This window comes from Macaca nemestrina, chromosome 6, assembly GCF_043159975.1.
Source record: "Macaca nemestrina isolate mMacNem1 chromosome 6, mMacNem.hap1, whole genome shotgun sequence".
NCBI classification, from domain to species: domain Eukaryota; kingdom Metazoa; phylum Chordata; class Mammalia; order Primates; family Cercopithecidae; genus Macaca; species Macaca nemestrina.
The window spans coordinates 57,338,947-57,578,726 of record NC_092130.1 but is presented as its reverse complement, the minus strand read 5'-3'; the positions used below and the strand labels follow the sequence as shown (position 1 = coordinate 57,578,726).

Genomic DNA, 239,780 nt, shown 5'->3' with positions numbered 1-239,780 from the left:
GCAGGAGAATCGCTTGAACCAGGAAGGCAGAGGTTGCAGTGAGCCAAGATCATGCCATTGCACTCCAGACTGGGCAACAAGAGTGAAACTCCATCTCAAAAAAAAAAAAAAAAAAAAAAAAAAAAAAAAAAATTATGACTGGTGTCAGAGCTATTTTTGTTTTTTAAAAAATATTCTTACAAACACCCCTCTTCTCGAGCTTAACCACCACATCTCCCTTCCATAGGAACAAGATAGGGCATGTGTAACTAAATCCTCTCTAGGGAGTCACTGGATACAATTTATATATCCAAGTATTCTTAGCATGTGTTTGCTTCTACTTTAGTTGAAGTGTTAAGCCTTCTATAGGTGTTACTCATATTTATACTCCCAGACCCCAGAAGAGTGGCTGATACATTATAGGTTTAAATAATAAAGGCTTGATGGGCCAGCCACAGTGGCTCACATGCCTGTAGTCCCAGCTTCTTGGGAGGCTGAGGCAGGAGGATCTCTTGAGCCCAGGAGTTTGAGGCTGTAGTACACTATGATCATGTCTGTGAATACCCACTGCCCTACAGCCAGCCTGGACAACATAGTAAGACTTGTCTCTAAAAAAAAATTTAAGACTTGATAAGTTGAACAGAGAAAACAAAAGTTTGCTCTTTTAAGAAGAAACCAAAGCAGAAATAGTACAATCGTCTTTTGTTGCTTCTGGGAATACTTTTGAGAAATGAATAATTCATAGTAATATATATCAGATGCTATCTTGTTGCTCCATTAATATTGAGCAAAAGATAGGCTTACCAGGAGTAGTTTCACTAGAATGATGTCCTAGTGTTTTATCCACAGTTATATTACTTACAAAGGTATAATTTACACATGGGATAGTTATTCAAGTTACTAAAATCTTCCATTCAGATGTGGTACATTAGAATATTCAGTACCGCCAAGTAAAATAATAAATATTTTCAGCCTTGATTAAACTCTATATTCCATTCCAGACTTCTATTTCCCTTGCCCACATTTACTAAAAGATGAATGTGCTGGAAATTTCAAGTATTATATGAGCCTCTGATACTTACCAGTATTTAAACAGGATTTAATTATTTCAACACTCTACCCATCAATCTTCATTTCTCCTTTTCCGATATCTAAAATGCTTTCATCCCAAATAAATAAAACAAGAACATTAATAGTGCTAATAATAAAATCTTTTCATTGGATCTGAATTTATTTTTTTTTTGTTTTTTAATGAGATCAAAAGTTGAAGGATGAAGGCAGCATAATGTGAAACAGGCTGAACGTGGGATCAACATACATTTGTGCAGTCTTATTTCATTTAGTAGCTGTATGACTTTGGGCATATCACTAAAATAAAACAAGTACATAAAACTCTTGATTCCTGAAGTGCCTTTCTACTTTAAAATACTTTGTTTAAAATATCAAACTTCAGTATAAATACTATGTTGGAAAACAATTCTAATCAAAGAACTTCTATTAAGTAAAGACAAAATGTATGTAAAAATATGACTTCTAACACATAGATTTCCTTGATTGTATTTTCTATTGAACTATTTTCAAGTATTCAGCTTGTTTTATACAGATATAGTAATCTCAAAATACCTTTGTTTCATTGTTGCTACTTTATTTCTTTAGATCTAGTAAAGTTTTCCACATTCATTGTATTAATGTTGGTGCAAAAGTAATTGCGTCCTTTGTCATTGTATAAATTGTTTTATAAATGGCTTTATTAAATAAGCCTTTTAACATAATCAGCTTTCTTTAAAGGAGGAAGTCAGATGAACAGAGAAGGAAAGTTATATTCCTTTACAAATGCTCTTAATGTCTAAGGGAATTATAGAGACTTCCATTATTCTGCCTTAAATAAAGGATGTTACTTCAGTTTTCTTGTCATGGCTCCCTGCTTGGGCAGTCATGTTAACAAGAGTCGGGGGGATAGCAGATATTCCATAATAGTGACTGCAGATAGGCCAAAGTCATTTTGTTTTAAAGGAAGGGAGGTCGCTGGTAGTTAAGTGGGAAAATAACACCTGTAAAAACCAAGTCCAAGTCACTGGCGCAGGGACTTTGGAGGCATTTTCATATCATATTCACTAGTAAAGAAGCATGTAGATTATATGCGTGAGTGACATAGTCTGTTTCAAACTATTAGACAATAGAATCACCCACCCTCCCCCTGACACACACTTCCTTACGTAAAATCAGAATCAAATAATTATCATTCCTAACCCTCACAGTCAAGGATTTGGTTTCATGTAACAATGAAAGTAGATCATGGGTCAGACATGGAAATAGCAATAAAAGGGAATTACAAGATAAATGTGAGTAATAGTTCATTTTCCTGCATTTGTGATCAGGGCCATGAAGAGAGGTCATGGTAATCTGTGGAGAAGGTCCTTAAGAGCATAGAACAATATAAATATAATGTGAGCCATATATATAATTTTAAAATTTTCTACAGCCAAAATTTAAAAAGTAAAAAGAATTTTAATAATCTAGTAGCTCCAAAATGTTATTTTAATATATAATCTAATATATTGAAGTTACAAGATATTTTACATTCTTTTTTTGATTATCTGATGTATATTTTACACTTACATCACATCTCCATTCAGACCGGCTACAATTTGATCAGTTGTCACATGTGGCTGACTAGTGGCTATGATAGTGGACAGCATAGGTTTAGACAATGCATATTCAACTATTCAACTTGTTTTATATTGATAAATCTCAAAATGCCTTTCTTTCATTGTTGGTACTCTTTTTTATTATCTAGATATAATAAAGTGTTTTCCAAGTTTCATTGTACAAATGAGATGAGTTTACTGTGGAAATGAAAATGGAGAGTAAGTCCAACAGCTAGTTTATCTATCATCCTGAACCCAGTGACGAAATCAAAGCTGAATAAAAGGGACTCCTAGTTGTTGCTCTCAAGGACAGGTATAATTTAGATGCAAGACTTTGTAACATAATGTTTTGCAAGTAGTGGATGTTCAATATCTACAATAAATGAATTGTAGTACTGTATTGCTTGAAGGAAGTTTATAACCTGTCTAGAACAACTTTCTCAATTTTACAACTAAACTAGGAGATCCAGGGCTTAAATCATGATTGAACTGATTATTATTGTTAAATCTCTGTGTGAACCATATGTGAACATTCTTTGAAAATGTATGATAAGCATTTCAAGATTTCTGTTTTAATTATTAACATTGAGAATTCTAGGAAATCTTTTGGGATACAGAGAACTTATTTCTTCCAACTGTTGCTTCAGACGCTGAGAAGATTGTAGAAGATAGGGAAGTTGTAGCTTACTGTCTAGTTTTTTAATGCGTATGAAGTAATTTAAAATGCTCTTCTTCCTTTCTTGTCACATACTTTTAAAAAATTCTCTGAAGATTGAATAATTTTAAGTATTTCTTAACTGGGCAAAATGGAAACTTTGTAATTGAAGCCAATCGAGGTGAAGCTGCCCACCTGTTAATACACAGAAAATTATTTTCTTATTAAGGTCAGTTAATGGGATAAACCGTTTTAAGACAGTACTTTGAGAAAAAATAAATTTCTATTTTAAATTTATATATGTAACTGTTTAATAAAAACTAAGTCAGACAAAATTTAACAAAACTAAATTGCCTTCTTAGTGCTTCCATAGTCAGTCTCGAGTTATCTTGATTTTAACCTATAATTTTCTAGATCTTCATTTCAAACATTCTCACTATATATGTGTATACAGTGTGTTTGTATATTTGTGTGTAGAAGTGTGTGTGTGAATGCAACAGGCTTTTAAACCAAACTTAATTTCTAAATTGTAGTTTTAAATATGTCCCAGCCTTCTGTAACTGAGACATAAAGCCAAATGCTGTTTTTAGAGTTATATTGCTTAGGTGTCATAATTTTACTAAGACCAACTTGAACTGATTCCACTTCTGAAATATCTGCCCTTCTTATTTTATTTCCATTGTCTCTCTCCTGAGGGTCAAGATCTTGTGGCTAGGACTATCTTGAGTCTCCTACAAAAAACTATTCTTGTCGGGCATGGTGGCTCACGCCTGTAATCCCAGCACTTTGGGAGGCCAAGGCAGGCAGATCACGAGGTCAGGAGATTGAGACCATCTTGGCCAACATGGTGAAACCCCGTCTCTAATAATAACACAAAAATTAGCTGGATGTGGTGTTGCGTGCCTGTAATCCCAGCTACTCAGGAGGCTGAGGCAGGAGAATCGCTTGAACCTGGGAGGTGGAAGTTGCAGTGAGCCAAGCTTGTGCCACTGCACTCCAGCCTGGCAAGAGAGCTAGACTCTGTCTCAAACAAAAAACAAAAAACAAAAAACTCTCTACTCTGCCAGGCCTACAACCTGCTCCCAAATTGATTTTCCTAAGTAACTCTTGTCATGGTACTATGCCCAGAAATCTGCACAGACTACTTACAGTCTGCAGATGAAGTTCAGATGCTTGCTCCATAATTTGGTCTCAAACTATTTTTTCCTGTCTTCTTATCCCTTAACTTCACCCACCTTTTGCTTTAATGAAATTAGGCTCCTGTTTCATGAGCATGCTCTGTTCCTTCCTGGTTCATGTTTTTGTTAGTGACACCCCTTGTCTGATTGACCTTTCCCTTTTAACAGCAATTGTTTAAATCTTGTCCATCCCTCTAAAGCCAAATTTAAAGTCCACATCCTTTTAAGTACCTAGCTAGAAGGAATGTCTCTTGATCTCTCAGTAGGACTCCAATAACACTTTGTTCTTTTTAGATTGCAGTTACAGAGATCTGTCTTGCATTATAGTTGTGTGGCATTACTGCTTTGACTAGTTTGTATGTCTCTTGAGGAATGACTATGCCCATGTTATTTCTTGTAGAAACTAGTGTTTTACAGCCAAGACAGTGTAATCAAGTGATTAAGAATGCAGTTACACATTCAGCCCACCAGTATGAATCCTGGCTCAAGAGCCTACAATATTGACTTTAAGCAAGTTATTTATCTCTAAAAGTTACTTTCCTTAACTGTATAATGGAAAGTATCCCTTCAGATGCTCCTTAAGGACACTAAGATAATGTGAATTTCTTAGCAATAGCAAGTGCTTTATAAAATATTGGCTATCATATATCCAATAAATGTTTACTGAACACTTAACATCTCAGCCTGAACAAAACACTCACATTTTGATTATTTCACCAGTCTTTAGGGCTTCTTCAAAACAATGAGTTTATGCTTGACTATGGTCTAAATAGGCTTGCCAAAAAGAGTCCTTCCCAGAATAGTATGCCCTAGGAGATCCACACTGGGAGCCTTGGGACTGAGCGTCAGAGGTGGAGGGGAAAAAAGCAAGCAGTCAAAATCAGTTTGTATTCAACCAACAAAAGTTTAGAACTTCACCCACTACAGAGATACTCTACTATAGATAAATGAATGTTATAAGTAAATGTGAGAAACCTTTAAAGAAGCCTGGAGAGAAAGGATGAAATAGAAATATAGTTATTAGGGAAAGAAAAGTTCATTTCCACCCAAACACATGTAAGAACCTTGAATATGTTGTAAGCCAGAGGAAATAGTAAATCATGGAAGGAAGATGGTGAATGAAAAAGAACATTCGATGGGGTGGCAGTTAACCAGCCAAGTGATGGTAAGGGCCTGAACCACTGTAGTGGAAGTAGGAAAGGAGGTAATTTAGGGATATGGTAATTAAGATGGCAAGTTTCATTTATTCTTTCATTTATCCATCTATTTTGAAATCAGCATGCTAATTTCAAAATCCTGGGTAAAACTAATGTCTAAGGGAAGAAAAGTCAGGTAGATGGAAAGAGCCTCAGAAAGAAGTGGGGATATTTCTTACTCTGAACAAAAGGAAAGTTCTTACTCTGCACAAAAGGAAAGGGAAGAATGAGTATACTTGGAGATGAAAAAAAGGCAGGACATTTTTGTTTTGGCAAAGTAAGAAAGCCATCAGGGAGTAATGTCAACAGAAAGGCCAAAGAAGATTGAATACCAAAAAAGAATGGCACATGTTTAGGAAAAAAAAGGAGGGGGATGAGTAAAAGGACTATTGATTAGTGCTAATTTTCAAATGAGTGAAAATCGTGAGTTTACAGTGAGGCCAACTGAAGAAAATATCCATTTCTTAAGCCATCAGAAAGTAGGACCTAAAACTGATGGATTTTTTTCAGTGTTGGGGATTGTTGGTGGGTTTGAGAGAACATTTAGGGAGAAAGTTGCATTGAGAGAAATGAAGGCAAGAGAAAGGTGACAAGCATAAATTAGAGGATTTCAACGCGGTGATAAAGTGAAAGCAGATTTTCTACCAGAGAATAGGAGAGAAGAATTGAGAAAGTAGTCAAAGGAGGGAACTCAAGTTTCAGAAATGAAGACGTTAATTTTTAGTATATTGGCACGTTTTGAAAAAGACAATAACTTTGATATGGCAACCAGCCTTTATTTAGTAATGTCATCAGTGTTATTTCTGTGGCAGTCGTAGAATTTGCTTTTTATTTATCTATTTTATTTTTTATTTTGAGATGGAGCCTCGCTCTGTCGCCCAGGCTAGAGTGCAGTGGCATGATCTCGGCTTACTACAACCTGTGCCTCCCGGGTTCAAGAAATTCTCCTGCCTCAGCCTCCGGAGTAGCTGGGACTATAGGCACGTGCCACCACGGCCGGCTAATTTATGTATTTTTAGTAGAGATGGGGTTTCACCATATTGGCCAGGCTGGTCTCAAACTCCTGACCTCAGGTGATCTGCCCGCGTTGACCTCCAAAAGTGCTGGGATTACAGGTGTGAGCCACCGTGCCCAGCCTAGAATTTGCTTTTTGATTTGTCAGTATTTTGGCAGTTTTCTTGTCAATTCATTCCAATCTACTTTATTATTCTGATTTTTTAAATTGATGTTTATCAAATTAATATGTGCACATAATCTGAAAACAAGCATTGAAAATGCTAAATAGCCAGGCGCGGTGGTTCATGCCTGTAATTCCAGCACTTTGGAAGGCCAAATTGGGTGGATGGCTTGAGCTCAAGAGTTCAAGACTAGCCTGAGCCATATGGTAAAACCCTGTCTCTACAAAAAAATACAAAAAATTAGCTGGGCATGGTGGCTCACATCTGTAATCCCAACTACTAGGGAGGTTGAAGTTGGGAGGATTGCTTGAGCCCAGGAAGTTGAGGCTGCAGTGAGCTGTGTTCATGCTACTGCACTCCAGCCTGGATGACAAAGTGAGACCCTGTCTGGAAAGAAAAAAAAAAAAAGGCTAAATAAAAAACAGTGGTTCTCTGTCCCACGTGTTCTGTTTTCCTAATTCTTTTCCTCAGAGACAACCTCTTTCTAGTCTTAGCTGTTTCTCCTGCCATGATATACCTTCACATTTCTAAATAATAGGCATATACTGCTATCAATCATCAATTTTAGGCATTATCTACTTATCTTTTTTATGGTAAATAAAAGTTTGGTTCTCTCACTCTGCCATCTCTCTGCTTTACACATTTCTTCCCCACCCTTTCAATGTAGTTACATTGCAATCTTTTTGTTAAATCAGTGTTTGCATTATTATGCCTAAGCAAATATTATTCAAAGCTAAAAGTTGAAGTGTATTGCTATTTTTTTCCTTTTTTAAAAAATAAACTAATTTTTAGGAGTTTTAGATTTACAGAAAAAATGTGAAGGTAATACATATAGAGTTCTCATATACCCTGAACTATTTCTTCTATAACGTTAGTATAGTACATCGGTTACTACTAATAAATAAATACTGAGACATTATTATTAGCTAAAGTCTGTTGTTTACTCAGATTTCATTTGTTTTTGCTTAATGTGTTGTTTCTGTTCCAGGATACCACATCCAGGATACACTGAGTTGTCATGACTCCTTCTGCTCCTCTTGGTTGTGACAGTTTCTCAGGCTCTCCTTGTTTTCTATTACCTTGCTCTTTTTTCCCTCAGGTAAACATGCCTTGATTTTTTTCATGTGGTTGCTGCTTTTTATTATTATTATTATTGCTGATTTTTCCCATGTCTTCCCATAGTGTCTCAGTACATTTTCCCATAGACCACCCACACTGAGTAATCTAGCCATTCTGTTTTCCTTTGAGCCTTCTCTCCTGGGGACTTCTCTATGGGGCTGGTGCTCTCTGGACTTGCTGTAGTTTTATCCTTGGACTACTCTTGCTCTCAAATTTGGAATTGCCTTTACCATTCTCTTGGCATGTATTCCCTATATCCTGAGACTCAGGCCTTCCTCTTTCTTGGTTTATTTTCTTGTGTTGGTGAAGCATATTTTCTGGTAGTTCCTTTAGGTTAAAAGGAAGATAGAGCAGAAAACATTGTGAAGACAGACCTCAAAATGCCTGCTTCTTGAGTCATGTTGCTTTAGTCTGTACTAGTTACCTTTTTAAACTCACTGCACAGTGGTAATCCTAAAGATTTCCTTTGCTTCTCCCTTGGGTTGTATCTTTTGCTTTCTATACCCCCCAGTTTCCTCTTTCTTGATTTATTCCTTCATTTTGGTGAATATACAGAGTAGGTTCTTAAAAACAAATACATCAAAAGTCAATTTTTTTTTTTTTTTTTTTTGAGAAGGAGTTTTGATCTGTCACCTAGGCTGGAGTGCAGTGGCATGATCTCGGCTCACTGCAGCCTCTACCTCCCGGGTTCAAGCGATTCTCCTACCTCAGCCTCCTGAGTAGCTGGGATTACAGGCGCAAGCCACCGTGGCCAGCTAAATTTGTATTTTTAGTAGAGATTTCGGGGTTTCAACCTGTTGGCCAGGCTGATCTTAAATTCCTGACCTCAGGTGATCCACCTGCGTCAGCCTCCTAAAGTGCTATTACAGGTGTGGGCCACTGTGCCTAAACTATTTTCAAGACTTTCTTTTACTCTAATTTTTATGGATAATTTGAGTATAGATTAGAAAAATCTTCTCTTGGAATTTTGAAGACATTGCTTCATTATCTTCTAGTTTCCAGTGTTGCTGTGGAGAATTCCAAAGCCATGCTGATTTGTCTAATCTTTTGTATATGAATGAGCTGTTTTCCTCCTCTCCTTGGAGACTATAGGATCTTCTCTTATCTCTAGTGTTCTGAAATCTCATAAAGATTTGTAATAGTGGCCAGGTGCCATGGCTCATGCCTGTAATACCAACACTTTGGGAGGCCAAGGTGGGCGGATCATTTGAGATCAGGAGTTCAAGACTAGCCTGGCCAACATGGTGAAACCCCGTCTTGACTAAAAAGACAAAAAAATGAGCCAGGCATGGTGGTGTGTGCCTGCAATTCCAGTTACTCAAGAGGCTGAAGCACAAGAATCGCTTGAACCCAGGAGGTGGAGGTTGCGGGTGAGCCTGTCTCAAAACAAAAACAAAAAGATTTGTAATAGCGTGTGTTTGTTTTCATCCTGTGTGGGGACTTTCAATCTGGAAACATGACATTCTTGTGTGGAAATTTTCTTATTTCACCCATGATTTCTTTTCTTCTGTATTCTCTGTCTTCTCTTTCTGGAATTTTCATTGTTTGAATATTGGATGACCTGGATTTGATTTTGGCTCTTATTTTTCATCTCTGTCATTTTGCTCTACTTTCTAGGAGTTTTCTGTTTTCTGATTGTTTCTGTTTTTAACAGCTTCTTGTTCTTGTTTCACAGATGCAATGTCTTCCCATCTCTCTCTGAAAATATTAGTGACGGTTTACTTTTTAAGTTTTTTCCCCCTCCTGGTTTTTGTTTCTTCCAAATTGTTTTTTCTATTTTGGTATCTCTTCCATGTTAGATGCTTTCTTCAGATATTTTACTCCATAGATGTCTCTTCATGATTAGCAGTGGGATTTGAAAGCTGACTGGAAGCATTGAATGTAGTTATGGGGCCTGTTAATTTAGAGCATTACTGAAGAGTGATCACATTGGACTATTTGTAGGGGACTTTCAATGTTGGTATCTCTGAAGTTTTTCCTCTTGGGCTATTAGATTCCCCCAGAGAATACATTTCTGTTGCCTGCCTAGCAGGTAAAGGTGTGGCTGCCAGCCTTTATAGAGTGTCAGCATTCATTATTCAGTATGTGTATGGTCACTTACCCTCAGACTCCAATTATTTTTGATAAAAGTATCCCTGCCCTCAGCCGGGCCAGTCAACTTCTTTGGAGTTTCACTCATGTTGCCCAGGTTAGAGTACAATGGCACGATTTTGGCTCACTGCAACCTCCGCCTCCCGGGTTCAAGTAACTCTCCTGACTCAGCCTCCCAAGTAGCTGGGATTACAGGCATGCACCACCACACCCAGCTAATTTTGTATTTTTAGTAGAGATGGGGTTTCTCCATGTTGGTCAGGCTGGTCTCGAACTCCCGACCTCAGGTGATCCAATCACCTCGGCCTCCCAAAGTGCTGGGATTACACGTGTGAGTCACTGCACCCGGCGGGCCAGTCAACTTCTAGTGCAAAGAGTGTTTCTTTTTCCCTCTCTAGAGGAAACATTCTCCAGATGTAGAGGAACAATGGATCTTCCCGATTCTCAGTTTTTACCAAGACTCCTTATTTTAGCCAATTACCTTCCATTCTAGAGGTACCTATTGTTCCTTTTGTGGCACCTTTTGAATATTGTGCTGTGTAACTCAGGTTGGTTCTATGTTTTTCCTGCTGTTGGTTTAAGATTGAGATTTCTCCTTTGCTAAAAATGTTTCTTCCCTTCTATCTGCTTTTCAGTCAACAAATGTCTTGCTCTCTCCTCTCCTGTTTTTTCTATCTCTGTGGGTTGAAAAAAATAAAAGGGAAAAATTACTTGCATTTTTACTGGGGCTAGAAGGTTGAAATTAGTTATGTATTTTCAATTTGCTATCTTAACTCAGAAACCTGTACAACAGGCCCGGTGCAGGTACAGTGGCTCACGACTGTAATCCCAGCACTTTGGGAGGCCTAGCGGGGGTGAATCATTTGAGGTCAGGAGTTCAAGACCAGCCTGGCCAACATAGTGAAATCCTGTCTCTAAAATACAAAAATCAGCCAGATGTGGTGGCATGTGCCTGTAGTCCCAGCTACTCAGGAGGCTGAGGCAGAAGAATCGCTTGAACCCAGGAGGCGGAGGTTGCAGTGAACTAAGATCATGCCATTGCATTCCAGCCTGGGCATCTCAGCGAGACCCCGTCTCAAAAAAAAAAAAAAAAAATTCTATACAACAGTCTTTTTAAATGCAACTTGTATTCATAGTGTAGGTATACAATATGTTTTTATTCAATCCTCATTGATAGCGTTTCTTTCCAAATTTCTGCTCATATTGAAGTAATTCTTTTTTAAAAACTGCCAATACACTAAAAATTAATGTCATCATTTCTGAAACTTAACTTTCTTCCTTTCACTACTTTATCATTTCTTCTCTCCTTCATTACCAGAAAATAGAAAATCTTTTACCTCATCACATCTAAATCCTGCAATTTATGCCTGTCCCCTCTCTCTTGCCTTCATTTCTCTCAATGTAACCTTCCCCCTTGATGTTCTCTCAAAGCAGGTTGTTAAAGAAGTGAGCCCAGCCCCTTATTCTTTCCCTCATATGCTTTTTTGCCCTTCTGCTATGAGATGACCTTCACAGATGCCAGGGCCATGTTCTTCGACTTCCCAGGTTCTGAGCCAAATAAGCTTCTATTCTTTATAAATTATCCAGTCTGTGATATCCTGTTCTATCAGCAGAAAAGGGACTAAGACATTAATCTATCAAATTAAAGATATTTCTTGCTACTTCTGGTCTAAGAATTTGTATGAATAGTTGTACTGCTTCATTAATTTTTGTCAGAATCTATTGAGATATTTTTTAATCTGACAATATTGTAAAATACATCAAAAGATGTCCTAATGTTTAGCCATCTTTACATTTCTGGGATAAATCTTACTTTGTCATGATGTATTAATCTTATAATTGAATGCTGAATGTATAATAAATTTGATTTACATTATAGTCAAAACTTCCAATATGTTAGTATTTAGAGCAGTTTATCTCAATTTGCTGAAGTATATTTCTACCCAATACTAAGTAAATGTACTTTTAGTGTAAGAATTTTATACCCAGATTCCAGCAGAATTTTATTATTTTGCTCATGAAAATTGTTTGCTTCTAGTAATAGATACTAACTGTTCAATGTTTTATATTTGTATTTAGTATGCATTTTTTTTAATGTTTTGAGGAAAAGATATTTAGCTGGCCTGTTACAGATTGTAGAGTTGGATTAAAAGATAATGTAGGAACAACAGGAAAATACATTTGCCATGTTCTTTTACTTTGGTGCTCTATTCTCCCCTTCCTTGGTGGCTGGAAGACTCACAGAATTTGGTTAGAAATTTAGTTCTTCTTATTAATATCTAGTAATTTCATAGTTACTCATTCTCTGTGAGCCTGAATTATGCCATCTATAATAACTGAAATGGTAACAATTACCATTTAGGGCTGGGCTAATAGACCCTCAAGAACACACCCACACATTGATAGTCTGTATACATTTTCAGCAAGTGAAAAGTAAATTATACACAGCTATTAGTGGAATACAGCAAATGGATATCATTTGGACCGTTTATCAGACCTGCACGGACATTTCTGCCTCTTAAGTCTAACAGGTAAATGGGTGAGCCATGCCATTACCAAAATATATATTCTAGGCTACTAACAGGTTGTAGGATAGTATAGAAAGCATATTAAAAACTGGATTCTTGGGAGGCTGAGGTGGGAGGCCCTTTGAAACTCATGTTGCCTCTTATTTCACATAACACTTCCTCATGTGATTGGTTTTTTGTTCTGGTTTTTTGTTGTTGTTTGTTTGTTTTTGAGACACGGTCTTGCTCTGTCACCCAGGCTGGAGTGCAGTGGCATGATCTCGGCTCACTGCAGCCTACGCCTCACGGGTTCAAGCAATTTTCCCACCTCAGCCTCTCGAGTAGCTGGGATTACAGGGGTGAGTAACCACCCTGTAATCCTGTTAATTTTTGCAATTTTAGTAAAGGCAGGGTTTCATCATGTTGGCCAGGCTGATCTCGAACTCTTGACTTCAGGTGATCCACCCGTCTCCGCCTCCCAAAGTGCTGGGATGACAGGCGTGAGCCACCGTGAGCCACCGCGCCCGGCCATGTGATTGTTATAGAGATGAAATGAGACAACAATATGTGATACCGAGCATAGTACCTGCTGCATTCTACTAGTTTTGTAAAGATGATACCAAGCATAGTACCTGCTGCATTCCACTAGTTTTGTAAAGATGAGTACTTATATAAGTTATGTGTTGGGTACTATGCCAGTCACGAGATGACGAGTTTTTAAAAGCATACTTGCCATAAAACCTAGTAGGTAGGGTAGATAAATAAATCACACATACAATGTATAGTCACCAGAGGCTTAAGGTAACCTACAAGCTGGGCTCTGAACTCAGATATCTTATCGTCCACAGAGCTGGTTAGTTACCTCAGGAGGTGCTGGCCAGAAGTAAAAGAAAGGTGTGTAGTCACAGGGCACAGCTAAGGCACGGAGTTTTGAGAGAAGGGCACATCCTGGAGCTGCAAATGTATGAGTGCTGGGTTAGGAGGACGGATCTTCAGATGAGACTAATGTACAGGGGTCCACATCAGTTACGTTCCTAAAACGAGAAGTTGCCTTATCCCTGTTACACGGCTCAGGGTCCCATCATAAACTCTAGAGTTTGCCAAGTTGAAATGTCCTCTGCACTAAAGCACAAACTGAGTTAAGTGCAATTGTTTACGGTCCAAGAAAGCTCGCTGACTGGTTACTTTTTTTCCTGGATGGCTGAGGTCACTTCTCAGTAATCTACAAGTCACGTCCACGTTTCTCTTCTCCTCGGTGCGCTAACCTAAAGAAGAAACTCGACGTTTACTTGACTAACGTGGTAATCAAGCTTCCCCGCTGGGACACTTAATCTTTTAGGTACCTTCAGGCTACTAGGCCCTGGTCCGAGGCGCGGGTTCAGTCCCTTTTTTTTTCTTTTTTTTGTCTTCCATTTTTTCCCTTATAGTTAAAAGGCACTTCACAGTTAGACGCGGCATTTTAGAACTGCAGCGTGAAGCCAGAGCGTTTGTCTTATTGACTGGCCAACTTTTGGGCTCACTTTCGACCCCTGTGGTACACAATTCTCAGATTCGACGGCTAACTCAGGAGACGCTAACCCTCGAATCGAAGGGAAATCGGAGAGTCTTGGTAAAAGCTGGATGGTTCACCGCTGTTAATGACAGCCGGGAGGAAAAAAAAATTCAACCAACCAAAACAAAAGTTAAAAGCGCCACGCTTTCTATTCTTTGCTGTCTGGCAATCTGTTAATGGTGGCGTCTAGCAAACTGCAAATCAAGCTCCAGCCAGAGTCCGCAAGGAAGGGAGCGCAGGGTGCGGCCCAGTCCCGGCGCCCAGAGCGTTGGCGCGCACACACGGTTTCTGCAGACTCAGGTTTTCTGGCCCCGCCTCCTTCGGGCCCAGCTGATCTCCACCGCCCGTTAGGCCCGAAACCCAGGCGCCAGGAGCCCTGCGTACTCCGCTTCCGGCTCCCGGAACGCCCAAGGCGCGGGAGCGGCCGGGTCAGCGCTTGGACCTGGGTCCGGCCCGCAGCCTCAGGGCCCCGCGGGCGCAGCGGGGCGGGAGGCGGGGCGGCCCGGCAGTGGGCGGAGCGGCGGCCGCGGCCGTGAGCCCGCCCCCAACTCACCCTCAGCCGGCTGGCCGGCGCGGCCATGGAGGTCTACATCCCGTCCTTTCGCTATGAGGAGAGTGACCTGGAGCGGGGATACACGGTAGGCGCGGGCCGCGGGCGGACAGGGCCCCGCGAGCCAGGCCTGCGGCTGCTGCGCCCAGGAGACACCCTCGGCCGCCGCCGCTTTGGCGCAGGGGGTCCCCTCGTTTTCTCTCCCCTCCCCCGGCCCAGAGGAAGGGCTGCGCCCTAGCGCGGTTGTCAAGGAAACGGGCGCCCCTCCCGGGCGCGGCGGCTGCGGGCGCCCCTAGCCCCTCGGGGTCCAACCCGTCTCCTCCCGGCCGAGCTCCAGTCTTCGGACGCGGCTCTCGCCATTCTCCCCGCCGCCTGCCTTCAGGAGCCCAGGATGGGCTGCGTTCCTTTCTGGCACAGCTGCCTCTTCAGTCCAGACAGTAGTAGCTTCGCGGCAGGTTCACTCTGGCTTCCAAGTTCTGTACCATTCGTTCAGCTGGAAAACCTTTTTTTTTTTTTTTTTTAAATCATAATTTACAGCTGTTTACTAGCCAAACTAAACACGTGTATTGATTTTAGATGGTTTCCAAAGATTTTGCTTTTTGAGTTGTGCAGTTCCATGAAATGGCAAAATCACTTGCAGAGCACCTGTTTCATGCCTAGGAGTGTGGTCACCGAGAAATGTGAAACAGGACCCCTGCTCTCAAGAGTGAAGGGGAGGGCAGAGACCAGGGCATGGGCCCTTTGAGTAACACGTTTACTAAGTGAATGGTTGGTGGAGATTTCCCAATGAATTCAGAACGTTCTTTCCTGTACAATCATTGCTAGTGGGAGAAATGTCTGAGTGTGTGTACACCTTGGAAGAATTTACTTCCAGTTGTTAAAGAACCGATAGGGTTGAAGAAAGATTGCAGGGCAGTCTGAAAGGATTGTTACTTTATTTACATCAATCGCACACTTGCTAAACACCAGTTACATTACTTCGATGGAGAATATTTTAACCCCTCTCCCTCCTCTAAATATTACTGGTATTTGGTGACAGTCTGTTTGGGCCCTTGTGTTTTCTTAGTTGGGACTAAATTACCCTCTTAAAGGAAGATTTAGAATGAAAAACAGTGATTGAAAAAATAGTCCAGGAAGTCGGTGGGTTTTTAGAATTGAGTAGACTGCTGGATGCACGTGTTCTGAAACAAGTTGTTAAAGTGCTTTCCTTGGGAAGGAAAATGCAGGGAGAGGGAGCTGTGTTCTATAGTGGCAGTTATTTATTTAAATAATTCTTTCAAGTGCATTCACATTTCGTTACGTAGTCTGTATCTTCCTTAAAAACAAACAAAAATAAAAAAAAACCTTCGAGTTTGTTCAAGGCTTTTTTTTTTTCTTGGAGATTTTATCCAAGTCTCTTAAGCCTAAAACCTTGCTTGTTGTTCCTTCTCCCAGGTATCTCATTTCTCCCATCAGCACTGTCAACAATCACAGAGGGCTTACCATCTTTGGGACATTCATTTAGGATCTGAAGATAAAAAGGCTGCTTGTTAGAGGCGTTGACTTTCAAAGAAAAGATGAAGTTGATCTCATTGGTTCAAGCTAAAAGTTAATTACCTGCAGAAATAAGCACTTTGAAATAGACTATAATTAAGGCTCATTGCCCATTATTGATTTTCTTCTATTAGACCAGCTGTGTTTTTCTCCTAAAGCTTTATGTATCTTTTTATTATTTGTATTTATGACCAGGCACGTGCCACACTTCAGGTTGTGAATTAAACATGTGGAAGGAGCTCTTTTTTGGACAAATTCGGGAGAGTTTGAAGATTGCTTATGTGATAAGAGTTCGCTCTTTAAATATTTGCTTAAAAAAATGCTAACTCATCCAGGTTGGGAGCTAAACTGTTAAAATCTCTCTCTCTTTTTTTTTTTTTTTCCTTTGAGACAGTCTTGCTCTGTCACCCAGGCTGGAGTGCAGTGGGGTGATCTCAGCTCACTGCAACCTCTGCCTCCTGGGCTCAAGTAATCCTCCCACCTCAGCCTCTGGAGTAGCTGGGACTACAGGCACATGCCACCACTCTTGGATAATTTTTAAATTTTTTTGTAGAGACAGAGTTTCTCCATGTTGCCCAGGCTAGTCTCGAACTCCTGTGCTCAAGCAATCTACCTGCCTAGGCCTCCCAAAGTGCTGGGATTACAGGCATTAGCCACTACGCCCAGCTCTAAAATACCTTCTGAAGGGATTTTTTTGTGTCTGTGAGTTTGTGAAGCAGTTATTAGATACTTTTCCCCTCTGAACAACTGATTTTATGATTGTACAGCAGTTTTTCATTCAACAAATACTTACTGAGTGCCTGCTCTGTTATTCTGGGTGTAGGGAATATAGCAGTGAATAAGCTATGAATATAGCAGCTTAAAACAAAAAAACCCAAAATTTAAAAAATATTTCAGTTTCCTAAATAAGAAGCTGGTAAAATAATGTACACTTTCGTGTAAAAAAATACCTTTTTACTTTAGTGATTATGTTTGTGTGAATGTGTGTGTTTTTAAGAGCTAGAGTCTTGCTCTGTCACCCAGGCTGGAGTGCAGTGGTGCAATCCTAGCTCACAGCAGCCTTGGACTCTTGGGCTCAAGTGATCCTACCCCCTTGTCCTCTTGAGTAGCACAGGCATAAATCACCACACCTGGCTAATTTTTGTATTTTTTGTAGAGATGGGATCTCAATATGTTGCACTGATTAGTCTCAAACTCCTAGGTTTAAGGGATCCTCCCACCTTGACCTTCCAAAGTGCTGGGATTATAGGCATGAGCCACTGAGCCAGTGTTTGTGTTTAAAATTTAAAACGGCTGGGCGTGGTGGCTCATGGCTGTAATCCCAGCACTTTGGGAGGCTGAGGTGGGCGGATCACTTGAGGTCATGAGGCTGAGACCAGCCTAGCCAACATGGTGAAACCCCATCTCTACTTAAAAAAAAAAAAAAAAAAGTAGCCAGGCATGGTGGCGGGCACGGGTAATCCTGACTACTTGGGAGTCTGAGACAGGTGAATCGCTTGAGCCTGGGAAGCGGAGGTTGCAGAGAGCCAAGATCATGCCACTGCACTCCAGCCTAGGTGACAGAGTGAGACTCCATCTCAAAATAAATAAATAAAAATAAAATTTAAAACACATTACATCACATTCTAACAAAGTCAGTAATAGGAAGTTTAAGCTAGAAATGGGTGGTTTCTCCTCTTTGCTTCTAGTCTCATTCCCTCAGAAATAAAGTGTCTGGGTGTATCTTAGAATTTTTTCCCTGTGCTGTGAGCACATACTTTTTTTTTCTTTTAAAAAAATGCATGGCAAGATTTTAACTGTCATCCTACAATTTATAGACATCTTTCAATATTGGTATGGAGAGTTCTGTCTCCTCTTTCTAACTACTGGAGACGGGCTCTACCATGGTAGGATGTGCCATAATTTTTTTCCCCAGTGTCTGCTGATGGCCAAGACATCCTTGGACATGCTTTTTTATGCCCACTACTAGGATTTCTGTAGAACCTTAACTAGAAATGGTACTTCCAGCCCTTTACAGTTTTTACAGATATTGCACAATTGTTATTCAAGAAGTTTATACAAATTTATGCTTAGTGTACTAAGTAATTTACCTTTAAAAAATGAATTTTTGCGCTTTAAACATGTAAGGCTTTACTGTGTGCCTGTACTGTGTTGGTGGCCATTTAAAGATGGAAGGGTGGTATTCCTGCCCTTAGGGATTCTCAGCCCATACAGAAGCTGCTCAGAGCTAGGCTGGGAAAGGTTAGGGTGCCCCAATGTCAACTGGAGCCTTGTATCCAGGGGCCTGAGGGAGGGAGAGGTCAGTTCGGCCTGGTAGGGTGGCTGTGCTGAGGTAGGGGTGCTTAGGAAATGCTGACTTTGAAATCTGGTTAGGTTTTTGCTAGGACTGTGAATTTTAGAAAGAGGAAATACAGGACAAAATCTTACCTCATAAGCCATTTTAAAACTCAGATATGCCCCCCAAAAAGCGGGGGGAGGGACACTTCTAAATAAGTTTGTGAAGAAGTAGGAGATGATAGTGTAAGAAAATGCAGATGTACCCAAATGTTACTTCCTGGGGAGATTATTCTGTCCCATTCCCTACCCTATAGCTTACTTGTTTAATATCCTCTGTCCCCAAGCTATAAACTCGTTGAGGCTAGGTAGTATCCATCTCCACTGTTGTATACTAATGCAGAATTCAGTACATGTCTGTTGAATAAATAATGAGTGATGTAATCTTCATAGGAGGAGAAAAACTAGAAGAGCCAGTGGTCTTGAGGCATGTAGCAGCTCAGAGAGTTAGGTGGAGGGTTATGCTGCAGACTGGAATTTCAGGATTGTGCAAAGCGATTGCAGTAAGAGTGGTGGGGAGAGATCAGCTGACTACCCTTGAGAGCTATAAGGGAGTGTGGACCTTAACTTCAGACAGGGAAGTCATAGGGTAATTTTAAGGAAGGAAGTAACATGTAATCATTTTGCATTTAGAAAGATGACTGTCAGTTCAGGCTATTTTAACAAAATACAATAAACTAGGTAGTTTATAAACCACTGAAATTTATGTCTCACAGTTCTGGAGGCTGGGAAGTCCAAGATCAAGGTGCTGGCAGATTCAGTGTCTAGTGAGGGCCCATTTCCAGGTTTATAGGTGATCGCTGCTTGTTATGTAGAAGTGGCAAAGATCTCACTGGGACCTATTTTATAAGGTTACTAATCGCAGTTATGAGGGCTCTGCCCATGACCTCATCACTTCCCAAAGACCTTACCATCTAATACCATCACATTGGGTTTAGAATTTCAGCGTAAGAATTTGGGGGAGACCATCAGACCGTAGCAATGATTCTAAAGTACTCATCATTTAAGAGACACTTGCAAATGATCAGAAAGGAGAGGATGAAGGCTAGAACTAAGACTTTAGCTTTGAACATGGAAAGGAAGTGATGACTGCAAGAATCTCCAGTACCTGGTGACCAGATGTACGGCAGCAGGGTGACTCCTTGTGGGTGCAGGTACCAGTAAGCAAATAAGAACTGAAGTGGGGCAGGTATTTCATCTGGGTACCCGCTGAGTTTTTGGTGATGGGTATAGCTATTTGATTTTGGAGTCTAGGGTGGATTGAAGTCTGAATTAGAAATATGGCTCTAAGGGGACATTCAGCATAAAAGTTAAAAAAAAAAAAAACCCACAGAGAAAGAGTGAGGAAAGAGAGAGGGCCAAGGATAAAGCCTTAGAACTTGAATAAGCAAAGAAGTCCCATCCGAGAAGCCAGAGGGAGAAAGAAAGCCAGGAGTGTGAGGCTGGAAGAGAGAGCGTGGAAGATGCTTTAAAGAAAGAAAGTGGGCCGGGGGCGGTGGCTCAAGCCTGTAATCCCAGCACTTTGGGAGGCCGAGACGGGCGGATCACTAGGTCAGGAGATCGAGACCATCCTGGTTAACATGGTGAAACCCCGTCTCTACTAAAAAATACAAAAAACTAGCCGGGCGAGGTGGCGGACGCCTGTAGTCCCAGCTACTCGGGAGGCTGAGGCAGGAGAATGGCGGGAACCTGGGAGGCGGAGCTTGCAGTGAGCTGAGATCCGGCCGCTGCACTCCAGCCTGGGTGACAGAGCGAGACTCCGTCTCAAAAAAAAAAAAAAAGAAAGTGCCAGATGCTCCTGAGTGGCCTTGCAATTTGAGGACAGAGAACAGTCCATTCTAAGAACTGAGAATAATAGGTCTTGGATGCCACTTTAGGCTGGTATTTTTAATTTTAAGATACATTGTTGACAAAAATGACAAAACTAGAATTACTACTTAGGTCACAATACAAAGGTATGAATGTATTAGACTTAATTTTTTGTTTTTGTTTTTGATTTTTTGAGACAAAAATCTTCCTGCGTCACCCAGGCTGGAGTGCAGTGGTGTGATCTCGGCTTACTTCAGCCTCCATCTCCTGGGTTCAAGCTATTCTCCTGCCTCAACCTCACAAGTAGCTGGGCCTACAGGCGCGCGCCACCATGTCTGGCTAATTTTTTGTAGAGATGGAGTTTCACCGTGTTGACCAGGCTGGTCTTTGAACTCCTGACCTCAAGTGATCCACATGCCTCAGCCTCCCAAAGTGCTGGGATTACAGGCGAGAGCCACCACACCCAGCCTTAGACTTCAGTTTTTATAGCTGTAAAAATCAAAGAGTTGAATTAGATTCAAGTCCATTTTAAGTACGTGCGTGACTGAATGTGTTATGTGTAGACAAATATATCTTCTTGGGACCTGGATACTATCACAGATTTACTTGATAAACACTTAGAAACGTATCATGCTCTTCAGTACACAAGGCAGCTTCTTATATACAGGATCATAATGTGATATATTATTATGATCATTATTATTTTAAAGCTTTTATGGCTTAAACTGCAAAAGTTGAACAATTTAATAAACCATCATTTACCCATTACTTACCTTCAATATTTTACAATTCTTTCATTCACTACCCCTCAGTCCCTGTCTTTGAAAAAAAATTCTGGAGTATTTTCAAGCAAATTCAAAAGGTAATTTTATCTGCATATATTTTACTATGTATACCTGACAGGTAAAGACTTTTAAAAAGCATAACCAACATGTAAATATTACCACAAAAATTAGCAATACCTTAGTAGCATCCAGTTTCTGGTTGTTTTCGTTTGTTTTAAAGTATGCACAACGTAAACCCTGCCTTGGAATTAACAGTGATTTGTGTGTATTTTATTGTTACTGTAGTGCTATTTAATATATGTATACACACACACACACATATATATATTTTTCTTTTCTTTTTTTAAACATTTTGTTTTCGAGTTCTGGGATACATGTGGAGAACATGCAGCTTTGTTACATAGGTAAACATGTGCCATGGTGGTTTGCTGCACTACTGTTTTGTATTTTTAGGAACAAGGCCGAGACGCTGAGTGAGGGAGCCTGGCTACCTGAGAGTGACTCTTCTGTTTTAGAATAGCTTTTTTTTTTTTTTTTTTTGACAAAGGGTTTCACTCTGTCACCCAGGCTGGAGTTCAGTGGTAGAATCAGAGTTCACTGCAGCCTTGACCTCCCCAGGCTCAGGTGATTCCCCCACCTCAACCTCCCAAGTAGCTGGGACTACAGGTGCATGCCATCACATCCAGCAAATTTTGTATTTTTGCTAGAGACAGAATTTCACCATGTTGCCCAGGCTGGTCTTGAACTTCTGCGTTCAAGTGATCCACCCACCTCAGCCTCTGAAAGTACTGAGACTGTAGGCATGAGCCACCACGCCCAGCTGCATTTAATAGTAAGGGCACTTTCCTCCCCAGAACCCCTGAGCAAATAAGTCTCCCTTCAGTTTCTTTCTCATTATCCCTAGTTGATTTCTCAACACAGAATTCCAGAGGAATTCCAGTGCCAATTTGCTGAGGCCAGGGTTATCTTAACCAACCATCATGGCAAGGAGGGTAGGTTAACCAGACAGAGTTAAAATAGGAGGCATCTCTGGAGCTGGGAATGGATTAGTTCATTCCTGCCACCAAACCCTTCAGGCATCACAGTGGCAGAAGGGCAGCAGGATGTCAGGAAGACCACAATTCCATGCCACGTCCTTCAGTCATCCATTACCAACATGTATGATGAAGGAGACCTTTGTTTAACAAGGACATAGCTGGCACAGTGCCTCATTCGTGGTAGGCTCATAGCAGAAGCCCACATTAAATATTTGTTGAATGATTAAATCAAGCATGTGTAAAATATGTTCCTTTCCCTTTTTTTTTTTTTTTTTTTTTTTTTTTGAGACGGAGTCTTCGCTCTGTTGCCCAGCCTGGAATGCAGTGGCGTGATCTTGGCTCACTGCAAGCTCCGCCTCCCAGGTTCATGCTCTTCTCCTGCCTTAGCCTCCCAAGTAGCTGGGACTACAGGCACCTGCCACCAAGGCCAGCTAAATTTTTGTATTTTTTAGTAGAGACGGAGCTTCACCTTGTTAGCCAGGATGGTCTCGATCTCCTGACCTCATGATCTGCCCCCCGGCCTCCCAAAGTGCTGGCATTACAGGCGTGAGCCACTGCGCCTGGCAGTATGTTCCTTACCCTTAAGGACAAGAAATACAGTTTGAAAACATTCTTCTTGAACATTAACAAACTTGTATGTTCATTTAAGAATCAGAATAGGCACAAGAGGATTGAATTTTGTAAATATGGTACTTAGAAATTTGAGGGCACAAGCAAGCTTGTTTTCATTGATCTAGAAACATATTTCAACTTTTTTTTAGATGTTATTTTCAAATTTATGTATTCTTTAAACATTTTTTTCATACAGGTAGGGGTCTTGCAGTGTTGCCCAGGCAGGCCTTGAACTCCTAGCCTGAAGCAGTCCTACCGCCTCAGCCTCCCAAAGTGCTGGAATTACAGGCTTGAGCCACTGCACCTGCCTTAAGAACTTGGAAATAAACCAAATAAGTTATTTTGTTCTTCAGCCTGTTCCATTACGAGTGTACAATCAAATGACTGGTTTTAAAATCACTTGGATTGGTTCTGTACTTAAACTAGGTACCCAGTCTTGTATTTTGTATTTTTAGGAATTTTAAAAAATCTAATTTTGTTTTGTATTTGTGTGAAGCATAGTCATAATTCTAAATCAAATACACTGCATTGAGTTTATCTGCTGAAATTCAGCATGTTTTTGTCCTCACTCTGTTACCTTCTGCTCTCATCGATTACTATTTAAAAAAAAAGTGGTATGAGGCTGTCCCCAGCACTACACTGATGAAAGGGAATTATTTTTTCTTCTGTATATAGAAGGTCTCACTGCTAGCAGATTTCTGGGATCAAAAGATGCCTGGAAAAATAATCCTAGTGTTATCTATGTAAAAAAAAAATCTTATGGCTTATCCTTCCATTGAAAAAAATATAAACACATACTAATATATTTGTGTCCCCACTCCTTTTATTAAACAGTAGTATACTAAAACATTTGATTTCAACTTGCTTTTTTTACTTAATGATATATCCTGGAGATCGCTGCACAGGGACATATATGAAGATGTATCATTCTTTTCCATACAGATATACCTCAGAGAGATTGTGAGTTTGGTTCCAGACCACTGCAGTAAAGTGATTATCTTAATAAAGCAAGTCACACTAATTTTTTGGTTTCATAGTGCATATAAATGTTTACACTACACTATAGTTTAAGTGTGCAATAGCATTATGTCTTTAAAAATGTTCATACCTTAATTGAAAAGTATTTTATTGCTGAAAACTCTAATGATCATCTGAGCCTTCATTGAGCTGGAAGCTTTGTTTGCCTTGATGTTGATGGCTGCTGACTGATCAGGGTGGTGGTTGCTAAAGGTTATGACTGTGCCAATTTCTTTTCCTTTTTTGGAGGAGGGGCAGGCGCAGAGTCTCACTCTGTTGCTCAGGCTGGAGTGCAGTGGCGTAATCTCAGCTCACCACAACCTCTGCCTCCTGGGTTCAAGAGATTTCTCCTGCCTCAGCCTCCCGAGTAGCTGGGACTACAGGTGCACGCCACTATGCTTGGCTAATTTTTGTATTTTTAGTAGAGACAGGGTTTCACCATGTTGGCCAGGCTGGTCTCGAACTCCTGACCTCGTGTTCTGCCCGCCTCAGCCTCCCAAAGTGCTGGGATTACAGGCGTGAGCCACCACGCCCAGCCGACTGTGCCAATTTCCTAAGACAGTTAAGTTTGCCCTATCAATTGACTCTTTCTTTCGTGAAAGATTTCTCTGTAGCATGTGATGCTGTTTGATAGTATTTTACCCTCAGAAATTCTTTCAAAATTGGTTTCAGGTATCCGGGCATGGTGGCTCTAACTTGTAACCCTAGCACTTAGGGAGGCCAAGGCAGGAGAGTTGCTTGAGTCCAGGAGTTTGAGACCAGCCTGGGCAACCTCACGAGACCCAGTCTCTATTAAAAAATAGTTGGAATCAGCCCTGTCAAATGTTGCTGCTGCTTTATCAGCTAAGTCTGCGTAATGTTTTATATCGTTTGTTGTCATTTCAACAGTGTTCACAGCCTCTTCATTAGGAGTAGTTTCCATCTCAAGAAACCACTTCTTTGCCCTTCCTTAAGAAACAACTTCTCACCCATTTAAGTTTTATCATGAGTCCATTGTAGGGTTATTAATTTACCTAATTTCAATATTGTTTGTCCTAAGGAATAGTGAGGCCTAAGGAGAGGGAGAGAGACAGGGCATTGCTGGTCTGTGGAACAGCCCAAGCACACAACATTTGTCAGTTAAATTTGCCATCTTTTATTTATTTATTTACTTATTTTAGGTTCAGGGGTACATGTGCAGGTTTGTTATATGGGTAAATTGCATTTTATGGGAATTTGGTGTACAGATTATTTCATCACCCAAGTAATGGGCATAGTACCCAGGTAGGTTTTTGATCTTCTCCCTTCTCCCTCCCTCCACCTGCAAGTAATCCCTGGTGTCTGTTGTTCCCTTCTGTATCCATGTGCTCTTGTTGTTTAGCTCCCTTGAAAGCTCACTTCTAAGTGAGAATGTACAATATTTGGTTTTCTGTTTCTGTATGTGTTTGCTTAGGTTAATGGCCCCCAGCTCCATCCATGTTGCCACAAAGGACATGATCTTGTAATTCTTTATGGCTGCACAGTATTCCATGGTGTATATGTACCAAGATTTCTTTATCCAGTCTACTGCTGATGGGCAATTAGGTTGATTTCATGTTTTTGCTGCTGTGAATAGTGCTGCGATGAACATACATGTGCCTGTGTCTTTATGGTAGAATGATTTATTTTCTTAGGGTATGTACCCAATAATTGGAATGCTGGGTCAAATGGTAGTTCTTTGTCCTTTTTTTTTTTTTTTGAGACAGAGTCACCCAGGCTGGAGTGCAGTGGTGCCATCTCGGCGCACTGCAACCTCTGCCTCCCAGGTTCAAACAGTTCTCATGCCTCAGCCTCCCCAGTAGCTGGGATTACAGGTGCCCACCGCCATGCATGGCTAATTTTTGCATTTTTAGTAGAGACCATGTTGGCCAGGCTGGTTTTGAACTCCTGACCTCAGGTGATCTGCCTACCTCGGCCTCCCGAAGTGCTGGGAATACAGGCATGAGCCACTGCACCTGGTCTGTTACTTATTAAAAGCTGTAAATAGCTCAAAAGAAAAGTTTCCTTGACTCCAAAGTCTTCCAATTGGTGCTGCTGTCTATTTCCTTTGGGTCAAGGGTCTCCTCAGTATCTTTCCTTCATGGTTGTCACAAAGATGTTACCAGAAAGGGGTCTTGATCCAGACTCCCAAGAGAGGGTTCTTGATCTCACACAAGAAATAGTAAGAAGCGAATCCATAGAGGAAAGTAAAACCAAGTTTATTAAGAAAGTAAAGGAATAAAGAATGGCTCCTCCATAGGCAGAACAGCCTGCATATGTTATTTTTTGACTTTTTAATAATAGCTATTCTGAAACATGTGAGATGATATGTCATTGTTGTTTTGATTTGCATTTTCTACTGATCAGTGATGTTAAGCATCTGCTCATATGCTTGTTGGCTGCTTGTTTATCTTTTGTTTGTTTGTTTGTTTTTTCTGGGACAGAGTCTTGCTCTGTTGCCTAGGCTGGAGTGCAGTGGTGCCATCTTGGCTCACTGCAGTCTCCACTTTCCAGGAGCAATTCATCTGCCTCAACCTCCCGAGTACCTGGGACTACAGGTGCCCACCGCCACACCCAGCTAATTTATGCATTTTTAGTAGAGACGGGGTTTCACCATGTTGGCCAGGCTGGCCTCGAACTCCTGACCTCAGGTGATCCACCCACCTCGGCCTCCCAAAGTGTTGGGATTATAGGCATGAGCCACCACGTTTGGCCTGTTTGTCTTCTTTTGAAAAGTGTTGGTACAGGCGTGGTGGCTCACGCCTGTAATCCCAGCACTTTGGGAAGCCAAGGTGGGTGGATCACGAGGTCAGGAGTTCAAGACCAGCCTGACCAAGATGATGAAACCCCGTCTCTACTAAAAGTACAAAAATTAGCCTAGTGTGTTGGCAGGCGCCTGTAATCCCAGGTACTTGGGAGGTTGAGGCAGAGAATTGCTTGAACCCAGAAGGCGGAGGTTTCAGTGAGCTGAGATGCCACCACTGCACTCCAGCCTGGGCGACAACTTTGTCTCAAAACAAAAACATGGGTGGCACCACAGTTCCAAGAAATCTTCACCTTTTGGCCAGGTGCAGTGGCTCATGCCTATAATCCCAGCACTTTGGGAGGCCGAGGTTGGCGGATCACCTGAGGTTGGGAGTTCGAGACCAGCCTGACCAAGGTGGTGAAACCCCGTCTCTACTAAAAATACAAAATTAGCTAGGCGTGATGGTGCATGCCTGTAATCCCAGCTATTCTGGAGGCTGAGGCAGGAGAATCTCTTGAAGCCAGGAGGTGGAGGGTGTGGTGAGCAGAGACCGTACTGTTGCACTCCAGCCTGGGCAATAAGAGCGAAACTCTGTCTCAAAAAAAAAAAGAAAAGTGTTTGTTCATGTCCTTTGCCCACGTTTTAATGGGGTTGTTTGGTCTTTGCTTGTAAATTCGTTTTAAGTTCCTTATAGATTCTGGATGTTAGACCTTTGTCACATGCATAATTTGCAAATATTTTCTCCATTCTGTAGGTTGTCTGTTTACTCTGATAGTTTCTTTTGCTGTGCAGAAGCTCTTTAGTTTAATTAGGTCCCATTTGTCAATTTTTGTTTTTGTTGCAATTGCTTTTGACATTTTTGTCATGAAATCTTTGCAGGGGCCTACGTCCAGAATGGTATTTCTTAGGGTTATCATTAGGGGTTTTATAATTTTAGGTTTTACATTTAAATCTTTAATCCATATTGAGTTTAATTTTTTTTATTTAATTAATAATTTTTTTTTTTTTTTTTTTGAGCAGGAGTTTCACTCTTCTTTCCCAGGTTGGAGTGCAATGGCGCTGTCTCAGCTCACTGCAACCTCCACTTCCCAGATTCAAGTGATTCCCCGTCTCAGCCTCCCGAGTAGCTGGGATTACAGGCATGTGCCACCACACCCGGCTAATTTCTGTATTTTTATTAGAGACAGGGTTTCACCATATTGGTCAGGCTGGTCTCGAACTCCTGACCTCAGGTGATCTGCCTGCCTCAGCCTCCCGAAGTGCTGGGATTACAGGCATGAGTCACTGCACCCGACCTGAGTTTATTTTTGTGTATGGTGTAAGGAAGGGGTTCAGTTTCCATCTTCTACATATGGCTACCATTTATCCCTTCACCATTTACTTATTTATTTTTTAACCTTTTTTTTTTTTTAGGTTCAGAGGTACATATGCCTGTTTGTTATGTAGGTCAACTCATATCACAGTGGTTTGGTGTACAGATTATCTCCTCATCATCGCTTCTTGGCCTTTTGGCTAAGATTAAGTGCAGATTATCTCATCATCCAGGTACTAAACCTAGTACCTGATAGTTATTTTTTGTGATCCTCTTTCTCCTCTCATCTTCCACCCTCCATTAGGCCCCAGTGTCTGTTGTTCCCCTCCATGTGTCCATGCATTCTCATCATTTAGCTCCCACTTATAAGTGAGAACATGTGGTATTTGGTTTCTTTTCCTGCGTTAGTTTGCTAACGATAATGGCCTCCATCTCCATCCATGTTCCCGCAAAGGACAGTCTCTCATTCTTTTTCATGGCTGCATAGTATTCCATGGTGTGTATGTACCACCTTTTCTTTATTCAGTCTTCCTTTGATGGGTATTTTTTTTTTTTTTTAATTTTGAGATGGAGTCTTGCTCTGCTACCCAGGCTGGAGTGCAGTGGCACGATCTTGGCTCACCACAACGTCCACCTCCAGGGTTCTAGTGATTCTTCTGCTTCAGCCTCTCAAGTAGCTGGGACTACAGGTGTGCGCCACCACACCCAGCTAATTTTTTGTATTTTTAGTAGAGACGAGGTGTCACCATGTTGGCCAGGATGGTCTCGATCTCTTGACCTTGTGATCCACCCGCCTTGGCCTCCCAAAGCCCTGGGATTACAGGCGTGAGCCTCCTCGCCCAGCCCCTTTGATGGGTATTTAGATTGATTCCATGTCTTTGCTATTGTGGATAGCCAGCACCATTTATTGAGTTTGCCATCTTTTAATAGGTGTGGCTTGTGGAACTCCAAAACAATTACTGTAGTAACATGTAAGATCACTGATCACAAGTCACCATAACAGATAAAATAATAATGGAAAAGTTTTCAAAATACTAGGAGAATTACAAAACTGTGACACAGAGACACGAAGTGAGCACATGCTGTTGGAAAAATGCCGCCGATAGGCTTGCTCGATGCAGGATCATGGCAAAACTTTAATTTGTAATAAATGCAGTATCTGCAAAGCATATTAAAGCAAAGTATACTCAAACAAGGTAAAGCCTGTATCTGAATTGTTCTCCTTTGTCTTCAATCAATAGCCTGTGTGTATGTCTTTTTGTATTTTTGTCAGTGAGTCTTTAGAATACATTTCTAGCAGTGGTTACTGGACCAAAAATTAAATGCATGTTTAATGTTAGCTGATGTCGTCAAATTCCCATCCATAGGAACTGTGGTATTATGCATTACTGTAGCAGTTTATGAGAGTATATCCTTCCTCATACGCTTGCCAACTGAGTGTTCTCAGGCTCTTGGATTTATGCCAATCTGATAGGTGAACAGTAGTATCACAATGTAATTCTTTTTTTTTTTTTTTTTTTTTTTTTTGAGACGGAGTCTCACGCTGTTGCCCAGGCTGGAGTGCAGTGGCGCGATCTCGGCTCACTGCAAGCTCCGCCTCCCGGGTTCCCGCCATTCTCCTGCCTCAGCCTCCTGAGTAGCTGGGACTACAGGCGCCCGCCACTGCGCCCGGCTAATTTTTTGTATTTTTAGTAGAGACGGGGTTTCACTGTGGTCTCGATCTCCTGACCTTGTGATCCGCCCGCCTCGGCCTCCCAAAGTGCTGGGATTACAGGCTTGAGCCACCGCGCCCGGCCCACAATGTAATTCTTAATGTCATTCATGATTTTATGAATTAGGAATCAAGTTGAACATCTTTTTATATGGTTAAGAATCATTTTCATTTCTTTCTGTGAATAAGACAGTTTATAAAATTGTATTTATTATTTTAAATGTCTCACTATTTCAGTAGCTGGGACTACAGGTGCCTACCACCACGCCTGGCTAATTATTGTATTTTTGGTACAGAGAGGGTTTCACCATGTTGCCCAGGCTAGTCTTGAACTCTCAGACTTAAGTTATCCACCCGCCTCTGCCTCCCAAAATGCTAGAATTACAGGAGTGAGCTACCAGGCCCAGCCTGACTTGTCTGTTTTAATGCCATTTATTTCTAGGTATCATGCCTGGATATTGTAATCATTTGCCTGGATATTGTAATCATTTGCATTTGAATAAATGAATGAATGAGACCTGCTTATGTTAGTCTTACCTTAAGAGATTTAGGGAAGGGAAAAAGTTAATGGCTCATGCCTTCAGTCTCAGGTACTCAGGAGGCCAAAGCAGACTTGAGCCCAGGAGTTGGAGACTAGACTGCATAACATATGGAGACCTTGTTTCCCCAACAAAAAAAATTTGGCTGGGTGTGGTAGCTCATGCCTGTGATCCCAGCACTTTGGAAGGCCAAGGTGGGAGGATCCCTTGAGCCCAGGAATTTGAGGAGTAGCCTGGGCAACGTAGTGAGAACTCGCCTCTACAAATAATTTAAAAAATTAGCTAGGCCTAGTGGTATGTACCTATGGTCCCTACTGGAGAGGCTGAGGTGGGAGGATTGCTTGACCCCAGGAGGTTAAGGCTACAGTGAGCCATGATCACTCTACTGCACCCTAGCCCGGGTGGCAGAGCAAGACACTGTCTCAAATAATAAATAATAATAATTGTTGATGAAAAGAGTCGAACTGTGTAAAATATTTGAGGATATTTATTCTGAGCCAAATATGAGTGACCGTGGCCCGTAACATAGCCCTTGGGAGGTCCTGAGAACATGTGCCCAAGGTGGTCAGGGTGCAGCTTGGTTTTATACATTTTAGAGAGGCATGAGACTTCAAATACATTTAAGAAATACATTGGTTTGTCAGAAAGGTGGAACAACTCAAAGCCGGGAGCTTCCAGGCTATAGGTGAATTTAAACGTTTTCTGGTTGAATTTGCCTAAAAACCTGGGATAGATAGAAAAGGAATGTTCAGGTTAAGACAAAGATTGTAGAGACCAAAGTTCTTCTAAAGTCTAATAGTGGCTGCCCTTAGAGACAATAGGTGACAAATGTTTCCTATTCAGTTCTTAGTTAATCTCTTTAGGATTGGGAGGGTCTGGAAGAAAAAGATCTTCTAGCTATGTTAATATTCTTTACAGATGTAAATTTTCCCCCACAAAGAACGGCTTTGCAGGGCCATTTCAAAATATGGCAAAGAAACATGTTTCAGGGTAAAATATTTTGATGTTCTTCTTTTGTCTCCTAATGTTATGCCAGAGTCAGGTTGGAAAGTAAATCATGCTATATAGGATTAAATAAAACCCATCTGTGGGTGTGACTCCCCAGACCGCTTAGATAGGAATTTGGGCAAGATAAAAAAAATCAGAGTTTAGTTCTCATAATTAACGTAAGATATAGACTAACCATTGATGTGCTTTACGTGTGTAAGTTCCCCGAAGTTCCTGGCTCATGGTCCTAGCTCATAGGCTGTGTTTGTTATCTTTGGGCCACTCTAAACATTGAAAGAAGTCTTGCTCTATCTTTTATTTCATTTGTAGAATCAGATTAGCCTTGTAGGAGGTGAAGGGGCACTACCAGTGAGAGGTGCATACTACATTTTTAACAATTTTTAAAGAGTGAAAGAATTTTTTTTTTTTTTTGGAGACAGTCTCGCTGTGTTGCCCAGGCTGGAGTGCAGTGGCACGATCTCAGCTCACTGCAAGCTCCGCCTCCCAGGTTCACACCATTCTCCTGCCTCAGCCTCCCAAGTAACTAGGACTACAGGAGCCCGCCGCCATGCCCGGCTAATTTTTTGTATTTTTAGTAGAGATGGGGTTTCACTGTGTTAGCCAGGATGGTCTTGATCTCCTGACCTTGTGATCCACCCCCTCTGCCTCCCAAAGTGCTGGGATTACAGGCATGAGCCACTGCGTCCAGCCAAGAAAATTTTAAAAAGCTGAATTATTTAATTATCTGTCTAGTAGGAAAATGTCATCTCATAGTAACTGAGAGTTAATTTTAGTTTCACTCAGGTGGGATCTTTTTACCGCTTACTTTACGTTCCCAATCTAATAAATAAATGCAAGAGAAAGAAACTTGAGGCCGGGTGCGGTGGCTCATGCCTATAATCCCAGCACTTTCGGAGGCCAAGGTGGTTAGATCACTTAAGGTCAGGAGTTTGAGACCAGCCTGGCCAACATGGTGAAACCCTGTCTCTACTAAAAATACAAAAACTAGCCAGCATGGTGGTGTGCCCCTGTAATCCCAGCTACTTGGGAGGCTGAGGCATGAGAATTGCTTGAATCTGGGAGGTAGAGTTGGCAGTGAGCCGAGATCCTGCCACTGTACTTCAGCCTGGGTGACAGAGCGAGACTTTGTTTACCACCCCTCCCAAAAAAAGAAACTTGACCCAGCCCTGTGAAGCATTACAATTCAGCACTGTAACTGAGTCTTCAAAAGGCCATTCCATCATTCTACCACACCAGCTGTTCCAGGATGATGGGGAATATGGTAAGCAGTGAATTCCATGAGTACGGGACCATTGCCTCACTTCATTTGCTATTTCGTTTGATTTGGGAAAACTCTCAGAGGATTTTTTTTAAACCTTCCTGAAAACTTTAGAAGGAGCAGAAAACCTTCCACAAAGCTAAAAGCCCTCTCAGATCCCATGTAATTTGCTGGTTAAATTCTGATGATTAGATTGGGCATATTTGAAACGCGCAATGTGGTATCCCTTTTCAGTTGCTTTTTTTCTTCTTTTTTGAGGAGAGTGAGTTGGTATTTGAAATATGCTATTCCTCTCTTCTCGTTGATTTTATAATTCTCATTCTAAGGAACAGCCAATATGTGAATTGAGTCTCACCAGCTGCCTTTTCTTAGTAGGGACTGTTTCATAAACTGTAAGCTCTTTTCTCTACATCCTCACCCTTTTCTCCATTTCTTGCTAATGGAAATTCATCTGATTATTGAGGTTACATAGATAGAGCAAAAATTCATTTCTGTGGTTACTTATTCTGTGCCTCCCATTCCCAGTGGTTGCATTGGTGTTGCAGGGCAGGGACCGCTGACATGAAAGCTCACTCTGGAAGGCTGAGTGGAAGTTTGCCAGTTTGAGAAAGGGAGGGGAATCATTTTAGGCTCAGGGAATTGTATGGGGAAGTGTAAGAAGTGTGGATGGTTGATAAGGAGGGACACATACTGGGGTTGGAGCTTGAAGAGTTGGGTTGAGTGGTTGCGGAGGGACTGAAGATCCCAGCTAAAAGTATGGTCTGGAAGCAGTCACGAGTAGAGAGTGGTTTTTTGTTTGGTTTTGTTAAGAGGAGAGAAACATTCGGGGTACAAGTGACAAAAGAAAGAGGCCGGGCTCAGTGGCTCATGCCTGTAACCCCAACACTTTGGGAGGCCGAGGCGGGCAGATCACGAGGTCAGGAGATCGAGACCATCCTGGCTAACAAGGTGAAACCCCGTCTCTACTAAACCCCACTCTACTAAAGTACATGGTGGTGAGCGCCTGTAGTCCCAGCTACTGGGGAGGCTGAGGCAGGAGAATGGCGTGAACCCGGGAGGCGGAGCTTGCAGTGAGCTGAGATTGCGCCACTGCACTCCAGCCTGGGCAACAGAGCAAGACTCTGTCTCAAAAAAAAAAAAAAAAAAAAAAAAGAGAAAGAAAGGAAGAAAAGATAGTCAGTTTCACCAGTAATTAAAGAAACCCAGTGTAAAACAAGGCATGTGTTTTTTTTTTTAATTCAATAGGCAAAATGGAACAGATTGATAAAAATCAGTCCTGTTGAGGATGGAGGTGAGAGGAGACAGGTTCTCTAACACACTATTGGTGAAACTGAAAGTTGGAAGCTGTATTTTGGAGGCCAATTTGGCAGTATATATTAGATAAGATATTTATATACCCTTTGAAACAACCTTCCCACTTTTTAGTCTATATCCATAAATTCATAAAGATATACATATAAAGTTGTTCATTGTAGCATGCTTTACAATGTCAAGAGAAAATGAAAACAAGTCATCTACTTAACAAATATTTATCTACCTATTAAGTGGCAGGCACACTTATCTCCCTCTGGGGATACAGTAACGAAAAAAAGAATCAAAATTCTCTACCTTCAAGGAGCTTGCATTCTAGTTGGGGGAGAGTAAGAGTAAACATGATAATTAAATTAAATGTAGTATCTTAGATAGTTGTAAGCACTATGGAGAAAAAGAAACAAAGGAAGATAGATAAAGAGTGCTGGGGGATCATCAGAGAAGCCTTCCCTGGAAAGGCAACATTAGAACCCAGACGTGAAGGAGGTGAGGGGGTGAGTCATGAGGTTATCCAAGGGAAGTGTTTTTTAGGCAGAAGGAACAGTATGTGCAAGGAACATGAAGTGGGAGTGTGCATAATGTGTTTTAAGAGTAGAAAGGATCCAGTGGATTTGGAATGGAGTAGGAAAATAGAGAGTGATAAGAGATAAGGTCATATATAGTGTGGTGGGGGAAATAATGGGAAATGGAATGGTAGGGTGGTAGGGCAGGGCATAGGTCTGTTAGGCAGTGATAAGGACGTTGGCTTTTCTTTTTTCTTTTTTCTTTTTGAAGGGGAAGGAGACAAGGTCTCACTTTGTGACCCAAGCTGGAGTGTATTGGTGCAGTCATGACTTGCCGCAGCCTTAACATCTCAGGCTCAAGTGATCCTCCTGCCTCAGCCTCCCAAGCAGCTGGGACCATGGATGCATGCTACCACACCTGGCTAATTTTTTATTTTTTGTAGAGGAGGGGTCTCACTTTGTTGCCAAGGCTAGTCTCAAAGTCCTATGCTCAAGAGATCATCCCACCTTGGTCTCCCAAAGTTTTGGGATTACAAGCATGAGGCACTGTACCCAGCCCATGGTGGCTTTTACTTTGAGAAGTAGGAGGCAGAGGAGCGATGTGATTCAGTATTTATTGATCACCAACCATGTGCCAGGAACTCTTCTAGATGCCAAGGACACAGTAGCAAAAAATATAAATGAAAATCCCTGCCTTTGTGGAGCTTACCTACTGGTTACATGAGTCATGTCTTAAAAGAATTACTCCCATTTTAATGTGGAGAATAAACTATAGGAAGAGTGGTGCAGATAGGAAGCTCAGTTAGGAAGCTACTGTAGTATCCCAAGTGAAAGATGATGAGGGCTTAGAACAGTTAGTTCTGTGGAAGGAAGTGTTGGAAGATAGTTGGATTCTGGATAGCTCTTGGTAATTGAGGCAATAGGATCCACTGATGGATTAGATTTGGGGCATGAGAAAAAGTGAGGAACAAGGGTGACTCCCAAGGTTTTTAACCTGAACAAAGGGAAGAATTTTAACCACCCAGTGGGTTCACCCTGCCTGCTGCCTAGGCTGAGCCGATTTATCAAGACAGGGGAACTGCAATAGAGAAAGAGTAATTCACGAAGAGCCTGCTGTGCAGGAAACTAGAGTTTTAGTATTTCTCAAATCAGTCTCCCCAAACATTCAGTGATGAGTTTTAAGGACAGCTTAGTGGGTGGGGAGGAGCCAGTGAGCCAGGAGTGCTGATTGGTCAGGTCAGAGATGAAGTCATAGGGAGTCAGAACTGTCTTCTTGCCCTGAGTCAGTTCCTGGGTGGAGACCACAAGATCAGATGAACCAGTTTATCAGTGTGGGTGGTGCCAGCTGATCTATCAAGTGCAGGGTGTGCAGAATATCTTAAGCATTGATCTTAGGAGCAGCTTAGGGAGGGCAGATTCTTGCAGCCTCCAGCTGCATGGCTCCTAAACCATAATTTCTAGTCTTGTGGCTAATTTCTTAGTCCTACAAAGGCAGTATAGTCCCCAGGCAAGAAAGAGGTTTGCTTTGGGAAAGGGCTGTTATCGTCTTTGTTTTGAACTATAAACTGTAGACTGAGTTCCTCCCAAAGTTAGTTCAGTCTACACTCAGGAATAAACAAGGACAGCTTGGAGGTTGGAAGCAAGATGGGAGTCAATTAGGTTAGATCTCTTTCACTGTCTCAGTCATAATTTTGCAAAGGCAGTTTCAGAATGATGGCATTGTTTACTAAGTAGAAGACTGTGGGTAGAGCAGGTTCTGAAGTACCATTTCACAGGTGCTTAGTTTGAAATGTTTGACCAAATTATCGGGGCACCCTGTGGCCTACTGAAGTTGTCACATAAAATTAACCATGAGAAGCCTATTCCCTGTCAACTTGGTATTCATACACATTTCCTTAAACCATACTTAATTACAGAAAGGCAAAGTAAAATAAGGTTTGTTTGCTTGCTTTTTATTTATTTTTATTTATTTATTTTTTGAGACTGAATCTCGCTCTGTCGCCCAGGCTAGAGCGCAATGGCACGGTCTCTACTCACTTGCAACCTCCACCTCCCGGGTTCAAGTGATTCTCATGCCTCAGCCTCCTGAGTAGCTGGGATTACAGGTGGACACCACCACACCTGGCTAATTTTTGTATTTTTAGTAGAGTAGTAGAGATGAGGTTTCACCATGTTGGCCAGGCTGGTCTTGAACTCCAGACCTCAGGTGATCCACCCGCCTTGGCCTCCCAAAGTACTGGAATTACAGGCATGAGCCACTGTGCCCGGCCACTTGCTTGCTTTTTAATTCAATAGGCAAAATGGTAAAGATTGATAAAAACCAGTCATGATGAGGATGGAGGTGAGAGGAGGCAGGTTCTCTAACACACTATTGGTGAGACCGCATGTTGGAAGCTCTAATTTGGAGGTCAAATACTGTCTTTATTCTCCAAATAAAGATACAACAATTTCATAATTCCACCTCACATGATACATCCATCCTATAACCCCAAATACACTAACTCCTTCCCCAGAAGAGAAGGTAGAATCCTTGAGTGATGTTTATTCTTCTTGATATCTTATAATTTAAATACGATGATATAAAGTTGACACTTAAATATTATGGCATAAAGTCAGTACATCATATGTTACATGATAAGGGGTTAAGAGAGAAGAAAACGGCCGGGCGCGGTGGCTCAAGCCTGTAATCCCAGCACTTTGGGAGGCCGAGACGGGCGGATCACTAGGTCAGGAGATCGAGACCATCCTGGCTAACACGGTGAAACCCCGTCTCTACTAAAAAATACAAAAAACTAGCCGGGCGAGGTGGCGGGCGCCTGTAGTCCCAGCTACTCAGGAGGCTGAGACAGGAGAATGGCGGGAACCCGGGAGGCGGAGCTTGCAGTGAGCTGAGATCTGGCCACTGCACTCCAGCCTGGGCGACAGAGCGAGACTCCGTCTCAAAAAAAAAAAAAAAAAAAGAGAGAAGAAAACAAAGATAGTTGTTTACTATATATACATACATATTTTTGTAACAAAATGAGGAAATATTCATGACAATTCGGTCTTAATTTCTGTAACTGGTTGTGTGGTCATAGCTGGCATTATTTATGAATGAATGAATAACAAGAGTCTCGCTCTGCCGCCTAGGCTGGAGTGCAGTGGCGGGATCTCAGTTCACTGCAACCTCCTCCTCCCAGGTTCAAGCAGTTCTCCTGCCTCAGCCTCCTGAGTAGCTGTTATTACAGGTGAGTGCCACCATGCTGGCTAATTTTTGTATTTTTAGTAGAGTTGGGGTTTCACCATATTGACCAGGCTGGTCTGGAACTCCTGAACTCAAGTGATCTGCTCACCTCAGCCTGCCAAAGTGCTGGGATTACACGTGTGAGCCACCACGCCCTGCCATAGCTGGTATTTATAAATACCTCTACTCATTCCATATTCCCTTTGCCTTCAGCAAGCACCTCAGCTGGCTGTGTTTCTTTACCTGGTAGGTCACTCAAACCTTCATTCCTGAAGGGTCTGGGCTATTAGTAGTCCTGCCTGAATTGGGTTGCTGCAGTTTTTTTCACTGACTTTAATTACAGGGTACAGTAATATTAATACTGTGCTTGAAGGGATCTCCTGTATTCCAGACAGGAGGTCCTTACCTCTATTGTGGGGTAGTAGTCCAGTTTCCCTTTGGTAGGCAGGATCAATCACCCCAGCCAGTACATAGCAGAGCAATACATGGCACAGTAATTCCCATCTTTGCCTGTAAATTTAAAGACATGAGCATAAAGTGGCTAGGCAACAGCCTTAGCTTTCATTTAATCAGAATCGTTGTATCTCCTGGTGGAAGCATTCCTCACTATGGAACTATGACCTCGAGGCCAGCAGAGCATAAAGTCCTGGGGACAGGAAGCAAACATTTTGCTAGTGGGGCACTAGGGGTAAAGGTGAGTGGTGGTATTCCCATTTCTACCTCTTGATTCCTGGACCTATCACTCCTGGTTATGGGAGAAACAACGCTATGCACTATATGTTGATTCAGAGCATGTATAGCCTTGGGAAGAAACTTGACCCAGCCCTGCGAAGTATTGCAACTTAGCTAGCATGGTAACTGATTCTTCAAAAGGCCATTCCATCATTCTACCACGCCAGCTGTTCAGGATGATGGGGAATGTGGTAAGCCCAGTGAATTCCACAAGCATGGGATCATTTGCTATGAAGTCAGTTCCATGACAGTGGATACAGTATCCTGTAAGTTCACGGATGATAGTTTTGGCAGAAGCACTGTGTGCAGGGGAGGCAAATCTATATCCAGAGGAAGTGTATTCCAGTAAGGACAAAACTCTGCCCCATTCATGATGGAAGCAATCCATTGTAACCAACCTGCTGTCAGGTGTCTGGCTGATCATTCCCAATGTGGAATGGTGCCATACTGGGGCCTCAGTGTTGATCTCTGCTCCTGGCAGATTGGGTGCTCCACAGTGGCTGTAGCCAGGTTGGCTTTGGTGAGTGGAAGTCCATATTTCTGAGCCCGTGCATAAACTCTATTCCTGCCACCATGGCTACTTTATGAGCCCATTGTGTGATGCCAGTGGTGACTGGGGAAAGAGGCTGACTCATATGCACAGAAGGAGTCATTTTATTCAAATCCTCATGATTATTAAAATCCTCTTCTGCCGAGATCACCCTTTGGTGGGCATTCACATGAAACAAAAATATCTTCACAGTTTTTTGCCTGTTTAGAGAGGTCTTCCACGTAGGTCTTCTTGGGAGACAGGGTCTTCCTAGTCGTATTCCTTCCAAGTCCGTGACCATCCTTTCAGACCATTGGCCACAGCCCCTGAATTGTTGTATAATCACATGTCTGGCCATTTCTCCTTCCAAGGAAAGTTTACAATCAAATGTACTGCTTGAAGTTCTGCCCAGAGGAAGGATTTCTCTTCACCACTTTCCTTCAAAGATATCCCAGAGAGGGACAGCGGTACTGCAGCTGTCCACTTCCAGGTAGTACCTGTATATCATGTAGAACCATCTGTAAACCTCTGTCAGAATGATCATAGGGAACTCCCCATGGGGCCATAGGTGCAGGCTGGGAGAGAGAAGGCAGTGTAGCTGGATTAGGGACCATGGCGTCTGGGCCACCTCTTCCTGTAACTTACTTGTGCCTTCAGGGCCTGCTTGGGTCCATCTCATATCTACTACTTCCATTTGATGATGGAGTGCTGCTGATCATGCCCAACTTTATAGCTTGATGGGCCAGATAACACATTGTTCATGATGGCCAGCTCAGGTCACATGGTAACTTGGTGGCCCATGGTTAAGCATTCAGTCTCTACTAAGACCCAGTAGCAGGGTAAGTGCTGTTTCTCACCAGTAGAGTAGTTATCCACAGAGGTTGGCAGGGCTTTGCTCCAGAATTCTAAGAACCAGCATTGCAGTTCACCTATAGCCACCTGCCAGAGACTCCAAACAACATCTGTATCTGCCACGGATACTTCAGGCACCACTGGATCTGCTGGATCATATGGCCAAAGTGGCAGAGCAGTTTGCATGGCAGCTTGGACCTATTGCAGAGCCTATCCGTATTCTGGGACACACTCAAAACCAAAATCTTTTCAAGTCACTTGATAAATGGACAGGAGTAACACACCCAAATGAGGAATATGTTGCCTCTGAGATTCAAAGAGGTCCACTCACATTATGAATCATAATGTTCTTCACTCAGCCCACATAATTAAATATACATCTCATCCAAAAACACTCTCGCAGAAATACCCAGAATAATGTTTGACTGAATATCTGGGCACCCAATGGCTCAGTCAAGTAGATACATAAAATTAATTATTGTACCACGTTTCAGAAGTGAAACGCACTCTTCCTTCATAAACATCGTAATGTTTTTCTTTTTGTTCAGATCAATATAAAATGAGAAATGTTTTTACATTTTATTATCTGATATTTATTTGCAGTTGGAAATAATGAATGCATACATGTGGAAAGTGTGCAACCAAATTTTTAAAATGTGAGTATAGTGCACGATAAAAGTTTGTAGAAAAGTTCTGTTTTCCTTGTTTATTATCGGTGAACAATTAGATCTCATTGTCAGTAGAAATTGATGACTGTGGCTTCCAAACTATTGAGCCTGTGCTAATAAATGCAACAGTTGTTCATAATTTGGTGGTAAATGACCTTTAAATGTAGCTGTTTATGGAGGCTGTCCTTGGGGAACAATTTAACTTCCAAATGACACCCATGAGTACTTGTTATCATTTAAATATGCTTCCTTTTGTCAATAACAGAATAACAAATACTGGTTAGATTTCTGATGTTGATTCAGATACCAGGAAACCTGCTGAATAAATTAGTGTACATTTGATTTATATTGACCAAAATTTTTTACATTGCTGTGTTACAGGTCAAGGTGACATGCATTTAAATGTGTTGTAGAGCAGAGGTCATGCTTGACTGACATGAATGCTTATGCTGCTTTTAATTAACTTTTAAATATTATCCTGAAATTTCTTCTTAAATAGCAATGATTACGAACAGGATTGAAATTAACTTAGGACATTAGTGGTGATCTTATTTAAAATATCAGTAATCTTGATCTTTTTCATAAAAATTATTGGAGTATATTATTGCTACGCTTTATCTCCTAATTTGTATGGAAATCAAATCTGCTTTTTCCATCATAGACTCTGAATTCATTGTCAGTGTTTTTTCCATTGATAGTTTTGCAGAAATAATCTGAGATAGCATTGAAAAAAGCAAAGTAATGGACTAAGTCTTACCTAGTACAGAACTACTTTATCAGGCAAATGCATTTCTTAGTGCTATGAGTTTTTTTTTTTTTACTGATATTGTTTGTACCTGGTTGGAGAATTGTTTGCAGGGTGATGCCATGGATTAACTTTGTCAGCCATTCATTAGTAGTACAAAGTGTATAACTTTTAGGGAAGCTTTAATCAACACTTGATTTGCCCTTTGAGAGAGTGTCTTCACCCTGAATGCTGCTTCTTTTGGATTTAAATATTGTTGGGTAAAAAGCATTTTGCTTGTAGTGTAGAATATTTTTCATTTAGGCCTCATGTGAGAATTTTCATATAATTCAGAACTTTAGAATGGAGATGTACAAAGCTTTTTAGTCTCTATCAACCATAAAGATCTTTGTTGTTATTCGAAATGTGTGCCTTGGAAATTTAGGTAACCTTTTGAGCTTTGCATATAATCAAAGAGTTGCCCTCCAGAACAAAAAGGACCTCAACCCTGCCCACATCTAGTGAATAGCAGTGGGCCTGAGATGTCAGCTTAGTTTCAGCCAACGACACTTAGTTTCGGTGTTCTTCCTTAGCCTGCAGTTTTGTACCCAAATTTAATGTACTTAGAACAGCATTAACCCCATATTGTCCATGACGGCAAAAGTAGTGACAGTTAAAAATGCTAATAAGAGAGAAACGGAAGTGGAGATAATAAAATGGAAAGTGGTGGAAGAACGACAAACGCGTGCGCATGTGGAATGAATCATCCAGTCATAGGAATGATTCTTTAGGACAGTGGGGAGACTCATGCAGCATTTCTCGTAAGCAGGCATGCACATGTGTGGGGAGGTAGGGGAAGTGCCTGAGACATGGAAAAACTTTGGGTGTTAGCACCACTTCAGGTGCCTGACCCTAAGGGAGAAGGCAGGGAGTTTGAGAAAAAGGCTGTTGATGTGGTGTTGCTTGTGGATGGCACATTGGAACACCGTCAAAGGAGGGTTTGGGCTTCTGGTGCATGTCACTGGCTGCTAAAGCCATGGTGCTCATCCCTTACTGCACACTAGCATCACCAGGAGAGCTTTACAGACTGCTGATGCCTGGGGCCCACCCTCGGAGAATCTCGTGGTCTTGGGGTATGGATTGAGCCTCAGAATTTTCTAAAGGTCCCTGGGTGATTGTTATGAACAGTGGAAGGTGAGAACTACTACACTGAAGATGTCCCCAGGATGCTTGTGGAGTTCATTAAGGCATATTACTTGCCCCAGCACATATTATTAGTAAGTTAGTTCAGTAGTTCTCAGGGAACACTTAAAAACACAAATTTTCGAGCTTTGTCCCCAGAGATTCTCATGCAATAGGGGCTCAGGCTCTGGTACGGTTTAAAAATTCTCCAGATGATTTTAATTTGTAGCTAAGCCTGCAGACTGTGGCGTAGGTAGCTTCCCTGTTGTAGAAAAGATGCCCTGTAGAGTGTATATTTAGCATAAAGGAGAAGCATCAGCTTTGTTTTAAAGCTTTAAAGGGCTGGTTCACATTCTGATTCCACAAAAGTACATCTAGGACTGGCTTATAAACAAATGAACTTAAGAAAAGCTTTTCTGGCTGGGTGCAGTGGCTCACGCCTGTAATCCCAACACTTAGGGAGGCTGAGGTGGGTGGATCACCTGAGGTCAGGAGTTCGAGACTGGCCTGGCTAACATGGTGAAACCCTGTCTCTACTAAAAATACAAAAAATTAGCCGGGCATGGTGACATGCGCCTGTAATCCCAGCTACTCGGGAGGCTGAGGCCAGGAGAATCCCTTGAACCTGGGAGGCGGAGGTTGCAGTGAGCGGAGATCACGCCATTGCACTCCAGCCTGGGCAACAAAAGTGAAACTTCGTCTCAAAAAATGAACAAACAAAAATGTTTTTCTGACCTCAGTCTGCTCGAGGAAGTTCTAAGGAGTGTCATTATTAAGCTTTGGAGCCACATAGACTTGGTTCCACATTTTGGCATTGTGACTAGTCAGGGAACTTGTGCAAGTCATTTAACTTCCCTGAGCTGCATTCCCTAAAATAATTATTCCCTTTTCTCATAAGGATTACCTGTAAGTACTGAGCACAAATAACTCACAATGTGGAGCAGCTATTGTTATTTCTGATACTTCTAAATACATTTTTGCCAGTTGGAGTTAATACATCATCATATATTTTACCTTCCTTTCATCTAGTATGAGAATTTTTCTTTTTTTTTCCTCACTTTTGAATGATTGCATATTTAATTCACTGCTTTAAGTTTTTATAAAAGCAATATATCAAAAGATCCCTGCAGTGCTTTTAAATTGGAGAATAACATCTGTAGTGTCCCAGCCACTTCGTATTTAAGAACAAGTGAATAATGGTGATTCTGTGGTTAAACTAATTATTAACAGCTATTTATTGATCACAGAATATTCCAACTACCTTTCTGTGCTGTTGGCTCCTAGTGGTATTCTCTGGGAAAACCTTGTATTGTTTTCCTACTTTCTCCATTTATAAAAAGTTCTTTTTAGGATAGGCCAAAGAACCAATCCTGAATTTGTAAGTACGGCCATCCCTCAGTATCTGTGGGGGATTGGTTCCAGGACTCCACATGGATACGAAAATCCGTGAATGCTCAAGTCCCTGATATAAAATGGTGTAGTATTTGCATATAAACTATGCATGTTCTCCTGTGTACTTTAAATCATCTCTAGACTACTTAAATACCTAATACAATGTAAATGCTATGTAAAGAGTTGTTATATATTATTTGGGGGAATAATGAACCAAAAAAAGTTTGTATACATTCAGATTCTTTTTTTCCCTTATGTTTTCTATTCACAGTTGGTTGAATCTGTGGATGCAAAACCCATAGATACTGAGGGCCGACTGTGTCACAGTATATAGCTCTAGCAGGCGGTGGAATGGGGCCAGTTCCCACCCAGACCCATTCACTGTTCAGTGCTTGGTTCTGAGCAGAAGTATAACTTTTGACTCCTATCAGCGTTCGTTCAGGTTCAGATGAGGCCAGTTTTAATGAACATCATTTTAACCCAGAGGTTAGTTTTTTGTTTTTTGGTTTTTGAGACAGGGTTTTGTTCTGTCACCCTGGCTGGGGTGCAGTAGTGCGATCATAGATCACTGCAACCTCAACCTTCCAGGCTTAATAGATCACCCGCCTCAGCCTGCTGAATAGCTGGGACTAAAGGCTCCACATCACCATGCCTGGCTAATTTTATTTTTTGTTTTTGTTTTTGTTTTTTTTGGTAGAGACGGCATTTTGCCATGTTGACCTGAGTGGTCTCAAACTCCTGGACTTGAGTGATCTGCCTACCTCAGCCTACCAAAGTGTTGGGATTTCAGGCATGAGACCACACCAGCTGTTTTTGCAGTCAGGGTTTGCTTCTTTTGTGAGTTCTGGGTCTAGAAAAGTTCTGTGAAGCTGAGCTTTCTGTGGCCTAGATAATTCTAAATGCCTGGGTGGGGAGGTAGGCAGTCTGTTTAATTGGAAGTTTAGCTCAGAGTTTATGAGATTTGCTGTGAGTATGTTTGCATACTGGGTCCTTGGTAGGGCCTGAAGAGAGGGCTGGCAGGGACAGTCAGGCAGAAGTGCCAGGCAGGAGCTGTAGGAGGTGGCAGTAGATGAGGGCTGGGTGAAGGCACAGAGGTGTGGAGTGTGAGGCACAATTTCATCAACTCCAATATTTTCTTAGAATCATTTATTTAACTAATGGTCCTTGAAGGCCTGAATTTTATCAGGCACTGTACTGGGCCCTGGAGGTGCCATCACTTTCAGTAGTTTTCTTTTGAAGAAATTCCAGCACTCTCTTTCAAAGGGATTCTTTCTTGAGATGGAGTTTTGCTCTTGTCACCCAGGCTGGAGTGCAATGGTGCAATCTTGCCTTACTGCAACCTCCACCCCCCGGGTTCAAGTGATTCTCCTGCCTCAGCCTCCTGAGTAGCTGGGATTACAGGCACCTGCTACCACGCATGGCTTTTTTTTTGTTGTTGTTGTTAGATGGAGTCTCGTTCTGTCGCCCAGGCTGGAGTGCAGTGGTGTGATCTCGGCTCACTGCAAGCTCCACCTCCTGGGTTCACGCCATTCTCCTGCCTCAGCCTCCTGAGTAGCTGGGACTACAGGCGCCCGCCACCACACCCGGCTAATTTTTTGTATTTTTAGTAGAGATGGGTTTCACCATGTTAGCCAGGATGGTCTCGATCTCCTGACCTTGTGATCCTCCCACCTCGGCCTCCCAAAGTGCCAGGATTACAGGTGTGATCCACTGTGTCCAGCCTACGCCTGGCTAACTTTTTGTGTATTTTTAGTAGAGATGGGATTTCACCATGTTAGCTAGGCTGGTCTCGAACTCCTGACCTCATGTGATCCACCTGCCTTGGCCTCCCAAAGTGCTGGGATTATTGGCTTGAGCCACCGTGCCCAGCCAGGATTCTTTTTATTTGTGAACACAGTGTACAGTGGAGCTATAGTTAAATCAGCTCATCCTGTATTGCTCCAAGGAGATATGAATATATAAATCAATTATGTTAGCAAGATTAAATATGAACAAATTATTAGCCTCAGTTCCCTTATCTTTAAAAAGGGTTAAAATTAGTATGCAACCCCGTAGAGTCACTGCCAAGATTAAATGAAATAATGCATGTGAAATGCCTACCTCAGATTATGTTTAGCTAAGTGAGGATCAGCTGATGTTACTGGGCCTGCTTTCACAACCTTGGGTTGGTCCCTGCCCAGAAGGACAGGTACTATTACAATGAAGAAAGCTGTGTGAAAGATAGGAAAGCATCTGGGTGAGATATCCTGGCAGAGCGGACTCTAAGCATACTTCCTTGTTGTCTAACATATTGGCGAACCAAGGTGGGAGCATTAAATAGGTGGGATTGTTCAAGTAGGGAAGAACATTGATGTGTATCCCTTGAGTGCTTACCGGTGTGCAGCATATTTTACCTGTTCTGGTACTGAGCGACACAGCATTAGGGCCAGCTGTTATGAATCAGAAAGAAGCTAGGGTTATGTTTATTCTGCAAGTTGACCTTTTTAGAAGGAGGTTCTTGAGCTTCTTGGGAGGAAGGAAGTAGCGGTGTGGTTGAAGAGTGAACTCTGGAGTTGAGGAAACCTGGACAGGCCCCTGGCCCTACCATGTGCTAACCATGTGTTGAATGGTAACCAGTTGCATAAATGCTCTGAGTCTTGGCTTCCTTCAATGGAGATAATGGTAACTGCTTCATAACCAATAGAAATTGTTTTAATCAAATGAAATAATAGGTGCCAAGTCCTTAACACATAATTGGTTCTGTAGTAGCTAGTATTAGTATTTGTTTCTAAAAATTAAAATCTTTATATTGAATTTCTATAAAGAGGTGCCTGAGTTAGGCTTATATGGGATATGATTTATGATGTGAATACAGTTTATACCTTAAGCCCCTCTCCTGGTCTTAAACCACTAAAGCAAACAAAAATAAAACTAATGCTTTCAAGTAAACATTTGATAGAAATTTCAGTATGGCAAAGGGATTTTGGGTTTATAGAGGTCAATTAGAATTTGACCTAAGTTATTTTATCCATGAACTGTTTAGAATTATTTCTTATGTATGTCCAGTAGAGACACTGTATTAAAACTGATTAATGATATAGTTTCAACAAATGGAAAATATGATGCCATAAAAAAGATTACCCAAAATTCCACAGAGCTCAAATATTAAGATTTCATGTTTATGGGGAAAAGTATGTGCCTATGGATAGGCCACACAAATATTCACTTATAAAGAAATCTTCCTTTAATATTTTACCATAATTTGCTTGGGGCTTATGCAGTCTAGGAGTGCAGCAGAACAGAAGTAAGCCAGACTTGGGTTCTCACCTTGACTTGCCTCCACATGCTTCAGTGTCCTCCTTTGTACAAGGGAGTAGTATCACCAGACATTTTCAGGAGAAATACATAATGGATATAATAAATGAAAAGTACCTAGCACAGTGCAAGGCACGTATCAGGTTGGTGCAAAAGTAAAGCCATTACTTTCAATAGCAGAAACTGCAATTACTTTTGTACCAACCTAATACTAACAAATAGTTGTTATCATCCTGGGTCTGAAAAGCAGGGGAATGGTAGTCCTCTTTATGGCAAGCAAGACATGAGGAAAACTTTTTTTTTTTTTTTTTTTTTTGAGACAGAGTCTCGCTCTTGTTGCCCAGGCTGGAGTGCAGTGGTGCAGTCTTGGCTCACTGTAACCTCTGCCTCCCGGGTTCAAGTATTATTCCTGCCTCAGCCACCCAGGTAGCCTTATTAGCCCTGCATGGTGGTGGGTGCCTGTAATCCCGGTTGCTGTAGCTACAGCTGGCATTACAGGCGCCCGCCACCGAGCCCGGCTACTTTTTGTATTTTTAATAGAGACGGGGTTTCGCCATGTTGGCCAGGCTGGTCTCAAACTCCTGACCTCAAGTGACCCTCCTGCATTGGCCTCCCAAAGTGCTGGGATTACAGGTATGAGCCACAGTGCCTGGCCCCATTGCTTTTCTTCAAGTGATTTTCTTAGATGATTATGGGTAGGCAGTAGGTTTTTGAGCTGGCCACAGTACTGACATTTTGAAAGTGTATATATTTTACAATTTTTTAGATTTGGAAGGGTTTTTAAAAGCAGCCTTTGCTTTATGTTAGAGATATATTCATTTTCATTGGCCATTAATGTCAGTGTATAAAAATGAAAAATACTAGTTTTTGAAGGCATCTTAACAAATTTTGAACTGATTAATTGCTTAATTAATATATTGGTAATGTTGTAAGACAGTTCAATTATTATTATTTTTTTTTTTGAGATGGAGTTTTGCTCTTTTTACCCGGGCTGGAGTACAATGGCATAATCTCAGTTCACTGCAATCTCTGCCTCCCAGGTTCAAGAGATTCTCCTGCCTCAGCCTCCCTAGTACCTGGGATTACAGGCACCCACCACCATGGCCGGCTAATTTTTGTATTTTTGGTAGAGACAGGGTTTCACCATGTTGACAAGGCTGGTCTTGAACTCTCGACCTCAGGTGATCCACCCACCTCAGCCTCCCAAAGTGCTGGGAATACAGGTGTGAGCCACTGCGCCTGGCCAAAATAGTTCATTTTAAGGAATAGTTTCATTAAAAGATAGCTGGAGATTATTAAAAAGTGCCATTTAACCTCTAGTGATATTACTCTCAACAAAGCCTCAACATTGAAGCAAAACATTTATGTTTATGTTATAAAGTAGTATAATTAATATAATCCAGTAAATGAAGTGTTTTGAGTGTCTGCTTTGTGCCTGCTACAGGCCTTTGACAACTATGAAGTATGATTCTAGACCTCTAGCTCTGCACAAAATCACACGATACCTGTGAATCAATAATGAATGCTCTATGGTCATAGCTTGTTTTGAATGGAGATTTTGAAAATGAGATCGATGAGGAGTGTAGTGCAGTACCCAGAAGACCTCCTGCAAGAAATGGTGCTTAAGCTGCATTTTGAAGGCTAGGTAGGATTTAAATAAGTATGTGGAAAGGATAGGGCTTTTCCAAGGAACCCACCCTCAGTAAAGTTAGAAAGATATAAATGAACATTATATCATGGAGGATAGAAAGGGAGCAGTGTCCTGTGTGCAGGAGGCCAGTGGTAGTTAAAGAGTGGAAATATTTGGGATACATGGGGCAGAGCCACATTGAGGAGGTCTCTGAGGAGGACTGCCTTTGTTCTTTGTGCTCCTGGAGGGTGGGCATCTGCCATTGTTGAAGCTGTCAAAGTCAACCCTTAGACTTTTGATGGGCATTGGGGAGAGGAGGGCGCATTCTGGTAGGGAGAATGTATAAGTTGCTTTCCGGGGAGGGGTGGAGACAAGAGAATGCCCCGTCACTGACATTACTCAAGCAGTGTCAGAGGGGCTGCCAAAGGTATTTCTCCAAGATCTGCATTAGGTGGGGCTGGGACCAGAAACTCTGAAACTCAGTAACTGTATGAAAAAATAAACAAGGCTGTACAGAATGTTTCTCAACAGCAAAGTGATATGAAAATGAGGAAACCATGCTAATTAAACTTACCTTGGTATACAGAATGTTGCCCAAGAGGTTGATTGAAATCAGGTGTGGGACTGTGGCTGTGGTCCAGGATGAAGGTGTGGACTGGGGCAGTGGCATGGGATGGACATGAGAGATTCTGAAAAGAATATATGGACTTTAGAAACTGTAGTTGGTAGCTGAAAGAAAAAGACAAATAAAAAATAAAATTTAGTATCCTCTATCTCATCTCTGTCCAACTCTCTACTCAGCAACTTTGAACCACCCCACCCACTCCCCAACTTCAGGAGGACCAGGGTGCCAATGCTCTGAGTCTCATGATCTTCTGCCTACAGGAAGCCTATTCCAGCCCCCACCCGAAGTTGGTTAACTTGTGTTTCTTTCTTTCCAAGCTAGTTCTAGTTTCACTTCCTCCTGGTAGCCAATGGTGAGGGTTTTGATTCTGCCTGAGTTTGCTCCTTACTCCACTGGTGGTGTCTTCAAGCCAATAGGCCAACGAATGATGATTCCTCACTGGACTCCTCTCTTGGTGGTCCTGCTACTATGGACAGGCGCCGTCAGGCCATGCTCTGAAAGATGGCCACTACATATGGTGGATGTCCACTCTGTTCAGATGATGCTTGAGACTCAACCTGAATCTGGCTTTTCCTGGACAGGCAAGGTGTTGAGGGGAGCAAGGAGTTGAGGAATCCACACAAGGGAATGATGGCTGACCTGCGATGGTTAGTACAGCTGCAAAGAGCCACGTCTGCCTTGAGTGAAATTATTCCTAGATAATGAGAGAACCTCCTTTTTGGGACCTGGGGTGGGAGAATGGAGTGGGAAGGTTGGTGCCACTTCCTTGTTTTGTTCACAGAACATGGTAAGATTCTTTCCTCTCTTCCAAGTGTCTGGTTGGTGCTCAGCTCAATTGAGGCCTGCTGTGTGGTTCTAGAGAGGGCACAGAGGTCAGGAGAACGAGGTGGAGAAGGGGCCATTGGGAAATGGAAGTCAGATTATAGTGGATTAAGGAAGCTGGGAGAGAGTGAGGACCCTGCCAGATGCTTTGACTATGAAAAGAGGGAGAGAAGTCATAAAAGCAAGAAGAAAAAGCAGGGTCAGGTCAAGGCTTTTTCTAAATCAGACCAAAGACAGTGAGTACTTCAGGGTCAAGGAAAGGAGTCAGTGGCATAAAAACCTGAACCTGAGAGGTTTTTTTTTTTTTTTTTTTTTGAGATGGAGTCTCGCTCTGTCACCCAGGCTGGAGTGAAGTGGCACAATCTCGGCTCACTACAATCTCCGCCTCCCAGGTTCACGCCATTCTCCTGCCTCAGCCTCCCAAGTAGCTGGGACTACAAGGCGCCCTCCACCACACCCGGCTAATTTTTTATGTTTTTTTAGTAGAGACGGGGTTTCACTGTGTTAGCCAGGATGGTCTCGATCTCCTGACCTCATGATCCGCCTGCCTTGGCCTCTCAAGGTGCTGGGATTACAGGCATGAGCCCCCGCGCCCGGCAAAACCTGAGAGTTTTGAAGGGAGAAGAGTGGAAGTGGAGGTGGGAATGAAGCTTCCTGGGAGGTGAACTGCTGTTCTTGGAGTTGTTTTCCCTGTCAGGGTTATAGATTTGTGCTGATGATTCAGCCATACAAAGTTTGGCATCAAGGGATGAGTTTAGAGCAGTCCAGCAGAAATATAATGCTCGCCGTGTGTGGTGGTTTACGCCACCACAGTTTGAGATTGTAATCCCAAATGCTTTGGAAGCCAAGGTGAGAGGATTACTTGAGGCCAGGAGTTTGAGACCAGCCTGGGCAACATAAGCAAGACCTCATCTCTACAAAATAAAAATAAAAAATTAGCCCAGTGTGGTGGTGCATAGCTGTAGTCCCAACTGCTCAAGACACTGAGGAAGGAAGATCGTTTGAGCCCAAGAGGTCGAGGCTGCAGTGAGCTATGATCCAGACAGAGCAAGACTCTGTGTCCGGAAAAAAAAAAAAAAGAAATATAATGCAAACCACAAATGTGAGCTACAAAGAGATTTTAAAATTTTTAGTGGCCCTATTAAAAAAGTGAAATGAATTGTAATAATATATTTGATTTAATGCAATAAATCCAAAATCTTATTCTAACATGTATTCTGTGTAAACATTATTAATGAGATAACTTGTTATTTTTGTAGAAATTTTTTGAAACTTGGTGTTTTTATACTTACAGGGTATCTCCATTTGGACCAGCCATGTTTCAAATGCTTGACAGCAGCATGTGGCGAGTGCTATACTATGTTGGACAAGGCAGATTTAGAGAATAGGAAGGGGTCCAGCTTTCAGCAAAACATGTAGTGAGGCAAGAATAAAGGTGTCCTGTTTCAGGAGCTGAAATCTCAAACTTTAGCCCCTGTTGAGAATACAGTCTCACTATTTTTTGTCTACACTGTCAACATGAGTTCTCTCCAGGCTCTTGGTTTCAGCTCAGGCGAGGAATATTGTTCTTGTAGTTGCCCTGTCCTTAAGTAAATGGAACTGTGGAATTAAGAAGCAGTATTGAAGGGGCCTGAGTCAAACTCTTCAGACTCAGTTTCCCTCTGTACCACTCACAAGCTGTGAGACATCGAGTGAGTTACTTAACCTCTCTGTGCCCCAGTTTCCTTATCCGTGAAATGAGGATGTAATAACAAATTTAATCAGTTTATGTATGTATTTAACAGAGACAGGGTCTCACTATGTTGCCCAGGCTGGTCTTGAACTCCTGGGCTCAAGCGATCCTCCTGCCTTGGCCTCCCAAAGTGCTGAGATTACAGGCATGAGCCACCAAGCTCAGCCAGTAATAACAAATTTTAATTAAATGACATTTATGTTAATAGGGTTGTTGCAAAAACTAAATGTAGATGACTTAGAACAATACTTCACCCACAGTTAAGGCTTAACAATTAAGTTAAATTTCAAAAGAAAATGTTTAGGCTACTTTGAGTCAGTGTTGATTACCATTGTAGATATTTTCAAAAAAATGTTTAAGGACCAGGACTCGTTTATGGAATGTTGAAGTCTGAGTTTAAGCAAAAAACTGCTTCCTCCAATCTTCTGTTTACTTTGGAGAAATACCACAACATAGATAAAGTTTCACATTTACCAAATTAAAATATATGAAGCAATAATCAATATATTATCCTTAGGAGTTGCCTTAGAATGGGAGATATACTCTTTAAAATCTTTCGTAAATGAAATAGCCAACTTGAATCTGAGATACTGGTGTTTCAGAGATGTGTGCCAGTGGCATAAGGCTGCTTTGTTCTAATCGCATCCCACATTTGAAAAACTTTTTCTTTAAGAATATCCAAATGAAGAGGTGGTTAGAATGGGACTGAGGGTGGAGGAGAGGAGGCCAAGGAAGCAGAAACCTTGTAAAAGCTACTGCCCACATGCCCTTTGTCTGTTAGTCAATGCCCCATTTTTCAAATGAGCTTTTACAATAACCAGATAGTTGGATCACATCACTAAGTGAGGATGCATGAACCTGCCTGCCTGCTTATGTCCAGCTCAACCCTTCTAACTGAGTGCAAAGTTGATTTTTGCCTATAAAAGTGGAAAATGGACCTGATAAAAATGTTTAGTCTGCAAGGCCTCATTTTATTTATCGTATCAGAAAAGAACAATGTTTTGTGTTGTGGTCAAAATAGAAGCCGACCTTGCTTGTTCACAAAAGCTCAAATCCTAGAGATAAGGGGGGCAAAATAATAGAGTACAATAGAAAGAGTAGGGTGTAATTATTTGTAGCTTGTCAAGTGAAGCCCTTTCAAGCCCCAAGTGATTCAAATCTGGGAACTCTGCACAATTCTGTAAACTAACCACAACCAGCATCAGAGAAATCTCCCCTGGCCTGCAGACAGCACCGAAATTGCATCCGTTTGTCATGCACTGAGCATGCCAGCCTCACACAATATCATTTGGTTGCAAATGGGCCTGCCCCCAAAGCCCTGAAACACATTCTGTGGTATCTGACTCTTGGCCTGCGATTTGTCATGTCCCTGCTGCTATCAGTGTGCAGTAATTTTAATAGATTCTGATGGTTTCCTTGTAGAAACACAGGATGCATCTGGTTTGGACATAGGACACAGGAGAGACTCTTCCGGCCAAAGACAGCAGGAGTGTGTGCAGAAAAATTGGAGAATCATTTAATTTCATTAAAAATTTGTTTTAGGATATATTGATTTATGTGTTCTGACTTTTTTTAAAAAGTATTTCACAGTTTAATATATAGAAATATGTTGTTCATTTTATCTTTAAAATAGTTGCCTTTTTAGAGAAATATTACTGACAGTATACTTACTCAACTTTCAGAAGTCACAGCTGTATGTATGGAGTTAGTCTAATATAATGGTTTATTTGGTCCCTTGCTGCTCAAAATGTGGTATGGATCAGCAGCATTGGTGAGAGTATGTTAGAAATGCAGGTTGTCAGGCCCTATCCCAGACCTACAGAATTGGACCAGGGGATTCATATGCACATTTAAGTTTGAGAAATTCAGGATCTCAGCCTTAGAGCACAGGCTGTAGAGTCAGAGAGATCTGTGTTGATATTCTGTCTTTCTGACTTAGTGTGCTTGACTCTGGGCAGTTTGATCAATTCTGCTAAGCTTCAGATTCCTCATCTACTGAGTAGGGATTATATCATATGGTTATTGTGAGAATTGAATAAAATTACATATACATAAAATTATATAATTAGGTATACTTATATATTAAATAAAACTATGTATATATAAAATTATGAATGCATATAAGTATACATATAGAACCTGACATAGAAAAAGCATACAGTAAATTAAAGATGTCATATAGTGTTGGTTCCATGGGCTTTGCCTTAAAAGCATTAACATTTGTCTAGTTGTGAAATAATTCACCTGCAGATAATTTCTGTCGTACAAGGATTGTGAATTTTGTTTGTTGGATTTTTTTTTTTTTTTTTTTTTTGAGACAAAGTCCCACTCTGCACTCAGGCTGGACTGCAGCAATGTGACAAACTCCTGGGCTCAAGTGATCCTCTTACCTTGGCCTCTAGAGTAGCTAGGACTATAGGTGCGTGCCACCATGCCCAGCCAATTTTTTATTTTTTTGTAGAGACAGAGTCTGACTCGGTTGCCCAGACTGGTCTCCAACTCCTTGCCTCAAGAGATTCTCCTACCCCAGCCTCCCGAAGTGCTAGTATTATAGGCATGAGTCACCACACCACACTGAATTGTGAATTTTATAGATGAACTTTAGCCAATGTGGCTGAATTTAGTGTTAGGATGCCTCTACTCCTTCCCACATATCTTGTTAGCCTTTTTTCCTACAGCATCTTTCTGTTGTGATTTAGAGTATATGGCAGAGCCATGGACAGTGCTGGCTACTTGGAGAGTTGTATAAAATGTACCACCCCTAACTCTTGGAGATTGGACTTGGTCGCATCTCAGTGTCAGCCAGATTCTGGACAGAGAGCCCTCTAGGCCTTCCGGCTTTGGCCCAGCACACAGCTCCTGCCTTCATCTCTTTGTCCTGTGTTCTAGACCCACTGTGAATACTTGGGGCTCTCTGTGTCCTGAAACATCCTGATTGTCACAGGCGGAGACACAGTCATTTTTTCCTAGTAGGGACCTATGGGAAAACATACAGAGATAAAAATTAAGGGCCAGATATAAAATATCTATTTTTTTTCCTTGAAAAACACTATTTTTTTCTCCTTTCCTTTTTTTTTCTTACAATTAATCTCTCAATCTCTGTCTGTAAATGTCAATTTTTCAGCTCATTGGCTTTTAAAATTATGAATAATAACATAAAAATTTAGTTAGTTAGGTCATCCAAGTGTATGATTTATTTTCATATTGGACCAGTTAAAGACATGGGGGTGGGAGCTTACATAGGGAAAAATGGGAGTAGGAGAGGAATTGAATTTGAGAAAGCTGGGCGGGGAGACAGAATGGCTTGGGTGGAGGAATGGGTGGAGCAGATCAAGGGCAAGAGCCACAGAGACAGCAAAAGTGGAAACAGAGCAAGGGACTGCAGTGAGCCAGAGGACAAATCAGCGTGGCTAGGGAAGTTTGTTCAGAATCACTTAACTAGCTATTGCCAGTGGTTTAGAAGGAGGTAACTGTTCTTTAACATGGGTTTCTAATCTTGAAATTACACGCAGAATCTTACAGTATGTGTGTGCATGTTTCCACAGAGGCCTTCAGATTTTCAGATCTGTGACTCCAAGAAAGGTTAATCACTCTACATCACTGCTCCAAATGGCACTTCTACTAAAGCCAAAACTTTCCCCTATGAGTTGTATTTCTGCATATTTAAGGACTTTCTTCTTTGTTTATACAATTATTAATATAATAGTATTTTTCTGTATTTGTTAATATATGATTATATTTAGTTAAATTTATTGAACAGAAATGAAATGAACAAATGGCATGTCTTCCTAGATATTATTACCATTACATTCTTTTCAAATTTGAAACTTCTTTCGTTGGTTGCTTTAGTGGTGGTTAGCTTTGACCATAACTCTATGAACTTCTATTAATGTCTACATTACCTTAAGGTGTTAATGTTACTATCTTGGAACCAGTAAGCGTCTAAAACTGTCAGAAATGTATTACTCAGGATTGCCACTTTATTGATTCTTTTTTTTTTTTTTTTTTTTTGAGACAGTGTCTTGATCTGTCACCCAGGCTGGAGTGCAGTAGCACAAAATTATAGCTCACTGCAAGCTTGAACTCTTGGACTCAAGAGATCCTCCCACCTTACCTTCCAGAATAGCTGGGGCTGCAGGCACGCATGTGCCACCATACCTGGCTAATTTTTTAAATGGGTTCTCAATTTATTGCCCAGGCTGGTATTAAACTCCTGGGCTCAAGCAGTCCTCTCACCTCGGTCTCTCAAAGTGTTGGGATTACAAGCATGAGCCCGTTCTCCAGGCCACATTATTGACTCTTACGTTAAAACTTTGCTTGAGTGGATTGGTGAATATTTTCTGTGATAATTCCATTGGTTCTGTAGAAGAAACAGATTTAGTATCAGCTTTAACAAACACTATTTGATAAGTGTCTAGTTTTACTTACAAAGTTAGAATTTAGAAGTCTCAGATATGAAACACATTTTGTAACTTTTCCTTTGGTTCCTGTAGGAATCAGTTGGTCTGATTTGAATTCTGGATTTTTTTCCTCTACTTACTGCTGTCTTGAATAATTACCCTGAATTGTTTCTTTTCTTTTCTTTTTTTTTTTCAGACAGAGACTTGCTGTTGCCTAGGCTGGAGTACAGTGATGCAATCTCGGCTCACGGCAACCTCCCCCTCCTGGGTTCAAGCGATTCTCCTGCCTCAGCTTTCCGAATAGCTGGGTGGAATGCACCCCCACGTCTGGCTAATTTTTGTATTTTTAGTAGAGACGGGGTTTCACCATGTTGACCACGCTGGAGGCTCTTGAACTCCTGGTCTCAAGTGATCCGCCTGCCTCGGCCTCCCAAAGTGCCGGGATTACAGATATGAGCCAGCACGCCCAGCCTGTTTCTTTATCTCATCAAAAAAATGGATTTCTCTCAATAAAATCTGTCCTCTATAATTACAGTTCCAACTGCAGTTGACTCACCTTAAACTTTAATAATAGAGAATAAGCAATAGAGATTGTAAGGTGTGTCAGGTAGGGATTAGGAGAAAGGTTCTGACAGAAGAGCAGGGGTGTTGGGTGAAATAATGGGTGTCGAGGAATGGGGGTGCTCTGTGGTTGCCAAGAGTGGAGAGCATCTCAGCCTCTCTCTGTTGAGGGGCCTCTGTTCTAGCAGAAGGTATGTAGTCTCTGAATGGAGAGCTCAAGATTTATGCACAGCTGCTCAGAAAAATGCATCCATTGTGGAAAACAAAAGTCATTTGTATGCACATTTCTACTTAGGACCATTGTACCAAATTGGCACATGTACTCTTAAAGACCTATTGGCCATTTCAGAAGCATGCTATTATGGAAAAGAACATGTTGAAATGAGACTGGTGTAAACAGTTTAGAAGTAAACAAGTCAAATCTTGTTTTTTTAAAAGCACAGTCGGAGGGCTGGCCTTGAATGGGGTTAGGGAAGCTCCCTGCCTCTGTGAGAATGGAAGGAAGAAAGGAGGCTGGGTGTGTAGGTGGGGTGGGGGTGTTGGGGGCTTCCCATTTTTCTTGGATGTTGCTTCCTTCCTGCTTGCCTCCCTGCCTCTCCTCCCCAAGCTCATTCTCTGTGTTCCCTCTAGAGCAGACACCTGTTGCCCACAGCCTAGCCAATGAGGTGGGGTGAGGTGGGGGTAGGGGGGCACACTGTTCAGTGCCCCAGGCCCCTCCTGTGTTCCAGGGTCTTCCATCTCTGGGTTTGGAATCTCCTGCAGCCCCTCCCCCCTTTTGTATCATCATCTTTTGTACATGCTCTGAGAATGGTGGCTTCCTCCTTCCCACCTTCTAATGCCTTACTATCTGTGACAGTTTTTGGTGTACTGAAAGCACCCATTCTAGTATCTCTATGTCATTTCTAAGGAATTTGGGGTGGAAAGGCCTGCAGCCTATTATCAGTCTGCTAGCTTAACTCTGGACCAAGCAGCTCCTCCTTGCCTTTGGGCCCTGACTTTCCCAGATGAGCAGCCAGTTAAGGTTAAAGAATCAGTGGATTTGGAATAAGGACAGAGGTTTGGAGAATTCTGGGCTTAGGAAAAATAAGAGCAAAGGTGCTGAAATAAAACCGAGTATAGTGTGTGCTAGAGCAGTGGTCCCCAGCCACGGACAGGGGGTCAGGGGAGGGGGGATGAGATGAAAGTGTTCCACCTCAGATCATCAGGCATTAGTTAGATTCTCATAAGGAGTGTGCACCCTAGATCCCTCACATGCACAGTTCACAGTAGGGTTCATGCTCCTATGAGAATCTAATGCCCCCGCTGATCCGACTTGCTATATGGCTGGGTTCCTAACAGGCCACGGACCGTTTCCCTGCAGGGGTTGAGGACCCCTGTGCTAGAGGACAGGGACAGGGTTCAGAGCAAGTGGTTGTACTCCAAAGTGCCAGGAGTTTAGTGGTAGGTGAGGGGGAGTGCAAGGAGATGCTAAAGCTTTGTGATGACACTTTAGACGTGATTTAAGGTAGAAGACTAAAGACATATAATTGATTATTGACAGTGGGAAAGCATTCATTTTTAGTAATTGCTTTGCAAATACCTGTGAAATACTTTATAGAAGAGAATGTGAATTTTAATAAAGTTGTCTGTTTCCTTTGATTACTAGTACATTTCTATCATCTTAATTTGTGTGGTTTTTTTTAAATTAAGCTTAATTCCTGCCTCTTTCTCTCCTCTCTTCTATTTAGGTGGATAGTTCTTTATCTCTCCTTTCCATGTACCTTGCCAGCCACTCTGGAAGCGATACATTTTAGAATAGTTAATACTAAAATTTAACTTTTATTATTTGCTGCATATGTTTCTAATAACATTTAAAATTATTCGGGCTGGGCGTAGTGGCTCACTCCTGTAATCCCAGCACTTTGGGAGGTCTAGGTGGGGGAATCAAGAGGTCAGGAGTTCGGGACCAGCCTGGCCAAGAGACCAGCCTGGCCAATATGGTGAAACCCCGTCTCTACTAAAAATACAAAAATTAGTCAGGCATAGTGGCAGGCACCTGTAATCCCAGCTACTCAGGAGGCTGAGGCAGGAGAATTGATTGAACCTGGGAGGCGGAGGTTGCATTGAGCCAAGATCGCTCCATTGCACTCCAGCCTGGGCAACAGAGCGAGACTCTGACTCAAAAAAAAAAAAAAAAAATTATTCATTGTTTTTATATTTCTCCTGAGTAAGGCAAGAACCTTAGCACACCTTAATTACTATACTCCCTCATCCCACTTTTGCTTTTATAGGGGAAGTCTAGAATTTTTATTCAGCTTTTTTAATTTAAAAAAAGTTATTTTAACAAATAATTTATTCATATCCATACTTACTATTTTTTCCTGCATCCCGTTGTTTCCCTCTGGGCTTACATTTCATTTGCTGAAGTATAGTTTATTAATTTAAACAAGGATCTCTGGGTGATAATCATTAATGAAATAAATAATAAATAGATAAGTCAGTAAATTAGACAGTTATCCTAATTGTACCCATACTCTGGGTGGAGAGTTTAGCTCCATTCACAAGCCTGAGTTGACAGTCATCTTTTATCAACACTTTGAATATATTACTTGATTATTTTTGGAATCTGTTGTTGCTGGTAAGAAGTCTGCTGTCAGCCTAATTGTCCTTTATCTGTGAGTAATCTGATTTTCTCTCTAATAGTTTGAAGACTTTTCTCTATCTTTACTGTTCTGCATTTTCATCGCAGTATGTTCGGGAGAGAGTCTATTTTTATTTAGCCTTTTTGCCATTCTCTGTGCTTTTTAAATCCAAGGACTTGGGTCTTTATTGAATTCTGGGAAATTGTCAGCTCTTAGAACTACTTTTAGATGTATGTAGAGTCTTCTCAATCTAGCCTTCATGCCTTTTCATTACTCGATTTAATATTTTTTATGCCCTTATCTCTCTTGCTGTGTTCTGGGTAATTTTATAAGATTCCTCTTCCACTTCACCAGTTTTTCTCTTCAGCTTTGTCTAATTTGTTGTTTAACTGAACCAGAGTTCTTGATTTCAGTCACTGTATTTTTTCTTTGAGACGGAGTTTCGCTCTTGTTGCCCAGGCTGGAGTGCAATGGCGCGATCTTGGCTCACTGCAACCTCTGCCTCCTGGGTTCAAGTGATTCTCCTGCTTCAGCCTCTGGAGTATCTGGGATTATAAGCACCTGTCACTATGCCCAGTTAATTTTTATATTTTCAGTAAAGATGGGTTTTCACCATGTTAGTCAGGCTGGTCTCACTCAAATTCCTGACCTCAAGTGATCCACCAGCGTCAGCCTCCCAAAGTGCTGGGATTACAGGCGTGAGCCTGCACTCGGCCTGTATTTTATAAATATATAGGATTTTTATTTGGTTCCTTTTCACATCTACCTATATATCTTTCATTTGACTTGCTTTTGATTTATCCTATTCTAATGGATGTTATTCCTTTCTTTATCCTTTTGAGCAGATTAAGTGTTCTATACATTTTTCAGTTCTGTTATTTGCATTTTTTTGATTATTATTTGTTGACTGTTCTTCTATGGTTTATAATTTTAATCTGCAGGCTTACTTTGAATGTGAGTCTACCATCCCTCCACGCTGTTTTGTTGCATCCTCCTGGTCTCTAGTTCAGTCCAGGTTCCTATCAGTTCGGGAGGGAGAGAGTGTAGTACAGTTATTAAGAGTGCAGGCTCTGAAACCTGACAGCCTGAGTTCATCTTGGGCATATTATTTAACATTTCTGTGCCTCAGTTCCTCACCTATCAAATGAGGATAATGATAGTATCTAACTTAAACTGTTTCCATGATTTCAATAAGTTATTGCTCAGAAGTGTATCTGGATCATAGTAAGCACTTTATAAATTCTGACAAATATATTCAGAATATTGCAGATCCAGAATGACCTAACAGGATTTTTGCTCAATATCTGGTTTCTTGGCTCCATCAGCTACTTACTTTCTGCTGTCCCCAATATGCAGCTTTATTTAAGCCACGACTCTAGGTGGCCATAAGAATCCCCATATGAAGCAGTGGGTGATCCTGGCTCCCCTAACACTATTCCCTAGAAATGGACTTTTGGTTCCCATTACACGACAGGATATGAACTGTCAGCCCCCTCTGCCTGCTTCTGGTCTTGGAATTTTGTAAGTTATAGATGTAATGGGATAACTTTTTTTTTTTTTTTTTGAGACAGAGTCTCACTCTGTCGCTAAGAATGGAGTGCAGTGGCACGATCTCAGCTCACTGCAGCCTCTGCCTCCCACGTTCAAGCAATTCTCCTGCCTCAGCCTCCTGAGTAGCTGGGATTACAGGCATGCATCACCATGCCTGGCTAATTTTTGTATTTTTATTAGAAATGGGGTTTTGCCATGTTGGCCTGGCTAGTCTCAAACTCCTGACCTCAATTGATCTGCCCACCTTGGCCTCCCAAAGTTCTGGGATAACAGGCATTGAGCTACCGTGCTTGGCCGGGACAACTTTTTAAGTAACTTTATTTTGAAATAATTTTAAGTGTACCAAAAAGTTGCAAAAATAATACAAAGAATTCTCAACATTCCTCAATTTTTAAGATCTTGCCACTTTCACTTTATTATCTCCCCCTGCTCCTCTCTGTTTTTTATAGATATCTATATATCTATACACACTGTATATAGATGTATACAGGCTGAGTACCCCTCCTTCGAAAATCTGCAATCTGAAGTGCTCCAAAATTCAAAACTTTTTTGTGTACCAATATGAGGCTCAAAGGAAATGCTCATTGAAACATTTCAGATTTCAGATTTTCAGATTAGGGATATTCAACCAATACGTATAATGCAGATATTCCAAAATGGAAAAAGACCAAAACCCTTTTTGTCTCAAGCATTTCGGATAAGGGATACTCAATCCATATATATATATATGTGGGCGTGTATGTGTGTGTGTATTTATATGTGTGTGTATGTGTGTGATTTCTTTTTCTGAACCATTTGAAAGTAAATTGCATTGCATACATTATGCCTCTTCACCCTTCATTTTTTCATTATTCCTAAGAACAAAAAAATCTCTTAACATAGTCACAGTGAAATTGTCAAATCAGGAAGTTTAATATTGACATGGTATTTTGTAGTGTGTATTACAAATTTATCAGTCGTCCGAATAATGTCCTTTTTAGTATTTTTTTTGTTTTTTGCTGGTACAGGATCCAAATAGTACATTATATTTACTTGCCATGTCTTTTTAGTCTCCTTCAATCTAGAACTCCCTCTCAACCCTTCTTTTTCCTCTATGACATTGTCGTTTTATCAAGAGACAGGCCAGTTGAGACAGGCCATAGACTGTCCTTCAATTTGGCTTCATCTCATGGTTCCTTATAGTAGGTGGATTTAGCTGATGCATTTGGGGCTGGAAAACTCTATGAGGTGATACTATAACCTTCTTAGGGTATCACATTCAGAGGCACATGGTATCTGTTTGCCCCCAACTAGTGATGCTAATTTTGACCGCCGGTTAGGTTTTGTTGTTTTCTCTGTTGTCTATGATGTTTTTTTTCCTTTTGTAATTATTAACTAACACTTAGGAAGACATTTTGAGATTATATAAGGATTCTGTTCCTCATCAAACGTTTCTGTCCTGGTTCAGCAGACATTAATTGTTTTTTGCCTAAGTTTTTACTCTGTTGTTGGCAAAATGATGATTATCTAACTCCATCATTCCTTCTCTATAAGGAAAAGATTTCCATTTACAGTTTTTTTTTTTTTTTTTTTTTTTGACACGGAGTCTCACTCTGTGGCCTAGGCTGGAATACAGTGGTGCGATCTCGACTCACTACAACCTCCGCCTCCTAGGTTCAAGCTATTCTCCCACTTCTGCCTCCCAAATAGCTGGAATTACAGGCACCTGCCACCACACACTGCTAATTTTTTGTATTTTTAGTAGAGACAGTGTTTCACCCTGTTGGACCAGGCTGATCTCGAACTCCTGACCTCAACTGATTCGCCTGCCTCAGCCTCCCAAAGGGCTGGGAGTACAAGCGTGAGCCACCGCACCTGGCCTACAGGGAACTTTTAAAGCATGGATTTATAGCCCTATCTTGACAATGAAGTACCCAATATATCTTTCAGGAAATGAGCTGTAGTTGAGCAGTAACTTTAAGTGTAATCCTTTTTTGTACCTTTCCAGAAACAGGAATTGTTAATTAAAATTTTTGTCCCTTCATGATTTTTCTGCAAGGATTTAAAAGCAAAATTTAAATAATATATAAGAGTATGAAGTGAAAATCCAAAGCCTCTTTTCTTTTATGTCTTACCTCTCAGGTGGTAATAGTTTGGCATAGAGCCTTCCAGACAAAAATGGAATCATACGAAATTCTTGTTCTGGAAATTGCTTTTTCAAATTGAAGACTTACATATCAGATATTGTTGACTTTATAAAACTTTACCTAGTGTTTTTTGTTTTGTTTGTTTTTTACCTAAGTTTATTTTTCTGGTTGAAATTGTTTAGGAATGTTGACTTTAAAGTGCCAATTTATTCTAATTTCAATGTATTCTATTTTAAAAATACTGATTGGGAGGTAATTTTAAGAATTCTTTAAAGCTAAGTGTTAAATTAAAAAAGCAAGTTACCCACTTTTACACTGTTGGTGGGATTGTAAACTAGTTCAACCATTGGGGAAAACAGTATGGCTATTCCTCAAGGATCTAGAACTAGAAATACCATATGACCCAGCCATCCCATTACTGGGTGTATACCCAAAGGATTATGAATCATGCTGCTGTAAAGACACATGCACACATATGTTTATTGTGGCACTATTCACAATAGCAAAGACTTGGAATCAACCCAAATGTCCATCAGTGACAGACTGGATTAAGAAAATGTGGCACATATACACCATGGAATACTATGCAGCCATAAAAAGGATGAGTTTGTGTCCTTTGTAGGGACATGGATGCAGCTAGAAACCATCATTCTCAGCAAACTATCACAAGAACAGAAAACCAAACACCACATGTTCTCACTCATAGGTGGGAATTGAACAATGAGATCACGGGAAGGGGAACATCACACACTGGGGCCTATTGTGGGGAGGGGGAAGAGGGGAGAGATGGCATTGGGAGTTATATCTGATGTAAATGACGAGTTCATGGGTGCTGATGAGTTGATGGGTGCAGCACACCAATATGGCACATGTATACATGTGTAACAAACCTGCACGTTGTGCACATGTACCCTAGAACTTAAAGTATATATATAAAAAAGCAAGTTACCAAATGATATGTACAGTATGAGACTATTTGTGGGAAGAATGCCAGATCAGTTTTATTTTGAATGGCACATACACATGAAGTAATCGTGGTTATTTAGGGAAAATGCTGTTTTATTGAGGTAAAATGGGGGAATTTTTACTTTGTTTTATTGAATTTTTTCAGCGATGATGTATTCATTTTTTACAGTAAAATGCAATTTTTTATAAGTATTATAAGTCTTACATATTACCTCACATAGTTTTCAGTTGTCTCTTCCCACACTTCCTGCTCTTTAAGCAGTAATACATACTCCCAAAGAAGGCCTCTCATGATTCTAGAGAAGTATCACTGGATCTTCCAGATTTATTAAAAATTACATTGAACTCTGGTCTGATTTACTTATGTAGAGAGTTACTTTTTTCAAACCCTTGTTGTTATGTTCAGCTGTATTATTCTTTGAACAGACTTTTTGGGCTGGCCAGGAAAATTAATGTTTCTGTGAAGAAATGTGTTGTGAATGTTATTGACTTGTGAGCAAACATGTGAGAACAAAATATGTGTTGGAGACTGTTGAGCGACCAAAAGGTTGCTTCTGTCATTGAAATAGGAATGGTAAGGGTAAGAATATGGGAGTGTAGGGTCAAAGGCATGAATTCATAACATCGTAAGGACCTTCAAAAATGGGGAGGGCCATGCAGCAGACTTCTTTTGTTTTTTCCACCAGTTATTAATTTTGAGAAATTAAAATTTAAACCTAAAGGAATATTGAAAGCACAGTAAAAGGAACTCTTATATTCATTCAGATTCCCCAGTTAATCTTTTGCTGTGTTTGCTTTATATTCTTTTTCTCTCACTTAGTCTTTCTCTTTCTTTATACACACCCACACCCACACCCACAACACACACACCCACACACACTGTGCACAAATTTTACACATTTTATTTATTTATATTTTTTAGATGAAGACTCAGAAAGTTAGTTGTTATCTTACTTTCACTTCCAAGTTACATTTCACCCTTTTGACCCAGTGGTTAACTAGAGTAATGATCTTTGCCTGAAAAAGCTATTATATTGATAGTTGCAAAATGCTGCATTTTCTTTTCTTCTTTTTTCTTTTTTTTTGTGAGATGGAGTCTCGTTCTGTTGCCCAGGCTGGAGTGCAGTGGTGTGATCTTGGCTCACCGCAACCTCCGCCTCCTGGGTTCATGCCATTCTCCTGCCTCAGCCTCCCGAGTAGCTGGGTCTACAGGCGCCAGCCACCATGCCCAGCTTTTTTTTGTTTGTTTTCGTATTTTTAGTAGAGATGGGGTTTCACCGTGTTAGCCAGGATGGTCTCGATCTCCTAACCTCATGATCTGCCCACCTCAGCCTCTCAAAGTGCTTGGATTACAGGCATGAGCCACCGTGCCTGGCCAAAATGCTGCATTTTCTGTCATTTCCTTTAAATAAATTTATTTATTTTTATTTTATTTATTTAATTTTTTTATTGAGTCAGAGTCTCGCTCTGGAGTGCAGTGGCGTGATCCTGGCTTACTGCAACCTCTGCCTCCCCAGTTCAAGCAGTTCTTGTTCCTTAGCCTCCCGAATAGCTGGGACTACAGGCGCCCACCACCACGCCCCGCTAATTTTTGTATTTTTAGTAGAGACTGGGTTTCACCGTGTTGGCCAGGCTGCTCTTGAACTCCTGGCCTCAAGTGATCTGTCCGCCTTGGCCTCCCAAAGTGCTGGGATTACAGGTGTGAGCCACTGCGCCCAGCCCATTTCCTTTATTTATTTATTTATTTATTTATTTATTTATTTATTTATTTATATTTTTTTCTGAGATAGAGTCTCGCTCTGTCACCCAGGCTGGAATGCAGTGGCTCAATGTCGGCTCACTGCAACCTCTGCCTCCCAGATTCAAGCTATTCTGCCTCAGTCTCCCGAGGAGCTGGGATAAAGTGGTGGGATTACACCACGCCAAGCTAATTTTTGTATTTTTAGTAGAGATGGGGTTTCACCAGTTGGCCAGGCTGGTCTTGAACTCCTGACCTCAAGTAATCTACCCACCCCGGCCTCCCAAAGTGCTGGGATTACAGGCATGAGCCGCTGCACTCGGCTCCATTTCCTTTAAATTTACTAGCTGGCATTTTTCTGCAAAGAGGAACTTCTCCCTTTCCTCCTTACCTTCTTGTATCTCTATAGACCCATGACTTTAAAAAAAAATTCAGTGTTTTCTACTACTGTCATCATTCTTTTAATGCCCAGTTTTTTCCAATTTGTCACAAGGCATCTCCTTCAGGTCGGCTCTTGTGTCCTTTCGACGTGACCCCATTTTTTTTTGATGACCATTTCTTATGTTTTGTCCAACAAGATATGCAGGTTCAACTTGTACTTTCACAGTTCTACATTTTTCCAAGGACTCCTGCTTCCTTTTAGTAGGTAATGGTATGTAGAAACGAAGATCTTCGTGGTAGGTGTGCTGTGGTTAATCATTGCTTTTATATATCATTGCTTTTATATATCTATACACACATATACATATATACACATAGTTATATATATAAAGTGTGAACATGTACACATATTTGAAATTATGACATTTCATTTTGTGTCTCCTTTTCTCTCATACGTAATAATTCCAGTATTTCAGCCCAAAACTGTTTTAACAATAAACTCACTAAATAGAATTTAAGATTTTTATGCAGCTCATTTTGTCTTAGAATATATTTCATTAGGTTTGTACAGTCAGAGTTCTGCATTCAAAAGTTACTTGAAGCCAGGTGTGGTGGCTCACGCCTGTGATCCCAGCACTTTGTGAGGCCGAGGCAGGTGATCACTTGAGGTTAGGAGTTCGAGACCAGCCTGGCCAAACATGTTGAAACCCTGTCTCTACTAAAAATACAAAAAAGTTAGCTGGGCTTGGTGACAGGTGCTTGTAATCCCAGCTACTTGGGAAGCTGAGGCAGGAGAATTGCTTGAACCCAGGAGGCGGAGGTTGCCATGAGCCAAGATTGTACCATTGCACTCCAGCTTGGGCAACAGAGCAAGACTCCATATCAAAAAAAAAAAGTAACTTGAATTATTTGTTCTGTGTTGTTATGTAATCAATTTAATATGCAGTTAGGCTATTTTTATGAGATTTTTCAAAACCTCTTTTGATTTAAATGTAAATTTATAAATAAATAGAACATTTGTTTGGTTTAAAACTATATAAAAATATTTTTGGAAAAGTCTTAGTCCCCTTCCATTCTATATCCATGTCTATAGGTAATCATTTTTATTAGGTTCTGGTTTGTACTTCTTGTGTTTCTCTTTTGTCCATGCACACACACATACATACACACTTATTTTATCCCTAATGTATCTCCATCTCTTGTTATATATGTCCCTTGTTTTTTCCTTTCATAAATAATATCATATTATATATAATCTTTTTTCCCCAATTATTTTTTTCAGTCAGTATATCCTAAAAATCACTCCATATGAGTTCACAAGAGTCCTCCTCATTCGTATTGGCACCATGGAACTTCTTTGTGTGACTGAACCATCATTCAGTCAGTCTCCTTTGGATAGGCATTGGGGTTGTTTTTCAGCATTTTTCTCTTATAAATAATGCTTTCTCTGCCAGTTTTTAAAATGAACATTTGCTACAGAAAAGGCATTGTCTTAGGACTGCTGGGTCATATAGTGAAGAATAAGATACACTTTCTGACCCTGAAATGCTTACTGCTTCTGGTAGGGGATGGTTTTAGAAGGAAGGGGGCTAGGAAGAAAAGTGGCCCAGTACCTAGTGGGTAAGTATAATCTGGATGCTCCCAGTAATTCTGAGTGTTAACTGTGCATTCTCATAGAAGTGGGGTGAGACAAATATATGGGAGTTACTGTTTTGCTGTAGTCTAGTTTCCAAGTAAAAATAAAAAGAAACCTTTTAAATTAAATACTCCTCAGTAAATAAATGCTTAATACATTTATTGAGCTACAAATGCTAGATTTCAGTAGATCACTTCATTTTAGTTTAACAGCACTGTTTTTTCTTTCTTTCTTTCTTTTTTTTTTTTTTTAAACAGAGCACTTTCTAAAGGTAAAATATAGGTTGGGGAAATCTTTTTCTTATTAGTATTATTCAGCCAAAACAGTAAATCTTTTTAAAAAGCTTCATATTTAATGTTCACTCCTACACATTTAAAATATACATGGTTGCACAGCCTATTCATGGTTTAAAAAATTGAATATATATTTGGATTAATAATAGAAAAGTTATAAAACAGAAAAGTATAAAGGAAAAAATAAACTTAGGGGATAGGTATAAGCATTAGGTTTTCCATGGTTAACTTATGCATTTTCATTAATTTTAGGTAAAACATGTCTTGATTTTAACATGCTGTCATCTGTAATGAAATACATCAGAGCTGGGTTCAAAAGTAATTTACCAGTGGAGAGCTCAGTGCTGTTCAGATTTAGAAGTTAGCCCCCCGAGATAATCCACACCATTTTGTATCCCATATCTTGGACCAAGGGTGTAGGCAACCTTGGGTCTTGGTGATTGGAAGCAGAGGCACATTGGCACTGTGTTCTTTTCTGGTGGAAGGATGAGATTGTGTGAGAGGCCCCTAGGCTGGGGTTTGGGGGGGTGATTAACTATCACCCTCCGCAGGGGACACGTCTGCAAAGTGTGTCCATGCGTGCCAGCAGCTGCTGCTTCTCCAGGCCGGCGTGCCCTGTGTCAGCAGTCGTCCCTGTCACCCTCACCACGTCTCTCAACTAGCCTAAGAAAATCCCCAGTTCTGCTTATTTGAGCTGTAATAGAACTGTTTTCAAAAGATTTCACTTGGAAACAAAGGAAAAGACTAAATACACAAACACAAAAATGCAGCAGTACAGAAATGATACCGAAATATAGCAGCAAGGCCGGGCACAGTGGCTCATGCTTGTAATCCCAGCAGTTTGGGCAGCCAAGGTGGACAAATCACTTGAGGCCAGGAGTTCAAGACCAGCCTGGCCAACATGGTGAAACCACATCTCTACTAAAAATACAGAAATTATCTGGGTGTGGTGGCGTGCACCTGTAATCCCAGTTACTCAAGAGACTGAGGCGGGAGAATCACTTGAACACGGGGGCAGAGGTTGCAGTGAGCTGAGATCACGTCACTGCACTCTAGCCTGGGCAATAGAGCAAGACTCCGTCTCAAACAAACAAAAAAAAACCATGTAGAAGCAGAGTTTTGTTTGTTTGTTTTTATTCTTAGGTTGGTGAGGTCACAGATCTTTGGCACACATATTGTAATTCCCTTTCCCCATTCCTATGGCAGACATTGCTGATTGATCCCATATATTTTCCTGTTGGCTCCACCTTGGAAATCATAGCAGTAGTGGATCAGATTTGGCATGTGAGTTGCATATGCTGTTCTTAAGGTAATTCAGTTTTGCCACAGACAGGATTTATCATGCACATGTTCATGTCATTCTCTCTGGTCCAACTGGACTTAGCTGCAGCTGGCGAAGGCTCTCCTACCATTTTGCCTTTGGTGGCAGCCACCATTCCCGTCATCTCTGGAGCCTCCTGTCCTGTCGAGCCACAGACCCTTTTATTTCTGTTTTAAAGTTACATTACCTATAGTTACCAGTCGACTGATGAATGTTCTACTCGCTTGCTCATATTTTTTCCAGCTGCTTCATCCTGAATTTATTTCTCTCTTTGGCCAAATTCAACAATACCATATGTACTGTCAGGAAAAAAAGTCTTATAAGTCTTGTCTTGTTTCTGTGATAGACCACAGCTTATTTATAATAGGCCACAGCTTGTTTAAAAAGCAGCTAACTCCTCCCAACTACTACTTGTTAGTTTATATGATTTTTAAAAATTATCACGTTATGTGACTGCCCTCAGCCAAACATTCATCTTAGTAAGGTCTGAGGTTTAACTCTAACCACCAAACATGAATGCTTAGGGCTTTTGGAAAATGTGAACTGAACACTGAAGTCAAGCCTCTAAACCTTGTGTGTGTCAGTCTCACGGTGTCAGTAACCTAGAACTGAAAAGCAGACATGAGCTTTCCTCTTGCTTCTTTCTAGTATTAAATCAATATAGTGTTTTAGAATATTGTATTTAAGTGTCATTTCATAGGAGACATATGAACGTATACTTCAGGGGCCTCTCCCTGTGCATGAATTTTCGCATTTTGTCTTCATTGCCTCATCAGTATGCCAGTAGGTGTCACTGTGTACATTAAATGGAAATCAAAGATGTCATTAGGGGAATTTCCAAAATTATCATGGCAGTTTTTTTCTTTTTTAAAAACAGAGTTCCCAACAGTAAGCCAGAATGTTTATACCACTTCTTTTTTTTATTTTTTAAATTTTTCTTAGGCTATCTTAAGAAAACATGACATCGATTTTTCTCTTCCCATTTCTGCTACCTTACTACCTTATATGAGCCCTTATGCATATATGAAAATATTTATTTTGGGTGCATTCATAAGAATTAGAAGACAGCATATAGACTAACATGTTAAAGGAAAGAATGGATCATTTTGAACTTATGTATGTCACTCTCCCAGTATAGAACTATATTGCCAGAAACCTTTTTCAGGGGATGAAGTGGGGATTTTATCACTCCAAATACTTATTTGTGACAATACAAGAATATTGTAAAAACCAAAAAAAATTAACGTGCAATGAATATGTGTGTGTGCACTCACATGCACGTTTGCCAGCTGAGGACTTTTTAAACAAGTATTTTTAGGTCCTCTATACATTTATGAGGCTACTCTTCAGATTTTTTAGTTTTCCTGTAACGGAAGAAACTGTTTTCTATCTTGTTGCATAATCCTGCAGTTTCAAGTTTACAGTAATATTAGTGGAACTTAATTGTTTAAATGTCTGAGACCTTTTTTTTTTTGTGGGCTCCCTGTCCTGTTCACCCCTTCAGAAAAGTAAAAGTATTTGACTTGATGTCTTCTGTTGCTTCTTGGGGGAAAATAGCATGATGCTCACGTAACTCATTTTCAGGTCTTTGATACTAAGATCAGCAGTATTGTAGAATGCTTTCTTCAGTTGAGCAATACAAATTGAGGTTATACCAATGTTCTGGAAGGTTGTTTGTGTGCATGTATGTGTGTTGGGGGTGGTGCTGGAATTGTGATCTCTTGTCTGAAATACTTACATGGGGTTTTTCCATTCGGAAGAATGTTTGTTTTGTGAAGAATGACTTAGGGAAGATTCATGATGACTGAGTGTACCTGTGTGGAACTTTAGGACATAGATGCACTCCCACAGAGTCAGCCTTAAATCATCTTCAACCCTATTTTCCCTGATACGTGTAATAAAAATGAAGGTGTGTTCTATGTGGTGGCAAGGGGAAAATTGTCTGCAAGACATAATACAGATAGCAATTAAAATGCACTGGGGATTACTCAAAATTCCTTTTCATTTATAACTTTTAAAATTAAGAATACTTAAAGTAAAAACCCTTTCCCAGATCTGAGACCCTGCAGGCAGTGTGGGACAGCGCAGTGAGCCATGTGCCTTTGGGTCAGAGGGTCTGAGCTACAGCCGCTATGGCAGCACTCTGAGTTTATGTATAGGCAGAACTCAGATTTTCTCCAGCTTTGAGTTCTTTGGTCTGGGAAAGGAGAAGTGTTGTTGTATAGGTTAAGTGTAGGGCTTTAGCTGAATCAATAACATTTTGTTTCATAAAAAAAGAAAATGAAATCAAAATAAATATGGAAAAATATCCATTAAATCTTGATGATGGGTAGATGCTTCTGTTGATACTGCTTTCTACCCAGAGTTTCTAAGTGGTTGAGTTGAAGGCATGAGCATTAATATTTTCAAAGCATTCTGTAGGTAACTAATATGCAGCCAGAATTGAGAATCAATGGTCTACATGGCTTCTTATTCCTAAGCTGGCAGGCCAAATGTGGTTGATGGGGCATTTCACAAATCAGTTTAGGAACTGGAGTCAGAGAACCTTGAAAGTGTCCCCATGCTTGGGTGCACACAGGAGGGTGTCTAGAATCTTACAGTGTATATGCGTTAGTGGTGGTGGGCTGTCCTGGCCATTTTTGAGAGCTTCTTTTCCTTGATTCTTGAAGCTTTCTCTTTACCATTCCTGCTAGAGCAACTTTCCCCACCTCCTGCCAGCTTCCACTGTGAGATCTCTGCCCCACCTGAAGAACACAGTTTCTTCTGCTCTTTTCATTCCTATAGTCTTCAACATACACCTGGCTGGGAGTCATGGTGACTTTGGAGCTAGACTAGTAAATCCCTTGCTGTTGGTAGGGTTCTGGCAGTAGATGCTCTAAGGGGAGGGTTGGCATAGGTAGTAGCAGCAATAGCTTGAGTGAACATGTCTTCAGCTATTATGGAGTCCATAGAAATACACAATTTGCACCAAAAAAAATTCGTTTAACACACAGTCTATCAGTAATGCTTCTGTTGAATATTTTTATTTTTATTTATTTTTTGAGACAGGTTAGTTACTGTTGCCCAGGTTAGAGTGCAATGTCACAATTACAGCTCACTGAAGCCTTGCACTCACAGGCTCCATCTATCCTCCCATCTTAGCCTCCCAAATAGCTGGGACTACAGGCACACACCACCACGCCTGGCTAATTTTTGTATTTTTTGTAGAGATGGGGTTTTTCCATGTTGTCCAGGCTGGACTCAAAATCCCAGGCTTAAGCATTCCACCTGCCTCGGCCTCCCAAAGTGCTGAAATTACAGGCCTGAGGCACTGTGCCTGGCCCCTTCCGTTGAATAGTAAAAAGTTCCTTCAACACTTAACTTGACTTTTTGCAAGGTGCTTATCTGACAATGATGAGGGAATGCGGTGAGCTCTTAACCTCCCAAGGCAGTGTATGCTCTTGTGGGGATAATCCTTAAAGGAGAGTCGGGGAAAGTTTTTCTTATTAGGACTGATTAACTCACAGGTGGAAAACCAAGGACTTTAGTAGAACCAATTTTAAAAATCTTGATCTCTCCCTTTTTTCCAGCTTTATTGAGGTATAAATGACACATAAATATTGTGTGTATTTAAGATGTGCAGTGTGGTCTGGATTTTTTTTGTTTGTTTTTTGAGATGGCGTCTCACTCTGTTGCACAGGCTGGAGTGCAGTGGCGTAGTCAGGGATGACTGCTGCCTTGAACTCCCAGGCTTAAGCAATACTCCTGCCTCAGACTCCTGAGTAGCTGGGACCACAGGTGTGTGCTACCACACCCAGCTAATTTTTTTTTTTTTTTGGAGATGAGGTCTCACTATGTTGCCCAGGCTGTGATGTTTTTGATAATACATATACAGTGTGAAATGATTACCACAATCAAGCTAATTAACATATCCATCACCTCACATAGTTACAATTTTGAGAGTGTGTGTAGCAGCAATTTTTAAAATGTGAACTATTAAACCTTTTTTTGTCACATCTAATTTTATTTTATTTTATTTTATTTTACTTTATGTTCTAGGGTACATGTGCACAATGTGCAGATTTGTTACATATGTATACATGTGCCATGTTGGTGTGCTGCACCCATTAACTGGTCATTTACATTAGATATATCTCCTAATGCTATCCCTCCCCCCTCCCCCCACTCCCCAGCAGGCCCCGGTGTGCGATGTTCCCCTTCCTGTGTCCAAGTGATCTCATTGTTGAATTCCCACCTATGAGTGAGAACATGTGGTATTTGGTTTTCTGTTCTTGTGATAGTTTGCTGAGAATGATGGTTTCCAGCTGCATCCATGTCCCTACAAAGTACATGAACTCATCTTTTTTATGGCTGCATAGTATTCCATGGTGTATATGTGCCACATTTTCTTAATCCAGTCTGTCATTGATGGTCATTTGGGCTGGTTCCAAGTCTTTGCTATTGTGAATAGTGCTGCAATAAACATACGTGTGCATGTGTCTTTATAGCAGCATGATTTATAATCCTTTGGGTATATACCCAGTAATGGGATGGCTGGGTCAAATGGTATTTCTAGTTCTAGATCCTTGAGAAATTGCCACACTGTCTTCCACAGTGGTTGAACTAGTTGACAGTCCCACCAACAGTGTAAAAGTGTTCCTATTTCTCCACATCTTCTCCAGCACCTGTTGTTTCCTGACTTTTTATTGATTGCCATTCTAACTGGTGTGAGATGGGATCTCATTGTGGTTTTGTTCTTTGTTCTTTGTAGGTTCTGGATATTAGCCTTTTGTCAGATGAGTAGATTGCAAAAATTTTCTCCCATTCTATAGATTGCCTGTTCACTCTGACGGTAGTTTCTTTTGCTGTGCAGAAGCTCATTAGTTTAATTAGATCCCATTTGTCAATTTTGGCTTTTGTTGCCGTTGCTTTTGGTGTTTTAGACATGAAGTCTTTGCCCATGCCTATGTCCTGAATGGTATTGCCTAGGTTTTCTTCTAGAGTTTTTGTGGTTTTAGGTCTAACATTTAAGTCACTAATCGATCTTGAATTAATTTTTCTATAAGGAGTTAGGAAGGGATCCAGTTTCAGCTTTCTACATATGGCTAGCCAGTTTTCCCAGCACCACTTATTAAATAGGGAATCCTTTCCCCATTTCTTGTTTTTGTCAGGTTTGTCAAAGATCAGATAGTTGTAGATGTGTGGTATTATTTCTGAGGGCTCTGTTCTGCTCCATTGGTCTATATCTCTGTTTTGGTACCAGTACCATGCTGTCTTGGTTACTGTAGCCTTGTAGTATAGTTTGAAGTCAGGTAGCATGATGCCTCCAGCTTTGTTCCTTTGGGTTAGGATTGTCTTGGCAATGCAGGCTCTTTTTTGGTTCCATATGAACTTTAAAGTAATTTTTTCCAATTCTGTGAAGAAAGTCGTTGGTAGCTTAATGGGGATGGCATTGAATCTGTAAATTACCTTGGGCAGTATGGCCATTTTCACGATATTGATTCTTCCTATCCATAAGCATGGTATGTTCTTCCATTTGTTTGTGTCCTCTTTTATTTCATTGAGCAGTGGTTTGTAGTTCTCCTTGAAGATGTCCTTCACATCCCTTGTAAGCTGGATTCCTAGGTATTTTATTCTCTTTGAAGCAATTGTGAATGGGAGTTCATTTGTGATTTGGCTCTCTGTTTGTCTATTATTGGTGTATAAGAATGTTTGTGATTTTTGCACATTGATTTTGTATCCTGAGACTTTGCTGAAGTTGCTTATTAGCTTAAGGAGATTTTGGGCTGTGACAATGGGGTTTTCTAAATATACGATCATGTTATCTGCAAGCAGGGACAGTTTGACTTCTTTTCCTAGTTGAATACCCTTTATTTCTTTCTCTTGCCTGATTGTCCTGGCCAGAACTTCCAACGCTATGTTGAATAGGAGTGGTGAGAGAGGGCGTCCCTGTCTTGTACCAGTTTTTAAGGGGAATGCTTCCTGTTTTTGCCCATTCAGTATGATATTGGCTGTTGGTTTGTAATAAATCGCTCATATTATTTTGAGATACGTTCCATCAATACTGAATTTGTTGAGAATTTTTAGCATGAAGGGCTGTTGAATTTTGTCCTAGGACTTTTCTGCATCTATTGAGATAATCATGTGGTTTTTGTCTTTGGTTCTGTTTATATGCTGGATTACGTTTATTGATTTGCGTATGTTGAACCAGCCTTGCATCCCAGGGATGAAGCCCACTTGATCATGGTGGATAAGCTTTTTGATGTGCTGCTGGATTCGGTTTGCCAGTATTTTATTGAGAATTTTTGCATTGATATTCATCAGGGATATTGGTCTAAAATTCTCTTTTTTTGTTGTGTCTCTGCCAGGCTTTGGTATCAGGATGATGCTGGCCTCATAAAATGAGTTAGGGAGGATTCCTTCTTTTTCTGTTGGTTGGAATAGTTTCAGAAGGAATGGTACCAGCTCCTCCTTATACCTCTGGTAGAATTCGCCTGTGAATCTGTCTGGTCCTGGACTTTTTTTGGTTGGTAAGCTATTAATTATTGCCTCAATTTCAGAGCCTGCTATTGGTCTATTCAGGGATTCAGCTTCTTCTTGGTTTAGTCTTGGGAGAGTGTAAGTGTCCAGGAATTTATCCATTTCTTCTAGGTTTTCTAGTTTATTTGCATAGAGGTGTTTATAGTATTCTCTGATGGTAGTTTGTATTTCTGTGGGGTCGGTGGTGATATCCCCTTTATCATTTTTTATTGCGTCTATTTGATTCTTCTCTCTTTTCTTCTTTATTAGTCTTGCTAGTGGTCTATCAATTTTGTTGATCTTTTCAAAAAACCAGCTCCTGGATTCATTGATTTTTTTGAAGGGTTTTTTGTGTCTCTGTCTCCTTCAGCTCTGCTCTGATCTTAGTTATTTCTTGCCTTCTGCTAGCTTTTGAATGCGTTTGCTCTTGCTTCTCTAGTTCTTTTAATTGTGATGTTAGGGTGTCAATTTTAGATCTTTCCTGCTTTCTCTTGTGGGCATTTAGTGCTATAAATTTCCCTCTACACACTGCTTTAAATGTGTCCCAGAGATTCTGGTATGTTGTATCTTTGTTCTCATTGGTTTCAAAGAACATCTTTATTTCTGCCTTCATTTCTAATGTACCCAGTAGTCATTCAGGAGCAGGTTGTTCAGTTTCCATGTAGTTGAGTGGTTTTGATTGCGTTTCTTAGTCCTGAGTTCTAGTTTGATAGCACTGTGGTCTGAGAGACAGTTTGTTATAATTTCTGTTCTTTTACATTTGCTGAGGAGTGCTTTACTTCCAACTATGTGGTCAGTTTTGGAATAAGTGTGATGTGGTGCTGAGAAGAATGTATATTCTGTTGATTTGGGGTGGAGAGTTCTATAGATGTCTATTAGGTCTGCTTGCTGCAGAGATGAGTTCAATTCCTGGGTATCCTTGTTAACTTTCTGTCTCGTTGATTTGTCTAATGTTAACAGTGGAGTGTTAAAGTCTCCCATTATTATTGTGTGGGAGTCTAAGTCTCTTTGTAAGTCTCTAAGGACTTGCTTTATGAATCTGGGTGCTTCTGTATTGGGTGCATATATATTTAGGATAGTTCTTGTTGAATTGATCCCTTTACCATTATGTAATGGCCTTCTTCGTCTCTTTTGATCTTTGTTGGTTGAAAGTCTGTTTTATCAGAAACTAGGATTGCAACCCCTGCCTTTTTTTGTTTTCCATTTGCTTGGTAGATCTTCCTCCATCCCTTTATTTTGAGCCTATGTGTGTCTCTGCATGTGAGATGGGTCTCCTGAATACAGCAAACTGATGGGTCTTGACTCTTTATCCAATTTGCCAGTCTGTGTCTTTTAATTGGACCATTTAGTCCATTTACATTTAAGGTTAGTATTGTTATGTGTGAACTTGATCCTGTCATTATGATGTTAGCTGGTTATTTTGCTCGTTAGTTGCAGTTTCTTCCTAGCATCGATGGTCTTTACATTTTGGCATGTTTTTACAATGGCTGGTACTGGTTTCCATGTTTAGTGCTTCCTTCTTTTAAATTTTTTTAAAAAAAATTTAGAATGGAGAACATGCAGGTCTGTGCATTGGATATTAAATTCAAATTTTGGTTCTATATGGCCATGTAAAAATGGTGTGGTATAGAAAACATAACTGAAGGCCTGGTGTAGTGGCTCACACCTGTAATCCCAGTGTTTTGGGAGGCCAAGACAAGAGTATCTGCTTAAGGCTAGGAGTTTGAGACCAGCCTGGGCAGTGTAGTAAGACCCCATCTCTACAAAAAATATAAAAAATTGGCCAGGTATGGTGGCACACACCTATAGTCCCAGCTGCTTGGGAGGCTGAGGTGGAAGGATTGCTTGAGCCTGCGAGGTCAAGGCTGCAGTGAGCTGAGATCATACTACTACACTCCAGCCTGGGCGACAGAGTGAAACTTCAGTTTCCAAAAATAAAAAAAAGAAAGAAAACAACTAGGGAAAGGATAAAATGTTTTTAAAGAACTAAGAGCCAAAAATTTATTCAGTTATCATTCTAAGTAATGTTCCTTTTTCAGAGGCAAAAATGATTTATATCTCTTGAAAAGGCAAAATATGGCTGGGTGTGGTGACTTGCACCTGTAATCCCAGCACTTTGGGAGGCCGAGGCAGGTAGATCACTTGAGGTCAGGAATTCAAGACCAACCTGGCCAACATGGTGAAACCCTGTCTCTAGTAAAAATACAAAAATTAGCCGGGTGTGGTGGCGCATGCCTGTAATCCCAGCAACTCAGGATGCTGAGGCAGGAGAATTGCTTGAACTCGAAAGGCGGAGGTGGCAGTGAGCCAAGATTGCACCATTGTGCTCCAGCCTGGGTGACAAGAGCAAAACTCCATCCCCCCCCCAAAAAAAAAGCAAAATATTGCTAGTATTTATGATGAAGAACTATTGCATCATACCTAGGTTTTGGATCTCTTGAAATATAGCTTGTTTTCTTTTTATTAAGTATTTATTTGTTTCTACTTTATGCGTTGATGGTGGGGGACAATAAGGAGAATGTAGAAGATTTATAAAATGCAGTATCTTTCTTGAAATTTATAGGCTACATGAAGAGATAGCAGTTAAACAACAATGAAAACAAGGGTATGGTTAGGGACAAAACACAAAGATATAATAAATATTCTAGGAATTTAGGAATGATGAGCCAGGTCCAGCGGGACTGGTATGCAGGAGGTATTTGGTTATCCCATTTATTGCCTAAGTCCTGGACACTGTTGCCCTGCTGCTCCCTTTGTTCCATACACTTGCTCCCATTGAAGGTTTACTTGGCTCCTCACTCTTTTGACTTTTGTCTCCTGTCATTGCCCCCTTAGACTTTACAGATTCATCTTACAGGATCTTGACCCTCCATTCTCTCCTTTGGATGTATCATACACACATGTTCTACCTGACCTTGGCCTTAAGGTAATACCAGAGGTGCCCGGTAGATGCCTGGTCCTAGGGTCCTCCTCCACAGCTGCCCATTTGGAATCACTCTGCTCTGACTTGCTTCTTACTGGGTGTCTGCCCCTGGACATCCTGTAGTAGAACATCCTAATTTTGGGATGTCCCAAAACTGATTGCATTATCTCCATTCCATCTTTCTCTTCCATAAACAAACAATATTCTTTTGTCTTCTATATCTTTATGAGTCTGAGCCTGAGCTTCACTATCTGCCCAGTTTCCCAACATAAAACAGGAGAACAGTCATTGTCTGTCCCTCATCTGGGCATTCGGCTCTTCACCTGTAATGTCTGTGGCCTCTGGCCCCTGCTCACACTCCTCCTTGTTCACCCTCCTTCCCTGTGTACTCATGGTGGAAGTGCCACTCACTCTTCTCATAGGCTCTCTCCTGCTGTGTCTCTCCATACCTCTTTTGAGTTTGCCTTTCTGAATATTTCTACTGCCTCTTGGCTCTCTATAGCCTGCAGGTCAGACTTGTAGGTGTAGTGTAGTGCTGAACCCCTTTCGATTCCAGTGGGGATGGCACCAGGTTCAAGAGGCTGAAGAAGAGATGCAGAGCCAACAAAGGAGACATGGGGTTTTATTGTTTACATACAGGGGAAATGAAAGAGGACCAGGGAAGATAACCACACAGCCCAGTGCAGGGAGCTGGGCAGGAAAACCACAACCACTTGCAAAAAGCATGCAGTTTATATAGCATTTCCACTTAACACCTCCCCTCTAACAATCTCCACCTGGCAATCTTCATTCCACATGAAACTCAGGGCCTCAATTCTCTGTACACCTTATGTTCTATGGGAGGGGATGGGGGCTCAGATGTTCCTTACAGACAAGGAACAGAATCTTCGTATTGGCCACTACTGGATTCCCTAGCCCAGTACACACATTCAGGTGTGTGTGCTATACAGGGTCATCCTCAGGGTGACCCTGTCATGCTTAAGTTATTGCTATCAGATGTATTTACCATGCATATGGTTAAAAAGAGCCCTTTCCCCGTCTTGTCCCAGCTTACCTCTTTAACCTTCTTTTAGCCAGTTCAATTCCCCTCCTTTTGATGACTGTCTTCCCCCAGACTCAACCAAGTTTCAACTCATATTAGTCTGCCATTGTTGCACAGATATATCATTGCAATTCTGGAACTGTATCTTTCTACTTATTGTTCCCTAGACTTGAGGCATCCCCAGCCTCTTCAGTCTCATTTTCACCCTGTACACAGAGAACCCAATACTCCACTCAGACACATGCATTTCTGTGAATCATTGCCTAAATGTCCCAGACATTGGTGGTTGCACTCTCCTTTGCACTTTTTTTTTTTTTTTTTTTTGGATACAGGGTCTTAGTCTGTCACCCAGGCTGGAGTGCAGTGGCATGATTATGGCTCACTGCAGCCTTGACTTCCCCAGGCTCAGATGATCCTCCCACCTCGGACTCCCTAGTCACTGGGACAACAGGCATGCGCCACCACACCTGGCTAATTTTTGTATTTTTTTTTTTTTTTTTTAATAGAGACAGGGTTTCTCCATGTTGCCCAAGCTGGTCTTGAACTCCTGGGCTCAAGTGATCCACTTGCCTCAGGCTTTCAAGGTTTTAGGATTACAGGCCTGAGCCACAGTACCTAGCCTCCTCTGCACTTTTAATGTACCATGTTTATGTTCTTTTATATGAACTTTTGCACTGTGTTTTGGCCAGTGAATAGGTCTTTCCCTCCACTGGTCTGTGAAGTCTGACTGACCTGCAAATCATGCTTTATGCATCTAATTATCTCCTGTGGACTGAGCACCTGCGCACTGCTCAGCTCATCTTTGTTGCATGAATGAAGGCCCATGTTGAATGGAGTTTTAAAACCTGGAAAGTTTTTGCCATGTGCTTAATGCTGAGTTTTGTTTCCTAATTAACCTGAAGTTTTGGTTTACTGTGGTGTATCTATTCCATGCTCCTGTAATTTAAAGCATAATTGCTGCATGAATCTGTTTGAGAAGGGTATGTTTGAAGCTTTGATACATTTTTATACTTTCGATAAGCTTTTGATACATTTATGATGTAACAAAGCCCTTCTATTGGTGGATTCCTTTCTAATTAAAATACTCTATTTACAGATTTGTTCTAAGTCTCTTCCTAGGTACACAATATGTTCCAGTAATTACATTAAATGATACATAAATATAATGCATATTAATATTAAAAACATAAATGTGTGTTATATCTAATTGGTCCTATAGTTAAATGGCATAGTAAGGACAGGAGACCTTATATTTTTTTTGCGGCTGTATAAATTCTTGGGTTCTGTGGGTTAAGTTTAACATAGTTTTAGACCCTAGAGCAAGAGAAGCTTGAGAATGATAGATTGTTGAAGTAAAGCAGTTACCCAGCGGAATACCTAGTCTTTTTTTTTTTTTTTTTTTGAGACAGAGTTTCACTCTTATTGCCCAGGCTGGAGTGCAATGGCGCAATCTCAGCTCGCTGCAACCTCTGCCCCCTGAGTTCAAGGGATTCTCCTGCCTCAGCCTCCCAAGTAGCTAGGATTACAGACATGCACCACCACACCCTGCTAATTTTTGTATTTCTAGTAGAGACAAGGTTTCTCCATGTTGACCAGGCTGGTCTCAAACTCCCAACCTCAGGTGATCCGCCGGCCTCGGCCTCCCAAAGTGCTGGGATTACAGGTGTGAGCCACCACTTCCAGCCTTTTTATCTTTTTTTTTAATTATTATTTTCTTTGTTTATATCTAGTCTTTTAAAAATTATTTTTAAATTATTTTAAGTTCTTTAAATGTCTAGCCTTTTCTACAAATCTATAATTACATGATCCCAGTATTTAAAAATGTTTCTTATAGTTACAGCTTTTTCTGTATTTTATAGACTCATTAATAATTTACATGATCATCAGATAATTCAGCTTAATATGTCTTATGCTATTCAGTATGCTGTTAAAGTTAACTCTGGCCAAAGGAACATGTCAACTAAGAAAACTAGACGTTTCACATTAATAATAAATCTGAGATTAATTGTTCTTTTGGCTTTCACTTAAACTCCATGGAGTTTAACTGGAAAAAAAAAATGCCACCACTTTAGACCCATGTGAAAGGAAGACAGCCTGATGCTCGAGACCTGTTTGGAGCAGCCATCTAGCATTGCCCCACTCATGAGCCACCACACACAGTCAGCTTCTAGCAGGCCTGGTGTGGGTGTTGTTTCCCAGGAGACATTTTAAGTAAATGTATAAGAACATAGATGTGTCCATTCAGAAAAGTTCTTCCAAGTCTTTAATGTCCTCCGTGAAAGTATGTTAGAATGTATTGTGTTTTTATAACCCACACTCCAGCTGTGTAGATGTGAAACAAGACTAAATAGGCATATTTGACTTTACAGGTTTTGTGGGTGGGGTGCGGGGGGTAGGTAAGCATCCTGATTCCATCTGAGGTTATCAGCTACGGGTAGAGAATGGAGTGAAGTGGGAGACTGGGTGGTGGGAGGAGGGAAGGGGTATGTGGGACAATTAGTATCTGACAGTTGGGTTCATTCTATCAGCACACCCTGAGAGGTCCCGTCACTCCTGAGCAGAAGCCTGTGATTTTGGGTCTTCACTGTATTGATCATAGGTGGCCTGCCTCAGCCACTCATTCAGGAGGCTTAGGAAATACAGGCACTACTGCTTAACTGCATCCAAAAAATTTATACAGGTTGAGCATCCCAAATTCAAAACTTTTTGAGTGCTAACATGATGCTCAAAGGAAATGCTCACTGGAGTATTTCGGATTTCAGATTTTCAAATTTGGGATGCTCAACCAGTAAGTATGATACAAATACTAAATCTGGAACACTTCTGGTCCCAAGCAATTCGGATAAAGGATATTCAGCCTGTAATAACCCTAGCAACACCTGATTGGAGATCTGTCCAGACTTCCTAAGCACTAGTTCAAGATCCTCCTCTCTTTCCAACTCAGGTATAACTTCCATCTGTAAGAGCAGGTTTATAATTATAGGTTGCAGATTTAGAGATACTACTTGGGAACTCAAATTTAAATGATTTTCACCTGACCCTGACCGTTTACTACCTTCCTGGTTGAACTCAGTCTTACCAGGTTTATAGTAATCCATTGAGTTGTGGATGTCTCAGGATTAATCATTCAGCCACAGTTAAGTACCTACTATCTGGTAAAGTCTTAAATAGACCCTGGAGACAGAATAACAGCCAAGAGTCAGGTGGAGGATGTGTATATCAATAAATACATATAAAACAACCACTGGCACTTCAGGTATATGCGGAGGCCTCTAAGACCACAGAACCTGCAGGTAGTGAAGTGTTCCTCTGCATTCCTAGGGTGACCATACAACTTGGCATCCAAACTGAAATGTTTTTGAAAGTACAAAGTGGTAGTATTGAGATTTGTGCTGCGATAACAGCAGTAGACTTGGGCTGTCTGGGAACAGCCAGGGCGGTGGTCACCTCTCCACTTAGCACCCCATACCTGGCTCACTCTGGGTTTCGACCATGCTGCCCTCCTGTCTGTCACTGTACAGACACCTTACAAGATTGTGTTTAATGGTTGTCGTGTGCCTTATTGTGAGTATGGCATAGTGGGTCTGATTTGAATCAATTTTTTTGTTTCCAGATAGGCCTACAACAGAAAGTGTACGAAGTGAAAGTATTTGGAACTTGACATGCATAATCTCATTTACTTCTCAGAGCAGTTCTTTAGGGTTTATGTGCTGTTGGTATTTCCTTTTTGAGTGAAGTTTTGCCCTTGTTTGCCCAGGCTGGAGTGCAGTGGCGTGATCTCACTGCAACCTCTGCCTCCCAGTTCAAGTGATTCTTGTGCCTCAGCCTCCTGAGTAGCTAGGGTTACAGGCACACACCACCATTCCCGGTTAATTTTGTATGTTTAGTAGAGATGGGGTTTCACCATGTTGCCCAGGCTGGTCTTGAACTCCTGACCTCAGGTGATCCGCCTGCCTCGGCCTCCCAAAGTGCTCACAAGCATGAGCCACTGCGCCTGGCCTACAGTATTTCTTTTTACAGTTGAGAGGACAGTGAGGCACACAGAGGTGAAGTAACTTGCCGGGGCTGCACAGTAAGCAGCAGGAGCGGGATTGGAGCAGAGCCCCAGCTGCGTGACTCTAGCCCCTGCTCATGCAGCTTCCTCTGCTTGTGTTCTCTGGGTTTGGCTACAGGCCACCAGTGCCACAGGAGATGATTTAAGTGGTGCCTAGACATTGAATAACATTGACTCAAAAAGGAGAACGTTATTCCCTTTTCACTTATCTTTTAATCCTATGTCATTTTCTCCACCACCCTAAACAATTCTCCAAGAACTTTAACTTGGCTTTACTTTGCTAATCTCTCTAAGGAAGAAGGAGTAACTTCAGGCTCCAAACCTTAAACAAGAAATGTAATTTTAAAATGAGTATTTCACTTTTATACTCACTTTCTATTTATAGCAAGCGATACTGGCTTCTCATATCTACTTGTGACATAAAGTTTTCTTTAAATCTTATTGAAGTAAAAAGTCTATTAGAAAAAAAATCAAGTCCAGATAGGATGCAGATGTGGCTGAGTTGTGACGGTAGTGTGGGAATTTGTAATTTGGAGGAACACTCCCTCCTCAAGGGAGGAATTAAAGAGTAGAGATAAAAGCCAGACAGCCCTCAGGGTAAAGTTTTAGCATTCTTTCACCTAGGAATCAGGGGGCTGGCAATTCTGTCCCATTTGCTGCCTTTTCCTTTTCTTCTGTTTGAGAAGTCACATGGCAAAATATTAAGAGTCTGTCTGACTTAATGATCTCTATTCCAGACATGTACTAATTTATAATTTTGCGGTCATTTATCTACACTGGCAATGGAAATGGGAAGTAGTTGAAATTGTTATCTTTATAACTGAAGGGAACAATTTGTATGCAGCGGGGCTTAATCTGGTATCTTAGTTCTTAGAAACACCTAAATTCTCCTGTTTATAAGTAAAATTCAACTGTATCTCAAGTTATCAATTTTTATTTTCCTGACAATGGCACAAGAATTAAAAATCTATTGAAACTTCTTAACACTGTGATATAAAATTTTAACTTAAAAGTATAACTGGGCAGTTACAACTCACTGAATGGTAATTTTTTTTTTTTTTTTCATTTTAAGGACAGCACAATTAGATTTTGGTAAGATTGAGACTTCAGTGTCTTCTGGTATATTTGTCAGGACAGATTCACGAGTAGTTTGCAAGTGTTCATGAACAAATCAGGTTAGTAATACATTGAAACCAGCACAAATAGATTGTCCTCATCACTGCATAGACAAAACAGTCAGGAGATGGGTTTGGTGCTGTAAGCACAAGTGGCATGATATAATGAAGTTGTATTCCATTAAGCTCTTGTGTACGGGGAGCAAAATGTCATCACCTGAATGTGGCTGCATTTCTGTGATACAACCTCATCTGTTCCGTCAACTAGTTTTGCTCTGATCAATAAGCAGTTTTCTGTGGCCTTTCACTGCTGTCAGATGTCATTGAGTGATGTAAATGCACGTCAGAAACTAGAAACTTGACAGCTCACCCAGAGAGGGAAGGGAGAGAGGAGAGGGAAATCACTACAATAGACATGGTTGACAGCTGACATCTCCTCAGGGTAACTGATTGGATACTGTAGCAGCCGGCACTTTTCCCATATAAACTCGAAGAAAAATGATCCTGTTATGTGTAAAATACAGTGCAGATGTTTTAAAATAACTTAAGGGAAAAATTATTCTTGTAAACTGTAGCATAGTGACTATATAGATTGTATAAAATATAAAAAATAATTAGTTGCTGTTAGTTTTTGAGTAAGAACAATTAAGGCAGATGAAAATATTGTATTTCTACCCATTTTTCCCAACACGCACTGCCAGAACTATAATTAGGAAAGTTTGTCAGTAAAGAAAGAAATGTAGCCTTAAAGACATTTATTATAACAGTATTCATGCAATAGAATATTATGTAGCAGTAAAAGGAAGAAGAGGACTGTTTTTATGTCCTGATATGGGAAGATCGTCAGGGTCTACTGCTGAGTGAAAAAGCAAGAGGTGGAACAGAATGTCCTATGCTGCCTTTTGTGTTGAAGGGAAGGACTTAAGACTGACTCTGTTCAAATGTGCATGTAGCAACGCTGAAAGGATCTTATGGTAAGCACTTGAGTGGGGAGTGAAGCGTTGGGACTTGCCCTAAGAAAGGTTGTGATTGTGAGACCGACTTCACTGTGTATCTTTTTTTTTCTTTTTAAACCATATGACTGTATTACCTATTCAAGATACTGTTATAAAAAGGCATGCATTTATTCCACATGTGATAACTTGATGAAAAATGTAGCATTGTTACATTAACAAGGGACTCACAGTCTCAGAGTACTCTGGTTAGACTCTTCATTACCAAAGCTAAAAAGGCATTCAGATATGTTAGAATGAGGGGTTTTGCAATCTCATTAAATGCTAGTTTAAATGATTTTATTGTCATTGATTAAGATTCAGGGACACTTAGACATAGTACCTATTGCTTAGTCTATGTCAGATACCATACTCTGCTTTATAAATGTTAACTTATTTAAGTCCTCACGGAGTAAGTGTTACTGTCTCTAATTAACATGTGGAAAAACAGATGCTCAAAGAGTTTAAAACCTTACTGTAGGTCATACAGCCAGTATGTGGGAAAGCTGGAATTTGAATCTAGGTTTTCAGTCTCCAAAGATAAGTCCAGGGTCTGAGTATTAGAGTGGAAAGAGCTGTAACTGACAGGAACAAGCACCCAAGCATGTGTATACCTGTGAGGACAGCTGCCTTAACCTGGCCGTGCCGTGAAGAGTAGAGGGCAGTGTTAAATCCCTGGAGTGGTTCAGCACTGCCAGGCTTACCTATTAAGATGACTTCTTGGCACCATCGGCGTTTCTTTATAGCTCCCATTTTAGTCAGTTATGTGCTTACCATTGGCCTATCTGTCTATCCCTGAGGTTTTCATGGGGCAGAAACCGTGTCTCTTTTGCTGCCCACTCAGCCCCAGCTCAGAGTCTGATGCAGGGAAGGTGCTTAATAAATACTTGCCGAAGGAATGCACCATTACTACAGGCAGATCTTGTAGTAATGACAAGATTACATTTCACTGGTGTGGTTATCTTTCACAAACTACCTAATGGAATGATTCTTTGTAGTGCATGCTTTTCACTAATGAGGAATGCAACTTTGAAGCCAGAGTAGATTGAGAGCTTGTAGGTTCAAGGCAGAAAGACATCAGTTTATTCTATAAATAGTGAACCATCACTTTACTATTATGAGTAAAATGGTAAAAGAAGAAGATTAGGAAGTTAAGAAGTTAAGACAATCACCAGAGATAAAGTTTACTTGGGGAAACATCATTGAAAAAAATCCAGTAGAACAAAGTTGCATTAGGACTTTAATCCTACCACTGTGGTGTTCAGGGTTTGTACGCTTTGCTGTGTGTCAGGACGTCTTGAGACCTCAGCTCTCTAAGGCTAATCCGTTGGTCTACAGCCCAAGCTATTCTCTGTTCACAACCACCCCCTTCTCTACTGCCTTTTGTTTTCATTTTTACTTTTGAAATTCTTTTCCTCTTCATTTCAGGACCAATGTTATTAGAATATAGGGAATAGTTCAAAATTAGGGTCATCCCTACTGCTCCTCCAAAGGCCCAGCCTGAGGAAAGACAGGCTTTGATGAGTGAGTTGAGAGAAGGAATTTAGGTGCGGATGTGGCTCTTTTAAAAATGAAGGCTCTGGGTTGGATGATGTCTGACCACTTTTCCTTTGGTCCAGTTGAGGTGGAGGTGGGAGGAAATGCTACTAACAGATGCAAGTTGAGTATCCCTTATCCAAAATGCCTGGGACCAGAAATGTTTCAGATTTCAGGGTTTTTTAGACTTTGGAATATTTGCATTATACTTAGTGGCCGAGTGCCCCAAATCTGAAAATATGAAATCTGAAATGGTCTCAACTGTTATACCAAGTGCTGTTAACTCCACCACCTAATCATCTTTTAAAATTTGCCCACTTTCATCTTCTCCATCTCCATCATCACTCTCCCTCCCATTGCCCTGTCATCTCACCCTGGACTGCTATAATAACTTTCTACTCCATTTTCCCTATTCACCCTGAGCTCTCTAGAATTCATCATTTTGCAATCAGAAATTTTTTTTTTTTTTTTTTGAGACGGAGTCTCGCTGTGTCGCCCAGGCTGGAGTGCAGTGGCCGGATCTCAGCTCACTGCAAGCTCTGCCTCCCGGGTTTTTACGCCATTCTCCTGCCTCAGCCTCCCGAGTAGCCGGGACTACAGGCGCCCGCCACCTCGCCCGGCTAGTTTTTTGTATTTTTTAGTAGAGACGGGGTTTCACCGTGTTAGCCAGGATGGTCTCGAACTCCTGACCTCGTGATCCGCCCGTCTCGGCCTCCCAAAGTACTGGGATTACAGGCTTGAGCCACCGCGCCCGGCCCAGAAATATTTTTCATGGCCAGGTACTGTGGTTCATTCCTGTAAGCCCAGCAACTTGGCAGGCTGAGATAGGGTGATTGCTTTAGCCCAGGAGTCTGAGACCAGCCTGGGCAACATAGCAAGTCCCCATCTCTACAAAAGAGAAAATAAATTAGCCAGGCCTGATGATGTGCACCTGTAATCCCAGCTACTCAGGAGGCTGAGGTGGGAGGATTGCTTGAGCTCACGAGTTGGAGGCTGCAGTGAGCTACGATTAAGTCACCATAGTCTAGCCTGGGCAACAAAGCAGTTGTCTCTTAAAGAAATTTTTTTTTTTCATAGTGCACATCTGATCATGTCAGCTCCCACTTAAAAATCATTGAGTGGCTTCTCCTTTCTTGTAAGGTAAAGGCTGGTCTTTAGTGTGGCCTGTGAGGCCCTCAGTGTGGTCTGCTCTCTGCCTACCTTAGCCGCTCTGGAGCCCTCCTGTGCCCTGAGCTCCAGTCCCACAGTCTCAGTTCCTCAGGTAATCTGTTTCTTTTGTTAAACTGACCTTTCCTCTTTGTCTTGTCCTCATATCCACCATCAACTTCCCCCAGGGTTCAGGCCTGTTTCATCATGGTCTCCTCAGAGATTTAGCCCTGACTGGGCTCTCCCGTTTCATGCCCTCTCAGTAGTCTATCTTCCCCTCATAGCATGGCGAAGATGATTCATTGTGCCCTTAGTTCACTGAATTCCCATCCTGTAGCACATGTTTACACATAAAAGTGATCAATAATTTTTCAGTGAATAAATAAAGTAACCTGAGCCAGAAGTGAGAGTAAATGATCTATCCAAGATAGCATGGCCACTTAATATCAGAATTAAGACAAAACACACAGACTTTCCACTGTATCTGGTTTTTGTTTCATTATTAGTAGTCTGGGTCTGCATGGGAGACTTGTTCATTCTGATTGCATGAGGAAAATGTGCTTTTGACTCTGTTTCCAGGGAGACCTGGATCTCTGCTTTTTGTTTCCAGCCCTTCTGTGGAGTTGGTTCCTTCTAGTACATTTCCTTGGCCCCCTCTTAAGGTTTATCCTGGGGGGCCTGCTTTGTTCCATTGGCATCATAAAGCTAGAAGTTGAATGTTTCTCACTTTTCTTAATTCTTTAAAGTGACTGTTTCGGATTTCGTGTTTATAATATTTTTTGCTTTTTTATCTTAGATGATTTTATTCTGAGCCTTGATCCTGATGCTTCCTTACCAAATACTTTAAGCTTGAACAGTGCATTTGGGACCTTTATTTTTAACATTCTACATCCCAAATTCTGTGTTTGTTATTTCCATGGCTGATGACACCCCTGCCCTTACTGACTCACTTTAAAGGAAGAGGCTGTTTACTTAACAGTGGTGTGTTGTCTGTTTTCCCAAAATACAATCTCTGACCAGAGTCTGGGTTGAGTGGTAATCTTCCTTTACATAAGCTGCTTGGAAACTGTCAATTCAGCCTTATCTGGGGGGTGATTTGGGATGTGGGCTCATTATGCTTGCATGGCATACTCCGTCATGGTCTTCTTTCTGAGCTCTAGACTGTTCAGAAAACTTCCTAGCTGGCTTTAATTCTGTTATTGAGATCTAGAAAACCTCACTACATTCCTTCTACTCATTTGTGCTGAAAGTATTTAAAGACTGGGCTGGGCGTGGTGGCTCATGCCTGTAATCCCAGCACTTTGGGAGGCCGAGGGGGACGGATCACGAGGTCAAGGGATCGAGACCATTCTGGCCAACATGGGGAAACCCCATCTCCACTAAAAATACAAAAATTAGCTGGGTGTGGTGGTGTGCACCTGTAGTCGAGAGGCTAAGGCAGGAGAATAGCTTGAACCCGGGAGGTGGAGGTTGCAGTGAGCCGAGATTGTGCCACTGCACTCCAGCCTGGCAACAGAGTGAGACTTCATCTCAAAAAAAAAAAAAAAAAAAAAAAAAGACTGCTCCTCAACATCTCTCCTTGCTTCTCAAATGCCAAAGGGGAAGCCCTATGGCCTTGCTCTGGCTTCTCCATGGAAAAGACTCTATCTCATTTGACAATGAACTTCTTGAAATATGGCATCCAAACATGATTCTGTGTGGACCTGGTATACAGGTTTTTCACTTCTTTATGGAACCAAAAGAATAAACATGTTGTTTGCTTGCCTGGTTCTGTTCCCCACTTCTCCCCTTTTTCACATTCAGTTGTCAAACATTCAAGAAGGAGGACCTGAAGAAAGCCACTGTGGTTTGGTTTTAAGTTTGCAGCTATATCTTCAAATTGTGGTGGTGATGATACGCATCATAAAATTTTAGGCCTTTGTGTAAGGACCCTGCCCAAAATCTGTTAGCACAGAAATCATAAAGCTGCATTCTTCATCTGTCAACTAAGTAAATATAAGATAGAATTATAAGTGGGTGCTCTAGCTTCATGGTGTTCAAGGTAAATAGTAGGTACTATTTAAAATAATTCTGGCCAGGCGCGGTGGCTCACACCTGTAATCCCAGCATTTTGGGAGGCTGAGATGGGTGGATCACGAGGTCAGGAGATCTAGACCATCCTGGCTAACATGGTGAAACCCCATCTCTACTAAAAATACAAAAAATTAGCCAGGCATGGTGGCGGGTGCCTGTAGTCCCAGCTACTCGGGAGGCTGAGGCAGGAGAATGGCATGAACCCGGGAGGCAGAGCTTGCAGTGAGCCGAGATTGTGCCACTGCACTCCAGCCTGGGTGACAGAGCGAGACTCCGTCTCAAAAAATAATAAATAAATAAATAAATAAACAAACAAAACAAAATAAAATAATGCCAACAGGCTGGGCCTGGTGGTTCCCACCTGTAATCCTAGAAATTTGGGAGGCCGAGGTGGGCAGATCACCGGAGGTCAGGAGTCATATTGGGGTTAGAGCTTCACCATATGAATTGGGAGGTGGTGGTGATGGGGTGCATGGTTCAGATTATAACAGGGCAGTGGACCCCATACACAGAGTTTGTTCTTTGCCCAGGACCATTGTTAAGTGATCATATAATGAATACTCTCCTATTTGCCTGTAGTTTGAAGGCCAAATTATATAATTTGGATGGCTACCAAGGGAGTTACACCCCCCGTTTACATGTACAGCTATTCCTTAGGACTTTTGGAAAGATAATTTACTTTATAACATTGGGTTATATTATATTACCCAATGTTATTTCTTCATAAGTAATCATATTTACTTGTCTTTTCTTCTTTAGTAAGTTTTAAGCCTGTTGAAGCCTGTTGAAGCTGTGGATTAGAATTTGTATAATACCTTACTCTGTCCTGTGTCTAGTACAGAGCCTAGCATAGATTGGGAATTTAATAAATAATTTATAGACTTTTAGAGCTCAAAGAGTATGTGGTGATGATCTAATTTAACATTCTCATATTTATTGATAGAACAAAAAAAGAGATGCAGACAAGTTAGGTGGTTTACCAAAGTCACAGAGTCCTGAGAAAGAACAGAATGTGGCCTTTATGAAATGTAGTTTTCTACTCTTTACAACATACTGCACCGCCTTTGAATAAAGTTTAAATGAGGGCTAAAATGTGATTTAAGAGGGGATTCCCTATATGCTGTCTCTTAAACATGTCTCCCCATATACAAATTTAAGCGTGTATATGTCTAATCTATATGAAAATTTATTTTATGCTCTTAGTGCAATTACAACTTTTTGTCGCTTATTAAGACTTCAGAGATACAAACCAGTAGCTCAGTAATTGCTTTCTTGAATCTGCCTTTAATAATTACATTTAGTAAAGCTGTATCGAAAATTAGAAAGGCAGAGACTAATGGAAAACTAGATTTTTCACCAAATTAGAAAGCAAGACAATCCATATATTGACAACACTTCAAGTTGAAACAGATCAGGAAAACTGTTTTGGACTGTTTGTGCAAAGAGGCAAACCTGGCCCTGATGGGCAATGGCGTCCGTGTTTTATGGAAGCAGAGAAACTCTAAGAGATTTCATGTAAATCGGCATATTGGGAAGAGAGAGTCCAGGTCTGATTTAGATAAAGTCATTTGAATCTTTTAAAGCCTGGAATTTCTCCTTGGTACTAGCAAAGAAGTAGAATATAAAGAATTGTGTTAATGAAGTGGAAATATCTTTGAATAAAAAAAAAGTACAAAACTCATTTAGGGGTCATATCTTGCAGTCAGAAAGAAATGTGTGCAGGAAAATTGTAGTAGTTTCTGTAGTAGTTGATGTGGTGTTTTGACTTTATAGCCAGAAAAATTAGTCATTTTAGTTTGTTTTTTGCATTTTAGAAAGCATATTAAAAAGATCCCAATGGTGGATTAACTCAGGATTTTTTACATATTAGGAAAATAATTAAAACTAAAATATAATTACATTAATTGAAATAAACAAACAACACTGATGCCTCTTATTCACCTGTCAGAGACAGTGTGTTTTTGCACAGTAAGCCAGGAGACAGGCCAGGTAGCCTGCTGATACACCAGCTTCCCTCCCAAACCAGATGCTGGCTACACAGTTCACATGCATCAGGGCCCAACAAACTTCCCATACTGTGGAGGCACAGGGTTATAACAACTTTAGAAAAATGCCTTTAAAAGGGCCCAATGTATTTGTCACATTATCATGGATAGCTGAATTGTTCTAATAGTGTCCTGTTGAGCAAGTTCATCCTTTCCTAAGAATGAGGGCAGGTGTTTGCTTACAACGTTTAGACGTAGGATAGTTTATGTGTCTCTCCAAGGCAAGAGGAAACATCTAGAAAGTAGAAAATTCAGATAGACAGTCATGTACAGACTTGATTGTCTTCTTTTTCAGGTCAAGGGAGAGAGAGGTGTGAAAAGTTTGGAAAAGCCAGTAGGATGATAAGGCATGTGAAATGAGCAGAGGCCATGTGGTCAAGCCTTTTTGAGAACTGTTGTCTGGCCAGATTAACTTGGAGTTTAAATTTGTTAGAGCTCTCTGATTTCACCATCAGAAATTACACAAAGGATGGAGAAGTAGGGTAGCATAAGTCAAGTAGAGGATAGGGTTATCCTGCCTTGAGAAGTGAATTTGCTGTTTGGTAAGAAAGATATGGACTAAGACAACAGAATCTGATCCTGGAAATATTATTTTGAATGGTACAGTAAGCATGCATGGTTCATTATGAATGAGTTAGCATTTGTTTATCCTGCACAGTATATAAAGTGTGGCACACAGTATGTGTATATGGCACCATCTCTACCTTACAGTGGAGTTGCAGAGCCATATACATGACAAAGCAATACACAGTTGTTATATACAAGTAGAATGCTAAGACTCTAGAAAACAATCTGGTCAACCCCCTCAAGTCCCCGAATGTTCTAGATGATGAACAGCCATAGAGCTGAGAAGTGATTTTCCTGTCTACATGGCTAATAAGTGTCAAAGAGGGATCTGGAACTCAGGTTTCTGCTTCACAGATATTTTTTCTAATTATAGAATGTTTTCACTCAAAAATTTAAAAAATGAGATATACATGTTCAATGCAGAAAAGTTGAGGGGAAAACATGAAATGTGCAAATAGGAAAAATTATGCATAATCCCTCTTAAACATTAACATTTTTTTCTTTTTAGTAGAGACAGTATCTCACTGTGCTTCCCAGTCTCAAACTCCTAATCTCAAGTGATTTTCCTGCCTCAGCCTCCCAAAATGCTAGGATTACAGGCATGAGCCACCATGCCCAGTCAACATTGACATTTTTTTCTCCTAGCATTTTTGGTAAATAATATATATACACATACACACACACACATCACTATTATGCACATATATTTACTAAATAAAAATGTACTCTCTGTAGGCTGGTTTTTTTTTTTTTTTTTTTTTTTTTTTAAATTTTAACAAAAGCATATCTTTCCTACTCTCCGCTGTGTTTCAGTTGGATGTACTATTTATCCCTGAGGGCCCAGCAGCTTGCCTCTCTGAAATGTTCTTACATGTCCATATTTGACACTGAGAATTTTAGTTTGTAAAAGGATAGCTTTGGCAAAGCCATGGTAAGGGATAAAGGGGTTGGTCACCTAGAGAGCAAATATTTGGAAAATAAAGGCACTAATCGTGGTTGGAGGTGTTAGTTCCTTATCTTGTGAACCATTTTTAGGAGCCCAGGAAAGGTCTTACTCAAAAGTTTCTTTTAAGTCTATGTGTCCTGACTTGTGGAAAAATGCTTGGCAGAAGATCCACAGCTGTACTGTCTCTGTAAAGAAACCCTATGGAGGGAAAGAAAAAAAAAAAAATCACATCCAGGTGATGTAGGGGATTTAGTTTTGAAAGTCTAATATGTGAAACCTAGATGTAAGACTTGAAAAAAAGATTTCTTCCTACATTGGTAGCGATGTAAGAGTTTTCAGATGTTGGATGCTTTAGATTTAGCTCAGGCTCTTGGGAATGGCATGAATTAGAGCTTTGCGTTTTCAGTTTTTCTGTAGAGACCACATATGTCATATTACTAAGGGAAAGCAACCCATAGTAACAACAAAAACAAAACTTGCAGAATGGTTGTATTTTTGCAAGTCAACACCTTTTCTTGAATCCATTGTTCTTTCTTTAAAGCAGTCAAACAAATTACCTGATTATGATATATCATGTAAGTAGGAGAGTCTCTTTGTTTGGAGTAAAAGAAATCAATACAAGAAGCTCTTGGAATGGCCTTTTTCTCTCTCTCTCTTTAGTGGCTCCTTGTGTATGGCTTTAGAAATGCTGATTCTACATGAAGAATGACAGTGATTCATGCTGAGGCCCAGCCTTGTTAGACTCCTAACTGCTTTCTAAAAATCTTTGACAGTGTTGGTTACATGTATCTAGAAGAGGTAGTAGTTGGTTTAATATAGAAACATAGTTGTAAATTTTTCATCAGATAAATTTAGTATTTAAAGCATAGTATTTAAAGTATCAGGCATTTTTTTTGTGGGTTTTTTATTTTTATTTATTTATTTATTTATTTATTTATTTATTTTTGAGACAGGGTCTCACTCTGTCGCCCAGGCTAGAGTACAATGGTGCAATCTCGGCTCACTGCAACTTCTGCTCCCGGATTCAAGCAATTATCCTGCCTCAGCCTCCCGAGTAGCTGGGATTACAGGCGCATGCCACATTGCCAGGCTGATTTTTGTATTTTTAGTATAGACAGGGTTTCACCATGTTGGCCACACTGGTCTTGAACTCCTGACATTAGGTGATCCGCCCACCTCAGCCTCCCAAAGTGCTGGGATTACAGGCGTGAGCCGCCTCGCCCAGCATTGGGCATTTTTTTTTTAAGTAGGTTAACTTAAATTTAAAATAGGAATAAAAGCTATTCCTGGGTTCCGTGGTATAATTTCATATTTTGCAGTTGTCATTCTCTCAATGCTGCCTTCTCTGAGCAGTTTATTGAAAATTACAACCTTTCCCCTAGCGATCCTACTTTCTTTTACCTGGCTTTATTCTCCCCCTTCCCCATGCCAGGTAATCACTTTCTAAAACTTACTTTGTAAGTTTAGTTTTTATATTCATTATTTGTTTTCTGTCTCCCGTGCTGGAATGCAAATTTCATGAAGACAGAACTCTTTGTCATTTTACTTCAATGATAGACTTCAGACGCCTTGAATAGGGTCTAGCACATGGCAGGTCTAGATATCTATCTGTCTATCTGTCTATCTGTATTTTTTTAAGAAGAATTAAGCCAGGCACCATAGCTCAGTACCTGTAATCCCAGCATTTTCAGAGGCTAAGGCAAGCAGATCGCTTGAAGCCAAGAGTTCAAGACCAGCCTGGGCAACAATCAAGACCTCATCTCTACCAAAATATAAAAACTAAAAACAATTAGCCAGGCACAGTGGTATGTGCCTGTAGTCCCAGCTAATTGGGAAGCTGAGGTGGGAGTATAGCTTGAGCCCAGGAACTCAGGGCTGCAGTGAGGTGTGATTACACCACTGCACTCCAGCCTAGGCGACAAAATGAGACCCCCTCTCTAAAACAAGTAAAAACTAAAAAAAAGAAGAATCAAAATTCTGAGTTTTGAAAGAGGGCTGAGTATTCTGTGACCTTTAAGAGCTTGCTTTCTTCTTGTAAGTGGGGCTTTTAAAACCCTGAATTGATGCTCTCTGACACCTGTTCATAGAACAGAAAAAGTTTCTTTCTATGAGGAGGGCCCTTAATTGTAGTAGACTTCACAAAATGGCCTGTGTTCTTTCACAGGCACAGAGGTTGTCCCTCTCCACTTCTTCTTTTCCCATCTTTCAGAGCCCAGCGGCAGAGCTTTGAACCTGGCAGATGCTGTTCCCAAGCAACCTTCCATTCCTGGGGTCTAAAAAGGACCATAAGTTCAGCCTTGAAAGAACACAGGTGAATCTTGGATCTCATCTTCCTGATGCCCATAGAAAGGAGCCCCCGACTCATCAGGAATGAACCAAGAAATTTGCAGCCACCCGAGCTTACGCTTTACATTTCTTTTGGTTAAAAAAAATAATTATTCATCCATTCATCCATCATGTGTGTGTGAGAGAGACAGAAAACACTTTTAAAGTTTTTGATCTTTTGAATTACATAGGTTTTTAATGAGAATGTGGTATTTTTAGAAATAAGCATAGCATATCATAGTACTTCATGGTGTGTTGAAGAAATGATGGCTATTAATTGCTTTGGATTCCATTTTGATTTCTGAGAAAGCAAATAATACAGTCGTCCCCCCTTATCCTCAGGTGTTATGTTCAGAGACCTCCAGTGGATGGCTAAAACTATGGTTAGTACTAAACCTTATATGTGCTATGTTTTTTCCTATATATACACACCTGTGATAAAGTTTAATTTATAAATTAGGCACAGTAAGAGATTAACAAGAATATTATAATAACAATAAAATAAAAAATTATAACAATACACCAACATCACTTCTCCTGTGACTTGGACCATTATTAAGTCAAATAAAAGTTCCTTGAGCACAAGCACTGCAGCACTGTAACAGTTGATCTGATAACTGAGCTCCTACAGCTAGTTAAGTGACTAATGGGTGGGGATGCAGACGGTGTAAAGCTGCCAGAAAAAGGGAGGGTTCATGTGCCAGCTGCGACCAGGCAAGACACCACCATGGGACAGTGTGAGATTTCACCACTCTACTCAGTGCAATGTGCAATTTAAAACCTACAAATTGTTTATTTCTGGAATTTTTCATTTCATATTTTCAGACCATAGTTGACCATGAATAACTGAGATCACTACTATATTCAGGAGGATAATAGAATGCATTGAGCACCAGTTATGTGCCAGGCTAGGTGCTAAGGGTTTTATGTATCTTGTCTTATTTATTTACTCCATCACCAGACCTAAGAAAGTAGGCATTATCATCTCTGTTTTACATATGAGGAAACTAAGGCTCAAAGTTGATAAGCAACATCTGTAAGGAAATATAGCCAGGAAGCAGCAGATCTGGGTGTCGGGTGTGTCTAAGTCCAGACTGGTGCTCTTTCTACCATATCATGTAGCTTCTTAGAATAGCACTAATTATTAAGACTGGTAGTTTCTTACTGATAAAAGGCCTGGCCTTCCTTCTCCCTTCTCTTCCCTTCCTCTCTTCCCTTTCCCTTCCCTCCCCTTTTTCCCCTCTTTCCCTTTCGTTTCACCTCCCCTTCTCCTTCTCTTCCCTCCTCCTTCCACCCCCTCCCCCTCCCTTTTCCTCCCCTTCCCTCTTCTTCTTCCGTCCTTCTTCCCTTCCCCTTTCCTCCAGCTTCTCCATTCTTCCCCCTGCCCCTCCCATCCTCCTCCCATCCTTCTTCCCCCTTCCCATTTCCTTCCCCTCCCCCTTCCCTCTCTCTTCTTTTTCTCTCTCCTCCTCCTTCCTCCCCCTCCCCCTTCCCTCCTTCTTCTTTTTCTCTCTCCTCCTCCTTCCTCCCCCTCCCCCTTCTCCTTTTCTTCTGAGTGAAGTGGCATAATCATGGCTCACTGCAGCCTCAACCCCCTGGGCTCAAGTGATGAACGCCCTGGACTCAAGCTCCCTGGGCTCCCTCGAACTCCAGAGTAGCTGGGACCTCAGGCACGTGCCACCATACCCAGCTAATTTTTAAAAATTATTATTTGTGGAAATGAGGTCTCCCTATATTGTCCATCTGGTCTTGAAACCCTGGGCTCAAGTGATCCTCCTGCTTTGTCCTCCCAAACTGCTGGGATTAGAGATGTGAGCCACTGGCAGGCCTTGGTCTTCATTTTCATAGCTTTCGGGCTCTCATGTACAGTCTTCTTTTGACTATTTACAACTGCCTTTCTATAAGAAACCCAATCTTATATTGCATAGTCTGCTTCTATTATGTCTAACTTATTGGTTGTTCTAACAAAAATAACTCATTTTACCCTTTCCACTATTAGATTACTGAACTGGACTGAAGTTTATACATATTCTTCCCAATTTGTTGTCCAGCTGTCAACTACCTGCTCACCTTTTCTTCTCCTTCCTTATTTTTCATGGATTCAACTTGCTGTGTTGCAAGGTAATGTTTAAGGCAGTGAGGATGTTAACAGTGAACAAAAGTTCCTATCATTATGGAGCTTATAATTTATTAGACAAACAGACAGTCAGCCAACCAACAAGCAAACATTGTATGTGCGTGGTGTGTGTATGTGTGTATGTATGTTTGTGTGTGTATGTGCGCACACACCAGACCATGGTAAATGCACAGAAGAAAACTAAGCCAGGTCTGGGGATAGAGAATGATGGGAGCTAGTTGCTGTTTTAGATCAGGTGGGTAGATAACACCTCTCTGAAAAGGTGACCTGGAACAACAATTGAACAGAATGAGGGAGAAGCTTTCTAGGTAGAGAAAAAAGCATTCAAAAGCCTATTATAGGTGGCAGTGAGGAAATGTGCCTGTTATAGTTGTGGGTGAGGAGACTGGTGTGGCTGGACCAGAGTGAGTGAGAGGGAAGTAGGAAGTGAGGAAGGATCTGCCAGAGGGTTGAAAAGGGCCACTTTGGCTGCTGTGAAATACAGATTGCTGCAGGGCAGGAGTGAAGCAGGGAGACCAGCAGGGAGGTTGTAGAGTGAGAACTCAGGCCTGGGGGAAGACCCAGAGGGCAGGCACTTCAGATTTACACATGACACAAAGCTTGGCAAAACACTGGCTCATGTTTTGGAAGACAGAATCGATTTCCAGAAAAGTTTCAACAGCCTTGTCTAATATTAGAGTCAAAATTAACATGATAATATTTAATAGGTCATTATAAAGCCTAACCTCAGATCTGAAAATTGCCTGTTTAAGAACTGTTGGGGAAGACTTGGGGGTTTTGTTTGATTCCAAAGGCATCATTAGCCAACAGTGAGATATGGTTTCCAAAACATTTAGGTGAATGCAGGTTGCAGATACAGAAGCTTAAGCTAGAATCATGGGAGGTCAGGGTTCCACTGGATCTTTTGCTCATCAAGGCTCATCAGGAATCCAGGCCTCTGAATGAGCATTGACAGAGGTGAGTGCAGCAGCCCACTGTATGCATGCATTACAGGGTCAATCCCCTCTAGTAATGGAGAGAGAAGTACCTTCTCTCCTATAGAGATGTATAAATGTGGTTATTGTTACTTCATGATCATTTTCCCTATCTATCAACAGCTTCCCCCGCACTGATAAAGGAACAGTTGTAGCAATGGTTTTATTTTGTTTGTTTGTTTTTTGTTTTTTGTTTTTTTTACATAAGAAAGTGGCAGTCTTTTATTGCAAATATGCACACACTCTCGGGTGAAGTTCTCTGGTCCTCAGGTGTGGGGGGGCCAGGGAAGTCGCACCTGCGCTCTCGGGTGATGTTCTCTGGTCCACAAATGCGGGGGCCGAAGAAGTCACCCCGGCTCCGGCCGGCGGCGGGCTTTTATGCCTGGGAGCTGGAAGGGGAGGAGTTCGGGGCGTGTGTGTAGGAGTGGCTTCTTGAATTTCGGTGTCCTCGGCTTGACGTCATTCTGCGCATGCTCAGTTGATTTGGTTCTTTTCCCGGGCGCGGGAAAATCTGTGAAGAAGAACCCGGAAACAACAGGGACTGCTCCATCTTGTTCACCTTCCTCCATCTTGTCCCTTTTCCTTCACCCAAACAGTCCAACCTCTTATTGATTATAAGAATTTAGGGCGCCGTGGTCTGTCTGGCTGCTTCCTGCTGTTAAGGGGCGTAGTTAGGGTCTGAGGTTGGCAGTTGGGTGTAGGGATGCAGGAGCATTTGGTTGAAGGTGACTCGGGTGATCTCTTGGACCTTGGCTCGGAGAAATTTTATTAGAATGGGAGCAAGACATAACATAAGGCAGAGGATTAGTATGGGAATTAGGAATGGAAGCATCTGCTGTACTACAGGCAGTAGCCATACCGGTGGTCCGGGGGTTAAGGGGGCGTTAAATTGTTGAAGCTAGGGAAACCCCGATAATTAAGGGAAGAAAAACAGCCCGCTTTTGGGTGTTATTGCTGGAGCTGAGCTGGGAAGCTAGTTCAGACAATTCTCCTTCGCTATATAGGGTTAAGCTAGGCACTGAAGATACCGGAACGCAAAGGGACTGGGTGATGGAGGTATGGTTAAGAGTTTTAGATAGAGTTTGGTTACACCAAAAGTAGCCTCCAACAGGGGCCGTCTGGGTCCTGCTGGGAGCTTATGTGCAATTACACCATGAAGAGTTTGGCGTAGAGTAGCAAAAAGGAATCTCTGTCTCACTCTGTCTCTCTTCATCTCTCTGTTCATCTCTGTATCTCTTCATCTATCTCTCTCTGTCTCTCTTCATCTCTGTCTCTCCTCATCTGTCTCTCTCTATCTCTGTCTCTCTCCATCTCTGTCTCACTTTGTCTCTCTTCATCTCTGTCTCTCCCCATCTCTGTCTTTGTCTCTTTCCACCTCTGTCTCTCTCTCTGTCTCTCTCCATCTCTGTCTCTCCCCATCTCTGTCTTTCTCCATCTCTATCTCTTCATCTCTGTCTCTGTCCATCTCTGCCTCTCTCTGTCTCTGTCTGTATCTCTTTGTCTCCATCTCCATCTCCGTCTCTCCACCTCCAGCTCACCAAGGCTGCTCCCCTCACCAACTCCCCTACCTCCTGGCTTCTCCCTATCTCTGACTCAACAGGGACTGAGTGCCGCAGAGGCCCTTGGGGAGGTCTGGGCTTTCTACTGCCTTCTGGTTACAGCCTCTCCTTCCCTGTATCTGTCCTTCATCCTGGCCTAATGAGTCCACATTTTATTTAGGGAGAGGGCAGAGTGACAACCCTGGGTGGGAGGGGGGGCGGACAATCTGCAGTGCCCTGCATGACTGAGTGTATCTGGTTGTCTGTAGACCAGGTTTAGAATCTCCATACAAAGTTAGGATTAGTAGGAGTAACTAGGGGAATTAGAGTGAACCATAATAATGATGACAAAGGTGTAGAGGGTAGGTTCAACATTGCCGAAATCACAAAGGGCACCCTGCCAAGCTAGGTCTTCTATGAGAGTAAAAAGTTGGGAAACCTACTGGTTGGGGGATGGGTCGGGAAGGAGGGTGTCTATGGGGTTTATGAGGGAAAAGTCAGTTAAGATGAAGAATGGTGAGGAAGCGGGAAAATTTGAGGAGGGTGTTGATCCTTGAGTAGAACCTGGCCACCTGGAGAAAGGGAAGGGGAATAGATGTTTTGAGTTAGGTTAAGATGTCTCATCCCAAGAGGGGGGTGGGACAAGAGGGCATGATGAGGAGAGAGTGGGCAAAGCATGCATATAGTCCAGGCAGTAATTTAACATTGGGGTCTGGTGAGGGTTAGACGGTTTACCATCTACCCTAACTACTGAGATAGTGGATGGCTGGCTAGGACCTCCATAGGTTGACAAAACAGAATAGGTAGCCTCCGTATTGATGAGAAAAGAAATTGGCTTACCCGCTACCTGAAGAGTTACCCTAGGCTCAGCGAGGGTGACAGGGGTCTCCGAGTGTGGGCACCGTCAGTCGTTGTCCAGGTGTAGGAGCTGGAAGGAGCCTTCCGACCCTTGAGGAGAGGCACCACGTTGAGGCGCAATGCCTGCCCTGCTGGCGGGGCAATCAGACTTCCAGTGTCCTTCCTGTTGGCAGGTTGGGCACGGCGTGGTAGGCAGGCAAGGATTTGGACACCTTTTTTCCTAATGCCCAGTTGTGCCACACTTAAAGCATGGGCCAGACGGAGTGGCCGGCTTGGCCTGGGGACGCTGGTTTGCCCAGTGTCCTGGGTCTCCGCATTTATAGCAGGAGCCCTTGGGAGACTTGCCCTGTGTCTTCCCTGCCGGCAGAGTGGGCAACGCTGGTTGGAGGGCAGCCACTAGAGCTTGCGCCTGAAGCACAGCCCTTCTTTTCTCCTTGTCTAGCTCTGCGGCCTCAGCTGCTTCTTCTCTGGAGTTAAAAACTTTAAAAGCCAATTTTACTAAGTCCTGTATGGGGGTTTGAGGCCCATCTTCAACCTTTTTTAGCTTTTTTCGAATATCTGAGGCTGACTGGGAGATAAAATAGGAGGCTAGGACAGCTGCCCCAGCTGGGGAAGTGGGCTAGCTGGGTAAATTGGGCCAGTGCCTCTGTAAGGCGATTTAGGAAGGAAGCCGGGTTCTCATCTGGGTGTTGGATAATTTCCTTTAATTTATCAAAGTTGACCACTTTGTTAGAGGCTGCCTGCATACCGGCTAAGAGACACTGAATCATGATGTCCTTCCTACGGCGGCCAGGCTGCTGCGGTTGGTAATCTCAATCTGGTTCTATGGATGGGACAGCCATCTCTCCTAACAGGACGGTGGCGTCGGTTAAATGCCATTGATCTGCATGTTGCCTGGAGGCTGCGAGTATGCACTCTCTTTCCTCTGGGTTAAGAGTGGAAGTAAGAATGACATGTAAGTCATGCCAGGTAAGGTTATATGCTCTGGCCTAGGTATCAAAACTCTTTGGAATATTAGGTGGGGTTGGCTGAGAAGTTGCTAAGTCGTTCTTCAGTTTTGGAAAGGTCAGCCAAGGAAAAGGGGACGTGGACTCTAACCACGCCTTTGGCTCCAGCAACTTCTCGGGGTGGGGGAGGGGGCAACAAACTAGCAGGGGAGGTTGGAACAGACTGACCAGTAGGGTAGGTTAAGACAGGCTGACTGGTAGAGGGGGTTGGGGCAGGCTGACTGGTAGAGGGCTGACTAATGGGGGCCGCTACCGCGGTCTTGGAGCGAGTGTGGGCGGAAATGGGAGAGGTAAGAGGAGTGGCTGAGGGAGGAGTGTCGGGAGGGGCGGTAGGAAGTCCATAGGGAGGGGGGTTGGAAAGTTGGGAGGGAGGTCGCCTGCCGTCAGCCCCATCTGAAATGGAGGTGGAGTCCTCCTCAGTTGCTGAGGTGGGGGCCAAGGGCCGGGTTTAGGGGTTTAGGCTAACAAGACCTGGGCCATTTAACACCAGGCGCACAGGTCTGGATGAGAGCTCAAGTCCTAAAAGCCTTGGACATAGATAATTTCTGACCACTTTCCAAGCCTCTGGCAGAAATTAGAGAGATCTAATAGAATGTTATAGTCAAGTGTGCCGTCTGGTGGCCATTGAGATTGGTTGTCTAATTTATACTGCCACCATGCCACAGTGGAGAGGTTTCGATTGTGAGGTTCCCATTGTTTAACCACCAGAAATGGAAACCGACCTCACACAGTGGCAAAGCGTCCTTTGCCGCTGCTAGAGACAGGGGGCTCCTGGAGCCACTAACAGAGAATTGAGGAACTTCAAGACGGACGTCTCCGGGTTGAAGACCTCACTGCGCCACAGGGTAGCTACGTCCTTGGGCGTACGTACGACTCCAGGCCAAGGACACGGAAACGGACGGAGATGGTTAACAAAGGGGAGTACTCACCGAAGGAGAAATTCTCAGAGTGGCACCAGTGGGAGGCTGGAACACTTGTTCGGTGTTCGTGGCTGGTTGGGTTGGGAGCCGGTTCGCTGGGAAGGAGGTTCGTTAGACCCCTAGGGAATGTTGAGGAAGGGTCTCCTCCTGGGTCAGGTTTCGGCACCAACTGTTTTAATTTAATTTAATTTAATTTAGGAGAGCTAAATAATTAAACATGAGGCCAAAGTACATAAGAAAGTGGCAGTCTTTTATTGCAAATATGCATACACTCTCAGACGAGGTTCTCTGGTCCTCAGGTGTGGGGGGCCAGGGAAGTCGCGCCGGCGCTCTCGGGTGATGTTCTCCGGTCCACAAATGCGGGGGCCGAAGAAGTCACCAGCAATGGTTTTAATAATATGAATAGGTAGCATTGTTTAGATTCTTGCTAAGTACTAGATAGTGTTTTAATGATTTGCATGGATAATTACATTTGATCTTTGCAACACATCTATGTGATAGGTGTCATTATAAACTCCATGCTATAGGTGAGGAAACTGAAGGTTGTACACGTTAAACAACTTGCTCCAAATCATAGAGTATTAGCAGAGCCCAGAGAGAGCAGAGGAAGACACAATATTCAAATCCAGGCAGTTTGACTCAAGAACTAGAACTCCTAACCACTGCATTATACTGCAAATCTTATAGGTTAAATTAATGATATCATTATTGTAATTTGTGCATATTTGGGACTAAACAGGTTTTTAGTAGGCTGACATTAAACCTATCTTTTATCGTTTATACTGATTCTGTGGGAATTTTTTTTTTTTTTTCCAGGAGAATGACTCAGTTTATTATTCTCAATTTGACACCCTATCTATCCCACTTTAGGCTCAAACACTGCACAGAGCTGCCACGCCTAACCTCATAACAATCGCATTCCTGGAAGGTGAAGGGGGTAAACCACAAAGTCAGAAACTGGGAAAAGCCACGGTCGCACGCACACCTCTCAAGGAAACAAACTACAAGAAAGGGCTCAGTCATTGTACATAGCAAGTGTGCAGTAGGCAAAGTTCTGTTCTTTTGACAGTGGCCAAATGCTTAAGTCCCTGGTTTCTTGGGATCGATCATGGCCCAAGGTTAGTAAGAAGGCCAACAATGTTGTGAGCAGGAGTCAATTTCTACAGGGTCATGGGTCGTCATCCACCATGTGAAGGGGCTCCAGCAGGTTGGACATGATCAATACCCATCCAGATTAGCATCCTGACGCCCTTGCCAGAGCTCAGGCTCGGGCAACTTTGGCCTCGTCTTCTAGCTCATCTAGGAAACGCTCCTGGGAAATCGAGTAGAAGGTGTAACCATAAATAGCTAACACCAGGGCCCCGATGCCTAGGCAGGTCACGATGTTCCGGGTCTGCCGCCGCTGTAGGACCTCCTGCCACTGGGCAAGCTGCGTCCGCGGCATGGAATGCAGTTGCTCGGGTGTCTGCTTCTCCCGAGTCGGGTCGATAAGCTGAGCGAACGGGGCCTCTCCACGCTTAGCATCCAGAGGGTCACCAGCTCCCGAAGCCGCCATGTTGCCGCTCCTCCCTTCGCGGTGCCCTCTGTGGGAAAATTTGTGCTGAGTTTTAAACCATATGAAAAAGGGATTTTGGGGACACAATCCATTTATTAATTGGGGAATACCAGTATTTCCTTGAATCCTGGATTCAACATCTTAGGGAGAACATTGACAGACTGTGTTTTATTCTAGAAGGTATAGTACAAGACCTGAAAACTATGTCATCTGAAAGACAGGTATAGGAGTTAGAAAAGTTTAATTTGGAAGAGAAAGACATTTAAAATGAAACAAAATCTTCTCATTGCTGAAATGATAAAACCGTAAACTCTATATGATCTAAAGGCCCCTATTTGGCTTCTGTTTCTAGGGGATCAGATCCAGTCTTCATTCACACTCTAATGACACCCAAATTTATATGTCTAGTTAAGACCAGACTTGTCAACTCAGTCCTCTGAAGCATCTCCACATCCTGTCTAATGTGCATGTCAAACTTAGCATGGCCAGTGCTGAGGTCTTACTTGCCACCATAAACTAGTTGATGCAGATGTCCCCAGCCAGTCGATGGTGGCATCACCATCCTTGCAGTTGCTCAGACCAAAAACCTCACCATTACATTTCATTCTTCTCTCACTTTCTCCCTTTTGCTTTTATGTACTTTTACATAATATTTTCATATATTTTTACATTTTTCCACATCAGTCATCAGCTTATCCTGTTGGTTCTCCTTTCACTCACCTCTTCCCACTACCACTCAGACCTTCCCTCTAACTGTTCTCTCTCTGGATCACTCTTGGCACACAATGGTAATGCTGAAAGTTAAATTAGAATCTGTGACTATTCACTTTTCCATCTGCCTGGACCAACCTCCTCCCGTCCCAGGTAGACTCAGGACTCCTGCCCTCCTGCCATTCAGGTCTGTAGTGAATGAAATAATGGATCTTCAACAATGTTCACACCATAATCCCCAGAACCTCTGAAAATGTTACCTTACATGCAGAAGGGACTTTGTGGAAGAGTTTAAAGTTAAGGACCTTGACATAAGGGAGATCTTCCTGGCTTATCCCGGTGGGCCCAGTGGAATCACATGAGTCCTTGTAAGTGGAAGGGGAAAGCAGAAGAGTAGGTTAGAGAAATGTGACAAGGGAGTGGCGTGAGCAACTGTTACTGGCCTTGAAGATGGAGAAAGGGGCTTATGATTCCAGGAATGTAGTCGGCTTTTAGGAGCTGGAAACAGCCAGCAAAAAAAGTGGGGGCCTCAGTCTCACAACTGCAGGGATCTTATTGCAGGAACCTGTTATCACCTAGAACCTCTGCAGTCACACAGCCCTGCCAGTACCTTGATTTTAGCCCATGAGACTTGAACAGAGAAACCAACCAAGCCCATTGGACTTCTGATCTGTAGTACTGTGAGATAAGTGGGTATTGTGTTTATTACAGCAAGAATAGAAAACCATACAAGGTCTCTGCTCAAGTATTATTTTACCATCAAGACCTCACCCAAAATTATAGCCATACACTCATCCAGGCCCTCTCTGTCCCTATTACCCTGGTTTATTTTTCTCTGTAGCGCTAATATGCGTTAATTTGTGTGATTGTCTTTGTCCTACCCTCCACCCTCATTAAAATGTAAGCAAGCTCTGTTAGGGGTTTTTATCTGTGTTCATCGTTGTATCTCCAGTGACTAGCTCTGAACCTGGCACGTGGTAGACCGTTAATACTTATAGAGAAGATGAGGGGAGTTAGCCTTTTGCTCCCTTTCCAGCCTCCTTCAGAGGTGTGTCTTCACTGCCTGGCTGTACCACAGTCAGCTGCTTCCAGCCTCTCACCTGCTGCTTCAGGGCTTTTGCACATGCTCTGCCCACAGTGCTTGTCCCTCCTCTTTGCCTGCTTTCCCTGTAGTCTATTCTGAAGCATTAACTCTTTAGGAAAAACTTCCCAGGTCCCTGAGAGCAAATCCTGTCCTCTCTTATTAAAAACTGTTTCCAAGGCATATTCATTTGAGGGGAAAAAGAAGCATTTTATATTGAGTATAGCTCCAATAGCCTTTTTTTTTCTCTAGAGACAGGTTGTCATTTTGTCGTCCAGGCTGGAGTGCAATGGCACAATCATAGCTCACCGCAGCCTCGAGCACTTGCTCTCAAGCAATCCTTCTGCCTTGCTGCCCAGGTAGCTGGGACTGCAGGCACTCACCGTCATGCCTGTTTAATAGTTTTTTTCCTTTGGTAAAGACAGTGTCTCACTATGTTGCCCAGGCTGTTCTCAAAACTCCTGGGTTCAAGCGATCCTCCTGCATTCAAGCGATCCTCCCACTTTGGCCTTCCAAAGCACTAGGATTATAGACGTGAGGCACCACATCTGGCCCAGATAGCTTTTTAGACATCTGCTTTACAGCACACATAGTCCATTATAGCATAGCCATAGTCTTAGCCTTCATGGTGCTTACAGAGAAGAGATTAAGTGATATAGTAATCAAAACAATTCATAATTATATCATGTTAGCTGCTGCTTCTTTTGCTATTAATGCAGAGAATAGCAAAGTGCCTGGCACAAACCTCAATAAATATCTGTGGAAATACATCAGTGAATTTCATAAGAACATGATAGCTGTATTTAAAAAAAGTCAGCATTTATTACATTTATTGTAGTATAACTTTAGAAGACAGAAATTTGATTATTTTTTCCTGATTGTAAGAATAGTATATACTCTAATGAAAATTTTAGATTACAGAGAAAATTATAATAATTCGTAATCCTTCCATTCAGGCATCATTTTGACTTTGTTGTATTTGTTGTCTTTCGATGCATATTTTATGTAGTCAACAGCACAGTGTGAATAAATTATTTTATCCTGCTTTTTCATTAATACTGTATTACAAATACTTTCTTTTTTTATATATATATATATATATATATTTTTTTTTTTTTTTTTTTTGAGATGGAGTCTCGCTCTGTCGCCCAGGCTGGAGTGCAGTGGCGCGATCTCGGCTCACTGCAAGCTCCGCCTCCCGGGTTCCCGCCATTCTCCTGCCTCAGCCTCCTGAGTAGCTGGGACTACAGGTGCCCGCCACCGCGCCCAGCTAATTTTTTGTATTTTTAGTAGAGACGGGGTTTCACCGTGGTCTCGATCTCCTGACCTTGTGATCCGCCCGCCTTGGCCTCCCAAAGTGCTGGGATTACAGGCGTGAGCCACCGCGCCCGGCCACAAATACTTTCTTAAAACAGCGTTGTAGGTTCCTCTTTTCCCTAAAAAAATTCTCCTAAAAAGTACAGGTTATTTGGGGCATATAGTACATATCTGTGTGAAATAGTCAATAGGATTATATTTGGTAATACTGAAAGTTAAATTAGAATCTGTGACTATACTTTATGTAATCTGATCATGCCATTTAGATGCTGTCTTTAAGTAGAGGTATGGGAGGCAGTGATGCCTGAAGTTTCAGCAGGCTCTGGAATGAAGGTGAGATTTTACTTGAATGCTGAAAGGAGGATAGGACAGGAGTCCTGGGCCTGGAAAGGCTCACCTGTAAGCAGAGGTGACCCAGCTCTGTGCAGGTGGTGCCCAGAGTGGAGAATTCAAGAAGAAATTGCTTCTGATTTGCTCTTCCGGGACAGCTATGGAAACAAGGGTGTGTTGATGGGTTGGAACAGATACTGGAAGATTTTGGAAGTAGGTGCAAGAGTTAGTATGATTTGTAGAAGGTACGGGCTTGTGATAAGGAGGTGCAATCTATAGCTAAGAAGTTTTGAGAGAATAAAGATGGATTCTTTTGCTTCTCTATATGACAAGCTATTTCAACCACAAATCTCTTCTTTGACTAGCCTGTAAAGAAGGCTGTCCTGAAATGCCCATGAAAACCATTGTCTGCTTTCTGCTGGAGACTTTGTCAACTTATTCATAATTTACAGTAATTACTTCTATTTCAAAATATCTTACAAAGCACCAAGACATTTATTATCCAACAAACTAGTACAGTAGACATGGTTTTTGTCATTCTTATTTTATTGATGAAGATGCTATGACTCAAAGATATTTTGAGATTTGCCCAAATTTATATACCTTTCTTACTCTTCTTCACAACTTGCTTTGCAATAGTGGAGATAAAATTTATTTTTATTATTGCAAAGCAAGTTGTGAGGAAGAATAAGAAAGGTATATAAAAGCTATATGATAGCAGCTATCTTCTAGAATGTTTCATTGAGTAACACAATGTGTGATTTTTTATTGTCACAACTCAGGTAAGCAAAGAACCAGCAGTGTTCATATTTTATAGAAAATCTTAAGTCAAAGTTATATGATATTGAAACTAGTGAAAAACTATATAGCCAGTCAGCACGTATGACCTGATACATTTTGAGTGCATTTTTTCCCTCACACGGATTTGATTGGTTTTGTGTCATATTGATGCAGCTTAAGAGGAGAAGAAAAATGAAGACTTTTCATACTCAATTCATCACTCAAGGAGATGCAGGTACAATTAGTACTAAGGTTTATACTGAAAACCTGGAATCCTATAAGTATCTGGAATCCTATAAATATCAGTGAACTCAAGAAAATTTTTTCTTTATGACCAGAAGGATTCAAAACATTTAGCAGGTATCATTCTAGGATGTCTGAAAGTAATATAGCGTGTGGAAAAAGTCCCAGCACTGCGTAAACATGTAAAAGGAAAAGATAAAATGTGTCTAGAACCTTCCAGAATCAGAAGTTATTTTAAAAGTTGCTGGTTTGTTTAAAGCACCATGATTCTAAATAACGTATCTGTATCTCCGTTTCTTGATGTCGGTATCTTTGAAAACGTCCACTGTCCCTGCATTTTAAAAGCTGGATTTAGCTTACTCTACCCATGTATTTGTCTCCTTTCAGCACTCAGTTTTCACTACGTATATGATTTTAATTTCATCAATTTTTTAAACTAATATTACAATTTTTTCTATTGGTTACTTTGCAATTTGAATTTTTTTCTTTATTCACCAACTTTTAGCAGTATTCTCGGACTACCAATTATGCAAGAGGAGAAAATCTGCACCCCGTTCACTTTCTTTCACCTGGTCCCTCCGCAATTCATCTTTTATCTTCTGCTTTGTATGCCATTTTATACTGACAGGGTTTTAGGATATTTACAATATGTTCTATAAAAATAACTGTCTTCTATGCTGTATAGATTGATTCCAAAACCTTAGCACCATAATTAATGTTTCCAGTATTATAATTATATATATATATGTGTACGTATATTTATTTATATTTTCACGGAATAATCAAGAAGTGTATTTGGAACTGCAGAGAAGAAAATGTTGCCTTATAAATTACTAAGTCTGTACTGCTCAGTGGGAAATATTTCAAGTGTTATGCCAAATGGACACTCTTTTCTTATTATTCTGTAAACTGCACCAAATCATATTACATTTAGTCTGCTTCATATTTGGACCATTACATTGTATATAGTTTTGTTTATTTTTCTTGAAATTTTTAAGTAACTTTTTTTCTTGACAGAGAAAGATAAATGCTTTGACACTATCACTAAAACCTTATAATTTGTATTAATCATATATTTTTTTTTTTTCCACAAACGCCTTCTTCTTGGAGCTCTCTGGCTCTTATTCTAATTTGAACACTTTTAAGACTGCAAAGCTACATTTTAGGATTTTTTTTCTCCACTTTGTTTCTAGGTTAGGTCCACAGTCTTGGCTTCTTTTGTGAATTCCTTTTTTTTTTTTTCTTTTTTTTTTAATATTGAAAGAAGGTTCCTGGATGTGTACCTAATAAACCATTTGTGCTCCTGCATGTCTGAAAATAACATTTTTCCTTGCCCTTGGTGGAAGATTTGACTAGATATGGAATTCTACATTAAAGCTCATGCACTATCAAACTTTGAAGACATTTGGAGCTAAAATTTTGAACAGGTTTTCTATGGATTTCTTTTGTTTCTCTGCGTGCCAAGCACCTTTGACTACAAATCTTTCTAGAGAGGAGAACAACAGAGCAGCCTGTGAGAAGATGCCTCCAAGTGGCCTAGAATCCCTTGTGTGCTTCCTGCTGGGCACTTCATCAGCCTTTTCTTGACTAGCAGTCTCTTCCTTTGGATTTATCTTTCCATTGGTAGTTCTACACCTTCAGTAAATTTTTCAAAAAAGATGTTTGGGTTATGTGTTTTTTGAGTTTTCCTGCAAACTGAGATTGACTTTTTGTTGTCTTTATACATGAATAATAATTTAGATGACTGTTAAATAATATTCTCATGAAACTCCGCAGGCATTGCTCTACTTTTTCTGGCAATTAGCGTGTCAGAGAAAAAGTTTAGGGTCATCCTGATCTTTGTTTCTGCTTTTTGCACCTGTATATTACCTGTATATTTTGGTTATGCTGGTAATTAAAAACAAATTCTAGGGTGGGTAGTTGTGAATATCCTTGTCTTGTTTTTCCCTGGGATATATAAACCCTTTTGATCTTTCCAGCTTAAGAAAGTTGAATTTCTTTTGTCTTTGATTTTTGCTCTTGCTCTAATTTTTTTGTTCTTTCATCAGGGATTCTTCTCATTGTAGTGTGGATATTCATTCTCTGTCTTTCATCCATGATCTTCCTGATGTTCTTTTTGGTATCATGAATTTTCTTTCGAAAGCAGAATCATATCAATACACACACACTTACATTTAATCATGTTCAACTCTTACACAGGTATTCTGTTGTGGCAATTATGGTGAGTTCTTACCTAATATCAGTAGGTTCTTGGAAACTGCAACTTGAAGTGAAATGACATACAGCAGGTCCTTGAATCATGTCGTTTTGTTAGGAAGTTGATGAGGAAAAAATTGATTTTGTTATATGTGCTTCAAGTCCCAGTTTCCAAAAACCTCTATCAGCAACGTTAAGTGAGGGCTTACTATATAGAGAGAATTATTTTTTGAAGTAGTGGTTTGTTTGTAGCAGCATGTCTTTTTCTTAAAAACTTTATAAAATTTCTGAAATTTAGATATTTTTGAAATATGAGGAAAAAGCTTCTTCCCCCTACCCTAAATAGTATGATTAAATTAGTAATTTCTCTTGCTTTATCAATGTGGCATCTTACAATGGAGGAAACATGACTTAAGGCTCAGAATAGGAACAAATCAAATTTTTATGCTAGTTTTTAAAAATGTAAATGTACTTAGAAATCAAATACCATAATAAATCTTTACAATTAGAGGTTTTCTTATTTTTGTACCCTCGTAAAAACTGTGTGTGTTGTGAATTAATACCTTGCTAAGTACCTGCATTAATACCCTGCTGAGCACCTGACAATAGGCACACAAGAAGTGGCACTTTTAGAGATTCAACTTTTTATAGTAGAATAACTACCTTCTTTATTTTATTATCTTGACTGTTTATTCCTACTAAAGAAGGAGAATGTTGATTTCAAGCTTTGCTTTAATATTTGGTGCATCTTGTTCTGATGAACAAGTATTAAATATACATATATATGCATGTGTGTATATATATATATATATTTATGAAAAGTCGTATTCTAAGCAGATAGTTGTGTTCATGTATATTTCAGATTCCCAGTGTAACAATACACTGGCCTAAACTACTTGGAACCTTGGGCTTAAATCTTTATTTGTATATAGAACCCCCGTCTGTATTTGGCAGGCACTTGAATTATTTATTAGATATCTTCAATCTGTTATAGAGAATACTTTTCCTTTTTTCTTTTTTTTTTTTTTTTTTTTGCTTTAGAAGTGATCAACCTTGTAATGTATAAGTTTCTGAAAGAGAGAGACCATTCAACCTGGAATATAAGTTAAGTCCTTCCTTAGCTTAAGTTTATTTTATTTATTAGATATATTCCTGAAAATTAGGGTATAAACCCATATTTTGAACTATTTTATCCTTGGCTTCTAGTATAATTTCAGAGATATTACCACAAAAGAAAAAAAGTTGGCTCTGACATGTAATAAAAACCACACTTGGGGATCAGATTCTTCCCTTTAAAGTAATGGCATTTGTTTTCCTTTTCAATTCTATTGACTTAATGTCTCTAGAACTGTGGCAAAAATTTAGTCAAATGAACAGAATGATTTTTGTTTTGTTAAGCAAACCTAAATGGAATCCTTAATACATTTATTTAATTACATGCAGCTTCCCTTACTTTATACAGGGGGGATTTCTGGAAAACTCTGAGGAAAGATGTCTCTAGGAATAGAAAACCAAACAGGCAAGTCAAAGCCAGGCGCAGTGGCATGGGCCTGTAATCCCACCTACTGGGGAAGCTGAGATGGGAAGATCACTTGAGCCCAGGAGTTTGAGTCCAGCTTGAGCAACATAACTAAGTAAATGAATACAATAAAAATAAACAGGTAGGTCAGGCTTATATATAATTTTATGTGAGATAGTTGGAATGGAAACTTATGCCACCATACATGCTTGTCAAAATATGCCCAATTAATTCTCATTTTAGCTGGGCACGGTGGCTCACGCCTGTAATCCCAGCACTTTGAGAAGCCAAGGCGGACGGATCACGAGGTCAGGAGATTGAGACCATCCTGGCTAACACGGTGAAACCCCGTCTGTGCTAAAAATACAAAAAATTAGCCGAGCGTGATGGCGGGTGCCTGTAGTCCCAGCTACTCGGGAGGCTGAGGCAGGAGAATGGCGTGAACCCGGGAGGCAGATGTTGCAGTGAGCCAAGATCGCGCCACTGCACTCCAGCCTGGGAGACAGAGGAAGACTCTGTCTCAAAAAAAAAAGAAAAAATTCTCATTTTATGCACCAGATTGGCCAAAGTAGGACTATGTTGACAAGGATGGACCAGACAGTCCTATTTATAACAGTGTAACTTAGTACATTGGAGGGGTGAAATCTGGCAACATTTTTGGTAATTTACATTTTGTTAATTTTACCTTGTTGGGTTCTAGATATTTTTATAGTCCTAAAAATATTCTTGAGCTTTGTTCTGGTATGTGGTTAAGTTACCCAGAAACAATTTGATCTCTTCAGACCTGGCTTTGAAGTGTTAAACTGGACTGAAACAGCTCATTTTCCCTGCTTCTGAGTTAAGAACCTTCAGGGTACTGTAACTAATGCCTCGTGAATTATGAGGTTTTCTGCCCCGGCTTTTGGACACAGGCACCATTGCCTGTTGCATGTGAGCTCTTAGCCCTGCTCACGCTAATCCTTTTCGTATCCTTGGATAGTTTACCCAATCTCACGTGCCGATCGGTTTTCACCTGAATACTTGAGGGAGACCTCCTCAGCTGCAGGCATTCTCCTGGGGTGCAGCTCCCTGTTCTCCATACTCCCAGCTCCCTTTCCTTAACTCAGGGGACCACAGGGCTCTACTGGGTGGAGTCCCCTTCCCTGGGCAGAGGCCTGCATAGCTTCTCTCTGGGCAGCAAGCTGAGGTTAATAGTAGGGCTCTCCTTGTTTGTTTCCTGTCTCTCACTGTCCTTCATTTCCCAATGTCCAATGTCCTGAGAGCCATTTTTCCCACATATTTTGTACACTTATTTAATTTGCCCAGTTTCAAGTGGGAGGCTACATCTCCTTCCTGTTACTCCATCTTGGCCAGAAGTGCCCTTGGTTTTCACCTTAAAGTGTGTGGGAGTTTTTTGTTGTTTGTTGTTGTTGTTGTTTTTTCAATAGGAGTAAAAACAGTCCTTGTCCACCCACAGCCAATCTGAAATTCCAGAGGCAGTACACTCAATTCTTTTTTTCCTTTTCTCTTAATTTTTTTGGTGATCTCTGCTCACCACAACCTCCACCTCCTCTCGCCTCAAGCAATTCTCCTGCCTCAGCCTCCCAAGTAGCTGGGATTACAGGCGCGCACCACCACACCGAGCTAATTTTTGTATTTTTAGTAGAGACAGGGTTTCATCATGTTGGCCAGGCTTGTCTTGAACTCCTGATCTCAGGTGATCCGCCCTCCTCAGCCTGCATAAAGGCTGACCTCTTGTCAGTCTTGTTCAGTGCTGAATCCCAGAGTCTAGAACAACTCCTGGGCTCCGTGGCTTGCAGGCCCTCAGTAAATATCTGTTGAATAAATAAACAGATGAATGGTGGATTCTGTGCTGAGTGCCTTCCCAGCACCATCTTGGAAGCTGTCACCTCACGAGGTGTATAATCACTACTAGGAGTTTGCCAGCAGAGTCAAGCAAGAAAAGGGATTTCCAGGCAGCAGGGACAACATATGTAGGAAAGTTGGAAAGACTTTACAAAAATGACCTGGCATGGTATTCAGGAAAATAGGATTTATTATTATTATTATTATTATTATTATTATTATTATTATTTGGAGACAGAGTCTCGTTCTGTTGCCTAGTCTGGAGTTCAGTGGTACGGTCTTGGCTCACTGCAACCTCTGCCTCCCGGATTCAAGCGATTCTCCTGCCTTAGCCTCCCAAGCAGCTGGGTCTACAGGCACACGCCACCACACCCAGCTAATTTTTGTATTTTTAGTAGAAATGGGGTTTCACCATATTGGCCAGGCTGGTCTCGAACTCCTGACCTCATGATCCACCTGCCTCGGCCTCCCAAAGTGCTGAGATTACAGACGTGAGCCATCGTGCCTGGCCGGATTTATTAAATTGACTCTGTTTCTTGCTTCACTTTGTCATGAAAGTCCTGATGAACAACTTCCTTTCCAAGATATTTTCCCAGAATTTAGAAGAACAAAGTCTTGATAGTATTAGGCATATTGTGTGTTCTTTCAATTGTAATGTTATAAAATATAAGAATTAAAGTTTATCACAAACTTTCCTGTGGATGTGTGTACATCCACCCTCCCCCACCGCTCACTGTGAATTTAGTGCTTGTTAAGAGTAACTGTGGAATTTGGTAATGGAACCATCTGGTCAGTAGAAGAGATGACATTCCATGAAGCAGCCATTGTGTAATTTGTCTTACCCTGGCCTTCAAGGGGGGCCACTTTGAGGGGTGGGCAAGTAGGTAGAGGCTTGCCGAATTTTCAACCTTCTCCCTGTTTTACAGATTCTGTAGCTAATGTGCCAATTAAGGTGATGGTTTTGTGATAAAGCCTCAAGCAATAAGACCCAGAACATAACCTCATTTATTTCATAAAGCTCAGCAGATGGAAACTACTTTCATTGCTACATATTGTCCTGATAGTAAAAAAGGGGCTCTGTAGCCTATTTACCAAGCCCCCACGTTAAAGCTGTGCTTCTCTTGTTTGTTTTCTTGAGGTGTTTTCCTGATTCTATTTCTGGCAAGACCTTTGAAGAAGAGTAATTTTCTCTGGTGAATTAATAAACAGATTATTTTTCCTAAAAAATAATCTAAGAATTACTGAGAATTTGAAGCATATGCATATGGTTTCAGAAGAAAATATTTCTATTTGTTCACCAAAGGAAAGTATTTATTCAGGGGTATTTCTTGAAAAACAAAATGTTAATATAAAATATTGATTAAATTGTTAAAAATTTAACACTTAATAAAAGAGATTTCTTAAACTGAGTCATGCAGCAGAAGATTTTGTTTCTGATTCAAAGAAGCACAAAAATGCAAACAGATTTTATGTTTGATGACATAATTTCTGGATTTCTAAAATAGTCATACTTACATATAAGACAGAAATATAGAGCCATAGCAATCTATTTTCATAATGAAGATGTGCAACCTTGTATCTCACATGCCAAATTTAAGTAGTTCTTATTTTTAGACTAAAAGTAAGAATGCTTTTAATGCTTTTTAGTGTCATGTGATCTCTACAGTTTTGTATTTTTTTTAGAAGGGTGATTGAAATAGAAAATTAGGCTTATTAAGTAATTAAACAATATTCCTTCATCTTAGTGTTTCTAAACTCTCACTTAGCAAAACAGGAGTCAAATACAAACTTTTGCAATGACAGCTCCTCTTTAGATCCTGCCAACCATCCCTCCCCATCTGACCTTAACATTGTATTTTCATGACCATTTCACAATATTTCTCATCCCTTGTTTCCAGTCTTGACCCACTGACCTAAGAATCAAGAAAATGTCATGTTAGTGCCTACTAATTAGTGCACCCAGAGAGCCTTTTCATCTGGCCTTTCAACCTTGTGGAGCTAGGAGAACAAGCTGTCACTTGTATCATGCAGGGAAAATGAGCCTTTACTACATTTTCCCTGTTTTGCAAACAGCAGAATAAGCCCAGCTGAGACTAGAGATGAATATTCAGGTTAGAAAGACATTAACCTAAAATGCTCTGCTGTTTGCCTGATTGTCTTGTAAAGACACAGTACTGCCTACATTGAAATGCCCATAGTGAAATGCCACATGCCTGAGCTTTTTACCAGAGTACTCCTCTTGCAATACTCTGGTAAAGAGTATTTTTTCAGTGCTATCATGTTCACTTGGTGAAATCATTTTATGCAAAAAATATTATTTTATTAAAAAATTAGGTAGTTTTTTAATGCATGTAAGTTTCCCTTGTTTTTAGACAGGTTTTTGGAGAGTGTCGCACTTTGTTAGTGAGCCTTTGGTCCAAGTGCTCATTAATCAATGCTGTTGGGCCAGGGTCTCCTGAGCCTTCTGGGTTTTGGGGGATCAGCTACTATAATTAAAGGGATGAAATATATCATGGTCACAAACTTACCACATCAGACAATTGAAGGTTTTGAACTAATATAATTACTCTTTTAAATTTTTTCCTCAGGTGTTTAAGATAGAAGTGCTAATGAATGGAAGAAAACATTTTGTTGAAAAGAGATACAGTGAATTTCATGCTTTGCACAAAAAGGTAACTTGTTTTTTGTTTTTTTTTCTCTTTTCTCTATGAGGCAGATGGTATAATGTTAATACTCCTTTCTGTGATTCTAAGAGCATTGATATTTCTTGTGTTTGTATATGCATTTTCTTTTATCATGAAATAAATTTCTTTTTAGAATAAATTATTCAGTTCTTTAAAGGTATGCTTTCTGAATAGGTAGATTTTCTGTTAAGATTGTTTACATGTAAAAATCTGAGGCAGCAAGCTGTTTGCAGTATGTTGCATTCGACGTTACAGGTTCAGAAAGAATAAGACCCAGACCCTGTTTTATCCATGAAATGCACTTAATGTTCTTTACGGAATGGGGAGAAAAAGCAAATGATTATCTTATAGGAAGAAATTTATTAAACTCAGCTTATAACTTACATGTACCTGGAAAAGATCACATACATGTACTTGTGTATTCAAAGACTGGGGAACACAAGTTAAAAGAGGCTCTTAGCCTTTTTTTGAATTGTAAAGGGCCACTTTACAAAACTGATGTTTCGGCATTAGGATACACTTCTTTAAAAGTCTTAGATGAACGAAACAGAAAAGCAAAAGAAAGAGCTTGGAGAAACGGTTATTAAAGCATAGAAGAGTAAATGCTTCTTTATTTTCTACCTAAATTTAATTTTTTCTAGATTATAAATTATTATTGGTGTGCTGAAATTATTTTCATCTCTACAAATACCTCATGAAATTGCCCAGAAAAATCCCGTTAACAGGATAAACGTATAAACGTTAACAGGATATTAGTGAGAGATTAGTGAGACTGTTTCCTTCTCTTTTCTTTTAAAGGGGAGCTCTAAGATCAGTACACTTTTCTGTTAGGATGGCAGGGGATAATCCACATCTAGTTCTCCAGTTAGCACTTTGTTCAATCCAGTTTGACTTGGAAAAGAAACAGTACAGGTGAACACAGATTTAGACCAGGTGTTGCCAGTGACTTTACAAAGGCACCAACCCCAGGGTGCTCCAAAGAGAAACAAATCTGGAGTCTGGGGCTCACTTCCTTCCCAGGGAATTCTGTTTTTTTTGTGTGTGTTTTGGGAGGAAACAGATCCTAGTGAGGTTTCTTCTGGGTACCTGATGAAATAAGTCCCTGCTGTGGGATTAAAACCAGCACCCCCTGCCTTGCCAAGCCTCTGTTGACCAGTCTAGAGGAGGCAGCCTGTCACATGCAGGCCCCTTGCTAACCTTCCAAGTCAGCACCTAGGACTCCATGACCCTAGCACAGCCCAGCTGTACTCTCCAGATACTCAGGGACCAGCTCCACACCAGGCACAGCTGGGTGACTGCCAATTAGGCCTGCCCGGAGCACGAGGCTGCCCATGCTTCTGGAAGAGAGCCTTGTTCACCCTGTTCTCTGCTCTAATAGAGTTTATTTTCTTCTGCAGAGGAGGACCCTCTCCCCAGTGAGTATAGACAGTTCTTAGCTATTCATGGTCAAAAACATTCCTAGATTTTCCAGGATTCTCTCTCCTCTCAGTTTCTGCAGTTCTATTAATAATTTTATCTATTCTTATATAGTTAGGTCTACTAGCATTCATAGAATAGAAATTCTCAAATCTCTCAATTTTGAATATTGTTAGCAGCCTCGTTAAAATATTTGAGACAACTTTACAGAGACATAGAGATAAAAATAGCTTTGTGGAGCAGAGTTTTAGTTGGGATACACTGTCTAATGTTGTGTATTATCAAGGGGATAGCAGCTACTAAAAGTCTCCTTTACGTGCCCCCTTGTGATTGTATTAGATTTGGCAAAAAGGTAACTCTAAAAAGCCATGAAATACAAATAACGATGGGGTATAAAAGTAAACATAAATCTGTAATTTTGACTGTAAGATTGTGTGCTAAGAAGGGTTGAAATGAGTAAAAAATTTAATCAGAGTACTCGGGCTTGACTGACTGCTGCTGCCACATCGTGCAACCTTGCCCTTTTATTGCAGTTTTGGTACCCTCAATTTCCATATTTGAATCTCGTGACATGCTTTGAATGCTAAAGTTTAACATAAAATATTTTCCCTTTAAATGTAGTTGAATCTGTTGTTACTTAATTCTCTTGAAATATTTAACTATATTACACCTCCAAAAATTAGATTTGTTTATTAGCAAGCATGTATGTTGCCTTGTTTTAATAGGTGTTTCTTAGGTTTGCTTAGGAGTTGTAGTCCCTCTTTCAATAGAATTGGCTATTTATGTGCTTTCTCATTTATCTGCTAGTGTCTCGTTTGTTTTTGCTTATTAGTTTGTGTGGCCTATTAATACAATATTAGCCATTTACTGAAAGCATTTTTTCACAAGGGCCTTTTAATTTTGGTTATGACATTTATTTTAAATGTATGCAAGTTTTAAATTTTTATGTTTACTAATATGTCTGTTTTTACCCTTTCAGATTCTATCTTAAAATTAGTCATTTCTTCATGTGCTATGATGATTATTTGATTCTATTTTCTTTTAGTTTTTCTTTTAGTTGGTATTTTTCAAAATGTGAACTTTGAATTATCTAAGGGAAAATTGTTGGACAATACCCTAGATATACTGAATTAGAATTTTTGTGATGGAGCCCAATAATCTGCAGTACCCCAGATGATTAATGCCTGTTGAAGTTTGAGAATTCCTATAGTGTAATTATCACTTAGACACAACCCTTCCTAACCTACCTCCATCACATACACTGAAGTCACAAAGCTTAGAACCACACATCTCAAGGTTTTAAAGCTTCAAGTGTGTGCTTACTTTTCTGTTACCTTGCATTATCTTCCAAATTCTTACAATACACACTACTTAATTTTTCATTTTATTTTTCCTTTTTTTTGAGAAGGAGTCTTGCTCTTTTGCCCAGGCTGGAATGAAGTGGCTCAATCTCAGCTCACCTCAACCTCCACCTCCCAGGTTCAAGCAATTCTCCTGCCTCAGCCTCCCGAGTAGCTGGGATTACAGGCGCCTGCCACCACACCTGGCTAATTTTTGTATTTTTAGTAGAGACAGTGTTTCGCCATGTTGGCCAGGCTGGTTTCGAACTCCTGACTTCAGGTGATCCACCCACCTCTGCCTCCCAAAGTGCTAGAGTTACAGGCATGAGCCGCTGCGCCCAGACTAATTTTTCATTTTCTATTCCTACCATCCCAGTCCAGAGTCTTACTACTTTATATCAGTATTACTTTAACCATTTCAGATCCTTATCTATTCTCTGCTGCAGACCAGTTTTCCTAAAACACCATTTTTATCTTCATTCTCTTACTCGAATGCACTGAAACAGTCTCTGTTGTCTACCACATCATAGACATTGACCCTCAAGGCCAATAATCTTAAACCTTGTATGAGTTTCCTATTGCTGCTGTTAACAAATCACCAAAAATGCAGTGGTTTAAAATTTATTTTTTATTATTATTTGAGACAGAGTCTCTGTCACCCAGTCTGGAGTGCAGTGGCACGATCTAAGCTCACTGCAACCTCCGTTTCCCAGGTTCAAACGATTCTTCTGCCCCAGCCTCCTGAGTAGCTAAGACTACAGGCATGCACCACCACGCTCGGCTACTTTTTTGTATTTTTAGTAGAGACAGGGTTTTACCATGTTGGCCAGGCTGGTCTCAACTGACCTCAGGTGATCCGCCCGCCTTGGCCTCCCAAAGTATTGGGATTACAGGTGTAAGCTACCACATCCAGCCTTCAGATTTATTACCTGACGGTAGCTGAGTCTTCTGTGGGTTCTAGAACAGAATCTGTTTCCTTGTCTTTTCCAACATTCCTTGTCTTGTGGCCTCTTTCATCTTCAAAGCCAGCAGTCACTCCACTTCAGCTTCTGTGTCCATCATAGCGTCTCCTGTCATCACCTCTCTTCTGACTTGACACCTTGTGTAAACAGACTTTCTGATTCATCCTGATAAGTACCAGCTTCTATGACACCACAGACTCAATCCCCTTTTCCTTGTGCTTCCCTCTTATGATAATATTGAGCCCGCACAGATAATCCCCCCTTTTCAAAGTCCTTAATTTAATTACATCTGCAAAGTCCCCTTTCCCATGTAAGCAAATACATTCACAGATTCTGGGGATTAGGACTTGGACATCTTTGAGGGAACCATTATTCTGTCTACTGCTAACCCCTTTACTGGCCGACTTTATTTTTCACTCCTCCTAAGAGCCCTTCAGGGACAGCTGAGCCAGTATCTCCCATTACCTCATTATGTGAGGTAAAAATGGCTACCCGCCTGTCTTTGCCATGCTGAACGTCTTTTCCTCTGTGTTCTGATCTATTCAAACCAAGACATTTCAGGTTCTCCTTTTTCCATGTTAGCTCCCTTTCTTCCCTAATCTCTGTTCTTAGAACTCCTGTCCATTTAGAATAGAGATTTCTGCTTAAATTTTGGAAACATATGAGATAAAACTGTTATCCCTAAATTTTGTCTAATTAGAAGGTACTTTTTTAAAAGTAGGGACCATGTCCTATCTTTCATATCTTTCATACTGTTAGAGTGTCTAGTAGAGTCTCGGGCACTTATTAGGTATTAAATAAGTATTTGGCAAATGGCATATTTGGATAGCATCATGTATATTTATGAATTACTAGAGGATCAGTTTCTACTGCGGGAGTTTGCGTTCTCTGTTAATCCCAGGTTCTGCTTGCCCTGATGCCTTTGTAGCTCCTCTGCTAGTACTAGGTGGGAAGAACACGACCACACCAAAACAAAAACAAAACCCCATCCTAGCCTTCTTTGTTATGCCAGGCACAGACTCCTGTGACAGGGTGAACCTTCAAGCTTATGCGTGCTTTCGCGTGTGCCTCGGCTACACCTGTCCACATCCCACTACGGCTAAACACTTTACTATTTTAAATGGTGGTTCCTGAAAAGAGCTTTACCTCCCTAGGCCAAAAATTGCATGTATGGGCAGAAAAACCTTTTCAGCATGGCAAACTGTTAAGCACATTTTATTTTCATGCCTTCCCAGCTGTTTTCTGTCAGTTGCAGCCCATTCTTTTATTCACAATGGTTTCAGTGAAATGTGGTGCTGGTTCATTTTAAAATTAACTATTTTCATTTTTTATTATTGACTACTTTTGACTTGAGTAAAAGACTTCATTCTCCTGTGTGTAATTTCATGAAGTAGACGATAAAGAACCAAAAACCTGCCATGTAGGGTCAAACCAGTAGCACAGCACCCTGTACATTCTCTCCAAACGGAACCCTGAGGAAGTAGCGGTGGCAATACAGGGGGAAAGATGAGATTTTATCCCCAAATGTTTCTCGCTTCTTTAACTTTTCTTTTTTTTTTTTTTTTTTTTTTTGAGACGGAGTCTTGCTCTGTCGCCCAGGCTGGAGTGCAGTGGCGCGATCTCGGCTCACTGCAAGCTCCGCCTCCCGGGTTCACGCCATTCTCCTGCCTCAGCCTCCCGAGTAGCTGGGACTACAGGCGCCCACAACCGCGCCCGACTAATTTTTTGTATTTTTAGTAGAGACGGGGTTTCACCGTGGTCTCGAACTCCTGACCTTGTGATCCGCCCGCCTCGGCCTCCCAAAGTGCTGGGATCACAGGCGTGAGCCACCGCGCCCGGCCTAACTTTTCTTTTTCATTCTTTTTATTCATGTACTTGGGAAAAGTATTTCTGCTTCTTTGTGGAAAATGGTTACTATAACCAATGTATGCAGTGGTAGGTCTGTGTGGAGTAAGTTCTGTGTAAAATCTTCTAGCAGTATGAAAAAGGAAAAGGGAGTGGTCACACCAGGAAAAGGGGATTGTGTCTGTGGTATCATAGAATCTGGTACTTATCTGCTTGAATCAGAAAGGCAGTTTGCCTGGACACAGCAGGGCCAGGACCGTTAATCATCGGGTGAAGTGGCAGAGGAGTATTTATCTTATAAGCAGCTGAGCCCTACTGGAAACATATTGTCTCGGGTTTGTCTCTCATCTAAAGCAATTCATTACTCACCTACGAATGCTGTCATGGATCCCAGCAGCTGTGATGATCCGCTTCCTGAGTATTCCTGACATAAATAAAAAAGGAAAAATATTTTCAGTGCTAGATCTTCAACATTCTTTTTAAAAGGAGAGACATATAATGGAGTTGATTTTCTATTCTGAAATATATGTTATGATTCAATAGTTTTAAAGGAAGTTTCTTTATGTTTAAAGTGAAACTTAAGCTTATTACCACAGAATAATTTAGCATTTTGGCCTTGTTCTTGTGGAGAAATGCCTCAGACGGTATAGAGTTTAAATATGTATTTATTCCCCTGCAAGCAATTATAAATCCCCCTCCTCCTCTCTGCCTTGCATTATCAGTTTCCCCCTCAATACTGAATCAGTCTTATCACTATATGAACCTATCGCAGTAGTTTCTGTTTCACAAAATAAAGCCTGCCTTTGGCCCCATGCTTCCCTCGTGTGCTCATCCCATTGTACTCCTTCCTTGTCTTTTAGTAGAACTCCTTAGAAGAGGAGCTGCTACTTCCCCACTGCCCTTCTCTCTGTACCCCGCGTTACTGACTTCCCATCATCTGGCACAGCCTGATCATGCCTCTCCTCTTGAAACACTTTCCTGATGGAACCTACTCCCCGTCTTCCCCCAGTGATTGTCCTGCTTCTCCTCCCTGCTTCTCCATCTCACCTGAGGCTTGGGGTGCTCTTCCAAGCTCATTCAGGCAGAATTCAGTGGCTTGCAGTTGCAGAACTGAGGTCCCTTTTTTTTTCTTGCTGGCTGAACACCAGAGGCAGCTCTCAGCTCCTAAAGACCACCCTCAGGTCCTAGCCATGTGGCTCTCTCATCACATGATACCTTACTTGAAAGCCAGCAGTCTGCTAGGACCATCATATAATACACAATGTAATCATGGAGTGACTGCCCTGACATAGTCACAGGTCCCACTCATGCTCAAGAGGAGGGGATCATACAAGGCATTTACACCAGGGGACCATTTTAGGATTCTGTCTACCACAGCCCTTTTTCTCCATCGGTACCTAACTCTTAATGTCATCTCCTCTAGTTCCATGGCTCTAAATACCTATATATTCTGACCCCCACATTTACAGACTTGTACCCAGCTACCTACCCAGCATCTCTACTTGGATGCCTATTGAGCATCTCTGACTTAAAATAGAACAAGTGATTCCTTTATATTAGGAATGTCTTTGACTGCATGTAATAGAAACTTGATTAGATTTCTTAAGTAAGAGATTTATTATTCTCACATTACAGGAAAACTAAAAACAGGCAGCCCAGGTGATGCAGGCATCTCAAAACATTCATGTTCCAGGCTCCTCATGTCTCCCTGCTTCAATGTCATCATCTTAGCATGTGACTTTCACACTTCTGGTGACAACATAGCTCCTACCCTCCCAGGCATGGCTTCTGCATTTTCTGGCAAGAAAACCTGTTGCTTTTTGTTAGGGAAACAAGAACCCTACCCCTGTAGACATGTACGTATATTGGTAACTGTCACATGGTCACCCTAATTAAAAGGGAACTTGGAAAATCAATTTATAATTCAGCGTGTTAGCCCTCTGAATGACGTTGACTTTTTTCCCCCCCAAAAAGAAGGAGGGAATGAATATTTGCTAAGCAGCTAGCAGTGCTAGCCACATCCTTATTCATGTAGGATTAGATTTGACTGTAAGTGACTCTAAAACCAAAATAATGGTGACATTAACAGATACAACTTGATCCCTCCCTTCATAAATGTCTGGTGCTGGTGTGGCGGTTTCATGATCGTCAGGGACCCAGGCTCTTGCTGCTTTACCATTCTCGGTACAAGACTTCTACCTCAGAGGCAAAGGTGGCCACTCTGCTCTAGCCAGTACATGGGCCCCTTCTTCATGATGTACAACAAATTTCAGCCTAGATTGGTTAAGGGTGAATATACTCTTACATATGGAAAGAGTTTTTTACTATAGTTTAGCTGCCCAGGTTTAATTTATGAATTTTCTTATTCATTACTATGCTGTTTCTGTGCATGTGTAGTAAAGAAGCAACATTGGTAGGTTTTTTCAAATTTTTAATTAGCAATTAAGCACATTCCACTTATGGAGGCAATGTATTAGTTTCCTGTTGCTGCTATAACAAATTACCATAAATGCAGTGGCTTAAAACAATATACATATGTTGTCTTACACTTCTTGATGTGAGGAGTCCGAAGTGGGTTTCACTGGGCTAAAATCAAGGTGTCAGCAGGATGACATTTCTTCTGGAGGCTCTAGGGCAGAATCCATTCTTTCCAGCTTCTAGAGGTCACCTTGGCTTATGGCCTCTTTCACCATCATCAGAGCCAGAGACATTGTTTCTCCCAGTCTCTTTCCACCTCATTCTGCTGCCTCCCTTTTATAAGGATCCTTGTGATTACATTGAGCTCACCCCAGTAATCCAGGAGGATCTTCCCATTTTAAGACCATGAATTTAACCAAATCTTCAAAGTCCCTTTTGGCATATAGGGTAACATCTGCAGGATTAGGATTTGATTATTTTGGGGGAAGGAGGATTATTCTGCCTACCACAGACAGCTCTAATGCAACTTCCAACAGAATTTTTATTTATTTATATTATCCCCTAAAACTGCTGTCCCAAAAGGCTTAGCTGAGAACTATCATTCAGTTTTCATGAATGGAGTTGGAAAGTAATTGTTAGGAACATTGAAAAGATTAGGGCTTTATGTTTTTAAGTTCTCTCTCCAAATAATGTGGTCTAGTTAATGGCATTTCTAGGGACAATACTTATATACAGTTGCATTTTGTTTTGATTTCTTTATATGAAAAATATGTAGAAAGACCTTTTATCAGGAAAGTCCTTCATCCAAGCAGAATTTTGTTGTATTAATTGATTTTTGTAACTAAATTTCTTCACTTTCTTTTTTATTCATTTACTAGGTTTTTTAATTTTTCAGGAAAAAGGATTTCAATCTGAAATGTCTACAATAATACCTACCAATACAGAAAACCATTATTCTGAAAACTGAAGTCAAGATACCTAAATAAAGAATCGTTTGACAAAATTGCAGTGTAATTATATTTTCCTCTATTTTTTATTGCAGATAGCAGTAGTTCACTTTCTTTTATTGGCCTTTTTTTCTGCAAATAATGTCGCTATAATTAATAGACATCTCATTTTTTTTTCTTTTTCTTTTTCTGTTCTGTGTTTATAGCTTAAGAAATGTATAAAAACTCCAGAAATCCCTTCTAAACATGTTAGGAACTGGGTCCCCAAAGTCTTGGAACAGCGACGACAAGGCTTGGAAACATACTTACAGGTAAGATATGTTTAGATCCTCCATTTTATATAACATAAATAATCATATGTCTCACCATTTTTTCTCAGGACATGTGGGTGCAATGTGAAATATATTAAGCAGCCAAAGAGTCTAAATTAAAGGAAAATTACAGATACGTTGTTGGTTGGTTCTTGTAGCTTTAATTAGGGTTCTATTTAAAATTGGCTCTATTCATTGGGGAAGTGAAATTTTAATAAAAAGGTGAAAACTGTTGAGGAGAGGATCTGTTTTTTAATTCAACTCTACAAATTATTTTGTTTTTTGCTTTTTGCTTTTCCTCCAAGAATTTTTTTGCTTCTTTATAGCAATCCCAGCCTTTATGTTTTGAGTTTTGTGGGGCTGATTGGGGTAGTGAGAGAAACTGAACTCACAGCGGGCCTGGCTAGTATATCTTTGGAATCAAATTGAAAAGGAATGTATAAAAATTGCCAATGATGAAGTGCCAACTTCTTTGAAAATTGGAATGTCCATTTAGAAAGAATGCACTGGGACACTCTTTTCTGCAGCTGAGAGGAGCAAGCAGAACTGCCTAAGTGAGATAGGACAAAGACCATCTCTCTACCAAGTGACAGAAGAAGCAAAAGGAGAAGGTAGAGCAGTATCAGCTTCTCTGAGTTTTAAAACAAAAAGAAATAGCGGCCCCAGGTGAGTACTCAGTGTAGTCATCATTAAGTCCAAAGAACACTGTGCAGGGCAGGAGCTGGGGTGGGCAGGCCCTGAGGTCAGCCGGTACCATCCTGCCACTAACCCTTCTTGGTGAGGCGGTAGGTGCCATCCTGCCACTAACCCATCTTGGTAAGGGCCAGTGGTATGGTTCTTCCCTGGCACCAGAGTCCACTGGAGAAGCGACACATGAGAATGACGGAGTGAACATGACTGGGGGCAGGGGAATCTTGGCTCTTTGAAACAAAAGAGCTGGACTCCCACCTAAGAGCTGTGAATTAATGATTGACCCATCTAAGACACGTTACATCAAACAAATGAGCAGCCCTGACTGTGTTCTCCCTTTGATATCTTCATGGCCCTTTAAGCATTAACCCTAGGGTGGATTCTGTTGAGGAGGGAAACTGAGAACTGTGGAGCTAGTATGCCGTTTCTTCTACAGAGCTCTATGAATGGCTGTCCCTGAATCACTGGTGATGAGAAGCTGAGGGGAGGCCGACTCCTCAGGCTTGCGCTTAGTGAGAAATTCAGAGGACTATCTCTCAGTAGAAAGATGCCAGAATTCCGTTCCTGGCCCTTGTAGTTTTCCTGGTCTTTACAGTGCTCTAATAGGAAAGCTGACATGCAGAAGGCCCCTGAGGACATCTAAGGAGGGCTGTCTTTACTGTTTGCTCTTTTGCTTTTGGACTTGTTAGAAGAATCCTTCACTGTCTCTCTCTGGGGGTGAGAGCTTAAAGGAAATAGGAATTAACATCACAAGAATGTGTGTGGCCATGGTTTTTGAGACTGTGTATGAGGAGCTATGATCCTTCCATAGCTTCAGGCAACACTGCAGAGCAAAAAACAAACCAAAAAAAAAAAAAAATCAGACTTCAGAAAATTGTATGCAAAGAGTAAAAATGCATGTTCTCTATAATTAAATGGAATAGGTAAACAATGCATTCTTATTTGTAAGCCAGATTTTCCATGATGCTATATATCTTCAAACTTTAGTTCTGAAGAAAGTTCTACTCTGTTCCCCTCATTGTATTTGACACATGATTTCCATTACTACTCAGTATAAACATTTTAGGTTGTTTGTACTTCGGATGTAAGTATGTGCATAAAATCATCTGGCACAGAGAGGAGTTTATGGTGACACTCAAATTGAGCTTAGAATTTTCTATTCTCAGAAATAAGGTTTGAAAGATGTGGTCGAAGGGCTCAGAGGGCCCTTGCTTCCTGTTGTGCATTTAATAGTCAATTTGTTGTCACTTAATTCCTCCAGGAGTTCAAGGGAGCTTTCTTTTCCACTTGATTCTACTTGCAGGCAATGGGAGCTAGATGGAAGTTGCAAAGATAAGCCTGAACACTTTATTAATCTTAAATTAAATGCAAATCCTAGCCTAGCTGTCATTTCTTGATCATTTCACGTCTCTTTAGAAGTAAGACAGTATTACTGTTTCTTTTGCTTGCTTACATGACACCAGCTAGAATCCATGCATGCTCAGGACCAGTCTGAAACCCAGGGAGTGGGTGCCACCAGCACTTTCTCATCAGGTGCCATCCTGCCACTAACCCATCTTGGTAAGGGCCAGTAGTATGGTCCTGATCTGGCCCATGAGCCTAAAAATGTATTAATACCTCCAAGCCATAGCATCTTAAGTGCACAGGAAACTTAGATATTACATAGTCCAGCCCTTCAGCTATTTCACAGTCATCCCTCTGGCGTCAATTTCCCACCCATAAAACAGGCAGATCAGCTCTTGAGAGGGTCAGAGAAAACAACTCTTCCTGCCATCCAAGGGGCAACTAGTACATTCTGGACTATGGTTGAGTACAACCCCACACATTTCCTAAGGTGATTCCACACTGCTCTTTTATTTTAGACATGGACAAACTGAGGTCCAGTGGAATTAAAAATTTTGCCCCAATTCCTGCAATATATTAAAGAGTTGGGACTGGAATTTTAGTTTCCTAACATCCAGTATGGGCTCCTTTCTTCATGTGTTGTGGATTTTTCTAAGTCAGGAGAAATTTTTCAACTTTGACATACAGCTTTACATAAGACTCTAATAGGTAAAGGAAAAGACCTTATAATCATAAACTATTACAGCCTAGTTGACTATCATCCCCCAACTCCCTGGATAAGTAGATAGATGATTTTTTAAATCAATAACTTGAATAGCAAAAACTATGCATATGCTTTCATTTTCTGTGCTATATTTAAGTAAGAGGCTAACTTAAAAACAAGAAAGGTCAAATTACCTATTTTCAAAATTAATTTTGTTCTATCTGAGATTTTAAACAAAGGAAACCCAACCTGTTTTGGCATCTGTACTTTTAAAACTCTTTTTTATTCTTTTGCTGGTCACCAATGAAATGAAATTAATGAAGGAAATAGAACTAATGAAAATGAGAGGCAAAAAAGCCTACAGTTAGCATTTATTTGGCTGTTTCTTCAATTTGAAAATAAACATCATATTAGTCTTCAAGATACAATTTATAAATAAATATTTTCTTTTACATTTTAGCATCTCTATTCAATTTAAGTAATTTTAGTTTAAAAGAACTATTTTGGCAGAGAAGTAGGGATTAGGAAATTTTCCTAGCGTGTATTTTTGAGTATAGGTTTCTTAAAAATATTTTACTTTGTATTTGAAAAAGCCACTTTATTTTCAAATAGAAATTTCAGATCTTAAGGAGAAAAAAACAAGCGTATTATTCAAAGTAATGTGGAATTGCCACAGTATAAATAATTTGTGGATAGGTTCTAATCAGTGAATTTACCTTCAAAAACTTCTGCCAGACTAGAGATTTCCATGTGATCATTTTTGCAGAGTCTAACAGTTGAGCAATTACAGCAAAGTCTATTTAGTGTTACTTGCCTGGAGATTAAAAACAATAGTATGAAGGTTACATAAGTGAGTTTTAATTTTTTAAGTACATTTCTGAACCATTATTATTTTCCTACTTAAATTTTCAAATGATTTGATTAGAAACAAATTCTAAAACAAAAATGAAAAACCCTAGCTGAATATCTAAGTACATATAGCATCTTAGAATCAAAATCTAGAATTAATCAGGGAGACATTAGAAGTTATATTTGGCATTTGAGTAATTTGAAGTTGAGTAATTTGAGTAATTTGAAGTATGATGAACAGTGAACCTTAATTTTATTTCCTAGAATCATTTTCTGTTTATTGAATAAGAAATCAAGTAGCTATTGTTATGTTTTCTTATCTCTTTCCCCTTAAATAATATACCCCAGGAAAACTCCCTGAGGTTTAATGAATGAGGAAATCGATCCCCTGTAAAAGTAGAATTAAGTATAACAATATCTTTCTATATGAGTGGAAGAAAATTGGTTTTCATCTCAATAAAATGTCTATGCCAAATAAAGAGTTTTCTATTAAACTTTTATATTTCCAAATTATATAAACTAGAAATTCATCTATTTTGGAGGATGTTTTTTTTTTTTTTTTTTTTTTTTTTTTTTTTTTTTTTTTTTTTGAGGCGGAGTCTCGCTCTGTTACCCAGGCTGGAGTGCAGTGGCGCGATCTTGGCTCACTGCAAGCTCCGCCTCCCGGGTTCCCGCCATTCTCCTGCCTCAGCCTCCCGAGTAGCTGGGACTACAGGCGCCGCCACCACGCCCGGCTAATTTTTTTGTATTTTTAGTGGAGACGGGGTTTCATTGTGTTAGCCAGGATGGTCTCGATCTCCTGACCTCGTGATCCGCCCGCCTCGGCCTCCCAAAGTGCTGGGATTACAGGCTTGAGCCACCGCGCCCGGCCTGGAGGATGTTTTAACTTGAAAATAAAAACAAGTTAATATTTGATACTAATTTACCAATAAAGGTTGTATGTGTGTGTGTTTGTATAGTTTTGCTTAATGATAAGCACTCAGCTAGCACCTATGATGTTTGAGGCAGAAGAGTAGATCTAGCTTCAGAGATACCTTGAACCATAGCCCAAATTAAGCTTCTGTAGTTATTTTCTCTGTCGCTTCTCTCTGCTTTCCGTGGTGCAGGCTTCATCTGGACCACCTAGTGGTACAAAAGGGCTGCAACAGTTCCAGACCTCACCTACTCTTAGCACATAGCCTAGTACAGGGGAAAAGAAGGTTTTCAGTAAGATTTCACAGAATAAAGAAGCAGTGTCTTTCACTAGGAGTCCTGCAGATGTTTTTCCTGATCTCATTGGCTTATATTTGTGTGCATGCCCACTTCTGAACCTCACCATGGCCAGCCATCCCACTGAGTTTTTGTTGTTTTTTTTTTTTTTTTTTTTTTTTTTTTGAGACAGAGTCTCGCTCTGCCACCCAGGCTGGAGTGCAGTGGCCCGATCTCAGCTCACTGCAAGCTCCGCCTCCCGGGTTCACGCCATTCTCCTGCCTCAGCCTCCCGAGTAGCTGGGACTACAGGCGCCCGCCACCTCGCCCGGCTAGTTTTTTGTATTTTTTAGTAGAGACGGGGTTTCACCGTGTTAGCCAGGATGGTCTCGATCTCCTGACCTTGTGATCCGCCCGTCTCGGCCTCCCAAAGTGCTGGGATTACAGGCTTGAGCCACCGCGCCCGGCCTCCATCCCACTGAGTTAAGTGAATCAAAGCCTGCTCCTGAAGCTGAGGGAGAAGGGGTGATTTCCTTAATGAATAACCAGGGTATTCTTGGTAAAAGAAAAGGGAGTATTCTCAGCGTGGGTTGGGGAATGGAGGGCAACCAGCAAATTCCCATCACAGAAAATGATGCTTAGAAATTTTGAGTAAATTGCCCAGGGTTATGAAAAAGTGGGGGCTTTCCTGAGACTGCAATTCAAGGCTCTTTCATAGATAGATAAAGCTTCTAGAAAATTTAAAGTCATAAATATCCTTGACTTTTGACTTAAAGACCAGAAATATTTCTTACCTTTATTTTTATTTTAAAAATGTAAAATATTTGCTCATTAACACAATTACTTTAAATTTAAAATTTTTAATTACCAATGAAGTTATGAACTAGATAATTAATGAATTTAGCATTTTATAGTGTTTACCAGTTTCTGAAAAGCAAAAATCTTAAGAATAAATTAATTTCAGTTTCCCAAATTGACTTGACCATCAAACACAGTTTATGTGATAGTTTTGCCTCCTGATTTGAGATGACTTCCTGTCTTCCCTGAGACTCCACTGAAATGAAAGTACGGAAACTTAAGAATGAATAAACTCCAAGAGTTAAGTAGTAGATGGGCAAGGAAAAGGGAGGATCCTCAAAGGAAGAACAATGTTAACAACTTTCTGGAAGATAGGATGTGGTGGGAGCATGTGAGTGGATAGAGCACAAAAAGCAGCAGCCCAAACTCAGTCATGTGGGTCTGTTGTGGAGGTGGAAGGCAGCCTGTGCAGGCAGTGCTGGAGAGCTTCTAGGCTCAGAGTCTGCAGGTAAGGCAGAGCATAAAGGGGGTGCAGGGAAGCTGAAAACAAGTAGATCCATTCAGGGCACAGGTTGAGTGAGTGTTCCTCATCCCGAATGCCCCAAAATCTGAAACTTTTGAGTGCTGACAAGATGCCACAGGAGGAAAATTCTACACATAAGTACTTAATATAAACTGTTTCATGCATAAAATTATTGAAAATATTGACTAAAACTACCTTCAAGCTATGTGTATAAGATATATGAGAAACATAAATGAATTTCTTATGAAGACTTGTGTCCCATTCCCAAGATATCTCATTATGTATCTGCAGATATTCTAAAATCGAACACATCTGAAATCCAAAACACTTGTGGTCCCAAGCATTTCAAATAAGGGCTATCCAAGCAATGTCTGCATGGAACAGATGCCTAGGCTACTCATTCTGTGCAGAATACATGCAGCCTGATGTTTGTGACCAGAGTGACCAGACACATTTTTTAAAAAATAATTATCTTTAAAAACAACAATAAACAACAAAAAAGTAAACAGAATGCTGGGAAGAGCTAAATCTTCTAATGTAGATAGTAGTACCCCCAAGTTGACAACCCCCTTCCCACCCACTTACCCCAAGGAAAAGCCCACCTGACTGCGCGCTCCAGTCATATGGTTTGCACTCAGGCAAGGGGCCTGTGCGAGCACTCCTGCTGACATACTAGCAGAGGAATCCTACCCAAGCTACCCAGGCTACTTCTTCAGCGTGATCTGATGATAACCAGGCATTTGAAGAAAACAAGTAGCATGAACAAAAAGACCAAGATGAATTAAAATTCTGACTCTTCAGGAAAGAGATAATTCAGGACATAAAATATATCTTAAAAATTGATGTGATAAATCCAGAGAGCTTCACAGTGGTATTACATCCCAGAGATTACAATAGGATGCTGTGTAAAAGGAACAATCTGAGAACACATGAGAGTTCTTAGAATTAAATGTGTTATCCAATTGAAAACATTCAGTAGATGCTCTCTCTCTAGTTGGAAAACTGTTCCATAAAGTACAGACACAGAAACGTCAAACAAAAGACATAGAGGAATCCAGGTCTAACATCCTACTTCTTTCTGGAGTCCCAGAAGGAAAGGGGGTGGGGAGTATAATATACAAGTAGGGAAGGGAATAATAGAAGGAAAAAAAGTTGAAAACTTCCTCAGGTTACACACTATAAGAGCTTTTTTTTTTCTTTTCCTTTCTTTCTTTTTTTTTTTTTTTGGAAACAGAGTCTTGCTTTGTCACCCAGGCTGGAGTGCAGTGGCGCAATCTTAGCTCACTGCAACCTCCACCTCACGGGTTCAAGTGATTCTCCTGCCTCAGCCTCCCAAGTGGCTGGGATTACAGGCATCTGCCACTACGCCCTGCTAATTGTTGTATTTTTAATAGAGACAGGGTTTTGCCATGTTGACCAGGCTGGTCTCAACTCCTGACCTCAAATGATCCTCCCAGCTCAGCCTCCCAGAGTGCTAGGATTACAGCCATGAGCTACTTTGCCTAGCCATCAGCATTTAAATAGGAAAGGTGCTCCAAGGATAGAGAACAAAGAGTGACAGAATCCTTGTAATGCCTAGACATAGCCAGTGATATTTCAGTACATTGGAGACAAGATCCATAATCTTCTAGAAAAAAAAAACAAGCGATGGGCAAGGTTGAGGTTCAGTCATGGCTTCACTTCTTCATTTGAGGGTGGATTAATGGGCACATCCCTCCATTCTTCAGTAGAAACATTAACCTGTAAACTGGCATAGTATTTAGAGAAAGGTTTTTCATGGAGTTGTGCATACATTACTTGTTCCATTTATTACAATAAAGTGGAATTTATCTTTCTGAGAAAGTTACATCTTACATCACTTTGAGAATAATAGTTCTTGTTTATATTTTTTTTCTTTTTGTAGAGTAAACAGTAATTAAATGTACAGTTAGTATCGAGAGCTAAAGAGAAACAGCTCACAGAAATCGGGACTAAGGATAATCTAAGCTAATAATACAAATCCTTTTTTAAACAGTTTATTTGTAGAGGACACTTCCGAAGCAAGAGTGAGGCTGGCTTGTTAAACAATAGTAGGTGCCCCTGAGTTACTGTCTTCACAAGACCCTATTACTTGACTAGCCTGCCCTTCATTCATTCTTTAAATTATACAATATGATATGTACCATTGGGTCAGTAGTCCACAGTGGGTCAAAGAGTATTGTATTTTTGACTTTTTCAGTTGTCCATGAAACATTTACTAAAATTGACCATATGTGCTTGAAAATGTGTATTCTTAAATTCTCAAATGCAGTGAACTCTCTCTCTATATATATATAAAATCAGATCAGTGTTGTTAAGTATTCTGTTTATTTATGTTTTTATTTTTAATTTTTGTGGGTACATAGTAGGTGTATATATTTATGAGGTACATGAAAGCATTCTGTTTAAATGTCTTAATTTAACTTGGCCACTCAATTCTATAAGAACAAAGATGTGTTAAAATTTCCCACTTAAATTTATTATCATTATTGATGTAATTGGGGTTAGTTCAGCCATCTGTGCTATCACTCCGTCTTTTTCTGTGATTTGTTTTTCTTGTCTGCTTTTGGATTGGCGACCAATACTGGTTTTTTTTGGTTTTTTGTTTTTTTTATTCTTTCTATTGTTCCCCCATTCATTTATATTTGTTCTTTTAATAGTTACCTGTTATCTTTACTTTCTTCTTGAACATTACAAGGGCCTTACAATATTTTAACTGTGTTTACCCTGGATATAGGAATCTGGGTTGACAGTTCTTGTCTTTCAGCATTTCAAAATATTATGACACTTCTTTCTTGTCTTCGTGGTTTCTGATTTTTAAAAAAATCACTGTCATATTGTTTTTTCCCTGTATTTAAGGTGTTTTAAAAAGGCTGCTTTCAATATTTTATTCTCGTCATTAGTTTTCAGAAGTTTAATTTTGATGTGTCTTGGTGTGTATTTAAGTTTTTCCCCTTTTGAGTTATCCTGGTTTCTTGAATCTATAGATTAATGTCTCTTGTCTGATTCAAAAGTTTTAGCCGTTATTTCACTGAGTACACTTTCAGCTGCTTCCTCTTTCTCCTCTTATTCCAGGACTCTGATAACAGGAATGCTAGATTTTTTATTATAGACCCACAGGGACCTGAGACCTTACTCATTTTTCTTAGCCTATTTTTTTTTTTCTCCATGGTCAGAGTGGGTAAATTCTATTGTTCTATCTCCCAGTTCACTGATTCTTTCCTTGGTTCTTTGCATTCCACTGTTGAACCCTTACCTTAAGGTTTTTGTATCAGTTATTATATTTTTTAGTTCTAAAATTCCCATTTGTTCTTCTTTATATCTTTTATTTCTTTGCTAAGATTTTATATGTCTTCATTGAGTGTTTCTCTTTTGTTTTGTTTCAAATGTATTTATAATTACTCATTGAAAAATTTTTATTGTGGCTGCTTTAAAATCATTGTCCAATAATCTTTACATCTCTGTCATCCTAATGTTGGAATCTATTGATTATCTTTTTCATTCAGTTTGAGATCTTCCTGGTTCTTGGTACAATGAATAATTCTGGTTGAATCTTACACATTTTTATAATTATGAGACTCTGGCTCTTATTTATACCTTCTATTTTAGCTGACTTTCTCTAACAGTTCCATCAGGGGAAGATGGGATGTGGAGGACATCACCTTGTTTTTCCCAGGTGAAGGTAGAAGATTAGGCTCCTCACTTGGCCCTCATTGATTCCTAGAAAGTAAGGCATGCTCCTCTTTACCATTAAGATGTAGAAAGTTCTTATTCTTTGCTAGATTTCATCTGATGCCACTATAGAAGAGAAAGAGTGGAGCACCTTGTTACTGCCATTGGCCCTGGAAGTCTAAGCTCCTCACATGGTTTCCGCTGACACCATAAGAGGGGGCACATTACCGATTGGTGAAAGCCCTGGTCCCTTATGTGGCTGTCTGTTACCATCCTATCATCGACACCTCATTACAGCCTTATAAGGGTGGAAGTCTAGGCTTCCCACTATGCCTCTGCTGCCATGAGTGGAGGGCGGGGGGGGGCACAGTTTCTTCTATGGTGTTTGGCTGGAATAGAGTGGTTAGTGTCTACAAGTTTTCTGTCTTGCTAGGCTGCCCCTCTCTGGGTTCTATGGCTAGACAGAAAAGGCTTTAGGTGTGGCTTTTTTTTTTTTTGTCTAATCTCTGAGCATTTCCTGGTTCCCACCTTTTCAGCTCCAAGTCTGCGATATATAAGGCAAAACAAAAATCCAAGAAAGATAAAATTCATCACTGTGTATCTCAGTTTATTTTCTGCAGCTATAATAGAATGCCACAGACATTCTATTATATGTGGTGCCAGCCCCTTCCTGGGAGCAGTGAACGGTGTCCCAGGCCCGAGTTGGAACACAGTCTCTGCAGGGAAGGCTTAATTGTTCATCTGCTGTGATTTGTAAAAATAAAACCTTTAAAACTCTTGGGAAAAATATGTGTGTGTGTGTGTGTGTGTGTGTGTGTGTGTGTGTGTGTGTATATAGCTTAGCTATTCGTCAGTGGACACATGAGTTGCTTCCAGGTTTTAGTTTTTGTGAATAATGCTGCTGTGAACATGGGTGTGCAAATATCTCTTAGAGATCCTGCTTTTGATTCTTTAAGGTATTACACCCAGAAGTGGAATTGCTTGATCATGTAATTCTATTCTTAATTTTTTGAGGAACCACCATACTGTTATCTACAGTGGCTGTACCATTTTATTTCCCACCAACAGTCCACAAGGGTTCCAATGTCTCATCATCCTCACCAGCACCTGTTTTCTCTGGGTTTTTTATATTAGTCATATTGATGGATGTGAGGTGGTATCTCACCGTAGTTTTGATTTGCATTTTTCTAATGATTGCTGATGTTGAGCATCTTTTCATGTGCTTATTGGTCATTTATGTGTCTTTTTTGGAGAAATATCTATTCACATCCTTTGCCATTGTTTAATTGGGTGGTTTTTTTTGTTTGTTTGTTTTTTTCATTGTTGAGTTTTAAGAGTTCTCTGTATCTTCTGGATATTCTTCCCTTATTATATAATATAATTTGTAAATATATTCTCCCATTTTATATATTGCCTTTTTTGATAGCAGAAAATTTTAAATTTTCGTGAAGTACCATTTGTCTGTTTTTTCTTTTGTTGCCTTTGTGCCTTTGGTGTCATACTCAAGAAATCATTGCCAAATCCAGTGTCACAGAGCTTTTTCTTTGTGCTGTCTTCTAAGAGTTTAATAGTTTAGGTCTTACAGTTAGGCCCTGGATCCATTTTGAGTTAATTTTTGTGTGTGATGTTAGGTAAGGATCCAGTTTCATTCTTTTGCATGTGGATATCCAGTTTTCCTAGCACAATTTGTTGAAAAGACTATCTTTACCCCTTTAAATGATCTTGGCACTCTTCTCAAAAAACCATTGGACCATATATGTGAGGATTTATTTCTGTACTGTTTATGCCATTATGTTGTTCTGTATGTCTATCATATGCCAGTACCACCTGTTTTCATTTACTATAGCTTTAGAGAAAGTTTTGAAATCAGAAAATGTGATTCTTCCAGCTATGTTTTTCTTTTTCAAGATTATTTTGGGTATTTGAGGGCCCCTTGAGGTTTCATATGATTTTTTGAATGAATTTTTGTATTTCTGCAAAAATAAAAAAATTTCTTTGAAATTTTAATAGGGATTGCCTTAAATCTGTAGATCACTTTGGGTAATAGTGACATCTTAACAATTTCAGGTCTCCTAATCCATGAACATGGTATATCTTTACATTTATTTGCATCTTCTTTAATTTCTTTCAGACATGTTTTGTAGTTTTCATTGTGTAAGTCTTTCACCTCCTTGGTTAAGTTAATTCCTAAGTATTTTATTCTTTTTGATGCTATTGTGAATGGAAATAGTTTCTTAATTTCCTTTTTGGATTGTTCATTTGGATTGTTCAAAATGCAATAGATTTTTATGTACTGATTTTGTATCATGCTACTTTGCTCAGTTTGCCTGTTATAACAGTTTTTTTTTTGTAGAGTCTTGAGGATTTTCTACATGTAAGGTCATATCAAATGCAAACAAAGATAATTTTACTTCTTTCATTCCAATTAGGATGCCTTTATTTCTTTTTTTTTTTTTGCCTAATTGCTCTGGCTTAAATTTTGAGTACTATGTTCGATAGAAATGGGGAAAACAGGCATCATAGTTTTGTTCATGGTTGTAGAAGAAAAGCTTTCAGTCATTCACTGTTAATTATGATGTTTACTTTGGTTTTAAATATATCACATTTATTATATTGAGGTAATTTTGTCTATTCCAATTTTGTTGAATATTTTTGTCATGAAAGGGTGTTGAATTTTGCCAGAAGTGGTTTTTTTTTTTGTTTGTTTTGTTTTTTTTTTTTTTTTTTTTGACATGGTCTCAGCTCATTGCAACCTCCATCTCCCAGATTCAGGCTATTCTCCTGCCTCAGCCTCTTGAGTAGCTGGAATTACAGGCATCTGTTACCACGCCTGGCTAATTTTTGTATTTTTAATAGAAACGGGGTTTCACCATGTTGGCCAGGCTGGTCTCAAACTCCTGACCTCTGGTGATCCACCCGCCTCGGCCTCCCAAAGTGCTGGGATTACAGGCGTGAGCCCCCACACCTGACCATCAAAGGTTTTTTTTTCACATCAATTAGATGATCATGTGGTTTGTTTCTCTTGTTTCTCTTCTGTTAGTGTGGTATATTACATTGATTGATGTTTATATGTAGAACCATCCTTGTAGTCCAGGAATAAACCCTAGTTGGTCATATTTTATAGTCTTTTTATTTTTTAATTATTTATTATTTATTTATTTATTTATTTTGTGTATTTTTAGTAGAGACGTGGTCTTGTTATGTTTCCCAGACTGGTCTCAAACTCCTGATCTCAAACAGTCTGCCCGCCTCAGCCTCCCAAAGTGCTGGGATTATAGGCATGAGCCACCCTGCCCGGCCAATATCGTCTTTTTAATATGCTGCTGAATTAGATTTCCAGTATTTTGTTGAAGACTTTTGCATCAGTGCTTGTTAGGAATTTTGGTCTGTAGTTTTCTTTCTGGGGGTGTCTTTGTCTGGCTTTGGTATCAGGGTAATGCTGGCTACCTAGAATGAGTTAGGGTATATTTCCTCCTGTTAAATTTTTTGGAAAAGTTTGAAAAGGATTAGTGTCAGTTCTTTAAATATTTGATAGAATTTAATGAAGCTATCAGGTCCAGAGCTTTTCTGTGTCAGGAGATTTTTGATTATAGATTAAACATCCTACCAAAGACCTGTTCAGATTTTCTAGTTCTTCATGGTTTAGTCTTGGTATATTCTGTGTTTCTTTCTAGAATGGGCAAATTCTCATTTGTCCCTTTCATTTAGGTTATACAGTTTTTCTTTTCTTTCCGTATATTCCATTTATCTCTGTTCTAATCTTTATTTCCTTCCTTCTGCTAGCTTTGGGGTTTCAAAATATTTTATTATATATATAATAAAAAAGAAAATACACACACACACACACACATATATATATATTAGAGACAAGATGAGGTCTTGCTCTGTTGCCCAGGCTGGTCTAGAACTCCTAGGCTCAAGCGATCCGCCCACCTCGGCCTCCCAAAGTTCTTCGGATTACAGGTGTGAGCCACCATACCCAACCTAATTTCCTGGAATCTTTATCTTCATGCAGCTTTTGGGGCTAGAATTGAACTGAATTTACCGAGAGAATTTTTATTTGCTTTTGCTTGTCATTTGGGAAGACTATCAATTGAGATTTCATAAGGCATTGTTTTTGTTTTTTTTTATTTTTCTGATCACACTGATGGCATTAATTTAGGTTACACACCCATAAAGGAACTGAAGCAGCTATGTTGTCTGGGGTAAATACTCAGGGTTCATCATCTCACGCCAGGAAAATTTAGGACACGGACACACACGAGGAGTTAGGAGCAGAGGTTTAATAGGCAAAAGAAGGAAAGAAAGGAAAATAGCTCACTCTACATAGAGGCTTAATGACATGGGGTTTACAGAATAACAGAATCTCTGAATGATAGAGTCTCTGTGTCTGCCTTTGACCCTTTGCAAACACCCCCAGTGTTTAAGAAAACATTTTCCTCCAAAGTAGGCTGCCTTCCCCTCCCTACACTGGCTGCGTTTTCCACTTGTTATCTTTTCTGTGAGCTTCTTCACTTTCCTAAAGATTCTGCAGTAACTTGATTTCCTTCCCCATGACGCAGTAAAAACTGGTATTTTATTTTGAAAATTGTTGAGTCAGTAGCTGTTTTGCTGCCTTTATCACTATTGCTTCATGAAAATGTTTAAACAACATCCTGTCTGCCTCCCGAGACAAATGGTCATTAAGTGTCAGGCAGGGGGTGTCTTCTATCACCATGTGATGTTTTCTCTGGTGTTCTTTCTCATTTGATAAGCAGTGATGTGCTAGTTGGAATACTAGTACAAAACTACTAGTTTGTAGCACTAAACTACAAAATTTTTAGTCCTTAAACTATTTTGTGAACCACATTTTCATCCATACTAGACTGTACTCATGGACTTATTTTTCATGACTGTAAACTACTTATAAATTTGACATTTTATTATTAAATTTCCTAAAATTTCTATTTTATGGCCACAAGCCATTTTTAGGTACATATTTTCACCTTTTTCTCATTTATTTAAATAGTGCTAGCAGTTAATATTTTTTTAGCCTTTTCTTTAAGTCCTGTGAAGACCCCCAAGTTCTTGCTTATTTGTTTAAATCACTTCATGAGAATTGTAGAGAAGCCATAATTGAGCTGAGAGCAACAGATTAAACTAAACTGAGACTCAGGTCTTCAACGCTTTCCAGGTTCACTTTCCAGAGAAGGGGTTCCCTCTTGCTCATCTCATGAAAATCACAAACCACTACATTTCAAAGGCTGCTAGTATTTTGAGTCATGAAAACTACAATGGTTAAGTTTAGAACAGTTTCTAATTACTATCTTCAAATTATTATTGTTTCTAAGTTAGTTTTACTTCTTAATGGTGTTTTCTCATCATTCATGTAGTTGTGGATGTCTATATAAGTAAAAAAACATTCTTATGTAAAATATGTTTGTCTTTCTTTTTCTCCACCTTCCATTTTTGTGGTCTTAAGTCAAACATGGTCAGACATGAACATATCTGTTTCTAGCCATCCAACTCTGGCTGAGGATTTGTTGAAAATTTCTCCTTTAATCCACATCTGACAAGGTTAAGGCACTGATGAAGCTGAGTAAAGTCAGAATGCAGCAGGGAAGCCCCATGCTATCTATGCTTATTGCCACCCTGACCCTGACAACTCAGGTTCTTAGAAGTTTTAGATTAAGAAGTGATTTGTCATGGCAGTCTTGGTTCTTACCAAGGATTTCCTTTAAACTGCATCTGAAGGAAAGAGCAAGACCTATGTATTTGGGAAGGGGTGGGGGTTGATGAAAGAGGGATGTATAATTTCAACTTTATAAAATCACCATAGAAGCCTGTAGATACAGTTTCCATGAAGGTCCTGCTTATAACATGAGACAAACTGTTATTTGTTCTTGTTAAAGATTGTGAACAGTGTTAAATAATATTAATGGCTGGGATTGTCAGTACTTAACAGTACCGTCCTTCTACAAGTGATTTTATTGATCGATACAGACTCAATGTAACGGGGGCAGATTATTTTTACTGATTTTATCGAAACCTTAACCAAGTGTGTTAGTGTGCCACATATCTTTAAATAGATCTAGATGATGATGTAGATTAAGAAAAGCAAACCACCATCCATCTCTTTTTGATCTGTTAATAACTTAAATCCATCATTGCTAGCACATGTTTTCAGATTCTGTTGTACATACATGTTTCTGTTGTGCCTGGTTAGAAATCCTATAACCTAGTTTCAGTGGTTGGTTTTTTCATACAGAAAAACCCTAACTACTTATTTAGGATTTAGCAGACAAGTTTGTCATCATAATTGGTGAAAATATTGACAAAATATGAAAATGAAAAAAACTTTAGAAGCCTTTGTTTTATAAATTTAGTTTTTGTAGACAGTGACCTATAGATTTGTAGATTTTATGGTAGTTCTATAAGACTTTTTGTGCAAAACTGAAAACTCTTTATGAAGGCTACAGATAATTTCTTAGAACAATGTATGACGTTTCCTTTCATAGTTTTTTAAGGCCTGCATTATAACTATGGATAATTGTTCTACTTAATTTCAAATATATTTTGTTTCCCCCAGTGATTTGCATGCTTTCCATTTATCTCAAAATGATATGTACTTCATTTAAAATAATCTTAGTGCTACAAATAATTTCTTAGAACAATGCATGATATTTCTTTTTATATTTTTAAGTCTTGCATTATAACCATGGAGAATTGTACTACTTCATTTCAAATACATTTTATTTTTCTCAGTGATTTACATGCTTTCCATTGATCTCAAAATATAGTATATACTTTAAATATGATATGATATCTCCTTTAAATGATATGTATTTCACTTAAAATAATTTTTAGTGCAGAGCAGTGTTTTAAATTTCTGAAACCATCTATATATATTATTTCTTTAAAGGAAAACAGTACACTCTCTTTTCTAGGAAATAAACCAATATTTAAAAAATTCAAATAATGCATTCTTGCTCACCTTGGGTAGACAAGCCTGATGAAAGCCAAGCCTACCAAGCTATGGGTAATGAGCCTTCAGAGGTGACATAGGCCAGTGGACAGAAAGACCACATCAGTAATGGCAATTAGAAATATCAAAAATAGGTATTTCATAGAGAGGGATTTATGTGAGAGAAGGGAAATGAATAAAAATATTAACTCTAGTGGATTGTGGCCCCAGAGCTTTGACTGGGCTTAAAACATAAAACTTTGGGAGTTTTAAACCTATGCATTATAAAATATTGACCACCTGGTTTGACAGTGCATACTGATTTTTAAAAATGCCTTCAGCTGTCATTAAGTTCAGTGACCTCACCTAGAGCCCCCTTTTAATAAGGTGAATGTTTTGGATTAAATTCTCCTCTAGGCGGGGCATGGTGGCTCATGCCTGTAATCCCAGCACTTTGGAAGGCCAAAGTGGGTGGATCACTTGAAGTCAGGAGTTTGAGATCAGCCTGGCTAACATGGTGAAACCTCATCTCTACTAAAAATACAATAATTAGCCAGACCTGGTGGCACGCGCCTGTAGTCCCAGCTACTCAGGAGGCTGAGGCAGGATCGTTGCTTGAACCTGAGAGGTGCAAGTTGCAATGAGCCAAGATTGTGCCACTGCACTCCACCCTGGGTGACAGAGTGAGACTCTGTCTGAAAAATTAATTAATTAATTAATTATCCTCTAGAGCTGGCCTTGCTGCTTCATGGCTCACAGCTGCATGCTGCTTCTAGAAAGAAGGCTGTTAGGATGTGGGGTGACGACATTGTACAGACCTGTACTAATTTCCAGAAAGCCAACTCAAAGCCCCTTTTAGAAACAAGTGGTGTCATTTCGTGTATATGGACAGAAAGACCACATATTACCTTTTCTTCACATTCAGACTTCTCTTACAGTAGATGGTTTTATCTGATGAAAACATAAACCCTGAGTTGGCATTATATTTCTGTGAATATTAGTCCTTTTAAGGTGGCTATGGGCTCTACTGTCTTTCAATACTGCAATCTTCCATTCAGAGAAGATTCTAGGAAGGCAGACATTATTCTTTAGATATTTTTGATTAGTATTTTTTCAGATTTGTGTGTGATGGAATCATGGGTTTTGAAAGAACTAGCTTTTGTAGTGAGTTTCACTTTTAGCTTGATGACTCCAGTTTAATCCAAGGAAGATCATTACAAGTCTATTTCGTGGTCATTTACTTTCTAATGGAAGTAGTCTATTTCTTCACAGACATTAAAGTTCTCTCCTTGCACGTTAATATATTTTAATAACAGTATTTTTGTTATTGTTCTCACTATATAATACGTATATATATGCACATATCCAACATCTTTGGAAAACAAACAACAAAAATAATTTTCTGTGATGCATCCACTTAGAATAATAGTTCTGGGCCGGGCGCGGTGACTCCGGCCTGTAATCCCAGGACTTTGGGAGGCCAAGGTGGGCAGATCACGAGGTCAGGAGTTCAAGACTAGCCTGACCAACATGGCGAAACCCCATTTCTACTTTAAAAATACAAAAATTACCTGGACGTGGTGGCAGCCCCCTGTGATCCCAGCTACTTGGAAGGCTGAGGCAGGAGAATCACTTGAACCCAGGAGGTGGAGGTTGCAGTGACCCGAGATTCTGCCATTGTACTCCCTCTAGCCTGGGCGACGAGAACAAGACTGTCTCAAAAAAAAAAAGCACAATAGTTCTGAACCAGGGACAGTTTTTGCCTCACAGGGAACATTCGGCAACGTCTAGAGACACTTTTGGTTGTCGCAGCTGAGGATGTACTAGCATCTAGTAAATAGAGGTATGCTGTTAAACACCCCACAATGCACAGGCCAGCTCCTAACTAATAAATATTAATAGTGGCCCATAATGTCAAAATTATAGTATGCCTTCTTTGTCTTTTTCTTGTGCATATTTATAACAATATATTTTCAAATACTGTATCATCTATAATGCTTTGTAAATTCCTCTTTCAACTTAAAAATGTACCATATGCATTTACTATGTATTACATGTTTTTGTAAGATAAGGTTTTTAAATACTAACTTTTTTATGATGGAAATTTTCAATATATAAAAAGTATAAAAATAATAAAATCTCAGGTTCCTATCATCCAGCTTCAACAATGATCAACTCAGGGGAAATCTTTTCTGTATTCCTCAGTTACTCCCACCATATTATGTTGAAGAAACTGCCAAATATCGTATTTTCGTCCATGAATACTTTAGCATGTATTCCTAATAGATTTTTTTGGTAATAGGATTCTTTTGTAAAACAATTCTAACAAAGGCTCCATAATATTCTATACTATGGATGCATTATATTTTATGTAACAGTCTGCTATTGAATTTTTTAGCTTATTTCTAGTTCTCCTTTTTTTCTTTTGTTTGGTTGGAGGTTTTGGTTTTTTTGTTTTAGTCTTCATGTAGCATATTCTCCTTGTTCTACAGGTGAAGTAGAAAGTGTGCAAACTAAGCAAGTCAAGAATGAGCACAGGACCCTTAATTTCATTAAACACTGTGTAACTGGTAAAGATTAATGTACATATCTCTTGCTAATTCTTTCCAATTACTTAGTTCATATAAATTCCCAAGCCTGGTTAATTATGCTGAAGTCAGGTAGTAATTTTGAACAGTGTTCCAACAACAAGGGAATTTTCCTGGTGTAACCTTGCCCTCTCACACAGCCTCTCAGCAGATTAGGCCCTCAGCCTGGAGTGCATTCATTTTCCGCTCAGGCCTAATTGCTGCCGACTGGCTGCCACAGGTACCTGGATAGCCTGAGTTTAAAGAGGCAGGGACTTCTGAGAACAAATAAGGAAAGATTAATTGTTTGTTTTGTTCCCTCCCAAGAGAAATGTGGGTGCTTAATCAAGAAAAATAATTTCTTCTGTTGATTTGGCTTATTTGGAGAAAAGATAATTGTGTAAAGGTGGGTATAAAATGATGCCTTTTATAAGAGATATTGCCGCTAACCTACACAAGAGACAAGGATATGGGGAAATAAATGTAAGATACTGAAGAAATGGATGGGGATGGCTCACATTTCTCATAGTAAGTAATTTGGCTGTTGGGCTTTTATTTGTACCGATAGTGCTAGCTAGTGTTGTCATTTGTTTTGTCTGGACCTTTGGAAATCTAATCAAGGAGACAATAGTGTAAAAAAAATCAACAACACTTTTCCAAATTGTTCTTAATTGCTAGAGTACAAAGTGAGCTAAATGCTGTGATGTTTCCAATTAAAGAACCTGGTTCAAGCAGGCACTATTAAATCTATCTTTCCCAATCTGATAAATAAGCTATCAAAGAGTGGAGCCAGATTAATTGAGAGCAATTAGTTCTAGATTTCTTATAATAGGGAATGCGAACCAACATTATTAATGAATCTGGTGGTTTATGGCATGGTAACTGTGTCATTTGTACCTCTGGCATATCAAAAAGGAAAATCGATTAAATGTTATCATATTTCCTATGATTTTTAGTGCCAAAAATATTTGCTTTCCAAAATCTCCAGTTGTATAAGAAGAACATTTGCCATATTCTAAATTAAAGTTGACCCTTGTATTTGGAAAAGAGGAAATGATTAAATTAGAAAGAAGTGTGTATCGTCCCTCTAATAGGAAGGGATAGACTTGCAAACACAAGAATGTCTAGACTAGGCAGAAGTTAGCAAACTTTTTTTATTATTATTATACTTTAAGTTCTAGGGTACATGTGCACAACCTGCAGGTTTGATACATGGGTATACATGTGCCATGTTGGTTGAAGTTAGCAAACTTTTTCTGTGAAAGATTCGATAGTAAATATTTTAGGCCATGTGAGCCATATGGCTGTGTTGCAATTACTCCACTCTGTCATTGTAGTGCAAAAGCTACCATAGATGATACATAAAAAAAAAGAGATGGACTGTGTTGAAACAAAACTTTATTTACAAAGGCAGCAGAAGACCTAATTTGGCTCTTAGGCTGTAATTGACCCCTAGACTAGAGGCTAGTGGCAGGTTGGGCAGATAGGCAACAGTAAGGACTTGAATGGAAGAGCAAGGGCTGGCATAAGGAAGACGTGGATTCAGAGCCCTGAGTCTCCGCTCTGCTGTATAAACTGGGGTAGTTACTTAACCTTTCTGAGCACCAGTCTCCTTTTGTTACTAGAGAGAAAAACAGATACACCACATAGAGTTGTTAATGATGACTAAATTAGCTAAAATACATGAAGCATCATCTAATTCCTAAAATATAACAGGCATACGATAAGAGTAGCTACCATTTTTTCCTCAGATCTGGGCTATATTTAGCTTGTATGTTTTTTCCTCATTTTCCTCAAACCCCAGAATACCCCCAGGAATTCAAGGAGTCTGGAGGTTAATGCCCGGTCTTAAGTATTTAGTCATGAAAATTGAATTTGAAAATATTCTTTCAGGAGCCATCTCACTGACTAAAACCATGACTGATTTAAAATGCTACTTAGGACTATACAAGGCAGAAATTTTAAAGATGATGCAGAATGTTATAACTAGAAAGTTCTGATGGAATCTTTTACCCACTCATCGCATTCATTAATTCATAAAATAAACGTCTTCTAAGAACCTGTGCTGGGCCAGACTCTCTGCAGGTGCTTTACACTTACTATCTCATAGTCCTCACCTAGCTCAGCAGCATCATCTGGTATTGGAAGTCGGTCTGCCTAAATATGAGCTATTTTGTTTAAAACCACGGGTGTAAGCCTATCTGTAAAGTACGTCAGTTTTCCTCAGTAGACAACGTGGTAGCAACCACACTGAAATTGCCTTGAACCTCTTTCAGACCCTGGTGTTCAAGGGAGCCAATCTGAAGAGTGCCAGTGGGAAGCTGGTACCTGAGTGGCAGTGCCCTCTCACTAGTGCGTCTCCAAGGTGGACCATGTACAATGATCCCCTGGGGAGCAGAAAGCAGCCAGTAAACTTGCCATTCTATTTATTTTTCTCTGATAAAAAGATGGATTAAGCTTTATTAATATACCATTTAGACCGATACCAGTACTTTCACAAGTTGAAATGTCAGACTGGCTGGGGTCACATTTGATACGGGCATCCCCACAACCAGAGGCCTGACTTGTTCATTACAGCCCATTGCAATTTGTGGGGCCTGATTAGGTGGACTTGTGAGCTATGTTATCTGCATTCAGCTGAGCCTCACAAAAGGCACACATGGCTTACCAGGAGTCCTGCCAGGAAACCACCGGTTGAAGATTAAACCACAGGCTCACTTGAATGGCAGTAGCACCTGCACTGTCGCTTCTGCAAGTCCTCCTGAAAGTTCTCTGCAGCCCTCCCTTAATCTGACCCTTCAGAGTAAAGGCCCTTTGAACACTAAGTGGGAAAGTAGGTGACTTTTGAAAGAACACAAATCTTGGAGAGAATATTTTGAACATGGATGTTTTTAAAAATGTCTATTATTATGGGATGTTGTTGCCAGAATGAATGTGTGTAACTTATAAAATTCTGTCTACCTACCTTAAAACTTGATTAGGAGACCGAGGCAGGCAGGTCACCTGAGGTCAGGAGTTCAAAGCTAACATGGTGAAATTCCATCTCTACTAAAAATACAAAAGTTAGCCAGGGGTGGTGGCGCACACACCTATAATCCCAGCTATTTGGGAAGCTGAGGCAGGAGAATGGCTTGAACCTGGGAGGCGGAGATTGCAGCAAATTGAGATCATGCTACTGCACTTCAGCCTGGGCAACAGAGTGAGACTCCATCTCAAAACACAAAAAACAAAAAACTTGGAAGTAGAATTTTTAGCCTATTTAAAATGTTTCATAGGAAGAGTTTGGGTGGGTCTTTGACCTCAAATTGTTTTAAATGCAACATTTTCCCATTGTTCTATAAAGAACAACTGTGTGACGTCAAGAAGGGCAATTTCCTGACCAAATCTCATCAGAAAATCTTTGTATTTTAGGTGGACAGAATTGAAAGAATGAGTATTGTGATTTAGCAAGTGCAGTTGTTGGGTCTACTAGTCTTCATAAGATGTTTTGACAATGGCAGTCATTAAAACCAGGTATTTATGAGATAAGCTGAATTTTCAATCACTCTTAAACACAAGGAACAACAATCACTGTGTTGCAGTCTAATAGAGCATATGCATTCACAGTACTCACAAATTAAAGTATTATCACTACTCATATTAGAATAAGAACAGCAAGGTTTTTTGTACCAGTAATAAATACAATAAAATAAAATGTGTTTATTACTTCATATTATTTTAAAATATCTTTTTGTATGTGTTTTATATGGTACCTAATTGACACAGTAGTATCTTGACATCAGGTATAATTAAATATGCACTAAATATGTTAAATATAAATAACCTAAATATGTTAGGGTTCTTTTATTCGAGAAGTATATGATAAAAAACGTTTGGAAAACACTGGTCTAACACTGTTCCATCCTGAATGGAACCTGCTACTCCAGGTTTTAAGTAAAATAGTGTAGTGACAGAGTGTGGAACCTTTTTATTTAAATATATTCTTTTTGTTTATAATTTATTTATAACTTGTTTATAATTTATTACATAAGGTGCTCTATTTTAATAAATCTGTATTTTAAAAGTTCTTTCCCATTCAGAATATGGCCAGCTGTTGCTTGTGGGGTACAAATGGTGGGTTATTTTCAGGCTAGATGAAGGACCTTACTTCCACATAGCTGAATCCAGAGTGAATTCTAGTTGTGGCAATGGAGTTAAGGTATTAAGAAAGTCTAATTCTTTCTAAAATATTTCCTGGTTTTGCCTTCTCTACTTTTTCTTGTTTCCATTTAGAGAATGGGTATTGGTTTTCAAAAAAACACCTGTTCCACAGAGGATGGTGGTGTTCTGAGAGGGAATTGTGGCCTGTATTCCATTTTCACTATTTCCCGACCCTTGCAGCAATTCAGGAAGATGTCGTAACATCTCTTGTCCCAGAGTGCCTTTCATGTAGCTGATACACAAATAAATTGACATTTCTTTTTTTATCTCTCATACACCTGGAATATCAGAGGATATTCCACAGTATTATTCCAGAAAGACATCAGAGCAGTGTGGACATCAGAGCAGTTGGAACTCTGATAATCTGTTTCTGTTATTATTTTAAATCATTCATGATAGGAGACTAATCCTGGATCCCTCTTGCTCCAGTGAGACCTTCTTTATATTCCATAAACATTACCGAATTCAGCACCATCACACCCAGGGTGCCGCCCGTGGGCTTGCTTATTTCAGGCATTACTATTCTTTGTCTCTACACCGCCCACCCACCCACCCCTATTCAAGACTTTCTCCATGGGCCTCTCTTGTACTATTTTGGAAAAATCTGGGCCTTTCTTAGTTCTTTTATAAAAACTACTGTCTTCACTAAAATCAGGCCCATGACTGTGCCCTGGAAGCTATTTGTGATTAGTCAAAATAGTGCCTTCCTTGTTTGTCCTCACTGCTGCCACTGCCGTTTTCATTGTTTACTGCTTTGTTCCTTTCCTCTAAGATCATCATGGCAGTTCTCATTTGCTCTGGCTCCTCTGGCTCACTCTCAGAGTTTCTGGGTAGATATTCCTTTTCATGATATCTACCTGCCTACCTACCAAACTACCTACTGAACTTTTTCATTTGAAGATATTCCTCCTGGACTACTTGTTTATAGTTTATTAAATGAGGTGCTCTATTTCTAAAAACTTTATTTTCAAAGTCCTTTCCCATTTAGAATGCGGCATACTCTTGCTTGTGGGGTATATATCTCTGATGGTGATAACTACCTACCAAAAACCTCCTTGCCAACTACAAAATTGTGATATAAGAATATCTTAGGCCAGGTATTCGGAATTCCAGCCTTATTCTGCACAAATCTGTTTCTTTTTTTTTTTTTTTTTTTTTTTTTTTTTGAGACGGAGTCTCGCTCTGTCACCCAGGCTAAAGTGCAGTGGCACAATCTCTGCTCACTGCAAGCACTGCCTCCAGGGTTCACGCCATTCTCCTGCCTCAGCCTCCCGAGTTGCTGGGACTACAGGTGCCTGCCACCAGGTTCGGCTAATTTTTTGTATTTTTAGTAGAGACGGAGTTTTACCGTGTTAGCCAGGATGGGCTCGATCTCCTGACCTCGTGATCCGCCTGCCTTGGCCTCTCAAAGTGCTGGGATTACAGGTGTGAGCCACCGCGCCTGGCCATATTCTGCACAAATCTTATGTGTCAGCCACACTAGCATACTAACTAACCTCTTGACTTGGCCCTTGTGATTATAGACCCTGTACCTGCTACCCTTCCCTTTTCTCATCTCTGCTTACCAAGCTACCCCATAGGCTTACTCCAGTACATCCTTGTGTTAGGGTTCTCTAGAGGGACAGAACTAATAGGAGAGATGTGTATATGAAGGGGAGTTTATTAAGATTAATTGACTCACACAATCCCAAGGTGAAGTCTCACTATAGGCTCTTTGCAAGCTAAGGAGCAGGGAAGCCAATCCAAGTCCCAGAACCTCAAAAGTAGAGAAGCTGACAGTGCAGCCTTCAGTCTCTGGCCAAAGGCCTGAGAACCCCTGGCAAACCACTGGTGTAACTTTAAGAGTCCAAAAGCTGAAGAACTTGGAGTCTGATGTTTGAGGGTAGGAAGCATCCAGCATGGGAGAAAGATGAAGGCTGGAAGACTCAGCAGGTCACCTTCTTCTACCTTCTGCCTGCTTTATCCTGGTTGCGCTGGCAGCTGATCACATGGTGCCCACCCAGACTGAGGGTGGGTTGGTGTCTCCCAGTCACTGACTCAGATGTTGATCTCCTTTGGCAGCACCCTCACAGACACACCCAGGAACAATACTTTGCATCCTTGAATCCAATCAAATTGACACTCAGTATTAACCATCACAAGTCCACCCCTTATCAACTTGAACCCATACACATCTTCTGAAATCATACTTAATCTTCAAGTAAAGACAATAATAAGGTCATAATTATGTGTAACGTAATACAGCTATTCTTCATGCAACCGGAAGCTCACTAATCCTTAACCTAAATGTTATTACATGAAGTAAACAACATTTAAATGCTGATAAGAAATCCATTTATCTTATATCACATGATAAAGGAAAAAGAAAGGAAATAAAATGAAGATATTTTCTTAAGTGTATCCTTGCACAAACATGTTCTGTTAAAAATAAGGAGGAAATATGACAATTACAGTCCAATTTATGCAACTGGTCACGTGATCATAGCTGGTATTGATGACTACCTTCTTCTACTGTCTATTCTGTATTCCGTTTGCCCTCAGCCAGCACCTCAGTGGGTCGTGGTTTTTTACCTGGTGGAGTGACCCAAACCTTCATTCCTGAAGGATCTGGGCCATTTGTAGTCCTGCCTGGATTGAGCTGTTGTAGTTTCCCTTTCACCTTAATCACAGGGCATGGTAATATTAAGAACCATCCTAAAGGATCTCTTGTATTCCACACATACTCTTCCTTTCTCCATTGTGGAGTAGTAGACTGATTTCATCTTGATGGTCTTGGTCAGTCACCCCAACCAACACTGTAACTCCCTGCTTAGCCTGTTGACTTAGAGGTAGGAAGAGCTCATAGTGTCCAGGTGGCAATCTGAACTTCCAGTTTAATGGAATCATTGTTGTATCTCCTGGTGGCAGCATTCCTCCCTCTGGAATTAATACCTTTAGGTCAGCAGAATGTAATGTCAAGGGAACAGAAAGCAAACATTTTGCTAGTGGGTCACTAGGGGTGATGGTAAATGGTGCCACTTCTGCTTCCACCCCTTGATTCCTCGACCCATGAAGAGAAGCAGTACCATCTATTGGATGCTGGTTCAGAGCATACAAAGCCTTCTAGAGAACTGCCCCAGCCCACCAAAGTATTGTCACCTAGTTGGCATTGTAATTGTGTCTTCAAAAGGCCATTACGTCATTTTGTCAATCCAACTGCTTCAGGATAATGGGAAAAATGGTAAGACAGTGAATTTCAGGAGCATGATCCCACTACTGCACTTCTTTAGCTGTAAAGTGAGTGCCTTGATCAGAGGCAATGCTGTGTGAAATACCATGACTATGGATAAGGCATTCTGTGAGTCCACAGATGGTAGTCTTGGCAGAAGCATTGTGTGCAGGATAGGCAAACCCATGTCCGGAGTAAGTGTCTATTCTGGTGAGGACAAACCTCTGCCTTTTCCATGATGGAAGAGGTCCAGTATAATCAACTTGCCACCAAGTAGCTGGCTGATCACCGCAAGGAATGGTGTCATATTGTGGGCTCAGTGATAGTCTCTGCTTTTGGCAAATCGGGCAGTCAGTGGTGGCCATAGCTAGGTCAGCCTTGCTGAGTGTAAGTCCATGTTGCCGAGCCCATGCATGATCTCCATCCCTGACACCATGGCCACTTTGTTCATGGGCCCATTGGGCAATGACAAGGATAGCTGAGGAAAGAGACTGAGTGGTTTACACAGAACGAGTCATCCTATCCACTTGATTATTAAAATGCTCCTCTGCTGAGGTCATCCTTTTTGTGAACACTCATATGGGATATTAATATCTTCACAGTTTAACCACTCAGAGGCGTCCATCCACATAACTCTTCCCCAGATTTCTTTGTCACCAATTTTCTAATCATGCTTCTTCCAAGGCCCTGACCATCCAGCCAAACCATTGGCTACAGCCCATGAATCAGTGTATAATCACACATCAGACCATTTCTCCTCCCATGCAAAGTGCACAGCCAGGTGCACTGCTCAAAGTTCTGCCCACTGGGAAGATTTCCCTTCACCGCTGTCCTTCAGGGATGTCCTAGAAAGGGGCATAGTGCTGCAGCTGTCCACTGTCAGGTGGTGCCTGCATATCATGCAGAACCATCTGTGAACCAGGACCTAGTCATCTCTTCCACTGATCATAGGAACTCCCTATGAAGCCATTGGTGCAGGCTGGGGAGAAGAAGGCAGGATGGCAGTAGTGGCAACCATGGGCATTTGAGCCATTTCTTCATGTAACTTACTTGTGCCTTCAGGACCTGCTCAAGCCTGATTATGTATATATCACTTCCATTTAATGATGAAAAGCTGCTGTGCATGACCCATCTTATGGCTAGATGGATCAAAAAGTACCCTGCTCATGATAGGCAGTGCAGGTTGCACGGTAAGTTGGCGACCCATAGTCAAGCGTTCGGTTTCTACCAAAACCGAGTAACAAGCCAAGAGCTGTCTCTCAAAAGGAGAGTAGTTATCTGCAGATGATGGCAGGGTCTTGCTCCAAAAATCTTAGAGGGCTTTGCTGTAATTCGCCTATGAGGGCCTGTCAAAGGCTCCAAACAGTATCCCTATCTGCCCCTGACACCTCAAGCACCATTGGATTTGCTGGGTCATATGGCTCAAGCGGCAGAGCAGCTTGCACAACAGCCTGGACTTGCTGCAGAGCCTTCTCCTGTTCTGGACCCCACTCGAAACTGGCAGCCTTTCAGGTCACTCAATAAATGGGCTGGAGTAACACACCCAAATGAGGAATGTGTTGCCTCCTAAATCCAAATAGGTCCATTAGGCATTGAGCTGCCTCTTTCTTGGTTGTAGGAGGGGCCAAATGCAGCAACTTATCCTTCACCTTAGAAGGAATATCTCAACAGGCCCCACACCACTGGACCCCTAAAAATTTCACTGAGGTAGGAAGTACCTGAATTTTAGTCAGATTTATTTCTTAACCTCTGGCATGCAAGTGTCTCACCAATAAGTCCAATGTGCTTGCTACTTTTTGCTCACCGGATCCAGTCAGCATAATGTTGTCAATGTTATGGACCAGTGTGATACCTTGTGGAAGGGAAAAGCGATCACAATCTCTGTGAACAAGATTATGACACAAAATCAGAGAGTTGATGTACTCCAGGGTAGGACAGTGAAGGTGTATTGCTGGCCTTGTCAGCTGAAGGCAAATTGCTTCTGGTGGGCCTTATGGACAGAAATGGAGAAAAAGGCATTTGCCAAATCAATGGCTGTATTCCAGGTACCAGGAAATGTGTTAATTTGCTCAGGCAATGAAACCATATCTGGCACAGCAGCTGCAGTTGGAGTTACCACTTGGCTAAGCTTACGCTAATACACTGTCATTCTCCAAAATCCATCTGTCTTCTGCAGAGGCCAAATAGGAGAGTTGAATGGATATGTGGTGGAGATCACTACCCCTGCATCTCTCAAGTCCTTGATGGTGGCACTAATCTCTGTAATCCCTCCAGGGATACGATGTTTTTGATTACTATTTTTCTAGGTAGAGGCAGCTCTAATGGCTTCCATTCGGCCTTTCCCACCATAATTGCCCTCACCTTACCAGCCAGGGAGCCAATGTGCGGGTACTGCCAGCTGTTAAGCATGTCTATACCAATTACGCATTCTGGCATTGGGGAAATGACCACAGGATGAGTCCAGGGAACCAGTGGACCTAACACTCCATGAATTCCCTGACCTCCATAAGCCCCTACTTTAACTGGAGGACCACAGTGATGTTTTGGGCTCTTTGGAATCAATGTCAGCTCAGACTTTTCTTAATTCTCCACACCCAGGTATGCTATTCCTAAATGCTAATACACTTTAGTTGCCCATTACCCCATCACATTTTTCCTTCTGTTATAGCTCTTAGGGTTCTCCATACCAGATTACCAGTTATAGGTCTTAGTTCTCCACACCAGATTACCAGTCCTATATGTCACCCGTCTGTGCTCCCCACAGTGTCATCTAACTTGAGCTCAATCCTTCTTGATTGTTGTCCCAAGGCTGCCAGATAGATATTTTGGTTCTGATGATATTTGATAATATTTTAATCCTTCTTTTTGTTTGCTAAAAGTAAACTTATGGTTTTCTGTTCTTTGATAGTTTGGAACATAATCTTATATTTAAATGAGTCATGTCTGCATGATTTCATTATGTAGTATTTCATTGTATTATATTCTCTACATTGATAGGGATATTTCTGTATTACTTGATATATTCAACTTTTGAAATTAAGCTGCATAAATATTTTTAAATTTTGTACAGCAAAAATGTCACCACAAATTCAAATCCAAGGACAAAAAGACTGAACAAATATATTCAAGATATATGACAAAGGTCTAATTCCTATGATATGCAAAGAGCTTTTACAAATCATTAGGAGGAAGGCAATCTAATAAGAAAATTGGCAGAATTCATTCATTTAAAAATCATTATAAATGATCAGTAAACAGGGGAAAAGATACTTGATTAATCAAGCAATGTGATAACGTATTAACTTTTGGATCTGCAAAGATTAAAACAAAACATTTGTACCCATCACTGGTAAGGGTACAAAGGAATAATCATTCCCATATACCTTTAAGGGAACTGAAATTGTAGCAACCTTTTGAGAAACTAACTTGGCAATTTCTTCTCTATGAATCTATCCTACAAGTATTCTTACATAATTTGGCTGTGCTGTATGTAAGGCATTTTCATTGCAATATAATTATTAAAATTGCCCAATAAGAGGGGATTTGGTTTAAAATGTATTGGAATATTCATATAGTGGAAAGATTTACAAAATGCTCCATGGAAGTTCAAAAGAATGCTTTAAATGTATGTATTCTCATAAGGAAAGATGTCCAACACCTATGGCTGATATAGGAAGAAATACGGGAAATTCTCCAGAGACACTTTTTTTAAATAGTTTGTCTTCTAATCAGTAACATTCACAATTTGGAGGTCTGTGAAGACCAAAATGTGGGAAATCTTATAATCACTCAGTCATAAAACAAAAACAAAAATAGGCAAAAAGATCTTTTTATGATTGGAGTTGTTTAAAGTGCTATTTAAGTATAAGAAATCTGTGGTATTTTTTCTCATAGCCACAACTTCCTGTTGTTATTCTTCTTATTAGCAAGACAAATAACATGAGTTTAGTAATTGTGCCGTATTATCACTAGCCAAATAAGAGAATTTGCTGTAGAAGTGCAAGGATGAAAGTCACTCTTCCAGATTGATGCTATTTATTTTTCATTGGCACACAAAAGGTTGCTAACATCCCCTGGTCAGGTTCTGCCAGCCCTTTACACCAGTAATTGTATTGTTCCATGTCTTTATCAAGGAATCCCCTGCCAGTGAGTTTTCGGGAGGGACAAGTGTCAAGAGAAGCCACAATGAAGTCCCTGTGATTGAGCAAAGATAACGCTGCTGAGGTCGTTCTACAAAACTTGTCAGTTTGCTGCCCAAGTAAATGCCTAGAGTGCGTAAAACACAGAGCACAGTGACCCCAGGAAGAAAAATCAATTGCAATTCATATTTCATATGTCTATAATTGCTTGTGAGAGCATGGCAGCGGTTTGTTTGCAGGACAGCTTTTCCTCTCCTGTTGTTTCCTTTCTTTTCCCTTTTGTAATGGTATGTCTTTCATATGCTCTGATTTACAGTGGAGCAAAATTTGGATTTTTTTTTCTTATCCACATTACCATTCTTATTACTGATGCCCTGTACTGGATTTGGTAGTGCATTGCACTGTAGACAGGCATAGACCATATAGTAGAAATGGTTATTTTGCTTTGAGATTCTTGAAGGTGTGGGTTGGTGTACTTTGTTTTGCTTTGAAGTAAAGAAATGGGGTTGTGAAAGAAACCATCTTTTATTCATAGAGTTATTCATTTATTAGGGTTTTAAACATTAAAAGTGAATTTTTACTTGTGGCTGTGGTCTTAAATGCTTTTTCATCAGAACAGGGGACCCATAATACCTGCTAATTTTTAAAATCACCCAATCTATCAACTCTCTCTTGCTCCAACCCACCCCCACCCCTTCCCAATACACACACTTTCTCACACGTAGCTACTTTTAGATTCGTAGTCCTTCTGTGGACTGAGATGTCATAGGGATAGAGAAAATGCTGCTCACTTTATGGATTACTGTTAGGTCAACAAAACTTTGGCAGCATTGATTAACTTGACAGTGAGTACAGCAGTACATTTATCACTTATGGCTGTGCTGTAGAAAATCTAATAAGAGGCAAACAATTCCCTTTAGAGCAGTAACAGGTTCACTGTGGCTAACGGTGCATGCACTGGAAATTTCTGCCTTTAAATTATACCCTTGCTGCTGGTTGACTCAAAGCTACTGCACTTCTATAGTCACGCTGTTGCTGCTAATGTCATCACAATTTTTTGACTTAAATAAGTATTTAAATTGTTAAGAATATATAGTATTTAAACATCAGAGTAGAGGAATTAGTTATACTTCTAAGACTATGATTTTAAAGTAATAGCTGGAAATAGAGAGTTCTATTGTTTGAGTTCTTATGATGATACAAATATCACAAGGAAATTACTTCCCACAATCACCATAAAATTTAGCCTGTTTCATAATGGAGAACTTCGGGGAAAATTTTAGTCTCAGCTAAATATTTTGTAAAGTATTTGTAATAGTCTTTGATGTGAAATGATATACAAACATTGATAAGAATTTGGTGGAATATGTCATTGGTTTTTTCCCTCATATTAAAGATATCCTGGTAAGACTTTTCATACTTATTTTCCTTTCTCCTGTATAACAAATAGCATTACTCATTTTTCCCATGTATTATTTAGATCTTTTAACAATGCACTTTGGTATACATTTGAAAAACTAGGACAAAATATGTTCATTGAATAACACAAATTATATCTAATGATTAGAGAAGTATTTACAAGTGTGATAAATTTAGTAGACTAGGGTAAAGAATAACAAGATTAGGTTTTGAACTGTTTTGTAATAGTTATCTGGAAAAGTAAAGAGTATTTGATTAATAGGTAACTTGTAACTTTATAGCATGCAGAAAATCTAAAAACATGCTAAAACAAAAGGCATCTTCTCAGGGGCAGTTCTAATTTCACATGGCACTATTTTTTTTTCTATCAAACTGCTTGTGAGACTTTGTAGAAAGATATCTAATTTATCTTATTTTTATTCCTGTGCTACCCTAGAATTCACAGTTCCGCTGGAGATATCCAGTTAAAATGGAAAAGTTCCCCGCATTTTTAGTGTTTTCAGTTTTGCTAGGAAACAGTCTTCAATTGAGGGCTTTTATACGGTAGCATCTGTGAGATGATATAGTTTTCTTTGTTGGGAGAAAGTATTCTGCTTGAATCAATTGTCAAGAGGTTTAATATAATAAGGCAGCTTGTGGTATGACTGAAAGAAGCACTGTGCACAAGAAATTCCCACAGCAGTTTGTTTTTAGAAGAAAAACTGAGTTCACCTGAAACATGAATACATTGAAAACTAAGACTTAATAAGGCTGAGCTGAGAAAGAGCTGAAAAGGTTGCTGTCCAAAGGCCCATGTCAGTGATCTCATCCAATATTTGTCTTTGAAATTCTAAAAGGCATATAAACCAAAATTACTTTTTCTCAGGCTTTGGGAAGTACTGGCTTGAATCAGTAACATTCAAGCCTGTTGATGTTAGTGTTTTGATTTAATTCAATGAGAATGTATTCTATGTAATCTACAGGATAAATGTAATGTATCCCTTCTAAAACAGTCTTTTCTGAAAGAGCTACGTCTACCACTCTGGATTTCACAGGTTACAATAGTAGTACCCCCACCACTTGCCCTCGTGAACAGAGGCCGGATATTGATTAACTATCACGCTGGCATCAGAACTACTCTTAGGATTCAATTTTTTTGTTGTTTTGCATATTTTATTGATCAAAGTGGTAAATGAGCATCAAGCGTGCAAGAAGACGATGAATTGTTTACTTGCATAAAATAACCTTTCAATAAGGGAAGATGCATGGCTTACACTTTGGTTCTGTTCTGCGGCCCGAAGCAGATGGCATTCAGCTGCTATTGATTTGCTTCCATAGTTAAGGAGCAGCCTGCAACCCGGCATGCCCACTGCATTGTGAAAAGGGGTGTAGATCTGGGGACCAGGGTGGAAGCCAAGAAGGGCTGATGAGCCCACCCCCAAATCCTAAAGAAAAAAAATTTTGTTTGGAAACCATGCATACCTACTTAAATGAAAACTTGAATTAATATAATTAGATGTGATAGGGACACTTTATGCACTGGTGCTTTTAAAGAAAGAACTTTTTTGGTCATCATTTATGCAGATGTCTCCAGTGAATAACAAATACAGTAATAATCACAGAATACTAATTTTAAGCATGTGATATTTGAAGAAAACTAAATAAAAGCTCTCCTCCTGCCTTCGGGGTAAAATTAGGTCATCTTTAGGTACACCACATAATGCCCACCGTTGAGCTTTCTGGCCTTAAATGAAAATGAACATGCAAGTTGTGCTGACAGCCCACCTCTCCATGTTTACCAGTTGTGCCGTCTCCATTTATTCAGCAGTCCCCCGGAATCCTTTGTCAGCAGCCACATTTGGTTTTAAAATGTCTTTCCTTAATAGATAGTTGCAGATGTTGAATTTATAAACATTTTCCTTGAAGCTGTGTCTAACAATGACTATATCTCAAAAACTAGGATAGGTAGGCTAACCTGCCGATGGTGGGGTTTTTCCCTTCATTTTCCAGACTTGTTAAATATCAAAAATCCTTTTGTCAAAAACAATAGGAAGAAATAGTAAGTATACTTACATCATAAAACATACATTTTATTCAATAATACATTAGTCATGTTTAGCCAGCTTTAATTTTTTGCAATTTTTTTTTTACAATTTATAAATTTAAATGTGAGTAACAAGAAAATTATAATGAAATTATTTGCCCGTAATAGCAGAACTCTGCAGATCTACTTTACTGGGTTCTTCTCACAAACAACCTGTTACATCAAATAATTGTTTTAAAAGCATTTCAGTAACTGTTATTCCTTATAATGGAAATGTTTTATTGTATGCTATTTTTCTTATTTGTGGAGGAGAGAGGCAAGTTCACTTTGCTTATCCCAAGTAAATGTTAGCTTGGTCTCTTCCCAATATCCGCTCCTACTCTGGCAATAAAGAGTTTGGGGTTGAAATTTAATTTACTTTCTTCTGTAACAAAATGAAGTTGCATTTCATATTTTTGACCTTCTCTCCTTCCAGTACTAGAAAACTCAAGCTTTTCACATAAGAGACAATCTTGACAAGCAGACGGAGTTTAAGGTGCAAGAGGCACACTTGAAATGCCGGTGTGCTGAGTCGGGATGTGTGCCTTGACTAATTTACTTATTCTGTGCCCCTTCCAGTATCTAGTGTGACAGAGAATACCTACAGCATGCTTTGCCCCTGAAATAAGAGCTTTCATTTCCAAGGTGGGAAAAGACTAGTTGGCATCAGGCTTGTCAGACTCAAAAGGAAGTTGAAAAGAAAGAAGACCTTCCTTCTATAGGTTGCTGTTGGTGGGAGACCTGTTCAAATGTGGGAACAGAGAACCATTGCCTCTGAAATTGCCGGTGCTCCTGCCTTGTCCCATACAAATGAGAGCTGCGTCCATGGGTCAAAGGGAATCCGTAAGCTTAAAGTGCAGATGATATTGTAGGGTAGGGAAGATACTTGAATACTTCTAAACCAAGCTCCCAGCACTCCATTTGCATGCCAGAGTGTTGATTGTGAAAAAATTAAAGCAAAATTATTAAGTTTAGAACTTGTCTTAATTCATGCAAAACATACGTTATTTGTGCCAATTTAGTATGTTTTCAGGAGATAAGTAGTATTTCTGCCTTGACATACAATTAGATATATTAAAAGTGGTATGCTTAATTAGCTTTTCATCAGAAAAATTCCTCCCCATTCTCTTGACAACACCCTACACTGAGTATTAGCCATAGTCTTTTTGCTGACCCAGGAAAAACTTGGTCAGCATCTTCTAGTATTTATTTAGCCAAATCCTCTGACAACTTGACTCTTAAATATCAGCTATAGGAGAGTGAAAAGATGAAAAAGATGTACTTTTAAAAAGTTTTACTGAGGTATAATTTACATAGCATAAAATGCACATATTATAAGTGTACCATTAAATCATTTATAGGAAATTTATAGAGTTGTCTGACCATCAGCACAATATAGTTTTAGAATATTTATAACAACCTCAATATTTGCATCATGCCCATAGAGTGTACTTTTTTGTCTGTACAGTTTAAGAAATTTTCATTATAAACTTGAGATTTTAAAAATCAAATACATGTTTTGTTTTGGGGGTTTTTTGTTTGTTTGTTTGTTTGTTTGGGTTTTTTTTTTGAGACGGAGTCTCGTTCTGTCTCCCAGACTAGAGTACAATGGCACGATCCCTGCTAACTGCAACCTCTGCCTCCCAGGCTCAAGTGATTCTCCTGCCTCAGCCTCCCAAGTAGCTGGGATTAAAAGTGGTGATGCCTTCCTTTTCTTATCCATTAGTTTTTGACTCAACTCACTTGTCCGTTTCAGGTTTGGAAGGTGGCTTGTCCTTGGAATGTAAACCACCTTGGAAGGTTATGGCTGTATCTTAAAATGTGGGTTTTGGAACCTGCCCTTCCAGATAGTCAGAAGAAAAAGGCAGGAAGTGGAAGAAAGTAATGTAACATTCATTCTGTTTGTGCCTTTGTCATTTCCTTTGGCACATGCATTTGTTTTCCAGGGAAGAATGACTGGTAGATAATAGAAGCCTTTTCTGTATTAATTTTGTTCCTGATTCCCTGTAGTAGTGAATGCCGGGGGGAAAGGAAGGAGAACCTCAATGTCTTGAGCATCTCCTGTGTTTCAAGGGCATGCCAGTGCTTCCTGTGTGGACTTGAATTAAACTGAAGGAACTGTTGTATCATATTCCACTGCTATTTATTCAACCTCTGTTTTGAGCAGTTCTTTGAACACATGTTTAATCATATTCCATTTAGCATGTAAAATGTATTTTATGGCAAATTAAACTTCTTTTTATATTACACAATTTAGAATTATAATCAACTTATTTGTGCTACTGGAAAAAAATGGGACCTATGGGTAATCTAAAATGAAAACTGATATCAAAAGCATTTTTTATGAAATGAAATTTTGTAGTTATCAGAATATAGAGCATGCTGTCAACAAATTGGGAGAAAGATGCCAATGTTCAGTAGATATTGAGAAATCTACTGTGGCAGCTGCCCAGCACAGAACAAGTTGTTAACACATAATGCCTTTGAGGAATTTAGGTTGGCCATTTAGATACCTAAACAGATTATTACAATGTAATATGTGTGTTTGAAAGAAATATGTACAGTGATATACAGTTACTAAATGGGGAGAGGTTTGGTTTGTTTAGTAGGTGGCTCAAAGAAGTTACTTCGCTTTCAGCAAAGTCCTTTAGTAGAATAAAAACTGACATTAAATTTAAAAGAATAATAAAGATTAAGTCTGTCCATAGGAGATTTTATTGTATTATGTATGATGGATAATACATTAAATATTGCGTAGGCATTGGATATTTTATTTGAAAAAATATTAACTCTTTTAAAAAAAGCATTTGAATAGTAATAATAGTATTAGTACTGGTAATAATAATGCAGGCTTTCAGTAGTTATTGATCTGCTTCTCCAAATAGAATTTTGAATAACTACTTCTAAAACACACCTAATTCAGCAAGAAATTGAGGAAGTAAGACCACTGGTGCTATTTTTCAGTAAGTAATATTTTATTCTCAATAGTGAAGTTAATAATTATATAATTAGTCCCAAAGATGGAAGTAAATGAGACATATTCTCAAGTGAGCTTTTTCAGCCTTTTTTTTGCAAGTGCAACAATTTAGATTGTATTTTGATTATTCTTTCCTTCTATTCCTTCCTTTTTTTCTCTTAAATGGAATATAATTTAAATTTTGCATATTCTCATTTACTTTTGCATAACTAAAGGGTACCTTATAATTTCTCTTCTCTTTTGTTCTTTCTCTGTCTTAAGACACTTAGAACCTGTGATTTTTAAGCATTTTTGAATATTTACTTATACCATATGCCATCTGCATAAAATATAAACCATTTACCTTAGACTATATTTATTTCAAAATCAACTCCATTGGAGTCACTGATGAGAGCAGACTTTTACTCCAGGACTCAGAGTTAGCTTACAGTGTTAGAATGCCTGGCTATTCAGACTTTATCAAAATCCTTCAAATATAACCAACAAAGTAATGAACACTTTTTGTTGTTGTTGTTGAAACAACAGGGTCTCACCTTGTTGCCCTGGCTGGAGTGCAGTGGCAAGATCATAGCTCACTGCAGCCTCGACCTCCTGGGCTCAAGCAATCCTCCTGCCTTAGCTGCCTGAGTAGGTAGGACTATAGGTGTGTACAACCATGCCCTGTTAATTTTTTAAAAATTTTGTAGAGATAAGGTCTCACTGTGTTTCCCAGACAGTGAGCAAATATTCTTAAACTATGATTGTATTGCTTCTGTTTATATTTAGAGTGAAGTTGGTATGTTTGAAAAGGTGTGCTTTTAGGTTTGCTAAATATTCACATTATTGTGATAGTCATCAGATTACTAACAGAAGGCCACTAAAGAATAATGGATATCTGTTGGTTTACTGTAACATCAGCATCAATGTTTTTTTCCAGAGTAATCCTTATTTGTATTAATTAGTGAAGAAATGCCTATTCTATCAAAACTGGGTTTACTGATAGGGAGTTCAGTCACAGACACAGATCCATCACTCTTCTCTCTGTAGCTTGCTCCCCTTTTATGTGTCATATGATCGTCACAACAATCTGTTGGAATCTGTAACTTGAATAGCAGATTTTTCCCTGAAAATATGATTAGCTAACGCATTATGTACTTAAAGGTATATAGGCATTTCAGAGTATATTCTTAGGGTAGCTAAAATACAGCAAAAACAAAAACAAAAACCAAAAAGAAACCTCACTGCATTTTATACTTTTAAACTTCAGTGTCTCAGATTGATCCTTCTTTTTTCTTTAAATAAATGACACAGTTAATGGAGCAGAGGATATCTAAGCTTAAAGAAGCTCCTGAAAAATGAGAGCATTAACCCCAACTGCACTGAATTCCCTGAACGTCTTGCGTTCTCCTCAAACTTGAAGTGGGCACCTGCTGTTTAATGTAATTAGTTTCAAAGGGAATGTCAGATCAGTCCTCAGGAGCTTACTCTGACCCAAACACCCTCATAAGGAAATATCAGTGAGACAAAACAAGAAAAGTTATCACAGTTGGGAGGCTTCTTCTCACTGCATTATTCAAAGTTATGCTTTAACAGAGTTCAGGTTGCTGTCTGACTCAGTTATATTCCAGTTGCAAAATTGTACTCAAGACAGATTGCTTTAGTGAGTAGCTATTTTCCTCTTCTAGAAATGAAGACATAGTGGGCTGTGTAAAAAAACTTAGGAAATGTTTGCAATTTTGACATGAGTTTTTAGCACTTATTAGGATAATAGTATTTAAAAATTAAAGACAAATTAACCTAATTTTCGGCCTGCATTTTTCCTTATGCATTAAAAAGTATAGTGAACAAATGAAAAAACAAATAAAGAAAAAAAAGTGTAGTGAACAAGCTGTTTTTAATTTCTCTTTTTTGTCCTTATTGAAGTTGAGATTGTTGTGAGCCATAATAAAGTGGTCAAAGAGGGACTTCTTTGGGTAGCAGAATCCATTTGACACAAAGCGAGAGCATTACTGTTCTGTTTGGATTATTTTTCCCAAGATTTAGATGAACAATGGCTTATTTTGTTGGTAACTTGTACCCATGTCATCTCATGTCATGACCATGTTTGTTTATTTCCCTGTGGCATCCTCCTTGGTTGAGTCTTATGTACATAGTCAGCCACAGCATGGCCTTTCACCAGAGCTTGAGAGAGGCACTGTGAGTCCTGCTCTGGACCAGAGGATGAAGGGGAGCAGCTGACCACTGAAGGACCAGAAGCTGGTGAGAGAAGGTCTCTTAGGAGCACTTCAGGGAGAGTGCAAGACCTGGGTTCTCAACTCTCCTGCCCAAAGACACAGCGATTGTTCACTTGGTGGATCTGGACTTGGTTTATTAGGAAGAAATGCAAGTCATTTAACATCTCAGAGTCAGTTTTTCCATCTATAAAGTGCTCTTGAGCTTATCTACCTCAAAGGTAGTTGAGAGGATTAAGCGACCCATTGTATGTGAGGCCACTTAGCAAGCCATAAAACGTTTTGAAGATGTTAGATGTTATTATTGTTTCCTCAGTAAATCCCTTGCTTAATTTCCTATCAGTCTCTAAGTTCTTGCTTCAGCATTCATGTGAACTGGGCCTCCAGCTGCTTTGGGTCAGACACTTGCTGCAGTGGCACCTATTGCCTTCCAAAGCAGAGCATTCCATGAGACTTCAGCTTTGACCTTTCTCTTTAAACTAGCCAGAGTTTGCTTTCTCAGTATTTAACCTTTCTTGGCCCTGATTCTGCCTCTGGAGTAACCCTCATGCATTCAGAGCCCTTTCTTGGCTGCAGAGATACAGTGATGATTCGGCAGACTCAGCCCTGCCCTCTTGGAGCTGGAGTTGAGTGGACAAAAGCCAAGTAAACCCATCAAGGAAATAATTGCTAGCACTCTGAAGGAAACAAATAAGAGATCAAGAAAGAGGTTATCAGAGAGTGAGAATGAGTGGGAGAGGAGCTCCAGAGGATGCTGTGATAGCCTGGTTGTCAGAGGTGAGAGAAAGGAAGCAGCTGGGTGGATGCGGCCATCTTTGGCAGAGATGAGGAAAGTGGACAGTGATGGGTCATGGAGTGGCAGGTTTTTTTATTTTTGTTCAAAGAAATACTGAGTTCTGCTTTGAACATTTTGAATTGCAGATATCTGTAAGAAATTCAAGTGGAGATTTTAAATAGATACTTAGTTTTGATGAGTCTGGATCCCAGACAAGAAGTCTAGCCTGAAGATGTGAATTTTTACCTCATCAGCCTTATGGTTGTAAAATCCATGGCAGTTGGTGGACTTAGGGAGAGGGTGCTGGCTAAGCCTTGAAGAGTCCCAACATTCTGAGGTGAGATAGAAAAGGAAGAGGCTACAAAGGAGAGTGAGAATGTGATCTGAAACAAACCCGAAGAGTCACAGAAAAAAAAAAAAAGAGAGAAGTGGGAGGGTGGCTGTCAGGGTGAGTGGTGACCGCTCAGAAGCTGAATAAGGTGAAGTTAGCAGTGATTTAGCAACCCAAAAGAGACCTGTGGCCATGGCAAGCTGAGGATGGTGGAAGCCGAAGCCAATTTGCAGAGCATGAAAGAGTGAATGAACTGAAGATAAGAAAGGGAAACAGCATCTGTAGAACACTCTTGGAAACTTTGCCATGAAGAGCAGAGAAATGGGCTGTAGCCTCTGAGGGATTTTTTTTCCTGTTGTTTTACAGTGAGAGTGCATGTTTATGTGCTGATAGGAATGGTTCAGCAGAGATGGAAGGGTGAATAGGTAGATAGGTAAATGCATGGATGGGAGGTGGATGGGTGGGTGGATGGATGGATGGAATTAGTGAATAGCTAGGAGAAAGAAGAGCAAAATAACTAAAGAAATAAATACTTGAGGCCGGGCGCGGTGGCTCAAGCCTGTAATCCCAGCACTTTGGGAGGCCGAGACGGGTGGATCACGAGGTCAGGAGATCGAGACCATCCTGGCTAACACAGTGAAACCCCGTCTCTACTAAAAAAAATACAAAAAACTAGCTGGGCGAGGTGGCAGGCGCTTGTAGTCCCAGCTATTGGGGAGGCTGAGGCAGGAGAATGGCGTGAACCCGGGAGGCGGAGCTTGCAGTGAGCTGAGATCCGGCCACTGCACTCCAGCCTGGGTGACAGAGCGAGACTCCGTCTCAAAAAAAAAAAAAAGAAAGAAATACTTGAGAAAGTCAAGGGGTGGGCTGAGAGCCAGAGCAGAGATATAGGAATTGGCTTCTGATGGAAGGAAGGACGTTTTCTCCACTGTAGCAGAAGAAAGAGAAGATTGATGGAAGTGCAGTATAGGTAGAGTTGTTGGGATGAAGATGAGGAGGATCAAGCCAGGTGGCTTCTGCATTCTCTTTGAAGTGTGAAGAGTGGTTATCAGCTGGGAGAGTGGGTGGAGGAAGGGATGAGGGAGATAAAAGAAGAGGATAAGTTTTGAAAATGGGTAAAGGCTGATTCTTCTAGCGAAGTAGTTTTCGAGTGTGGTTCCTGGACCACTAGCTTCAGCATCACCTGGAAACTTGGTAACTTATTTGAAATGCAAATTCTTAGGCCCCACCAAAGACCAGCTAGATCAAAAACTCTCTCAGTTGGACCAAGCAAACTGTTTTAACAAGCCCTCTAAGTGATTCTGATGCTGGCTACAGTTTGAGAACTACTGTTCTAGAGAAAAGTAACAAGATTTCTGGACCATATATTGAGGATAAAAGCTTAAATTTAAAGTGAAACCAGTCTTTTTTGTATTCTGTAATTTTTCTCAGTGTTTAGCAGCTTAGGTTAAGGCATGAATGAGAGATTGCTGGGATTCAGCCAGAACTGAGCTGTTCCGAGTACAGCAGAGGAAGAGGAGTTGATGGGTTTGAGGTTGGTTCAGGGGACTTATTCTGATGGTAGATCACAGCTCCTTAAGCTGGACAAGAGGGCAGAAAATTTAGAGGGGGGCTAATGGGAGTCAGAAAGTACTGGGTCAGTGGATTGGAAGTCTCACTAGTAGTAAGGGAGCAACACCATTGCACAGAAGGCCTTTGTCGGAACTTATTGGCCCACAGAGATAGTGCTTTTAAGATCTGAATAAATGAGTTTGCATACCAAGTCTATGGAACAAATACTTTCTTTGGCCTGTGTGCATGCATTAAGGGGCTAGGAAGTTATAACACAAGTGGATTACGTATAAAACACAAGCTTTTTAAAGAGAAATTAATCATAATGTAAATAAAACCATGTAAGAAAATGTTCTCTTTCTTTAATGAGCTATTTAAATTATTCAGGAAAAAGGAGCATGCCTGTCAGGTGTTCCCAGGTAGTTCCCTACCCTGCTTTCCAGGACACAGTTGGAACAGACTGAGGTGAGGGTGGTTGAGTAGACCACTGCCTGGTACAGTTTGGCCAACTAGAGTGGTTAATATGTAGGCCTGACAAGCTATCTAGGTTGTTGGTTTCTCCATTGCTTTTAGGAGTACCTTTGTGTCTCCTGAACCTCTGCCCAGCCCCAGTGATATCTGGCTCCTTAGTCGGGGTATACTAGGGATAACCATAGGCAGGGAGGAGAAATGAATTCACAAATTTTATCCTGAGACACCAGAGGCACATCTTCCAGCTTTTTATTTTTTAATAAATTAGTATATCTCCCTCAAACTTAGCTAAGAACTTCAAGATAGAAAACGTTTGCTCGAAGAGGTATGAAGTCATTTTTAACTTGTTAGAATATTAGTGTAAATCCTTGCTATCTCCCTTTAATTGCTCTTAATGGAAGGCTGTTAAATCATCATAAAATTTGTGATTAAAAAGACCTATTAAAGTAGAATTGTATTTTTTTTTCCACCAGCCAATGCTAAATTATTCCCTGTGGCTCATTCTACAGTGGTTTGGCCATTCTTTTGTAAAGTTAGTTTAACAGAACATTCCATTTCCTGGGGATACAGTCTATGATTTGTTTAAAAGATCCAATTTGGGAGGATATTTTTCTAGATAATCAGCTTACATTTTTCTTTGTTTAGGTTCATCTCATTACCTATATTCTTGATTTCTTTACTGTCCTATAATGGGTGTTCTTGGCACCTGCTGGGTTAGGTTTACAAATTTTTCATGTATTAGGCCTTTTCTTTTTATAGACTGTGCATGAACCTAATTGCATTTTTATTTTTCATATGCTATTCTTTGTGTTATGGACTTTTTAAAAGTAGTAAATTAAAAATAACATATCAGCATTATGTTTTCTTTTTTCCCCTAAGTATTCTACCCAGTACTAAAGCAGTAAATTAAAAATAGAATATCAAAATTCCTTTTTCTTTGCTCTTTCTCTCTCTTTTTGTATCAATAATGCTACTTAGTATTCTGTCCTATGGGCTAAAAACAGGACTTTACAATCTGCAGAGGCATGAGGGCTCTATCAGGGGTTTATGTGTTCTACCATAGGTAACAAGCCAAATCCAAGGGCTTAACTAAAAGTGAATTTTAACCTTAATCACTGAGAAGGAAAGTGGTAGGTAATTGTGAGTTTTGGCTCACTGGCTCAAGATTATCAAGGACTGCATCTCCTTGGTTCTTTTGGCCTTTTCCTCATAATTACAAGATGGCAACTAAGCTCAAAGACCATGCCCATATTCTAGCCAAGTGGAAGGAGGAAAGGGGAGAGACATGAGCAAAAAGATGGGGGCCACTGCAGCCTGACCAGTCATTTTAAGGAAGCTTTTTGACTTTTCCCATCCAGTCACTTCTTGTGACATTTTTGTTGGTTAGATCTGTGTCACATGCTAAGGGATGGGGTGCGGGCGGGGCTGGGGGCATTGGGGGCGCGGGGGCGTTGTTGATGGGAAATGTTGGGGGAAGAGTGAGGCAGGATATATTATTTTCGTCAGTTTTTGATATTGTTCTTTGTTATTTTTAGCTTGGCAGCTTGCCACACACCCCAAGAAAGTTGGTATTCCATTAGTAAAGAAGAAGAGAAGACTGGATCTTGCATAGGTGCAAAAAGACTGGTGTAATCTGGAAAACTCCCAGAAAGGGGCATATTCATTCTTGGGTATATGTCCCTGAATAAATGTCTGTAATTCAGCTCCCAAGTGATAGAAGGATTCATTTCAGTGTTAGATTTGGGAGAAGGGCTAGGGTACATATGTTCCTCTTTCCCTGAACTCAGAGAACAGGTTCCAGCGTGGACCCCCTGTGTAGTCCTTACCAGCCATGTGTAGATAGCCCTAATTTCTCATCTTTCTTGCTATTGTGTTCTGTCCCAGTAGGCTACTGTTCCTCCCTGTGTATTTTAGTGAACAATTTCATTGACTGTATTTTTTGTTGCAGCCAAGAGGCCAAGCACCTCCTCCTAACTTTCTTTACAGATGTTTTTTATTTTATAGCCTATGAGCCATCTCCACAAGGGCCACTTTTCATACATTGTTTCTCTGAGGACTAGCTACACATCTTATAATTAAGTCTGTTGTCACACTCTAACCATCTCCCACTATTTTCCCACTAACTACTGTGCACTTTGAAGTTTGCTCATTGAGGGTTCCTAAATCCATGTAGAACATCAATTACATTACTGTAGCATTTATACAGGTGACTAAATGTAGTGTTATAACTGACCAAATATAAAATGGTGTTGGAAGTCTTCATTTAAAAAAAATGATGTTAGCCTAGTATACTCTGTCTGAACTATAGTACAGTAAGAATGTGTATCCCTAGAGAGGCCTCATCTAGCTAGACTATACCACTTGAAATCCAGCTGTCCTGGAGCTGGGTCAAAGTGTACAGTATGTAAAAAAAGAGAATGCTGAAATAAACCAGGTAGTTGGGGGAATGTTTAAGGGCCCTGAGAGAGCAAATTGTTTTAAAGCACCTTAAACACTTTAAAAAACATCAGTTCATCAACACATATGGGCTGTGCTAATTGTAAATCTTTTATTAAAAACCAGTCTCCTAAGGCTATCTATAGGGAACATTTTATAAGCCTAGTTCTGATTACTGTTTCTTCTATAAAGTAGTAAAGCAGCACTCCCATTCTATAACTTGTATTTAACTAAATGTCTTACCACATTATTTGAATTATTAAATCTGTTTTGGTTCGCTTGTTGTAAAACAGTAATATTAAATACCGTAGTCTCCTGATCTTAGGTTTCACTTACAGGTACGTAGCTAGTTTGTAGTTGTATGTATGTATATATTTATTTATTTATTTTTGAGACAGAGTCTCATTCTGTTGTCTGGAGTGCAGTGGCCCGATCTTGGCTTACTGCAGCCTCTGCCTCCTGAGTTCAAGCAATTCACCTGTCTTGGCCTCCCATGTAGTTAGGATTATAGGTGCCCACCACCACACCCAACTAATTTTTGTATTTTTGGTAGAGACGGAGTTTCACCATGTTGACCAGGCTGGTCTTGAGCTCCTGACCTCAAGTGATCCACCCACCTCAGCCTCCCAAAGTGCTGGGATTACAGGTGTGAGCCACTGTGCCCAGCCTATGATTGTTTTTAAAATTTGTTTGGATTTTTTTTCTATCAAATCATCAAGAAAATGCCCCATAAATCCTGGCATTATCTATTATGTGTAATTGAAGTGCATTTTTATTCAATACACAGGTAATTTAAATGGATCAAATATGTATAATATGTGACTTTAAAGTAATTGTACCCAGTCATTTGCTGAAAAGAATTGAGCTAGTCAGAAGTTGTCAAACAGGTTTTGAAATGTTATGAGGCCAGATCCTTTTGTTTTTTGTTTTGTTTTGTTTTTTTTGAGACAGAGTCTCACTCTGTCGCCCAGGCTGGAGTGCATTGGTACCATCTTGGCTTACTGCAACCTCTGCCTCCAGGGTTCAAGTGATTCTTGTGCCTCAGCCACCTAAGTAGTTGGGATCACAGACACATGCCACCTCACTCAGCTAATTTTTTGTGTTTTTAGTAGACACAGGGTTTCTCCATGTTGGCCAGGCTGATCTGGAACTCCTGACTTCAAGTGATCCACCCGCCTTGGCCTCCCAAAGTTCTGGGATAACAGGTGTGAGCCACTGCACCCAGTCATTTTGTTGTTGTTGTTGTTGTTTTAATAGAAAGATTAATGGAATATGTTGCCTTTCTTAGTCTGAAATTCTTTATATATTTGTAAGAATTAGTTGAGATGTTAAGATAAATTTAAAATCCAAGGAAAACCAAGAATGTATTTTAATTGAGCCAATTTCAATGGCTCCCTTAAATATATCTGTGGAATAAATTAAGTTTATAAATAGAATAGAAAAATATTGGGAAAGATGAAATATTCCAATAAAATTAAATAAGAAAAGAATTAAACTATATAGCATAGTGCTATTGTGCATACAGTAAATGTCAGGAAATATTTGGGAAATGAATGAATGAATGACTCTGAACCGATATATAATTTGAACAGTAGTTTTGAAGCTAGAGACACCTGGGTTCCAATCCCAACAGTCCCCTTACCTTCTAAGAAACTGTCACAAATGATTTAGCCTTTCTCAGCCCCAAATTCCTCATATGTAGAATTTGGATAATGAAAACATCTCATGGTATTGTGAGAATTAAATAAGATAAGGAGCCTGGCACAGAATAGACATTAAATGAAACATTATTGTTGTTATTGTTGTTCTAACCCACATGAAAATTACCATATTTGGTAGATTAAAATTGTTGAAAGTTAATATGACAACCCAGTATTAAACATTACATCAAATGAAATGATTGTTTTGTCACCCAAAAAGATAACAGCCCAACCTGAGGGTTTGGGAAAGTTTCCTAAGGGAAATGACACTAGAGCTGAAACTTGAAAAATAAGTTAGAGTTGGCCAGTTAAAAAGAGGTGGTAAGGGCATTTCCAATAATAGAGCTGTGCCCTCACATAGTTTACCTTAGGGTAAACAAGGATAAAAGAGACTATTTCAAGTACTGTGGTAGGGATATATTGGGCCTTATTGGCTTGGCTATTATAAACTCTTGAGTACATTATATTCAGAGGCCAGGTCTACTGGCGTAGGACCATACATCCTTATCAATAAAAAATGTTTCAGCATAACACTCCAAAATGTGTGTATTTAATAATAAATCTTACACATGTACTGTTAGTCTACATACTAAAAATTAGAAAAGATAGGTTTTTTTATTTTTTAATTAAAAGTAAGTAAAAATGGAAGTTCTGATATTTTTTCCTGAATCACAATTCATGATCTTGCTTAACTCTCCACATGTCTGTAATATACTTTGGAGACCCCTGGCCTGTGAAAAATCCATGAGCATAGACAGAGGTTTTCCTAATGCTTCCTAACCATGTTTTCTGAGAGTTCAGAGTTATATATATTTATATTTATATATACACATACACATATATAAATAATATTTGCAGTACCTGCATAGTCTCAGAAGCCCCAATCTAGAAAATTAATGTTACCATTGTCTCAAAACTGATTATATCCCTAGGATAGATAGATAGATAGATAGATAGATAGATAGATAGATAGATAGATAGATAGATAGATAGATAGATAGTATTTGCAGTACCTGCATAATCTCAGAAGCCCCAATCTAGAAAATTAATGTTATCATTGAGTTAAAGCTGATTATGTCTCTAGGATCCCAGTCAGGGATCTGCTTCCTAGGAGCAGAAGCAAAACCACTCAAGGAAGACATACCTAGAACTTGGCCTGCAGTAGATTCCCACAGATAAAGCCTTTCTGAATATGAGCTTATGAACCAAAACTACAAAACATAGAAAACTACAGGAATAAACAGCTATGAGTGAGAACAGAGACACAAAACAGCAGGATTAGATCCAAAGAACTGCAAGTAAAATAACAATCTAACAGAAACGAATTAATATATTAACGTTTAATCTGGGCATAAGAAAAGATTAAGACTCTAAGAAAAATAGAGCTTCCAGGTTTGAAAAGGAACCAAATATGAAATGAAAAATATATAGTCATTAAAATTAGCTCAGTGGGTTAGTTAAGACGCAGTTTAGAGTTAGCCAAAGAGAGGATTTAATGCATGGTCCCTGGATCTGATTAACACTACTACTGTTCTAGTTGTAGTCACAATACAAATCAGACGGTGTCATGTACAGTGAGATACCCCATCTACCTACCACCCACCCACATAAGATCATTCAGTGACTCCCAAGTCTACAGAGAAAAGAAAAAAAAATCCTTCACATGATCCAGAAGCCCTGCCTAACCTCTCCAGCTTAGGTGACCCCATTTTATTGCTTAGCTTTATTTTTTTCTGTAGCCTTCTTTAAGGGTTTTTTTTAATGTCATGCTTCTACCTTCCACAGGCCTTTGAACAAACTGGAATATCCTACTCACATTATTCTCATTAGCTCATTCAACTCCCAGCTCAAGGGTCACTTCCCCAGGGAAGCTCTCCTTCACCCCACAGGTTAATAGGGGTGCTTTGTTACTAATGATCAAGGAAACTAGCTACTCCCCTTTAAGGTACTAATTCAGTTTGTAATTTCACATTCATTACTGTGAATCAGCATTCATCTTCCCTACCCAATGGTAAACCCTGGGAGGACAGGACTATATTTGTTGGGCTAACCATTGTGTCCCCAACACAATGCTTGTAGTTAGTAAATGCTAAACGAATACTTTTATATGAATACATTCCAGAAAAACACAGAATGTAAGTTTTGATATTAAAATAGCTCCAAAGACTATTGATTTTCCACTTTCTTTTGTCCATGGTTAGTTTTTTCCTTTTAGCCACATTATCAGAAATGATATTCCTTTTTTTTTCAAATCTTCTTAGGCCAAATTATATTATTTCTTTGCACAGATTCGTTATTATTTTAAATAGGCCCTTTTCCGCATTCAGCGTTTAGTGTAGGTCCTCAGATTTCTTGCAAGATAATCTATAAAGCCCTGTGAAACCATAGCAGGTGTCTATTTGAATTCCTTGAGTAGTGCAGTTTTTACCAAGGTACAGGCTAGACGCATCTTGCAAATGGTGTCACACACAAAAAGGGGGATGCATCGTACAGTGGGTTCTTCAGAGCACATCTGATTTTTATTTTTTAGGTGGTCACGATCCTTCTTAAATCTGTCTACTGGCTGACTTTTTAAAAGTGTTCCTTTGCTAACCTGATTATGACTCAAATTTTGTGAAATTTTGACCAGGTGCAGGGAAGTGGTAAGTAGAAGACTGAGGACTACAGAGCCTCTGTGAGTTCGTAGGTTTTGGGTCCCAGAGGACAGTGACACTGAGCCCAGTTACTGCAGTGAGGAGGTATTGATTTTTCTCCCTCCCTGTTTTTAGCCATATCTCTGAAGTAGATATGGGTATGAAGCATCTTTCCTGGTAAAGAGAGGAAAAGCTGCGGTGGTGAACTTTGTCACCCCAACAGCCGGACATTTCAAACCAAACTAGATGGAATGGAGGAAGGGCTTAACGTGCTCTTGTAAACCTCTTGACTTAGTTCAATACCTTAGCTTTTGTGACAAAGAGGTTCCCTACAGTTTATAACAACCCTGATAGACAATGGGAAGAAGCGTGTGTGTGTGTGTGTGTGTGTGTGTGTGTGTGTGTGTGTGTGTAAAAGGGAATAAAAGGATCAAATCAGTGAAAACAACACAGCCCTGTGCTATGATCTTAGAAGGTTAGCAAAGTGGTCTTGTCCAAGTTTTCAACAAGATGTTCCATTCCTGTTATAATTGGCTGCTGGGTAGGTTTGGACCTAACTAGAATGCCAGCGTTCGATTTCACCGTGTTCTCAGTGGAGATGTGTCACCGTTTATGCTCGCCTTAGTGACAATTTTCTAAAATGGAAACTCGTGGGAAATCATTACAGTGTTTATATGTCTCCCTTGTCGGACAGCGTTATCCTGTGATATTTTACCAGTGTTTTCCACTGCATGATGGCATCTCGTGAAGGTTAAGGCAGAACAAGTCCCTCTGTAATTTTGTGACTACATTTTACTTACCAAAGAAGAAAAGATAACCGACAATTAAGTATTTGGGATGTCACAGAAAGAACATGTGCAACTAATCAATGGTATCCTTTGGGAACATGATTTTATAAAGCTGATAAGGTAGAAAAATTGGGATTTTGTGATTTGTGTTACATGATGATAATTGCACCTTTTCAATAAAAAGAACATTTCTTCTGGAGTAAACATTGAGCTTGCAGGGGCTGTTGGTGGTAATGCTGTTGTTTTTCTGCCCCATGCACTAAGTTTTTTATAAATGCTTTCATAGAGTTTAATTTTTTTTAAATTCTTCATTTAAAGTGATATTTCTGAGGAAATATCTGGTCTGCTTTAGAGAAGGTCATTTATTCTTACAAGAGTGAGTAGCATTGTGTAAAGAAAAATTGTTTTGTTTGTTTTTTACAAAATACACTCTTTGCCCAGTTTTGCTATTTATCAGAGTTGGATGTAGTAATATCGAAGTATGTCAAGCAGCCTATCACACACCTGTAACAGTTCTTTCATTTAACCCCATTTCCTACGTGTACCATCATAATAACCTGATTTTTGGTCTTCTTGTATTCCTAAGTGACAGATTGGATGGAAGTTTCTTTAGGGCATTTCTCTGTTAATTCTATGCCATCTCCAATCTGCAAGTCTATTAAAGAGTCCAGCATATTTTGATACTCTTCAGTGCCTATTCTTTTCATACTGTGTCACTTTTACTACTTTTATTGCACATGCTTCAATTAGAAAATGACTCCTTCCTTGCTGCTTTTGACAGTACTTTCTTCTTGTTCCAGCAGCTTTGAAAATGCTGGATAACCAGTGGCCACCTTCCTTAACAGAACAGTTAGTTAACTTAAAGATCATTATCCCCTTGACTTTCCACTGCCTGGTTCCATTCTTCATACCCAATATTGGATGACTTGTTTTTATGGCAACTATTTTGAAATCTTTTAGTTATTTTCATTGCTTGCCTCTAGCTCTTCCTAGGTTTATTCTTATTTCTCTTTTGTGGTGGCAGGGGTTGCTTGATAATATCACCTTAAGTGGGGTGAGAGAACTGTTCAGCTCATTTGATACCATGTGGAAGGAGCAGTTCTTGTAGACCTACCATTTGAGACCCATGACTCTCGCACATAAACAGCTACTCTGTCTTGCATCTGGGTAATTAATTCTGTTTCTCACAGTATTTCACTCTGTGTGTATACCTGTAAAATTTATTGGGATTTATTTCTAGCTTTTTCTCCAAACTTGTCACATTCATTTTGAATTCTTGATGTTTTACTGTATAAATTAGTTGACAGGCCATGTGTGCCAACTTGCATCCAGGAATGGGATGAGCAGCGTCAAAACTCCACCACCAGAGTCATTGGGTAATTAAGTAGATAGCACTGGGCCTGATCCCATCACTACCCTGCAGTTCAGAATGCCCCTCTTATAACACGGGCAGCATGGTAGTGCTTCATCAGCTGTACTCTAACCCAGCAACGATAGAGTGGAAAATCATACTTTCCTTAATGTTTTGTTAATTTTGGGAACCCTCCACACCACTGACTGCTGCATTTTAGAATAATATATAGAAGACATGGAAATCATGAATATGAATTATTCTCTAGAATCAGTGCAGCAATAGATTTTGGTGTATTAGAAAGAATCCTTTACCACAGTAGCCTCAATGCCAGACAAATGTCTTCAACTCAGCCCAGAGCTGAAGGCATTAATGAATTCTAATAGCAAGGCAGCATACCCTCCAGTGGGGTTCTAATTGACAAAGAGATAGAAAACTGAAACAAGAAGGCCAACGTGTCCCCTTTGGGGAGCTGGCACACAGCACCAGCCGACAGTGCCTCAGGCTCCAGGCCAAAGAAAAGTGAGCCCAGCAGTGAGTGCTATTGCCCTGTCTAAGCTAAAAGCCGGTGTTCTTGGCTGGGCTGTCAGGGGTCTGCAAACCCCCTGCCACTGAAAGCACAATTATAGATGTATGTGTGTTTTCCAGCAAGCAGGATACTCAGCTTTTATCTGATACTCAAAAAGATACCTGAAATATAGAGGGCCAAGAAGCTCTGTTTGCTTGATGAACAATAATCCAAACTTCAAAATTGGTAAAATAGGTTGTTGGGGATTCATACAACAACAGTACTCAAAGAAAAGAGAATTAGCATCTATCCATCACTAATTGTGTATCAGAGATTCTTGGAGACATTTAATCCTCACAATAACCTTTTAAGATAGAAAGAGAAAGGATTCAAACTCAAGTCTTCCCTGAAAGCCCACGTACTTCCTACACCATACTGCCTCTCTAAAGAATGAAAGTGATTAATCATTGGATGGATATTAATCAAAAATAAAGATAAGCAATCTAAAACAATAGAGAGATAGGATTTGATATTCAAAAATTTAATTTTTTAAAACTTAGGAGCTTATTGTTGAGCAAAGTTGAGAGATTTAAACCGAACTGACATCTTTATTCTATAGGATGATCCAGGGTACAGCTTCAAGAAGGGGTAGTTCCTTCAGAGCAAAAGCCTTTCAAGAAACTGAAGAAGTTGTAAATGGAACAGTTGTGAGGTCCAGCCTTACTGTTCAGTTTCTCATGAATAAGGTCACGTGTGTATGAACAAAAAGATTTAATTCCTCTTTTTCATCTCTGTACCAACTGATGACAGTCATTTGTACATAATATGTTACATTAGGTAAATTCTTCTATATTTTACTGTATCTCTGAAGTATTAGTTCTTTTCTCCCAAGCTTTTAAAACAGAACTTAGGAAATATGCCTGCCCACATAACTGAATGCTTAACTAACCCTCAATGCTGCCTTCTCTAAAACTATAAATCCCAAAGTACATATTGGTCATTGTTTTATGGAAAATATTATTTGAGAATATTCAGCGAAAATTTAGCAAAGTAAATTACACACAGATTTCTGGAGTTTTCTGTATTGCTTTTGCCAGTATATCTTACGTAAAGCAATGTGATCATCTGTTTGGAGAACTCTGTTTGGGGAGGCTGAGCAGGATTAATTCCCGTCCCTATGTTGCAGTGTAAACAGCTTTTTGCCTGTCTTTTGTCATTAATGATCATGCTGTAGATGTGGCCAGTGCATTGTAAGCCAATCTGTCAAGGCAAATAAACAATTCACCTTGTTAAAATTCCCTAAATCTTGCATTAATAAAACCTAAGTAACCCCCTGAACACTCAAGAGATGTCTTCCTCCATACTGCAGTGATGGATGACATGTCTAAAGATCCTGGAAATTAAGTAGTTCAGGTCATTAAAAGTGTCCCACACTTGTTATTGATTTAATTTATTTTAAGAAGGTGGGGGTGGAGATAAGAATGTTATACTCTTCTGTCTTTTTTTAAATCTGAAAGCTACCACTTGTACAGATAATTAAAACTATTGCCTGGGGGAACAGGTATGCATGTGTTACAACATTAAGCTTTATTATTCAAATACGTATTGTATCATCCTCTTAAACAGATATCTAGAAAAAAAACAATCATTGAAACGTGTCGCAGCCAAAATACCTTGGAGTTTTATATGTGTGATGATTCCCAGAACTTTTTGAGTTATGGGCACTGAAATAATGACCTCTGGGCACCCAAAAGTATCCTCGAATAGGTAAAAACTGAGGTAAAAGTGAAATGATTTAAGGAAATTTAATTGAAATAGTAATGAAATTATGCCTCTGAACAGAGAGGGGTTTTTTTCTCTTTATTTTCTGAACTTTTTATTTTTCTATTTTTATAACCAGGAGAAAGTAAACACATACACACACATGGATGGAGAGAGGGACAGAGGGATGGACGGATGAATGCATTGGTAGATGGGAAAACGCTTAGAGAGTGATACGCTATTTCGATTCTATCTCACTATATTCTAAGGCAAGTTTAAGTTGTTGTTTAGTGTGTGTGTTTACTTGTTCATTGCTAGCTTTCTTCACCAGCCCATGCTCCACTGGACCTGTAAGATTTATCATCGTGTCCCAGTGTCTAACATAATAGATGCCCAGTAAATTCTTTTTAATGAATAAAGTATAACACCCCAATTTTTTCTTCTATCTTTTATTCCTTAAGCTTCCGTGGGAACAGTGAGCTGTGTAAAGAACAGTAGCAGCCCCCAATGGAGGTGGCTCTTTAGATGACCCCTCTCCAGGGACTGAACACCAGGAGGGCTATGCTCTAGTGTGGGACAGAGGGCAGCCTAGGAGGACTGGCAACCTGTGTAGTCACCCACCCCATTTGTATGACCTGAACTGGGTAACAGTATTACAAAACCTGATAAGAAATTGGGGCAACTCAGTATGTGAACCATGGCTAAAAACAAGATGTGATATAGAACTGTGTATCTACAAGGTACATAATTTCACTTCACTTTTGTTACTTGTTATATATCTTATGCACCACCCTACACAGTATTCCTGATCAGTTGTATGAATGATATTTCACCACCAATTCTCATAGTTCTTTAAACAACATGTACTTACTGGACAAAATTTACCCATGGTAAGTTATGAAAAATGATCCTTAAGAATAGTTGTATTGAAGTCAGAGATTAAGATAAAACCTTTGATGCTTTTCTCCTGTGGTCTTTTGGAAAAGGGGGAGGGGGAGGTGGCAAACTTCTGTTCAGTTCACACACTCTGGTAGACTTTAAAAATACATAGATATGAAGATACATACTTCTTTGTCAGATTTCTCCTTGACGTTGCATAATCTGGATCTCTGAGTAGTGACATGGTTATGCCATTATGCCGGCTATGTAGCAGAGCTCACTAAATGGAAGAGCTCTATAGATTTTTTTCCAGCATGTATGCTGATTTACACTTAGCAGTAAAGTTGTTACTGACCCTTTGAGTGGAGCTGTCCAAATGGCAATAAATGTCAGTTGATTCTAATGCCAAAACAGGTGATAGTTGAGGGTTCTTGACTAAACCTTCCAGTTAAAAAATAACTTACCATATTTCCTAAATAGTAGTGGTTTCCTGTGGGGAGATACACACACACACACACACACACACACACACACACACATACATGTATAGATAATGTATATCAGACCACTTTGTCATTCAGTAAGGACAATTTGATATACATATCTTAACAGTATTATTGATGTTCCCAGGTTTTGAAATATTCACTCTGGATTAGAATCTCCATGAAGGCAGGAACCATTTCTACTTGGCTCCCCACTGTCTTGTCCCCTAGTCAGCATCTAGTGTATAGTAGGTGCTCTATAAATGCCAGTTGAATGAAAGAACAGATAAACTGCAGTATTTGCCAGCACTCCCTAGCATGTGTGTCAGCCTGAATTCCTGGTGGGCAAAACAGAGACCACTCCTCATCTTGACTGTGAGGAATGTTGCTGGTAAGAACTTTGATGGACGGTTATGCCTTTTTGAAATAGTTCATTTGATTGATTGCCTAGCAAACTTCACTTCAGTTTCTAATTCTGTTTTCTGCTTTCACAGGCTGTCATTTTAGAAAATGAAGAACTTCCCAAACTGTTTCTTGATTTCCTAAATGTGCGACACTTGCCCTCTCTACCAAAGGCAGAAAGTTGTGGGTAAGAATCATGTTTGCATATTGGATGTATATTTTAAATTACTCTTCAATGACCGATTGATCTAACAAATAGCCCAGAGTGATGCCTGAGTAGCCTGCCGGCCACGCCCACTCTTTTGGCTTGCTACAGCACTCGCTCGCTGCCTGCTTTTGGTCAAAAGAATTCCTCTGAAGTCGTCATACCCATCTTGTGGCCAAATGGCCATGGTTCAGTAACCCATGTTTAGACTCAAGGAATCAATCTTTTCAATTATGCTGTTACATAGAATGATGTTACTTGATAGGAATTATGAATCTAGATAACATGTTATGGACTCATTAGTGGAAACTCAAGCAAAGTTCATATCCTGGTGGTACACATATTCATATAATTTTAAAGTTATGAATGACCTTAGAGATGATTTGATCCAACTCCTCTCATTTTGTAGTTGAGCAAACAGAGACACAGGAATTTAGTGTCTTTTCCAAGATCTCTTGCCTTGTAGCTTGCAGAACCGAGGCCTTCCAAGGCGAGCCCTCTTCCTCTACTGTCCAGCTGTCTCTCTCAGGAACTTCCAGTGGCAGAACTACAAATCCTAATCCCTATCTTTTGGTCTAAACCCATTGGTCCTAAACCCAGGGACCCAGAGGTTTGATATCATTAGCAATTGGGAAAAGCTCTCCCGAAGAATTAACTCTGAAACAAGCCACTTGCCCAGCAACAGGCACATGACGTGGGCTGAGCTAGCCTCAGAAGACCTTCAGAAACATCCATGGCATACTGTATCCATTTACAGGGAAGCAAATCATCACAAACTCTCAAAATCCATGCAGGAGAGAGGTGTACCCATATTCTCGCTGCTTCCAGACCTGCCTGAAGGAACCACACTTAAAACTACAAGAAGATCAAGCAGACCACACCCAAAATCATGTTAAACCCCAGCCATCCACTGGATGACGGGGCTGCAAACACCTGTCACAGCTCTTCATGAGCACTGTTTACTCAGGGCCACTTTCCACTTATTGCAGAGCAAAAATTATACACTACACTTGGCAAATAATGAAATAATGTGCTGTCAGTGTGTTCTGTTCCAACTTGTATGTGTTTACAGGGAGGTTGGGCTTCGTATATGTTTATGTATTTTTTAGAATAGACATTAGCAATGGTATTGAGTGAAATGTTTTCTCCATTATACAAGCTCAAAAGTAGTAATAAAATCTGAGGATTTTTAAGTAATCATCAGGAAAATTGAAATCAAAGAATATTCCAGTCTTCAGATTCCTTAGGATGGGGCATAGCCATGCTGTGGCTCAGTGGAAACTCACAACTCTTCTTAAAAATATCTCCCAATTCAGTCATCTAAAACTATTGGGTATTTTTTCCTTTGTTGGCATAAACATTGACTCAACGTATGCGGTTTTTTTTGTTTGTTTGTTTGTTTCCTTTTTCAAAACTTTTAGATCTTTTGATGAAACAGAGTCTGAAGAGTCAAGGTAAGGACTAATCCTCATCAGCCGGGAATAGGATTATGGTTTTGCTAAATGTTTAATCACCCATGATATGTTTCAAGTTATGTTTTTCTTAAAAACCTTTGTTTGAAAATTGGTTTTAAGATTATAAATATTTGATAGGGAAATACAGGAGTAACCAGTTAGAATTAAGAGTGGAGGAATAAGAGCCCTACATTGTTTCATGCAAGTAATCAGAATGTTTTATCAACAATCGTATTACAAGATTTTTAGGAAAGCACGTTTCAGCAATGACTTATTGTATAGATTGTATATCTGCTTCAAATTCCACAAAGAAATGTTTAGAAGATGAGAGCAGTGCCCATTTGTTTGCTCTCACTCTGTGTGCCATTATTCACCCACACTGTTAGAACATAAACCTTGAGACGTCCCCACACAGCAGTTTGATCCCCTCAAAGCTAGTTTGTAGTGTTTTCTGTTTACCATCGTCCCCTGATGCTGACATGCCTGTTCTTGACCTTTCCAGCAAACTGTCCCACCAGCCTGTGCTGCTGTTCCTCAGGGATCCATACGTCTTGCCTGCAGCCAGCGGTAATCAAACCTGTCATCTGCTAACAGCTCTTTACTGATCTGACCCTGTACCACATAAACCACGTTTTTAATACAGGTCTAACAGAGTGACATTGGTCCAGGGCTTAATAATCTGCCAATAAACCAGTGCTCTTGGTGTAAGAGACATTTAGAATTTTAATTGAGGCCAGCCTTTCAGGAGGAAATGTAATTTTTCTTTCTCTCTTACCAGACTATTTTGAATTAGAGTAATAAGGCAGAAAGGTATTTATGGTCCTTAATTTTTCCGATCATGTCATTTTGGCCTCTGCTTGTTTTTGTCCAGATGCCAGGGTTCAAATTCAAGGATCTAGTCCTTTTTAAAAATGCCTCTTCCGAAAAATCTATGTATATATACATTGCAGGCATATCTCCATTTCTATTTAGATTACAGCATCTTTGATGGCCAACTGTATATTTTTGAAAGTTGCATATTTTAAATACAATTAATTGATTTAAGTATAATTGTAATCAATATTTTCGACTGAGTCTTTTCTCTGTGCAAAGAAATTTAAATTCATCAGAGTCCCTCTCAAAGTATTCTGTTATGCATCTCTTTATGAGTTCATTTGCATACATTATCTCACTTAATTTCCTTAACAACCTTGTGAACTAAGCAGGGCTGATATTATCATTGGCTAAATGAGAAAATTGGGGTCCAGGGAAGATGGTTGATGGGTGGACCTCTTGTTGCCTATGTATTCCTTCTGTGCTCTTTGCACATAGTGAATCTTGTTTCTGGGAGTCACTAAATAGTAATAGATAAATGATCCAGTGAAACCCTTCCTATTTCTGACAATAAAACCTTATGAGCAGGAGAAAGGGAACTGCTCTCTCTAGCAAGGATGCACATACTCAGATCACCCACTTAGCTGTCAGTTTGAAGAAAAGTAGCCAGGACGCAGTCCTACTCCTCCCTAAGAAGGGTTGAGGGACCCTTCCTAGTAGCACCCTGATCAGAGTGAGCTGCCTTTGCTGTATAGGAATATGACCTCATATTCTTTTTCCTTGCAGTAAAGAATAACTTCCTCTTTATAACATTTGCTTCTTATGTTTAACAAATATACATGTTAGTTGATGTCGTGTTAAAATATCATATTTAACAAATATTAATAATGCAACCTAATATAGATTAAATGTTTTATAAATTATTCATATTATCTTTGAAAAATGGCTCCACAAGCACTTTTTCCATGTATTGTTTATGCTCAGATATGTCATGCATCTGACTGAAATTCCTGCGGAAGTGTAGACAGTAAAATGGTTACTGTAGACTAGAATAGCCAGGATACTTGATAGAAGAGGGAACATATTTTATGACCTTTAAATCCAACTCATCCAGCTTATTGAGCAGTGCCTACCATGTGCTCTATGCCTGGCTTGACAGTGAAGAACAGGAAGAACTTTCTTGGAAGGAACCTCAGGGGTAAATGTCTTGAGCTGGAAAGAGTAAAACATATGTATCATTGGTAGCATGGTAATATGGATGAAGACTTGCAAAATAAGGGAACTCCTGTTTGAGAATAAGTGAATCACAGGTTTGATGGATGGGATGGGAGGTATGGGAGGACCAGTCACCAGATCTGTTTTCTTGGAATTTTGACCAATCCAGTTTCATGAATCAGATCCTTGTTATCTTAGAAGTGTTATACTAATGATATATATTCTTGCAAATCTTCAGCTTTTAATTTAAAGAGAAACTTTACTTGTGTCACATTTTTGTTATGATGCCTCTTAGCAAGATATTAAGGTTATTATTCCAGAGGATATTGCATATGGAAATTTCTTCACAGATGTACTGACCCCGACCCCCTACAAAGTCAGAGGAGTGTCTGTCTTCAAAGATTATCCTCTTATAAAATACTAATAATCAAATATCTCTTAGCTTTTAACATCAGAAATCAGGAGAGTACTCTCTTAACAGATTGAAAAGCATTTGCTTTTTGGTCTTTGATTTGATTTTCCAGGAAACTCAAAACAACTCTTGCCAAAGTCCCCAGTGATTTCAGTGTGGCTAAAACCCATGGATATTTTTCAGTCCTCATCTTCCTTGGCCTGTCATGTACTTTAGACATGTTGATCGGTTTCTACTCCTTCAAACAATGTCTCCCCTTGGCTCTCCCACTTCCTTCCACTCTATAGCAGCTGACCAGAATGCTGTCATAGACCTTCTCCTCTTCTCACTACACTTTCTTTCAGATATCTCCTTGTGTGTGGCCTGCCTACCGTGTGTGTGCACCTGAGTCACAATGTTGTATTTCCATCTCAACTCTCTCCTGGGAGCTCCAGACTCTTACCTGTGGTTTGTTTGTAAGGCCCTCTGTGAGCTGCCCCAGGCTCATGTTCCTACTGGACCTCCTCATACACTCTGCCCTAGCCACCCTGGAATTCTTTCTGGGCCTCAGGTGTGCTGTTTCCTCCACCTTGAGCCTTCTTTTCTCCATCCCATAGCCAGCTGCCTCTCATCTTCCAGGGCTCACATTGAATGCCACAGCTTCAGAGAGCCTGTGCTGATTCTCCCTCTCCACAAGCCCCTCTACCCATTCACAATACATGTTCATTAAATAAGCAAAACCCAACAAAAATAACAACAAAACCTGCCCTACATCACCTTCCTTTTCATCACCTCTCAATGGGAATCAAAGGCAAGAACAGTTTACTGAGTAATGCTGGCAATAATGGACATTGTAGTAAATCATGCATATGATGAAGCCAAAATCCGCAGTTTAAAGTAGAGTGGAACAGATGAGAAAACAAACCAAAACCCTGATTATGTTATTTCTGATCACTAGTTGGTGGACCTTGCTTTAAAACACCTCCATCCCATTCACTTTTTGTCAGTGAACCCTATTTGCTTCCTTTATAGTAATGGTCACTATCTTATCTTTGTTCTTTGTCTTTGTCCTCTAAATCCCCAGCATCTAGCATATGTTCAGCTCTTGGTGGACATACATACAGAGCCTTAGCACTTGCTGTCCCCCCTGCCGGGAATGCCCTTCTCCCAGACACCCTCCCAGAGGGCTGCTTTGTCGCTTCCTGTAAGTCGTCACCCAAATGGCACCATCACTCAGGTTCTTCCCTCACTTCCCTGTCTCTGGGCCCTCTCCAGCCCATGCCCTGCTGTATTTTTCTCCTTGCCCTGTTCTTGTCACTGCTTGACATATTACCATCGTGGTAGAGTTACCCACAGTATGTAATGTTATTTTCCTTTATGTCTTTTTTGCTTAACTTATTTAGTTGAATCCTTTTAAGCTAAATATACTTACGATGTAATTTCACTGACCTTCAAATCAACTTCTATATTGTGAGTGGTAAAGAATAAAGGCATGTCTTCCACCTTCATGTAATATGCCATTTTTGGGTATCTTTTAGAAAATTAACCAACAGCTCTATTTGTGGCAATTGATTTTAATACCCTTCTATGTGGGAGAAATACAATTAGAATTAAAATTAGCTTAGCTAAATTATTGGTTTTTATTGGGCTCTAAATATACATGTGTAAGGCCTATCACAAGCTTTCAAAGATATATTTCATGAAAAACCATTAGTTCATGTTGGGGAAAGGCATGCCCTGAAAAATCAAGTGTCATCAACCAAAAACAACTGGATATTCATGTGTTGGAGATTTTCTAAGACATTATTTTGTGTGCTCATTCACTTGTCTCCCCAATTTTTAAAACAGCCTATAAGGTAGATACTATTATGAAATCCATTTAACAGTTGAGGAAAGAGAGGCACAGAGATGTTCAATAACTCACCTAAGGTCACACAGCTATTACATGGCCAATCCAGGACACAGAGGCCTCTCAATAAATACTTGTTGAGGTAAACTGGTCACCACATTCTATCACTTCTTGACTTCCCCTTTGGCAAGTCTCACGGATGCCTCAAACACAAGTTCCAGACCAAGGTGATGATCTTCTGTTTTACTCCTATTCTGGGTCTTCTCCCACCACCCTGTGATTATGCAAGCCAGAAACCCAAGAGGCATGCTTGATTTCACCCCTTCCCTCACTAACCACATCTAACCCGTCACTTGGTCCCGCCCTTCATTTCTCTAGAATTCCTCCATGGTTCTCCATCCTCAACCTCGTTTGGGCTGCCACATTGCCCTCACGAACTACTGCAGTAATCTCCGAACTGATCTCCTTGTGTCTGCTTTGAACTTGCTCCAGTCCATTCTCTAGTTGGCAGCCAGAATCATGTTTTTCAAAACACAATTCTACTCTGTCCCACTCTGCTTAAACTCCCTCAATAGCTTCCCATTGAGTTTTAGATAAAGCCAGAATTCCTATCTGTTCTTCCCAGGTATGATTGGGCACCCCGGGCCCTCCAGCCTCCTCATTCCCGCTTCTTTCGCTACGTTGGCCTTCATTTAGGTCTCTGAACCCTCCAGGCTCCCTCTGGCCACAGACTTTCCACCTGGCTAGCTCCCTCTGCCTACCCCTAGCCTCTGAGAGCCTTTCTGCCTCCTCTGATGAGGCAGTAATCCCCTAGTAAATGATTTTATTTACACAGTTGACAATAGAGGTTTGATGTACATTTTTTTTTTCTTAAAATATTGGACCACTTTTATTTTCTTAGGTAATAACTATATTTCTTTAAAGTGTTCAGCTTTAGGATAGTTCCTGGATGTCATTATGTACAGAATAAAGTTTAAAAATTAAACTTCTGAACCATGAGATAGATTGGTTCCCATTCAAGTAATCCATTCACATTTTACCTACTCTAATGACTGGAATGTAGTAGAACATACTCTGCACCCCTGGCCTCCCTTCCTATCTCCTATAATAATGTAGCTATGTTTTCAAGTTTGGCAGGATGGCTTCTGTTGGAAATTTGCCCTTTTAAGTTAGGAAGACAGACCCCCATCTTACTGCTCTCTTTCGAAGCTATTCTAATAGAACAAGTAGACTCAAGACAACTTGGACTAAATGTACTGTAAACCACAATGGAAAAACTGCAGTGAGGTATTCCCAGTAGAAATCTTGGAATTCCTTCAAGTATATTGAGATTTTGTTAGAAATTGAATTGCCAGTGTAATCCATCTTCCTCGTGAGAAAACATTCAGATAAAGAGCTGAGGCCCAGCAGCATTAACCATTAGAACATCCCTTAAATCAATAAGCTACAAATCTGGCCGCACATTCCTGCCGCGCCTGGTGGTGCGCTCAAGTGGCTTTAGGCTGAAGCAGCATGACTGATAGCACATCCTCAACCAGGCAAACGCCTGGCGATGCAGATTCCTGTGTTTACCGTAAGCCTTGCCTTGTTCCATTCTACAAAATGCAATTATTGTTTCACATAAGACAAGCAGTTTTTCTTTCTTTCTTTTTTTTTTTTCCAGATTTTCCAAATGTGGTTATTGAAGGAGTCCTCCATGGGATATTTTACCCTCATCTACACCCCAGGTAGAAATCCTACATGGCTAAAAGAAGCAGAAGCAAGTTTCGAAGTCACAGTCAAGGAAATCAATACTTACCAAATTAATCTAAACGCTATGATATATAACAGCTCTAGCTAGTGGTAAAGTGTACAGTCCCAGCTTAATTTAGGGCAGGGACATTTCCATTAGAACGGTGCTCTTAAAAATAGAAACTGAACCAGGGCGGTGGTCAGTCTAAGGCCAAGTGTTTAAGAAGTAGAGTGTAACTGCCAGCATAGAAACCCACGAAAAGGAGGCCACAGGATATTCCTGGGAGCACTGAGTGTAGCAAAACAAAGCTACTCTCTGCTTCAGTCGCACCATTTGCTAATTGGAAATCATATCCTGAATCATACTGAGACTGATCAACTTTGGTAGCTTTTTTGTTCAGATCTTATGACACACTACTCTTCTCACCATGAGATTTTCTCAGCCAGTGATAGTACATTCTGAAATGCTGGCACCAGGAGACGGTCACAGACACACACTGCTAAATGTGAAGATGGAACTAAACTGGAAGTTAAATTATACTGACAATATTATGGCATTTTTAAAGATCATGGCATTTTAATTTACATTAGAGTGGAGTTGCATCATACTCAGGGGTTAGCTTCCAAGGTCAGTACATAGGTAAAATGGGCTATTAGGATGATCCTTGAAAGCCCTTTAGAAGGGTGCCATGTTGGAAACCTGTACATCCACTACAAGTAGCTTTTCCCCCCCATGTTGGAAAAAAAGACTGTTTCTTTGTTTGAAAATCAAGTGAAGTTGTTGGTGTTTGTTTAGGGGTCATTTTGTTAAAAAAAAAAAAAAAAAAAAAAAAAAGCACATACCTTTTAACACTAGAATCATAGCCTTGCAAGATGCTTGCCCCGCTAGTGGCAGATGTGAACTGACAAGGAGCGAAGCACCCACCCAGCGGATAGACAGCACCCACCTGGGTTTCCTTGAGGGTGTGCATTCATCATAGGTGGGATCACCACAGGATTTCATGTTATTTTCCTTATGGCTTCCTTTTCACTGACCTCATGTGTTGAGTTAATGTAAGTTAAAGGTGTTTATGATATAATTCCTCTGTACATCGTACTTTGAGTAGTAAAGGATAAAAGCATATGTACTACCTATATGTATGTGCTGTATGTGGGCATTTCATTGAGATCTAATTAATAGCTAGCCTATTTATGGTTATTCATTTTAATAAGTTCTGTGGGGGGCAAGTATTTAAAATCAAAACTAATAACTACATCATGGTTTTTGATTAGGATCTAAATATTCAGGTTTTAAGCCTGCTGCAAACTTTTAAAGTTATTATAGATTCTGTTACTACATGTTGAAAACAAGCAAGAACAAAATAATCAAGTGTTGTCAACCAAAAATAACTTAATAGTCGGGTATTGGAGATTTTTTTTAATGTTTTTATGTTATTAGCTATTTGGAGTTAAATAAAAACAAAGAACAAGGGAGTTTGTCTTCTGCTCCTAAGAGTTCATTGGAAACGTGGTTTGTATCTGTCTACACACACACACACATATGCACACACAAAACCTCTCACACATTCACATAGATGTTTATTTCTAATATGATAAGAGGAGGAGGAGAAATTAGAACCCTTGTAACTATACATTGCTTGTGGAAGTGTGAAATGGTTGCAGCCTCTGTGGGAAATGGTATAACTTCTTCAAAAAATTAGGCATTGAATTGCTATGTGATTCAGCACTTCCACTTCTGGATATATACCTAAAAGAAGAAAGCAGGGACTCAAACAGCTATTTGTATAATGGTTTGGCTGTGTCCCCAACCAAATCTCATCTTGAATTGATCGTAGTTCCCATAATGACCGCAGGTCGTCGGAGGGACCTGCTGGGAGGTAATTGACTCATGGGGGCAGTTACCCCCATGCTGCTGTTCTTATGATAGTGAGTGAGTTCTCATGAGATCCGATGGTTTTATAAGGGTCTTTTCCCCCTTTTGCTTGGCACCTCTCCTTCCTGCCATCATGTGAAGAAGGATGTGTTTGCTTCCCCTTCTGCCATGATTGTAAGTTTCCTGAGGCCTCCCCAGCCATGTGGAACTGTGAGTCAATTAAACTTCTTTCCTTTATAAATTACTCAGTCTTGGGCAGTCCTTTATAGAAATGTGAGAACGGACTAATACATTTATCCATGTTCATAGCATATATTCATAGTAGCCAAAAGGTGGAAACAACCCAAGTGTCCAGTGATGGAAGAATGTATGAAAAGGAAATTCTGACACATGCTGCAACATAGATGAACCTTGAAGACATTCAGAGACATAAGCCAGTCACAAAAAAGCAAATACTGTATGATTCCATTTCTATGAAGTATCTAGAATAGTCAAATTTATAGAGACAGAAACTGGAACTTTGGTTGACAGAGGCTGGGGGAAAAGAGGAAATGGGGAATTAGTGTTTAATAGGTTTCAGCTGGGGAAGATGAAAACGTTCTGGAGCTGGACGGTGGTGATTGTTGCTTAACAAGGTAATGTACTTAATGCCATAGTATTATACACTAAAAATGGTTAAAATAAATTTTATGTCATGTATATCTTACCACAGTAAAAACAATAAAGGCTTTTGAATGAGTGCAGGCTCAGAGAGTAAGGGTGTAGTGATCAAGTAACACTGTCTGTCATGGGGTGCAGGAGAGCTTTTGGCACACATACCAGTTAGTGGTCTCACATCCCTAGCAACCTCTACAATCCTAAAACAGTAGTTCTAAACCAGAGATTTGCATCAGAATCAGTTGGGATTCTGAATCAATAAATCTGGCCAGAGACCTGTCCTTGGGTAGTTAAAAACACCACCGAGTTGACTCTGGTACACACCTGTATTAGTGACCACCAATTGAGGGAGATGGTTTATGACCTACCCTTTAGCCATCTCCTTGAATTATTTATTGACTTTTGTAAGTCCTTCAGAATCCAGTACCAAGAGAACATCTGTTCAACACTTGGGGGTGTTATATGAGGCCACAGAAAGAGACTCTGCAGAAGCAGGAAGGACAAATTTGGGTAGTGGTCTCAATAGATGCCCTATACATAATTGGGAAGTTGTATATTCATTCATTCACTCGTTTGTTCAATGAAATGCATTTGGGTTCCCCCACTGGATTAAGGCACTGTGTTAATTACCTAAAGAATACAGATGTAATCCTTGCTTTCTGGAATTGTTGGTCATTTACTAGGAAGGGTTTTTTCATCTTAATGAATTGGACATAAAGTTCAGTGATTAAGGCTATTTTCCTCCAGTCTCTCTGCTCCTTGCAAGTAATCATTTTCATTTTGGCTTTGTTTTGGTTTTTATTCTTGATGATAATTACAGATTTTGAATTCAGCAGATTTTGAAACCAGGGAAGTAGCAGGCACTAACTCAAAACCAAAATGTCTGCAACGTTTGTTTTCTGTCTGTGCAGATACATAGTGACAGACTGGATTCTGATGAGGGCGAAGGGGCATCTATTTTTGTGTGATGGGAAGGAGGGCATATTATATATGTTAAGTCATTGGAATACACCTAATTTACTAGAAAAAAAATTTGTGTCCTAAGAGTGTGATTGTAAATCTGGTCTATAGAATGTGAACCATTTTCTGTCTTCATTACACTTAACAGTAGTTACAGCGACATCATTGGTGTCCCTAGCTACAATATTCTACGTCATTTAGATACTCCTATGTACTCCTATGTACTGAGTTTCTACTGGATGTCATATGTTGTTGGACTAGGGTTTTGCATATTTTATCACGTTAAGTTCTTTACGGAGTAGTTTTAGTGCCCCATTTTATTGAAGAAGAAATTGAAGATCAGAGCCATTAATAAAAATAGTAGCTAACATGAATGAAGACTAGTTTAGGGGCCAAGAGGCACTGGGCTAAATCGTGTTCATGGACTATCTCATTGAAGCTTCACAACATCTTTAAAGATGTGTGTATTCTTATTCCACATTATAGTGAGAAAAAGGAAGCTTAGAGAAGTGAAATAACTTGACCAAGGATACCAGTTAATAAGGGATCTGGATTTGAATCTTTCATCTACAGAGCTTGGGCGAATCCACTCCCTAATCAGCCTCACAATAGAATTGTATTTATGTGTTTTTTTGGAGACGGGGTCTCCCGCTGTCACCCAGGCCGGAGTACAGTGTCATGATCTCGGCTCACTACAGTCTCCACCTCAGCATACAAAGTAGCTGGGACTACAGGCACATGCCACTATGCCCAGCTAAGAGAGAGAGAGAGACAGATCTTATGATATATATAATATACATATATATCTTAGTATTTTCTGTAGAGACAGGGTTTCACCATGTTGCCCAGGCTAGTCTTGAACTCCTGGGCTCAAGCAATCCTCCCAGCTCAGCCTCCCAAAGTGCTGGGATTATAGTTGTGTGGCCTATGTGCAATTCCGAACCAGACATGAATGCTTAAGTCAGAAAGAACTAGTATTGCAATAGCTGCTAATATTTCCACAATGTTATAAATTGCAAAGTGCTTTCCAATCTCACTTGATTAAACAAAGCTCCGTGCTAACAGCAGCCTCCTCCCAGGGCTCTCTGATTTCATTTTTACTGCAGTCCATTCTTGACACAATAACCAAGGTGATCTTTTTAAAATGTTGATCAGATCACATCACTTTCTTGCTCAAAGTTCTCCAGTAGATTCCATTCCCACTAAGAAAAACATTTAAATTTCTGCTGCCCTCTCTAAATTCTTCCTACATTCTTCCTACAGGTGCTCACTGGCAACAGTGGCCTTTCAGTTCCTAGAACATGCCAACCTTGGTCTCTCCACAAGACCTTTGGACCTACCAGTCTCTGCCTGAAACCCTTTTCATCCCTCTTCAAAAGCTGGCTCATTCTTACCCATTAGGTACCAGCTTAAATGTCACCTTTTCAAAGAGTTCCTCTTCAGTCACCCATCTAAAGTAGCACCCTAGGCCCCACTCCAAACCATTATTCTATTGTTACTTCCTTCAGAGCTGCTATGACCATCTGAAGTTATCCTGTTTATTTGTGTACTTGTTACTGCCTTTCTCCTTCAAAGAATGTGAACTCCATCAGAGCAGGGGTAGCATCTGACTTGTGGACGGTTTCTCCAGTGCGAGACCCAGAGCCAGTGTTAAGAACAACTGTTGAATGGGTGAGGGGATGGCAGCCTATGTTCTGGCCCCCAGTTCAGTGCTGGCTGCAAATTCTGTAGCAGGGGTTTCAGAACTGTGCTTTGAGTAAATGACCTTGAAATCAGGACCAGCTAACATCTTCCCAGATTCCAATTGTGATTTGTTACGTCCTCCTCGTTCTGAAAACAGTGACTGTCTATAGTTTGCTCACCAGTCTGACACAGAGTGGTTAATGGATTATGTAACTACATATTTGGATGATCTCTTAAATGTGTATTCTTTTTACAAATACCTAAGCTAATTCAGTGATTACAAACCATAGCTTTGTGACACCCCAGGGCAGTGGTTTTCAAAGTGTGGACTCTGGGGCCGGGCACGGTGGCTCAAGCCTGTAATCCCAGCACTTTGGGAGGCCGAGACGGGCGGATCACGAGGTCAGGAGATTGAGACCATCCTGGCTAACACGGTGAAACCCCGTCTCTACTAAAAATACAAAAAACTAGCCGGGCGAGGTGGCTGGCGCCTGTAGTCCCAGCTACTCGGGAGGCTGAGGCAGGAGAATGGCGTAAACCCGGGAGGCGGAGCTTGCAGTGAGCTGCCATCCGGCCACTGCACTCCAGGCTGGACGACAGAGCAAGACTCCGTCTCAAAAAAAAAAAAGAAAAAAAGTGTGGACTCTGAACCAGTAGCATCAGCATCACCCAAGAACTTTGTACAACTTTTCATGCCGTATCCCAGACTTGCTGAATCAGGCAGTCTGGAAATCTGACTAACCCTCCAGGTGATTCTGATGCACCATAAAGTTTGAGAACCACAGTCCTGGGGCACTTCAAATTATTTTCATGTTGTGCATTTTAAAATGTTCGATTTCTTTTTAATTAGAAAAAAACAAACAAACAAAAAAACACCTCAATACTTCTAGAAGGAGCAGGCACAAAATCAAACAATGCCAGCATGGCTACTGCAAGAGGCTGGTGACTTTGTAGTGGGGGTTTCAGACATGAGCCACCCTTTAAAGCAACAGTCCAGTGCTCAGCAACTCAAGCAAATATCAAGATGATTGGACAAAATAAGTACGGTATTTTAAATGTAATAAAAAATAAAAGATACCATTCACTTAGAAATTGTCATCTTTTACACGAACTTTCATACCTAGTATAGTAACTTTTCTTCATCACAGCAGGCAACATAGTGTTTTTCTAAAACCTTGGTATCTTTCCAAATTCGACCTTGGTAAACTAGAATCCTTGCCCTTATGAAACTTACAGAATAATGTGATATTGGCTGGATAAATACTTGAACAATTGTAATTATAAAGTATGTGTTAAGTGTCATTAAGGAAATAAAGAGGTTTACTTGTACATAGGTAAGATACCTAGATTTGGGCAGGCCAGGGCCCTTCTCTGAGATAGTGACACTGAAGTTGAGACCTAAAGAATATAGGAGTAATTAGCCAGGAAAAGCAAAGGGGAAAGGGAAGGGTGTTGCAGGGACATCAGCAAGTTACAAAGCCCCAAATCAGAATACAGCTTCAGTCAAGGTCCTGAAGGAAAGTCTGAGCCTGGAGGATAACGAGGGGCTGGAGCCAGCAGAGAGCACCTTGCACAAGGCTTGGAGCCAATTCAGGAGTTCTGAAGTCTTTGTAAGAGAGGCTATGCTTCAAGCAGACATGGTTAAATCAAGTCTGGAGTTTCTCTGCTCCAGGCTGACCAGTTCTTTCTCCTTTACCCTGGACATTTTGTCAGAGTGCAGCTCCTGGTGTTCAGAAAAGGCACCAGAAGCAGGCTTGTCCTTTAAGACCAGAGAATAAAAAGGGTCATTTTCATATAGAGATATCTGGATCCTGGAAATAGATGCAGGATATTTATAACAGGACATAATGTTACCACCTCGGACAGACGGCGACTGTAGTTTTAACAGCGCTTTGAAGGTCCACCGTGCTCCAGGAAGGAAGTCCTTCACATGCTCTGAAAAGTTAATGGGGGTGGAAGGGTACCTGACTGCTAATAAAACTTTAAAAGTGGGTGATAGAAGGGGTTTTGGTAAGTTGGGTCCTCCAAATCCTCCAAATCTGTGAATCCTCTGCATCCTAATCTAACTAGGGTGGGAATTTTTTTTTTTTTTTTTTTTTTTTTTTTTTTGAGACTGAGTCTTACTCTGTTGCCCAGGCTGGAGTGCAGTGGCATAATCTCGGCTCACTGCAACCTCCACCTCCTGGGTTCAAGTGATTCTCCTGCCTCAGCCTCTCGAGTAGCTGGGACTACAGGTGCCCACCACCATGCCCAGCTAATTTTTGTATTTTCAGTAGAGATGGGGTTTCACCATATTGGCCAGGCTGGTCTCAAACTCCTGACCTTGTGATCCACCTGACTCGGCCTCCCAAAGTGCTGGGACTACAGGCATGAGCCACAGCGCCCGGCCTAGGGTGGGATTTTAAAATTAATTTTGTATTAACTCTTACTATTTGTCAGATGGTCTTTTTTTCTGACTTGATTCCTGGTACTAGTCACTCCAATTCTGCATCAATGCCAGTTGTTTTTCCACCACTCTAGAATGTCAGTAACACTAGCAAACCTTGGAGGAACTTATGTTATATCACACCTAAAACTTACTCTTGGCCAAAATCTTAAATCCACAAGATGAATTACAGACTTAAGTAAAAGCCGTTATGTACTTAATGGCACCACAATTTTCCATTACAAATACTGTTTTTAATTCTTCCTTAATTTGAAAAAAAAAAAAAAAAGTGGTTGAGGGGGCTTTGAATTTCTAAGCTTTCTAGATCAAAGATTTCTTCAGCTCTCTGGATTATAGGAATGTTGAAAAACAAAAACAAATCATTTTCCTGCTGTAAAATCCTTGCCATGTTTTTGTCTTTATGTAATTCAAAACGGCTGAACTGAGAAATGAGGTTGGTGAGTCCTGTTCAAAACCTAAAAATTCATCAGAAATAAAGTAATTGATAATTCCGAAAGTGTCATTCCAACTAATTGACCCAAAAGTAAATTGTACTGAACCCTTATTTGATGATCCAGAAAATTGCTAAAGAGCACTTATAAGAGAACAAAATAAATTATGGCTAAGAATACCAAAATATTTTAAAGTGTTGATTAAAGTGATTCAAGACTAAATTATAATAATTTGGGCTTGGTGGTGGTGTCCAGTGTAAATTTTCCTCTGATTCCACATCCGCCCACAACTATAAATGTTTCTTTTTAGTAACGTGATCTGCAAAACAGTGAACTATTTATTTCAAAAGCTTTTGCAGAAAACATTAGACTATAAAAAGTAACAGTTCCTATTTTCATAGTCATCAGTTTGCTCATGGTTTCTGTATGAGGCCTGACCCTTGGTGTACAAGAAATAAACTGTTTTTAGCAGGGGTATGTCCTTAGCTCTTGGTCATCTGGCATGATAGATAACATGATAATTTACCACTGGTGCACTAGTGGGCTCAGAATTTCAGCACTTCCCAAATGAAGCACTTTTTGCCTTGTCACTAGAGAGAAGTCATGTATGCTCACAGTAGTGGAAAACCTAGATGGCATGTGTGGTGTAAAGCGCATGTCCTTCTGCATGGGGGAGAGTGCTGGCTATGTGCTCTTGGACACTGAGATGTAAAGCACTTTTGCATGTACAAGAGGTCATTTGTTTCCGATTTTTCCTCCATGTTATCTTCATTTAAAATTAAAAAGAATTGTTTTCTTTTTCTAATTATTAAAAAGAAATGCACGCTAGAGAAAAATTAAAAACCAAAAAAAGTAAAAATATAGTTTAAAAATCCCACCATTTGCATTTACTTATGTGAATTTGCATTTTGTTGCATTTGCTTTATGAGAATGTGTTTACATAATTGAGATCATGCTGCATACAGAATTTCTGCTTTTTCTTTAAAACAATCATTTTCTCATGTTACTCAGTTCTCTAACATCAGTCTTAATGAATGCATACTATTCTATTATGGGATGTGTGCTTTAAAACCATTTTGGGACATTGAAGTTGCTCCCAGTATTTTGCTATCATAAATATTCTGCAATTCACATCTTTACACATAAAAAATTTTCAGTATTGCTATATTTGGTAAAGACTTTAGGTTGCAAGTCAAAGGCAATCAGTTTGCCTTGGCTTAAGAAAAAGGAAAATGTATTAGTTTACAGAGCGAAAAGCTAAGTGTGGATTAGCTTTGGGCACAGCTGGACACAGCAGCTAAATGATGTTTTCGGAACCTTTCTGTCTTCTGGGCCACTTCTTTCTGTGCTGACTTCGCTCTTAGGCCTGTTCCTTGATATTCTCTTTCAGAAAGACGGCAGCTCTTTCCCAATCATTCCGGAAATCCAATGATGGCGCATTCACATGACTGAGGTCCAGCACCTAGGTCTGAGCCAGTCACTGGAGCCAGGGCAAGGGAGTGTTCTGGATGGCCAACAGGACAGCCCTGCTCCCTGTCCCACCTCCCTTGCTCTGTTCATCTGGCCCCTTTGCTGTTTCCTGAACCCACCCAGCCTGCCCATCACTGATGACCACTGTTCTTGTCCCCTCTGCCTTCACACAGTTCCCCCACTGTCCCCACGGCTTGGTGCTCCCTCACTTCCTTCAGCCCCCACTGACCACCCCTTCACTGTCTATTCGCTTTCCCTGACTTCACTGACTTATTGCTCCCTGATGTTGTGTTATATATTCATGTAGTATAATTTGTCACTTTCACAGGAACCACAAGGGGTGACACTATTTGTTTGCAGCTCTATCCCAGCCTATATTATTGATAATATTTATCAAGTGAGTTAATTAATGAGTCTGCCAGGCCAGGTGTGTACCCATCTGTAGGCTCAGCCCACCCTAAGGACTAGAGCTAGGTGAGGGAAGGATGTGATTTCTTAAAAGAAAAATAAGAAATTGGGCAGCCATCACCAGAGCAAGCAGACTAAATGCTGGGCTGACTGAAACACTCATGTCCCTTACAATTTTGGATCACTTTCTAAAGCCAATCCCAGGAGTGAGAAATTCCAAGGTTATGAATGTTTGGGTTTCCTGATAAGGACTGCTTCCACTTTTAGCCCCCCTATAAAAATTCTCCTTATAGCAGATAAAATAATAATTCTTAGACACAGATCACATCATGCCCCTCCCCAACTTCAAACAGATAACCTTTCCGTGTACCATGACCAAAGACACACCTTGGCACCCAGGCCCAAACTGGTCCAGTTTCAGCCTCACCTGTGACCGCACCCCCATCCCGCTCCCCTTTTCGCACCAGGCCCTAACACACTGGTTTTCTCTTCTGCCCTGGAATTCCCTCATCCTTATCTTGGGACCTTCATATTTTCTCTTCCTTCCTCCTGGAAGGCCCTTCTTGCTGCTTCCTACCTTTCCTTCAGGCCTTAGCACAAATGCCATCCCCCAAGAGGCCTTGCACTCCAACAATGCTTCTCTCCCAGCCTCTCCAGCAGACATGGATATATATATATATATATTTTCACAGCACTCATCACCCTTTGTACTTGTTTCCTTGTTTATTCTCTGTCTTCCCCCACTAGACTGTAAGCCCCATGAGGCCCTGTTCTGTCCATTGTTGTATCCTCAAAAGTCAAACTGGTACCTGGCAGATCAAAGACCCTCAAAAAGTATTTGTTGGAAAAAAATTAACAAATTGCTGTCCAAGAGTGTTGTAGCAATTTGCGAATCAGCAGTGGGAATACTCAATTCATCTCTCATTGAGGCAATTTTCTTAGAATACAACTCGAGATGGATCCTCACTGCATGAGTCCTGGATGAGAAGCAATGGCACTGTTTTCTAACAGACAACACTTCCCATCTGAACAGAGATCAAGCACACTCTATTATAGCCAGGTATGTTATGACAAGGCCCCAGTAGAATTTCACTTTCCCATTAGTTATTTTTTTAAAAAAAGATAGGGTCTTGCTATGTTGCCCAGGCTGGAGTGCAGTGGCAATTCACAGGTATGATCCCACTACTGACCAGCACAGAATTTTTGACCTGCTCTGTTTCCAGCCTGGTCCAGTTCACCCCTCCTTAGGCAACCTGGTGGTCCCATGCTCCCCGGTGGCCACCATATTGATGCCAAACAGTACAGATACCCAATCAGTATAGCTCACTATAGCCCCGAATTCCTGGGCTTCAGCAGTCATCCCACCTCAGCCTCTTCAGTAGCTGGGACTGCAGACATGTGCCACCACACCTGGCCTCATCTAGTTTAAATATAGCCTGAGTGGGTGGTGGTGGTGGTGTTGTTGTTTGAGACAGGGTCTCACTCTGTTACCTGGGGCAATCACAGCTCACTGCAGCCTTGACCTCCTGGACTCAAGCGATCCTCCCACCTCAGCCTCCTGAGTAACTGGAACTATAGATGTGCACCAACATGACCAGCTAATTTTGGTTTTTGTAGAGACAGGGTCTCACTGTTGTTGCCCAGGCTGGTCTCAAACTCCTGGGCTCGAGCAATTCTCCTGTGTCAGCCTCCCAAAGTGCTGGGATTACAGGCGTGAGCCACCATCCCCAGACCTTATAGCCTGAGTCTTAATCCCCTTATGTAAGTAATAAAAAATATTCCTATTGCAACTGGGCTCAAGATAACTTTCTAAAAATGTTACACTGAATAACAATAAGTAAATAATCAGCTTAAGTATATGAGATGTGGATGGGCATAATTTCTGAGTTATCTAATTGTGTTTATAGTTTGATTTATAAAATCTTTCTAATCTGTTCATTGTTAATGCTGAAGTGTGTGTATTTTTTGTATATTTTTTAAAGAACTTTACATTTTTAAGAAGTATTGCAAAAAGAGTTGATCTATGTAAAAAAGTATTTAATATAAAGAACAGCAAAGCACCTTTTTGTTAGGAAGAAATCCCTATGACATATCTCAGATTACACTAGTCAAATTTCCCTTTACCTGAATTTCTGTTTGGATACAAAATAATAAACTCAATATCCTCATCTGTTTCAGACAAATCTTCAGCATTACCCAATATGGGGATCATAATGAATTCAGAAAAAAACATTATTGCATTAAAAAAATAGCCAATTCAAAGTTTTTTTTACTTTAAAAATAGTACCACTTGAGGAAGTGTATATATTTAAGTTGAAAGTCCCTAAGCAGTTGGTTTACTAAAGTTCAAGCAAACTAAAGGCTGATGGTTTGATTTTTATAACTTTCCTGTGATCTGGGATAGAAAATAGAAAGTAAAAAAGGAAAAAAACAAAACAAAGCAAATAATTGAAAGACACCACACACACACACACACATACACACACACACACACACACACACACACACACCCCGCCAAAGCGTATCCTTGTTTTCTGCCAGTTGTGTCACCAGTCAGCGACCTCAACCACAAAAGGCGTTTTCACATCTATCTTGCCACTGTTGACAATTGAGCAGTTGGTGAGTGGACGGTCGTGCCCATCAGTTGCTTGGAGCTCTATGGAGTGCACCACTGTCTGGTGAGGGAAAAGTAGACACGTGGTTTAATTCTGACCAGCAGCTATAGCAATCCAAAGGTTAAACCAAAGCCAACTCCAAAAGCCCAAGTGGGAAGGAAATAAGGTTGGTTTGTTTGTTTTTTATGACTACTAAGATCACGCACGCTAACTGTAGAAAACTTAGAATATTTAGAAAATATAAACATAACATAATAAAATTCACCCATGACCTTCTTACTCAGAGACCACACTGGTATATTTCCTCACTTCTTTTTAAATACGCATTTTATATTCTAAAAAAGTAGATATTTTTGTAAACACTCAGCTCTAGTAAAAGGCATTTCCATTCACCTGGTTAACAGTTAACATGAAGTCTGAGTCAGTTTCAGCTCCATGCTATAATAGGTCTTCACATGTATGGGCCAGAAAGCAGATTCAGAAATGGACCTAGTTCTAGGTTTGTCCATTTAAAGGCGACCCAAGTCATTAACCTATAAGTTGAGCCCAATACTAATGTAACCAGCCCCCTACACTGCTGTGAATGCGCCTTTCTCTACCCTGGAAGGCTTCACAAGCCCAGCAGTACCGTAGTTCACACTGAAGGAAGTTAGGACTGGTCGAGGACCAAGAAAGTAGGTTTTTGGTGGGTTTCCCAAATAGCCTTGAGGCTACTAGCTCAGTTCCCAAACTTGTGTTGGATAGAATCAGAAGAGCAGTTAGTTGTGAAGGAACTGCGGTGAGCAAGACTGGTTTATTTACATTTGGATGAGGGAGGCAGAATAAGTCACATGGAAACAAAATAAAATGAAACTTAGAAGAGGGCAAGGGAGACAAGGATGGTCCAGGCCTGGGGTTGGCAGACTTTACAGTAACCAGTTTAGGAGCTGAGAGAGCTACTTTAGGCATCCGTGAGGCAGAAATGTTGAAAAACAGAGGGAAGGAGGGTGTTACGAAGTGTTTCTATGGGTTGTGAATTGGACTGCTTTGACATTCTTTGAGACCCAACAGTATAGATTCAAATTCTCTTCGATAATCTTTAGTTGCTGTACCATGTCTCTGTGAATGTAACCTGGGTGTCTGAGCTGAACCAGATGGGATTCTGGGGTTGTTTTGTTTTGCTTTGTTTTTAACTATTTTTAATTCTGGTAAGAAACACATAACATAAAATGTGCCATCTTACTCATTTGTAAGTGCACAGTGCAGTGGTGTTGAGTATATTTACACTGTTGTGCAACAAATATCCAGAATTTTTCATCTTGCAAAACTGAAAGCCTTATTAAATACAACATCCCATTTACCCCTATCCCCAGCCCCTGGCAACTACCATTCTACTTTCTGTTCCTATCAATGTGACCACTTTAGATATTTTATATAAATGAAATCATACAGTATTTGTCTTCCTATGACTGGTTTATTTCACTTAGCATAATGTCCTCAGAATATCTTTCCTTTTGAAGACTGAATAATATCCCATTGTGTATATATATGGGGTCCTGGTATATTTTGGTTCCATTAAAAAGGGCTTTACATTTATATCAAGTAGTAAAATAAATCAACTTAAGTCCTTAATTTCTCCTTGTCAAGTCCCTAGCTGCTGCACCAATGACCCTAATAATTAAAATGCCATACCATATATAATTTATTCCCCTTTGAAGAGGCCAGTCAGCTATATAATGGATCTCTAACAAGCATATTTTAAGATTAAAATAAATTATTGAAAGTACTCTCAATAAAAATATGAAGCTTTGAAAGGAAAAAAGTGTATCAATTTACCATCCCATCGATGACTTTTCCAAATACCACATGTTTGCCGTCCAACCAGGTGGGCTTGGTCAAGGTGATAAAGAACTGAGAGCCATTGGTGTCAGGCCCAGCATTGGCCATACTGACCCACCCAATGCCATAGTGCTTCAGCTTGAAGTTCTCATCTGGAAATGTCTCACCATAGATGCTCACACCTGAGACAAAACAAGGAAGAGAGTCAACAGATGTCTTCCAAAAGTCAACTCTTCAAAGGGTTCATAAGGCCTTAGAGGAATCAGTTATTGGAACCCTATAGGAGGTAGGGATGGGGAATACATGTTCAAACATAAGGAGAAGTGAAGGAGGGAATAAAATTAACTCCTTAAGGAAGCAGGGCACTAGGGCCTAAAATGAACAAAGAAAGCCTTAAATATGGCACAGGATGGCGGGATGCTCTCTGGCCTCAAACCAAGGGCCAAACCTTGATCAAGCAGGACCATGATTTCGCTCTGAAGTGAGAAGGAACTGAAGGTCAGGAAAACATCCTAAAGCCAGATGAAAAGGTGTGTGAGCCATCCTAGTGGCTGTGTACCTGTTTCCTGAAGCTGAAAGCTCAGGACAGTCCTGTGACTTATCCAGGATTGGGTGTTACTCAGCACCCAACCAGGATGCACCAAGCATTCAATATACACCCACAGTGAATTCTCATAACAGCCCTGAAGAGTAGGTATTCTCTGTCCTGTTTTACAGTGGAAAACAGAGGTTACAAAACTTGAAAACAGCAGAGCAGAATTTGAACATCTGACTTTCTGACTCTAAAGCTGGTGTTTTTTCTTGCCTCAGCACCAAGAACAATAGCAGCTGATCTGGAAGTTGTTGGTCCCAGCAACTTCAGGACCCATCAGGTCCCAGAGGATGATGGCAATTGGGAGCACCCAGTGGTCAGCCTTGAACAGGAGAACCAAAGCAAGGCAGGAGGTCTGGAGTTCTAGCAAAGCAGCAGGCAGAGTGGAAGACCTTTATCCACAAACCATGAGAAGGATCTGACCATCCTCCAACACCTCAAGGGTCTGCCAGGCCCATCTCCCCTTCTGCAGGGCCCCTTATCTGTCAGTTGCCAACTTCAAAATTCTGATTCAGTTAGAAAACCCAGAAGTAGGCTGGGAGCAGTGGCTCATGACTGTAATCCCAGCACTTTGGGAGGCCGAGGCGGGTGGATCACAACATTAGGAGACCGAGACCATCCTGGCTAACATGGTGAAACCCCGTCTCTACTAAAAATACAAAAAAAATCAGCCAGGCTTGGTGGTGGGTGCCTGCAATCCCAGCTACTTGGGAGGTTGAGGCAGGAGAATCGCTTGAACCTGGGAGGCAGAGGTTGTAATGAGGCAAGATCATGCCATTGCACTTCAGCCTGGGTGACAGAGTGAGACTGTGTCTCAAAAGAAAAAAAAAAAAAAAAGCCCAGAAGTGGATATAAGCCAAGCAATTTATAACTGGTTGGTCAGTGACACTTGAAGTGGCCTTGTAGGAGAGTGCTCCTACAGAAGGGTCTAGGCTATATTTAAATTGCCCAAAACATCGTCTCCAAAATTCAGAGAATTTTAAGGCAAGACACACACTGGGCGGGGAAAGTAGTGAGAAAAAAAAAGGTAGCAGAGAAGAGGGCAGAGTGAAGCTCAGTCACCATTCCTGGCGGCACCATTCCTATGGCAGGAAGGTGAGATGCCAGCACCAAGGGCATGGGCACGGGCACCAGCGCTGCAGGGTTTTCCAGTGAGATCCACAAGCATCCTCAGCAAATCCCATTGCCTGGGGTAACCTAAATGCCTTCCTCCACTCCAGTCTACATTCCCATACCTCTCAGCATTTTTGTAAGAACTAAAAATAATCTTCACAAAGTGCCTGGCAAATCAAAGCACCTAATAGCAGTCATTTTTTTGTTATAAATGAACCATTGCAATAAACATAAAATTAGAAATAGTGCTTGAAAATGTCCTGTTGCTTTAAAAATAGACAACAAATATCCACCCAAACCAGTATTTGTTGAATTAAAAATCTTAAATCTAAAGTAAATTTAAACTCTTTGGAGTTACATATATAGTGTATGTTCAAGAAAAGAACTCACTATACTTTTAAGAGAAAACAGTGTATGGAGCTGGATAGCTATAATCCTCAATGAGAAACAATAAGCCGAAGGAGATTTGAAACTCTCTAAATTTAACTATTTCTACTTTATTGAACTCCAACTTTGTTTATAAGAGTCAGTTCGCATTACAGTTCTGACAACTCAGCTATTACTTTAACTTTAAAACATTATTAGTTCCCAGCTTTGTCCAAAGGACAGCAAATAGTAAGCTTGGGTCCTGACAAAGCCACCACCCTGTAAACTCAGACACTGGATTCAGTCCTCCTGTTCCCAAGTTACCTAAGTAGAATTTGCTTTCTCCAACCCATCATTTTAGAACAGAAAAAAGAAAACACAGAGCCAAGAGTGAGTCACTTTTTTGCAGGTTAAACCTTAAAAGTTCTCTTGGACTTGTTTTTTGGTTTTGTTTTTTGTCAATATGATGAAAGATTTTGAAAGAAGGAAGAAAGTGCACTGTGACCCTGCTGCTAACTCTAGTCTCACCCTCCTGGTGTGAGGCCCGTTTTCTACCTGCAATGCCCACCTCTGTAGCGCGCTGCCATCCCAGGGGAATGCAGCTTCACGTTCCACACCTTTTCCTTCCTACGGAAGATATTTTTCTGTATGGCTACCGACTAGTAGTCTGGTATTTTAATAACTGCAAAATGAATACAGCTCGATTATGGAAAGACAATAAACACCAAAACAATCCTGCTTAAAATGAGGACGCCTCCCTCATACCTGTCGAGATGCTGCTAGAGATGAGTCCCCCAAACTCCATGCTTCTTAAAGAGGTAGAGTCGTCTTTACAACTGTGTTCCTTAGCTCTGGATTTCAATGGACTGGGTTCATATACTGGCTTAATCTTAGGTTTCGGTTTGGTAAATGGGAAAGGAAAAAATGCAAAGACATTACCCCCAGTGCCATCTCCAGCGGTGATGTCACCTCCTTGAATCATGAAATCCTTGATGACACGATGAAACTTGCTTCCTTTATATCCATATCCTTTCTAAAGAGATTATTTCAGTTGAATAACAAGTAACAGAGGCCATACTGAAAGATAAACTCAGTGTTGATCTAGAAAGGACAAACTGAGAAAATTAAATAAAATGTCTACAGAACTTGATTATGTCCCAGCTATGGTTTACTGAGAGAAATTTATCAGTAGCTGACCAAAAAATAAATATGTAAGTAAAGTATTAATGTGAATAAGTTAAAAGAGAGCAAACCATATTTTCTTTTCTTTTTTTTGAGAAGGAGTCTCTCTGTGTCGCCCAGGCTGGAGTGCAGTGGCACAATCTCGGCTCACTGCAAGCTCTGCCCCTAGGGTTCAAGCCATTCTCCTGCCTCAGCCTCCCGAGTAGCTGGGACTACAGGCACCTGCCACCACGCCCGGCTAATTTTTTTTTATTTTTTATTTTTAGTAGAGACGAGGTTTCACCATGTTAGCCAGGACGGTCTCGATCTCCTGACCTCGTGATCCGCCCGCCTCGGCCTCCCAAAGTGCTGAGATTACAGGCGTGAGCCACCGCGCCCGGCCCCTTATTTTCACTTGATGATTATTTTCTCCGAATTTCCAGAAGCCTAAGGTCACTGAGTGCCCAGATAATACATATTTTATTGGAAAATAAAGTCAAATGTGGTAAGGTTCATCTGAGATACTAACTGAATACTTATTTTCTCAGAAGACATCTTTATATTTGTCTTAAAAGAAAGAAGATCCAGTTGAAAGGAAATAAAACTGAGACATACCTCTCCTGTTGCTAGAGCAACAAAATTTTCTACCGTCTTGGGCACAACTTTTCCAAAGAGGCCAATCACAATTCTGCCAACATCTTTGTCTCCAATCCTCACATCAAAGAAAACCTGTGTGCAGTGGAAAGGCAAAGTGGAAGGTTATAAGGTGGAAAAGCACAAATATAAGGTAAGCCAAAATTAAAATCTGAGAATTGATCCACATACAAAAGCCCTGCCCATCAGTATTTTATAAAGGAGCATGACATCAATTAAAGGTACTTTAAAACTATTGCGTGGGTGCATCTCACTCACAAATATTCATTCAACAAACATTAAACACCACCCATGGGCCTGGCACTGTACCAGGTATTGAGTTTAAAGGCTGACTCAATTCTGTCAGGGTTGGCCAATGAAGTCTTCAGTAATTCTTCTCTTCCCATACCCCAGAGAAACACTGCTGCTACTTCCCATTTCCTGGCTTTATGGATGAAGATTAGAATAGAAAATGTTGCTCTCTTAGAAAGTAATGCTCTCTAATCTTGGCAGGACCAAAAAAAAAAAAAAAAGATTGTGAGGGAACAGGCTAACCATCCAATTTTTTTTTTTTTTTTTTTGTAATTTCAAACAGTCCTAAATTTGCAGTGAATTCTCAACAGATGTCTGCCATCCAGGAGATGATGAAAATGATGAAACACAGCAGTCCTTCAAAAGGCCTGCCATTCATGTCCAAGCACAGTAAAGCACCAGGGCCCCAGCTTTCCAAAGGACAGCAGACATTAAGCTTGGGTCCTGACAAAGCCATCACCCTGTAAACTCAGACACTGAATTCAGTCCTTTTGTTCCCAAGTTACCCAGGTAGAATTTGCTTTCCCTAACCCAATATTTCAGAACAGAAAAAAGAAAACACATAGCCAGAAGTGAATGTGGGTCCTCTTTTTGCAGGTAAAACCATACAGGTTCTCTTGGACTTGTTTTAAACTGTCTCATCTGAAACAACATTATATGCATTTTGCTTCACAAATCACTGTGCTAAGATGATTCTGACATAGAACGCTTGAAAAGGCCACAGAGTCGAAGGGCATTCTATTAGCGCGTTTAGATTATATGAACCAATTTACTGTTTGAATGGGTAAAAAAAGACATTCAAGAGATGGCTTTAAAAAATATAAGAAGGGTTGTCAAGGAAAAAAGATGTCTTACAGTTTAGAAAAATCACTAAGTAAAGACTGTCAAGCTTCTGCTCAAGACAAGAGCTTCTGCCAATACATCAGCACGTCTGTCACAGGGTGATGTGATATTTAGTGTTCCATGTGGCATTTTACAATTTTTACATGGCCAAAGCAGCTAAACTTTTATTATTACTTATATAGAAGAGCTTTAGAGAATGCATGAAGGGCCCTGCCCTTGAGATGGAGCAGTGTATTAAAGCAGTGCCATTCAGCATGGCTTGGGATAGGAGGCAGCTTCAACACACCCATGAGCCTGGTCAGTGCAGAGCTGGCTTCTGCCAGAAGCAGTTTCTCCAAAGGGATTTGCAAGCCAAGGTGTAAATTCAATAACCAGCAATAACGAAGCAACACCAGGAAGCCAGAGATGAAACCTTAAAGAAACATTGTACAACACACTAGAAGAGCCTTCCAGACTTTATTTTTTTAATTATACTTTATGTTCTAGGGTACATGTGCACAACGTGCAGGTTTGTTACATATGTATACATGTGACATGTTGGTGTGCTGCACCCATTAACTCGTCATTTACATTAGGTATATCTCCTAATGTTATCCCTCCCCCGTCCCCACCCCACAGCAGGCCCCGGGGTGTGATGTTCCCCTTCCTGTGTCCAAGTGATCTCATTGTTCAATTCCCACTTATGAGTGAGAACATGCGGTGTTTGGTTTTCTGCTCTTGCAATAGTTTGCTGAGAATGATGGTTTCCAGCTGCATCCATGTCCCTGCAAAGGACATGAACTCATCCTTTTTTATGGCTGCATAGTATTCCATGGTGGATATGTGCCACATTTTCTTCATCCAATCTATCATTGATGGACATTTGGGTTGGTTCCAAGTCTTTCCTAATGTGAATAATGCTGCAATAAACATACGTGTACATGTGTCTTTATAGTAGCATGATTTATAATTGGGTATATACCCAGTAATGGGATCGCTGGGTCAAATGGTATTTCTAGATCTAGATCCTTGAGGAATTGCCACACTGTCTTCCACAATGGTTGACCTAATTTACACTCCCACCAACAGTGTAAAAGCGTTCCTATTTCTCCACATCCTCTCCAGCATCTGTTGTTTCCTAACTTTTTAATGATCACCAGTCTAACTGGTGTGGAGATGGTATCTCATTGTAGTTTTGATTTGCATTTCTCTGATGACCAGTGATGATGAGCATTTTTTCATGTGTCTGTTGGCTGCATAAATGTCTTCTTTTGAGAAGGTCTGTTCATATCCTTTGCCCACTCTTTGATGGGATTGTTTTTTTCTTGTAAATTTGTTTAAGTTCTTTGTAGATTCTGGGTATTAGCCCTTTGTCAGATGGGTAGATTGCAGAAATTTTCTCCCATTCTGTAGGTTGCCTGTTCACTTTGATGGTAGTTTCTTTTGCTGTGCAGAAGCTCTTTAGTTTAATTAGATCCCATTTGTCAATTTTGGCTTTTGTTGCCATTGCTTTTGGTATTTTAGTCATGAAGTCCTTGCCCATGCCTATGTCCTGAATGGTATTGCCTAGGTTTTCTTCTAGGGTTTTTGTGGTTTTAGGTCTAACATTTAAGTCTTTAATCCATCTTGAATTAATTTTTTATAATGTGTAAGGAGGCCGGGCACAGTGGCTCAAGCCTGTAATCCCAGCACTTTGGGAGGCCAAGACGGGTGGATCACAAGGTCAGGAGATCGAGACCATCCTGGCTAATCCGGTGAAACCCCGTCTCTACTAAAAAATACAAAAAACTAGCCGGGTGAGGTGGCGGGTGCCTGTAGTCCCAGCTACTCGGGAGGCTGAGGCAGGAGAATGGCGTAAACCCGGGAGGCAGAGCTTGCAGTGAGCTGAGATCCGGCCACTGGACTCCAGCCTGGGCGACAGAGTGAGACTCTGTCTCAAAACAAAACAAAACAAAACAAAACAAAAAACAAAAAAAAAAAACGTGTAAGGAAGGGATCCAGTTCAGCTTTCTACATATGGCTAGCCAGTTTTTCCAGCACCCATTTATTAAATAGGAAATCCTTTCCCCATTTCTTGTTTTTGTCTGGTTTGTCAAAGATCAGATGGTTGTAGATGTGTGGTATTATTTATCAGGGCTCTGTTCTGTTCCATTGGTCTACGTCTCTGTTTTGGTACCAGTATCATGCTGTTTTGGTTACTGTAGCCTTGTAGTATAGTTTGAAGTCAGGTAGCGTGATGCCTCCAGCTTTGTTCTTTTGGCTTAGGATTGTCTTGGCAATGCAGGCTCTTTTTTGGTTCCATATGAACTTTAAAGTAGTTTTTTCCAATTCTGTGAAGAAAATCATTGGTAGCTTAATGGGGATGGCATTGAATCTATACGTTACCTTGGGCCAGTATGGCCATTTCCACGATATTGATTCTTCCTATCCATGAGCATGCAATGTTCTTCCATTTGTTTGTGTCCTCTTTTATTTCGTTGAGCAGTAGTTTGTAGTTCTCCTTGAAGAGGTCCTTCACATCCCTTGTAAGTTGGATTCCTAGGTATTTTATTCTCTTTGAAGCAACTGTGAATGGGAGTTCACTCATGATTTGGCTCTCTGTTTGTCTTTTATTGGTGTATAAGAATGCTTGTGATTTTTGCACATTGATTTTGTATCCTGAGACTTTGCTGAAGTTGCTTATCAGCTTAAGGAGATTTTGGGCTGAGACGCTGGAGTTTTCTAAATATACAATCATGTCATCTGCAAACAGGGACAATTTGACTTGATCTTTTCCTAATCAAATATCCTTTATTTCTTTCTCCTGCCTGATTGCCCTGGCTAGAACTTCCAACACTATGTTGAATAGGACTTTTAAAATAAAGAAGAGAAAACAAAACCTGTGAATGTTTAGGAAGGAAGGGAGTAAGATCTGGGAGAGCAACATGAGCAGATGAACAAAAAGTACCTGTCACCCAACATAACTCTTCAGCAAAAATCACATTTTTTTACACATAGCCTAGCACATGTATTATTATAATTTTTTCCCCAAATCAAAATATCCTTCAGCTTCATGAGTGAGCATGAGAACACACAGCAGGTTTTCCCAACTCTAATGGAAAGGATAAAATCAAATCTTATTTTGTCAACAAGTATTTATGCAAGGTTACGTAAAAGGCAATGTGAAGGCACAAACTGTGTAAGAGAGTCCCTATCCTAAGGCAGTTTAAAATAAAGAGATAGGATAGGCAAACCCATAACCACAGTACAGGGCAGTGTGTGACAAATGCCCCCCAAACACTGTACGCCTAGGCCTGCAGGAACAGTGAGGCTAAGGAGGAAGGCTTGAAGGGAGGCAGGCCTGGGAGGAGGGGAGCCATCTCCCCAAACAAGGATGGGGGTGAGCCCTGTCTGGCAGACTTCTTTCTGGAACCAATGCATCTAGGCAGGAAATGTAGCCTGTGTGCAGAGAAGCAAAGCTGCCCTTCTGACCACAACTAGGGGTTAGAGTGGGTGGGGGGCCAGGAAAGAAGCTGCCCACCAGTTCCAGAAGGCAGAGGAGAGATGCCGGCCTAAGCATGAGTTTTGTTAGGCAACAGAGAGAAGAGAAAGAATAGGGTCAAGCGAGGCTCTGTGAATGTTACTCATATGGGGAGAGAAAGAGAATCTGCAGGCTTTTACACCAGTTCAAGAATAAGGTCATAATGGTCTGCACTGGGGTGGTGAAGGAAGGAATGTATGAGGGAGACGGAAAAGACATTTATTTATTTACTTATTTACTCAGACCGAATCTCATTCTGTCACCCAGGCTGGAGTGCAGTGGCACAATCTTGGCTCACTGCAACCCCTGTCTCCCAGGTTCAAGTGACTCTTGTGCCTCAGCCTCCTGAGTAGCTGGGATTACAGGTGTGCACCACCACACCCGGCTACTTTTTGTATTTTTAGTAGAGACGGTTTCACCATATTGGCCAGGCTGGGTCTTGAACTCCTGACCTTAAGTGATCTGCCCACCTTGGCCTCCCAAAGTGCTGGGATTACAGGCATGAGCCACAGCGCCCAGCCAGGAGAGGCGTTTAAACAAAGGGGCAGAAACTGGAGGAGGAGCAGGAAGGAAGAGGGAAGGAAACAAACATGACTTAGTGGTGGTCTCAGTGTGGGTAACCCACATCATCTTATATAATTCATCCTCACCACACCCGGGAAAGGTGGGACAGGAACTATTATCACTAATTTACAAATCAGAAAAGTGGAATGAGGGCGGTTACGTGATTTACCAAGATTTCCTGACTATGTGTGTGAGAGCCCAGGTTTCAAGGCTGCCTCTCGCTAAACTGGTTTTTGTTAATAGGGCTCTCCCAGTTTAGCCAGGGAGACCCTAAGGAGCAGAAACAGTGTTTTGAGCTCCCTGGGGGCCAGCTAAAGGTCAGCAGAAGGAGGCAGTCAAATGTTAAATGGTTCAATGTCAAATGATACTCAAGGAGAACCTGGGCACACACATTCCTAGACAGGAGGTGAGACAGCTGCCAGCAAACGCTCTCACTCTAAACCCTCTCACCACTAGATTCATCTTCGATGTTGCTGAATGCCTCTGGGAACAAGGCCCAGTGCTGGGCCAGGGGTGGGCTGGGGCTACAAAGCTCCTACCCTCAAGGAGCTTCAGTCCAACAGAAAACACATACATGAATGCTATAATATAATGAGAAGTCCGATTTTATAAGATAAGTACAGATGAGGTGTCATGGTAAGGGGTGGTGATTATCTGTGGAGATCAGTGTGGGCTTCCTGGGAAAGGTGATATTGGATTCCATGCTAGACTTTGGGGGTGGGCACCTCAGTCACTTGTTTTTTCCCTCAAGGCTGCCCTTGAAAGTCATTTGGAAATTACACAGCATTGGAGGTGGGAGGAGGTAGAGGAAAAGGGAGGAGGCACTCACACAGCCTGGCCCAAACCCCTGTGGAATTAATCCTGATTCCATTTCCAAAGTAACTAGGGAACACACCCAGTACATGAGCTGTGATGTGGAAGAAACTGTTCTCAAATGCAGCTCCACTACTCAATGGCCATGGAACCTTCAGCAAATTAAACTCTGAACTTCCTTTCTTCATCTGTAAAATAAATGATTCATGTCTGCGCTGTCACACTAGGATTCAGAAGATAAACACAAATAACACTAACAAGTGACTTCTGCAATCAGGGACTATGGACTATGTGCTTTACCTGCTGCTATAGTTTAGATGTTTGATCCCAATGTTGGAGGTGGGGCCTAATGTGAGGTGTTTGAGTCATGGGCGTAGATCCCTCATGAATGGCTTGGTGCCATCTCAGAATTGAGTGGGTTCTCACTTTGTTAGTTCCCATGAGAACTGGTTTTAAAAGGAAGCTGACACCACACCCCTCAGCTTCCTCTCTCACCACGTGATCTGCACATGCCTGTTCCCTACCATCTTCCGCCACGAGTGGAAGCAGTCTGAGGCTGTCACCAGATGCCGAATCTTGAATCTTCCAGCTGACAGAATCGTGAGCTAAATAAACCTTTTTTCTTCATAAATTGCCCAGCCTCAAGTATTCTTTTATAGCAACACAAATGGACTAAGACATCTGCTTTACCTCATCTAACGCGCAAAGCCCTCCCAGGTAGGGATGATTTCTATCTCCATTTGACAGAGGAGGAAACGGAGCTGTGGACACTAGATAACTTGTCCAAGGCCATCTAGCCACAGCCTCCTGGCCACTACATGCTAATGTGCTTGCAAGCTGTAATATGTGTACAGCTGGAAGGATGGTGGCATTATTTCACACACTCCTGATGCCGGATCCTGCACAGATCCCATGGCATTAGTTCAAAAATATAGGTCAGCAAATGTAATTCTGTGGATTTGGAGTCCAATGAGCCAGAGCCCCCACCTGAGCCTCTATGGCTGGGGCAGGAAGCTGCCAGGCTGGCCAAGCAGTAGGATGTGTGGACGAAGTTAATGCCACTAATGGGCCATGTGGGCAGAATAGCACCTCACACCTCTCTTATTTACAGATTCTTATTTTTAAATGAAACCACAGGTAAACAAAAACACTGCTGGGGAAAACAATACACTAGAGCAATGGCCAATTAATGTACTTGCCTGCACTCAGAGAAATTATTTTGAACATCATTTCCCAATAGATTCAGTTGTCTTTAGAAGTTCATGAAAAAGTAATTTCACAGAGCAGATTTGTTTAAGACGCACCTACACAATTAGCTTTCAGAACTTAATGACAAATTCGGTAGGGGGAAAAAATGACATGTTAAGTAACAATTCTGAGAGTAGGGTACATGCAAACTCTCCCTCAGTGACAGTGTCACCGACAAGGGTTTAGGATGCTCAAACCCTTCCCCTTCTGCAGCCACCAGCTTCCTCCTCTCTTGGCTCCATCTTCCAGTGGTTCCCAGCCCATGCTGCCTGCACATCAGAATCACCGAAAGCTTCTAAACGATAGGATACTGAGCCCCACCCATACAGATTGTGATTGACTTGCTCTGCGGCGGGTCTCTGCATCAGCAGGTTTAAAAAGTTTCCCAGGTGAAACTTGTTCCCAAATATTACAGGGGATGTACTTACACTAAAAACATTTATTCACTGTTTATCTGAAATTCACATCTAACTGGGCTTCCTGTATCTTATTTGGCAAACCTATTCCTCCTATTCCCTCTCCCTCACCCCACTTTCTAAACCATCAGCAACTCCTGTTAGTTATCCCTCCAAAATCTGTTTCAAGTCCTTTCCTTGCTCCCCATTTCAATGATTACCACCCTAATCCAAGCCACCATCTGGACTCTGGCATGGTGCCCTGAATGACCTCCCAGTTCACTCTCCACTGAGTGACCACATAAATTTCTCAAGAGTATATACTGAGATCATGCCATTCTTGAACTCCTGACATTCGTGATCCACCCACCTCGGCCTCCCAAAGTGCTGGGATTACAGGCGTGAGCCACCGCGCCCGGTCGAAATCATGCCATTCTTATGCTTAAAACCCTTCAGTGGCTCTGACTGCAGAATAAGACTTCAAATTTTAAGAAAAATTGTCTCAATACCCGCACGCCTACCTGCAGCCTCTAAGGCCCTGTGTGATCCCGCTGCTGCTCACGCCTCCAACCTCATCTCAAGTCACCTCTCATGCTGTGCTGAAGCCACACCATCCTCTCCACATCCTCTGAATGCAGGGAGGGCTTTCCTGTTGGAGGACCTACGCACATGCAGTTCCCTTTGCCTCCTAAATCTTCCCTGCGCTGGTTTTTCTCATTTTTCAGATATTTTAAAATGTCACCCAACGTATATTGAAGTTTATTTCCTCTAACATTTCATAATTGTGCGAATTTTATGTTTATGGCTTTATCTCCAGAGACCCTATTCAGCTCTGTGGCCTTGCACAAATCATTTCCCAAAGTTAGATACGCCTACAAGATCAAGAGGCTGGGAGTAAGATCAGAGCTTCTCAAAACCATCAGGCTGTTTATCAACCCCGCCCACAGCGTGGCATGGCCTTTCTGCGACACCAGATGCTGAGCTGGACCTCCTCCGCCCCACCCCTAGTCTTCCCCGTCCTCAGGTGGCGCCTGCTGTAGAGCATGTAAGTATTCTAGTCCCTGATCAGTATCGTTTCCACTGACAAACCCCAGACTGATGAAGACCACTTTCAGCTGCAGCCCGCCCCTCCGGCTTCAGTTTCCAAGACACTATTGCCAGTGGGTTTTCTAGAAGTGGTGATCACGGGCACCAAATTATCCCCTCCCTCTCCCTGCACTCTCCCATTATCGTCTACCCTTGGTTAAATATGCTGAAAAAAGAACTGAAGTGGAGTTAAGCACGAGGAAGCCTTAAAGACGCACTTTGTGGCAGCCCTCCGCCCCCGTCCCCCGCCGTGGAGGCCGCCCCAGGTCTACAGGTGCCGCCTTTGCCCGGCCTGGCGTAGCCCACAGCCGGGGCCACCTGCCCGCCGAAGTTGAAGGCGCACCTCCCCTTCCCGGGAGAGGACGACGGTTCCCCAAAAGAGGCGGAGGGTAGTCTCTCATCTGAACGAGGCGCTTTAACGCCTGCCCGAAGCCACCGCGGCCACAGTGGAGACCACGCGGCGGGCGGGCGGCTGCAAGCCCTGGACTCCGAGTGCCTCTCCTTTGCGGGTCCCGTCCCCACCGCATTCCTCTCGCTCCGCTCCCGAGCCCAGGCCACGCCGAAGGAAGTACTTGGGCAGTCTCCTTCCTGGAGAACTGGCCAGCCGGTTCCGGAAGCCTCTCCTACCCACAAGCTGATCACCTCGGACCACCGACCCGGGACAAGAAGTCCAAGCAGCCTGCGGCGGGGGCAGGCTGGCCTCAGCCCAGTTCCCCCAGGGTCTCCCTGGGAGCGCCGGCCTCCCCGCACGCGAGCAGCCCCCTCCCACCCAGCCCGGCGGCCGCCTCCAGTCCCCCTGAGCCCGGGAAGCCTCCTCCTCGCCCGCCCTGACACCGAGGTCCCAGTATCCAAAGCGCCCCCAGGGCCCCGCCCGCAACAGGGGAAGTTGCTGCCCGCCGCTCTCGGTCACCTTGGCTGTCACAGAGGGGCCTCGCTTGCGGAAGCCCCCGGCCCCCGAAGAAGACACAAGCGCGCCGAGCCCCACGCAAAGCAAGAGAGGTAGCAGCAGCCGAGGACCCGGGCCCATGGTGAGCGGTGGCAGCGGCGCTACCGGCACGGGCGCGGCCACTGGCTCCGGGACCGCTGACGGGACTCCCGGCCGGCTGCGCCTGCGCGCTCCCAGTTGCGGGGGATGGGGATGGGGCAGTCCGGGAAGGGCGGGGACCCGGGGCGCGTTCCTCCCAAGTTCAGACTCGCGACCCGAACTTGGGACTCGGAGGAGCGCGCCCAGAGGGCGCAGCCAGGGCTCGGCTGCTGCGCCTAAGGCGGGTGCGGAGGGCGACAGGGCCGGGAGGGAGCCCGGATGGCCAGGCGCGGAGCAGGGCGCGGCGGGCTACGCTGGGAGCACCTCGTGGAATTTACCGCGTAGGCGCGGATTAAACCTGGACAGGAGGACTAGGACTCTCGGGCCTCCGCGTCCGCCCGGCAGCTAGCGCTCCGCGGGACTGGGAACTCTGCGGCCGGTCCCGGTCTGATTGCTGCCGTCCTGGGAGCAGCCTCCGCCGGGGCCGCTGAGTTCCAATGGCCCATCGGAACCTTTTGCTAGGCTTCGGACGCTTAGCAGAACTTTGACACCGCTGGACGCGTGAAGCCCTGTTGCACTCGAATAATGGCCTCTCACTGAGATGATTCACATCTGGGGAACACTGGAAATTGCTGGATTCACAGTCCAGCTTTGCCTTGGAAAAACTTTTACATTGGCTTTAAGTACTTGGAGGATGATTCTGTGATCTTGTCTACACTGTTCACAAGGCAGCACTTACACGGGCCCGGAACCATGGTCATGTAGGATTCTTTCCTGGGGAAACAAAGTAAATAAACTGACTTTTAGGTATATCTGTAGGATGGAATTTTTACAAACTTAAGAATTATGTTTAGGAAGATTAATGACTGGGGAAATAAGTTCTTATATTTTTTATTTTTTTTAAATTTATTTATTATTATTATACTTTAAGTTGTAGGGTACATGTGCATAACGTGCAGGTTTGTTACATATGTATACTTGTGCCATGTTGGTGTGCTGCACCCATCAACTCGTCATTTACATCAGGTATAACTCCCAATGCAATCCCTCCCCCCTACCCCCTCCCCATGATAGGCCCCGGTGTGTGATGTTCCCCTTCCTGAGTCCAAGTGATCTCATTGTTCAGTTCCCACCTGTGAGTGAGAACATGCGGTGTTTGGTTTTCTGTTCTTGTGATAGTTTGCTAAGAATGATGGTTTCCAGCTGCATCCATGTCCCTACAAAGGACACAAACTCATCCTTTTTTATGGCTGCATAGTATTCCATGGTGTATATGTGCCACATTTTCTTAATCCAATCTGTCACTGATGGACATTTGGGTTGATTCCAAGTCTTTGCTATTGTGAATAGTGCTGCAATAAACATACGTGTGCATGTGTCTTTATAGCAGCATAATTTATAATCCTTTGGGTATATACCCAGTAATGGGATGGCTGGGTCATATGGTACATCTAGTTCTAGATCCTTGAGCAATCGCCATACTGTTTTCCATAATGGTTGAACTAGTTTACAATCCCACCAACAGTGTAAAAGCGTTCCTATTTCTCCACATCGTCTCCAGCACCTGTTGTTTCCTGACTTTTGAATGATCGCCATTCTAACTGGTGTGAGATGGTATCTCATTGTGGTTTTGATTTGCATTTCTCTGATGGCCAGTGATGATGAGCATTTTTTCATGTGTCTGTTGGCTGTATGAATGTCTTCTTTTGAGAAATGTCTGTTCATATCCTTTGCCCACTTTTTGATGGGGTTGTTTGTTTTTTTCTTGTAAATTTGTTTGAGTTCTTTGTAGGTTCTGGATATTAGCCCTTTGTCAGATGAGTAGATTGCAAAAATTTTCTCCCATTCTGTAGGTTGCCTGTTCACTCTGATGGTAGTTTCTTTTGCTGTGCAGAAGCTCTTTAGTTTAATTAGATCCCATTTGTCAATTTTGGCTTTTGCTGCTGTTGCTTTTGGTGTTTTAGACATGAAGTCTTTGCCCATGCCTATGTCCTGAATGGTACTACCTAGGTTTTCCTCTAGGATTTTTATGGTATTAGGTCTAACATTTAAGCCTCTAATCCATCTTGAATTAATTTTCGTATAAGGAGTAAGGAAAGGATCCAGTTTCAGCTTTCTACTTATGGCTAGCCAATTTTCCCAGCACCATTTATTAAATAGGGAATCCTTTCCCCATTTCTTGTTTCTCTCAGGTTTGTCAAAGATCAGATGGCTATACATGTGTGGTATTATTTCTGAGGACTCTGTTCTGTTCCATTGGTCTCTATCTCTGTTTTGGTACCAGTACCATGCTGTTTTGGTTACTGTAGCCTTGTAGTATAGTTTGAAGTCAGGTAGCGTGATGCCTCCAGCTTTGTTCTTTTGACTTAGAATTGTCTTGGAGATGCGAGCTCTTTTTTGGTTCCATATGAACTTTAAAGCAGTTTTTTCCAATTCTGTGAAGAAACTCATTGGTAGCTTGATGGGGATGGCATTGAATCTATAAATTACCTTGGGCAGTATGGCCATTTTCACGATATTGATTCTTCCTATCCATGAGCATGGTATGTTCTTCCATTTGTTTGTGTCCTCTTTGATTTCACTGAGCAGTGGTTTGTAGTTCTCCTTGAAGAGGTCCTTTACATCCCTTGTAAGTTGGATTCCTAGGCATTTTATTCTCTTTGAAGCAATTGTGAATGGAAGTTCATTCCTGATTTGGCTCTCTGTTTGTCTGTTACTGGTGTATAAGAATGCTTGTGATTTTTGCACATTAATTTTGTATCCTGAGACTTTGCTGAAGTTGCTTATCAGCTTAAGGAGATTTTGGGCTGAGACAATGGGGTTTTCTAAATATACAATCATGTCATCTGCAAACAGGGACAATTTGACTTCTTCTTTTCCTAACTGAATACCCTTGATTTCTTTCTCTTGCCTAATTGCCCTAGCCAGAACTTCCAACACTATGTTGAATAGGAGTGGTGAGAGAGGGCATCCCTGTCTTGTGCCAGTTTTCAAAGGGAATTTTTCCAGTTTTTGCCCATTCAGTATGATATTGGCTGTGGGTTTGTCATAAATAGCTCTTATTATTTTGAGGTACATTCCATCAATACCGAATTTATTGAGCGTTTTTAGCATGAAGGGCTGTTGAATTTTGTCAAAAGCCTTTTCTGCATCTATTGAGATAATCATGTGGTTCTTGTCTTTGGTTCTGTTTATATGCTGGATTATGTTTATTGATTTGCGAATGTTGAACCAGCCTTGCATCCCAGGGATGAAGCCCACTTGATCATGGTGGATAAGCTTTTTGATGTGTTGCTGAATCCGGTTTGCCAGTATTTTATTGAGGATTTTTGCATCGATGTTCATCAGGGATATTGGTCTAAAATTCTCTTTTTTAGTTGTGTCTCTGCCAGGCTTTGGTATCAGGATGATGTTGGCCTCATAAAATGAGTTAGGGAGGATTCCCTCTTTTTCTATTGATTGGAATAGTTTCAGAAGGAATGGTACCAACTCCTCCTTGTACCTCTGGTAGAATTCAGCTGTGAATCCATCTGGTCCTGGACTTTTTTTGGTTGGTAGGCTATTAATTATTGCCTCAATTTCAGAGCCTGCTATTGGTCTATTCAGGGATTCAACTTCTTCCTGGTTTAGTCTTGGAAGAGTGTAAGTGTCCAGGAAATTATCCATTTCTTCTAGATTTTCCAGTTTATTTGCGTAGAGGTGTTTAAAGTATTCTCTGATGGTAGTTTGTATTTCTGTGGGGTCGGTGGTGATATCCCCTTTATCATTTTTAATTGCGTCGATTTGATTCTTCTCTCTTTTCTTCTTTATTAGTCTTGCTAGTGGTCTGTCAATTTTGTTGATCTTTTCAAAAAACCAACTCCTGGATTCATTGATTTTTTGGAGGGTTTTTTGTGTCTCTATCTCCTTCAGTTTGCTCTGATCTTAGTTATTTCTTGCCTTCTGCTAGCTTTCGAATGTGTTTGCTCTTGCTTCTCTAGTTCTTTTAATTGCGATGTTAGAGTGTCAATTTTAGATCTTTCCTGCTTTCTCTTGTGGGCATTTAGTGCTATAAATTTCCCTCTACACACTGCTTTAAATGTGTCCCAGAGATTCTGGTATGTTGTATCTTTGTTCTCATTGGTTTCAAAGAACATCTTTATTTCTGCCTTCATTTCGTTATGTACCCAGTAGTCATTCAGGAGCAGGTTGTTCAGTTTCCATGTAGTTGAGTGGTTTTGATTGAGTTTCTTAGTCCTGAGTTCTAGTTTGATTGCACTGTGGTCTGAGAGACAATTTGTTATAATTTCTGTTCTTGTACATTTGCTGAGGAGTGATTTACTTCCAATTACGTGGTCCATTTTGGAGTAAGTACGATGTGGTGCTGAGAAGAATGTATATTCTGTTGATTTGGGGTGGAGAGTTCTATAGATGTCTATTAGGTCTGCTTGCTGCAGAGATGAGTTCAATTCCTGGATATCCTTGTTAACTTTCTGTCTCGTTGATCTGTCTAATGTTGACAGTGGAGTGTTGAAGTCTCCCATTATTATTGTATGGGAGTCTAAGTCTCTTTGTAAGTCTCTAAGGACTTGCTTTATGAATCTGGGTGCTCCTGTATTGGGTGCATATATATTTAGGATAGTTAGCTCTTCCTGTTGAATTGATCCCTTTACCATTATGTAATGGCCTTCTTTGTCTCTTTTGATCTTTGATGGTTTAAAGTCTGTTTTATCAGAGACTAGTATTGCAACCCCCGCTTTTTTTTGTTCTCCATTTGCTTGGTAAATCTTCCTCCATCCCTTTATTTTGAGCCTATGTATGTCTTTGCGTGTGAGATGGGTCTCCTGAATACAGCAGACTGATGGGTCTTGACTCTTTATCCAGTTTGCCAGTCTGTGTCTTTTAATTGGAGCATTTAGTCCATTTACATTTAAGGTTAATATTGTTATGTGTGAACTTGATCCTGCCATTATGATATTAACTGGTTATTTTGCTCGTTAGTTGATGCAGTTTCTTCCTAGCCTCGATGGTCTTTACATTTTGGCATGTTTTTGCAATGGCTGGTACCGGTTGTTCCTTTCCATGTTTAGTGCTTCCTTCAGGGTCTCTTGTAAGGCAGGCCTAGTGGTGACAAAATCTCTAAGCATTTGCTTATCTGTAAAGGATTTTATTTCTCCTTCACTTATGAAACTTAGTTTGGCTGGATATGAAATTCTGGGTTTAAAATTCTTTTCTTTAAGAATGTTGAATATTGGCCCCCACTCTCTTCTGGCTTGGAGAGTTTCTGCCGAGAGATCTGCTGTTAGTCTGATGGGCTTCCCTTTGTGGGTAACCCGACCTTTCTCTCTGGCTGCCCTTAAGATTTTTTCCTTAATTTCAACTTTGGTGAATCTGGCAATTATGTGTCTTGGAGTTGCTCTTCTCGAGGAGTATCTTTGTGGCGTTCTCTGTATTTCCTGGATTTGAATGTTGGCCTGCCCTACTAGGTTGGGGAAGTTCTCCTGGATGATATCCTGAAGAGTGTTTTCCAACTTGGTTCCATTTTCCCCCTCACTTTCAGGCACCCCAATCAGACGTAGATTTGGTCTTTTTACATAATCCCATACTTCTTGCAGGCTTTGTTCATTTCTTTTTCTTCTTTTTTCTTTTGGTTTCTCTTCTCGCTTCATTTCATTCATTTGATCCTCAATCGCTGATACTCTTTCTTCCAGTTGATCGAGTCGGTTACTGAAACTTGTGCATTTGTCACGTATTTCTCGTGTCATGGTTTTCATCTCTTTCATTTCGTTTATGACCTTCTCTGCATTAATTACTCTAGCCATCAATTCTTCCACTTTTTTTTCAAGATTTTTAGTTTCTTTACGCTGGGTACATAATTCCTCCTTTAGCTCTGAGAAATTTGATGGACTGAAGCCTTCTTCTCTCATCTCATCAAAGTCATTCTCCATCCAGCTTTGATCCGTTGCTGGCGATGAGCTGCGCTCCTTTGCCGGGGGAGATGTGCTCTTATTTTTTGAATTTCCAGCTTTTCTGCCCTGCCTTTTCCCCATCTTTGTGGTTTTATCTGCCTCTGGTCTTTGATGATGGTGATGTACTGATGGGGTTTTGGTGTAGGTGTCCTTCCTGTTTGATAGTTTTCCTTCTAACAGTCAGGACCCTCAGCTGTAGGTCTGTTGGAGATTGCTTGAGGTCCACTCCAGACCCTGTTTGCCTGGGTATCAGCAGCAGAGGCTGCAGAAGATAGAATATTTCTGAACAGCGAGTGTACCTGTCTGATTCTTGCTTTGGAAGCTTCCTCTCAGGGGTGTACTCCACCCTGTGAGGTGTGGGGTGTCAGACTGCCCCTAGTGGGGGATGTCTCCCAGTTAGGCTACTCAGGGGTCAGAGACCCACTTGAGCAGGGAGTCTGTCCCTTCTCAGATCTCAACCTCCGTGTTGGGAGATCCACTGCTCTCTTCAAAGCTGTCAGACAGAGTCGTTTGCGTCTGCAGAGGCTTCTGCTGTGTTTGTTATTATTTACTGTGCCCTGTCCCCAGAGGTGGAGTCTACAGAGACAGGCAGGTTTCCTTGAGCTGCTGTGAGCTCCACCCAGTTCGAGCTTCCCAGCAGCTTTGTTTACCTATTTAAGCCTCAGCAATGGCGGGCGCCCCTCCCCCAGCCTCGCTGCTGCCTTGCCGGTAGATCACAGACTGCTGTGCTAGCAATGAGGGAGGCTCCGTGGGCGTGGGACCCTCCCGGCCAGGTGTGGGATATGATCTCCTGGTGTGCCTATTTGCTTAAAGCGCAGTATTGGGGTGGGAGTTACCCGATTTTCCAGGTGTTGTGTGTCTCAGTTCCCCTGGCTAGGAAAAGGGATTCCCTTCCCCCTTGCGCTTCCCAGGTGAGGCAATGCCTCGCCCTGCTTCAGCTCTCGCTGGTCCGGCTGCAGCAGCTGACCAGCACCGATCGTCCGGCACTCCCCAGTGAGATGAACCCAGTACCTCAGTTGAAAATGCAGAAATCACCGGTCTTCTGTGTCGCTCGCGCTGGGAGTTGGAGACTGGAGCTGTTCCTATTCGGCCATCTTGCTCCGCCCTGAGTTCTTATATTTTTTAGATGGAAAACTCGGGTTACAAAACCACATAGAAATTCTGATCTCAACCGTGAAAATAAATATTTCAAGGCATTTAAATATTGAAAGAGACTTATCATAACGTTTACAGTAGCTATAGATAGAATTGATACCTATTGATAGAATTATGGATTTTTGAGGGTTTAAAAAAAATTTTTTTTGCAGTTTTCTGATTTCCCAGCTGTTCTACAATGAGCATAGAAGTATTTTATAACATGGAAAGGGTTATTTTAAAACTCATTGCTTTTTTAATTAGAATTTCAAAAGAACTTTTTTATTTTAGAGTAACAGCCCTAAAATTATCTAAAAATTAGTGGTATTCGCACATAGGTGCCATTTTAAGGGACTGGTGCCATTACTTTCAAGCCAAGATTTTCCTCGGATTAACAGATGGAATTTCTAAGTGTCAGATGGGATTCCTAGGTATAACTAAGTGTAGATCTAAAATGACATTGGAACCATTAGAGATAAAAGGAGTAACCACTACTTTTTTGGGGTAAGGAAAAGGAGAAATGCAATTCTGAGCTATTTTTATGATTCAGTCCAGTGAAAGACCTAATGGCTTTCCTCTTCATCCCCACCCCCAATGAGGAAAGAGTCCCCCTTGGGTAGCAAGACAAGGGTATCTCTCAGAGCACTTACCCTATGAGGTGACTGTGAGGTGATTGTGTATATTTATCTGTATTCGTTAATTGTTTTTGTCTGTCTGCTATCAGAGGTAAGCACGGCCAGAGCAGGGATCAGGCCTATATTTATTCCCCTTTGATGACCCAGATCTAGTGCAATACCTGATATATAGTGATTTCTCAATAATTATTTGTTGAATGAATGAATCTGTCCAACTACTTTTTATGCTACCGCCATCTCACCCTCTAGGCAAAGAAATGAAATCTTTCCTAGCTCCCTAGAAACTCGTCCTGTACCTTCTGCCAGTTACGAACACTTTTTTTTTGCCCAAATTAACTGCAATCCTGACTTTTCTTGCACTATAGTTTAATTTTGTTTTAACTTTATTTAAAGAGAGTATTACTGTATGTATTTCTTTTTGCTTAAATATTTGTGAAATTCATCTATATTTTTGCATATAACTATTTTGGTGGCTAATACAAGGTAGGGAGAAAATTCATTTTTTTCATAGGAATATTCATTTATGTCAGTACAGTTTATTGAAAAGTCTCCCCTTTAACTCACCACTCCATAGTGTTCTTCTGTCATCGAGCAAGTGCCCATGTATGCATAGGTGTGTTTGTCGGCACCCTATCTGTCCCATTGGCCTGTTTGTCTGTCTTTGTGCCAATACTACATTGTCTTCATTAAAATAGCTTTATAATAACTCTTCATATTCAGTAATACATACCCTTTTAGCTTTATTCAACAAATTCTTGACTGTTCTTCAGCTTTTCCATGTCCATATAACTTGAGAATCATCCTGTCAGTTTCCACACGCTGAGATTTTGATGGGGATTGCACTGCATCTGTAGACCATTTAAGACTTGGCAAATTTACAATATTGAGTCTTCTAATTCATGAACATAGCATATTTAAGTCTTCTTTAGTTTCTCCCAATAAGATTTTATAGCTTTCTGCCCAGAGATCTTACACGTATTTTATTAGTTTGATTTCTACGTGTATGGTTTTTTATGCTATTGTCATGTATTGTAGTAAAATTAATTTTATGTATTAACCTTGTATATACCAACCTTTTTAAACATATTCTAATAATTTATCTGTGAATTGTTTAGGATTTTCTCCATAGACAAGTATGTCATCCATGAATAATGATAGTTTTATTTCTTCTTTTCTAATCTTTACATTTTGTATTTCTTATTTTGGCCTTTTTACACTGGCTGGGACCTGCAGTACAAAAGGAAGTGGCAACAGTGAGAGTCCTTGTATTGTAGGCTGAATTATCCTCCAAAAAGGTATATTGAAGTCCTAAACCCCGGCATCTGTGAATGTGACTTTATTTGGACTGCATTTGCAGGTGTAATCAAGTTAAGATGAGATCATACTGGAGTAGGGTTTGCCCTACTCTAATATGACTTGTGTCCTCATAAAAAGAGAACAGATACAGACACATGCACAGAGAAGAACACCATATGAGGATGGAGGTGGAGATTGGAGTGCTGTATCTACAAGACAAGGGATGCCAAAGATTGCTGGCAACCCCCAGAAACTAAGAAGAGGCAAGGAAGGATTTGCCCCTAGGGCCTTCAAAGAGAGCATGGCCCTCCCAACACCTTGATCTCAGCTGGTAGCTTCCAGAACTGTGAGACAATGCATTTCTCTTGTTTGAAGTAACCCAGTTTGTGGTACTTTGTTACAGCAGCCCTAGGAGGCTCATACACCTTGTCTTGGTCCCAGTGTCAGGGGGAAAGCTTTCAATGTTTCACCATTAAGTATGATATTTGCTGAAGGTCCTTTTGGGGGATATCTTTTTTCAGATTCAGAAAATTCCTTTCTAGTCCTAGTTTGCTGAGAGTTTTTAGCATATATTTGATTTAAATTTTATTAACATCATCTATTGAAATCAACTGAAATAATTATGTGATTCTCTTACTCTATTAATGTGATGAATTGCATTGATTTTCAAATCGTAACCCAGGCTTACATTCTGGAATGTGTCCAACATGGATTATCCTTTTTATATATTACTAGATGTGGTTTGGTAATATTGGTTTATTAACAAAGTTACCAAAAACTGAATATAGACTCTCTTCTGAAGTTCAGGAAAAAAAAAGAGTGGGTAAAATGTGGCTCTGGCTGTCCAGTTGAGACTGAGTTGGTCACCCACATGTCATTTCAGTATTAGTGGGTAAATCTGCTAATCTTATTTTCAGGATATTTGCATCTAAATTCTTGAATGAGACTAGCCTGAAATTTTCCTTTATTGGAATTTCATCTCAGTTTTTATATTAGAGTTATTCTGGCCTCTTAATATGAATTGGCAAATGTGTAGCTGTTTTTTCCCCTACTCTTAAAGGGTTTGTGTAAGATTACCATGTCTTCCTTGAATGTTTGTTAGAAACCATCTGGGCCTGGAATTTTCTTTATTGTAACATTCTAAATTATATATTTAATTTTTTAAATAGTTGAAGGATTATTCAAATTCTCTATTCTGTCCAACCTTTACTTGAAGTATTTTTCAAGGAATATATCCATTTTATTTATATTTTAAAATATAGTTTTATAAAGTTGTTTAAAACATTTTTAATGACTTTGTAGGTCTGCAGGACCTGTAGTAATGTCTTCTTTTTCATTCCTGACATTGGTTGTTTCTTTTCTTGTTTTCCTTGTACAGTTTCACCAAGGAAACGGATGAATCCAATATATTTTATCTTATTAATTTATGTTCTAACTTTATTATTTCCTTCCTTCTGCTTTCTTTGAGTTTAATTTACTGTTGTTTTTCTATCTTCTTGGATAGACTCTTAACTCATCCATTTTTAAAGCCCTTCTTTTTTTATATAGTACTCTATGTACAGTTAAAATGATAAAGTTCCCCTTGCACTTCTTGAAAGTTTTGATATATCATATTTTCATTATTCTTTGAAAGTATTTTCTAACTTACATTTTTATTTCTTTTTTGACCCATGTGTTATATAAAGGTATAGTACTTTATTTCCAAACATGATTTAAAAAAAATCCTTTTGTCAGTGATTTCTAACTTAGTTGTATTGTGGTCAGAGAACATATTCTGTGTTATTTCATTCTTTTAAAATATGTAGAGACTTGCATTATCACATAGGATCTGAACAATTTATTTGATTCTGCCCTCGTTATAGTAGTCTACATATGTGTTCATTAGACCAATTCATATCTCTCTCCTTACTTTTATCTGCTTGTTATAAGAGTTACTAAGAGAAGTGTGTTAAAAATCAATTTCATTGTGACTCTAGTTTGTCTATTTCTCCTTGTAATTCTATAAATTTTTTCTTTATATGTTTCTTTATATATTTTTTGAGACTCTATTGAATGAAAACACATCTAAAATTATCTTTTGATTAATTATCATTATGTAGTATCATTCTTCTATTTCTAATAATGTGTTTTGCCTTAAAGTCTGATATTAATATAACATCACGGTTACTGAATGCATGGATTTTTTTTTTTTTATAAGATTCTATCCAGATCACGAGGTCAGGAGATCGAGACCATCCTGGCTAACATGGTGAAACCCCGTCTCAACTAAAAAATACAAAAAACTAGCTGGGCGAGGTGGCAGGCACCTGTAGTCCCAGCTACTCAGGAGGCTGAGGCAGGAGAATGGTGTAAACTCGGGAGGCGGAGCTTGCAGTGAGCTGAGATCCGGCCACTGCACTCCAGCCTGGGCTACAGAGCGAGACTCTGTCTCAAAAAAAAGATTCTATTTCCACTCTTTCTGTTCTTATGTTTTAATATATCTTTTGTAAATAGCATAAATCGGTTTTTAAATGGAGTTTCATAAACTTTATCTTGAATATGTAGCCTGTTGACATGTTTGGGTTTAAATCTAAAGTCTGAATAATATTTTCTTGCTATTAGTACCCTATATTATGTTCCCCTTTCTCTCCTTTTTTGCATTATTCTAACTCAATGGGACAGATTTTAATATCCTGTGTTCTCCTTCCACTGGATTGGTCCGTTATACATTCTTTTATTATTCTTTCAGTAGTTATACTAGAGATTACAGTATATATTCTTGATTCCTTAAAGCCTACTGTTACTTGTTACCTTTACCCTCTTTCTGAGTAATGTAAAAAGCTCAGGACACTTACCTCCTTTTCCCTTCTCAAGAATTTCATGCCTTTGTTGTCATGTATTTTATTTTACCCCAATGACACACAATTATTATTGTTTAATATAGTTATATACACTTAGATTTATCCACATATTTACATTTTCATTGCTCTTCATTACTACTTGCATTTCAGATTTATTTATGTGGTCATTTTCTTTCTGCCTGAAGAAGTACATTTGGGATTTCCTTAACTGCTAGTCTGCTGGCGACAAATTATTTTATTTTTATTTGCCTGAAAATGTCTTTACTTGACTTTGTTCCTGAAGGATATTTTTGCCCAGTATAAAATTATTTTATTTCAGTAGTATCAATATGTTACTTCCTTTGACTTTTAGCTTCCATTATTTCTGTTGGAAAATCCACTATTAGTCTAATTGTTGCTAGCGATTTGTTTTTTAAAATCTTTTGAAAGTGATTTGTTTTTTAAAATCTGAATGATTTTAACATTTATCTTTCTATATTTTGATTTTAAAGCAGTTTTATTAGAATTTTTATTAGAATTTGCTTATATGTAGATTTCTTTTTACTTATCCTACTTGGGACTCAGGATTTCTGACTCTTTACCAAGTTTGGAAAATTCCCAGTCATTAGTTCTTGAAAAGTCAATTATAATCAATCTCACTACCCTCGTACAATTACTTTCTTTCTTTTTTTTGGAGATGGAGTCTCACTCTGTCACCCCATGCCTGGAGTGCAGTGGCAGATCTCGGCTCACTTCAATTTCTGCCTCCCAGGTTCAAGTGATTCTCCTGCCTCAGCCTCCCAAGTAGCTGCAATTACAGGTACCTCCCACCACACTGGGCTAATTTTTGTATTTTTAGTAGAGATGGGGTTTCGCCATGTTGGCCACGCTGGTCTTGAATGGCTGACCTCAGGTGATTCACCTGCTTCAGCCTCCCGAAGTGCTGGGATTACAGGCGTGAGCCACCATGCCCAGCCCAATTACTTTCATTTATGCATATTTCTGTATACTGTGTTTTATATGCAGAAGACATTTGAAGTAATATACTGTAAAATTGTACAATTAAAATTATAAATAAAATGTGAGACTATGACATGAAATCCAAACAGTATATGGATGAATTATAAGAAGATTAGCTAATCTGCTGGCCGTTATCTTTCGTAATACTAAAATAAACAATGACAGTATAACATTTTTGTAGATTGCTTCTTTTGTTGTAGTTTTGATTCATCACAGACTGTTCATGTTTCATTTATTAATCATTTATGAGTACCAAAGGGTACAGTTTTGTCACATTTAGTGTTTTTCCCCTAGCTTATTAGAAGCAAGTTTTAGATTTCTGATACTTGTAAAATAAATGTGGCTCTCGAAGCTGCATGTCAATGTCTTTTATAAAACCCTTTATTTATTTTTTGTCCACTATATTAATTTCTTCCCTCATTTATGTAAATAATATCTTAGTTAAGTCAAATATTACCTTCCTCTCAAACTAAGATGGAACTGGCACAAATGCCTTTGTTAAATTACATTCACTATTAGCAAGTAAATGCCTAAACCCTTGTTATTTACTAGCTATTTGAATGATGAGTTTTGCTTGGGAAATTTCCTTAAATGTTAGAATGAGGGAAGTGTACAGTCACCTGGGATCACCCAGGAGGCAATAGGGTCTCCTAGCTAGAACCTGAGATCAGGGCTGAAGTTACTGGGGCTCTCATACTGTTCTTCTCTTTAATGTGCCTAGCATCTTTTCCTGGAGCTAATCACTTAGGCAAATGTTCTGCTCCTTTAGGACCTGCCCCTGCCAAACTTGCAGTGACAAAATCTTCAAGGGATTAAAAACGAATCTTGCTTTTATTTGCCAACCTGGACAAAACCAACCAGCACTCTTAATGACAGGTATCATTAAGACACCCTGTTCTCACCCTCCCTGAGCTCCTTCAGCCATCAGCCAGAAGAGAGGCAGCAGCACTGATACTTACCCAGGCTGGGCACTGGGGTACGAAAACGAAGATGCCCTGAAGGAATTTCAAAGGTAGGATGTGTACATGAGAAGGGTTTAAAACCATGTTAAGGAATGCAGCCCACAGAGAAAGATTGCAGAAGGGAAATACTAAGCAAGGCATCTTGTATACAATATCCTCTATAGTCCTGAGAGGGAGGTATTGTTAGAGACTGAGAAAACTGAGGAATTGAAGTTCATCGAAAACCTCAATGTGTCTGCATCTGTGAAGTTCAGGTGTGATGGAGATTTTGCAAATATCTAACTTCACTGGTCAAAAATGGTTAATTTAGAAAACATGGAAGCACAGTTGCAATGGAGCATGATAATTAGGAAGTGACAAGAATTAGAGAACAAGTAAATATGGCTCTTGCAACTGGTGAAATAGGAGATTGATTATATTCCAAAAATTAAGGTAAATTTATTAATGCAAAAGAACAAAAATCTCATGCTGTAAAACCCTGATGATTCCTACTTCATGCTGCATTGATCTGAGTGCTAGATGTGTCTTCCGTGACAGTTCAGACAACCCTGTTTCTAATCCTTTGGAGACAATCTGTTATTAAATTGATCTGTGTATTTATGTTCTGTCCTATTCACTGTTATTTACTATTCACCAAGGCTGCCAACTTTTAAACAGTCTTGATATAAATGTTTGTTCCTAAACCTTTGCTGATAGATGTGTTTTATGTAACAGTTACGGAGTCCATTAACATGAAGCACTAAAACACAAAAAGAAACTGAAGAGATTTATAAGCATATGAAATGCCCTCACCAGAGACAGTTGAAATAATAAATTGAAAGTCAAAGGAACATTTGTGAAGTTACTATGAGCAGATTTGTCTACTTCAGAACATGTTTCTGGGACTGAATCATGCTATATATTATGTTTAACTTAAAAGGTAAAATACAAATTGATTCTTTTATATTGGTAATGACTTATTGTGTTGAGAAAACCCTACTATTGTAGAGAAGAGAAATTTCACTTTAAACACTCCTATGTCATTTGTTAAAAGAAATTATCTGAATGATTTTTCTTTACAAGTTGGAAATTTGGGAAAATTCAAATTATTAGTATTTTTATGTGATAGTAAAATACTTCCAGTATTATTGTTTTACAAAAATATCCAATTCTGAGTCCAGTTGTGATAGCAACAGTATTCTAGGAAATAATTTTTCTTGACTGCAACTTGAGATACAATTAGTATCCTCTGAAACAAATATCCCTGCCCCAGAAAAGAAAAAGTGTGGCAAAGCAAAATGGTGGCCTCTATCTCCTCGTTAAAACATCACATTGATAAAGTCCATATACTTCTCTGTTTCAAAAAGTCCCAGCCCTTTTAAACATTGACATTCTTATCATTTTGTGTGTTCGGCACTGGCCACTGGCTAACAGTGTCTGTGTGGATTTCTCCTTGAATATCTTTCCTCCATCAACTGATAAGCTAGTCACTCCTAGGATTTCTGGTCAAGAGCATGGCTCAAGAAAGCAAGCTGATAAAGTACATATTTGAAATTGCAACAAAACATTCCTTCTCTTCTAGTTCTGTGTTTTGTTGTTGCTTGCTTGTTTGTTTTTTTCATATTTGAGGGTAGATCTAAAGGCTACTGAGCTTTCAGGTTGAGGTTGCCCGGGCACTAAAGTGGCTGTGTAATATGCTTTCCCGGGAGAGAAAAGACACTGGTATTGTAAATCTAGCCTGTATTCACTATCACAGGGCTAATCCATGGCCATAAAATTAGAGTCAAATATAAGATGAACTGCCAGCCACTCTTTTCACATCAATCTATACACACAAGCTAATGTGTTATTTTAGGAGTGAAAACAAAATTCTTCATTGCTCCTTAAAGATGTAGCTCAAGGTATAGGATGATCATAACAAATATTTTCGATCACATTTATTTTTCCTATATGTAACTTTTTTTAAGAAATAAAAATGTTAAAATTCAGGAAACTAAAAGGAGAGACTTTTCAAAGTCCCAATCCCCAAGGTAAATACTGTTAATGTTTTGGTGTTTTTCCTTTCAGTGTTTTGGTTATTCTGTTCATCCAATTTTGTATTTTTTAATTGAATTCAATTAACATAATACTCTGGGATGTCTTTCATGATGATGTGTGAATTATGAGTTTGAAGGTTTGGGTATATTTTTTTCAGAAATGGGGTCTCACTCTGTCACCCAAACTGGAATGCTGTGGTGTGATCACGGCTCAAGCCATTGTGAGTTGGGACTACAGGCAAGTGCCACCATGCCTGGCTTTTTGTTTTGTTTTGTTTTTAAATTGTAGAGCGAGGGGTCTTACTCTGTTGACTAGGCTGGTCTTGAACTGCTGGCCTCAAGTCATCCTCTCACCTTGATTTTCCAAAGTGCTGGGATTACAGACATGAGCCACCACACCCAGCCTAAAACGTGTTTTTGAGCCAGGTGCGGTGGCACACACCTATAATCCCAGGGACGGTGGGGGCTGAGTTGGGAGAATTGCTTGAGGCCAGGAGTTTGAGACCAGCCTAGACAAAATACTGAGGCCCTATCTCTTAAAAAATATTTTTAATTAACAAATTAAAAGAAAATTAAAACAGGCTTTTGAAAAACGTAAGAAAATTTACAGAACTGAAAACAATTTAAGTATCATCTCTCCTGTAACAACAAAATTGTTCCAAAGAAAAGATTTCCAAATCTTGTAGACACCAAACAGCAGTTTTCATGGGCAGGAACTACAAATTAAATTTGAAAATGTAGCAGGGAGAAGTGGAAAGAATCCTAGCCTTGGTGGAGAAGAGTTGGCGATTCACTCACCGATGTCCCCCACCTGTTCTCAGGCAGCACCTGCCCCTGGTAAACCGTGGAGGGTCTCCTCTGTGCTGCTTTGCACAGGGCAGCTGCTGCCACCAGCCAGGCCCAGGGAGGAATGTGGCAGTGATGCCCCATCCACCCTCCTTCTAGGGATATCAGAACAGGAAGAACTTTAGTCCAGTGCCTCTCACTTAACAGATAAGAATGCTGAGGTCCAGGGAGTGAAATAACTTCACAGAGCTGGTTCTGTCACTAGGCAGCAGTCCTCCCTCCCTGGGAGTCTGAAGGGGTACCAGGCGGCTTCTCCACTTCTCTTCGCAGGTGGCTCTGCTGCCTCCAGCTGCCTGCAGAGAACTGCCCAGCAGTGGTGGGCCAAAGTCAGCCTGTTTTCAAGCATAAGCCCAAATGAAAGTTTTTAAATAGCAGAGGAGGATTTCGACCTCCCTTTCTACCAAGGGCACATCATAAATCCATTTGAATGATTCTGAAAAGCCTCTACGTTTTCCATTCAATGAGGAAACATGCCAGAGAAACTCAAAAACTGTAAAGTTTTCAATAACAGAACCCAATAAAGCCCTACTGTCCCTTCAGGCTTCACAGAAATCCTGGAATTCTAGACCCTTGAGGCTGGAAAGAGCTTTATAAAGGTGATATTTTGTTATGACTTTTAAGCCACAGTTTAAAAAAAAGAAGGAAGTTATTACTTCTGTCACCAAGAGGGTACTAAACATTCCTGCCTTCAACTAAAACTATTGCAGAAATAGTTTTTCAATTTTTCTGAACTGAATTCTAAAGTAGCAGTGTAAAATTGATTTCATGGAATTAAAGCATAGAATGGTGATTACCAGAGGCTGGAAAGGGTGGGAGGTGGGTAGGGGGAGATGGAAAGGGGTAGGTTAATGAGTACGAACATACAGTTAGACAGAAGGAGTAAGTCCTAATGTCCAAGAGAACAGTGTGACTAGCTGACAGTAATTTATTGTATATTTCAAAATAGCTAGAAGAGAAGATTTGGAATGTTCCCAATACAAAGAAATGACAAATATTTCAGGTGATGGGTATCCCATTTACTCTAATTTGATCATTACACATGGTATGTATGTACCCTATAAATCTGTACAACTATTATGAGATCAATTTTTTTAGTTCGTGCATATGAGTCAGAACATGGCGATGATACTTGTCTTTCTGTGCCCAGGTTATTTCAATTAACAATGTCCTCCAAAAAAAAAAAAAAAAAGTCCCCCAGTTCCATCTATGTTCCTGCAAATGACGAAATTTCATTCTTTTTATGGCTGAATAATATTCCATTGTGTATATGTATACATTTTTAACCATTTGTCCATTGATGAACACTTAGGTTTTTCCATCATGGCTATTATGAATAGTGCTATAATAAACACAGGAGTGCAAATATCTATTTGATATACTGATTTCCTTTCTTTTGGATGTATACCCAGCAGTGGGATTGCTAGATCATATGGTAGCTCTGTTTTCAGTTTTTTTGAGGAATCTCCATACTATTTTCCGTAGAGGCGTACTAGTTTACATTCCCACCAGGAGTGTGTGAGCATTCCCTTCTCTCTGCATCCTCACCAGCATCTATTCTTTCCCTCTGGGTAATGGCTGTTTTAACTGGGGTGAGATTATATATCATTGTGGTTTTGATTTGCATCGCCCTGATGACTAGTGATGCTGAGCATTTTTTCATATGCTTGTTGGTCATTTGTATATTTTCTTTTGAGAAATGTCTGTTCAGATCTTTTGCCCATTTTAAAATTAGATTACTTGGGTTTGTTTTTTGCCATTCAGTTGTTTGGGTTCCTTAAATATTCAGGTTATTAATCCCTTGTCATATGGATAGTTTGCAAATATTTTCTCTAATTCTATAGATTATCTCTTCACTTTGTTGTGTCCTTTGATGTACAGAAGCTTTTTAGCTTGATGTGATCCCATTTGTCTATTTTTGCTTTCATTGCCTGTGCTTTTTGAGGTCTTATCCAAAACTTCTTTGCCCAGGTTAATGTCTTAAAGCATTTATCCAATGTTTTCTTCCATAGTTTTATGGTTTGGGGTCTTACATTTAAGTCTTTAATCCATTTTGATTTGGTTTTTGTAGAAGATGAGAGATAAGGGTCCAGTGTCATTCTTCTGCATTTGTTTTTCCAATTTCCCAGCACCATTTATTAAATAACCTGTTCTTTCCCTAACATATGTTCTTTGTCAAAAATTAGTTGGTTGTTAATGTGTAAATTTATTTCTGGGCTCTCTAGTCTGTTCTGACGGTCTATATTTCTGCTTTTATGCTAGAACCATGCTGTTTGATTACTGTATTAGGGTTCTCTAGAGGGACAGAACTAACAGGATATAAGTATATATGAAAGGGAGTTTATTAAAGAGAATTGACCACACGATCACAAAGTAAAGTCTCATGATAAACTGTCTACAAGTTGAGGAGCAAGGAAGCCCGTGGTGGCCCAGTCCAAGTCCCAAAACCTCAAAAGAAGGGAAACTGACAGTGCAACCTTCAGTCTGTGGCCAAAGGCCAGAGAGCCCCTGACAAACCAGTGGTATAAGTCCAAGAGTCTAAAAGCTGAAGAAGTTAGAGTCTGATATTTGGGGACAGGAAGCATCCAGCACAGGAGAAAGATGAAGCCTGGAAGACTCAGCAAGTCTGCTTTATTCTAGCCACACTAGCTGTTGATTAGATGGTGCCCACCCAGATTGAAGGTGGGTCTGCCTCTCCCAGTCCACACTGACTCAAATGTTAATCTCCTTTGGCAGCACCCTCACAGACACACCCAGGAACAATACTTTGCATCCTTCAATCCAATCAAGTTGACACTTAATATTAACCATCAGACACACCCAGGAACAATACTTTGCATCCTTCAATCCAATCAAGTTGACACTTAATATTAACCATCACAATTACTATGGTGGTATATTTTGAAGTCAGGTAGTGTGATGCCTCCAGCTTTGTTCTCTTTGCTTATGGTTGCTCTGGCTGTTTGAGGTCTTTTGTGGTTCTATGTGAATTTTAGAATTTTTTTTCTATTTCTGTGAAGAATGTCATTGATATTTTGATATGGATTGCATTGAATGTGTAGATTGCTTTGGGTAGCATAGACATTTTAACAATATTAATTCTTCCAACCCATGAGCATGGAATATCTTTCCATTTTATTGTGTTCTTTTCAATTTTTTCATCAGTATTTTATAGTTTTCCTTACAGATATCTTTCACTTTGGTTTAATTTATTCATAGGTATTTTTTTGTAGCTATTGTAAATGGGGCTGCTTTCTTCATTGCTTTCTTTTGACTTACATACACTGTTGGCATACATAAATGCTACTGATTTTTGTATGTTGATTTTGTATCCTGAAACTTTACTGAATTTCTTTTTTGTTGTTGTTTTTGTGAGACGGAGTCTCACTCTGCCACCCAGATTGGAGTGCAGTGGTACAGTACTGGCTAACTGCAACCTCCACCTCCTGGGTTCAAGCGATTCTCCTGCCTCAGCTTCCAGAGAAGCTGGGATTGACAGAGTCTCACCCTGTCACCCAGCCTGGAGTGCAGTGGTGAGACCTTGGCTCACTACAACCTCTACCTCCCAGGTTCAAGCAATTCTCCAGAGAAGGTGAGATTACAGGCACCCACCACCATGCCCAGCTAATTTTTGTATTTTTAGTAGAGATGGGGTTTCCTTTGGCCAGGCTGGTCTCGAACTACTGATCTCAAGTGATCCCCCTGCCTTGGCCTCCCAAAGTGCTGGGATTACAGCCATGAGCCACTGTGCCTGGCCTGAATATTTTTTATCAGCTCTAAAACTTGCTGGGTGGAGTCTTTAGATTTTTCCAAATATAAGATCATGTCATCTGCAAACAAAGATAATTTGAATTTTTCTTTTCCAATTTGGATACCCTTTATTTCTCTTGCATAATTGCTCTGTCTAGGATTTATAGCAATATGTTGAATAAAAGTGGTGAAAGTAGGAATGCTTGCCTAGGAAAGGCTTTCGCTTTTTCCCCATTCAGTATGCCGTTAGCTGAGAGTTTTTCCGTAATGGCCTTCATTGTTTTGAGGTATGTTCCTTCCATACCCAGTTTGTTGAGAATTTTTATCATGAAGTAACGTTGAATTGTATTGAATGCTTTTTCTGCATCTATTGAAATGATCATATGTTTTTGTCCTCGATTCTGTAACTGTATTACATTTATTGATTTATATACGTGGAACCATTCTTGCATCCCTGGGATGAATCCCACTTGATCACAGTGAATGATCTTTTAAATGTCTTGTTGAATTTGGTTTGCTAGTATCTGGTCGATCATTTTTCCATCTCTCTTCATGAGGAATATTGGCCCTCGTTTCCTTTTTCTGTTATGTCTTTGTCTGGTTTTGATATCAGGATAATACTGGCCTTATAGAATGAGTTCGAAAGTATTCTCCGCTATTCAATTCTTTGGAATAGCTTAAGTAGAATTGATATGAGCTATTCTTTAAACATTTGGTGGAATTCAGCCATGAAGCCATCAGGTATTGGGCTTT

At 40.4% G+C, this 239,780-nt stretch overlaps 2 protein-coding genes and 1 pseudogene across 18 annotated transcripts; 1 reads left to right on the top strand and 2 right to left on the bottom strand.

The window, feature by feature from the left end:
- Positions 1 to 14,528: 14,528 nt before the first annotated feature.
- On the top strand, positions 14,529 to 208,891 carry LOC105463142 (sorting nexin 24). Of its 17 annotated transcripts, none has more exons than XR_011624721.1 (12): positions 14,652 to 14,741; positions 98,426 to 98,547; positions 99,400 to 99,520; positions 113,536 to 113,734; positions 118,026 to 118,109; positions 127,256 to 127,360; positions 127,857 to 128,026; positions 180,033 to 180,159; positions 181,040 to 181,192; positions 181,314 to 181,443; positions 183,030 to 183,124; positions 184,564 to 184,596. XR_011624721.1 is itself a non-coding variant. In XM_011710098.3 (8 exons), exons 1-8 carry the CDS (start codon positions 14,682 to 14,684, stop codon positions 208,816 to 208,818), a joined length of 561 nt encoding a protein of 186 aa, XP_011708400.1. In that variant the 5' UTR covers positions 14,529 to 14,681; the 3' UTR covers positions 208,819 to 208,891. The 17 variants fall into 17 exon arrangements, 6 of the variants coding, with proteins under 6 accessions (XP_011708400.1, XP_011708403.1, XP_011708399.1 ...); XR_011624720.1 differs by lacking the exon at positions 14,652 to 14,741 and adding an exon at positions 96,753 to 96,809; XR_011624723.1 differs by lacking the exons at positions 14,652 to 14,741; positions 113,536 to 113,734 and adding an exon at positions 96,752 to 96,809.
- LOC139363784 (cytochrome c oxidase assembly factor 3 homolog, mitochondrial pseudogene) lies at positions 105,122 to 105,415 on the bottom strand (annotated as a pseudogene).
- On the bottom strand, positions 202,540 to 218,694 carry LOC105463141 (peptidylprolyl isomerase C). Its single transcript, XM_011710095.2, has 5 exons — positions 218,492 to 218,694; positions 208,804 to 208,917; positions 207,967 to 208,060; positions 204,954 to 205,138; positions 202,540 to 203,198 (listed from the first exon to the last, which is right to left on the bottom strand). The coding sequence occupies exons 1-5, from the start codon at positions 218,606 to 218,608 to the stop codon at positions 203,070 to 203,072; spliced, it is 639 nt and encodes a 212-aa protein (XP_011708397.2). The 5' UTR covers positions 218,609 to 218,694; the 3' UTR covers positions 202,540 to 203,069.
- Positions 218,695 to 239,780: the final 21,086 nt, after the last annotated feature.

Excerpts from the sequence above, each read along its gene's own strand:
- LOC105463142 (XM_011710097.2), top strand. The coding sequence starts at position 14,682 with ATGGAGGTCTACATCCCGTCCTTTCGCTATGAGGAGAGTGACCTGGAG. Across the intron at positions 127,361-183,029 it reads GCTTGGAAACATACTTACAG|GCTGTCATTTTAGAAAATGA; the intron begins GTAAGATATGTT and ends CTGCTTTCACAG. Across the intron at positions 184,597-185,098 it reads ACAGAGTCTGAAGAGTCAAG|CAAACTGTCCCACCAGCCTG; the intron begins GTAAGGACTAAT and ends TGACCTTTCCAG.
- LOC105463141 (XM_011710095.2), bottom strand. The coding sequence starts at position 218,608 with ATGGGCCCGGGTCCTCGGCTGCTGCTACCTCTCTTGCTTTGCGTGGGG. Across the intron at positions 205,139-207,966 it reads CGCTGGAGATGGCACTGGGG|GTGTGAGCATCTATGGTGAG; the intron begins GTAATGTCTTTG and ends GTTTTGTCTCAG. Across the intron at positions 203,199-204,953 it reads GAAAAGTCATCGATGGGATG|ACAGTGGTGCACTCCATAGA; the intron begins GTAAATTGATAC and ends TTCCCTCACCAG.